The sequence below is a fragment of the Mercenaria mercenaria genome, chromosome 1, assembly GCF_021730395.1.
Source record: "Mercenaria mercenaria strain notata chromosome 1, MADL_Memer_1, whole genome shotgun sequence".
Lineage (NCBI taxonomy): Eukaryota > Metazoa > Mollusca > Bivalvia > Venerida > Veneridae > Mercenaria > Mercenaria mercenaria.
The window spans coordinates 107,584,680-107,832,076 of NC_069361.1; the positions used below are offsets into that span (position 1 = coordinate 107,584,680).

A 247,397-nucleotide genomic window follows, 5' to 3' on the forward strand; every position below is an offset into this window, starting at 1 on the left:
TTCATAAAGAATAAAACAAAATCAAGAGTTAATGGAAAAGAAACTTATCATTGGATCCAACTTTTGTGACGAGCTGTTTGGCTAACAGAAAACGTAATAAGAACAGGATTTCAGGCTAGCCGAGTTACAGTATGCTACCTTTCTTATGATAAAATAAGAAAAATAGTGCATTCTACTTCATAATAAGTTGAGAGGGGAGTTGCCTTCTAGAAAAGTGAAAAATATTACATTTAATTGTAATGCGAACATAACATTTATTTTCCGAAAATATATACATGTATAATTGAATGTATCCGCATGCGGAAATGCATATACATGTATCGGAGATTCCGCTTTGCAGTCGATGCGCCTGTTACTTTAACTTTCGCTTCACAGTATAAAGGAGCGTACTTAACATTTAAGTGGTATTATTTGCGAGTACAATAAAAGTGCACTGTAACCACAAACATACATAATAATGTACTTTGTAATAAAAGCATATCAAGAAGGATTTTCTGGAAAGAGAAAACGACCCTTCGTTAGGTTCAACGCCACTATCGCACTAGTTGTGTAGTAGATAACTGCGTTTTTGCGCTGAAGTGATACTGTATAGAAACAGTTCATTCTAAACAAAGCTAGTCTAATCTAGTACACTATACATATTCACAAAGAAATATATTTTCAGAGCTCTTTGATTCACCTGTTATCATCATTTGTTTTTTTTTTCTTCAGCCAGATGTATATTTCACCAAACTACAAATTTACATTTAAAATATACAAATGAGCCGCGCCACGTGAAAACCAACATAGTGTGTTTGCGACCAGCATGGATCCAGACCAGCCTGGTCAGGATCCATGCTGTTCGCTTTCAAAGCCTATTGGAATTAGGGAAACTGTTAGCGAACAGCATGGATCCTGACCGGATGCGCAGGCTGGTCTGGATCTATGCTGGTCGCAAAGCCACTATGTTGGTTTTCTCATGGTGCGGCTCAAATGTATTAAGGAAACTGAACTGTTTTCTGTGTCTAAAAGAATGTTCACGGCCAAAGACGCTACATACCATAATAAACACCCACAACGACACGAGATATAGCAATAAATACTACAAGGAAATTTCACATATTATTTCCTGAAGTTACACATTTTTTCAGGAAAATAAAATCTGTAAATGCATTGGCGTAGCTCTCTATAGACAACTTAAGGTAGGCTCCTACAGTGCGAAAGTGACCATTAGGGGTAACTCAGTTGTAACAAAAGTATTTTCTCTCTGTACTACGGAGCGGATCGATCATTTAAGTGTATATGTATAGTAATCAGCTGGGAAAATAAGACGATATTAACGGAGTTGCTGTTCAACAATGGATACAGTAAGTGTGTTTTTATTGCTAAATATTTAGTTAATATTTATATTCACTAAAGTAGGTAATTGGGTTAAACCGCATACATGTACTGCATACATGTATATAGTAATAGGGTACGCACGAACGATTATCTTTGCCAGCAACATATTCTCTGTCTTTTAAGATATGTTAACATTAAGATGTTACGACCTTGTAATGTCAGAGTTTTATCTATATATGAGCCGTGCCATGGGAAAACCAACATAGTGGGTTTGCGACCAGCATGGATCCAGACCAGCCTGCGCATCCGCGCAGTCTGGTCAGGCTCCATGCTGTTCGCTTTTAAAGCCTATTGGAATTGGAGAAACTGTTAGCGAACAGCATGGATCCTGACCAGACTGCGCGGATGCGCAGGCTGGTCTGGATCCATGCTGGTCGCAAACCCACTATGTTGGTTTTCCCATGGCACGGCTCATATATATATTTATGCATTTTTTCTGTAATACGTATATGACTTGTACAAACAACGCTATTGGCAGCCAATATGGATTCAGTTTATATAAAAACAGCATAATTATATATAAGTTTTGAACTGCTTCTCACGCAGACTTATTTGATTGCATTTAAGTATTTAAGTATTTTCTCGTTTTAATAGTTATCACGCGATTAACACAATACCTCATAGAAATAGATAATTTGGTATACATTTTAAAAACGTGTTATTTATTGTTTATAGTTGAAATCTGCCTAAAATTAGAAAATAACTTGTAGAATCTTGTAATTTGCTATAATTCTAAGAGGCAGACTATAATATAATAATAATAATAATAATAATATCGACATCTTTATTTATAGAAGGTAGAACATGAAGATACAGATCAGTACAAAGTACAAATGATACATCTTAATTTTAAATGTGGCCTTCTGAAAAACAACAACATCCAAATACAATTTACACTATCACATAACTTAATTAATATCACATTCATCCTTATTAATATCACATTCATTCTTAGACAAATACCCCTCAATTAAAAACACAAAAGAACAAAACATAAATATTATTGCGAACCCAGGTACACCAAGGACAAGCTAGTATTGTCTGTTGTAATTTAAAGAAACATTTATCAGACATTGTCGAATTTTGGCCCAACCAATTTTTATTCAAATAATACAACTTAATAAAATAATAATTTAATTTGTTATTTCAGCTGCTGTTTGAACCTAGGGAAGGGGTGGAGTTTAGCAAGCGTACAGAAGTTCCACTTCTGAAGGTTGAATACTCAGTGTTCCAGACAGCACTAGTTCGTATGATCGCAGACTGGTTGGCGGGAAAAATTGGTATAGGCGCACCGGCGGAAGACTGGGAGCAGAAAGATATAGCAGAAGTGAATCTTTTAGTAAATGGTGCGGCGCAAGATGTGCCTCTTGAGGAGGACACACAATGTGTTTACGATGAAATGGTGAAAATAAAAGTACCGGGACATTTAAAGGTGGCAACTTCCCACCGAAGATGGTTACGACTTACGTATGAATTTTTAGTGAAAATAGGCGTCAAATTTTCTGACAAAATGTCTAACCTCATAAAGAGACATGACTTGAGTAAATACACTCACAGGGAAGTGCTCGGGTATGCGGTCATGTTTGGAGATGGGTCAATTGACTGGAGACATTTAGAATTAGAAGCAGAAAAGATAGAATGGGATAATACCCTTCACAATCACTACGCAGGGAATCCCCATCATCCGGAATATTTCTATCCTCTTGCTGAAGATGGTAAAAGGGACAAGAGCGTGCCGATGTTGAAACTAGACCCGGTAAATGGTACAAATTTCCTTGATGAAAGTATAATCGACATGCTGGCTGCTCGTGGGGAGAGGACCCTGGCCAGTGATCCAAAATTTAGCATAAAGAAATGGATTGGTATTGATGAAAAGTACTTTTTCAGGTATGCCGAGGAAGACAAAAAGTATGTTAAAGACCATTTGTCAAACTACGAAGAATTAGCAAAAGTGTTCTTCTCCAGTGAAGACAATGTTAAAACTCTACAGGGATACTTTGATGACAGACCTATTGTTTTTCAGTTATGAATATGAACCATCCACTTACAATGACGCATGCGAGTTAGTTTAACTTTATAAAATAGTGCAGTAAAATGTTTTTGCAAGTTCAAGCAAGAAAACGAATGTTACAAAAAAAATCGTCCAGATATGGCCGAAGTGTTACGGTTATATTCTTTTCTAAAAGATGTTTAGTCAACTTGAAATTCGGGCATGAAAGAAATTAGGTTTTGACACTGAACGAGTTCGATTAAATGTAGTTTAATGTAGGTAAAGCCAACTATAGGGGTTATTTCACTGATATGGAAAATAGGACATCAATCCTACTTCACTTCAGTATGCTGTTAGCTTACTTCTTTATGCAGTCACTTTTGTTTTGTGAGAAAATATGGGGGTTAGACAGAAAGATATGGTCAGCCAGATAAAAGGGCCGGTTTTCTTTTGGCATTAAAAACAACTGATTTGATGTTAACTCGGATATATATGGTCAAAGAAAGGCCTGTGCGCTTCTTTCAGAAAATAATAGACATTTATGTTCTAACAGTCTCAGGTAACACATAAGGGCGCAAATATTTTTAGAATAAACTAGGCCACAATCAGCAACTCTTGACCTTTGCGAAGTGCAGAGCTTGAGTTTGAATTATCATGATAACTGTGTGTTTATTTTATGAGATGTATCTGATTATGATCAATAAAATTTGTATTTAACTTTTAAACCAATGGTACGCTAATCCCGAAGTCACGGGTAAAAAAATGGAACAGACACGCCAACAACCGGATTTAGGCGGCGGCGAACTCAGCGCCCCTTCAACCCCTTTAAAATCCGATTGGCACTGATTTTTGATTACCTTGAAATTGTTACTTCAACCAAATTATAGAAGAAATTTTCGTAATGCTTCAATCAACTAGACGTCAGCCAAAAATAAAATACATGTATATATATATTGTGTCCATTTTTTTAATTTACACGATAGTGTGTCAAATATTAAGGCTATAGAATGTCATAATTCATATACTTTAAGATTGCAAAGTTTGAGGTATATTTGCTGATAACCAAACTCCTATACCAAAATCCTGGCAATTTAATTGTCAATGTTGTAGGCCCTAACAATATGTGCAAGTTCACAGTGATGCATATATCTAGCCAGCTTTATTCATATAGTGCATTAAAACGGCATTGTGAGGGGCCAAAATTCTTAAACCAGGCATAGTACAATACAGGCCCTGGCCATTGCAGAATTCACTCAACTGTGAGGCAATGCTGTAAGTTGGGGCCAAATCCAAACAGGATTTCATTTTAAAAGTACAAAATACTGGCTTTTATTTCAAAAATGCCCTCACCTAAACTTGGCATAGTACATGCACACCCTGGCAGGATGCCGATTTATTTATTTTGTTGGGTTTAACGTCGCTCCGACACAATTATGTCATATGGCGACTTTCCAGCTTTGCTGGTGGAGGAAGACCCCAGGTGTCCCTCCGTGCACTATAACATCACGAGCCGGCACCTGGGTAGAACCACCGCCTGTGCGTAAGCCAGCTTGGTGGCTTCCTCACATGCCATAGGAATTCAATGCCCCAAGTGAGGCTCGAACCCACATCGATGAGGGACAAGTTATTTGAAGTCGGCGACCTTAACCACTCGGCCACGGCAGGATGCTGAAATTCACACCATAGTGATGCATTTTTGTTAAGTTTGGCCTGATTCCAAACTGAGTTATCAAAAAAAAAAACAAAAAAAAAAACAACATTTCAGAGCTATAAGACTGACATGTTACTTTGAGTACAATGCATGTATGTCTTGATAATAAAGATAATTTCATTTCAAAGTGATACATTTGTAAATCCCCTGAAAACTGCAGGTAGTTACCGGACAGTCCTTTTAACTATTACTGCACAGCATTTTGTAAATTTTCAAAGAGCCCTTGCTCCTAAACCAGGCATGGTACTAGCATGTCCTGAAAATATGCAAAACTTCATTTCATAGTGGTACATATCTGCAAGTTTTGATCCCTTGAAAAACTGTAATAGCTACATGGACAAAGATTTCAGGATGGATAGACAGACAGAAGGAAGTTGTGACAACTTTATGCTCCTAATCAAACATTTTTTTTGTCTGGTAGCATACAAAAGGTCTCACTCTATATACAACAAGACATTTCCCATTTTGTCAGTTTTACTGTTCTCATTGTTTACAGTGCATGGTCATATGATAATGGTACACATGAGAAATGAAAACATGATAGATGAAGCACATGATTTTCATGTTAAATAATCAATTTATTGTAACATTTAATAAAATTATCAGTTACTGAAAATTGTTAAGTCACTTATTTAAAGAGCCACACCATGTTGTTTGAACATCTCAAATCTACTTCAAGTGTTCATAGCAGAGATAAAGTATGGATATGAGGAATTTTCACTTTGCTGACAAAAAAATAACTTTCTACTGCACATCCTGGAAAGCCAATAATTGCACAATGATAATGACCTCTGCAAGATGTCGGAGCTGACTTGAAGTGGACCACCATGATTGTATTAATGTCAACAGCAATTACTGCAATGAGGTCATCCCTGCTTCTATAAACTTCTTATAGAACATCATATGATGCACATCTGTTTCCACAACAGTCTTTCAAGTGTATAAAACTGATTTTTTTTCACAAGACATATAAAAATAACATTAGAACTTAAATTCTTTGTATTTCTTTGCTGCTTTCCCGCTTTCTTCTTGTTTCTTTTTCCGTTTCTGAAAAAAAAAGAAAGTACTTTTTGTTTTCTTTTTCCAAAAATGAAAATCAGCAGAAGTTAATATAATTTACCTAAGATAACATACTGCTCCTAGCAGTTATTCAACCCCTCTGCTGTAAAGTGGTAAACCTTATAGCTGAAGTCCATTTTTTTTTCATAAAATCCTCTTTCAACTTTATGTAACTGTGAATAAAGTTAATAAATGGAGATCCTGTGAGTTCTAAGCATTTTATTAAGAAAAACACTTCTGTGGTTCTAAAAAGATGTAGAATAGCTCTAAAAAGTGAAAGTCAAGCAGTGAAAAATGTATGTATTACAGAGGGAATTTAGCTATATATACTGATTTACAGATATTTTAGCATTAATTTTGATGAATGTCCCTACAGTTTCCAGAACAGGTCTAAAAATATTTAAATTATATTTAACATTCCCTAGATGAAATAACACCTAGAAATGATAAGAATGTTGATGGGACATTACACAATATTCACAAGAATGTGTAAGAATAATAATTCTGGAAGTTTTTTTTGTTTGTTTCAGACAAATAAATCAATTGAACCTTTTGTTTAGCTGCATGTTCAGCCACCATATCACTGAGGTCTTCTTTTTCGAGTTGTGACTGTTGTTCTCTCAAAGTCTGGTCATACTTGGCCTGCATGGCTGCTGTGTCAAGGTCAAGCTCCTCAGGGTTGAGGGCAACCTCAATACCTTCTGTGGACACTTTCTCCCCTGGCTTCTTGGCACCTGCTGGAAGCTGGCAACAGAAATAATTTTAAATATAACATAGTGATATTCAATTTCCTCATGGCATGTTATAAATCATACTGACATCTATTGCCTGAAAGACAGACAGTATCAGGTATAATAACATTTTTTTTTGTTATTCCACCAGCTTGAAGTTTGATTGAACTCTGACTTTTAGATATAAAGTCTTCATCATGAAGTACAGGCAGGAATCTACACATGGATCACGTATTATACCTGAAAGTCCATTACTTGGTGAAAATCGTTTTACTGTAAAACTCATAATATAAGTGCATATATGCTTGGTACTGATTACTCATATGAAGTTTCATGCAAATCCTACAAAATTTTATAAGAGAAGGAGTCCAGACAAAATATACTGAAAAATGACCTTAAAGGGGCAATAACTCTGCATAAAAACCCAAGTGGGACATGCTAATTTGTATGCACAACTAGGCCTCAAACTAATCTCTCCTGTGAAGTTCCATTCAAATCAATCCATTTATTTTTACAAGCTAAATGCTCATGGACAGACAGACAAATTTCAAAGGCAAACCCATGAAACAAATGTTTGCAAAACTGTTTTCAATTACAAGATCACAGTAACCAATAACTTTGATCTACCGATAAAAAAACAACAACAACAAACAAGAGGGTCATGATGACCCTGGATTGTTCACCTGAGTAATATGAGCTACATGTTTCAAATGTCAAACTGATGATAAAATATTAAGAAAGTCAGTAGGTCACATTCATGGTCAATGAAATTCAGTTTTACGATTTGTGTGCAAAACTGTGTATGTCATCAAAATTTCAAGACTGTATCTTAAAAAACAAGAAAGTAGGTCAAGGTCACAGTCAAGTGACATCATATTACTTGGGGTCATCAGGTAATTATAATTAAACAGTCTTGGAAATAGGATCAGATGATTTTTTAAGTATTTTTCCTATACAACTCACATAATAACTAAGTGACCCCAGGGCGGGCCTCTTTTAACCCCAGGGGCATAATTTGAATAATTTTGGTAGAGGACTACTAGACAATGCATCATACCAAATATCAAAAGCCTAGGTCGTATGGTTTCAGACAAGAAGATTTTTAAAGCTTTTTCCTATATAAGTCTATATAGAACTTGGGACCCCCAGGGCAGGGCCTCTTTTCACCCAAGGGGTACAATTTGAACACTTTTGGTTGAGGACCATAAGACAATGCTACAAACCAAATATCAAAGGTCTAAGTGTTGTGGTTTCAGACAAGAAGATATTTAAACTTTTTTTCCTATATAAGTCTATGTAAAACTTGGGACCCCCGGGGCGGGGCCATATTTGACCCTAGGGGGATAATTTGAACAATCTTGGTAGAGGACCACTAGATGATGCTACAAACCAAATATCAAAGCCCTAGGCCATGTGGTTTTGTACAAGAAGATTTTCAAAGTTTTCCCTATATAAGTCTAAATAAACCATGTGACCCCCGGGGCGGGGCCATATTTGACCCTAGGGGGATAATTTGAATAATTTTGGTAGAGGACCACTAGATGATGCTACACACCAGATATCAAAGCCCTAGGCCCTGTGGTTTTGGACAAGAAGATTTTTAAAATTTTTCCTTTCGGTTGCCATGGCAACCAGAGTTCTGCATGGAATTCAATTCTTTGAACACTTTTGAAAGGGGGCCACCCAAGGATCATTCCTGTGAAGTTTGGTGTAATTCTGTCCAGTGGTTTTCAAGAAGAAGATTTTTTAGAAATTGTTGACGCACGACAGACAACGCACGACGCACGACAGACATCAAGCGGTCACAATAGCTCACCTTGTCACATGTCAAGAGATTCTCTAGGTACTGATCATTACCAGTATAGAGGCAAATGATCATTGTGACCATTGAACTCTCACCTACTGACTACAGGCAATCACCTTAGAAAGTTTGACAGTGAAAGTCCAAAGGGTTCTCCAGTTATTGATGGTCTACCAAAAGATCAACCAATGTGAACAAAAGCAACGTAGGGGGAGATTTAAAATTAATTTGAGTGCCGCTGTGTAAAAACCAAAGGCTTTGCAACCAGTATGGATCCTGATAAGCACGCAAATCCACACAGTCTGATCTGAATCCATGCTGGTCACCTATCAGTCGCATGCAAAACTGATTAACATTAAGTATGCATGTCGGGATATATTAAGAGTATGCATGTGCACTGATCTGGATCCTTGCTAGTTGCAAAACCTTAACCTCAGTTTTTGCACAGTGACAATCATTTTATATCATGTAACTAGTCCTTTCTATAGCCTAGGCCATCTTCAAAGGGGAAATTAAAAAATATATTTTTCCTCAAAGAATAGCATTGCTGTCAAGTTGGTATTTACACTTTCCCTGCTTAACAAAAGTACAAGTATCATGGATTTGATCTAATAACGTCTTAAAAACCTTCATATTCTGTGTAATGATTTGGCTATTCTACACACCAGTAAAATGTTATAAAATGTGGGTAGACTTTTTTTTTTAATGAGATACAATTCACTGACCTATGGTTTTGAAAAAATCACTTGAGGAAACATTTATCTGGGTTTTCTGTATCAAACATGAGCACAAAATGAAATAAGAACTTCCAAGTTTCCAAAAACTGCTTTATAATTTTCCTTTTGAAAATGTGGAAATTAATAAACAAAGTGGGTGCACTATGAAATAATATCCCTGTTTGAAGTTACCTGATCTTATCATAATGGATTTTTTAATTGTCAAAAACAGGAAGATTATGTCAAATACCCTGATAGTAGGATACTATGTAGACTGTGAAAGTCCTTATAATAAGGAAACCAGAGTTTTTATTTCCTGTGAAATTTACTTAACAAAGTTGCAGAAATACTGTTGTATTTAATTTCCTTCAAAAAATCCAGTGTCCTACTTTCAAGGAATATCCTGATGACTCAAGTCTATTTTTCCTTGTTTCCAAGAATACTGACAATTGGTTTCAATGCACAATTAAAACTACATGTTTAGCACAATGTTTGACTGCTGACTATAGAGCTATAACACTTAGATTTTCCCCATTAAATATATATCAAGACTCTTCAGCTACAGTGTCAAGAAACAATATGCCTGGACATGAGCTCTAAGTATAAATCTCTATAGTTAGAGACTTGAACTATATTTATGGAATTAGGTACAAGGTTTATTTTGTTTATGTTGGGTTTAACATTACACTGACATAATCAAAATCATAGAGTTTCCACCTAAAGATGGTGGAGGAAAACCTCATGAGCCACTTTGTGCATTGTTTTCAAACACCGGATGGCATCTGGGTAGAACCGCTGGTCTTCCGTAAGCCAGCTAGATGGCTTCCTCCAACAAAAGAGTTCTTCACCTCAAGCGAGATTTTAAACTCACAGTGGTGAGAGGCAAGTTATTTAAAGTCAGTGACCTTATTACTCAGCTGTGGAGGTTGCTTCAGGTACAAGGCGTCATGTATGCCTACCTTCATCTACTTGAATAAGGCAATTCTTATCAATATAGGAAACTCCTCTATAAGAATATTAGTCAATTTTTAAACATCAAAAGTGTAAAGCAATGAAAATGTTCTAGTTCTAGAAACATCAGGCTGGTTCTATCATGTGTTAGATGTAAAGCACCCTTCTTTGAAATCAGTTTAAAATCTCATCTGAAAGACAGCAATTTTAGTCTGAAGGAGCAATGGCTTGAACTTCCAGTACCCTTTGTTTTGAAGTCAGTGTCCCTTAAAACTTTGCCAGAACAGATACTTACCCCTGCTACGTCATATATATGTGCTGATCCCATCATAGCTCCACCAACATTTGTCTTCTTTTCAGGGATGACCTGGTAAAGAGCTGGAGTTTCGCCACCTTGGTCCATGGAATCTTCTATACGTTTCTTACGCAACTCTATCATGTCTGGTGTTTCCATTCCAACAGGAACCGAGGTTATTCCACTGGGTGTGACTAGGCTGTTAAATTTACATAATATAAATGCATAATGAAATTAAGAGTATAACTAGAGCTGCTTTTGCGAAAAGCGCAGGTCTCCCACAAACTGCCTTATTATCATAACTAGAAACCTGCTTTTGAGAAAAGTGCATGTCTCCCACAACTGCCTAATCCTCTGAATAGTTATGTATCTGAGTCAACCATGCACCAATATATGATTGTATCACTGGCATCTGTGTACAGAGTGATTTTCGGCAATTCAAGGGCCATAATTCTGAAGTGCCTGGGCCGATTTGGCTAGTTATCGAATTTGGCCGAGGACATATTGGCAAACACATTTTGTTCAAGTTTGGTGAAGATCGGATGAGAAATGTTTGACTTAGAGCGCGGACAAGATTTGTGACAGACAGACACACACACACATGGACACACAGACAGGAGTAAATCAATATGTCTCCCACACCACTGTATGGTGGGAGACATAATTCTAACATTGCAACACTATCTAATGTAATATACAAATTCCAGGACTTACCAAGTTTCACTTTGTACTACTTTATTGAGTTTTACCAGATTTTTCTTTTAAATTTAAATGATTGTCATCTATACTAAATAAGTTTCTTAATTCTGATTAATCTGTTGGGATATAAGTGACACTGTTCTAGTTCTGATCAAATGGCGACTTTTCAGTTTAAATGGTGAAAGAATACCCAAGGACTCCAGGTGCCTCTTTTGGAAATATTTACAGTGTGACTGGGAATCTTGGCAGAACCATAAAACTTCGGCAAACTAGTCACTAATATCCCAAACAGAGCTTGGTCATACAGAGGTAACAGGCAAGTGATTTAAAGTCAGTAACCTTTACCACTCTGCCACAAAGGTTCCCTATATCTAGAAGACAAAGGCTTTTGAATGCAATGTGTTTGGGCACTTGTCTCCCTTGACTGTCTGATACGTTTAAAAAGACAGACATAAAACTGTGACCAAAAGAATAAAAACTAAAATAATAAACAAGAAAACTTTAAAGAAGTTATCTTTCTGCAGGTAGACAAAATAAAGTGAAAGTACTGACCCTTCAGCAGGGGTGATAAGCCCGCTATCTTCTGGCGTCTCTTCTTCAGATTCCTCCTCGGACTCCTCCTCCGACTCAGATTCTGACTCCAGCTCTCCCCACTTAGATCTATCTATATCATCATCCTTTACTGCCGTCTGAAGTATAACAACAGATCACTGGTAATATTGTTACAGAAATTCAGAGTATGTAATCATACGTATCTTTAATGTATTTAGTTTATACTTCAAAATGCTAAATTTTCATTTCATTCGGTCATATTAAATCAGCACAAATTGTAAAGAAACTTTGCATGAATATGATTTCAAAATGAACAACATTTCAGCAAATTCTCAGCAGAATAAACTTTATATCAGGAAAGTTATGAAAAACTGAACTGCCTGCATTCTTAAATCTAAGTTTCAAACTTTGGGGCAACTAGAAATTTAGTTGTATTACTAGAAATAACTGATTTCTATGTGATTTCACTTTAAAATGGGCCTGCCTAGTTTCCTCCATACAATAGTCACAAAGAGCACAAAATGAATTGAGGGTATGTGGCTTTCATTCCTGGGTGAAAAGAATGTTCTTAGTCAAGTTAGTGAAAAGATGACCCTAAACAACATCTCTGAAATAAATTGTATTCCATCTATGCCTTATTTCAAGAAATTAAAAGTTACTTGCACATTTAAAACTGGTATGAAAATCACTGATTAGGTACGTTGACTGTTAATCTTTAGCCTTTACATAACTAAATACTGCATAGTCATCTCAATCCAACAGACACATAGGTAATTACTGGTAAGCATAATGCAGTAAGCTAAAAATTATGTTAATGTAAAATGTTTAAATATAAGTTATTTGATATTACTGGAAATAAAAAACAATACATACAGCCTTCTCTAAATTTATTAAACATGTCACCAATCTGTACCGACAATATATTCAAATAGATATAGGTACGTGATAATAAAACCTTGAAATATTGCTTACGAATGACATGTATATTCATATCATTTCAAATTAATAAGTTTGGTTGTGTCGGCCGCTCAAATTTGGTAGCTAGCTCATCGACCGGAAGGGACCAAGCGTGCCAAACATTACAAGTGAAATTGCCAAAAGGATCCCGGTCGCCGAGTCACCTTTGAAAATATTACTAATGGCATCAATTGCTACGCGTCGCATTACCAAAGGAGTCCCACTGATCGTGCAATCATAGACCCCAGCTTCCAAGTTGACCGTACCGTGAATCGGTACCAACCTTGAAAGCAAAGGACCCATAATCACACTACCAGCTCGATACGAGGTATGTCGGTAGAACCTGTAATGCGTTACTGGCAGCAAACACGTCGACTAGGCCTTACCAAAACTACATGGGCCAGACCTAGTGACCCGAAGCAACATTCAGGTCAACGACAGACTACAAACAAACCCGAAGCAACATTCGAGTTTACCACTACTTAGTGACCCGAAGCAACATTCGGGTCGACAACAATAAGTAAACAAGTAACCGGAAGCAACAGTCCAGTTGACAACCATTGAAATAACCTGGTGACTCAGAGTAACAATAACAGCTTACATAAAGTAGTGACCTGCGAAATAAGATAGAAAAATCCGAATACGGACGGCCATGTCTCCTCTTGAACGCAAAATAGAATGCCATCGAGGAGAGAAGTCACGCCCATATTCCGAAGTAAGCGAAATTTGAAATTGTAAATAACGATAACTTGTTAAATTTACTTCATAGAAACTGCAACGCCTGGTCACCTTCCGGCCAATAAGAATTTTACCGCAGTATACAACATATAAATAGAGCGACATATATGAATGAAACCTTAAGATAGACTGTCCGACTCTTTATATTCATACATTTATATTATTTAGGCATAGAATTACGTCTTCATGAAGTAAATATACTAAATGTCCAGAATTATGCTGCTTAGTATACATGTAATGTCAAATAGTTGTCCCATTAAGCTAGCACAAACTGTCACACGATATAAATGCACATAAAATGTGTAATAAGAACAAACAAATACCCGAGCACTATGATCATTAACTAACAAATCACTTCCAATAAATCAGTGTCCACACTAAATAAGTATATTACAAATGACTGTTCACATCAGCATTAATTCCAGGTACCGCTAAGGCGCCTGTTACCGTCTATTTGATAAAATCACAGTCTTCATAACAATATACTGTTTTCACATCTGAATTGCATTCGTCTTATGGCTCTGGGTACATGAGTTGGTGACACCGTCAGAATTCAACATTGATACAACAGAAATTTGTAATGTGGTATCCTGAAAATATATACAACCAACAGCAATTCCTGACCAAAAATAGTTATCACATGGTATAGTATAGGTGAAACAATCTTAGTAATCAAAAATATGGTAGCTTTTGCGGGCTGAGGCGGGCGGGGAAAAGTTGTAAGTTCGATGTTCTTTACAGGTAGACTACGACGTAAGTGAGAAAGGCTGCACGTGTTTTTTGCTTTTATAAGCCGTTATTAAGATTGTTCTCGGCTCAGTAATTATGTGTAATTCGTATCAGCCAGAAAGACGGGAACCAGTTATAAGAAAAGACCGAGATAACCGTGTGACCATGGCAACGAGCATAACAAGTATTTCTTGAATAAATAAATCAAATTATTTTTAATTGAAAATAATTTATCTTATTTGATATTACTCGAAATAAAAAACAATACATACAGCCTTCTCTAAATTTATTAAACATGTCACCAATCTGTACCGACAATATATTCAAATAGATATAGGTACGTGATAATAAAACCTTGAAATATTGCTTACGAATGACATGTATATTCATATCATTTCAAATTAATAAGTTTGGTTGTGTCGGCCGCTCAAATTTGGTAGCTAGCTCATCGACCGGAAGGGACCAAGCGTGCCAAACATTACAAGTGAAATTGCCAAAAGGATCCCGGTCGCCGAGTCACCTTTGAAAATATTACTAATGGCATCAATTGCTACGCGTCGCATTACCAAAGGAGTCCCACTGATCGTGCAATCATAGACCCCAGCTTCCAAGTTGACCGTACCGTGAATCGGTACCAACCTTGAAAGCAAAGGACCCATAATCACACTACCAGCTCGATACGAGGTATGTCGGTAGAACCTGTAATGCGTTACTGGCAGCAAACACGTCGACTAGGCCTTACCAAAACTACATGGCCAGACCTAGTGACCCGAAGCAACATTCAGGTCAACGACAGACTACAAACAAACCCGAAGCAACATTCGAGTTTACCACTACTTAGTGACCCGAAGCAACATTCGGGTCGACAACAATAAGTAAACAAGTAACCGGAAGCAACAGTCCAGTTGACAACCATTGAAATAACCTGGTGACTCAGAGTAACAATAACAGCTTACATAAAGTAGTGACCTGCGAAATAAGATAGAAAAATCCGAATACGGACGGCCATGTCTCCTCTTGAACGCAAAATAGAATGCCATCGAGGAGAGAAGTCACGCCCATATTCCGAAGTAAGCGAAATTTGAAATTGTAAATAACGATAACTTGTTAAATTTACTTCATAGAAACTGCAACGCCTGGTCACCTTCCGGCCAATAAGAATTTTAACCGCCACAATAAATTTCAATTTATCCCCCAAAATTATTATTGAGACGCACAGAGATTTTTTTATAGGCAGATTTCAAATAGTACAGATAAAACTCCAACCCCACCTCATTTAAATGGACCCCGTCAGATCTGAAAAAATTAGTAGCCGTGTCAATATCTGGGCTCACTATATCACTCCTGCCAGACCGACTTGTAATAATCCGGCCCGATCTATTTATTCGTTTGCGTTTGACGTCAATAGCTTTGAGATTACAGGCCCCCCTCCAGACCCTCCTTGGTAAAATATCTACCCAAATGATAATTGTCTCGGGGAAGGCATCGCGTAGATATTTCACTTCTGTCTCTATTAACTCCCTTAGCTCGATAGAAGATAAACTTGTCAAATCGTTACCACCTAAATGTAAGATGATAGCCCTTGGTGGCGATGACAGTAATACTTGAGTCTGTACTGAATGGCGAAATGATGTCCATCGAAGTCCGCTTATTCCCCACCAAGCTATAGTTATATCGGGTAACGAAAGGTTGGGTTTACCGGTGTCTGCTGCTCGTTTACCAGCCCAGAACGGAATTGAATCTCCCAGGACCCACACATCAACAAATAGTTATTAGATGGAATTGACAAGAATACCTTAAATGTGGAAAATTCGCTTTAAACGGAATAACTACCAGGAAGAACTGACTTCAATGTACTTTTAAAAAATGTTGTCCGCTGATACAGTTAAGAGTGGGAAAACACCTCTTTACTGTAGAATTACGTTCGGATGTATACTTTATAGCAATTAGATTTCCATCTACCAAGTTTCATAATTACACTCGCTGAATAACCCTTAGTTGCCAACCCTTAGTGTAGCCCGACCGATTCTAAAGCTATGCGATTTAAATGTACCAGTAATTTGATTTTTACTCAGACATTTATACAGAATGGCTGAAAATTGAGTTCTGGTAACCGGGGTGCCTTCTTGATGACAAAATAATATTCCTTCATTTTTTGGTCTTACGGCCAAGAAATCTATTAATGCTTGCACTGCACAGATAGGCCCAGATTCTCTGGGTAGTTTTAACATAGTCGGTTTTCCCCTTTGGTTTGTTTTACTATGCCGAAGTTGAATTGTAAGATATTGGTTATCAATCACGAACAAATCTGATCGTTTAATGGGCCCATCAAATTGTCCCCTAAAGGAGACAACTAATTCGCTAACCCTGAACAATCCAAAGTATGCTAAAGTAAAGAGCGAAGTAAACAGTTTTGTTTCATACGCATTGAAGCATATTTCTCTTAGAACTCTGCAAATAGATGTCAAAATAGGCAGAGTTAGTGGGGCTCTGTTATCATGTGTGATAAGGTTCCTATGGCAACCGTCTAGTAATTTATTAACAATGAAAACCTGGGTTATATCATAATATCCAGAAAGTTTGTGAAAATAATTTAGCCCAGCTATATACGTCGTGATTGTCTTGGGTGACAACCCTTTTTCGAAACAATAAGCCATAAATAAAGTGATTTGTTGTTCTGGTATAGGCCAACTGTCTGAAAGATTGTATAACCGCCTAAAATTTTCAAATGCCCGAAAGGCAGTATTATATGTTAGCCTCGAATTCATTGAAATCCCTGACAGAAGCAGCTGTCTAGCTCTAGATCGAAGATGTCCCATAGAAAAGTTGGTATCGAATGGGGGCTGACGTCTGCGTCTGGAGCTAATTCTCTGAACTTGTTCAACTGAAAGCGAGATAAAGCGTCGCAGATTTCATTGCTACAGCCCGGGACATGAGAGGCTTTGATTAAAATATTCAAGTTAAAACATCTCAACGTTAATATCCTGACAATGCACATAACTCGTTCTGATTTAGAGGATAATTTGTTAAGAATGTGAACCACAGCCATATTATCGCTGTTAAATCTTATTTTTTTATTCATCAGATCCTTTCCCCAAATGAATATAGCTACCAAAATCGGGAACAATTCCAGTACTGTTATATCTGACGTGATGCATCACGTGTGCCACGTGTCCGGCCACTTCGCCGAACACCAATGGCCTTTGAAGTATATACCAAAGCCTAATCCCTTGCCACCCGCACTATCAGTGTATAACTCTGTATCGGTGTTCGTGATCCAATAACGGTCATGAAAAACAGAGATACCGTTAAATTTTTTTAGAAAAACTAACCACATTGCCAAATCTAGCCGTATCTCTTTTTTAATTCGAATGCGATGAAAAGGCTTCGTGAGACCACAAACTGAGTTTATTAGTCGGCGTATAAAAGGCCTACCCACTACTATGGCTCTGCAACAAAAGTTTAATGACCCAATGAGGGACTGCATTTTCTTTAATGTTGTTTTATTTCGTGAAAGAATTTCTTCGATTTTTTGTATAACCTCCTGCATTTTTGCTATAGGAATTTTTACCGTCATATGGTTTGAATCTAGTTCTAGGCCTAAAAAGATCAAAACCTCTGTAGGGCCTTCAGTTTTGTCGAGCGCTAAAGGCACACCAAGTTCAGACATTGTACTTTTAAAAATTTCTAAAGCACGAGTACATGATTCAACAGATTTGTCTCCCCTAGAAAGTCATCCAAATAGTGTATCAAGCTATCTGACTGTAGTTTTAATTTAACACAAAATTCAAGAAACCTAGCAAACCTTTCAAAAGTTATGCAGCTTATTGATGCCCCAAACGGGAGCGCTTTGTCAAAATAAAAATGACCATCATAGCAAAATCCCAGTAATTCAAAATCATCGGGTGAATCGTATTAAACGATATGCACTTTTAATGTCCGACTTGAAAAGTTTACAATTTCGTCCTAGATCTTGAACTAACTTAACTGCCTTGTCGAAGCTAGTGTATTGGACAGAGCATAAATCTGGGTCAATAAAGTCATTAATTGAGCCGCCAGGGGATGTGACAAATGATGAATCATTCGGAATTCTCCCGGTGTTTTTTGGGAACTAAGCCTATCGGTGAAACAATTAAATCTGGAAATGGGCGATGAACAAATGGACCAGCTATTCTTCCTGCTTCTAACTCTTTATTAATTTGAGATTTTATTATTTCCGGACTGAGTGTAACAGAACGCAAATTATTTGAATCTCGTGGTAAGCGAGGACCTGTGTACTGAATGGAAAATCCTTTCGTAAAACCGTCTAGTAAAAACTTGGATTCACTGGTTTCGTACAAGAGTGCATATTGTTTCAAGGCTTCCACTTTTACTGGTGATTTTGCCAAATTAGAAATATCAAAATTGGTGAGCTGTTGAACTGATGGGCTGTTTGTTGAGTTAAAGCTTACAGTTTTACTGTTTTCTTGGTTGACCTCGTTTAGGTCCTCTGAACGGTCGGCGAAAGCCCCTGCCACGAAAATTAAACTGAGGGCTTGTCATTTGACCTTGACCTGAAGAACCGGACTGGGAACAGGTGACCTCAGGATGTGGTGCAAAACATTTTGCGCATATATGAGGATATTTACAGTTTGACCAGAAACAACTACCTCTGTTAAAATCATGGCACGTGTACCTGAGAGGATTTATAACTGACTGATTCGCAGACTGATTATCCTTGACCTGTATACACCGCCACCAAAGTTCGTTATTTGTTTGTGACCATGGGGATGGACATATAGCCTGGCGAAGGCAAAATTGTTCGTCATAAATTCTCCACCCGTTGCCCCCTTGGCGCATTGCACAGTCCCGTATGTTAAACATATAGTGAAGTAACTCGTGAACTTTATCACTATGTGTCTGAAGGTAAATAGAAGCATAAATTATAAATGCATTGGTCCATTTTTCTATAGATGTAATTTTATCTTTGCACTCTTTTTGAGATGACTCAATGTGGCCATCCGCCGAGAGTTTGAAAACACTACCCTTACAAAATTCAGACAGTTCGATAGCCCCTTTTAAGAGTAAGGCCAGATTAACGTATTCTCCACGACAGATTTGTTGTTTTAACGATGATGGTACATGTGCAGTCAAATCATCATTTGATAAACGAACGGATGGAAAGTTATGATTAAAGGAGGCATTCTGACACGTTTCATTGGTCTGACGGGGTGGCAGAGGTACATTTTTGTCGTGTCCATTGTCAAATCCTATATTAGAAGTACTATTTGACCTTGAACTAGTCTCATTACCGTTACAAGACATAAGACCTGAACTACGAAAAACCTGTTCAAAATCAATAAAATTAGACCCACCGGCATTTTCCTGTAACAGTATATTGCCTCCGTCATCTATATCTGATGGCTCTGCCGGACCACGTGGCGGTGTCCTTTCAGCGTGCTCAAGGTCATCGGCTCTTCGTTTCTGCCCGCGGGTGTTTGGGTGGTTATTGCCTCGTTCTGCCTCATTCTGCTGGCCGCCTGCTTCATTCTGCTGGCCGTCGGCATTTCTGTTTGCCCTGGCTGGCCTTCCTGCCCTAGCCCTGCCGCCTCGCTGTCTAACACGCCCACGCGGCATTAGAATCCGAGTAGATTTACTAGTATATATATATATACGTAGCAGAAGAAAAGTTGTAAGTTCGATGTTCTTTACAGGTAGACTACGACGTAAGTGAGAAAGGCTGCACGTGTTTTTTGCTTTTATAAGCCGTTATTAAGATTGTTCTCGGCTCAGTAATTATGTGTAATTCGTATCAGCCAGAAAGACGGGAACCAGTTATAAGAAAAGACCGAGAGATAACCGTGTGACCATGGCAACGAGCATAACAAGTATTTCTTGAATAAATAAATCAAATTATTTTTAATTGAAAATAATTTATCTTATAGAAGTATATGTGAAAAACTGTGGATAAAAGAAAAACATGTAGTTTCTTCTCTGATGTCAAACAAGTATATTTAGCAAGCATAAAGCTAAATAAAGATCTGCCTGAAAGAAGTGATTAGATGTTTAACTAGAATTTGTACTGATTACTTTGAAATCATTAATTTTGTGACAGATTAAAGCTTTCTTTATTGTGCAAAAAAAATTGTATATAGAGACAATGCAAGGATTGGCAAATAGTGGTCTTTTTATTGAACGGTCAAACTAAGACAAGTAAATTTCAGTAAATTTAGAAACCCAAGTAACATTTTTGACTGTTGATATACCAAGTGTATCAAAGTTTGGAAGTGATGAATATTGTTTGAGGCTTGAAATAAGACAGTAAAAAGTTGTCAAAGTCCCAGGAGGCAAAGCATGAATATAACTTACCTCAAAATCAGAACTTTTTGTACCAAATACATCTCCATAAAGAGGTTTACCGTTTTCGTCTACAGGTGGTTTACCCCACCCACCAGCATGGTAACCAAATGAACACCCCTGAAATACATAAGCAACTTCTTTTATTCAAATGCCACTAAATACAGGTGGTCATATGTATGATGCTGATGGTACTAAAATGCTGCAGGACTTGAAACAATTGTATAATTATAGATTTCATTAAGATTAAGCTCTAATGTAAGGAAAAATAAATCTGTTTGCAAAACTGGAACACCCTCACAAGATACTGTTCTATCTTGTTATTCAAAATAGAATATGAAGTCACATAATCATCTTAGGTCACAAAGTGCTCATCCAGGCATTACTTCATCTAGGCTTAACTAAAACATTCTATATAAGCCTCTACAAGAATGAAAGAAAACATTTTGGCAAGAGTCAAATATGTAACATTGAGGGCAAGGAATTAGAAGCCAGCAACCTTAGTCAGGGAGATTCTCAATCATCTTTCATTCATTAGTAAAATAAACTGTTAAATTGCAACATCTTTTTCGGGAAATATCTTTACACGTCTGTACAATATAAACTCACAAGAAAGTTGAGTAAATATTACCTCAGGGATGGGTCCATTTAAACCAGGTATTTTTAGATTTGGATATGATGGTGGTGGACCATATCTCTGCATAGCAATTAACCATGGTGGAGGTACCTTCTCGGATTGCTGAAAATGATACATAAACGTACAATATACATGACATTATCCAGTTATTTGATTTTCCATATATTATAATATTTAGATTACGAAATATATTAACTGTAGGTAAGTTGTATTACTTACTTTCCATCTTCGATATTTTCTACTGTTCACCATCGCCCTAGTATGAGCATTAATTGAATTCCATATTCATCTTACTTATTTCAACTAAAATGAAATCTGAATTGGAGTGATTCATTCTTACTATAAAGCAGAAAACAAGAGCTGTCACAGGAGATAGCGCGCTCGACTATTTTGATGCTGGATAGTGAAACTGGGTACATCTGAGGAAACTGGAGCTGTCACTGGAGTGTTTAACGACTCCAATGGTGGATGAAGATATTGCACAATAGCTTGAGTCTGTGTCAAAAATATTAAGTTACAAGAGAGATAAATATAAAGTGTATCAAAACACTAAATAAGTACAATTCTAAGCCAAAAGGGGGCATAATTCATAAAATATTGGTGCAAGAGTTATGCACCTTGTGTCATATGATGTGGGTGATGATGTGGAACAACTACTTCAAGTTTGAATCAAATCCATTTAGTAATAACTAAGATATAGTGACAATGCATCAAAATTAACCTTAAATTCTAAGTAAAAGGGGGCATAATTCATGACAAATTGGTGCCAGAGTTATGCACCTTGTGTCATATGATGTTGGTGATAAGGTGGAGCAACTATTTTAAGTTTGAATCAAATCCATTCAGAAATAACTGAGATAGAGTGAAAGTGCATCAAAACTTTAACCTAAAATTCTAAGTAAAAGTGGGGGATAATTCATTAAATATTGGTACCAGAGTTATGGACCTTGTGTCTTATGATGTGGGAGATGATGTGGAACAACTACTTCAGTTTGAATAAAATCCATTTAGTAAAAATTAAGATAGAGTGAAAGTGCATCAAAACTTTAACCTGAAATTCTAAGTAAAAAGGGGGGATAAGAACACCGACGCCGAGTTGTGTGTGTGTGTTCGGGTTCAACGTCTTTTTCAACAAATTTTCAGTCATAAAAATGACGTTGTCTACTTGTAGCAGTGAGCACAATGCCCAGCTTTATAGTGCTGCCTCACTGATACCCCACCCAGTCACATTATACTGACACCGGGCTGACCAGTCCTAGCACTACCCTCTTAATGCTGAGTGCCAAACGAGGAAGCTATTAGTACCATTTTTTACGTCTTTGATATGATGCGGCCGGGGATCGAACCCACGACCTCCCGAACTCAAAGCAGACGCTCTACCACTTGGCTACCGAGGCGGTTTCGACGCCGGGTTGAGTAGGATAGCTCTCCATATACTTCGTACAGTTGAGCTAAAAATCCAAGAAGTTTAAAAAAAGTATACTTATAACAAGGGCATGAGAAGCATTTATAGAAATGAACTTACTGGTCCTATAGGCATACCCAAAGCTGTCTTTAAATCATCAGATAAGTTACCAGGCTTCTTCTCCTTCAGTCTTGTCTCAAACTCCTTACCCTGGTAGAACAAAACATTAGAATATAAACATTATAGAACAGAGTGTTTTGTTTCGGGTTTTAAGTCACACCAACAATGTTCTGGTCAAACCTCAGGCATGGACAGACACCTTACAGATCCATTGGTCTTTTGCATGCCAGCGGGGCTCAAACCTGCTGCGGACTGAGAAAGTGATCCAAAGTCAGCCATTGGGGCTCCTTTATATACATATCAAAATCGTATAACCAGTTAACATCTTATTTAAGTATTAAAATCACATTGTATGTTTTTTTTAATGCAATACTGCACTGAAATACTGTTGTTTCACATACTTTTTGCATAAAATAAATGTAACTGCTGATTCTTTTTCATTTTACTGCTTCAATAACAGGGATTTAGCGACATCTAGTCTACGTTCTCAGACATCGTAAAATACATTTTTTTCCTGACAACTTAAAAATTTATCAAACTTGAACGTTGCTTGGACACAACTATTCAGACAGAAAATTCTTGACATTATGAACTGTCTGACAGAGAGTCATTGCTTAATTTCTTGATTTAAAATTTTCCAGGTAAAGATCTAAATTATTTAGCCTTAACAGGGAAAAAAACTTATAAAAAAATGATTTGTGAAAATTCAATTTGATTGTATAATGTAAAACATAATACCTCATAATATAAATCTCCATGTATGGTCATTTTAGGTTTGGTCTGCCATCTGAAGAAAGCATCATGTAATTTCTGATAGTCTATATCAATCTTTCCCATCTTGGGTCGTACTTTCTCTCGCATCTTCGACTTTAAATTTTTCTGATCTTCCTATTAAAATAATTATCATTCCATATAGATGTTATCCACTGTAAACAGCTGAACCTGTCTTAGCAGCCACCTTTATTAAGCAGACACTTGCCTTAAGCAGGTTTGGCTGTATTAACAATTTAATAGGCATGTTATTCATGCATACTGAAAAAAAAATGATGCACATTTCTAGATGTAAAGTCTGGAGACATTAATTACAATAAAAGATTTTGTGAATGCTAAGTACAATACAGCTACTATTGTTCTGAACATACTATGAAACAGATGTAGTGGAAAATAACATCTTTTTATGGAGCATTTAAAAAATTGCTGTAAGAATGTGACAGCCACAGCTGTTTTAACAGTATCTATACAGAGAGACAATCTGGCATTTATCTCACCAGTGCTGAGAATCACTACCTATAAAGGGAGAAAATTAAGAATCTATCCAGTCACAGCTGTGACTACTAGACTAGAAAGGGAGACAATTTAAGCAGAGAATCTTAGCCTATAAAAGGAAACAATTTGGAATTTATCTGATCAAAGCTGAGAATCCTGGTCTAGTAAGGCAGTAATTTTTAATTTAAATGGTCAGAGTTGAAAATCCTGGCCTTTAAAGGGAGACAAATTGAAACTTATCTTCTCAAGAGTTGAGAATCCTAGCCTAGTAAGGGCGATAATTTTGACTAAATCTGGCACGACCCAAGAATCCTAGCCTTTAAAGGGAGACAATCTTGGAATTTATCTGGTCAGGCCTTTAAAGGGAGACAATTTGAAACTGATCTGGTCAGAGCTGAGAATCCTAGCCTAGTAAGGGAGATAATTTGAAATTCATCAGGTCAGAGCCGAGAATTATGGCCTTACTAACAGCAACACTGCCTATAAATAACAATACTACATACTTTTACAACTAACAGTCTATGAAATCAATGTACCAAAATAAAACACTACACAGCTGTAGTTTCAATATTGACTAGATAAAACTGACAACAGACAAGTTCAGTTTACCTTCTCAGCCAATGCTGCCCTCATCTCTGTAATACCAGTAGCCTGTATATAATCTGGCAGTTCAAACGGGGCCTTCTCTATACCTCGCTTCCCCTGCAGGTATTTTCTTTTGAAGCACCAGTGTCTAGGTACTGCCACAGTGTTCCGTGTAGCTTTCAAGTGGACCAGTAATCTAGGATCTTGGGCCGTGACATCATGCATCTCAACAACATCAGGCCGGGTAACAAGCTGTTTGAGCTGGGCCACACTGAGACGGGTGAGTTTCTTCAGCTTTTTCTTGGATAACTTAGGGGCATCATCGTCTAGTTTATCTTCCTACATAAAATACTCTTGTTCATTAAAACACAATAGCATTTATAAATTAAAGTGAATCATTCTGATTTGAAACATGTTATGCATGCAGTAATTCTAAGGTCTCATCAGTTATGTGGGTGGTTATCTTAAAAATAAGACTTCAGTCATATAAACAGACAAAAAATGAATTTATGCACAGGAAACACACTGGATACTAACCTGTTATTTCCCCCCAAAAATGTAAGAGGAATAATGGGCAGTTTGTAAACTTGGAAGATGAGTGATGTAAAATTGACTCCAGATACAGTGATAAATCAATCTGTTATAGTAAACAAGTGTTCTCCAGATTTACTCTGTAAATTTCAATAACAGCTGGGCAGATAGGATGAATAACAGACTTTCTGAAAGCCATCTGGATCCAGGCTTCTTCAAAAGAAAGAAATTGCCCATAGTATGTTTTTTTGTCACTTTACTCTTTAGTAAGGTGATAAAATGGAGCCACAGGCCTATACCAAAGTAATGTTCAGAGATACTGTTTACATTTTGAGAGTTTCTTTTTTCAACTGTAAGTCACACAAATATAATTTAAGTCTTATGACAACTTTCTGGCTTTAATTGTGGAAGAAGACCCCAGATGCCCCTCAACACATATTTTCAGGGAAAGGCCACTTGGGTAGAATAACAACCATCTGTAAGCCAGCTGGATGGCTTCCTAACATGACAACCTATGTATTGATCCCAAGCTCAGCTAAAACCAACAGAGGTAGGGGTCAAGTGATTTATCCATCTGTAAATACAGAATATGGGAAATATATTACCAGTTCTTCATCACTGTCGTCATTATCTGGATCATGCATCTTTGACTTTGGTTCACTCGGTTTCTCTGGATGACTCTCAACTGTCTTTGGTTGATCTTTAGCTGACTCGTCTGTTATCTGAAACAATATCATGTTTTTATTACACTTTTGGATTCAATGAACAGAAGTAATAAATAATATCTGATGCTTAAAGAACTTTGATTTCATATGTTCTCTAAAATATTTACAAAGGGAAATAAAACTTAACAAGGGTTAGCCTTAGAAATACACGCATTTGGTTCCCTCCTTAGTGCAGAAGCACAATCCATACCAGACACCTTAATTACACACACAACTTTCCTGTGGTTTGTATTTCTGAAACTTTGGTTACAATAGGTTCAACAAAAAAATACTGAAATTTCTAATTTCTCTAAAACTCATTATTAGAATAACTTATTTTACCTTGAATGTTTCAAATATTTTGCTGAAGATGAAGTAGTTTGGATCTGTTGGGTCTAAGTCAAGTTGTTCCTGTACATACCTACAATCACAGATAGTTTATTACATGTTTTTCAATGGATCAATTATGAAACATATCCAAAACAGTGATTTTATCACTGAATAAAGTCACTATTTGGAGTTAAGATGCAAAGAAAATATACCAAGATGATGCAACTGTAATAACAGGCATCTGAAGTTTTTTTGTAGGATTTATCTACAGATACATGTAGCTTCATGTTTCAGTCCTTGTATCATTTATATTATATACATATAACTTCTACCAGGTAGTTTCAGTTCTTGTATGATTTATATCATACAGATAGCTTCTAGTTTTAATTTTCATATCATTTATATCATGCAGATAGCTTCTAGTTTTAATTTTCGTATTTATATCATACACATATAGCTTCTACCAGGTAGTTTCAGTTCTTATATGATTTATATCGTACAGATAGCTTCTAGTTTTAATATTCGTATCATTTATATCATACAGATAGCTTCATGTTTCAGTTTTTGTATCATTTATATCATTCAGATACTGTGAAATCATTAATATTCGTGGGGGACTAATTTTCGTGAATTTCGTGGTTGATTCAACCCATGAAATTTAATCCCAACGAACAAGTAAAATTCCCATTCACTTTATGTTCAGAAGTTGTAATCCACGAATTCATATTCCCACGAAATTGCCACTTTGACCAAAACCACGAAATTTCATGCCCACAAAATTAAATGATTTCACAGTAGCTTGCAGTTTGAATTTTTGTATCATTTATATCGTACAGATAGCTTCATGTTTCAGTTTTTGTATCATTTATATCATATATCAGAGACCTGTCTCCTTTAAGAACGCTGTCAAAGCTAAATGACTTCTTAATGTCTGCGCAGGAACTAATAGCGAGACAATTCAATAAATATTAACACAGAGAACAACTTACTCTACTTGAACATCTGGTTCATTTTGTTGTTGAGGCTCAACAGGTTTCTCATTCTGCTTCAGTTTTCTGTTCTGCTTTGCCTTCTTCTTTTTCTTCTTCTTTTTCTTATTTTTAGACTGCCAAGAAAGAAACAGTTTTCTGTTAATAAACAGAACATCATTTTCTACTAAAAGGTAAGGTTCTTTAAAGAAAAAGTATTTACCTAATTACTTATGTGAGTGTAATTTTCAAAATGCCAACACAAGCTAAGCAACACACAAATAGAAGTGACCAATAAATTTTATATCAGCAGAATGCAATACAGGTTGTCTCATTATCATCATTAACAACAACAACAACAACAGTACTTTCATTGTCTACATTCAAGTTATGAGTAAACTTGATCTTATTACATATCTTTCTGTTAACAACTGTATAATCATCACTTAGACCATCATAATAAGTACTTACCTCTCTTGCTGGATCAGGCCTGATAATTTCTTCATTGTCTTCATTCTGATCTTCTTCCTCCATTTCCACCATCTCAATTTCATCATCATCATCATCATCTATTCGTTTCTCTGTAACATATTCAATAACTTCAAAAAACATCAGCCTTTTTTCTAAACCAAAAAATTCATCTTCACAGACTTTTTATGTTTTGATCATGAATATAAATTCCAAAAACTAGCCAACTTTGAAATAAATCAGTAACTCAAAATTGTGTTGATTTGCACAACTGCACTTATGACAAAACTTTTATTTGAAGTTTTATCAAACTCTGGCCAGTTCTTTAGATGTTCTGACAGCATTTTGTGACATCTAGGCTGATTGACTTATAAGAGGAAAGCCATACATCTTGTCTAATCAGGAGGGATATAAAGGCATAATTTCTGAAAATTTGTTTGAAAATTGATAAAAACTCAATATTTTGGGTAAAACCATGCACATTAACATAAATACAGATTAAGCCCAAAAAGAGAACTAAAACAAACAACATTCAGGAGTAAAGTAAGGCACAAATGCAGGAGTGGAATAATAAACAATTTGGGTAAAATGACCTCTGAAGATAAAATATATGCCAGAAAACTTTCAACAACGCATTTGTACTGTGGAAACAAAACTGATGTTTTTTTTTCAGTTTTATGCTCTATGTATAACATTTTAAGAACTTTTTTTATGCTCTATGTATAACATTTTAAGAACTTTCCAGCCCTGGAAGTTTTACTTCAAATTTTAAAGACTTTTCCAGATTTCCCAGTAAAGTATAAACCCATGAAAACACATACAGACATAGCGAGATCACAGTATCTCATCTTGAACACCTTTTGCATAGTGGAGAGAAAAACTGCAATTCTGACTCCACTTATGAAATATACAGAACATTTTAGTTAGCATAACAGCAATATATGCACATGTAATTTGTTTTCATTTATTTTGTAAAGATAAATATTAGATAGCTATTTTTGTATTATCTACTTAACTTTATAGTAATTTTCCATCGGACAAAAATTCACACAGCAACTTTTCAATGAAAATTACATAAATTTCAAATGATTCAGATGAGTTATCTTAAACAAGTTTTAAAGCTCCTATTACAGCCCCTGGAGTCCTGTAGAATAATGCGTATCTAAAATCTAAACAAAAGCACCGCCTTGCGGGTGCTGAGGCTCAGCTGATTTTTTTATGTAACAGGAATATTATCCTACCCATGATTTTCTAAGTCCAAAAGGGGCTATAAATCTTGCAAAAAGCAGGATGGAGTTATGTTCCTTGCTGTACAGGGTCAGCTTATGATGGTGAACAAGTGTTGCAAGTTTCAAAGCAATAGCTTTGATAGTTTAGGAGAAAAGTTGATCTAAACATAAAACTTAACCAAGAAATCTGATATTTTCTAAGTCCAAAAGGGGCTATAAATCTTGCAAAAAGCAGGATGGAGTTATGTTTCTTGTTGTAAAGGGTCAGCTTATGATGGTGAACAAGTGTTGCAAGTTTTAAAGCAATAGCTTTGATAGTTAATGAGAAAAGCTGACCTTAACATAAAACTTAACCAAGAAAACTGATTTTCTAAGTACAAAAGGGGCAATAATTCTTGCAAAAAGCAGGATGGAGTTATGTTTCTTGATGTACAGGGTCAGCTTATGATGGTGAACATGAGTTGCAAGTTTCAAAGCAATAGCTTTGATAGTTTAGGAAAAAAGTTGACCTAAACATAAAACTTAACCAAGAAATCTGATATTTTCTAAGTCCAAAAGGGGCCATAAATCTTGTAAAAAGCAGGATGGATTTATGTTTCTTGCTGTACAGGGTCAGCTTATGATGGTGAACATGAGTTGCAAGTTTCAAAGCAATATCTTTGATAGTTTAGGAGAAAAGCTGACCTAAACATAAAACTTAACCAGGCAATGCCGACGCCGATCAAGTGATGACAATAACTCATCATTTTTTTTCAAAAAATCAGATGAGCTTAAAACTGGAGTTTAAAAAAACATCATTTTGTTATCTCTTACTCTCAGGCATATTTAACTGTTCCAACTCCTCCGGTGTAAGTCCAACTTCCTGTGCTCTCACATCTTTAAAAGCAAGGACTTTTTCAAGGGCAGAGGGCAATTTAAGCTCCCTTGGTTCCTGTGGGCCCCTCTCCACTCTCTCCTCAGGGGGACGAGGAGGCCGAACCTGTTCACTGCTTGAGGATGGCGGCAGTAGTGGAGGAATACTGGAAAATATGGGAAAAATATTCTTAACAGATAAGATCACGTTTGAGCACATTTTCAGATTAAGTAAGAAAATACCTGCTTGTTTTTCAAGTTTATATATACAGTTGGTCATGAATATACTGAAAATTAACAAACAGAAAAAAGACAGAGTTATATGTATATGAGTGAATTTACATTAATATAGGCATAACTTTGGGATACAAAATCTGTTCAGTATGGACTCTGGTTAAGTTTCCAGTATTTTAATGTTACGGTTCAATTTGGACAGGTTACCAGTTTTCAACGGTTATGGTTTGGAGTGGTTTCCAGTTTTCAAAGCCTCCGGTTTAGAATAATTTCCAGTTTTCAAGGGTTCCAGTTTGGAGTGGTTATGGCTTTGGGTAGTTTCCAGTTTTCAAAGGATCCAGTTATGAGAGGTTTCTACTTTTTAAGGGTTTGTTTGGAGTGGCTTCAAGTTTTAGGTTTCCAGCTTTCAATGACTCTGGTTTGGAGTTGTTTCCTGTTATCAATGGTTCTTGTTTTGAGTGGTTTCCAGCTTTCGAGGGTCCCAGTTTAAAGAGATTTCCAGTTTTCAAAGACTCTGGCTTTGAATAGTTTCCTGTTTTCAATAGTTCCAGTTTGTGGTTGTTCTATATTTCAATGGTTCCATTTTACAAGGGTTCCTGTGTTTTAGAAAAATTGTAAATAAAGTGTGCTCAAACCTATTCTACTAAGAATATAAAGGTTACCTGGTGGTTGCTGCCCTAGGAGGAGGTAGCAGAGGTGGTATACCACTAGTAGAACTTGTAGGTAACAGGGGTCTGGGACCATGTAGCAAGGAAGGTCTTGGATTAAAAGGCTGATTTGCAGATATAGGTGGCTGACGCTGTTGCTCGTTTTCAGCTGTTGTTGGTGGACCTGAAAGAAGTCAGCATACAGCATTAAAGCACGACTGTCTACAGGTAAACAGAACTTATGGCCCAATATAATACTGATATATAAAGTTGGAAGCCGACATAATTTCACAGATTTAACTGCACAAAACCAAAATTGTTGTTGTTTGGTTTGACGTCAGAATGGCAAGACAGATGGAAAGCTTTTTTGAACAGACAATTCATTTTTAATATACTGCAACACTGTAGTTTGTTACATGACTACCATACTTGTTAAAAGGAGAAATAACCTGGTAACTCTTACTTCATAAAGCTTCCATGATTGCTTCCCTTGAATGAGTAGGACCTGAGAGAACCTCATGTGTTTTTAAGTTCTGGGCTTAAACCAACTGCCATACAAAGAAAATACATCTTTTCAGTTAAAGCTAAATTCATACGACAACCTAAGGATTTCACTAGCAGAGATCTTTATTTGCCTCTCTGCATTGTTTTCGGAATCTAAGTCCGACCCAGTAACAAACCATACAGTGTTGTCGCAAGAACAAGTAAGTCCCCAATGATTGAAAGAAACTATGCATAATATTAAAAGAAGTAACCTCTCCTCTCTTCTCGTATTCGTTTCTGTTGCTCCTCCCTTTTTGCCTCCATCAGAGCGATCTGTTGTTGACGTATCAACTCTGCCTCGTTACGACGACGGTCTTCCTCCTGTTTCTTAATTGCCTGATTCTGTTGCTCAAGTAGTGCCTGCATTAAACAAAACATAATATATTTAAAAAATACTTAACTGGATCTGTCTAAACAAAATTATTTCTGGCAGACCACTTCATTTTGCATTATTTCTTGTAACTGAACTACTGTTATGGACTCTGATGGTGTTTTAACAAAATACAAATAAACAAAAAAGTTTCATAACAAAAACTAGTAAAAAATAAAAATACATTTATACCAGCTGATATATACAACTAATCTCCTGAAAGGATTCAGCAAAGCAAACTACCAGTAGATCATATCATATTTTACACATATATAGTTATAGACCAGACAAGAAAAAGATCATGTTAATATTTGACCTCTAAGTGTGACCTTGACCTTGGATCTAGGGGTCTAGGTCTTACGCAAGACAATACATCTCATTATGGTGAACATTTATGCCAAGTTATTTCCAAATCCTTTTATGGATTGCAGAGTTAAAGTCCGGACAAGAGTTTGTCCACACATACAGACGGACAGTGCAATTTCAATATGCCCACCTTTGGGGGTTTAAAAAACAGAAATGTAGGAAAATATCAGATTTCTCCAGAAATATACAATATCTCTTATAGTATAGGAAATGACATTACACTGTAACTAACACTGGAAAAACACATTCATTAAAGAACTGTTTTGAATTTTTGTTCCTTTCTTAAAACACTGTCAAATGCTGACAGCAAATTTCTCCTGTATCTATCACTGACACAGCTGTTAATAGTGAGTGAGTTGGGTTTTACGATGAATCGACACCAAATGGTCATATCTATCGCCAAGCAGCTGTTAACAAGTGAATGAAGTATTGCCATGCAATACAAAGTCCCCTACTGGAAGGCACCTAATTTTCTCTACTGCAGTATAACATAATGAACTGATATCAGTCAATGATGTATAAACAATATTGTACTATATATACTATATAATATAACAAAGCACTTGGATTAAAATTTGCATATATAAAAACGTACAGTTGTTTTCATTTGGAATTTTTTTAGCCGATCATACAAATGTTATCATAAAAGTTATTTATAGTAACAACAAAGTGAAATAAACCCTAAAAAAAAAAAAAAAAAAAAAAAAAAAAAATCTATAAAATATAAGTCCACAAGAAACTCTTTACCAGGTAGAGATAGATCAAAATACACCTAAAATTTGGATGTACCGTGCATGTTGTACCACAGAAAAGTGGTCTCAATTTTTCCCTACGGCCAGTAATAAAAAAGTTACAATATAATCTATTTATAGTAACAACAAAGGGACATAATTCTAAAAAAAGTGTGCCTCATAGTGGTGAACATTTCTGCCAAGTTACATCAAAATCCCTCCATGCATGAAGAAGAAATGCTCCAGACAAAGTCATTCTTGAATTTGACCTTTAACCTCTGAGTATGACCTTGACCTTAGACCTAGGGACCTGATTCTGGCGCGCGACAATTCGTCTCATAGTGGTGAACATTTGTGCCAAGTTACACTAAATTCCCCTCAATGCATATAGAAGAAATGCTCCAGACAAAGTCATTCTTGAACTTGACCTCTAAATATGACCTTGACCTTAGACCTAGAGCCGGGGTTTTGTGCACAACATGTTGTCTCATCCAGGGAAATGTTTGTGCCAAATGATATTTAAATCCTGTTTTGCATGACAAAGTTATAGACCGGACAGGAAAAAAAATCCTATTGACCTTTGATCTCAAAGTGTGACCTTGACCTTAAAGCTAGGGTTCTGGGTGTTGTGCATGACACGTCATATTATCATGGGGAACATTTATGCCAAGTAATATTGTAATCCCTTGATGGATGACAAAGTTCTGGACCGGACAGGAAAAAAACCCTATTGACCTTTGGCCTCCAATTGTGACCTTGACCTTTGAGCTAGGGGTCCGGGTTTTGTGCACGACATGTTGCCTCATCATGGGGAACATTTGTGCCAAGTAATATCAAAATCCCTTCATGGATGGCAGAGTTATGGACCAGACAGGAAAAAAGCCCTATTGACATTTGACCCCCAATGGTGACCTTGACCTTTGAGCAAGGGCTCCAGGATTTGCACATGACATGTTGTCTCATCATGGGGAACACCTGTGCTAAGTAATATTGAAATCCCTTAATGAATGACACAGTTATGGACCGGACAGGAAACAGACCCTGTTCATGACATGTTAACATATGACTGCTAAGTGTGACCTTGACCTTTGAGCTAGGGATCTGAAAGTTGTGCAGGACACATCGTCTTATTATGAGGTACAATTGTCCCAATTGATATTAAAATCCCTTCATAGATGGGAGAGTTATGGACCGGACAGGAAAAAAGCCCTGTTGACCTTTGACCTCAAATTGTGACCTTGACCTTTGAGCTAGGGGTGCGGGTTTTGCGCATGACACGTCGTCTCATCATAGGGAACATTTGTGTCAAGTAATATTAAAATCACATCATGGATGAAAGAGTTATAGACCGGACACGAAACAGACCCTGTTCATGCCATGTTAACATTTGACTGCTAAGTGTGACCTTGACCTTTGAGCTAGGGGTCTCAAAGTTGTGCATGACACATCATCTTATTACGAGGTACAATTGTGCCAAGTAATATTAAAATCCCTTCATGGATGGGAAAGTTATGGACCGGACAGGAAAAAAGCCCTACTGACCTTTGACCTCCAATTGTGACCTTGACCTTTAAGCTAGGGGTCCGGGTTTTGTGCATGACACGTCGTCTCATCATGGGGAACATTTATGCCAAGTAATATTAAAATCCCTTCATGGATAAAAGAGTTATGGACCGGACACGAAATTGAGGATGGACGGAATGACAGAATGACGGAATGACAGAATGACGGAATGACGGAAAAGCGCATTCCTATAGTCCCCGAAACTGGTTTTCAACCAGTAGGGGACTAATAAGCAATATAGCTAATTTCATTATAATGTTTAATTCAAGTATTGTACAGAATGCATATATGAATCATGTAGGTTATCTTTCCTTCTACATGTTGGTTGCAGAATCAGTTAGCAATATATGACATTTTACAAATACAAAACGAAGGTTACCAAGGCAGCAACAGAAATTATTGAAATATTGTACATAACAATACCAGAGAGAATATGAGCAGTTTGCAAATATTAGATATTTTCTTATCAATTTGGTTCTTCAAGGTATATTGTAACTCGAGACATATAGTAAAGTGATGACAGTACCTAATATTTCTCCCTACCATAATAACATAGATCTGTTTTTTTTTGAACAGTCAAGCTAATAAAATGTACAGGTCAGAGTGCTTGTTTTTGAGATATTTGCTCATGATCAAAGAGATCTGCACACTACACCCTGATTTTAATACATTATTTGGAATTATTTATGTGTTTAACATTTTAATATCATATTCTGTCCTTAGAAAGATAGCCGTATTGCCGTTTTAATAACTTTACACATGGCTTGCTTTCAATTTATTAAATGATTTCATGGGAAATATAAACTTTTGCAGATTTACTCAACCGCAAAATCTATGAAATTAATCTCAGTGAATATAAATGATTTCACATTAGGATACAAGAAAGAAAGATTTTCATTGGAAGTCATACCTGTTGTTGCTGCTCTATTCTTTCCTTTTGTTTCTGTTGCTCCAACATGATCTGTTGTTGTCTAACCTTCTCCATGAGGTCAGTACCTTCCTCTCCGCCTTGTTGCTGTGGATGCTGTTGCTGCATAAGCAAGGCCTGCTGTTGTATTGCTAGTCGCTCTTTCTGCTGTTGCTCTCTGAGACGCTGTTGCTCTTGTTGCTCCCGGAGACGTTGTTGTTCTTGTTGCTCCCGGAGACGTTGTTGTTCTTGTTGCTGGCGCTCCTGCTCAATCAGTCGTGTCTGCATTGCTATCTTCTCTTGCAGATCTACATCCTAAAATGATGTTTTCTGTACATGTAATGTTTTAGTACAATTTCACTGATGTAAACATGTGGCATCTAACTTTGAGAAAATGTAGGACTTAAAAGTGAGGTAATTAAACAGAAAATTAATCTGGTAAAAACAGGCCATTCAATATGTTCTGTCTGACTGAACAATAAAAAGTACCCAACGTGGCAGCCATTTTATCTCATCATACTCTATTTCTTGACAAAAATAGCAAAACAAGAGGGCCATGATGGCCCAATATCGCTCACCTGTTATCACTGCACTTGAGGACAAGAAGGTCCTCAGAAAAAATATCTAAGTCCAAAGGACAGGAACAACAAAGGGAAGAAATTTAACCAAAAAGAAAAAAAAATTCTTACAAGGTACAGATATGTCAAAATACACCTAAAAATTGGAGGTACCATCCATGTTGTACCACAGAAAAGTGGTCTCGGTTTTCCCTACGGCCAATAATGAAAAAGTTACTAAAAATAAGCTATTTATAGTAACATAAAAGGGAAGTAATTAGAAAAAAAAAATGCTGTAAGTGAACAAAAGAAGGATCTGCCAAATAAATCTGTTGACATAAATGAAATTTCAGATCAGTATCTTCATTAGTTACGTAGATATACCCATTTCAATTTGAAATAAAGGGAGGTAATTTGACATAAAATCAGTCCATAGTTATCTACCCTGATTGGCTCAGTCCAACTAATGACAAAAATGAAATTTCAAATAAGTCCTATAAGTACTTACTGATATAAATCCATTTTGATAACAATCAGGGGAGGTAATCAGATATAAAATAACTCTTTATTGTTGCTGAAGATATTTTGGAAGTTTGTATCAAATAAAACCATAAATGAAGTCTCTATATGGCTGCAAACGCCAAAATAGCCAATTTTCGACCTTTAAGGGGCCATAACTCTGGAACCCATGAAGGAATCTGGCCAGTTCAAGAAAGGAACCAAGATCTTATGGTGATACAAGTTGTGTGCAAATTTGGTAAAAATCAAATCATAAATAAAGCTGCTATTGTGCAGACAAGGTCAAAATAGCTAATTTTGGCCCTTTTAGGGGACATAACTCTGGAACCTATAATGGGATCTGGCCAGTTCAAGAAAGGAACCGAGATCTTATGGTGATGCAAGTTCGGTTAAAATGAAATCATAAATGAAACCACTATCGTGCAGACAAGAAATTGTTGACACACGGATGCACGGAAGTTCCTGACGACGGACAAAGGTTGATCACAAAAGCTCACCTTGTCATTATGTGACAGGTGAGCTAAAAATGCATTCTAGTCAAACCTGCATTTGTGGTGGTTGACCCATCTGTGAAGATGGTACTAGTTGTGGGGGTTGACCAATCTGTGCTGGTGCCTGTCCCATCTGTCCAGCTGGTGGGCCGACTTGTGGAGGCATCTGACCTGGTGGTGGGGGTTGAACTGGTTGTCCCATCTGAGTTCCTGGGGGAGCAAGTTGTGGGGGAGCTCCCATAGCATGTGGAGGCTGTGTCATTGGAGGCTGTTGACCTAGATTTTGAGGTGGAGGGCCCATGGGGGGAGGCTGGTTCATTTGTGGTGGAGGAGGTCCAAGCTGAGGCGGGCTCATCATTTGTTGCTGGGGTTGTCCCATTTGTTGTGGTTGTCCATGTGGTGGTCCCATACCTGGAGGTGGCTGCTGCATCAACTGTGGTGGCTGACCCATCTGTTGCGGTTTTGGTGGAGGAACTTGCTGAGACATTAGTGATGGGGGTTGGTTCATTTGAGACTTAGGGGGCTGAACCTGCTGAGCCATTAGAGGGGGAGGCTGTGATTGGGTTTGATTCATTTGTGGAGGCTGCACAGGTTGACTCATCAGTGGGGGAGGTTGTGATGGAGGCTGGCTGACTGGTGGTCCCTTAGAGTTTGAACTCTCCTCTGAAGGCTGTCCTGCCATTTGTTGTAGTCTCATCTGAAGAGAGGTTCTGGTGACATGGGCGGGTGCAGGTGGTGGAGGTGGCTGCTGCTTAGCTTTCTGTTGTGGTTCCTGTACGGGTATAGCCATTAAAGAGGGAGGTCCTGCAGGGTGAGGAGGTGGTGAAAATTGTCCACCTGTATCCATACTCTCTTCCTGACCTGCAAAGGGTTAAAAGACAAACATTTTGTAAGTAAACCCTAGACCCAACTTAACAAACATGTGTCTGGCCTCTGATGGGTCATTTACTCTTTACATTACAGAAAGTATTTTGAGATGTTCCAATATTATTCTCTACAATGATGCAGGTCAATAAAGTTCCTGATGAGTTGGCATTGTTAACTTTTGGTTATAATGGGAAAATAAAGACTGAAATTTTGACTTTCAAATGACAAATTTAAAATATATCTGCTTTTGTTTCATTGTAAGACCAACCTAATTTAGATGACATTGTGACCAAACTTTAAATCTAATTACAGAGAAAGACCCATTGTGCATTTATATAAACGTCTTTTTAAGGCAGTGATGACAGCTTTGGTAGAACCACCTTCGTAAAGCTATATGGATGGTCTCCTCATAAAGAATTTCATGACCCTATACTGGACTTGAACCATAGAAGGAGAGTAGGACTCTGATCTACTTGCAATGAGGCCCAAGATTTATGCTCATACTTAAATGCATTAAGGCTTAGAATTAGGCTTTGAGAAACAAAACTCAAACAACAACAAATCAAAGAAAGTGTTGTTTGACATGAAAATTGAACAACATGTAAAACATGTATATTACTTTACAAAACAAGTGTCGGTATACTGATATAAACATTGAATTCCGGAAAAGGCCTGCCTAAAGGGGCCCCACTTCTGGACAGTCAAACGCCTTTAAAAACTCACCATTTTCAAAGAACTGTTACACATGTTCGTTTTGATGCATTTGCAATAGCGTGCATGTGGTGAAATTTCACATAACAAGGTGTAACACAGTTTTCAGCAATTGTTTATCTTAATTTCTTTACAAATGGCATTCATTTTCAAAGGGAGACAACTTTTTCCAAATATTTGAAGTACAAATGGCATTTATTTTCAAAGGGAGATAACTTTTTCCAAATAGTTTAAGTATAAGTCGAAAAAAGTTTTCTCCCTTTGAAAATGAATTGCATTTGTAAAGAAATAAAGATAAACAATTGCTGAAAACTGTGTTCCACTTTGTTATGGGAAATTTCACTACTTGCATGCTATTGCAAATGCATCAAAACGAACATGTGTAACAGTTCTTTGAAAATGGTGTTTTTAAAGGCGTTTAACTGTCCGGAAGTGGGGCCCCTTTAGGCAGTCCTTTTGCGGTATTCAATGTTTATATTAGTATATTGACACTTGTTTCGTAAAGTAATATACATGTTTTACATGCTGTTCAATTTTCATGTTAAACAACTCTTTCTTTCTATGATTTGGTGTTGTTTGATTTTTGTTTCTCAAAGCTTAATTCTAAACCTTAAATACACGATTTTTTCACTACAAAGCATTAGTTTTGTAAAGTAACGTCCCATTTGGTTCAAACTGTTGAACACCCATGTATAAAAAAGTGCTATAAGTAAAACTGATATAACTATGCTCACTAGAATTTTTTTTTCTCACTAGAATTTTTAAGAAGAGGTAATTTTACTCGCTAGAACTTTTTTAGAGAGGTAACTATGCTCACTAGAATTTGTTTTAGAGGAGCATACAAACATATTTGTAAGACGTTTATTTTTTCTGACGTTTTATTTGACAAGTATTAATTACAGAACAAAATTTATATTTCTTTTCTTGTTATGACTGATGCCATGCATTACTGTATTTCACAAATCAACAAAAAAAATTTTATCATTCATTTTTCCATCAGATACCTTTTAACAGTATCTAATATAAAACAATTAAATGTTACCTTCCGGTTCTCCATATTCTTCCGCTTCCTGCTGCTAAAATTGCAATAAAAAAACTAGTAAGTACATGTACTTCATACACAAAAATAAAATTGTAAATACTGGAAGAAATTTAATATAAATACTTATTACCTTCCTTATTGGTGCCTATATTTTCCATTTCAAAGAAGCAAGTTCCAGCAGACTTTTATGTTCTTGGTTTTTGGTTTTTAAGTAGTGACAGGACTAATTATTGTGGATTTCTAAGCTGTGAATATGCACAATTTTAAATCCCAGTAGAAATAGAAATAAAATTCCCAATTATTTTACTGTTAAAATGTGAAATCTGATCATGAATTTGTGTCCCCTTGAAACGGTTTTTTAATCCTTAACCGCAACACTTAATGTCACAGATTCACAGTATCCAAAATTCACAGTATCTAAAACTAAGTATAAAGTTATAGTTCGAGGTAAATCCATCTGCATAATGATTTTGTAACATCTGTTTGCTGCGAATCAATATTACAATTCATGTACTTGTGTTAGTAGCAACTGGTATTCCACTATATATAGCTAATCAATTTGAATATTTAAAGTCAAATTTGTTTTAAAAAACCAGAAAATTATGAGGAAAGGAAATGTAGATGGAACTTTCACACAGCTTAAGTTTCCAGTATAAAAAGGTAATTGAACAAGAGGGCCATGAAGGCCCTGTATTGCTCACCTGACCTATTGGCTAAAGATCATCAAGATTAACATTCTGACCAAGTTTCATTAAGATATGGTCATAAATGTGGCCTCTAAAGTGTTAACTAGCTTTTCCTTTGATCTGACCCCGTGATCTAGTTTTTGACCCGACATGACCCAGATTCGAACTTGACCTAAAGATCATCAAGTTTAACATTCTGACTAAGTTTCATGAAGATACAGTCATAAATGTGGCCTCTAGAGTGTTAACAAGCTTTTCCTTTGATATGACCTAGTTTTTGACCCCACCTGACCCAGATTTAAACTTGACCTAAAGATCATCAAGATTAACATTCTGACCAAGTTTCATTAAGATATGGTCATAAATGTGGCCTCTAAAGTGTCAACTAGCTTTTCCTTTGATTTGACCTGGTGACCTAGTTTTTGACCCGACATGACCCAGATTTGAAATTATACTAAAGATCATCAAGTTTAACATTCTGACTAAGTTTCATGAAGATAAAGTCATAAATGTGGCCTCTAGAGTGTTAACTAGCTTTTCCTTTGATTTGACCTAGTGACCTAGTTTTTGACCCCACCTAACCCAGATTTGAACTTGAGCTACAGATCATCAAGATTAACATTTTGACCAAGTTTCATTAAGATATGGTCATAAATGTGACCTCTTCAGTGTTAACTAGCTTTTGCTTTGATTTGACCGGGTGACCTAGTTTTTGATCCTACATGACCCAGATTCAAACTGGACCTAAAGATCATCAATATTAACATTCTGACCAAGTTTCATGAAGATATAGTCATAAATGTGGCCTCTAGAGTGTTAACAAGCTTTTCCTTTGATTTGACCTAGTGACCTAGTTTTTGATCCCAGATGACCCAATATCGAACTCGTCCAAGACTTTATTGAGGATAACACTCTGATCAAGTTTCATTAAGATTGGGCCAACATTGTGACCTCTAGAGTGTTAACAAGCTTTTCCTTTGATTTGACCTGGTGACCTAACTTTTGACCCCAGATGACCCAATATCGAACTCGTCCAAGATTTTATTAAGGGTAACATTCTGATCAAGTTTCATTAAGACTGGGCCAAAAATGTGACCTCTGGAGTGTTAACAAGCTTTTCCTTTGATTTGAACTGGTGACCTAGTTTTTGACCCCAGATGACCAAATATCGAACTCATCCTAGATTTTATTGAGGGTAACATTCTGACAAAGTTTCATTAAGATTGGGCCAACATTGTGACCTCTAGAGTGTTAACAAGCTTTTCCTTTGATTTTACCTGGTGACCTAGTTTTTGATCCCAGATGACCCAATATCGAACTCGTCCAAGATTTTATTGAGGGTAACATTCTGACCAAGTTTAATTAAGATTGGGCCAAAAATGTGACCTCTAGAGTGTTAACAGTCAAATTGTTGACGACGGACGGACGGACGGACGACGGACGACAATGGACGCAGGGCGATCACTAAAGCTCACCTTTGAGCACTTTGTGCTCAGGTGAGCTAACAAGAGCTGTCGGATGACAGCGCGCTCGACTATTCGAAGAATTGATTGAAGAATGGGGCCAAAATATTTCCATAGATTTTCAGACTAAACAAAAAAATGGATTAAACAAAAAATGTTCCTGTATTTGTGGATTTCGATTAGTCTTGCACTAAATGACAATGTGTGACCATGATGGCAAATATGTTAAGTTATATGTTAGGCAAACCATGGACTTATATGAAAAATTTAACTAATTTCTAAGTCCAAAAAGGGCCATAATTCAGTCAAAATAGTTGACAGAGTTATGTACTCTTGCCTACAGATGGAAATCATGTTGATAAACTAGTGTTAAAAGTTTCAAAGCCACAGTTCAAACAGTTTTGACAAAACGCTGACTTGTAAGAAAAACTGAACAAATTTCAAAGTCCAAAAAGGGCCACAATTCAGTCAAAATAATTGTCAGAGTTATGTACTCTTGCCTACAGATGGAAATCATAATGATAAACAAGTGTTTAAAGTTTAAAAGCCATATGTCAAATAGTCTTGACAAAACATGGACATTTACAAAACAGAACCAATTTCCAAGTTCAAAAAGGGCCATAATTCAGCCAAAAACATGAGAGAGTTACGTACTCTTGCCTACTGATAGAGACTATTATACTAAACAAGATATAAAAGTTTCAAAGCCATATGTCAAACACTTTACACAAAATATAAACTGGTACGAAAAACTTAACCAAGATTTCTAAGTCAAAAGGGGCCATAATTCAGTCAAAATGCTTGATGGAGTTATGTACTCTTGCCTACAACTGGACATTGTGATGGTAAACAAGTGTTGAAAGTTTCAAAGCTTTATCTCAAAAGACTTTGTCAAAATGTGGACTGGTACGAAAAACTTAACCAAGATTTCTAAGTCAAAAAGGGGCCATAATTCAACCAAAATGCTTGATGAAGTTATGTACTCTTGCCTACAACTAAACATGGTGATGGTAAACAAGTGTTGAAAGTTTCAAAGCTTTATCTCAAAAGACTTTGTCAAAATATGAACTGGTACGAAAAACTTAACCAAGATTTCTAAGTCAAAAGGGGCCATAATTCAGTCAAAATGCTTGACAGAGTTATGTACTCTTGCCTATAACTGGACATGGTGATGGTAAACAAGTGTTGAAAGTTTCAAAGCTTAATCTCAAAAGACTTTGTCAAAATGTGGACTGGTACGAAAAACTTAACCAGGGTGTGACGCCGACGCCGACGCCGTGGTGAGTAGGATAGCTCTACTTATTCTTCGAATAGTCGAGCTAAAAAAACCAATGTGGAATGCCAACAATCTGACTGAAAGAGCATGATCTTCTGAAAAGGTAAGTACTGATGACAACCCATTCAAGTTCACCTTGATTGATGGAATTTCTAATATTGCTTTCAATCAATCATGGGTACTTGTTCTAACAGCCGTTTTACCTAACAATACTGTTGTCTCAATGATTGAGAAAAAAAAATGGCATATCATATTTCAATAACAAAGTGCTGTTTCTTGGGCATGCATCAGGCCATACTACCATTTCTGGACAGCTATCTTCGTTCAGTTGCTACTGAGATATTGCATTCAGATACAAGAGCTGTCCGAGGACAGCAATGCTCCACTATTCACCTTCTCAAAACATTGGCCTCTATAGTGTTCACAAGCTTTTCCTTTGATCTGGCCTACTGACCTAGTTCTTGATCCAACATGACCCAGATTCGAACTTGGCCTAGAGATCATCAAGACAAACATTCTGACCAAATTTCATGAAGATTGGGTCACATCTGTGGCCTTTACAGTGTTCACAAGCTTTTCCTTTGATTTGACCGGGTGACCTAGTTTTTGACCCCACATGACTTAAATATAGGAAGTCCTTTGTACGCCACTAACTTTGTGTATTGGCGTACGGAACATAATTTTTGGCATATTTTACGCCTGGACGCCGCTTAACGGAAGCCCTGCTCACACATATCCACTTATACATATGGATATCAGCAGATCTAGTGTTTCATATCTATTTTTTTTTGTATCCATCTGTCATAGTCTAATCTACAATTTTTAGGAGTTTTTTTTTATTATGTAGTTATTTGTAGAGGGAATCCATTCCATTTATTGTAATATTCATTTAATTTGTCATGTTTTAACGCTACCAATTTTTCCATTTCCAATCTTATTTTCAAATAGTTTAAGAAATGTTCTAAATCTGGGACAGTTTTATTTATTTTATTTTTGTAAATAAAACATTTTGCTGTTAAAATGATACCATTTTTAGATTTGCTTTGTAGAACTGGTTCCGTTATTAAAAGTGCCACTATCTCATATGTGAGTTCTAAATCTACATTATTTTGTTTAAGAAATTATCTCAAATCTCTCCAAAATGTTTGAATATGTGGACATTCCCAAAAAAGATGTTCAATGGATTCCTCATGCATCTGACAGAAGTCACAAAGGTTTGATTCGATAAGGCCTTGTTTGAGTAGAAGTTTATTTGCTGCCCAAGTGTTCTTGCGTTATCGCCCGGAAACCGTTTTACTGTTCCTGGTCACTGTAACCTTGAACTTTGACCTACTGATCTCAAAATCAATAGGGGTCATCTGCTGGTCATGACCAACCTCCCTGTCAACTTTCAAAATCCTAGGCCCAAGCAATCTTGAGTTATCATCTGGAAACCGTTTAACTGTTCAGAGTCACTGTGACCTTGACCTTTGACATACGGGTCTCAAAATCAATAGGGGTCGTCTGCAGGTGATGACCAACCTTCCTATCAACTTTCATGATCCTAGGCCCAGGCGTTCTTAAGTTATCATCCGGAAATGGAATGGTCTACATACAGACCGACCGACCGACTGACATCTGCAAAACAAGTGGGGCATAATAAAGATTGGGTCACAAATGTGGCCTCTAGAGTGTTCACAAGCTTTTCCTTTTCCTCTGATCTGGCCTACTGACCTAGTTTTTGATCCACATGACCCAGTTTCGAATTTGACCTAGAGATCATCCAGACAAACATTCTGACCAAGTTTCATAAAGATTGGGTCACAAATGTGGCCTCTAGAGTGTTCACGAGCTTTTCCTTTGATCTGGCCTACTGACCTAGTTTTTGCCCCCATTGATGCATTCAGTAATTGCACAAGGAACAGAAATTATTTGCTCACTGTAAACAAAAGTTCTACTGTTCTGGTTCAGTGTGACATTGACCTTTGACCTATTGACCTCAAAATCAACAGGGGTCATCTGCTGATCATGATCAACCTCCCTATTCAGTTAAGTGGTCCTAGGCCCAAGCATTCTCGAGGTATCATCCGGAAAGGGTTTAACTGTTCTGGGTCAATGTGACCTTGACCTTTAGCCTACTGACCTCAAAATCTATAGGGGTCATCTACAGGTCATGACCAACCTCCCTATATCAAGTTTCATGATCCTAGGCCCAAGCGTTCTCAAGTTATTGTCTGGAAACGGTTAAAATGTTCCGGGTCACTGTAACCTTGACCTTTGACCTACTGACCTCAAAATCAATACAGGTCATCTGCTGGTCATGATGAACCTTTCACTCATCTTTCATGACCCTTGGCCAAAGCGTTCTCAAGTTATCGTCCAGAAACCATTTACCTGTTCCTGGCCAATGTGACCTTGAACTTTGACCTGGTCATGATCAATCTCTCCATCAATTTTCCTGATCCTAGGCCCAAAAGTTCTTCAGTTATCGCCCGGAAACGGTTTTACGGTTCCTGGTCACTGTGACTTTGACCTTTGACCTACTGACCTCAAAATCAATAGGGGTCATCTGCTACTCATGACCAACCTCCCTGTCAACTTTCACGATCCTAGGCCCAAGCAATCTTGAGTTATCATCCGGAAACCGTTTAATTGTTCCGGGTCACTGTGACCTTGATCTTTGATGTACTGATCTCAAAATTAATAGGGGTCATCTGCTGGTCATGACCAACCTCCCTGTCAACTTTCATGATCCTAGGCCCAAGCGTTCTTGAGTAATCATCTGGAAACCGTTTAAATGTTCAGGGTCACTGTGACCTTGACCTTTGACATACAGATCTCAAAATCAATAGGGGTCATCTGCAGGTGATGATCAACCTTCCTATCAACTTTCATGATCCTAGGCCAAAGCATTCTTGAGTTATCATCCGGAAATGGATTGGTCTACATACAGACCGACCGACCGACATCTGCAAAACAATATACCCCTCCTTCTTCGAAGGGGGCATAAAAATAGGGTTATTATAATAGTAGCTTGATCTGGGATGCTGTATTCAGCTCGAGTGGATTTTTACTAGATTGGATCTCACGAGGCACGCAAGCTATACCTATACAAATTCTGTCAAAATTATGGCTTGTATTTTACAAAAAAAATACAAACAGCGAGAAACAATCCGTATTGTCCATTTTGTATTTTATGTTGTCAGACTACTTTCATTTAATATGTATGACCTGCAATGTTGGCAAAAAGCCAGTCAATATGACCGCCGGCCCAGTCAATACTGGTTAAAACCGGTCAATACTGGTCGATTCAATACTTTGGTCACTTTGGGAGGTCAATACTGGTTAATTCAACACTTTTACATAATGCACATTAACAGATTAGAACAGACTGTAAGAGTAATGTAAAAATAATAAAGCAATTTGAATAATATAGAATTTTGTTTATGTAAAAGTATAGTGGTCAATACTGGTCGATTCAGTTTTGGTCCTTGGCAGTGTGTCCTGCATGGTCAGGCTCAGTTCTGGACAATATACTTAGACGGGTCAGTGGTCAATACTGGTTTATTCAATGCTGTCTTCAAGTTATCAATTATCTAATTCAATTTATTTTCTTATAGTAGCCTTTATTTTGAATTAATCCAAAAAAAATTACTGTAAAATACACTCATTGAAATGGAAAGTACTGGTCATTTTAAATTTTAGTCCTACATAGTATCCCTGATCAACAAATATAGTGGTCAATACTGGTCATTTGAATACTTTGTCTTTAATTGCATAATTTTTTTTTTAGATAAAGTTACCATGTTCAAGCACCTCATTAATACAGTGGGATTATTGATCATGACTGCTAATTAGTGACTAGATAGACAGGTCTGCAATATATAATCTTTTGTATATTGTAAGACAGGGTGTCAATAACGCAATGTGACAATTGCTATCAAAACACAATTAAACCACTTCCATGAAAGGGTCCACTTGTTCACAGTAATTTTCATTGAATTTATATTCCAGTAAAAACTTGTGAATTAAACACTTAACTGCTACAGAAACACTTTCTACATATGAAGTTCAGTTAAATTAGCTGTTTAATGACCAGTATCAACCAGTACTGACAAATCGACCACTTTGACTAATTTGGGAGTATTGATTAGGTTGTTTTAATTAAAATATAATGCATGCAACCACCTTCATCAAGCCCCAAATGCTCTTAACAGTCATTATTTAAATTGTTCATAAACTCTGCAAAATATCTTAACAGTCAGTATTGACTAATTGACCAGTATTGACCAATCGACCAGTATTGACCGGTATTGACCACTTCAGGGAGTATTGACCAGGGCGGTTTTAACCGGTTAAAACCGCTGGTTAAAACCGGGGGTGGTTTTAACCACCCAACATTGATGACCTGACATAGTTCTATAAATAGCACACACAAAATCACAGTTCTAATTTAACATCGGTAAACTGTTAAAACACTGCAGATATTGTTGGATAAACAAATGACAAACAAACTAGATGTGTGCCCCCCACTCCTGTCACTGTACATGGTTTTATGACTCAAAGTTTAATAAGGGGAGCAGTGGTCTAGTGGATAAAGTGTCAGCCGCTCAATCCAGGGGTCCTAGGTGCAAGCCCCTCTGGGGTCTCTACCATGACTTCTCATATGACACCTGTGACCAGTACTGGTTTTTCCAGGAAGTGGACTCGAGAGTGGTTCAAATAAGCTTGAAGCTTTCAGCACAATCAAGCTAAAACAAATTAGTATTAAACTATTTGTTAATATTTTTTAAGATGTTTGCAACACAAACTTAAGAGCTTTATGTGTATTTTGAACTTAGTGAAGGGCCAAAACTCTGACCTAGCTGAGTAAAATCCCAAAGAGAACACCTGATGCAAAACTTCATAGGCTATAAAGCAACCCTCTAATGTTTTATAACTCAAGGTCAAGTACCTTTTGACATACATGCAGCTGAAACTTGTCAAGCAGTGAAAAAAAACAACAAAGTCACATATTGTCAAGCAGTGAAAAAAAAAAACAAAGTCACATGCTAGATAATATTCCTACATGATTTTACAACTCCAGTTTTTTTTTAAAAATATATGCAACAAAAGCACTTTGTAAGTACTTTTCACTAAGTCAAGGACCATAACTCCAATCTGGCTTCACATGCTATATAACAGTCCCCTAATGTTTTTTGACTCTGAGTCAAATGTTTTTTGAGATACAAGTGACACAAACTTGTATCCCATTTATGCATATTTTTGACAATCAAGGGCCATAACTCTGGTCTGACTGATAAAAATCCAGAACAAAATCCCATGTGCACAACTTCACATGCTGAATAATATTCCTATGATGTTTCATGACCCTATGTAATATACTTTTTAGATACATTTTTGTATGTGCAACACAACTTTTATGCCTTTTTATGCATATTTTTTTACTAAGTCAAGGACCATAACTCTGGTCTGACTAAGTGATATCTCTAACAAAACCCCAAATGCACAACTTCACATGCTAAATAATATTCCTGTAATGTTTCATAATACTGGGTCAAATACATTTTGAGATACAGGTGACACAAACGTAGGCCCTTTTTATGTCTATTTTAGACTTAGTCAAGGGCCATAAACCCCTGGTGCACTGTTTCCCATACTGAATAACAATCCTGTGAGGTTTGAATTTGATGACTCTGGGTCAAATACTTTTTGAGATATGAATAATACAAATTCGGACGGATGGACGTACGCAAGGACAAAACTAAGGGAGGACGGACTAACAAGGGCAATTCTAAGTGAACCCCACCCCCAAAATTTTAGGGGGCACAAAAAGTGGACGTATATAATAAAAGGGTTATTATAACAGTACCTAAATCTGGGGTTTTGTATTTGGCTCTTGTAGATTTTGCCAGACTGGATCACACTTGGCGCTTGCTCGCCTCACGAGATCTTATCTGGCAAAATTCATTCGAGCCGAATACAGCATCCCAGATCATGCTACTATTATAATAACCCTATTATATTCATTTTTGAATAACCCTATTGAAGAGTACCATATCTTTTTGTCTGTTACAAAAACAATCAGAAAAAGCCATGTTTTAACTTTCACTGGAAGTGACTTAAAGTGACATAGTGTTATTTCTAGAGCTCAAAAAGGGCAGGGTGCTGCCAAAAAGGGGCAGGGTGCTGTCCGAAAGGGGCAGGGTGCCCTTTTAGATGTGAAAGTTACCATAGCAGTAGTTTCATTTCTAGATGTCTATAGTTAATATGTATTCCATTTATCTTTATTGCACACTTAAAAGAAATGTCACAGAATAAAGTGCTAAATCTTCCCAAAACTAGTAACAAAGTTTACAAAGGCTTTTTACTTACTTTATAGTTTAGGTTAAACCATTCAAGCCTTTCTCTTAAAAATGTCACCAAGAATGTCAGCTTATTCATATGAATGTGAAATAGAGGAGGGCCTTAATATAAGCTTAACTTGAAACCAAGATCATGTTGTAAACAACATAGATCAGTTAAAGGCCTGTTTCAGTCACATTGTAAACTGATAATTATCAAAAGTCCTAATGTATTTACAGGTCTTTCATCAATATTTCATAACGAAAAGTGCTATTACAGTAAGGTTAAAGTTTACTAAATCGCACATCCAAAATATACTATCCGGATACTGGTACAACTTTCGGAATATTGTCTGAAAGTATTTTTACTCAGTTTAAATGACCCACTGGGTAAATCAGAGATAGTTCCACATATTTTGATGTTTCTCATCATAAAAATACACCGACTGTCAGCTTTTTTGAAGGAAATATGGAAAAATTGCATACGACATCGGGGTTAATAAGACTCGTGAACGGACATTCTAAACTTTCTTTTACTTTCGATAATCATTAAAATGTGTGCATTTTCTAGTTTAAATTACAGTAGAGTCACACTGCATTGATATATACTTGTTATACTAAACGACGGTCTAATTTAAATTTTGCCCAAAGAAATCTAGGGCACTTTTCACGTGCTCGGTAATCAGCTGGCCGCTTACGCACATACTCTTTATCAATTTGTTTTAACACTTCATTGATTCTCATTACCTGTGTGCACTCGCCGTGACGTAATTTGCTGATCAAAAAATCGCCGAGGCATGTCAACAGGGAATTTGGCGGGATTTAGCATAAGATCAAAGGCAACAGGGCACATTTTACGGGCAGCGTGGCGGCAGTAAAAAACGGCAGGGCGGGGCGCCCCGCTGCGTCGCTCTAGAAATAACACTATGACATACCTCTGCATAATATCCATGTAATCTCTCAACAAGGTCTGCTTTCAAACCTGAAATATGTACAAGATTATTTATTACTTGGTGACTTTGTCAGTATCCAAAGACATAGAAAGTATTTCTTAATTTTACAAGTGTAAACTAGCAACAAAAAAAACCCCCAAAGAGGCCTGTATATTCCATTTCCTTTAAAACAATAATTTGCTTTCACTCTGACATGTAGATCTAATTAAAGCCAGGCCTGGAATTCAGTTTAAACTTGGAAGCTTTTTAGCTACAGTCTAAAATATGGTTTTCCAAGCGTCATATATTTAGGCCCAAGTCTATAAACATAAGGTCTTTCAAATACATAAACACTGCTTGTATAACAAAAATGTAAAAAAGAAAACACTGATTGAATTAAAATACAGGTGTAACTTGTGGAGAGAGAGAGAATATTGGAGGAAATATATCCACTCATATAACTGGGTGTAGATTTCCTACGAAATTCTCCAACCCTGAAAATTAGCTGACCTGATAAATGTAGATTTTAACAGTACATAAGACTTTTTGTGGGAGATATTTCCTGTTATACTAGTATCTAAATTGTATGAACAGTTTTAATAATTTGCTATTCAATAACTCCATTTCACCAAAATATACTGGCATAGCAATGATTTTTTGGCTATATTTTACAGCAGAATACAGGCTATTTTCCCTAGCCTTAAATAGCTATATTTTCCACTTAAATTATTATGTTTTCCCTTAAAGTTCATATTTTCCCGTTGGAAAATAAAGAAAACGATCCATAATATAAATAGTGAATAATTTTTATGATAGTTGGCATTTATATATTTTGCAATCCCAATTACCCCCATCTTGCTTCAAATTTACAACTTGTGTGTCTGTTATGTCACACTAACTGTTTTTACATCTCATCTGGTGCCAAAGTTCAATTCTTTTTTAAAGTACATTGGCATCAGTTTTAGGTCAGATGAGTTTCTAATTTGTCTGACTGGTAATCTGGGGTCGTCTGATCATTCCGCAGTATTTCGGACAAGTTAAAATTATGACTACAAAAATAGCTACAACTGTAACAGGGCTTTTCATTCTTATATAACAGAGGCCGATATTCGGCCACCTCCCAATTCAAAAATATAGTCTTTTTTCCCAACTGTGGCAGAGACACTTCCCAAAATGCAAGGTAAGATATCCCAAAATCACGCTAACAGATGGTTTAGATTTTGTTTACATTTTAATATTTCCGGAGAAAACGTCTGTCTGCTATCAATTTTTTGTCGCACAGTGAGTCTATAGCCTAACAGGGCTCAGTACCACATTTTACACATTACTAGTCTAAGCTGTTATGTTCCGTGAAAAATTTAATTTGTCTTTTGGTGTTTACTTCCAGTTGATAATTTTTCCAAAATGTCACATAACGAGAAATACTACAGTAAATCTTTCAAACGCGTGACAGTATCAAAAGAAAATCAGAGGTCATTGTTCGACTGTGGGGTAAAAAAATCCGTAAAATCTAGGGTATTTTATTTTTCATACTTCAAAATTCACAATTCAGTTATTTCAAATCTAATCACAGGTCCATGTCTCTTTGTTTGACATCTTTAAATTTGTTAATAAAGTGCTGTAAAAATTAATTTAAAGTTGAAAATACTTATTACTATTCAAATTTATACACTAGTACCCATCGTTCGATCCCAAACTGGACAATTATAGCGCATAACAGGGGTTCTACTAGACCTGAAAACCCAAGAGTCCCAGGACCCTTGGGTCCAAATTTTATAGGGTCCTTTGTCCTGTCCCAACACGTCGATATAATTGACTATATTTTCTCGTAATTATAGTAATACATAGATCTCTAGCTAATAAAACAATAAAACCAAGATCATGTTACAGCATAATAAAAAATGTCTGTTTCAGGTCATAAGTCTCAGGTTGTAAACTAATATTCATCAAAATTCATGTTATTTTGATTAGGTTTTTCTTTAATATTTCATATTATTTTTTCATAACAGAAAAATGTTATAACACTGTAAAAATGTATCCAAAATGTACTATCCGGATATTGGTATACTTTCGGAATGTCATCTGAAAGTAGCTTTTGCTAAGTTTACTTATTGGCCCACTATGTTAAACCAGAGATAGTTCCTCAAATAATGATGCTACTTGTCATTAAAAATTGCATTGAAAGTCAGTTTTCCAAAATTCCTTAAGATACAAATTTTATTTTAACACTGACTTTAAATAAAATAAAATTTGTATGACTTTAAATAAAATAAAATTTGTATCTGACTTTAAATAAAATAAAATTTGTATCTTAAGGAATTTTGGAAAAATTGCATATGACATCGGGTGTAATTAGACTCGCGAACGGACATTCAAAACTTATTTTTGCTTTCGAAATACATTTAAATTTGTGGATTTTCTTGTTGAAATTACGGTACAATCACTAAACAATGGTCTAATTTAAAGTTTGCATGAAAAAATCTTACAGGGCACTTTCAACATGCTCGGTAATCTGCTGGTCGCTTACGGATAATTTAATAATCAGCGCCTTTTTGACAGTACACAGGATCAATATGCTTTATCAATTAATTTTAACACTTAATTGTTTCTTGTTACCTATGTGCACTCGCCGTGACGTAACTTGCTGATAAAACAATCTGCGAGGCATGTCTACAGGATAAAGGGCGGAATTTAGCAGAAGATCAAAGGCAGGAGGGCATGACCGCGAGTGTTTATTTTGAATACATGACGTGTTTATCGGACATAGTTAATACTGTAGGAAATGAATGACAAGAGAAAGGATTATCAAAGGAAAATGCCTCCGGATCCAGAGTGATGCATAGGCAAGTATCATGCCGGGTCCTTTGAGCGTATTCTGAAAATCTCCGGGTCCAGACCAAGAGATTGAATCAACGACAAGGGAGGTAACTTGTTGTCCAAAACCAATGAAATGCACTCTGGGGTTTGTAATATCATTCAAGCTTCAAAATTGTTCACTAAAAATTAATTAAGTCAGATTTAAAGCAGGAAATCCAAAAATATTGAAAACATGTAACAATTTCTACAGGACGTTCATATTTTACGGGGAAAAAAAACATGCGAAAAACGTTTCGGCCTGCAAAATTATGCAGATGTATTGATAGAATATTGCAGATGGCAGGCATTTAAATATATAAAAAAGATCGTTCAAAAGACGAATACATATTAATCACCTGATGTGGGTAAGCCTAGTTTTGAAAGGCGGTCTCGTAATTTAACTACAGTTAATTTCCGAAGATCACTGATTTCCGTGCCGGAGGTCGCCATATTTGTTGTTATTGTCGTGTTCGACGAAGAAATCCGAGAAGTCCCGTATTGAGCCCAAGAAAGTGCGAAAGGCCACAGGTGGCAAAGGTAAATAATCCGCCAGGTGTCGCAAATTACAGGTGACTCACTTGTGTTGACAGTCATAAAAATATATAGCGATATAGAATATGTGTAAGTTACTGCGTATTGAATGAGTAAAATCTAGTTGTGTATCACATTATATAGATCTAAAGTGAGTTATCATTTTGCCAAAAAAAACTCATTTCCAAGTATACAGTGTCATCTATAAGATCTATTTACTTTGTTTGGTATGTGGATATTCATAATTTTAACATGTCCAAAACATTGTGGAATGATACTTACTTCACTTGGGTATTAATTATATTTTACTCGGACTTTATCATAGACTCCCTGTGTAAAATCTCAAACTTTTAACTAAAATAAAGGTATTACATTGAAACAATATTTCAATGAAACTTCAAAGTTTTGTTGTCTGTAGCATCATCTGGGACATGTGCAGTGAAAAATCTTAATTTGATTTCTAAAGTAGTGTGATATTTATTTCTAAAGTCACTATATGTTCATTGTAAATATACTTCGTTATACCCAAGTGGAAACTGGCAGGTACTCGAAAATGCTGCTCTCTGATTGGTCAATTAGAACCCCTAATATACTGTGATGTCATGATAAAGTTATGAATTGCAGTTGTCTTCAGTCAAGTTCAGGTTTTATAACAATATAAAAAGGAATGTGACCTGTCTTCTGATGAAGCACGGGCAAGCTAAATACTAATATCATGAACTGATTTCATATAAATGTGTATATATTTTACATACTTAATGAAATTTGGATTTATTTGCAACTATTCTAGCATAAAATTGCTTTCTTGTCACTTCTCAGGTATGTTTTAACAGAAGTGAAAATGTGTGTTAACAGAGAGATTCTCGCACTTGCATGCTGTTAAAACACCTTTTTATGAATACAGGCTGACTCGGACCATGGCTGATTTGGACCAAATTTACTTGGCTTATTCGGCCCAAATTGTTTAAGTTTTCCTGACACTAATGTCATGAGTAAGAATAGAATTTATGAGTATTAAGTCTGATGCAAAGAATAATTAAAGTCCTTAAAGTCCTTATTTAAATGCATTTTAGTTTGTCAAAACTTCTTACCTGCTTGTACGGTGTATATCTTATGTCCTTACTTCAAGTTAAAGCTCTATATAAGCTATAATCAACATTATTTTCTGAAAATTGCTGAACCATCCAAAATTTATGGTCATTATTGAGAAAAAAGTTTGTGGTCTGAATCAGCCAATGTATATGGTCATTATCTACTTTTATTCTAAGTATGTGGTCCGAATCAGCCAAAATATTTGGTCCGAATCAGCCACGGTCCTAATCAGCCACGGTCCGAATCAGCCTGTTTCCCTTTTTATATATGGGTGTTCCTTGGCAAAGTGTAAACGTATAGGAAGTGTCTAGGGGTATAGATCCGTAGATCCAAGTTTTTAAGTGAACACTGGTTAAGTCTTATTTGTTCTTTCATTTTCAACAAAATTAAAGATATAAATAACCCTAAATCTCTAAAAAAAGGAGGTCCGTACCCCTAGAAAACCCCTAACATGCTTGTCGAGAGGTACGGACCCGTACCTCTAGAATCAGATTCTAGAGGTACGGATCCGTACCCCTAGACACTTTCAAACGTATAACGACCCCAAAACGGATAATTCAAAATGAAATGATGTCAACTTGAAAAAACAATTCAGACATTCCCAAGCATTTCATAAAAAATTAATTACGTTGAGGTATAATGTATTCATTTATTTTTTTTTACGCGTTTTATGCCAGAATAGCGTTAGCGTATGTTCATTTCATGTTATAACATCTTCGTAATCCCTCGGGATACATTGGTACCCTAGCTAGGGCTCGGGCACCAACCAATGCCTTGAGATTCTGTAGATGTTATAACACGAAAAAACATGCGTTTTCCCTACATTAACATTTGCTGTTTTACTGGTGTATGTCCAGTTTAAGAGATGCATATATTATAGGTTACATACTACAGGTAACATATATCCCGGTACAACCTCATTTCATGGCCTAAGGAATCTTCCGGTCAGTGCTTGTAAACAATATTAACATCTGAATCATTTGACAGAAAATGCTTACTAGAACTCATATATTATCAAAAGAGTATATTTATCTGATAGTGAGTATAACCAAAAAAACAAAATTCTGAGACACAGATGACTGTGTTAACAAGAACACCACTTTTTAATAAATTCATTTGATGAAAATTACACATTAAACCAAAAGAAATATTATGTTATAGATCAAGACATTTTTGTACAAAAGTATACAAAGATAATTTGAAATGCTTAAATGTATACATGTACTGATTACTAATGTTTTTAAGCATAAATTTTTGTAAAGAATAATGGAGAGGCTGCATTTTTGGTACCTATATTTTTCAGCCAAACTGAAACATAATTGCAGTTATCCACACAGATTAGATGTGCATATTTCAAATGTAAAATACTTAGATATGTAGATTTACTTGATGAAGCAACTCACTCTGGACCTATACTGAAACATTTTGAGCAGATGTTTTTCTTTATGCCTAGGGTTTACTATGTATATATATGAGCCGTGCCATGAGAAAACCAATATAGTGGGTTTGCGACCAGCATGGATCCAGACCAGCCTGCGCATCCGCGCAGTCTGGTCAGGCGCCATGCTGTTCGCTTTTAAAGCCTAATGGAATTGGAGAAACTGTTAGCGAACAGCATGGAGCCTGACCAGACTGCGCGGATGCGCAGGCTGGTCTGGATCCATGCTGGTCGCAAACCCACTATGTTGGTTTTCCCATGGCACGGCTCATATATGTGATACATTAGTATCCAAATCATCTTAAACCATTCTTAAGTTTCTATTATCAAATACATGTTGATTCATCAGTTTACACAACTAGCCAGTTCTGTTTAGTTTTGATCACACAGTTCATAACTAATTTTAAGTTCATTTATCATATTTTTTCATTAGTTTTTATCACAACCTGGAGTTGTTAAGGCATAATATATCACATTTAGCTTTAACCCTTAGCCTGCTAAATTTCGAAAATGGACTGGTCCATCATTCAATTTGGGCAGTACCACTTATCATTCAAAGGGGTGTTCACTGATCTTGGTCTGCACTGGTCGCAAAGGCTGAATCACTTGCTGCCGTCGGCAGGCTAAAGGTTAAATTTTGAATTGAACTGTTTTATAGTTAGAAAATTTGTGTGTATTATAACTTATTATGTTATTTTTTTCTGATGTATATTTCAGGTAACTGTTTTCATTGAGAGGAAACATACCTTAGCAGCTATCTAACTGAGTGTAATACAGTATGGCATCAGCTGGTGGAGAAGAGCAGTATGACTTTATTTGGAAAGGTAGGGGCATATAATAATATATAGTGGAAGTCTTTGAAATCAACTTGTTGCCATTTAGGAATGTAACAAACTGTAAATTTATACTCTAGAAGGTCTGTTAACTTTATAAAAAAAAATCTAGAGAAGACTTGCACTGGTGTATATTATTTTGCTTCAAGTTTTAGATGCTTATTTCAGTAGTTTTGTCCTATTTTGAAATAATAGAAAAACCCTGTCAAATCTGCTTTGTAAGTAATTCTTGTTTAGACAATAAATACTCGAAATTCATAATATAACTCTAGATAATGAAGTCTTCACTTGCTAGTTAGGATATATTAACTTCAGACATAATATGTGTCCAAATGCTGTTATTCACTGGCATTCGCAAATGTGCAAGGTTTGAAAACTGATATTTCATTGCAGTTGTATTGGTTGGAGATTCTGGGGTTGGAAAAACAAACCTCTTGTCAAGATTTACGCGAAATGAATTCAACATGGAGAGCAAAAGTACCATTGGTGTGGAATTTGCTACCAGGTATATATTAGCTTTTGCTTTCAGAGAGAGACATAACCAAAGGTCACATTTTTAATGGGAACTTTATTAAAGTAGGCCAGAATGTTCATCTTGATGATATCTAGGTCAAGTTCGAAACAGGGTCACGTGCGGTCCAAAACTAGGTCAGTAGGTCTAAAAATAGAAAAACCTTGTGACCTCTCTAGAGGCCATACGTTTCAATGGATCTTCATGAAAGTTAGTCAGAATGTTTACCTTGATGATATCTAGGTCTAGTTCGAATCTGGGTCACGTGCCAACAAAAACTAGGTCAGTAGGTCAAATAATAAAAAAACCTTGCGACCTCTCTAGAGGCCATATTTTTCATTGGATCTGTATGAATATTGGTCAGAATGTTCATCTTGATTATATCTAGGTCAAGTTAGAAACTGGGTCAGTAGGTCAAATAATAGAAAAACCTTGTGACCTCTGTAGAGGCAGTATTTTTCATGGGATCTGCATGAAAATTGGTCAGAATGTTCATCTTGATGATATCTAGGTCAAGTTCGAAACTGGGTCAACTGCGGTCAAAAACTAGGTCAGTAGGTCAAATAATACAAAAAAATCCTTGTGACCTCTCTAGAGGTCATATTTTTCATGGGATCTGCATGAAAATTGGTCAGAATGTTCACCTTGATGATATCTAAATCAAGTTTGAAACTGGGTCACATGCGGTCTAAAACTAGGTCATTAGGTCAAATAATACAAAAACCTTTTGACCTCTCTAGAGGTCACATTTTTCATGGGATCTGCATGAAAATTGGTCAGAATGTTCATCTTGATGATATCTAAGTCAAGTTCGAAACCGGGTCATGTGCGAATAATAGAAAAACCTTGTGACCTCTGTAGAGGCCATATTTTTCATGGGATCTGCATGAAAATTGGTCAGAATGTTCACCTTGATGATATCTAGGTAAAGTTTGAAACTGGGCCACATGTGGTCAAAAACTAGGTCAGTAGGTCAAATAATAGAAAAACCTTGTGACCACTCTAGAGGCCATATTTTTCAATGGATCTGTATGAAAGTTGGTCTGAATGTTCATCTTGATGATATCTAGGTCAGTTTTGAAACCGGGTCAACTGTGGTCAAAAACTAGATCACTAGGTCTAAATATAGAAAAACCTTTTGACCTCTCTAGAGGCCATATTTTTCAATGGATCTTCATGAAAATTGGTGAGAATGTTCACCTTGATGATACTAGGTCAAGTTCGAAACTGGGTCACGTTCGGTCAAACACTAGGTCAGTAGGTCTAAAAATAGAAAAACCTTGTGACCTCTCTGAAGGCAATATTTTTCATGAGATCTTCATGAAAATTGGTCAGAATGTTCACCTTGATGATATCTAGGTAAAGTACAAAACTGGGTCACATGCCTTCAAAAACTAGGTCATTATGTCAAATAATAGAAAAACCTTGTGACCTCTCTAGAGGCCATATTTTTCAATGGATCTTCATGAAAATTGGTCAGTATTTTTTTCTTGATAATATCTAGGTCAAGTTCAGAATTAAGTCACATGAGCTCAAAAACTAGGTCACTATGTCAAATAATAGAAAAAACGACGTCATACTCAGTTCATGTGGGGACAGGTGAGCGATCCAGGACCATCATGGTCCTCTTGTTCAAAAAAGATACCTTTATCTCTGGAAAATTTAAAAACTATTATCTTTAAAGAAAATGATTTTCTTTTTAACCCCAGTTACACATAAAAAAGAGCAGAATATAGTTTTAAAGGAGTACAGGTCTGTAAGTCTGTCTGCAGTTCCATTACCATAGGCGTAGGAGCGAGTTCAACTTTTGGGGGGCCAAACCATTTCAACGGGGAGAGAGGGGGGGGAAGCAAGAGATCCCCGGTGCATTCATGACAAAGCGCCTTGTCCAGGGAAAAATGGGCCTTAGGCCCCTCAAGCCTCTGCGTTTTAGCAATCATTGAGTTATTATGATGATACGCATAAGACTAGGCGCCGAACTGTCTGCGGCTTGTATCTTAATTGGGCAAAATATGTATTGTTCTTATCGTGTGCCACTTTTTTACATTCTTCTGTTGAAGCCCTGGACATGCAATAAAATAACGCTGATAAGTCTTATTGTGATATAAAGTAGTGGAAGTATCATTTCCCTTGAATGGACAATGAAAAACGTAAATACATATCGTTTACAAAATACTTACATCGTTTTTGCAGACGCTCAAACTGGAACTGTAGTGACTGTGCTCAATATTATATTCTTTTTATAAAATGTAATCAAACAATCCTCGGCGCATACAGGTTTTCAATACACATCTTATGGAAAGAGAGAAGTCAGTCAGAGTGCAAGGAAAGGCCAAATGCAAATCAGAAATCAGTTTGAAAAGAGTTATATGATACAAAGTAAATGTTATATTAGACTGCAAGTTATATCTCTTTTCCAAAATATTGGAGGGGCCAAACTATAGTTCGGCCCACCCTATCTTAGCTTTGGTGGGGCCTGGACCCCCCCCCCCCCCCCCGGCTCCTGCGTCTATGATTACTTGCAGTGTGCTGTGTTTTTAAGCAAAAAAATCATACCTATTTCATTAAACAAACAACTGTTCCATCGTCCATTCTAGAAACATACAGATAAAGGGTAAGACAGTGAGAACACAGATCTGGGACACAGCAGGCCAGGAAAGATACAGGGCTATCACAAGTGTGTAAGTAGTTTCTTCAAGTACAGTTTAACCTGTTTATAGCGGTCACCAAGGGACTGACTGAAAGTAACAACCGTAAAAACTCGAATATATTACGCAGGTTTTTACATTTTTAGCTCATCTGATTTTTTGAAAAAAAAATGATGAGTTATTGTCATCACTTGAGCGGTTGTCGGCGTCGGCGTCGGTGTCGGCGTCGGCGTCGGCGTCTGCGTCGGCGTTGCCTGGTTAAGTTTTATGTTTAGGTCAGCTTTTCTCCTAAACTATCAAAGCTATTGCTTTGAAACTTGGAATACTTGTTCACCATCATAAGCTGACCCTGTATAGCAAGAAACATAACTCCATCTTGATTTTTGCAAGATTTATGGCCCCTTTTGTACTTAGAAAATATCAGATTTCTTGGTTAAGTTTTATGTTTAGGTCAACTTTTCTCCTAAACTATCAAAGCTATTGCTTTGAAACTTGGAATACTTGTTCACCATCATAAGCAGACCCTGTACATCAAGAAACATAACTCCATCTTGCTTTTTGCAAGAATTATTGCCCCTTTTGGACTTAGAAAATCAGTTTTCTTGGTTAAGTTTTATGTTTAGGTCAGCTTTTCTCCTAAACTGTCAAAGCTATTGCTTTAAAACTTGCAACACTTGTTCACCATCATAAGTTGACCCTGTACAGCAAGAAACATAACTCCATCCTGCTTTTTGCAAGATTTATGGCCCCTTTTGGACTTAGAAAATATCAGATTTCTTGGTTAAGTTTTATGTTTAGGTCAACTTTTTCTCTTAAACTATCAAAGCTATTGCTTTGAAACTTGCAACACTTGTTCACCATCATAAGCTGACCCTGTACAGCAAGCAACATAACTCCATCCTGCTTTTTGCAATAATTATTGCCCCTTTTGGACTTAGAAAATCATTTTCTTGGTTGAGTATTATGTTTAAGTCAACTTTTCTCATAAACTATCAAAGCTATTGCTTTAAAACTTGCAACAGTTTTTCACCATCATAAGTGGACACTGAACATCAAGAAACATAACTCCATCCTGCTTTTTGCAAGAATGATGGCCCTTTTTAGACTTAGAAAATCATGGGTAGGACAATATTTCTATTACACAAAAAAAAATCAGATGAGCGTCAGCACCCGCAAGGCGGTGCTCTTGTTTTTTTCATTGTCAGAAAGGGGTGCAAATTATACACCGAAGTAGAGCTTCAACATTTTTTCTTAGTTTGATAGCATGAAAATACCGCCGAAAATCGGACATTTTTTGTAATTTTTGTATGCTGTCTGCTGTTTACGTTATTTGCACCTCCTATTGAAGAGTGCTTTTGGCTGGGTCTAAAAGCAGGTACGGTGCTGATTGTAAACAAAATTCTCAGACTGTTTTTGGATGCATATTATATTCCAATATATGTGGTTTTCCCAAGATTTTGATGCAAGATCAGGAGTGCGTAATATACACGCTAGCATAATATGTTCGAGTTTTTACGGTACTGTGGATAGGTGACCACTTACATTTATAATTAAAAAAAAACACCCAGTTACAAATGAGCGGCGCCATGAGAAAACCAGCATAGTGGGTATGCGACCAGCATGGATCCAGACCAGCCTGCGCATCCGCGCAGTCTGGTCAGGATCCAATGCGTTCGCTTTTAAAGCCTATTGGAATTGGAGAAACTGTTAGCAAACAGCATGGAGCCTGACCAGACTGCGCGGATGCGCAGGCTAGTCTGGATCCATGCTGGTCGCATACCCACTATGTTGGTTTTCCCATGGCACGGCTCAAATTACATTCAATTACTCTGGAATGTACTTTAATTGCAATTAGTTATAACTGCATGTAATTACCCCAGGTCTGGACCATTATTTCATTTTTTTATGCAGGATATCAGCATTGGTTTAAAACTTAATTATGCTTATTATTGATACTGTCATGTTAATGATTTTATGGATTTTAACTTATCAAGGTAAAAAATTGGGAATTTTGCTTGTTTGTTGAGATTAAAGTTACTTTGCGGATTGGTGCAAACACAAAGTCCATGAAAATTAATCTCCTACAAATACTTGTGATATTTAAAGTATGCATTTAAACAAATTTTTACTCATGAAAGTCTTTTGGGGAAGTGCATAACTAGGGACATACGAAGAAATTAAAAATCTTTTGACAATGATGAATGTTTAATAAAACATAAACACTAAGTAAGATATGGTGAAGTCAAAAACCTTTAACAATGATGAATATTTGTTAGAAAGAAATAAATACTAATAAAGATAAGGCTCAAGTATTAAACATAGTCATGCTTTACATAAAGGGTTAACCCTTACCCTGCTAAATTTCTATAATGAACTTGTCCATCTTTCAGTTTGGACAGTACCATTAACTGTTAAAAGGGGTTCATACCAAAAAGACACTGACTGAATGGCGAGCAGTGCAGATCATGATCAGACTGCATGTATGTGCAGGCTGATCATGATCTGCACCGGTCGCAAAGGCAGAATCATTCGTGTCCTGCATGATAAGGGTTAAATTTGATTTTTCACCTTGTTTGTGAGTAGATGTTGATTTTTTATTTGAAACACAGTGAATGACTCATACTTGCACATATTATTTAATTTTTAGCTCCACTATTCGGGGAATAGGGGGGCTATTCTACTTGTCCCGGTGTCGGGTGAGCTTTCTTGGTTAAAGTTTTTCGGCAGCCTTTGTTTTTCTGTCATATCTTTGTTACTATTGCTTATATCTTACTGTAACTTCACATAAACATTGTCCAGCATACAAACAAAATATATGCAGGGGCTGGGCCCATTATACCCAAGGTCAAGGTCACCAAGGTGTTATACTTAGGTTATTTTTAAGATTAAAGTTTTTCGGCAACCTTTGTTTTTGTGTCATATCTTTGTTACTATTGCTTATATCTTACTGTAAGATCACATAAACATTGTCCAGCATACAAACAAAATATGTAAAGGGGCTGGGCCCATTATACCAAAGGTCAAGGTCACCAAGGTGTTATACTTAGGTTATTTTTAAGGTTAAAGTTTTTCGGCAACTTTTGGTTTTCTGTTGCTTCTATCTTACTGTAACTTCACATAAACATTGTCCAGCATACAAACAAAGTATGTGGAGGGGCTGGGCCCATTATACCCAAGGTCAAGGTCACAAAGTTGTTATACTTGGAATTATTTTCAGGTTGAATTTTTTTGAAAGCTTTGTTTATAGACATATCTTTGTTCTTTAAAAGATAATGACTTGAAATTAAAACTATTTCTATGTAATGTGTATTACAATACCCATAACTCAAATTGTATTTTTGACAGAATTATGCCCCTTTTATACTATAATTTTTTTTCGGCAATCTTTGCTTTCTTGATGTTACTTTAGTACAATATAAGATAAAGACTTGAAAATTGAAATGTATCTTTATCATCATCACCTGCATGAGTGGCAACAATCCCCATAACTCTGATTTGTGTTTTTGACCAAATTATGTCCCTTTCGTACTTAAATTGTTTGACAATCTTCGTTTTCTGGACATAACTTTAATACTATATAAGGTTATGACTTTTGTTTTTATCATCAGCATCTGCATGTGTGGTAACAATCCCAGTAACTCTAGTTTGTGTTCTTGACAGAATTTTACCCCTTGATGTATCTTCCTTTTAAAGTAGAGGTCTCTTATTGAGACATATATTCATTTTACTGTCAAATCGCTGAATAGTGGAGCGCACTGTCTTATGGACAGCTCTTGTTACGCATCTTATGTGAAAGATTTAGGAGGCAGTGTCTGTCCATTTGTCAGTCCATCACACTTTCTTGTGTACCCAACTCCTCCGACATTTTCCATCCTGTGAAATGAAACATGTTATACATCATCGACATGAAGCAGACATGCCCTTTATTTCGTTACTTTTATGTCCAGTTATATTTTATGGAGTTATGGCCCTTTTAAGAATTTGAAATTTTATAGCTACATCAGACCATTATGTATTCAACTCTTGCAGTTTCTTTCCAAATGAAACTTGGTGTACATCACCAACATGATGAAGTAGACATGCACATATTGTGGGAACTTTCATGTACAGTTATTTTTTTTTAGAGTTATGGCCCTGATTTTGATTTAGAAATATTACTGCTACATCGGAACATTGTGTACTCAACCTCTCTTACAGTTCCCATCCAATTGAAATGAAACATCAGAACATCAACTACACATGCAGTTCTTTTAGCTCGACTATTCAAAGAATAAGTAGAGCTATCCTACTCACCACGGCGTCGGTGTCGGCGTTGGCGTCACACCTTGGTTAAGTTTTTCGTACCAGTCCACATTTTGACAAAGTCTTTTGAGATAAAGCTTTGAAACTTTCAACATTTGTTTACCATCACCATGACCAGTTATAGGCAAGAGCACATAACTCCATCATGGATTTTGGCTGAATTATGGCCCCTTTTGACTTAGAAATCATGGTTAAGTTTTTCATACCAGTTCATATTTTGACAAAGTCTTTTTAGATAAAGCTTTGAAACTTTCAACACTTGTTTATCATCACCATGACCAGTTATATGCAAGAGAACATAACTCCATCCAGGATTTTGGCTGAATTATGGCCCTTTTTGACTTAGAAATCTTGGTTAATTTTTTGTACCAATTTATATTTTGACAAAGTCTTTTGAGATAAAGCTTTGAAACTTTCAACACCTGTTTACCATCACCATGTCCAGTTATAGACAAGAGTACATAACTCCATCAAGGATTTTGGCTGAATTATGGCCCCTTTTGACTTAGAAATCTGGTTTAAGTTTTTCGTACCAGTTAATATTTTGTGTAAAGTGTTTGACGTATGGCTTTGAAACTTTTATCACTTGTTCAGTATGGTTATTTTTCTGTAGTTAGTGGCCTGTTGTTGACTTTATTTATTATTCTATCAAATATTTTCAGGGGGCATGTGTCATACAATGTTAACATCATTCCTGTTGCTGTATTGTTGTACATTTTCCATTTTGTTGTGTTCATTTTCCTTTTATTTTCTGTTCCAACAGGTATTACAGAGGGGCTGTAGGAGCATTAGTTGTGTTTGACATCAGTAAAATGTCATCGTTTGAGAATCTAGACAAGTGGCTAGGAGAGCTGAATGAGCACGCTGACCCACACTGCTGTATCATGATTGTAGGAAATAAAACTGATCTGAAACACCTTAGAGCTGTCAGCTCAGAAGAGGGGAGGTCATTAGCAGGTATAGTGCACCATGAATTTTGATCAAAATTTAATTTAAACTTGTTTAAAAAATAAGCTTTTCTCTATTTTTGAAAATGTGTAATTGTTTGCTATTTTTCAAAGAACAAATATGTCAATTTCACGGCCTCCCAGTGGTTCTGAAATAGTCACCATTGTTTTCTGAAACACTTGCTTCAGAGCCCTCTTGTAATTTCTGCAAAATTCTAGTAAAATTTAGTTGCCAGTTTCAAACTACTGTCACCATTTCCATGCCTGTATCACATTTTGCAACAATTATAAATTGTATATGGTCAAGAATATTCAAGGACAGCAGTTGTTCTTGCATGCATGACAGGATATGCCTGTCTTTTTGTCAGTTTGTTTGTTTTATACAGCATAGAAAGCATGGTTTGTTTGGGTGTGAAAGACCAGTAGTTCCTTAGTAACTTGAAAGACCCTTGTTTTTATGCATAATTTTAAAAGAGATATGGTTTGTTAAATTGTATTCATGAACTGAAAAAAAAAGTTATACATTATTTCTCACTCAGGATAGCATTTTTTGGTCAGACTGTTTTAGCTGAATTGTCTCAGTTTGGCTTCATAGTTTTAACTTTCTGAAGTATTTATTTTACTGGACAACAAGAGCAGTATTTTTACCCTTAGACATAGAAATAATGGCCAAACAAAAGCAGTTTATAAACACATTCTTATTCTTAATTTCTACTTCATGAATATTTGGTGTGCTGCAGGTATTAGGTTCTAATAGTCATGAACCAAGAACTTGCCTCCAGATTTGTGAGATTTTTTTGAATTCTTGAACATGCTTTCATTTTTTAGTAATTATAAGTGAAAAAATATGGTGATACAACCACTACTTATGAAAACACTTGTATAGCCTGTGGAATACATAAAAAACCGATGTAATGCTTTAGTCAAAGAGTAAAAATTTCGGAAGCTTCTCTAGTTCTTTAGCGTGCCAGGTGTGTAGCTTTCATACATGTATGGACTCTTGTTTGTATGGTAGTAATTATGTCTCCCCCAGGAGACATATTGTGCCCTGTCCGTCCGTCCGTCCGTCTCTCCGTGCGTCCTTCCGTCTGTCCCTACATCACACTTCATTTCCAAGCAATAACTGGAGAACCATTTGACCTAGAACCTTCAAACTTTATAGGGTTGTAGGGCTGCTGGAGTAGACAACCCCTATTGTTTTTGGGGTCACTCTGTCAAAGGTCAAGGTCACAGGGGCCTGAACATTGAAAACCATTTCCGATCAATATCTAGAGAACCACTTGACCCAGAATGTTGAAACTTCATAGGATGATTGGTCATGAAGAGTAGATGACCCCTATTGATTTTGGGGTCACTCCGTCAAAGGTCAAGGTCACAGGGGCCTGAACATTGAAAACCATTTCCGATCATTTACTAGAGAACCACTTGACCCAGAATGTTGAAACTTCATAGGATGATTGGTCATGAAGAGTAGATGACCCCTATTGATTTTGGAGTCACTCCGTCAAAGGTCAAGGTCACAGGGGCCTGAACATTGAAAACCATTTCCGATCAATAACTAGAGAACCACTTGACCCAGAATGTTGAAACTTCATAGGATGATTGATCATGAAGAGTAGATGACCCCTATTGATTTTGGGGTCACTCCATCAAAGGTCAAGGTCACAGGGGCCTGAACATGGAAATCCATTTCCGATCAATAACTGGAGAACCACTTCACCCAGAATGTTGAAACTTCATAGGATGATTGTACATGCAAAGTAGATGACACCTATCGATTTTGGGGTCACTCCATTAAAGGTCAAGGTCACAGGGGCCTGAACATTGAAAACCATTTCCAGTCAGTAACTTGAGAACCACTTGACCCAGAATGTTGAAACTTAATAGGATGATTGGTCATGCAGAGTAGATGACCCCTAACGATTTTGGGGTCACTCTGTGAAAGGTCAAGGCCACAGGGGCCTGAACATTGAAAACCATTTCCGGTCAGTAACTTGAGAACCACTTGACCCAGAATGATGAAACTTCATAGGATGATTGGTCATGCAGAGTAGATGACCTCTAACGATTTTGGGGTCACTCTGTTAAAGGTCAAGGCCACAGGGGCCTGAACATGGAAAACCATTTCCAATCAATAACTTGAGAACCTCTCGACCCAGAATGTTGAAACTTCATAGGATGATTGTTCATACAGAGTAAATGACCCCTATTGTTTTTGGGGTTACTCCGTTAAAGGTCAAGGTCACAGGGGCCTGAACATTGATAACCAGTTCCGATCAATAACTTGAGAACCACTTGACCCAGAATGTTGAAACTTCATAGGATGATTGAACATGCAGAGTAGATGACCCCTATTGATTTTGGAGTCAGTCAATTAAAGGTCAAGGTCACAGTGGCCTGTTCATGTGAAATCATTTTTTGGAAATAACTTGAGAACCACTTGACCTACAATGTTGAAACTTAATAGCATGATTGGACATGCAGAGTAGATGACCCCTATTTATTTTGAGGTCACTTGATCAAAGGTCAAGGTCACAGGAGCCTGAACAGTGACTTGAGAACCACTATGCCAAAAGTGTTGAAATTTAGCGGGATGACTGGACATGCCAAGTAGATGATCCCTATTGCAGCCAACCATCAGTGTCTCTTTGACTTTCGCTTCTGACCCCTATTGACTTCTTGCCTATAGGACTGCATTTGGGGAGACATGTGCTTTTTTACAAAAGCATTTTCTAGATTTTGGTTGAAGAAGCAGAAGTTAGAAGACATGACCCCTGGTTTCCTAGTCAGTGTTACCACTGGGCCACTGATTCCGCTGTCATGTGTTGTTCACCCAGAGGCATGCCTCTTTAAGGAAGTCAGTTATGTCCCCTCTCATGAGATGTTCGCCTGGAAGCATGCCCCTTTAAAGCAGTTATTTATGTCCCACCCTCGTGTTGTTTATCAACAGACTTGCCCCTTTAAAGTGGTCAGTTATGTCCCACTTTCATGTGTTGTTCAACTCGAGGCATGCCCCCTTTAAAGTGGTCAGTTATGTCCCACTTTCATGTGTTGTTCAACTCGAGGCATGCCCCTTTAAAGTGGTCAGTTATGTCCCACTTTCATGTGTTGTTCACCTGGAGGCATGCCCCTTTAAAGTGGTCAGTTATGTCCCACTTTCATGTGTTGTTCAACTCGAGGCATGCCCCTTTAAAGTGGTCAGTTATGTCCCACTTTCATGTGTTGTTCAACTCGAGGCATGCCCCCTTTAAAGTGGTCAGTTATGTCCCACTTTCATGTGTTGTTCAACTCGAGGCATGCCCCTTTAAAGTGGTCAGTTATGTCCCACTTTCATGTGTTGTTCAACTCGAGGCATGCCCCCTTTAAAGTGGTCAGTTATGTCCCACTTTCATGTGTTGTTCAACTCGAGGCATGCCCCCTTTAAAGTGGTCAGTTATGTCCCACTTTCATGTGTTGTTCAACTCGAGGCATGCCCCTTTAAAGTGGTCAGTTATGTCCCACATTCATGTGTTGTTCAACTCGAGGCATGCCCCCTTTAAAGTGGTCAATTATGTCCCACTCTCATGTTATGTTCACCTGGAAACTTGCCCCTTTAAAGTGGTCAGTTATGTCCCACCGTCATTTGATGTGCACCAACAGACTTGTCCCTTTAAAGTGGTCAATTATGTATGGTTCAACTGGAGGCATGCCCCTTTAAAATGGTTAGTTATGTCCCACCCTCATGTAATATGCACCAACAGACTTGCCCCTTTAAAGTGGCCAGTTATGTCCCACCCTGATGTGTTGTTCATATGGGGGCATTTTCCTTTAAAATGCTCAGTTATGTCCCACTTTCATGTGATGTTCACCTGGAAATGCCCCTCTTATGTGGTCAGTGGTCCCACTCTCGTGTAATGTTCTCCTGAAGACATGCCTCTTTAAAGTGGTCAGTGAGGAATCCTTGAGTTACTTTCTAGCCACATGTAGTTGCAGTGTGTACCAATTGAAGTATTTCTGTACCATTTCAGAAAAACACAACTACTCATTCATCGAAACTTCAGCATTAGATAACACAAACGTAGTAGAAGCATTTAACAATTTGTTAGTTGGTAAGTATTATGTTTGTTACGCTAAAAACAACTTAATTTATTTGGCATAAAGCCAAAGACAGCTACTAGTAATTTATGGGGACACAAGTTTGTGGATGTCAAATTTTAAGATGAAATATGTGGAAAGTAAGATTGTCTTGATCTTTTTATCCATGAATTCCATGAAAAGTACTTCTCCATAAATAGTAGTTATCTTGTAAATTTCTTTGCAACATTTTGTTTGTTATTATAGTACTTCAGTTGTGTTTGATTAAATACATGTACAAGATAACAGTTTTGAGTTATAGTTAAAAGGTATTTTTTTTTAATCATTAAAAATAGCACTTTTCAATAAAATGTAGACATATCAGCTACACATACATGTTATTGGTATTTTGTCTAGACTTAAATAAAGTATATTGACCTGATATTGAAACAAATTGATTTATAGCCCTTAGCTATATTATGTAATAGTTATATACATACTTATGCCCTTAAGAGGCAAATTCTTCGTTTTTTTCAAAGTGTGTTAAATATTCAAGATGCACATTTTCAAATACAAGTCTCTATTGTAAATATTTCAGTACAGCAGGACCTGCTGTACTGAAATATTTACAGTGTTGATTGTTTATGTTTTTGCTTTTCCATGATATCCCAGTAGCTACTTTGGTTCCTTCTTTTTACTGTTTACTTCCACATTTGACAGATATTTTCAAATTACAAGTGGAATCACCACCTTCATCGGGGCCTCAACAAGGAGAAACACAGAAATTGGAACAGGAAGTGAAACCAATGGCTGAAGTTGACACATGTGGATGTTAGACTGTTTTTCTGTGGAAGTCTTTGTTGCTGTGTTCAATGATAGTAAATTAGATACATTTTGTAGCAAACAGTTTCCCAGGTTTTGTTATCTGAGAGTGCCAGTTTGTTTATAGGGTTCTATATTTCTTAGTTAAAAACATTAGACTGTGACATGGTCAGCGCAATAGATACCTGGAATAAGTTATACCGTCAGAGCAGGATATTTAACCCTTAGCCTGCTGGCGGCAAGTGATTCTGCCTTTGCGACCAGTGTAGACCAAGATCAGCCTGCACTGTTTGCTATTCAGTCAGTAAATTTTCAGTGAATGCCCCTTTGAATCATTAGCGGCACTGTCCAAACTAAATGATGACCCGTCCATTTTAGAAATAAAGCAGGCTAAAGATTCAAATCACTTGAAGCACATTTCACTATTCCTATGATCTTTTAATTGTAAAAAAAAATGAATGGAGCTGTTAATAGAAAGTTTGATTGCCTTATCCTACTCTACTATTGGTCACAAGTACAAGTTATGATAAAGCTTGACTGTATTGATTCATATAACCTTTCTAGAACACAGCATATGCATAGATACATCTATTTGGTTACAATTTGTAAAGCTACACATGATGCATCTAGGTTTGATTTGATATACTGTATTTATAATAAAGCTGTGCCATGATCCATGTAACCTATAAGAATGAATGTGTTATAAAAAAGCACCATGTGCTTTAGCTAATAAGATCTGCTTATTTTGACTAATTCCAAGTTTTAGTGTCTTAGTGTATTGTTGTTGGTATTTTGCCTTACTTTATTTTTGATATCATTCCAGTTTAATTATGCTGCGGTGGGGGGAGGGGAATGGAGAGGTCATTCAGTTATGCTGTAGTGGGGGAGGGGAATAGGGAGGTCATTCCGTTATGCTACAGTGGGGGAGGGGAATGGGGAGGTCATTCCGTTATGCTGCAGTGGGGGAGGGGAATGGGGAGGTCATTCCGTTATACTGCAGTGGGGGAGGGGAATGGGGAGGTCATTCAGTTATGCTGCAGTGGGGGAGGGAAATGGAGAGGTCATTCAGTTATGCTGCAGTGGGGAAGGGAATGGGGTCATTCAGTTATGCTGCAGTGGGGAATGGAGGGGAATGGGGAGGTCATTCAATTATGCTGCGGTGGGGAAGGGAGGGGAATGGGGAGGTCATTCAGTTATGCTGCAGTGGGGAAGGGAGGGGAATGGGGAGGTCATTCAGTTATGCTGCAGTGGGGAAGGGAGGGGAATGGGGAGGTCATTCAGTTACGCTGCAGTGGGGAAGTGGGGGAATGGGGAGGCCATTCAGTTATGTTGCAGTGGGGAAGGGAGGGGAATGGGGAGGTCATTCAGTTATGCTGCAGTGGGGAATGGGAAGGTCATTCAGTTATGCTGCAGTGGGGAAGGGAGGGAAATGGGGAGGTCATTCAGTTATGCTGCAATGGGGAAGGGAAGGGAATGGAGAGGTCATTCAGTTATGCTGCAGTGGGGGAGGGGAATGGAGAGGTCATTTAGTTATGCTGCAGTGGGAAAGGGGAATGGGGAGTTCATTCAGTTATGTTGCAGTGGGGAAGGAAGGGGAATAGGGGTGTCATTTATTCAGGGATTATATTAATTCGCCAGATGTTTTGCTATGCAGCTGAGTGGAATAATATTTTGTATCTAATTTAGTTGTAAAACCTAATGCTGATATTTTTAGCAAATTCTTTTCAGTATTTTGCTTGCAAAGGCGTATTTTAAGATGCAACATAGAAAAAACTGACACTGACATTTTTATATCTGTTACTTTGACATTTTTGAGAAATAGCTTTCTGCTTCAATATGTTGTTCTCCTTAACAGGGCACCTTTCTTGTCATTTTTTAATAAATAGCTTAATTTGTTTGTTAATCTAGAAAATGTGAACGTCATATACTCAGAGCTTGCAATCACCAAGATCAACATTTGCAGCATAATTGTAATATTTCTATAAAATATGTTTGAAGATTATATGTTAAATACACTCTTCCGAAAAGTAATTTGTTTTCCCCATGTGCTGTGATTTTGCTTATATAAATATTCAACTGTCTCAGATGCACATGTCATCCAGGTATGTTTTATTATGCTGGCTAGATACCAAATCCTTAAGATGTTAGTTTGATCCCCAGTAAGGTATGTGTCCCCTATGATCACAGACATTGTGAAATGTGAAGAAAAAATTTACTGAGTTAGTGACAGAGCCAGAACATGCTTTAAGATAGGAAGTTAGCTTAGTTCTGAAGTATTGACCAAGTTGATACCGATTTATAACATTCTAAAGACATTGCTTTCTGTAGGTACGACCCTTTTAATTTAATGCTGATTAAATACTTTGGTAACATTTTTTTGTCTTAGCGGCAGAAAGGAGGACTTTTAAAATTATATTAATGATCTAGGGCAATCAAATCAAATTCATCTCAGAAATGCTGCACATGTTGACATCTGAGGAGGGTTGTATACTTCAACCTTATTGATATATAAATATTTCAGTGAATACTTTCGAATTGAAAAAAAAAACATGTGATATTTTCTTAAGTATTTTTTGTTTATCAGTTGCTGTTAAACATTCACATGTACATATCATTTTCTCATGAGACTTTCATTGGTGGTTGCTGTTTTATTCTGTTGCCGGGCAACAGGCTTGACATTCCAAGATCTGATTTTACAGATTTATTTTTTATGTTGTTTTCATGTTACTGAGATTTTCAATATGTAAATACTATGGATTTTTCTTGTTGTACAGAATGCTATTTCTGCAGCTAGGTACAAAAATATACATGAAATTTGAAGAAATGTATATATACTACATTATGCTTATATCGGTTGTTGGTCTGTATACTAAAACATACTGCATTTGCAATAATTTTGTTTCAGTATTTCTTACATTGAACAGATTCTGTACCATAGTTTTGTTTTTGCCTTTTTAAAAAAAGAACTCTCAAAAGCTATTTTGTCACAATTTATATATATATATATATATAAGACCTTATTCTTTTCAGGCTATAAAACATTATTCTATACTTTAACTGAACAAGCTTTTGGAAATCTGTATTTTAAAATTTGAAGCTCCATTAAAAAATTGGTATTACACATACATGTTCTGGTGAGAAGATAGTAAAACATTTTGAAATGAGTAAACATGATATTATAGAAATAAAAGAAACCATAGTATTTATGTATTTTTATGTATAGGCAAACAATATGCAGGAACTATTCTTAGTTGGTCACATAGGCTTATTGTACAGTCAACAGCACTTTTCTTTTACAATATGGTATCCACATTTTCTGTACTGCATGCTTTCTACGCCATATTTTTTAAGTTGTTTATGTTAACTTTTCAGAGCTACTTCCAAAACACACATTACGCGCACTTTCCTGTTTAGGTTTTTGCATACCTTTAGATGTTTATGTTTTGTCAGTAAAACAGAGTGTGTCATATATTTTCTCTATTACTGTTGTTAGTTCTGGTGCTATAGAATTCTTAACTTTCCTTAATATGAAATTTGTTTAACAGATGGAAAGTGTATATTGTGTTTTTTGAATGTTATAACATTTAAAAGAATGCATCACAAGGCATTATACATGCATTTAGGCAATTTTCTGTTTGTAACTACACTTTACTTTGTTTATTATTTCAAAACCAAAAGGTTGTAGTGACTTAAGTTGCTTGAACATTGTGTATAGGTTTTGTAGTTTTTACCTAGTTTGCTGATTCTAGATTTTAATGGTATTTTCATTGTTTGAATTTGTGCATATGATATGATTGGACATTCCTTTAAGATTTTAACTTTATCTGTGGAAGAGTATCTTAAAACCGTTTGAGTTGTACGTGTCGGTAGTTGTAAAGTCTTCTGATACATTAGAAGTTTTAAGCACACATTCAAGATCAGGATTAATCTTAACAAAACTAATACAAATTTGGAAATGGATATCCAATGTAATAAAAGTGAAAATGATATTATGTAAGAATGAATAGCATTCTAAGTGTTGAAAGAGCAAAGTGACCTTTAACCAGAACTTGTGACACAAGTTGCAGCAAAAATGCAGACACCAAAAAATACAAGGGTTAAGTACTTAGTAGTTAGATGTGAATAATATCTGCACTATTTACCATAAGTGCATTTCTTTCATTTCAGACAGATAATCTTTTTTAAAATGTTTATTTATATTTACTAAAATTGTACTAAATTTTATTCCACTGTAACTATAACATCAGCCTTTTGATAAATTGTGCTATTTGATGATGTTTTTTTTCCAAGTTATGTATATTTCAAGGATTAAGGGTTGTTGTCATTTATTAGTATATATATCTATGAGTTTGGTTTCATCCAGGATACATCTTCCTGTATTTGGGCTATTTTAATATTTTGTGATTTTCTCTAGAGCATGTCAGATACAATGAATTTTTTAATTTAACAGGGTTTGTGAGGTTTGCAACATGACAAATATTTTTGTTATTTATCGCCCTGCTTTAACACCGATTTTCCTGTCTAATATTGTAATAAACTGTTTTTAAGGTTGTTAAGGTTTTGTGATTGAACTTCTGCTCTTATTGTTTTTTGTATTTTTAAAGAGAATAAAATGGAAAATATATTTTAACAGAAATAGCTTGTGTTATAATTGCTTCCAGTGTCTGTACCAATAAGTACATTACAAGCAAACAACATTCTAATACTAAAAGCTTAATAAAAATTTAAGTCTTAATAATTTGGTCACTTATTATGACTAAGTGAATACCCTTTACTCAGAAACATTAATCTGAATGGGAATAGGCTTTTCCATCTTAATATCTCCTCAACTGTTCGAAGGGTTAAGATAAACTTGCATATCACATCAACACCTCAATAAAGATGATTTGCAGGTTTCCCGTTTATTGGCCACGTCATTCTAGAATACGCATTCCAGATATTGTATGCTGTAGCAAAACATTAAGACATACCAGTGGTTTGCTGTGTCTAGATCCATGTTTGGACTATCGATGGATGTCAACAACTAGAGATAGGCCTATATTAGTGCTCAATGTCATAATATGGATATCAAAAGTCAAAGAAGCTTTATTGATAATTTATGTCTGCTGCATATTTTTCAATGTTTGCTCAATATTTTTTTCAGTCTACTTTTATGGATTTTGAAAGTACTTAGAGTGTCTATACATATGTTAATGAGGTGCTATATCCAGGTTGTATCAAAGTACAAGTTACACAATTTTGATATTACTGTAAGTGCTGTCAGATTTTGAGTAGCAGAGATTTGTTAACAATTTTTCAAACCCATCATGTCCATGGCCAAATGTACATTTTGGTTTTAAAGATTTTGCTTGTAAGACATTTATCTACATCTCCTTTCCAAGTATAGTTGTTTTATAAATGGTACCACATTTTGCTTTTAGGGCGATTGACAAAATCATGCCGTCCGGTCTTGGAACAAAATAATGTGCAGACAAAATGAATTTATGTAGGACCTTGCCCTTAAGAAATGAACAAAAGATAGAGGAAAATATTAAAATCCCTCTGCATAAAAACATTATCAATGGAAATAATGAAAAATGTTCATATAAAAAGATCCTTCAAGTTAATATGTAGAAGTTGTGGGGGCTGCATGTTGCCTGTATTAAATGACAAACTGTAATAAAACATGGACAGTTTTCCCTTAGTGCATTAGTCAAGAATATCTGACAAACCGATGGAATAAAATATTAAATTCGAGTGCCTCAGAGCCAAGAAGTCAGGTCTTGACTTTGAAATACTAACCTTTACCACAGCTGCATCCAGCCTTTACAGCCGTAATTCATTCAAGTTAGGGCACCATCCAGCCGTTACACAGGATTGGTTGTTGTACCTAAATGCCCTGCTTTGCTTGAAATAATGGTAACAAGGGGCCTGGGAACTTAGCTGTGAAGTTGTCACATGACCAACACCCAACATGTTCAATTGCCCTGTTTTTTGTCTGGTCAAATTTCTACATCTTAAAGATAACAAGAGGACCATGATGGTCCTGAATCGCTCACCTATCCCCACATGACCCAGTTTTGAACTGAGTATGATCTTGTTATTTCTATTATTTGACATAGTGACCTAGTTTTTGAGCATATGTGACCTAGATATCATCAAGATAAAAAATTCCGACCAATTTTCATGAAGATCCATTGAAAAATATGACTTCTAGAGAGGTCACAAGGTTTTTCTATTATTTGACCTAATGACATAGTTTTTGAAAGCACGTGACCCACTTTTGAACTTGACCTAGATATCATCAAGGTGAACATTCTCACCAATTTTCATGAAGATCTCATGAAAACTATGGCCTCTAGAGAGGTCACAAGGTTTTTCTATTTTTAGACCTACTGACCTAGTTTTTGACCGCACATGACCCAGTTTCGAATTTGACCTAGATATCATCAAGGTGAACATCCTCACTAATTTTCATGAAGATCCATTGAAAAATATGGCTTCTAGGGAGGTCACAAGGTTTTTCTATTTTTAGACCTACTGACCTAGTTTTTGACCGCACATGACCCAGTTTTGAATTTGACCTAGATATCATCAAGTTGAACATTCTCACCAATTTTCATGAAGACCCATTGAGAAATATGGCCTCTAGAGAGGTCACAAGGTTTTTCTATTTTTAGACCTACTGACCTAGTTTTTGACTGCACGTGACCCAGTTTCAAACTTGACCTAGATATCATCAAGGCGAACAATCTGACTAATTTTCATAAAGATCCCATGAAAAATATGGCCTCTAGAGAGGTCACAAGGTTTTTCTATTTTTAGACCTACTGACCTAGATTTTGACCGCATGTGACCCAGTTTCAAACTTGACCTAGATATCATCAAGGTGAACATTCTCACCAATTTTCATGACGATCCATTGAGAAATATGGCCTCTAGAGAGGTCACAAGGTTTTTCTATTTTTAGACCTACTGACCTAGTTTTTAACCCCACGTGACCCAGTTTCGAACTTGACCTAGATATCATCAAGATGAACATTCTGACCAACTTTCATAAAGATCCCATGAAAAATGTGACCTCTAGAGTGGTCACAAGCAAAAGTTTACGCACGCACGCACGCGCGGACGACGGACGACGGACGCCACGCGATCACAAAAGCTCACCTTGTCACTTTGTGACAGGTGAGCTAAAAATCCAATGAAAAACAAGCTTTCAACAGTGCAGAATCTTTTTTTTATTTGAAAAAGTAATAAATGCATAACTTTGATATATCACCATCTTAAAAGATTAAATATCACCATGCAAAGATGAAAACTAACAAATGATAAACTATGAAAAATATACTTAACTAAAACAGAACAGAAAAGTTAAGCTCTAAACAGCATACTAATTTATAAGACAGGTTCTTGTGACAATAATATTAGCAGTATGTATGACCAGAATTTTAAATGAATGCCTAATCTAAACAATGTACAACAATACTGGCATGATTATTTCCTGACAATGTACAGTGGAAACAGTTAAAATTCATTACAAATGGCAATATCTTGGATTTTTCTAGGGTCACACTTTTTTTGTGTTAAACTATGCTGTGCAAGTATGTAAATGAACCTACAAGATTAAAATGGATAGATTTTTTTTTGTTCTGCTCAATTTTGGCAACAACATTAAATTTGTATGAATTTTTATTTCTGAATACAAAGGAATGATAATTGCATCATAAAATTATATCACACAAAACTGCAGATAACAGACTATCATGTCTAAATGTACTACAGCAATTGAGTTGCATATAGTCCCAGGACATGTATTTACAACTGGTCATCTTATATGTAGCAGTGTATATCAGTTGCATAATTAATGTTGGACTGTCAATAATGACTTTTTGGAAATCAAAATTTTTCAAAATATTCTCCCTTACTAGTAACACATTTTTACTTCCTTAATCAACAATGTTTACGAACCACTCTTCCTTATACATGTATTTGCATAAACAGTTGAAACGCGGTATCTCGAATTCTAAGGGATTGAGCATTTTACTTTGAGATAACCGAAACTCTACTTAAAATGATATTTTGTGCATGTGTTTTTATAACCAGACTTGAAAATGTCTCGAGATAGCTAAAATTTTGAGATAAATTTATTCTGAAAGTTACTTCACTCTTTTTTCAGGAGCACTTGCTCAGAATCACTGATAATCACTGCAAATTTTTAACTGCAACACTATTAAATTTTAGACATTTCAGTATATCATCTTCCAATATTTCGCTATTTTATCTTTACAAGTAACTGAAATATATATAGCAAAAGTCCAGAATAATTGCTTATCTACCCTCACATCATTACATACCTGTATGCTGTACAAAACAACTTGACTTAAACTCTTCCTAAGTGAAGTCAATCATAATCACCATAAGAAAGAAATTTCAAAATACCTAACATTGATACAGAGTATATACATGTAACAGTTCCATTTTGTAAAGAATTAAATATGGAAAATAATATAAAATCAAAATGGGAATATCTATTTCCTTCTAAAGTTATAAATGCATAGTTGATAAAGTTACAAAGTGGTGCATGATAGAAATTGAAGTGCTGCTATAATCACTTTATACTATTCTTACTAAAATTTCTAACTTGAAGGTTTCAGTTAAAAGATCTTAAAAGGTGTAAAGATAAGAATAATGATGTCAATATTGCATTAACCCCTAAAATGCTTGATAGAATCATAAAGTCCACAACAGGGCCACGGCCAAAACTCCAGGAAAAACAATCCAACAGGAATGTTTTGATGCAGTTGTAACATTTCCAAGTCCAAAAAGGGCCATAACTCAAAAAATATATAAAAAACTTGAAGTGTGAGTGACAGGCTGATGGACGGACCATTCAAACAGAATATGCTTCCCTGGTTTTCAAAACTGGGGAGGCATAAAACGAGTAAAAATGCACAAATGCACTTTAGCTGAGAATCAGCTCAGAAATCAGACTGGCTATTAACAGGAGAACATATAATTCAAAGAAGCTCTGAAAGACCAAAATAATTATCTGTAAACTAAAGTACAAGCATTCTATTTTTATTCAAGTGAAGCAAAAGAAATTGTAAAAATATCACATTAAAGTTATCAATCAACTAAACACAATTTTGGATGAACACAATATATCTGACTTTGATTAAAAGAAAAATAAAATGATCAAACAGTTTAGTAAGTATTCAAGTTTATCAAACATTAACAATATCTACAACATTATACCAATAACAACATCTCTAGAACAACATATTTACAGAAAAAAATCTTGTTTACACAATGTGTTTTTTTTGTCGTTTTCTTTTCCCTATTACATTGGGATGAAGCGCCATTTAAAAACACTTAAATGATTACGGGAGAGTCCACGGATAAAACCTTGCAATTCAACATTATACCTAGTCTTTGGACCAAACTCATGAGCTCCTGAATTCAACATTCACCGTACCTGTGGAACAAACTCACAACCAATCACAATTCAACATTTCGCCTTGCCTTTGGATTAAAACTCATTACGTCAGAATTCAACATTTTGCTTCGCTGGTGGATGTCATTCATGACCTCACATTTCAACATCCACCTTACCTGTGGAACAAACTCACAACCAATCACAATTCAACATTTCGCCTTGTCTTTGGATTAAAACTCATTACGTCAGAATTCAACATTTTGCTTCGCTGGTGGATGTCATTCATGACCTCACATTTCAACATTCACCTTACCTGTGGATCAAACTCATGACCAATCGCAATTCAACATTTTGCTTCGCTGGTGGATGTCATTCATGACCTCACATTTCAACATTCACCTTACCTGCGGATCATGACATCTTAAGTTATGATCTTGTGCTCTATTTAATGAGCTAACAAGGCAAAGTACAGTCAAATTTGATTTGCTTGAACTTGACGGGACCAGTAAAATTAGTTCGAGTTACCTGTAGACAAGTTCAAGGCATCAAACAAAATGCATTATATAGGGATTTTGCTGGGACCTGACGATGAGTTCGAACGAAGGCTAGTGTTTGATTCATCCAAGTTTGAGCAAACGAAGTTTGACTGTATCATGGTGTATAATAAAATGACAGTACGAAACTATTTAAACATCCCAAACTATACAATGAAGCAAAACTGGAATAAATTTATTCAGCCTAACATCTCCCTAAATTTCAATGGGGTACTGGCTTTTAATGAAAGACAAATTGTGCAAAAAGTGTTAAATATCATAAAGAGGCATCATAATGTACTAAAACTATTTCCCCATACTTAAAGAAACGGTTTGACTAACTTCCATAGCTGTAACTGTGACAATTTATTACCAAAGAAAGTCACAATACCCCCCAAAAATTTAAGCAATAAAATCAAATAAATCTGTAGCATAAATAGAAACGATACCCATGACAGGATGAAAAAAAGCATGCTAGTTATTTAAGCACTATGACAATTTCATATAATATAAAATGATTACAGAAACTTTCATATAAAATTGTACTTACTTATAAGACTAGTGTTTATTACAAATTTAGAACAAGAGGGCCATGATGGCCCTATATCGCTCACCTGAGTAGAGTTGTTTGCTTGAACAAATTTTGTAGCTGAAGCTTTAAAAATGGCAAACTGATGCTAAAATATTAGAAGTAGGTCAGTAGGTCACATTCATGGTAACTGAAAGTCAGTTTTAAGATCAGTATGCAAAAATCTACATGTCATCCAAATTTCAAGGCTGTATCTCAAAAAACAGGAAAGTAGGTCAGTAGGTCAAGGTTACAGTAAGGTGACAAGTAATCACTTGGATACAACAGATAAATATAATTAAACAGTCCAGGAAATACGATCTGATAATTTTTGAAGTATTTTTTCCTATATAACTCATATAACAAGTGACCACCAGGGTTTAGGCCTTGAACTTTCAGACAAGAAGATTTTTATTTTTGTCCCTATATAAGTCTATGTTAAACTTGGGACCCCCAGGGTAGGGCCTCTTTTCACCCCAGGGTAATAATTTGAATAATTTTGGTAGAGAACCACAAGGGAATGCAACACACCAAATATCAAAAGCCTAGACCTTGTAGTTTTCCCCTATATATGTCTATGTAAAACTTGGGATCCCCAATGCGTGGCCTCTTTTCACACCAGGGGCACAATTTGAACAATCTTTATAGAGGACCACAAGGCAATGCTACATACCAAATATCAAAGGTCTAGGTCTTATGGTTTTAGACAAGAAGATTTTTGAAGTTTTTTCCTATATAAGTCTATGTAAAACTTGTGACCCCCGGGGTGGGGCCTCTTTTCAACCCAGGGGCACAATTATGAACAACCTCGATAGAGGACCATAAGATGATGTCACATGCCAAATATCAAGGCTCTATGTCTTGCGGTTTCGGACAAGAAGATTTTTTAAGTTTTTCCTTTCAGTTGCCATGGCAATCAGAGTTCTGCATGGAATTAAATTCTTTGAATAATTTTGAAAGGGGACCACCCAAAGATCATTCCTGTGAAGTTTGGTGAAATTCTGCCCAGTAGTTCTGAAGGAGAAGATTTTTTTAGAAAATGTTGACGGACACACGACACATGATGGACGACGGACATTGAGCGGTCACAAAAGCTCACCATTAGCCTTTGGCTCAGGTGAGCTAAAAACATTAATATATATATTTTCATGTTTAGAGTTTTACTCTGCAGTGGTACGCACTGTCATATTTTACAGATCTTTACTATCATATTTGGTAATGACTATATAAGGAAAGAACAACATGATTCCAAAAATGGTTACTGTCTCTTTACAAAGGTACTATTCAAATGAATGGTAGTTTCTTTTTTCTACCATTATTTTAAATGTTTTACCAAGCTGCAGTTTAATGAAATTTTTTTAAAACATCTGTATTGAAACTACCTTCTGACTCCGAGCTTGTAACAAAGAAATAACTTAACTGGATGTCGTACTTTTACATTGTTGTTGGAACATTAATAACTGTGGCCACATGGCAATGGATTTTTCAGTTAGCCTGCTCCAAAGCTATAACAACTGCTTGAAAACTGTGACAAGCATGAGATACCTACATTGTGATCAACTACAAGACCAAGGTTCCTCGGTCTTTCCATAACTAGATTTTCATACAAAAATGTGAACAAGCTTTCAGACAAAATATATCAAAACTGAGGAATATTAATGGAGCAAACAATTAACAGTGTTCATTCGTTGTTCCTGTTTTCAGAGGACAAAATCATAGAAAATATCCAACAACATACAAGATTTCACATGGCTCAAATACTCTTGCTACACAATGCCATTCCACAGTCAAATGCTATATGGTTTTAAAGCAACAAATCATGCATAAACATGTACATGTGTTATACATCACTGTGGTAACCTCTATCAAAATTTTTGCAAAAACTTTGGCAAATTGGATAATGCCCATATTTAACCCAATACTGCCAAATATGGCAGTTCCTTCAAAGAAATGATGAACAAAAATTACAAGACTAGTTTTAGCCATATCAATACAGAGACAGCATGTGGACAAAAAAAAAACACAAAAAAACTTTCCCTGACTAAAACAGTCACTTCTCTCATATGAAGAGGTAGTCTGTTGACTATCTAAAATTGTAAAATTACCTTGAAATGACAGACAGACTGTCCATCAATACTTAACTAAAGAAGCTAACAGATGTTACAAAACTGTCTGGAGTAAATTGCTTTTTGTTTTTCAAGATGAGATAAACATGATTCGAAATAGATTTTACTCAATAAACAGTTTCAAGAATAAACCTAAAACACTTATAAACACAGTGGAAGAAGTCGACAATGCAAAAATCTTAGGTTTACTACTTTATGAACAAGTACATGTATTTTGAACACTTTTTTTTTAGAGAAACACATATATGTACAATGAACAAATATACAGCTATATGTTTAAAGACTACCTTCAGGATTTATGTTAACTTTTTTTGAAACTGGAAAAACATTGACAATTCAAGGTAGCGAGTCATATTTCAAAATATGATTGTGTCATTTGGAACGTCACTTTAAATTTTTAGAATTAGAATCTCAATTATATTCCATGTCATCGTAAACTGGAAAGAAAGCAGTTTGGAGAAGAAAATTTAAGGATGCTGGAGAAATTTTTATGGAAAACCTGAAGTCCTTCTGTTTGTTACAAGATTCTAACATATTATTCATGGTACAGACATGTATTCTTTGAACAGTAATAAATCTGTTAATTGGCAACCAATTAACATGTGGTAAAAGGCTTTTCCACAGATTATGTCTTGTCTAGGGAAAAGTGGTTTTTTTCCAGCAATTTACGATATTTGAAGTAGCAGCATCATAATAAACAACTTAACATCAAGCATGTTAGAATCAAATGGATTACAGATTTTAAAGCTGAATTACTTTTCAACGATATTGTAACATGGTTACCTTGAGAATATAATCAATGACATTTTGGCTACATTAAATTGATCTGCAAGAAACAGTATGTTAATCTGTATTGCATATTCAAGACCTTTTTTTGTTACTTTCAATGACCCATGTTGTAAGAATCTGAAGCACAAATATGAAATTTTTACTTTCAGTCATCATGACAGTGTATTTTCAAGTACATGTAGAAAGAAATAGATCTCTAAATAACAAGACCCCTTACAAATATGACTCGCCGCCTTAAATCCATATTTATCAGGCAAATCCTACAAATCTTTCCATACATAATCATTTATGGTTCCATTTACCAAAAGGAATTAAGTACTTAATAAAATGGATGATTTATCTGTTATAACAATATGAGATCAGTTCAAACACACATCATGGCAAGCTTTATAAACATTTGAATAACTAAACAAGAGGACCATGATGGTCCTGAATCGCTCACCTCTTCCCACATGACCCAGTTTTGAGTATGACATCGTTTTTTCTATTATTTGACATAGTGACCTAGTTTTGAACTTGACCTAGATATTATCAAGATAAAAATTCTGACCAATTTTCATGAAGATCCATTGAAAAATATGGTCTCTAGAGAGGTCACAAGGTTTTTCTATTATTTGACCTATTGACTTAGTTTTCGAAGGTACGTGACCCTGTTTTGAACTTTACCTAGATATCATCAAGGTGAACATTCTCACTAATTTTCATGAAGATCTCATGAAAAATATGGCCTCTAGAGAGGTCACAAGGTTTTTCTACTTTTAGACCTACTGACCTAGTTTTTGATCGCAGTTGACCCAGTTTCAAACTTGACCTAGATATCATCAAGATGAACATTCAGACCAACTTTCATACAGATCCCATGAAAAGTATGGCCTCTAGAGAGGTCAAAAGGCTTTTTTTACTATTTGACCTACTGACCTAGTTTTTTAAGGCACGTGACCCAGTTTCAAACCTGACCTAGATATCATCAAGGTGAACATTCTGACCAATTTTTATAGAGATCCATTCACAAGTATGGCCTCTAGAGAGGTCACAAGGTTTTTCTATTTTTAGACCTACTGACCTAGTTTTTAACCGCACATGACCCTGTTTCGAATTTGACCTAGATATCATCAAGATGAACATTCAGACTAATTTTCATACAGATCCCATGAAAAATATGGCCTTTAGAGAGGTCACAAGGTTTTTCTATTATTTGACCTACTGACCTAGTTTTTGAAGGCACGTGACCCACTTTCGAACTTGACCTAGATATCATCAAGATGAACATTCTGACCAACTTTCATACAGATCCCATGAAAAATATGGCCTCTGGAGAGGTCACAAGGTTTTTCTATTATTTGACCTACTGACCTAGTTTTTGATGGCACGTGACCCACTTTCGAACTTGACCTAGATATCATCAAGGTGAACATTTTGAACAATTTTCATGAAGATCTCATGAAATATATGGCCTCTAGAGAGGTCACAAGGTTTTTCTATTTTTAGACCTACTGACCTAGCTTTTGACTGCACGTTACCCAGTTTCGAACTTGACCTAGATATCATCAAGATGAACATTCAGACCAACTTTCATATAGATCCCATGAAAAATATGGCCTTTAGAGCGGTCACAAGGTTTTTCTACTATTTGACCTACTGACCTAGTTTTTGACGGCACGTGACCCAGTTTCAAACTTGACCTAGATATCATCAAGGTGAACGTTCTGACCAATTTTCATGAAGATCTTCTGAAATATATGGCCTCTAGAGAGGTCACAAGGTTTTTCTATTTTTAGACCTACTGACCTAGTTTTTAAAGGCACGTGACCCAGTTTCGAACTTGACCTAGATATCATCAAGGTGAACATTCTGACCAGTTTTCATGACGATCTTGTGAAATATATGGCCTCTAGAGAGGTCACAAGGTTCTTATATTTCTAGTCATCCTTACGTAGTTTTTGATGGTACGTGACCCAGTTTCGAACTTGACCTAGATATCATCAAGATGAACATTCTGACCAACTTTCATAAAGATCCCATGAAAAATGTGACCTCTAGAGTGGTCACAAGCAAAAGTTTACGGACGCACGGACGCACTGACGCACAGACAACGGACGACGGACACCGCGCGATCACAAAAGCTCACCTTGTCACTTTGTGACAGGTGAGCTAAAAAATGAAAGACCATATATTAACAAAAATGCTAATTTGAACAAAACACATTAAACCAAAGCAAGTTCACTCTTGTCTTTGAATACTTCCATCTAGAAAGATAAACAAAATATCTTAAAAAATAGCAAAGAGAAAAAATTAACAAAATAAAGCATTTACAAAACAGTAACATCAGTAAGACAACGTGGAAAAAAATCAAAGTATAGATATGGTCCCAGAAATAAACATTTTGGCTTAAAAATCTTTAACTTTTACCCGTCCTTATGTTTTAATAAGAAAAAGCAGTATGAAGTATATCTAGAAGAAAATGCATATTGCTACAATATTACTGATACAATTAATTCATAGAAACATTAAATATCATGCAAGTATATAAATGGATTTTGCCAAATAAGAACATGAATAAATCACTTTAGCTACAATAGCAGCTGAACTAACATGAACATGTTGGCAAAGCATTAACAACTCCTTCTACTCTTATCATCTGCATTATCAGCACATGACTGAAAGAAAATGAACTATTTTTTACTGGCTGATGGCTTTATTGCACGAATGTGCTTGCCTGTTTGAGCAAACTACCCCTTTTTAATGAATCTCTTTTCTCTTCATCTTTTTCTTTCGTGTTGTCTGCAACATCCTTCACAGAAGCCATCACTCCACTTACTGGAGAAACAGATCCTTCACTGGAGGCAGATTTTCTTTCCCAGCTGCTAAGATCTGATATTCCACTGTCAAACGTAGTTTCTATGTCATCTGCTTCACCGTCACCTGAGCTTACCAAAAGAGAACTAGTCTGTTGCGGAAGTTTGCCACAGAGATACAGACTGGTTACAGCATCTGCATATTCAATGATGACACGGTCTAGCCATGTCACATTGTCTGGAATTAATAAACCACCTTCAAAATAACCAAGATGGCCACCATGCTTTGTCGTCATGAAAATGCAGTTCTCAGTCTTTTCTAAAATAAGATATATACAGATAATACAGTTTATACCTTTCCTATTCTCCTAAGTGAGGGCTTCAAAGTATTAGTCTTATTTCAAGATGGAAGCTAAATTCGCAGATCAGTGTGATATTAGTGAGATTTAATCCATGTCAGATTTTGTCGTTACAGCATATTTTTTTATTCAAATAACATTAATTTAGAAAAATTGTATAATCTTATACTGCAAATAATCAGAAGAAATGCAACTTTGCCAAGTACATCTTTGTATCGTCAAAAGATGCCTAATTTCATATTTGTTACACACATCTGTTTTCCACATAGAGATTAAAATTTGCTGCAAATATCTTCCGTTTTCTCTGATCCTGGCCTCTGATTGTGCTGTTTTAATGACTTGGTAAAAACTGCCATTAATACGTCAATTTAACAAGAAAGAGATCACTTACCAGCAAACTGCCTTGCATGTTTATACAATGATGGTGGACATATGGGATCATCCTCAGCATTCATAAACAACATAGGAACTTTTATCTAAAATAGAAATATAAAACACATTTTTACATAACATCTAATAAATCACTGTAAACAGTCTGTGCTTTTGACTGGCCTATAAAGGTTTGCTGGATTAAAGTAAAATATTGAGAGAAAAGCAGCTCCTGTAATAAACCACTTATTGAATGGTTAATCAGTCAGTAGTTGAAGCAATCAATGGGGAAATATCAAATGCAATAAAAAAACCTTGCAATCTGCTTGTTTCCTGTAATGCAAAGACCATTTCTTTGAAATTTATTAACTTAACCACATGTAAAAGGCTTGGAGAATAAATGGTTTCGGGCATTTAAATTTTTGTCCAAGTAGAAATTTCAAATAATTGTATTCTGAAAAGCTGACCAAAGCTCACTACTTATAAACAGGGAATGTTACCAATATATGCTCACTGAATAACTTACCGGTCAATAGTCAAAACTAGCCCGAGACAAAAAATAGTCCAAGGTTCTAAGGACCACAGACTAATATTTCTGACTGAGTGATGTGTAAGCCATTTATTGTGTGTTTTAAAACAAGACATTAGAAATCGATTTCGAAGTATTTTAGTCCAAGGTTCTAAGGACCAAGGACTAATATTTCCGACTGTGTGATGTGTAAGTCATTTAGTGTGTGTTTTAAAATGTGATGAACTATAGACCAGTCAACAGCACAAACTATGGACTGGTGATCAGTCATGTAATAATAAAAATTATAGTTCTCCTTTTGTTAAAAATCCTGTACTTTCTAAGATGCTCGAAGCAGTTATTTCAGCAAAGTAGTAAACAACCTAGCCCTATTCGCACACAAGATAAATACTTACATTCTGTAACACATATGCTGAGCTGTGTTTTCTGTAGTACTCATAGGCACTTTTAAATCCTGCACGGATACTGAAATGTACATGTATTTTATCTATGAAGATAAAGCAATAAACAAGCGTTAGTAAATTATGTAAGTGTAATATTACACAGAAAGCTTCATATAAAAGGTCTGAAAATGCTGTTCCAAAATAAATGTCTTTTTCATCTTCATTTATTCAAAGTCTCCCTTGGTAATGGTCTTTAAATTATTTCTTTGATAAAGACATACATCAGCAACTCTCAAGATTTAGTAATACAAGTCCTTAATTACAGGAACACTCAAAGTGTCTAGCATAAAAGCAAGAACAGTCATCAGCAACAAGACAGCCTGGCAGTTTCCTGTAGAATAAATTCAACTGACATACTTCAAGCTAAAGGTTATAAAACATGTCAAATTCACCCGATATACATTAAGCCAAAATGGTGGGAAACAAATTGCATTCAATTGACATACTTTAAGCCAAAACGGTGTGAAACAAATTGCATTACATGACGTACTTTAAGCCAAAATGGTGGGAAACAATTTGCATTCACACGACATATTCTAAGCGGAAATGGTATTAAACAAGTCAAATTCACATGTAATACATTAAGCCAAAATAGTGTGAAACAATCTAGATACCTGTAGTGGCCTCTTCTGGTACAGATATTATATATAAACCTTATCCTAATTTTAGCTGCCTCCTGATTCAACTACTTAATTCTTTTTTTTTAATTCAGATTATCAACAATTACGATGACATTTTGAGTTAAAAGTTGATTTACTATTGATTTACTGTTTTTTTCTCATAACCCTCTCCTCATACCTTGAGCACAACTAATGACAGGCAGGCATATGTCTGTGTACATCATGTCAATAACACATTTGGACTAATTTTCTAAGTGTATAGCATTTTAAAGAGTTTTTATACAGTATAATACACACACCGGCTATAGTTTTCATCAACGGCAAGTAGTGAAGTTGCAGAAAAGACATCTTTCTCTCGAAATGTTCCACATTTCTCCTGGGCTTGCTTGCTGAACAAGAAATCTCTGTGACGTGACAACAAACGTCTCTGATTCAGTGTCATCAGATAGGTGTACACTCGTCTCAAGTTTGACCACTGCATAAACAATACCTTAGCCCTGACAAATTGAAACAGTTTTCTACAAATTAATTCACCATAACAAACAATTTCCTTATGAATTTTGACAGCAGGCTTAATGTTAGCATGAAGTCAACCAAAGTATAAAATATCCATTAAATTAGAGTACTGCTGTGAAATCAAGTTTATCCATTGGGGGCTAATTTTCATAAATCTCATGGTGTTGTGTCTAACTACAATATTACTTTCCAACCAATAAATGAATTATGCCTTTTTATTTTATCTTCAAAAGTTTAAGTCTACAAATACATATCCCCATGACATAGTTGTTTTGGCCCCAACCATGGAATTATTTCACAGCATGTAAAACTGATACTTTAATACATGTATTTACCCTGCTAAATTTCTAATATGGACTGGTCCATCATTCAATTTGGGCAGTACTATTTATCATTCGAAGGGGTATTCACTGAAAATTTACTGACTGAACAGTGAACAGTGCAGACCATGAACAGCCTGCATAGACGTAGTCTGCACTGGTCGCAAAGGCAGAATCACATGCCGCCAGCAGGCTATTAAAGGGTTAAAATGCATTTCTTCGATAGTGAATTTCTTGGCATATATTGATTCAATAATTTTATTTATTTATTTTGTTGGGTTTAATGTCACACCGACACAATATTAGGTCATATGGCGACTTTCCAGCTTTAATGGTGGAGGAAGACCCCAGGTGCCCCTCCGTGCACTATTTCATCACGAGCGGGCACCTGGGTAGAACCACCGACCTTCCGTAAGCCAGCTGGATGGCTTCCTCACGTGAAGAGTTCTACGCCCCAAATGAGGTTTCGAACCTACATCGATGAGGGGCAAATGGTTTGTAGTCAACGACTCTAACCACTCGGCCACGGAGTGATTCAACGAATATTTGGTCTTTTTATTATTTATATTGCATACAATCTGATGAAAATGAAATTCAGTAAGCCAACCAGTAACTTATTTTATGAAGTTGACTATAAAGACATTACGATTTGTGGGTATAAAATGTTGTGGTTTTGTCCAAAACAACTATTTTGATGGACTTTGAATTCGTCTATTTCCACATATCAGTATAAAACACTAGGAACTTTGCTTGTTCACTGGGATTTTAGGATTGACACATATATGAAATCCAGGTAAATGAGCCCCCTCACAAATATTATTAATTTCACAGTATTAGCCCTAATATGAATACTAGTAGATGACTTTGAGATGAATGCATGAAATGTATTGTTAAAAAGAAATCAAAGGCCTGAAGGGCCTGAGTCGGCTAATGATTGATGTACTGACAGTATAGTCTACCAGTTTCAGTTTGTTTTTAGTTTTTTTCTTAAAATTTCATAACACAGCTCGATATTTACCCAAAATATTATATCCGGATACGATTACACTTTTCTCCAGTATTTTACAAATTGTGATGATACGAAGACATTTAGCAGCAATTGGCAGTATCTGACATTGAAGTTTACGGTTAAATTACCTCTTATTTAAATCTTTTCATAAAAAAGTTGTTTCGTTTCGTGAAAGCAGCCAAACATAGACGATCTACTTTCGATTTCAAAAACTACAAGAAAATACAATTTAATGTTTCGCCGATTTGTTTATTTCTCGAAAAATAAGAATTAAAATCATTTTTAATATCAGTAGTAACTAAACAAACCAGTAAGAGCTTCTTCTTCCGATAATTTATCCGTTTACTGACTGCAAAATTCAACCCATGCAAAATTTATAGAAATCATACGATGCGTGTTTACGTTCAATGTGGGAGAATTAAGGCTGATTGGCTATGTTACCCAACGCATCCAGACGATTCAGATTTTGTTTTTAAAAAAGCATTGTGTGCGTTTCTGTAATTTTATATACGTTTTTATACGCTTAGAAATTATTAGACATGCGTATTTGCATTATTTCTATACGTAATTTACGCTAATACGCATCTTATCTGGAGCCCTGTGGAACTATTTTTTGTCTTTCGCTGGATGTTACCCAAGCTTTGTAAGCCTGCGCAATTCTTAAAATGCACATTTATGCTTAATGAGTTACATTCGAGTATTGCACAATTACAAGTCATAAATATGACAGATTACATCGTATATTGGTCATAGCAAAGGGAATTGACACAACTTAACTTCATTCATGCAGTGAACTGTTTGAAGTTTGAGAAATCTGATGGAACTACATCCCCTCACGTGTTATTCGGTCCATTTAGAGAATCGCTGAACAGCAAGGACTCGTCAAAAGGCTTTCAGCCTTTAGCCGACTCAAAAAACTAATGGTGCGAGTCAATACAAGATGATACAACAGCATACTCATTAATTTCATATCCCTGGCATACAGACATTCCACACAGGACTTTCTTCTGGTTATCTAAACTCTCTCCTAGGTATTTAGTTACAATATTGCCTCCCATACTGAATCCAACAGCCAGAATTTTTGTGTCCGGGTACTGCTCCAGTAAATGGTCTACCATTCTGCTATACTCCTCTGTTCCTCCTGAAACAGAGATTCAAGACTTTAGTTACCATTGAAACAAACAAGTTATCAAAACAAGAGCTGTTGGAGGACAGCAATGCCCAACTATTCAACAGCCTTGTCAACTGAATGAATGCAAGTCGAAAAAGGGGCATAATTTTGTAAAAATGCAAAACAGAGTTATGTACTATACAAGTCAGATCATCATAGAAGTTTTAATCCAATTCCATTGGTGGTTACTCAGATACCAGCTTACATACAAAAACTTAACCAAAAATTGCTACGTCAAATAAGGGACATAATTTTGTAAAAGTGAAAAACAGAGTTATGGAACGTGTGCTATGTAAGTCAGTTCTTTACAGTGAATAAGTGTGTGAAGTTTCAAGCATTCCCACAAGGGGTTACTGAGATACCAAAACTTAACTAAATCGGGACGCTAACACTGACAAATGGATGAGTCCACTATCTATACCTTTTCTTTGAATAGTCGAGCTAAAAACTAAAGTGCTTATAATTATATTGTCTATTGTCACACTGGACCATATACTGGTACACTAGCTAAATATTATTACATTTGCACAAATACTATCACACAGGCTTTACTTTTTCTAGAGGAATTCAAAACAAGAGGGTCATTGACCCTAAAGCGCTCACCTGTGTACAAGGCTTCAAGTGTGTTTGTTAAAGTACAGAGTTAGGTTTCTTCTATGTTAGCCTATATTATATACACATGGTTCATACAGGACTTGGCAAAAAAAATTCAAGGACTTTTCAAGGACTTTTTAAGGACTTTTTACGGATTTTCAAGGACTATTTTAATCGCTTTAAATCTTAAATTACAAAACCATTTAGGCTCTTCATAAGGCATTATGACAGAAGAAAAGTTACAGAACAGTTTTATTTTCCATAAGCTACAATAGCATATCTTAACCTTTATGAGATCTTCAATGGGATTACCTTTTAAGAGCTATATTTGCCTGTATACATACTTAGTACATGTTTCTTATAAGTCTTTCAAGCTCTCAAGACTAGTTTTCAATTTGTCCTCAAGGGACTTCACTTCTTGTTTTCGCGTGTGATTTCAACGCCCTTTCTCCCATAGTTCCGACATCAATGAGTTTATCACATACACTTATGCTTGTCTGACTTAAACTCCTTTAACCACGATGAATAATCATCCTGTGTAAGCCATTTATTCACTCCAGGAGAACTACGTTCCAACGTAAGTCAAGTCTCATCGATATCATGTGACATACCTCAACGATGAAGCTACGGTATCGCTTCGAATGACCTTGTTGATTCACTTATTATGTGTAATTAAGTATATATTTTACGTTTTCATAGCTGAAAAGATAAGTTTGATGTGTAGAAGATATATTAGCTATATGCAGCATCTTGCAAGATACAACGAACTAGTTACAAATACACTTATGTAAGCTACATAAATGTTGCAAGGCCGCAACGATAACATACATTATGTGACAACGTCTCACAAACAGTGTTGCAAAGTCTCAGCATCATAATTACCATTTGAACTTGTAGAAAATTACACTAATTAGATAGTACGTACATGCGTATGCCGGTAATCAATACTGTATAGATGATTAGGATCGTAAAGCATTACTTCAAGAACTTTCCACATAAATTAGCTATTTCGTAACAAATGTTTTCGACACCATGTGCAGGTGTATTGCTCATTTTGTCCGCATATGATAATTATTATTACGTCGTGCAAATGTATTAGGAACCTGAGACGTCATAACTCGGAACCATACAAGGCGCAAGTACCCTCAGGACGGATATTTCTGTCGAGTTCGTAAACACATAACTGATTTTTTTTCTTGCATATCGTATAAAAATTAGCGTTTCATTCTGACAGATCATTTTTGTTGCATGCCGTACTTTACAAATAACAACAGAAATCTAAAAGCAATTAGAAACACTTCATTTGCAGTACTCATTCTTATGGCAGAGCATGCACCCACAGGGCGGGAAATGAACGTCCGTAAGCCGAAGTGACGTCATTACATTCAAGTGAAGCACAATTAATAACAAAGTTCCACTTTAGTTTTATCGTTTAAAGTGTAACAGTATGTTCTTTCCGTAAAATAACGTATTTCAGACCGATAAAAATATTACATGTATTAAAATAGGACGAAGAGAAGGTCTCAAGGTATATGATATTGTCTAAGTTCACAAATACAATACCATATAATATCAAAGCAGCACAAGTTGCCATAACCAGCACGAGAGCCATCGCATGGGGTGCCAGATGGGTTTTGCAGGCATTGGTAATGTCGACGGAAAGGCCAGTCCGGTGTATTTTTCCTTATTACGTATCTAAAATTATTTCAATTGAGTTTCAATCGACTGCGATCGTGCAATATTTTTCCTGATTATATACGTTACTATAAATAGTAACAAAAAGCCGTTTAAAACGGTCATTACGGCTTCTGTTTATGTATCCATAATGGCGCAGTGCGCCTCTGGCGCCATAACCATAACGGCCCCGGTGTAACGGTCAGTTTTTTCCCCAGTCAGTTTTTTCCCCGGGGAAAAAACTGACTAGTTAGTTTCTTCCCCGGGGGAAAGAAATGACTAGTCAGTTTTTTCCCCGGGGAAGAAACTGACTGGTCAGTTCTTTCCCCCCCTAGTCAATTTTTTCCCCCCAATCGCAACTGGTTACTCTTGTTCATTCTTATGGGGGGAAAAAACTAACTAGTCAATTCTTTCCCCCCTCATCAATTTTCCTGGCTAGTCAATTATTTCCCTGTTAGTGAATTGGAACTGGTTATTCTTAACAGCCTGTTTTTTTCATTTCCTATAGTCGGTTTTCATTTAAATTGCATATAAATAAGACCATACATGTATGTTTCATATTTAGTGTAAATTAAAGAAATGTTTTTAATGAACTTATTTTAATTTCTGTTGTGTTTTTAATTTGCCTTTTTCCTGTTTCAATTTCTTCTAAGGTAAGGGAATTACTGCTGGTCAGTTCTTTTCCCACGTAGCCAGTACTTGAGCAGTAAGGTTGGGGAAGTAAATTGACCAGTCAGTTCTTTTCCTCCTAGCCTGTACTTGCTCTGTTAGGTGGGGGAAGAAATCGACTGGTCAGTTCTTTCCCCCCAACCAGTACTTGACCTGTCGGGTGGGGAAATGAAATTGACCAGTCAGTTCTTTCCCCCCTAGCCAGTACTTGCTTTGTCATGTGGGGGAAGAAATTGACTGGTCAGTTCTTTCCCCCTAGCCGGTACTTGCTCTGTTAAGTGGGGAGAAATTGACCGGTCAGTTCTTTCCCTCCTATCATATACTTGACCTGTCAGGTGGGGGAAGAAATTTACTGGTCAGTTCTTTCCCCTCTAGCCAGAACTTGCTAGAAAGAACTGACCATTTCTTCCTCCTCTAGCCAGTACTTGCTCTGTTAGGTGGGCGAAGAAAATGTCTGGTCAGTTCTTTCCCCCCTACCCAGTACTTGCCCTGTCGGGTGGGGAGAAGAAATTGACCGGTCAGTTCTTTTCCCGCTAGCCAGTACTTGCTTCTGTTAGGTGGAAGAAGAAATTAACCAGTCAGTTCTTTCTCCCCTAGCCAGTACTTGACCTGTCAGGTGGGGGAAGAAATTGACCGGTCAGCTCTTTCCCCCCTAGCCAGTACTTGCTTTGTCAGGTGGGGGAAGAAATTGACCGGTCAGTTCTTTCCCCCTAGCTAGTTCTTGACCTATTGGGTGGGGAGAAGAAATTGACCAGTCAGTTCTTTCCCCCCTATCCAGTACTTGACCTGTCAGGTGGGGGGAGAAATTGACCGGTCAGTTCTTTCCCCCCTAGCCAATACTTGACCTATCAGGAGGGAGAAAAAATTGATAACTTAAGTTATTTCCCCCCTAGCCAGTACTTGACCTGTCAGGTGGGGGAAGAAATTGACCAGTCAGTTCTTTCCCCCCTAGCCAGTACTTGCTTTGTCAGGTGGGGGAAGAAATTGACCGGTCAGTTTTTTCCCCCCAAGCTAGTTCTTGACCTGTTGGGTGGGGAGAAGAAATTGACCAGTCAGTTCTTTCCCCCCTATCCAGTACTTGACCTGTCAGGTGGGGGAAGAAATTGACTAGTCAGTTCTTTCCCCCCTAGCCAGTACTTGCTTTGTCAGATGGGGGAAGAAATTGACCGGTCAGTTCTTTCCCCCTAGCTAGTTCTTGACCTGTTGGTGGGGAGAAGAAATTGACCAGTCAGTTCTTTCCCCCCTATCCAGTACTGACCTGTCAGGTGGGGGAAGAAATTGACCGGTCAGTTCTTTCCCCCTAGTAGTTCTTGACCTGTTGGGTGGGGAGAAGAAATTGACCAGTCAGTTCTTTCCCCCCTATCCAGTACTTGACCTGTCAGGTGGGGGAAGAAATTGACTAGTCAGTTCTTTCCCCCCTAGCCAGTACTTGACCTGTCAGGTGGGGGAAGAAATTGACTGGTCAGTTCTTTCCCCTCCTAAGCCAGTACTTGCTCTGTTAGGTGGGGGAAAGAACTGACCGGTCCAATTCTTCTCCCCATCTAACAGAGCAAGTAATGGCTAGGGGGAAAGAACTGACTGGTCAATTTCATTTCCCCACCCGACAGGTCAAGTTCTGGCTAGGGGGGAAAGCACTGACTGGTCAATTTCTTCCCCCACGTGATAGGTCAAATATATGCTAGGGGAGAAAGAACCGACTGGTCAATTTCTTCTCCACACCCGACAGGTAAAGTACTGGCTAGGGGGGAAAGAACTGACTGGTAAATTTCTTTCCCCACCGGATATGTCAAGTTTATGCAAGGGAGGGGGGGGGGGAAGAACTGACTAGTCAATTTCTTCCCCAACCTGACAATTCTAGTATAATAGTAGGGGAGAAAGAACTGACCAGTCAATTTTTTCCCCCACCTGAAAGGTCAAGTATATGCTAGGGGGGAAAGAACTGACTAGTCAATTTCTTCCCCCACCTGATAGGTCAAGTATATGCAAGGGGGGAAAGAACTGACTGGTCATTTTCTTCTCCCCACCCGACAGATCAAGTACTGGCTAGGGGGGAAAGAACTGACCGGTCAATTTCTTCCCCCACCCGACAAGTCAATTACTGGCTTGGGGGAAAGAACTGACCAGTCAGTTTCTTCTCCCCACACCACAGGTCAAGTACTATCTATATATAGGGGGGAAAAACTGACTAGTCAATTTCTTCCCCCACCTGACAGGTCAAGTACTGGCTAGGGGGGAAAGAACTGACTGGTCAATTTCTTCCCCCACCTGATAGGTCAAGTATATGCAAGGGGGGAAAGAGCTGACTAGTCAATTTCTTCCCCCACCTATATGCTAGGGGGGAAAGAACTGACTGGTCAATATCTTCCCCCACCTGATAGGTGAAATATATGCTGGGGGGAAGAACTGACTGGTCAATTTCTTCCCCCACCTGATAGGTCAAGTATATGCTAGGAGGGAAAGAACTGACCGGTCAATTTCTTCTCCCCAACCCAAAAGGTCAAGTACTGGCTAGGGGGGAAAGAACTGACCGGTCAATTTTTCCCCCACCTGATAGGTCAAGTATATGCTAGGGGGGAAAGAACTGACTAGTCAATTTCTTCCCCCACCTGACAGGTCAAGTATATGCTAGGAGGGAAAGAACTGACTGGTCAATTTTTTCTCCCCTACCGAAAGGTCAAGTACTGGCTAGGGGGGAAAGAACTGACCAGCCAATTTATTTCCCCACCTGACAGGTCAAGTACTGGCTTGGGGGGAAAGAACTGACTGGTCAATTTCTTCTCCCCACCCGACAGGTCAAGTACTGGCTAGGGGGGAAAGAACTGACTGGTCAATTTCTTCCCCCACCCGACAAGTCAAGTACTGGGGGGAAAGAACTGACTGGTCAATTTCTTCTCCCCACCCGACAGGTCAAGTACTGGCTAGGGGGGAAAGAACTGACTGGTCAATTTCTTCCCCCACCCGACAAGTCAAGTACTGGCTTGTGGGGAAAGAACTGACCAGTCAGTTTCTTCTTCCCACACCACAGGTCAAGTACTATCTATGTATAGGGGGAAAAAAACTGACCAGTCAATTTCTTCCCTATCTGACAGGTCAAGTACTGGCTAGGGGGGAAAGAACTGACTAGTCAATTTCTTCCCCCTCCTGACAGGTCAAGTATATGCTAGGGGGGAAAGAACTGACCAGTCAATTTCTTCCCCCACCTGATAGGTCAAGTATATGCTAGGGGGAATCAACTGACTGGTCAATTTCTTCTCCCCATTCAACAGGTCAAGTACTGACTGGGGGGAAAGAACTGACAGGCCAATTTTTTCCCCCACCTGACAGGTCAAGTACTGGCTTGGGGGGAAAGAACTGACTAGTCAATTTCTTCCCACACCTGACAGTTCAAGTATAATGCTAGGGGGGAAAGAACTGACCGGTCAATCTTTTCCCCCACCTGATAGGTCAAGTATATGCAAGGGGGGAAAGAACTGACTAGTCAATTTCTTCCCCCACCTGATAGGTCAAGTATATGCAAGGGGGAAAGAACTCTCCAGTCAATTTCTTCTCCCCACACGACAGGTCAAGTACTGGCTAGGGGGGAAAGAACTGACCGGTCAATTTTTTCCCCCACCTGATAGGTCAAGTATATGCTAGAGGGAAAGAACTGACTAGTCAATTTCTTCCCCCACCTGACAGGTCAAGTGCTAGGAGGGAAAGAACTGACAGGTCAATTTTTTCTCACCTACCGACAGGTCAAGTACTGGCTAGGGGGGAAAGAACTGACCGGCCAATTTCTTCCCCCACCTGACAGGTCAAGTACTGGCTTGGAGGGAAAGAACTGACTGGTCAATTTTTTCCCCCACCTGATAGGTCAAGTATATGCAAGGGGGAAAGAACTGACCAGTCAATTTCTTCCCCGCAACTGACAGATATTAAACAGTAATGGCAATCAAACAGAAGTTTAAAAATTTGATTTGACAAAAAAACATTGATTAAAGGTACAAAAAAAGAAACATATAGGTTTATTCAAATGAAAAACAATACCCGTTTCATCTGAAATTTAAATGGAAAATGAATAGACACTTGTATCCCAAATAACAATACCGAAAGAATCCAGTACTTGAAGGGAAACTTTGACTAGGGGGAAAGAACTGACTAGTCAGTTTTTTCCCTGGGGAAAAATCTGACTAACTAGTCAGTTTCTTTCCCTATCAGAAAACTTATTCCAAGGGGGGAAAAAACTGACTAGGGGGGGGGGAAGAAACTGACTAGTCAGTTTTTTCCCCGGGGGAAAGAATTGACCAGTCAGTTTTTTCCCCGGGGAAAGAACTGGCTGGGGGAAAAACTGGGCTGTTACAGGTCGATTGTCAAATATTGATGGCATTGTTGATAAAAAAGTAAAACAAATAATTCTTTTAGGTGTTTGGAAAATATATAAAATGAAAATACCAAAATAAATATGAAGTGAACGTATATGTTAAAAAAAAGTGTCATTAACGGCTGGTTGTGCCTTCTAGCCGCAATGGCACACCTAGTTTCATAATGGTCCTCGGAATAAAGCCCTTGGGCGGTTATAACACTAGACGTGCCATTATGGCAAGAAAGCACAACCCAGTCGTATATTAACTTCGTAGCAATTCTTCATGAAATGTTTTTCTTTTCAAACCTAAATTATGCTTTATGTAAGAAAGTACAACTATCAAGGCATTTGATTTTATACAACATGTAGCCCCTTATCCAAATGGTATAGAAACTGAAAAACCCCAGTAAATGCTTGAACAAATGAAAAATGCACTTTAAACTTTTCTTAAACGATTATAGGTACACGTGTAATAAACAGGTAAATAGATGGGAGAACGGTGTCTTTTAGAGATAATGGCCCTAAAAGAAAATAATAGCCATCGGGCAATTATCACCTTGGCAGGGCCATTATTACTGAAAGGCACCACTCTCCCATATATTAAACTGTAAATATTGCAGACAACGCTTTCATATCGGAGAGTAATGTTTTCTAAACATTTAAATAGAAATAATCGCGTGATGTCTATGATGTACGTCCATGCGCACGATGCGACATCTATTTGACGTTTCAACTTGTGGAAAATATGAATACGCGGCAGCTTGATTTGTTTATTAGATTTTCGGAGAAATTCTTCTCGTATTTTTTCCTGTTTTTCATACCAGAAAGAGAATTTAGACATAAAGTAATTACTTGATAGTAGGTATGTAATAAAAACGTTATCAACTTTGTACATAGATATGCACTCGTTCTTTCGCTCCTAAAGTCGCGCAATCTTACTGCTGCAGAACAAGTGCATTATATCCACATACAAAAATAGAAAAAGTGGAAACTCCACAGATCGTTCAACACGACAAAAACGAAAATGTTGCAGGCTTGGTTTGATTGAGCCTGTTCATGGACGGTAGTGGAAATGCATGCTACCGTCCACGCCCTCTAGCCCCGGGTTGAGCAGAACTCAACATTTAAACTTGCTAAAAGTACAAAGAGCAATTTAGAGACATCCGCAGATGTATTCATACGGCGGTGCACATGGAACCTTCAATGACACGTGTTGTGGCGTGTAATTCCATGAAAAGCGGCGTATGGTCTCCAGATAAAATAACGGGTTTGCCCCAAACGAGAAAACAATGGGCAGAACTAAACAAACTGGAATTTAGAAGGGGGATCTGAGGTTATGGAGCCTGCATATCACAGGAACTGTCACAAGACAAAATTAAAAAGCAGGCACCATATCTAAGGGGTGATTATACAATACCCATGGCTATGAAACCTGGAGTATTGGAACCACCCAGGCCGAAACGGTCATGCTGAGAAACTAAGTAGTACCAATAACACGACATAAAAGTCATGCTGAACGATCTGAGAAGGTCAATAACCTATAAATATTGACGTTTTAGTTTTTATTTCGGGTGCGTATCGTCAATTGTGGCGTCAGTTGAATGGATGTCATAATGTTTTTAAGTTCTTTAACTTGGACATTTTCAGTTCCACTTGGGTTAAAGAATAATAATATCTGTTATGTGTTTGCAAATCGGATAGAAATATCCGTCCCGAGGGCACCTGTGCATTGGGCGGTAATGAGGCTTGCCAAATTACCGCCCATGCGCAGGTGGCCGAGGGACAGATATTTACATCCGATTCGTAAACACATGACTGATTTTTTTCTTGCATATCGTATAACATGTTAGCATTTTATTCTGGCAGACGTTTTTTCTTGCATACCGTATTTTACAAAAGGTAGAAATAGTTTCTTTTTAGCATTCTTTCTTATAGTGGAGAATGAACACAAAGCACGCGAAATTAACGTCCGTAAGCAGAAGTGACGACATGATGTTTTGCGTTACGCACAATAACAAAGTTCCACTTTAGTTTGTCGTTTGTAGCGTAACGTTATGTTTTTTATGGTAAACTAACGTATTTTGAATCGAGAAATATACTATAAGGAACGGAGAGAAACTATGAAGGTACCTGCTTTTTTCGTATTTTACATAAACAATATATTATTAGTGTATGAACCAGTAGTTGTCATTAACAGCACGAGAGTCATCTGACATGGGGGTGCCAGATAGGTTTTGCCGGCATGGGTAAAATAACCGGAAACGCCAGTCCGATATGCAAGAACAACTTTTTATCATTGATATAAGGAATAATACACACGTAGTAATTATAAAAAGATTTTTAGATTTGCATGGATAAATAAGCATTCATTCTTCATAAAGTCGCGCAATATGTTTCTATTTCCGCTGCAGAACGCGTGCATAGACCTAGATACAAATCTAATAACCTACGATTACATGCTTACTTCAGGTTTCTTAGTTGCGTCCTGTGCTTCAAAAGAATCTTTTATCAGACTTAATAATAATTAAGGAGTGCGCATGCAATAGTATAAGTCAACTCCGCGCTCCCCCGTACATATTGCTAGTAAGATATCTTGGGGAAACCGTCAAATGATAATAAAAGAAACGGATAAAAATACTAGTACATACTTTGGACAAAATCTGATTTTCAGTCACAGACTTGCTGGTACATTTCACTCGAATATAAGTAATGTTTAGCCGCAAGTCTTCGATGAGTATCAGTAACGCTTACCTATGTCGCGTTTAGAGTTAGTAACATCATCGGTTAGAGTGAGGAACATGATACTAAATAAATATTGCCTGTTTATGAAAAAGCAGTTGCAGTAATATATTTCTAAGATTATAACTGGCATTGCCTTTAATCGATCATTGACTGTCAGTAAGTATTGCTGTTGAAAAATGTAGTATATTTGTTTTATTCTGGAAAATAGCAAAATGCTTCTATTTTCTAAATAACAGAAAACTGTTTTTAAAATTTAAATGTTTTGATAAATTTATGCGATTACTTTTAGAATCTGAATACATGTTCAAGTCAAGACATAAGTAAATATCATAAAAGTAATTGCTATATATGAAAATAATATATGCCGTGTCATATTGAGCGATACGGTAACCAGAAGTCGTTGAGATATGTCACATGATATCGTTGAGACATGACTTACGTTGGAACGTAGTTCTCCCGGAGTGTTATTGGCGAAACTACATTTATTTTTTGGGCCACTCATTGTTGTTGTTGATAAGTCACGCTACAATGACCTTGCGCATAATATTTTAACGTTGTGAAAATCGCTATTCCGTATCTAACTTCCGTACCGAAACGGTGTTCAACTAGCGTTCCCTCCGTGGGTGTGCATGTATTTTTATTTTACACCGTTTTTTCGCTCGTTTTGACTTATTTATTATTTATTTTTTGTATTTTTCCCCTACAATACGATTGCACCCCCGTTTTTAGCAAAATTTAAGGACTTTTCTACCTTTTTTTTCAAAATTCAAGTACTTTTTCAGGGGATTTTTGAAAGAAAAAAATCAAGGACTTTTCAAGGACTTAGGATCAAATTCAAGGACTTTCAAGGACCTGTGCGAACCATGATACATGTCACACAAAGTTTTGAACCTAGGGCAATAATTTGAATAATTACGGCAGATATAACAAATCTGATATCACATGCTTAATATCAAGGCTCTAGCTATTATTGATTCAGAGAAGAAGATTTTCAAAGTTTTTATATATAAGCCTATAGTAAGTACATGTCAGACACGGGCATGGCCATTTTATTGACCTTAGGGCAATAATTTGGTCAATTATGGTAGAGTCAAAATTCAAACCCTTTTTATCACATGCCAAATATCAAATCTCTATAGATAAGGATTTTTAAAGTCTGATCTCTGAACCTATTTTTAACAAAAAAAACCCGTATTTTCAATGAACCGGAACCATTTAACAACTTTAAAAGAGGGCTACCCAGAGATCATTTGTGTAAAGTTTCATCAAAATACATTCAGTAGTTTTGGAGATGTTGTTTAAAGAAATTGATGATGAAAAGTGATTATGCCTTCTGGCGGACATTTTTTTTTTTTTTGACGAATCAGAAAAATTTAAACAGGATTTGTAAAAAGTCACACAAGGAAAATGTGTGTGAAATTATTTTACAATCAGGTTAACAGTTTTATACAAGAAGATTTTCTAAGTTCTACTATATACATAAAGGGAAAAGTGACCACACCCCCTAGCAGCCATGTTTTTTGACAAATCGAAATAATTTAAACAATCTTGGTAGAGGGTCACTCAAGAACCATTCGTGTAAAATTATTTTCAAATCGGGCTAGCAGTTTCACAAAAGAAGATTTTTAAAGTTACCACTATATATACATATAGGGAAAAATGACCTTGCCCTCTGGCAGCCATGTTTTCTGACAAATCAAAAAAATTTGAACAACCTTGGTAGAGGGTCACACAAGGACCATTTGTGTAAAATTATTTTCAAATCAGGCTAGCAGTTTCACACAAAATTTTAAAGTTTCCACTATATACATATAGGGAAAAGTGACCACTGGTGGCCATGTCTTTTGACGAATCGGAACAATTTGAAAAATCTTGGTAGAGGGTCACACAAGGACCATTTGTGTAAAATTATCCTAAAATTGGGCCAGCAGTTTCACAAAAGAAGAATTTTTAAGTTTCCACTATATACATATAGGGAAAAATGACCACGCCCTCTGGCCGCCATGTTTTTTGATGAATCAAAATAATTTGAACAATCTTAATCGAGGGTGACACAAGGACCATTTGTGTAAAATTATTCTAAAATCGGGCAAGCAGTTTCACGCAAGAAGATTTTGAAAGTTTCCACTATATACATATAGGGAAAAGTGACCACGCCCCCTGGTGGCCATGTTTTTGACGAATCAAAACAAGTGAATGAAGTATTGCCATGCAATACAAAGTCCCCTACTGGAAGGCACCTAATTTTCTCTACTGCAGTATAACATAATGAACTGATATCTGTCAATGATGTATAAACAATATTGTACTATATATACACTATGTTATAACAAAACACTTGGATTAAAATTTATATATATAAAAACCTATAGTTGTTTTCATATTGAATTTTTTTTGGCTGATTATAAAAATGTTATCATGTAAGTTATTTATAGTAACAACAAAGGGAAATTAATCTTAAAAAAAAAAAAAAAAAAAAAAAAAAAAATCTATATAATATAAGTCCACAAGAAACTCTTTACCAGGTACAGATAGGTCAAAATACACCTAAAAATTGGATGTAACATGCATGCTGTACCACAGAAAAGTGGTCTCGATTTTTCTCTACCGCCAGTAATAAAAAAGTTACAATAAAATCTATTTATAGTAACAACAGGGGACGTAATTCTACAAACAAGGGTGCCTCATGGTGGTGAACATTTGGTCCAAGTTACATCAAAATCCCTCCATGCATGAAGAAGAAATGTTCCGTACAAAGTCATTCTTGAATTTGACCTTTGACCTCTAAATATGACCTTGACCTTAGACCTAGGGACCTGGTTCTTGCGCATGACATGTTGTCTCATCCAGGGGAATATTTGTGCTAACTGATATCTAAATCCTGCTTTGCATAACAAAGTTATAGACCCGACAGGAAAAAAATCCTCTTGACCTTTGATCTCTAAGTGTGACCTTGACCTTTAAGCTAGGGTACTGGGTGTTGCGCATGACACGTCGTCTCATCATGGGAAACATTTATGCCAAGTAATATTGTAATCCCTTGATGGATGACAGAGTTCTGGATCGGACAGGGAAAAAACCTTATTGACCTTTGACCCCCAATTGTGACCTTGACCTTTGAGCTAGGGGTCTGGGATTTGTGCATGACACGTCGTCTCATCATGGGGAATACTTGTGCTAAGTGATATTAAAATTTCTAAATGAATGTCAGAGTTATGGACCGGACACCAAACAGACCCTGTTCATGCTATGTTAACATTTGACTGCTAAGTGTGACCTTGACCTTTGAGCTAGGGGTTTGAAAGTTGTGCATGACACATCGTCTTATTATGAGGTACATTTGTGCCAAGTAATATTAAAATCCCTTCATAGATGGGAGAGTTATGGACCGGACAGGAAAAAAGCCTTGTTGACCTTTGACCTCCAATTGTGACCTTGACCTTTAAGCTAGGGGTCCAGGTTTTGCGCATGACACGTCGTCTCCTCATGGGGAACATTTGTGCCAAGTAATACTAAAATCCCTTCAAGGATGGGAGAGTTGTGGACCAGACAGGAAAAAGGCCCTGTTGACCTTTGACCTCCAATTGTGACCTTGACCTTTGAGCTAGGGGTCCGGGTTCTGCGCATGACACGTCGTCTCATCATGGGGAACATTTGTGCCAAGTAATATTAAAATCCCTTCATGGATGACAGAGTTATGGACCGGACACGAAATTGCGGACGGACAGACGGACGGACGGACAGACAGACGGACGGACAGACGGACGGACGGAATGACGGAAAAGTGCATTCCTATAGTCCCCGAAACTGGTTTTCAACCAGTAGGGGACTAATAATCTGAACATTATTGGTAGAGGGTGACATAAGAACTACTGGTGTGAAATTATTTCAAAATCAGACCATTGGTTTAGGAGAAGATGTCGTTTGAAGATTTTTCTATTTTTAGCTCTGGCGGCCCCTATGTGCAACCAAGCGGAACAGTTTGAACAACTTTGGTAGAGAACCATCCAAGGAACATCCACGCCAAGTTTCATCTAAATCCATTCAGTGGTTATGGAGGAGATGTCTTTTAAACATAATTGTTGACGATGGACGCACGCACGCCGGACACAGCGTGATCACAATAGCTCACCATGAGCATTGCTCAAGTGAACTAAAAAAAATATGGGAAAGAAGTAGGGCAAATATTCACCATGATACATGATTCACATTTAGTTCATTCTTTAACTAACTTCTAACTAAGCAAATTACATGGTGATTTTCTAATTCACTGGTGATTTTAAGGAAACACATACTACAAACAACTATACAAACATTACAGGATGTAAGATCTTATCATCATCTTTTGTCTTATGACATTCTCCTGTGACCATGACTCATAATAACATCATTATATCAGAAACAGATGTAAATATCATTATCCTGAACAAAGTCAAAAATCTGACATCAAAGTCTGGAAATATTATCAACCCTTTCACATGAGTTTTTTTTCTTGTTTATCAATCCTGAACAGAAATCCAAAACAAAATTGTCAGTCAGATTTACTAAGTTACACTTTATACATAATTGATAACTTTGTCAAACAAAGTATTGTTACAAACCATACGGTTCTGGAAAATGCTACAGAATATGCGATGTATGGAAAGGTAACCCTGACATAAATTTTACGTAAATTACATTTATCGTAAAAGTTTACTATGTTTGGAAGAATTTTCTGCTAACTCGAAAATATACTACATGTCAATATATAGGTGATACCTGCTTTTGTCTGCAAAGGCAGTGGTATATAGCAGGTACAAACATACCGTAAGTGAATATTCTAGGTGATGTAAGTTTTTCACTCTTGAGTGCACCAAGATGGTTGAGGATTGCCACCCTGAAGCCATGGGTTTGAGCATAGGAGGCGAACGTTCTGAGATAGATACACTCACTGCTGTTGGCAATACCTGGACACAGGGCCAGAGTGAATTTAGCTGTAATATGAAGTATGAAAGATATACTTGAAGTAATTTTTGTTGTAAAATGCGTTTGTTTCCAGAATGCCAGGAAAACATCAAGGAAAGTAATATTACACACACATCCTGGCATAAAGATGTTCATAACTGGTGTGCATTATTTAAAGGTGGTCAATCACATTTAAGCAAAATTTAGTGACATTTTCTACTTTTTGTATATTCTGTTAGAGATTTATTTAAGAAACAAAAATACCCATTACTTAGAGTTAGATCCCTGTTAGAAATGTATACTTTATTGATTTTCATAAAAATTTGTAATTACTCCCCTTTAATATGAAAATATTTAAAATGCTTGGTATTTCTTTTTATTTCCATATAATTCCAGGTTTTACATTCGCATTGGATAGATATACCAAATATTTAACAATCTGAATCAAAAGTTGGGTTTTAAAATGCATGTAGCTTCTGAATTTCATTTTTTTCCCATTCTATCTTGGTTGCGCAACCAAGATAGGCAAAGGGAGGTAATAATAATTTTTCAAACTTGCATTTCTAATGAATTCAATCTATATATGTAATTGTTAATGCAATTACTTTACGAATATAATACAATATATCGGTTAGTTATACGTTTTCTTAGGTAAAGTATGTTTATCACATTTATACTTATGATAAAATAACTCGATCTTGGTTGGGCAACTGCAATAGGAAAACCAATTATAAAAAATATCTCCAGTGAAAACCTAACTTGTATTAAGCGCTAACTGAACATAAATGAGTGTAAATGATCAGATGTTAAAGTTTAAAACAAATCTGTTACTTAGCCAAAATCTGATTATCCACCTTTAAACGAAATTTCAAGTTTAAGAAATTCTTTCTTTTCAGACTTAGACAATCATTCACTGTATAGAATGTAATCTCTTTAATAATATGAAAACAATTTAATATTTGGACCTTATTTACAAAATTTCTGATTATTCTTCAAAGAACAGGGAGAGGGATATTTCAAATGTGTCTTCTTTTGATCTTGGAATTTAAGAGCTAACTGTGAAAAAATTGTTCTCATCAGTCTTGTCAGTTTATCAGATCTGCTATTAGATAGAAGAGATAAAATTTATCTAGATAAAACTCTAAAAACCTCTATGTCCTTCTTCATGCGGATCAAACAGGTCATAGCTCATGGTGGCGCCATCTGGCATAGGAATATGAAATCTCTGACTATCAGGCCATCTTGGTTTTGTACGACCCATCTTAACATGTACAACTGTCTGGAAATGTCCACTTTTACCCCACAACACAGTCGGTCTGAATCTTTTTAAAGAAATATGCAATAATCATTAAAAATTTTTTTTTTATGATAATGAACAAAACTGTTGCTGTTAAATGCCTACTAGAAATGTCAGTTAATAAAAGCATCATAAAGAAAGTTAACAGATTTAATTAAACTTTTAATGTCCGCAGCATGTCATGAATTCAGGTATGAAGAGACATATTTGTGACAGGTGAGCATGAATTCTGCCAAGAATAAAATACAGTGACAGTTCAGCTCGTGTCCAATACCTCAATTTAATGTTTAGCTATACCAGAGTACTATTTATCAAATACCAAAGTTCATGAATTCTAAATTGTCAAGAAAAGAAAAGGCATCAGCCCTTTATATTAAGTATTTATATTTAAAAGCACTTGCTTCAAACTCAGTTATAAACAAGAGGACCATGATGGTCCTGAATCGCTCAACTGTTCCCACATGACCCAGTTTTGAACTGAGTATGACGTTGTTTTTTCTATTATTTGACATAGTGACCTAGTTTTTGAGCTCATGTGACCCAGTTTTGAACCTGACCTAGATCAAGATAAAAATTCTGACCAATTTTCATGAAGATCCATTGAAAAATATGGCCTCTAGAGAGGTCACAAGGTTTTTTATTATTTGACCTACTGACCTAGTTATTGATGGCATGTGACCCAGTTTCGAATTTGGCCTAGATATCATCAAGGTAAACATTCTGACTAATTTTCATGAAGATCCATTCAAAAGTATGGCCTCTAGACAGGTCACAAGTTTTTCTATTTTTAGACCTACTGACCTAGTTTTTGACCGCAGTTGACCCAGTTTCAAACTTGGCCTAGATATCATCAAGATGAACATTCAGACCAACTTTCATACAGATCCCATGAAAAATATGGCCTCTAGAGAGGTCACAAGGTTTTTTTTTATTATTTGACCTACTGACCTAGTTATTGACGGCACGTGATCCAGTTTCGAACTTGACCTAGATATCATCAAGATGAACATTCTGAGCAATTTTCATGAAGATCCATTTGAAAGTATGGTCTCTAGAGAGGTCACAAGGTTTTTCTATTTTTAGACCTACTGACCTAGTTTTTGACCACAGTTGACCCAGTTTCGAATTTATCCTAGATATCATGAAGATGAACATTCAGACCAATTTTCATATAGATCCCATGAAAAATACATCATCTAGAGAGGTCACAAGGTTTTTTTGTTATTTGACCTACTGACCTAGTTATTGATCGCACGTGTCCCAGTTTCGAACTTGACCTAGATATCATCAAGTTGAACATTCTGACCAATTTTCATGAAGATCCATTGAAAAATATGGCCTCTAGAGAGGTCACAAGGTTTTTCTATTTTTAGACATACTGACCTAGTTTTTGACCGCACGTGACCCAGTTTCAAACCTGACCTAGATGTCATCAAAATGAACATTCAGACCAACTTTCATACAGATCCCATGAAAAATATGGCCTCTAGAGAGGTCACAAGGTTTTTCTATTATTTGACCTACTGACCTAGTTTTTGAAGGCACATGACCCAGTTTCAAAATTTTCCTATATATCATCAAGGTTAACATTCTGACTAATTTTCCTGAAGATCTTGTGAAAAATATGGCCTCTAGAGAGGTCACAAGGTTTTTCTATTTTTAGACCTACTGACCTAGTTTTTGACTGCATGTGACCCAGAATCAAACTTGACCTAGATATCATGAAGATGAACATTCAGATCAATTTTCATAAAGACCCCATGAAAAATGTGACCTCTAGAGTGGTCACAAGCAAATTATGGACGGACGGTCGACAGACACTGCGCGATCACAAAAGCTCACCTTGTCACTTTGTGACAGGTGAGCTAAAAACTGAATCTGAGAAACCACATACATGTATTTATATCATTTTAAAATAATATAAACTTCAGAAAAATTTCAAATATATATATCCATTTTTTTTATCCATTATAACAAACAAGAGGGCCAAGATGGCCCTAGGTCGCTCACCTGAGAAACACACCATAACACAACATTTTAAACAGAGTAAACATGTTTGACCTAGTGATTTCATGGAAAAAAATATTTATTTAGTAAGTATTTTCTTTGATTTGACCTACTGACCTAGTTTTTGAACCCAGATGACCCATAATCCAACTTGACCTAGATTTCATCAAGGCTATCATTCTGACCAAATCTCATGAAGATCAATTGAAAAATACAGCCTCTATCGCATACACAAGGTTTTTTCTTTGATTTGACCTAGTTACCTTCTTTTTGACCCAAGATGACCCATTTTCAAATTCAGCCTAGACTTCATTAAGGTTATCATTTTGACTTAATTTCAGGAAGATCAATTGAAAAATACAGCCTCTATCGCATATTCAAACTTTTCCTTTGATTTGACCTAGTGACCTAGTTTTTGACCCCAGATGACCCATACTCGAACTTGATCTAAATTTCATCAAGGCAATCATTCTGACCAAAATTCATGAAGATTAATTGAAAAGTACAGCCTCTATCGCATACACAAGGTTTTTCTTTGATTTGACCTAGTGACCTAGTTTTTGACCCAAGATGACCCATTTTCAAACTCGGCCTAGATTTCATCAAGGTTATCTGGCTAAAATTCATGAAGATTAATTGACAAGAGGGCCAAGATGGCCCTAGGTCGCTCACCTAAGAAACACTCCATAACAGTGTAAAACATGTTTGACCTAGTGATTTCATGGAAACAAATATTCTGACCAATTTTCATTAAGATTGGACCAAAAAATTGGTCTCTTGCGATAAAACAAGCATTTTCTTAGATATGACCTAGTTTTTGACCCTAGATGACCCATGTTCAAAATCGACCTAGATTTTATCAAGGCAATCATTCTGACCAAAATTCATGAAGATCAACTGAAAAATACAGCCTCTATCACATACAGAAGTTTTTTCTTTGATTTGACCAAGTGACCTGGTTTTTGACCTCAGATGACCCATATTCAAATTCGACCTAGATTTCATTAAGGCAATCAACCTGACCAAATTTCATAAAAATCAATTGAAAAAAACAGTCTCTATCGCATACACAAGATTTTTCTTTAATTTCAACTAGTGACCTAGTTTTTGACCTCAGATAACCCATATTCAAAATCGACGTAGATTTCATCAAGGCAATCACTCTAACCAAATTTCATGAAGATCAATTGAAAAATACATCCTCTATTGCATACACAATGTTTTTCTTTGATTTGACCTAGTGACCTAGTTTTTGACCCCAGATGACCCAATTTCGAACTCGGCCTAGATTTATCAAGGCAATCATTCTGGCTAAATTTCATGAAGATCAGTTGAAAAATACCGCCTCTATTGCATACACAAGGTTTTTCTTTGATTTGACCTAGTGACCTAGTTTTTGACCCAAATGACCCATTTTCGAATTTGGTCTAAATTTCATCAAGGTAATCATTCTGACCAAAATTCATGAAGATCAATTGAAAAATGCAGCCTCTATCACATACACAAGGTTTTTACGTGATATGACCTAGTGACCTAGTTTTTGACCCCAGATGACCCATTTTCGAACTCGGCCTAGATTTCATCAAGGTAATCATTCTGACCAAAATTCATGAAGATCAATTGAAAAATACCGCCTTTATCGCATACACAAGGTTTTTCTTTGATTTGACCTAGTGACCTAGTTTTTGACCCCAGATGACCCATTTTCGAACTCTGCCTAGATTTCATCAAGACAATCATTCTGACCAAAATTCATGAAGATCAATTGAAAAATACAGCCTCTATCGCATACACAAGGTTTTTCTTTGATTTGACCTAGTGACCTAGTTTTTGACCCAAGATGACCCATTTTCGAACTCGGCCTAGATTTCATCAAGGTTATCATTCTGACCAATACTCATGAAGAAGAATTGAAAAATACAGCCTCTAAGGCATACACAAGGTTTTTCTTTGATTTGACGTAGTGACCTAGTTTTTGACCCCAGATGACCCACTTTCGAACTCGGCTTAGATTTCATCAAGATTATCATTCTGACCAATATTCATGAAGATTAATTGAAAAATACCGCCTCTATTGCATACACAAGGTTTTTCTTTGATTTGACCTAGTGACCTAGTTTTTGACCCGAGATGACCCATTTTCGAACTCGGCCTAGATTTCATCAAGGTTATCATTCTGACCAATATTCATGAAGATTAAATGAAAAATACAGCCTCTATCGCATACACAAGGTTTTTCTTTGATTTGACCTAGTGACCTAGTTTTTGACCCCATATGACCCATTTTCGAACTCGGCTTAGATTTCATCAAGATTATCATTCTGACCAATATTCATGAAGATTATTTGAAAAATACCGCCTCTATCGCATACACAAGGTTTTTCTTTGATTTGACCTAGTGACCTAGTTTTTGACCCGAGATGACCCATTTTCGAACTCGGCCTAGATTTCATCAAAGTTATCATTCTGACCAATATTCATGAAGATTAAATGAAAAATACAGCCTCTATCGCATACGCAAGGTTTTTCTTTGATTTGACTTAGTGACCTAGTTTTTGACCCGAGATGACCCATTTTCGAACTCGGCCTAGATTTCATCAAGATTATCATTCTGACCAATATTCATGAAGATTAATTGAAAAATACAGCCTCTATCGCATACACAAGCTAAATGTTGACAGACGACAGACGACGGACGACAGACGCCGGACATCGAGCGATCAGAAAAACTCACCTGAGCATTGCTCAGGTGAGCTAAAAACAGTCTCTATTGCATACACAAGGTTTTTCTTTGATTTGACCTAGTGACCTAGTTTTTGACCCGAGATGACCCATTTTTGAACTCGGCCTAGATTTCATCAAGGTAATCATTCTGACCAATTTTCATGAAGATCAGTTGAAAAATACAGCCTCTATCGCATACAGAGCTAAAATGTGACAGCAGACAGACAGACGACAGAAGACAGAGGACACAGGATTGCCGGACATTGAAGCGATCACAAAACCTCACCTGAGCATTGCTCAGGTGAGCTAAAAACAAAATTATGACAGGAATTAGTATCACTTTAGCTGTATTGCAAGTCATACAGCAAAAGGTATCAAAGCTAATCAAATTCTTGATGATATTCATATTCTCTTGATGCACACTCTAAATTTATCAGTTTTAAGTTGTATGATAGTTAGATATTAATCCAGGGTTGTGTCCCTTTATATTTATTTATTTATTTTGTTGGGTTTTAACGTCGACACCGAACAATTTTAGGTCCTGATGGAGGACTTTTCCAGCTTGAATGCTGAGGGGAAGAACCAAGGTGACCCCTTCCGTATAATTTCATCCGGGGCGGGGGCACCTGGGTAGAACTGGGGTAGTGAACCATGACCTTCCGTAAGCCAGCTGGATTTGCTTCCTCACGTGAAGGGTGTCCCTTTTATACGTTTATAAATAATTATAACACTCACATTTGAGTAAGTATAGGACAACTTTCAAGTATTGCTTGTATGAATGGTGATCCTGACGTCCTGTAGTATAGCTTGGGTTTTTCTGGGGAACTGAGGACCTGCAGTAGTCTTAAAACCATCCAAAATATGATGATGGGAAATGACCAATATATTCCCATACCAGACGAAGGCAAAACTGGTACCAGCCAAAATAATCCCATCTTTAATTAATGTGTAATCAACTGGTAGGTCAGTAACAGATTGATATATCCAAGCTGCAAAATAAATGCAACAGTCATGTACGGATGAGTATATTCACATGCATATTTGAAATGTGCTAATTTATCCAAGAATTGTCTAATAAATGACACTGTATTTATATAATGAAAAGCAAAAAACTTATATCATGCATATGTCCTGAGGGATAGATTAATAAATGATAACGACCAAAATAGGCTATTAATTATATTACGTAACCACAGCGTCACTATTAGTGGACAAATGCCCCGAAGCCCCCGAAGTCCGAAGTGCTCAAGAATGACTACAGTTGTCTGCACATAACTAAAAATAAAAATAAGAGTGCCATCCAATGCTTCGTCATAGCAAATTTCTTTTTAAACTAGCACTGTATTGCAATGGAAATTTTAATTCTGTTGCATGGTGTGTAGTAAGTTCTGTAGTAATTCTTGTAATTCTTTGTTTTTCTAAGCCACAAAAAAAAATCCTACCAGGTCGAAGGGATACCTTAAAATACAGTCATCAAATCTATGTTGTTGTCCACGAAAAGTGGTTCTATTGTTTTTCCCTACAGTCAATTATTAAAAAAAGTTTACGTTAACAATATAAGTTATTTATAGTAACAAACAAAGGAAGTATCTTTGCAAAAAAAAAGGGCACATAAAAAATCCTACCAGGTACGTTGGTTAGAGAGAGAGAGGTCAAAATTAACCGCACAATTGATGGAGTTAGTAGAAAAATGGTTTTATCGATTTTTTTCCCTACAACCAGTAATATATAATAAAACAAGAGGCACGCAGGCCTATGGGGTTGCCATAGCTCATCGCAAGTGCCTGGACAATATGTAAGAAAAGAGTTATAGTTCTGATTTTCTAAGTAAAACGGCCATAATTCTGACAAAATGCAGGTGAGATTATGAGTCTTGACCTACATTGTCCCTTTCAAAGCTGTAGCACTGATAGATTTTGAGAAAAGGTGACCAAAACGAAAAAATTAACAAATAAACTCGAATTTTCTAAGTACAAAAAGGGCCATAATTCTAAGAAAATGCATATCAGAGTTATGGATCTTGGCCTACATAGAGAGTCCTCTAATGATGGTTAACAAGTGTTGCCAAGTTTCAAAGCTGTAGCTCGTCCAGTGATTGAGAAGAAAAGGTGTTGGACCTAAACAAACTTGATCGCGCCGACGGCGTGTTGGTTTTTTTTAAAAGTGACAACAATACATTTGAGATTTTGAAAAAAAGTCAGCCAAGCTAAAAAGTAAAGTACAAGATTAGCTATTGATAGTAACAACAAAGGGAAGAAGTAGTAATTCTAAAACTAGGGTACCTGGTCTTGTGCATGACACCCTGTTCTGATGGTGAACGATACTGTGCCAAGTTCATCAAAATCCCTCCATGCATGAAGAAGAAATGCTCTGGACAATTAGGTTCATTTGTATCCTTTGACCTCTAAGTGTTGGACTTGACATTAGAAATATAGGGAACCTGTATATGAACACTCCTTCTCAAGATGGTGCAACAATTATGCCAAATACATCAAAATCACTCTATGCATGAAGAAGAAAAAGAAATGCTGTTTTTTTCCGGACACGTCATTCTTGGATCGGACTTTGCCCTCTGTGACCTGACCTTAGACCTGGATTGTGCGGTGACACCCTTTCTCATGATGGTGAAACAATGTGCCAAGTTACATCAAAAAATTCCTCATGCATGAGAAGAAGCCCCAGAAAAAGTCATTACTGCCATCTGACCGTTATCTCAAGTGTGACATTGACCTTAGACCAGGGGGACTGATTTGTGCACGACACCCCGTCTAATTATGAAACATTTGTACAAGTTACCATTGGACTTCCCTACATGCATGAAGAAGATTAGTGCGACAACGTTTTGGACACTGCATGCCCGCCAGGGAGTTCCCATAATACATCCCGTTTTTCAAACAGGTGTATAAAAATAATGACTGCATGCAGAAAACCGATATGTCAAATTGTGACATGACCCGGACCAAAGAGATCCGGGGTTCACTGACACGACCACACCCTGATTAAATGAATCATCTTGTGGCAAACTATTTCAAATCCCTCCATGTGCCAAAAAGATATGGACCGGACACGCACATTTGTGTCAAATTATTTTCAAACCCCCCTATGAATTTACACAGATTAATGTTGATTGTCTTGACACGAGCTTTTAATTCTGCCAAATATTATTATATTATATTCCAGAAAACTGTCTTTTGTACATATATTTAAAATCTTAAATATGAATTAATAAGAGCAATGCGGGACTTTTCAAGTTCCGTTTCACATAAAAATTATACGGGACAGAGCGTTAAAAATTCTGGTTTAATGAAAATTTGAGCTACAAGTACGTCCCACTTTATGATGCTATAGTGGGACATTGGCATAACTCTATGAGAAAGAACGCATACTGAATTATATGTACCGGCATTGTTATAATTTGTCAGATTATCGGTGACAGCTGATTCAGTGTGTAAATTTTAATTCATTTCCAGCAATGGTAACTGAGATATTATATCAGCTTAAATTTGTATCCATAGGACACTGGTGCACCGAATCATTCCTGTCACTGTGCATGGTTTCATGACTCTAGGCCAAATATTCTTTAAGATAACTGCAGCACTTCATGTGTATTTTCCACTAAGTTGAGGACCATAACTCTAGTCTGGCTGAGTGAAATCCCAAACAGACCACCAGCTATATAACTTCACTGTATCAAAGGTTTATGACTATAGGCTAAAATACTTTTTTAGAATAATGTGACCCAACTTCGATATGATCCTATGTTGTTTTTGACTATTGGCAAGGCGTTCTAACCTTGGTCTTACAGAGTGAACTCCACCACAAAACTAAAAATTCATAAATCTGTGACATGCTGAATAACATTTCTACATGGTTTCATGACTCTATTTCAAATGATTTTTAAGAAATATGCAAGACACTTTTTAGCACTTAATCTGTATTTTTTTTACTAAGCTAAGGACCATAACTGGTCTGCCTGTGCCAAATCCCAACAGAGCACGGTGAAACTTACACAAACGATTGTAATGTTTTTACGAGGTCTACTCAAATATTTTTGAGGATGAAGCGACACAAACTTTTAGTCCCTTTATGCATATTTTGACTAAGTCAAGGGCTCTACTTGCACAGCTTACATACTGAATAAATTCCATAATGTTTCAAAACTTACATCAAATTACTTTTTGAGATATATGTGACAAAATCTGTGGTTTGGCTGTCTGAAATCCCAATTAAAAACAAGAGGACCAAATGGTCTTAGGTGGCTCACCTGAGAACAGCTTGATTAAATAAAATGAATATCCTGCTTAAATGCAACCTCTTTTGACATAGGGCAGGTATACTTTGATTTTGACCAGGTGACCTATGTTTATGACCAAAATGACCAATATTTGAATCGACCTAGATTTCATCAAGACACAACAATTTGATCAAATTTCTGAAGATCCACTGAAACATGCAGCCCTATTGCTACACACGGTTATTCTTCGATTTGTCCAGGGGACCTAGTTTTGACCCAAACATGACCCGCATATTCAAACTTGACATAATTTTCATTCAAGCAAACATTGTCATCAAAGTCATATGACATCCTGCCTAAAATGTAGCTCTAGTGCATTCACAAAGTTTTTCTTTGATTTACTGGGTGACCTAGTTCGTTACCCCAGGATGACCCCTATTTAACTCAACCCTAGATTTATCAAAAAAACATTCTGATCAAATTTTCATGAAGATCCAGTGAAAAATTGCAGCCTTTTGCTACAAGGTTTATTCTTTGATTTGAGCAGTTGACCCAACATGACCCATATTTGAACGTGACCAAACTTCATTCCAGACAAACATTGATCAAAATTTTATGAAGAGCCCGTGTAAAAGCAGTCCCCATGCAATGTACCACAAGGTTTTTTCTTTGTGATTTGACCCCTAGTGAACCCTAGTTTTTGATCCATTTTTATTTGGGTTTTACGGAGCCCAACCCAGTCTAGTTCTTATGCGCCAACAAAAGGAACAATTGTGGTTCCACATCTCATTTACATCCAAGATGACCAATTGAGAACCTTGACTTAGGTATCAAGGCATCAGTCTGACCAACCTTTCATGAAGATCAATTGAAAATAGCCTCTATCGCATATGCAAGGTTTTTCTTTGATTTGACGGGGACCTAGTTTTTTATCCAGATGCCCCAATTCAAACTTGATCTAGATTTAATCCCAGACAAACATTCTGATAAATTTCAATGAATATCCAGTGTAAAATGCAGCCCTGTGGCATACACAAGGTTTTTCTTGATTTGACGGGTGACCTAAGTTTTGACCCCAAAGATGAACCCAATTTGACTTGACCTAGCTTTGATCAGAACAAACATTTGATTCAAATTCATGAAGTCAAATGAAAAATACAGCCTCTACACTTACACAAGCTAAAGTTGACAGACAGACAGATGACGGACATCGAGCGATCACAATAACTCACATGGAGCATTGCAGGCTGAGTTTAATAAAATACAGGGACACACGTCACATGAACGACTGACAACCTGTGAGGTTCGATGACTCTGGGTCAAATACTTTTTGAGATATGTGCAACACAAATTCGGACGGACGGACAGAAGGATGCATGGACAGACAGATGTTCAAGGGTAACTCAAAGTGCCCCCTAAAAATGTGGGGGGGGGGGGGGGGGGGGGGCTTAAAAAGGGGCATGAGTTTGTTAAAAAGCAAAATAATGTTAAGGAACGAGTACACTGCAAGCGTGTGAACCCACAATGGCTAGGGAGATATAGATTTCCAGTTATAAAAAACTTAAACCAATTGGGATGTCACAATAGGAAGGAAAAAGTGTGATAGGATCTATATAAATAGAATGGTCTGTGTGATAACCGATGTAATTTATAAAGGGAAAACACACACCAACAAGGAAAAAAAGAGAAAATCCATCATGCCTGTAACTGAAAACTTGAACCTGCACCGCATCAAGAAAACTACTGCTTTTCAGAAACCAATCCGAGCTAAATCGATTGCTCAAGGACACAAATGCTGTCCTCCAAATTCATAAAACACCCTTAACAGACTTGTGGTAAATTTCATAAAGTGTATGAATGAAGAACTGTCCGAGAATGTGGAATATTTACATCAAAGGAAGGAAAGGAGAGGGATCCAAGACAGTTAGACAGTTGTGTTTTTGTCTTTGTAGTTCCGGCCGTTCTCTGCGGCGCACTTCTCTTCCGAGAATTAATAATTTCATAAATATAATTTCCAGATTCTATGTCTCTACTAATAACTTATGCGATAACATATATATATATACACTGTGTCGGCCATCAATTTAAAACTAGGTCAGACACAAAATCCCGTTAATTAATTGGAGGACTGGTTATTTTATTAGTGGGCATTGATATGCTAGCTGCCCGCTACTACTACGACAGGCTGGTCGGACTCTCAGCTGTTCAACGTGGCGATAAGCATGGACCAGCGCCTATGTCACAACCTGCTTGTCGAATTGAAATGATGTTAGGAAACATGTGTACAGTCTAAAATTGTCTGAATAAGAACATCTTCGTGTTGCTGATAAAATTAAACAGGTTTCATCCGTAAGAATGCTTTCAATTTCATGGATAAACCCTTCCTTAATGTTTGAAAGTAACTGCAACGAGCCAAAGGTGTTCTCTAGTTTCATCTCTTCATTGCATAATTTGCCAGGTTGCAAGGACAGTGTTCTGGTTAAATATAGCCAGTGTGCATGGAGTATGTTCTTCCAGTAAGCAATCTGGCCCTTTGCTCTCTGCTCGTTAATTCATGTGTCTAGATTCGTGACCGTCCATAGTTGCTGCGGACTACTGACAGGATCCTTTTGTACCGGAGATAGCTATTGCTATGATGACTTAAGTGAAGTTCCTTTCCACAGTTTCCCCAGTATATAGTATTGCTTTTATGAATGTGTTTCCAATTATCCTTAGTTGAGAACGTCACAAAGTAATTCTTCTGGTGAAGGTAGGCGCGTTATTTGCTAAAATTATTTGACATTTGAAGAGAATGAATAACCTATTAATATCTGACCATGGCAAGTTGTCTTGTCAAGATTCATATATCAAAAGATTGGTAATTTGTAGTTTAGGAAAGTGCTAGTGTGTCCTGTCTATAGTCAGTTCAACCGGTTCACCTCCAAGCAGCTGTGGTAGGACAGCCCAGCTTAGACGTTCTATGCTGGCAACCTTGAATTTGCGATAAATTTTTATCTGGTAAATTCTAGTTTTCTGAGGGCTTGTTTTTGTTTAAAGTTGTACTGCAATGCCATTATAGAAATCCAGGTTGAACATATGTCATCCATATTTTATCTGTTGCTTTTGGTTGGACATTCCTTGACATGCATGTAGACGGTCCCCAGAAGCGAATATACTGTCTTCTGTGCTTTTTATTTATCATAATAATCTGTATCTATTGAATCATTGTTGTTTCGTTAAACCTAAGTGTTTAATGATGAACACACAAGATCGATTGACCATTTATTGTAACGTTTGGTGACTGACTTCCCAACAGCAAGTATTCTGATTTATCAGGATTTATCTTGCTAGTTCTCTTTTTGTATAAAATCTACCATGGCGAGGCAGGATTGAAGTCTGCCGTGTGTTTGAAAGTCATGCTGTGCATTTGCACATGTAGGGGCTGTACTTTTACGTTCCGAGGGAAGCACATAATCCCACTGTTTGTATTGTGTGAGCAAATGTTGTGATATATGTTGTATGTGTGGACATATGTGGCCCCCTTGCTTGGTACCTTGTGTGAGTTCAAAGTCTTCAGAACAACTACTTCACATTTGATTTCACTGTGGACTGTCTGTATAGATTCTTAGAAGTAGCCAAAAAGATCCTTGAACACCAATATGAAAATGTGTGTGTGTGTTCAGGTTTAACGTCTTTTTCAACAATTTTTCAGTCATAAAGTTTATTGAATAAAATCTCATGGTTGACTCTGTCAAACGCCTTTTGAGCATCAAGTGTTACAAAGAGTAGTGGTTGGCTTCCCTGTGATACTACAAATGCTTTGAGTAACGAGGAAAGAGAAAGCTGCACTCATAGAAGAACTGTTTCAGTAGGCCACTTTGTACTGGGTTTTGCTGATTATCAAAAATAGCATCTAATCTTTTCTTCAGAATAGATTCCAATATTTTTGCAAGGATGTCAGAGACTACAATTCCTCTATAGTTATTTGTTAAAAATTTTGTCTTTTCCTTTTTTATGTATTGCTGTGAATATCCACAGTTCAGATGAAGAAGAACATAAAGTTCTTCAAAGATCATATTATTATTCAGTTATGAAGGCACTATTGCCATATTTGTATTTGAAATGTCACTTGAAATTATTAGTAACCGTTAACATCCGAAGCTTTTCCAGAGTTTAAGGATTCAATTGCTTTCAGTACATCAGGTGTGACACTGGCCTAAGGTATATTTGTCTCTAATAAATTTCTTTCAATATAATGTTTTGTTCTTCTGCTAGTGTACTTTATCAATTTTTGGTATATTGTACTGAATCGGGGTTGCCTTTTTCAAAATGATTTCCACTCTGCCAGGATATTTTCAGTTCCAATGAGTTTCTTTACCATCCACATTTAGCATTTGCACATTGTCATTAACTGTTTTTCTTTGTTTATTCACAAGTTTGTAAAATAATTTGTTATTTGATCCGTTAGTTTTCATTATTTCTGTTATATGTTTTGCTTTTGTCTAGCATAGGCTTGGCATTGTTGTTGACATATTACAGTCTTTTCTTGCTTTTCAATTTATTTCTGGTTTTCTCACATGTTTTATTAGTTTTCTTCCATTCATAATGACTTAGTTTGGCCTCCTTTGCAATTTTTCCTATTTGCTGGTTCCAAATCCCCCGACCTTTCTTTTTTAAAGTTTTCAGTTTCTGATATCTGGGAATTGGTTTATTTGCTGCACTGTGAAGTGATTCTGTCAAGTGTTTAATCTTTCCTTCGACTGAATACCTTTTTGTTGATTCGGATTTTGAGTTCAGTGATTTTTCTACTTCATTCTTGTATATTTTCGTATTACATTCAGACCATTTTGTCTTCGGAATAACAGATTTAGGTTTTAAATTCACGTGTCGTTTTCTAGTTTCAGCGTTTAAAATCAGCGTCATCAAAGTATAATCAGAACAATTCAAACTATGCATTTCATGAGTATGTATTTTCAAAATTTTACAAGCATTTGTTACTTTAAAGAGAAAATAGTCTATTTTTGACATAAATTTTCCATTATGGTGATAAAAAGTATAATCATCACTTTTGTCTATCAGACGTTAAAAGATTTTTTTCATCAACGAAAGATTGAAAGAGTAAATCTCTACCACTATTTCTTATAAGAAATGCATTCATATCTCCGCAGATGATAATGTCATGTGAGTCTTTATAGATTTCAAGAATTTCTCAAGTTCAGCAAGCATTTCCTTGTATTCAGAATCAGAGTTCTTTGAACTAGACAGCATGTAGATGTTTATTAAACATAGGTTTTGTTGACGTTTCTATTTCAACTAGAAATGTGTCCATGGGACACAGATGCCCCCACTACATGACAAAGAACACAGATCAACTTTGGGAAAACAATATGTTGCTATTAAAATGACAATTTTTTCCTAGGTCAGGGGCCATAACTCCTACAATATTGAGTAAATCCGGATGCGAAACCCCAGGTGCACAACTGCACATGCTGACCAACATTCCTGTAAACTTTGGTGACTCTAGGTCAAATACTTTTGGAGCTACGTGCGACGCAACATTAAAACAAGAGCTGTCTGTAAGACAGCGTGCTCGACTTCTCAGTGCTTGACTCTGAATTAGAGCTTTGCCAGTAAAAAAATTCCAAGTTAAAAAGGGACATAACTCTGTCAAAATTATAATCAGAGTTATGGGAATTGTGTCTCCTGGTGTAGACTTAGATAGTAAATAACTGTTTAGAGTTTCAAGTCAAAAGCTTTAATAGTAACAGAAATATTTGACTTTTAACAAACAATTCTAAGTTAAAAAGGGGCATAATTCTGTCAAAATTCAATTCAGAGTTATGAGGATTGTTTCTCCTGGTATAGACTGTGATGGTAAATAAGTATTTTAAGTTTCAAGTCAAAAGCTTTGATAGTAAGAGAGATATTTGACTTTATCGAAATCTTTAACCAAAAATACCAAGTTAAAACGGGGCATAATTCTGTCAAAATTCAAATCAGAGTTATGGGAATTGTGTCTCCTGGTGTAGACTTTGATTGTAAACAACTATTTTGAGTTTCAAGTAAAAAGCTTTAACAGTAACAGAGATATTTGACTTTATCAAATTTTTTTAAAAATCCTAAGTTAAATTTTTTTTAAAAATTCTAAGTTAAAATGGGGCATAATTCTGTCAAAATTCAAATCAGAGTAATGGGGATTGTTTCTCCTGGTGTAGACTTTGATAGTAAATAACTATTTTAAGTTTCAAGTCAATAGCTTTGACAGTAACAGAGATATTTGACTTTATCAAAACTTTAACCAACGGCGACGCTGACGCCGACGCTGGGGCGAGTGCAATAGCTCTACTTTTTCTTCGAAAAGTCGAGCTAATGACCAATTTTTAACTTAGTCAGGGGCCATAACTCCTACACAACTGAATGAATCCGGATGCAAAACCCCAGGTGCACAACTGCACATGCTGACCAACATTCCTGGAAACTTTGGTGACTCTAGGCCAAATTCTTTTGGAGCTACGCGCGACAAAACATTAAAATGACCAATTTTTAACTTAGTCAGGGGCCATAACTCCTACATGACTGAATGAATCCGGATGCAAAACCCCAGGTGCACAACTGCACATGCTGACCAACATTCCTGTAAACTTTGGTGACTCTAGGTCAAATACTTTTGGAGCTACGCGCGACACAACATTAAAATGACCAATTTTTAACTAAGTCAGGGGCCATAACTCCTACATGACTGAATGAATCTGGATGCGAAACCCTAGGTGCACAACTGCACATGCTGACCAACATTCCTGTAAACTTTGGTGACTCTAGGTCAAATACTTTTGGAGCTACGCGCGACACAACATTAAAATGACCAATTTTTTACTAAGTCAGGGGCCATAACTCCTTCACGACTGAATGAATCCGGACGCGAAACCCCAGGTGCACAACTACACGTGACCAACATTCCTGTAAAGTTTTGTGACTCTACGTCAAATACTTTTGGAGCTAGGCGCGACACAACACTAAAATGACCAATCTTTACAGTCAGGGGCCATAACTCCTACACGACTGAATGAATCCGGACGAGAAACCCCAGGTGCACAACTACACATACTGACCAACATTCCTGTAAAGTTTTGTGACTCTACGTCAAATACTTTTGGAGCTAGGCGCGACACAACATTCTCGGAAGGACAGGCGGACAAGGGCAAATCTATATGCCCCCCACACAGTGGGGGCATAATAATAGAGTTGTAAGTTCATCTCCTTGTTGATTGTCACTAATTTGCTGAGTTCCTTTTTCCAGAATATACATACACCACCGTAACCTCTGGTGAATTTATAGTCTAACCAAGGATCACTGTCATCAGCACTTTTTGAAAATATATCAAATTTTTCATCTAGAGTTCAGAATGATACATTGTGTGTGGATAGATATGGGTGGCCTCCTCTGCCCTCCCTAGAGAAAAAAATGTCATGCACATCAGCACTTCAAATCTTGTATGGTTTCAATGTGACAGTAGTTTGCTCACGCCTCAGTCACAATCAAATGCATACTTTTTAGGTGCTCCATGTTATACACCCAAATTTAAAAGTGCATGTTTATATATTCTGTCTTCAGCACTTCAGGAGTTACATATCACTACCCAGTTGCAGGTAAAACTACTATCAGGTAGCTGATGTACATATAAAACGAACGCCATGCTGTCCAATAACAGAAAAAAGGCCAAAATTCAGCGTTATATTGTTTCACCTTAAAAAATGTGCTTTTTGTCTTTTCATTTTAAATAAAACCTGAACCAACAAGACCTTTTTGTGCTGTTTGGTTTACAGGAAAATTCGTCTTCTTTCAGCTGCAAGTTATTTCAACTGTCTATGTCACCCACAACAGAAGCTATGTACTAAAAGACTGAAATGACCGTTTTGCTCTATATTTTGCCTTTTTACTCTTCCTCATATCAGATATGTGTTTTCATTATAAAATAATTCTTTTTTTACTGTCTTATTTGTCTCTGTGTGAACTTCAGTCTACCTTCTTCTGAAAATAATAGCATTCTTTCAGGTGGAAGTTTCTTATCTCCTCAAGTTTGACTCTGAACAGACAATGATAAATGCGCCATTTTTTTTGTCCTGTCCGTAGACACCTATTTTCTTTGTGAAGGATGCAATATTAGAGTTTAATCACTGTTGCTATGAAAGCTGCTAGGATAGTGTCTAAGTTGATAAACATTAGACGGAATTAAACTGGGTTATATAAATAGTTGTTGAATTGCAAAATGTCTTGTCCGTAGACACATGTCTTGTCCGTAGACACTAAAGAAACGAAGGTTTTTTGACAAATATCATTTATAAAATCATACTGGAGCTATTTATCAAGTTTCAATGATACACCACACTTAATGTTTATACAAAATATAGAATAAATATATTTCTAATGAAACTTACTTCTTCCAAATGCAAAATGTTACCCATTTATTCTTGTGTGTACAATCTGAATCTGAGAAGTACAATGGATATAGAATATGTTTTAATCTTATACATGACTTATATATATGTTAAAAGCTATCAAAAAAGGAATAATACATTTCTTTCTAACCCTCCCTTTGTTATGGCAAAAACAAGGCATACAATGATGGTGTCTACGGACAAGACATTACGCAAATACTATTCAATATATTTTCTGTTTTCAATAAAAACCAGCAATGGACCTTAGAAATATATCAAGAGTTCTTTGAAATAAATCAAGAGACTCTGAAATTCAAAAAAACCCCCAATCTTTTAAAAGTTAGTAGTAAAACAGAAAGAATGAGAAGATAGAAGCAAAATAATTTGACATTGGGTCATATTCTAGTGGAGTATGATCTATTGTTAGACATGGTGTGGGCTGTCCACTTTCAATTTAAAAACATTTTGTTATAAATCCACTCAATATGGCATATTTCTGTGCTCTTCAGGGCCAAGATATAATGGTGATTGGTTTTCAAGATTTCATTCTATTCATTTGCCGATCAACTTTTATTCTGTAACTGACTGAAATCACATAAATTGAAGCAGTTTAAAACATCTTAAAAAAAAATTACAAGCAATTTACTATGTGATTAACGTAGTCTCCTAGCAGCTTTCTCCTTTCAAAAATGAGAGCTATTTAGATTGTTTGTTTTTGGGGGTTTTAATCCCCTTTTTTCAACAGAATTTCAGTTATGTAACTTAACAATTGTTAATTGATTCTGTACTGTACAAACATGTTCTCTGCAAGTAACTGCCAACTTCCCCACATGCATCAGAGGCAGAGGTCTAGAATTTTGAAATCATAGTTTGATTTACGATTTGATTTAATAACATTTGTTCCAGTATTTTTTCCAAGAAAATAATATTAATATAGGTGATAACATGAAAAAAAGAAGTAAATGTGATAAAAAGATAGTTAAAAAACTTTGTCTCCAGTCATACTATCTTACATAATGGAAAAAGGTCAATATTAATCAAAAATATTACTGGCTAGAAAAAGATAATGTATCTTGGAAATTTAAGAAAAAAGCATAATATGTAAGTCATTAGCTGACTCAAAACTAAGTGATAAAAACTTATCACAGTGAACATTTAATTATTCTGTAAACAGGTTAAAATTCACAGGAATTTTATTTTGCAGGACTACTTAAAATATTAGTATGAGTTATATCATAAATGGATCTCACAGAATAAATGTCATGAGTATTTTACAACATACAGCTATTTAAGCAGTCAGCAAGGGAGTTTGTTTCATTAGTTTTCCATTTAAGACACAGTTGTAATCTTTTTAAGATGTTGTTCGTGAGCTATAAGTTTAACAAGTTCTTCCTACTTTTTTTTAATGTTTCTACTTTAATGGACATGTTTAGATGAACTCATAGAGTTCTTCATGTTAAACTTTGTGTTTATACTTTTTTACCATTTCTTGATTGATATGGTTGATAACAGCATGTAAATATATTTGCCTCAACAAAGTCTAGTCAGGTGGTTTCTTCCACCATCCAATTTCAGGAAGATTGTGGTTTATTTGTTTAGTTGAGGTTAAAAGTTATTACAGATAAATAAACATAGTCTAAATGGTGTACATAAACAGGCTGCAAGGTCAGTTCTTAAGCCCATTAAATGCATGAGCATTGATCAGAAACATTATTACTCTATCTGTCTTTTAGACAGAAATTATGGTCAAATGTCTTGTCCGTAGACACCAAGCTGAAGGAGATTTTTAACAGCCTATTTCAGTGAGGATCCTTCCAAGTATCATTATTTTTAGTATATAGTGAAATATGAAAACAAATAGTCCTAATTTATGTAAGCAATAGCACAGAACTTGTCACATAATGACATTTGATTTAGTCACAGTTGTTCAAATCCTTCAATTATTCGAAGACACATTCCGAAGACCTTCAATTATACTTCTTTTCATAAATTTGTTGTTATTTACTTGTTCTTGGTCATTTTAAACATAAAAAGTTCAACAGAACTAAAAGACTGTCTTCTAATACCTATGTAGAAAGCACTTGGCGATGATGTCTTGTCCGTAGACTTTTTGGGTAAATTTCGGCTTTCATTTTAAAATTGCGATATCTCTGCCAAACATAGTCGTAATCACAAAAATGAGACCATTATTTAAAGAGAAATGACTGAATTTTTAGAAAAATAACATATTTGAGTTGAATAAATGCATTTCAAAAGGTATGCAAAAACTGAAAGCAAGTAGAAAACAAAAATTTCTAGAATTTTGAACTTCAAAAGAAGATAATAACTACAAATCTTTGTGTAATTTATTAGTTTTTTGGGTTTTCTGCATTACTTTTATGTACCTTATCATGTGGTAACAATTTTGTTGGGTCTCAAAGAGTTATTTGAATAAAACAGTCCTTTAAAAATGGTCATGTCTGTTTTATTTTTTCCCTGAAGATTCATCTTAATATCGAAAAAAAAATATTGTCGAACTATCAGACAACGACAACTACCATTGTTTTTGTAGAACCAAAGTATATGGTAAATTAACATTTCAAAATAAAAGAGTTTTACAAACTTTTATTTTTGACCCCAAGTGAAACAAAAAAATGCATTTGATTGTGACTGAGGCGTCAACAAACTTGTTGGGTGATTGGGGCCTTTGTCCATCTGAGAAAAGCCAAAGTCACAAACAACTTTTGTAATCATGTGTATGTTTCATTTGAATCCCTTTGAGAAACTGAAGTACTCTTCTCCAAAAACATTTTGAATGGGGCCTCACATTACTTACACATCAGTTCCTTGCATCTAGGCATTCCGCGATAATGATGATATATATTATGAACAAGAGCTGTCTCCATAGGATGACACATGCCCCCGATGGCACTTTGAATGAACAGTTATGGCCGATGTTAGAGTTTAGGACCTTTGACCTATGGACCTGGGTCTTGCACGTGACACGTCGTCTTACTGTGCCACACATTCATGCGTAGTTATTTTAAAATCCATACATGAATGACAAAGATATGGACCGGACACGCCCATCAATGCACTATCATGAAATATGACCTTTAACGTCTAAATGTGACCTTGACCTTTGAGCTACGGACCTGGGTCTTGCGCGCGACACGTCGTCTTACTGTGGTACACATTCATGCCCAATAATTTTAAAATCCATGCATGAATGACAAAGATATGGACCGGACACATCCATCAATGCACTATCATGAAATATGACATTTAACGTCTAAGTGTGACCTTGGCCTTTGAGCTACGGACCTGGGTCTTGCACGCGACATGTCGTCTTACTGTGGTACACATTCATGCCAAGTTATTTGAAAATCCATCCATGGATGACAAAGATATGGACCGGACACGCCCATCAATGCACTATCATGAAAAATGACCTTTAACGTCTAAGTGTGACCTTGACCTTTGAGCTAGGGACCTGGGTCTCGCGCGTGACACGTCGTCTTACTGTGGTACACATTCATGCCAAGTTATTTGAAAATCCATCCATGGATGACAAAAGATATGGACTGGACATGAAAATTGCGGACAGACCGACAGACAGTTTAAAAACTATATGCCTCCCTTCGGGGGCATAAAAACATATATAGACAATCCAGGACCCAAAAATAAATCCAGCACCCATTTACTATATACAGATTAATAGTTAATGGCTTAAGGATTTAATTTTGGGTTATAGACTGTCTATAAACGTTTTTCATAATATATATCATCATTATCGCAGAATGCCTAGATGCAAGGAACTGATGTGTAAGTTAATAATAATACAATATTTACTTCTATTGTAAAATGCAGGAAAAAGTTAACACTACACAAAGACAGAAATAAAGCACAACAATTTGCAATACTTACAAAAATATTTCTGGTAAAATTGCCCAATTCTCTATTCTGCCTTTTCTGTTTCAGTACCAAAACAACTATATCCTAGATAGTATAACAACACTAACACAAATAAACCCAAGTCCGATAATAATTCCACCATCGATTAATAAATAATTCACGTACGAGAATGTTGATCTCCTGATAGATTAATGATTACAGCATGATGGTCATGACATGAGGTCAGGATATATAACGAAATCATGAATCTTATTTTACTGAAAATAAGTCAAAGGAAATTCAGCTTACCAATATCTAAGCTATTAAACTACTATTTGGTGCATCATATGCGTACATAAGTTTCTCTAAATAGGTCCATAAAAGTGCTTTTTAGCTCGTTCAAGCTTCACCAAACTGTACCTGTCAAAAGTAAGGAGTATCTAAGGGATGTAACTACGTTAAAAATAAACCCAAAGTTTTATATATGTTTTGCGCTTGATACTTTTTAACACATACTACGAAAATTTGGTAATCCTTTGCTTGATTTTGTTATATTGCATTTAAAGCAAACAAGAAAGGCGGAAATTCCATGAAAACCAGGTTTTCAAAGTTTGCATCACACAAACAGATTCTGTTTAAAAAAAGGGTCATGTTCTATCATACATATCTGACTGCATCCAATCATGCCATTCAGCAGTATAGGTATAAGAAAAGTACATGTGTCAGGCTATAGATGTAACTTATGATTCTTTGATAAAAGCTACCTAAACACATTTAAAGTTTGCTGATAATTTTTCTATTTAATAATTTTTACCTGGTTCCAGAGTTATAAATTTAACTAACTTTCTGAAATCAGACAGACTGCTTATTTTACTTCTAACAACATCTAAGTTTCTGCCCTACAAGAAATAGGGTACAGGGTAAAACGCAGACCACATACAGATAATTTAGTGACTGCAGACCACATACACAAAGAAGGGTTTTCCCTTATGCAGACCATATAGGTAAAGAAGGATATTGGAAAACGCAGTGAATATTGCCTGCTGCACAGTAAATTGGCCAATTTTTTAAAAAAGCATGCATGTAATGCCGTTTTTCAAAAAGAAAATGTTTCTAGAACCATTTGTTTTGTTTTATTTTTTGGACATCATTACAAAGTAAAGGTATCTGAAAGTGTATTTTTTTCAATTGGATCAGCAGAAAAAAAATACAGCCAAATTAGTACATGAAAAACACCCAGTTTTACCTTAATGCATTATCATCTGTTGTTTTTTTTTTACTCCTTTTTCAAATTGACAGTTCTATTTTCCTAGTGAACAAATCATTGAATTTTTTTTACTGTTAAAAAGAAAATGTTGTTACCTTTACATTGATACTTATAATAATTCATGACATATAGTAAAATAATTTTTTAAATAAAAAATGCTCTGCGTAATGCCTGCACTTTTTTTTTTTAAACCATTAAGTACTAAATTTTTATCACATTTAAGAACTCTAAACATGAACTGAAAAATTTTCTATCTCAGTCAAGCATACTATAAGTAAACACCAAGTAACAAGCGCCTTTTAAACATTTTGAATAAAATTTTGGTGAAAAATCTATTTTCCCTAAAAAATTCTGTTTGTGATAAAAAAATGTGTAACAGCCGTCCCCCCACATTAATTATTTAAATAGAAGAAGCAAAACTTAATTAAACACTGATTCTGATTCAGTTTTACATACTGATTACGAAAAATGAGTAATATGCTATGTTTTAAAGAAAATAATTACTAATGTGTAAAAGTTGTCTGTAACATCCGTCCCCGTAACATCCACCCCCCTAAGCATGGCAGCTAATAAATTGTATATCTACTTTATTTCAAAGGCTAAATGAACTTTGTTTAACTTATATTAACAAAACCAGGAAAAAATACATCAAAATGATAACTTTTTTTTGTGGTCATAATGTATCATTTAAAAAACAAAACAAAAAAAAACCAACAAAATTTAGCAATTTAAAATTTAAAAAAAAAATGCATTTTTAGAGAGGGGGGGGGGGGGGGGGGCCATGGGGGAGGAGATTTTTTTTACTTAAACGATGAAAAAAGTGTAAAAAGATGGTATGATTTTGAACAGTATGTTCATGCAAATAATCAAGAAACAAAAAAGAAATTTAAACTACAATAAAATGTCTTCATTATATGCCTATAAAATAAGGGGACGGGTATTACAAAAAAAAAGGACAGATGTTACATTACTTTTATGTCAAAGTATTTTTCAATTTAATTTTTTAAACTTAAATAGGTTAAAGCCATGCAAGTCTTTCCTATGAATTTTAACATTTAGGTCAATAAATAAAGCAAAAAAAATCAAATTTCTCGGTGGCAGAAAAAGTTGCAGATTAATAGGTGTTAACAACATCTTATCAATTAGTTATAAAAACACTGAACTTCAGCAGCATGAACTAATAAACAAGTTAATCCCCTCTCAAAGGGCCATTTTTATTACCTAATGGGGTTATGGTTAACAATAAATGGACCCTGACCTTGCTCCTGTAAAAACAATATTTTATTCTTAACGAGCTTTGATTAGACAAATGGATCATATCTCACCAAAGGAGGGGGAGGAGCTACCTGTCGGAATATGCAAATTAGAAAAGTGACCAGTGCTTAATTAAATTTAATGCTAAGAGCCTATAAATTCATATGTTTGAAAAAACAGTATTGTTAAAGTTCTCAAACATTGACCAACAAGCTAAAAGAGAAAAAGAGAAAAAAAGAGACGCCCGAGAGAAAAACTGAAATGAAATAAGATATTATATTGAAATTTGAAAATTAACTTAATTTAGTAATATTTGTAATTGAATTCAATATTAATTCATGTATTTCTGAACAAAATTATTACTCTACATTAAAAGTTCAGTGGTGCCGAGTAAATAAAATCATTTTTTAAAAACAAAATCATATATACTGGCAAGGCTAGATGTGATTTATGTCGCTGGCAATGAGATTTAGTCACATAAATGTATATTTATGTAGATCTAAGCTTTATAATAAGCTAAATCTGATGTACTTTATACCTATGCATTTGCTTATGAAAAACAATGTTCTATAACATCAGTCCCCACTCTTCATATTGATATTTGTGTGTTATTTTGAAATATATTTGCAACTTATTGACTAACAAATGAAATGATTATATTAAAGCTGTGTTTGTTCCTTTCTTTTAAAGCTGTTTTGGTAAACATCCCTTTGTGTTTATGTTTGATATTGAAAACATAAAATTTTGTACTTTCTTCTTCCTGAAATCTTGGGATTCAACAAATGAAAACAAAAAAGAATAGATATAATATCAGAAATATTTCTGTTTTATTTGTTAAGGAGAACCCATATAACAACAAAAATAAGAAATTGACATCTAAACAGCAGAAAACCTCAAACAGAATTTAACATTTAATATGTGTATGTAACATCTGTCCCCTTGCTCGACTGCCCGAGGAAAAACTAAAAAAAAGAAAAAAGAAATGATAACTAAAAAGATATCTTTTCTTCACTTGAATGGCAATATAGACATACTACGGCCTTAAAATATATCATCCCGTCGCTTTTATTTTTTACGGCAAAATGCCTTCTTCAAAGAAATCGATTTGACAATTAATAGATGTAACTAAAACAAATTTTGTGCAAAATCATTTTCTCTGAATATCGCATATTGCTGAAAAATGTAGGAAACAGAGTTAAAAGTATCATGTGATTTAATTTCCTCCGCGTAGGAGTTAAAAATATTTTTAAAGGTAGTCAATTCTGACATTTTCGAAATATTTACTTATTTAATTCATGAAAATAATTCAATACAATGAATCTGAATTAAAAAGCACAGTATTGAAATAAATGCGAATTGATCAAGTTATAGTGATGGATATATTGTTTTCTTTTAATATTGAAAACTTATACTTTTACAACTTCAAATGCATAAAAATAATATAGATCTATTAAAATTATTTAAATCAAAATAATTGGGAATATTATTTCTAATTCAAATGTTTTAATTAAGTGTCCTTTATAAAAGAATGACATAGTGGCAGTTTTTCACATTCTATGTCGTCTGCGTTTTCCAATATCCTTCTTTACCTATATGGTCTGCATAAGAGAAAACCCTTCTCTGTGTATGTGGTCTGCAGTCACTCTATCTGTATGTGGTCTGCGTTTTACCTTGTCCCAAGAAATAGCTCCATTCACAAACAACGGAAATGAATTAACAATTATAAAGTAGTAGCGCCTGTGGTTACATCACTGACTGCATACATTTAGGTAATGTAAGATTGATCAGCGATTTAAAGCAGTCCATCCAACAAATGGCATCACTGACTGCAGTTTAGATTATGTAAGTTAATTCCTGATTCATGTGATGTCTCACATAGTTCCAGTTTGATCCGAGGTATTGGCATATCAGTACAAACTGGTTTATTTGTTATGGGTGAACCAAGCATTAGATATTAGTTTTGTTGTTTGTTTTCTTGAGAAAAAAGTGTGCCCTCTGAAAGGTTAAATAAAATCGTACTTGTTAGGTATACTGGTTGGGAATCAGATTCCGGACAGGACCAGTTTCTGGACACATGTAATATTTGCTTTATTTCGTTGGTATTCACGTAATTGTTTCATCTAGATCATTTAGATGTTTGTTCTTCATGTCTACAACAAACCGCTATATTACAAGGCTGTATAATGTTAGGATTTATGGTGATACCTTACCTGTGCTTACAAAACAACTTTCTGTCTTAACGGGACATGAAGATAGCATTGCACATGCGCAGTAGTTTACACTTGCCAAGATATCAAGTGGGGAAGAAATATTTAAACTACATATTGTCTGCTGATAACATCTGCTACTTTTAATTTCACGGTAATAATTACATAAAATGCAGGGCTGTCGATTTTCACACTAATCTTATTCTATATTGATTGGAATTATCAAGAATTCCTATTAGACGAAATTCGAGTTTTTTACAGTCAACCTCTGTTTGCTTTCGTAGCTGGTATTGAACGTCGGGTTATGTTTCATGTGCATTTTTGAAGAGAATAATAAAGAAAATTGTGTAAAAATAGTTTAATTACTTATTTTGGTATCAAAATAACAGCAAAACATCATCAAAATATTTGTCCGGCTACTGGTTTACCTCACGGGGAAAATAACTTCTTTTAGTGACCCCATTTGAGGCCACATGGAACCCATATTTTACGTTACAACGCAACGCTGATTAGAACATCAGACGCGGAAGGAGCTGCAGTTTGTACAGTGTGGGCTTCATTTATGTCAAATATTATTTTAAGGAATAATGGAGCCGAAATATGAAAAGGTGTCCGGAAACTGGTTCCCAACCAGTACACTCACTGACACCACCTAGGCAAATGGCGCTAAAAAATATGGGAGTGGCATAATGGGGGATAAAAATAGTCCTCAAGGTTTTTATAAATAGTAAGTCAGTCTTTATATACACGTTTACTCAATATAAATACACCTTTCAAGAGTAACTAGAATGTGTCTGTAGGACACAGGGTGTGCCCCCCCACTGGTACAATTGTGACAAATAAGGGGAAATAATTTAAATGTTTGCAGTCTTAATGGGGTATAGCCTCAACAAACATTTTATGAAAAGGATTCATTATTCTAGGCCATATACTTTTTGAGCTATGAGCATCACAAACATAAAATCTACTAGTTTGGCTATTTCAAGGGCTGTAACTCTGTAATAAGCGCTAAGATTCTCAAGAAAAATGCCAAGTGCGCAAGGTCACATCATAATAAAGACTCAAACAAGGTTTCATGAATTTACATCAAATACTTTTTGAGCTTATAATGCACATAATTACGTGAAAATGTTCATTTTTTGACTATTTTAGGGGCCATAACTCTGAAAACAGGGGGCGGAGGCAGACAGAAAATAGGAGGTTCGCAAGTTCATATCATGATAAAGACTCATGCAAGGTTTAATCAATTTATATGTAATACTTTTTGAGCTAGGTGGGTCACAAGGTGAAAATGTGCATTTTTGACTATTTTAGGAGCCATAACTCTGAAAATAGGGGGCGGAGCAGACTTAAAATTGAAGGTGCGCAAGTTCATATCATTGTAAAGACTCATGCAAGGTTTAATCAATTTGTATGTAATACTTTTTGAGTTAGGCGCGTCACAAGGTGAAAATGTGCATTTTTGACTATTTCAGGGGCCATAACTCTGAAAATAGGGGGCGGACCCAGATGAAAAATACGAGGTGCGCAATTTCATATCATGATAAAGACTCATGCAAGGTTTAATAAATTTATATTAAATACTTTTTGAGCTACGCGCGTCACAAGGTGAAAATGTGCATTTTTGACTATTTCAGGGGCCATAACTCTGAAAATAGGAAGGGGACCCAGATGAAAAATAGGAGGTGCGCAAGTTCATATCATGATTAAGACGCATGCAAGGTTTCATGAATCTATATCAAATACTTTTTGAGCTATGCGTGTCACAAGGTGAAAATGTGCATTTTTGACCATTTTAGGGGCCATAACTCTGGAAATAGGGGGCGGAGCCAGACAAAAAATAGGAGGTGCGCAAGTTCATATCATGATAAAGACACATGCAAGGATTCATCAATCTATATTGAATACTTCTTGAGCTAGGCACGTCACAAACTTCGGACGGACAAGAGCAAATCTCTATGCCCCCACCACTCGGGGGGGGGGGGGGGGGGGGGGGGGGGGGCACAAAAAGGCTGATTTTGGGAAATTCAAGGGCCATAATTCTGAAGTGCCTGGGGCGATTTGGCTAGTTAATGAACTTGGCTGAGGAGTTATGGTCAAAAACGTTTGGTTCAAGTTTGGTAAGGTCAAATGAGAACTGTTCAACTTAGAGCACGGACAAGAGTAAAAGCCGATTTTCGGTAATTCAAGGGCCATAATTCCGAAGTGCCTTGGCCAATTTGGCTAGTTATTGACCTTGGCCGAGGACTAATGGTCAAACACATTTTGTTCAAGTTTGGTGAAGATCGGATGAGAACTGTTCTACTTAGAGCGCGGACAAGAGTAAAAAGGCAATTTTCGGTAATTCAAAGGCCATAATTCCGAAGTGCCTGGGCCGATTTCGCTAGTTATCGAACTTGGTCGAGCACTTATGGTCAAACACATTTTGTTCAAGTTTGGTGAAGATTGGATGAGAAGTGTTCGATTTAGAGTGCAGACAAGATTTGTGACAGACACACAGATAGGTGTAAATCAGTATGTCTCCCACACCACTGTGTGGTGGGAGACATAATAACAACATGACAGAATTTTTCATGGAAACTTAAGATCAATTACACCACCACCACAATTATTTTTTAGCTGATTTTGCAGTTTGCGTGTTTGACTCAAAATATTTTTCTTGCATCAAACATGACCCCCACTTTTCTTTTGATTTTTATTCAGCACTGACAATATTCTTCAAGAAAATGTAAGTTAAAGACATTTAAAATGGGTCCTGATGTGTGCTGTGGCCATTGGAAAATTATGTCAATTTCATATAGAATAAAGAACAGTTATTTCTGTTAACATACAAACTGTAAATGCAGTAACTCTCTGCTTTATCTTAACTGTCAACGTGTGGCATTAGAGCACATAGTATTGGAATATAAAAGGAAAAATATCGGCCAAAACCCACCTACAGACTGAATTAAGTAACAGTGACCCAAAATACAATCCATAGCCAGTTCTTAAATTTAAAGTTAATAATTAAACTCGAAACCAGCTTTTTGATAATCAAAGTGAAAATAAAAATCTATTTTAGTAACTGTGACCTTGATCTTGACCCAATGGCATTAAAACCACCTTTTTATCACAAAAAATATGAAAGAAAAAAGATTTTTTGATCTCAGTGGGATTTGAACTGACAACCTTCAGTTCCACAGCACAAAAATCTATTTTTTATTTTAACTATGACCCCATTTTTCCATTTTTAGTTACAATGACTTGACCCTGACCCAAGTGACCCTTTTGTGTTTGATAAAACCTTTGTGTTTGTTTATCTACACACCAAGTATACTGACAACGAGTGTACCAAATACTGAGTGGAAGCCATTTTTCTAGTTTTAGTAACAATCATTGAATGTACCCAAATATAACCCAAAGCTAATTCTTCAGACAATCTAGCTGTACACAAAGTTTGGTGACAGTAAGTAAGTCCAAACAAAGAAGTACAAAATACACAGAATGGCAACAGGAGATAATCTCGCGTAAGCTCGTGTCACTGCGTTATCTTATTGAAGCGTTTGCTGACTTGATCACTCCTGATCAAATCAACAGACGCTTTAATTTAGAGTATTACACTGGCAACACGGCGGGCATGTAATAAAATGAATCGGGTCCAATTTTCAAATGACAACTGTTGATTTCTCAGACTCAAATCATAAAATTCATTCCTTCCCCGTGTAGAAAATACTTATAACATTAAACAAGAGGGCCATGATGGCCCTATATTGCTCACCGGAGTTGATCTGGCCTACTGACCTAGTTTTTGACCCCAAATGACCCAGGTTAAAACTTGACCTAGAGATCATCAAGACAAACATTCTGACCAAGTTTCATAAAGATTGAGTCACATCTGTGACCTCTAGAGTGTTCACAAGCTTTTCCCTTGATCTGGCCTACTGACCTAGTTTTTGACCCCACATGACCAAGATTCGAACTTGACCTAGAGATCATTAAGAAAAACATTCTACCCAAATTTCATAAAGACTGAGTCAAAACTGTGGCCTCTGGAGTGTTCACAAGCTTTTCTCTTGATCTTGCCTACTGACCTAGTTTTTGATCTCACATGACCCAGATTCAAACTTGACCTAGAAATCATCAAGACAAGCATTCTCACCAAATTTCATAAAGATTGGGTCACAACTGTGGCCTCTAGTGTTCACAAGCTTTTCCTTTGATTTGACTGGGTGACCTAGTTTTTGACCATACATGACCCAGATTCGAACTTGATCTAGAGATCAAGACAAAACATTCTGATCAAATTTCATAAAGACTGAGTCACAACTGTGGCCTCTATAGTGTTCACAAGCTAATCCTTTGATCTGGCCTAGTGACCTAGATTTTGACCCCACATGACCCAGTTTCAAAACTGACCTAGAACTCATAAAGACAAACATTCTGATTCAGTTTCATAAAGACGGAGACACAACTGTGGCCTCTAGAGTGTTCACAAGCTTTTCCTTTGATTTGACCAGGTGACCTAGTTTTTGACCCAACATGAACCAGATTCAAAATTGACCTAGAAATCATCAAGACAAACATTCTGACCAAGTTTCATAAAGACTGGGTCACAAATGTGCCCTCTAGAGTGTTCACAAGGCAAATGTTGACGGACGACGGATGCCGCACGAGGGACAATGACCTAGAGATCATCAAGACTAACATTCTGACAAAGTTTCATAAAGACTGGGTCACAAATGTGGCCTCTAATGTTCACAAGCTTTTCCTTTGATCTCACCTACTGACCTAGTTTTAAACCCTACATGACCCAGTTTCAAACTTGACCTAGAGATCTTCAAGACTAACATTATGACCAAGTTTCATAAAGATTGGGTCACAAATGTGGCCTCTAGAGTGTTCACAACGCAAATGTTGACGACGACAGACGCCGCACGACGGACAATGACCGGTCACAATAGCTCACCTTGAGCACTTTCTGCTCTGGTGAGCTAAAAACACCATTATCATTATAAACAAACAATCTGATAGAAAGTTTTTCACGACACAATTTTTTATCCTTCTGCTGTCTGTTTCAAATTACACCGGTAAAACGTGATCTCATTCAGTTCCCACGTGATGTTGGCGAGATTTGCTCTATATGCCTTTCAAGTTGCTAATCAATTTATTTTTATAGGTCTTTGGTCCAAACTAAAATTATAAGCTAGAAACCACCTTTTTGATGATCACATTGAGAAAAAAATCTATTTTTAGTATATGTGACCTTGACCCAATGGCATTAAAATGACCTTTTGATAAAAAAATAAAACAAAAAAAATCTAGATCTCATGCAGTGGGACTGAACAAACACTCTTCTGTTCCACAGAGCAAAAAGTAGCTTTTGGCCCAATGCTAGTCTAGACACTGCAAGCTACCTATATACAAAGTTTAATTTGAATCGGTCACTCCTAACTAAAGTTATCGTGAAAAAACCAAAAGTTGATGCTGCCAGACCACACCCCTGCCCGCCTACATTGGGCAATCTAATAACAATTTTTTTGAAAACCTTCTAAAAGCCCTAGATCGCTCATCTGAGTTATGCTGCTTGCATGAACAGTTTTGGTAGATGGTTATGCAAGGAAAATGTCTGTGAAATAGTGCCAGTGTTTTCTGACAAGAATATTTTAAAAGATACTACTAAATAACAAGAGCTCGTAGACCACGAAATGCCGCCCTTGATGCATTCAGTAATTGCAAAAGGAACAGAAATTATTTGGTCAATGTACACAAAAGGTCTACTGTTCTGTGTTAATGTGACCTTGACCTTTGACCTATTGACCTCAAAATCAATAGCGTCATCTGCTGTCATGATCAACCTCCCTATCAACTTTCATGATCCTAGGCCCAAGAGTTCTTGATTAATCATTCGGAAACAGTTTAACTGTTCGGGGGTCACTGTGAGCTTGACCTTTGGCCTACTGACTTCGAAATCAATTGGGGTCATCTGCTGGTCATAATCAACCTCTCTATCAACTTTCACAATCCTAGGCCCAAGCGTTCTTGAGTTATCATCCGGAAACTTATTATTCTACATACAGACCGACATCTGCTAAACAATATACCCCTCCTTCGAAGGGGAGCATAAATATGGGCAGGTAATGTGTATGTGTGTTGGAGGGGAGGAGGGGTAACAAGTTGAGGAATGATGTGATATGACAATATCAAACAAAAAGATTTTTCCACTACATATCAAACAAATTATTTTTCACTATATACATATTGGGAAAAGTGACCACACATTCCCCAGCGGCTGTTTTTTAACGGAACAGAATAATTTGTACAATCTTCGTAAAAGGTCACTCAAGAAACATTAATTCTGTGTAAAATCATTTTAAAATTTGGGCCTGCTGTTCCTGACAAGAACATTTTTAAAGTTTCAAATAAATATTGGGAAAAAAGTGGTAACTTCCCCCGATGGCCATGTTTTACGACAAATAAATATAATTTGAACAATCTTGGTAGAAGGTCATACAAGGACCATTTGTGCAAGATTATTTCAAAATCAGGCCAGAAGTTTCACACAAGAAGATTTTTAAAGTTTCCACTAAATACATACCAGGAACTGTGACCACACCCATTGGCAGCCATGTTTTTTGATGAATTGAAATAATTCAAACAAATTTGGCTGAAGGTTTTACAAGGACCATTTCTTTGAAATTATTTAAAAATCAGACCAGTGGTTTAGGAGAAGTTGTTTGAATATTTTTCTATTTTTAGCTCTGACTGCCCCTATGTGCAACCAATCAGAACCATTTGAACATCCAGGTCAAGTTTCATCAAAATCCATTCCGTGGTTTTAGAGATGTTGCTTAAAGAAATTGTTAACGACAGGCAGATGGACGGACGCATGCACGCACGACTGACACAGCAAGATGACAATAGCTCACCATGAGTACTTTGTGCTCAAGTGAGCTAAAAACTTGGCATGTATGATAGCATGCAGAAAATGACTTTCCAAAGACTTTAGGAGAACGGTTTGGATAAGTTGTTTCCCTTGGTTTACTTTCCCTTGCTTCTAGCACTGCTTCTTTACAGCTTGACTTTATTAATATACAACTTAGTATAAGTATACAAAACTCTTATAAAGTCACATATAAACCCTGCTATATAATGTACAATTGTACTGAATTTTTATTCTTAAAATACATACATATCTAAAATGCAACAAATTCTGGGATAATCTTACTTAAAACACACAATGCTATCAAGATTGTTTTCAAACTGAGCATTTTCACTCAATTTAACCCTTACCCTGCTAAATTTCTATAATGAACTTGTCCATCTTTCAATTTGGACTGTAAAATTCAATTAACTGTAAAAAGGGGTGATAACCAAAGAGATACTGACTGAATGGCGAACAGTGCAGATCATGATCTGCACTGGTCGCAAAGGCAGAATCATTTTTGTCCAGCATGACAAGGGTTAAATATTAAACATTTCAGATAACACTCTTCTGCAGATAATATTACTCATCTGAAATAATATGTATTAGAAAATATCAATTTTAAACAGCACAATATTCCAGCAAAAATAATGAAATGCATTTTTGTTTTAAATTTCACTTACGTAATATGCAACACACTTCCATGATTAATATTATAAATTCCAGTACAAAAATATTTATTGGTTGGCATCATAAAACACCATGAATAGTTAAGTATTAGAAGACAGTTCATGGTTAAAGATTTTGAAAATTGAAAATTTCCTTGGAGTTCTTTAGAATGATAGGTAATATCAATGGTATTGTATTTGATGACCTTGTACGCAGGTTCAAAATTTTTTACTGTCAATGCCCTATATGATTGCAATTTGTTCGTCTTAAATCACCTACACTTTAAAGCATGACAAACATGTACATCTTTTTCCTTTAAAACTGTTGGCCGATATGCAGAATATCATCAAGATAATCCATTATTTCTGTCAGGTTTACTCGCAGTAGATGTTTTTGGATGGCTAAGATTATTTCTTTTGAAAACTGGATTAATATTAGAGAGGTTATGATTTATGTGTAGCAAATAATAAGCATCTGCTAAAACTGTCTGAAAACTTTTGAATCACTTGCTTCAGGTAAATCTTCACCTTTAAAACATGAATGTTTGCTCTTACAGGTACAGTTGAAAGTGTAATGCTATAACTTATGAATACCCTGCAATATTCTAAATTCTGACACTTCATCAGTTTAACCTGCTGGTGGCAAGTGATTCTGCCTTCGCGACCAGTGCAGACCTAGATCAGCCTGCACATCTGTGCAGTCTGATCATGGTCTGCACTGTTCGCTCAGTAAATTTTCAGTGAGCACCCCTTCAAATAATAAATGGTATTGCCCTAATTGTATGATGGACCACGTCCATTTTAGAAATTAAGCAGGCTAAGGGTTAATATATGGATTTACCAAACGTACATATACACTTACAAAATCTCAACCTCTCCATCATTCCTTTTAAATTAAAAACACAGATGACCTTTAAACCCTACAAACAACCTGCATTACTGGTTCAAAAGTATGCTATGAAACAAAAGCCTAAACAATTCTCTAACAATAGTAATACATACATTTCTAACAATGATTTTTTTGATCCAGCAAAACAGGACTTCAACACAAACAAATAGTATTATGCAAGATAATATGCAAATTCTTTTTTCACTTATCAGTATGTATGTACCATCTAGAGTAATTCCAATTTTTAGCTCTAACTGCCGATAACTTGAACAAATTTTGCTGGTCCAGTCGAGTTCCAGCGAACAAGGTGTGAATGTAAATGAAGATGGAACATGGCAACAGGGTAAATTTTAATACATTTCTTACTGTCTTGGCTGAAAAAAATGTCAGTGAAATTTAACAAAAACTTTCATTCCGTAACTAATGTTTTGCTGCCTTAAAATCTAAATTTTTCAACATAAACCCGTACCCCATCCCCCTCCCCTTTATGAAACATTGATAAGTAAACAGAGTAAACATTATTAGCACTATGTGTATGGCCCCTAATGCAACAAAACTAAGTACAATCCCTCACCATGCTGTTAAACCTAAATGCACTTGTGTAATTATTCAACTGCTTAAATACAAAAGGTAAGATAAAGCTTTTTTTTTAAAACTTTTGTAACTGCACTAAATATTAATAGTTGTCTTTTTGATATGTTTTACATATTCTACATATATTGGGTATGGAAACATTTTGAGCTAGCTGGTCCCCTGATATACATCAAAATTTCAGCTGTTATGGATGATCTCTCTTTGTTACAGCGCACATGCTGTATCACTGTTTTCTCAAGTCCTCGGGACAATCTGGTTGGACATGTGGATCCGCTGCTTGAAATGCTGGCAATTCTGAGCATGTATTGATTATTCTCGTGATGGTTGGGAACTTGCTCATGTCTACTTTGAATCTGAAAGTACAACTATTACATGCAGATATAATAATAGTCCAGGAAACATTCAAATAAGTGCTTTTCAAAATCCTGTGAAATCATTAATATTTGAGGGGGGACTAATGTTCGAGGATTTCAGTATTTGAGCTGCGCCATGAGAAAACCAACATAGTGGGTTTGCGACCAGCATGGATCCAGAGCAGCCTGCGCATCTGCGCAGTCTGGTCAGGATCCATGCTGTTCGCTTTCAAAGTCTCTTGCAATTAGGGAAACTGTTAGCGAACAGCATGGATCCTGACCAGACTGCGTGGATGCGCAGGCTGGTCTGGATCCATGCTGGTCGCAAACCCACTATGTTGGTTTTCTCATAACACGGCTCATTTCATCAATCTATGAAATTAAATCCCACCCTTCATATAAAATTCACATTAATGTTTTCTACACATTAAAATTGAAATCTACAAATTTGTATTCATAGGCATGAAACAGTCGTTCTGGACAAAAACATAAAATTTCATGCCTATAAAACTGAAAGATTCCACAGCACACCTGTCCATTTCTTGCTTTATTAACAAAGATCAGACTTGGAATTGTTTCAATATCTTTATGAAAGGAAATCATTTTACTTCCTGTAAATTATCTTAGTTTTATATTTTTAAGCAGACAAGTGTTTCAGTATTTTCTACCTTTTCTCTCTGAGATTTATAAACTAGAGCTGTTTGTTAAACACGCATGACCCTTACGACTGCCTGCTGTGTGTAATTTTCAGTCTCAATCCTGATCTCCACCTTTTAACCCCAAAACAAAAGGCACCATCTAATGACAACAGACAACAATGCCATGTTTGAACCTTAGGCTCATCAGTTTCTCATATGCGGAAAATAAAGACTGACTTTATTTGTCCAAATGAATATATCCAATTTTTTTTATGAACTTTATTTGTGCTGAGAGAAATAGACAAGTTTCAATTAATATGCCCTATCCCTTTGCAGAAAGGTACAATATGTCAACTATTATCTTCACCATAAAACATTTTATAAATTAGCTTCACAGAACTGGGGTTTAAGGAACATATACCAGTTGTAAAGGTAGTTTTTGTTGCCATGGCTAAAGAGTCACATTGACACAATGTAGGTCATATGGCTATTTTTTCATCTTTTAATGGTGGAGGAAAACTCCAGGTGCCCCTCCAGGCATTGTTTCAGGCATGGGGGAACACCTGGGCAGAACACCTGGGCAGAACCATTGAGTGGGATGGCTTCCTCACATGAAAAATTCTACACCCAAAGGGAGATTTCTAACACACACTGGTGAGAGGCAAGTGACCTTAACCACTAAGCCATGGTGACCCCTCAGCTGTATTCTACTTGGTGACCCGTCAGCTGTATTCTACTTGCGAAGAGTGACACAGCTTTTAGCATTTTAGAGTTAAAAGTAATAAACAGACAATAACTGTAGTAATATCATTTAGAGTCGACTGCTGACATACTGGTTTCCATTGAGTGTTATAAAGTTGAGGTACAAGACAGACATTGGCTATAGTGATATACTCTACAGGTAAAGGGTGATATACCTTTGAGCATTATAGAGTTGAGGTACTAGACAGACATCAGCTATAGTGATATCATCTCCAACTGAATACTTGCCAGCAGTATTCTGCACCATCTTCTCATAGGCTGTAATTAAAAATGTTAAATGCATCTGAAGAATATTTAATTTCCTCAAAGAAGTTAAAGGCAACACAAACAAGTGCTGTCAGTAGGACCAGCAAGTGAACAAATGTATAATGTTTTAGCTTGGCCCATATCAAACCTTACAAAAAGAGCTTGGACACCATACACTCTCAAATTGCAGCCTTGCTTTGGCCTTAGTTCTAAAATCAGCCCATCAGATGTTGGAGTTCTGAGCCTGGTCTCCAAACTTTTAATTTTAAACCTTGGACCCAGTGTCAAAGATAACAATTCATTTTCTTCATTCTGACACTTACACTATTAATGATGGAACTTGTAATGTTAATTATCATTAAAAAGCACCTGTAAATCCTTTATCAATCCAAAACTGGCACCATTCCTGTGTCTTAGCCTCATTTCCCTTACACAGGACCTTATTAACAGTGGAGTTGGTTAAAGGTTGGGTACCTGAACTAATTAGCTCTGCAAGAGCACGTGCCTACAATTATAAAAGAATCCTGGCTAAAGTTCTGAATGCTACACATCTATTACAATTTAAAGTACTTCAAAGTTGAAAGATCTTACCACTGAATCCCCTGTCAATCCAGAACCGCGCCCACTCTGCTCTTTCTTCAGGTTTATCTGAGACTTTCTGCAGGACACTTAGATTCTGTATGGGCTGGGTACCAGCTGCTATCAGCTCAGCAAGGGCACGGGCCTGGTATCAGCAGAAGAGAATGTGTAAGATTTGAAAAGACTTAATGAAGCATATGACTGAAGAGAACAACATGTATGAGAAAACACAGAAAGAACAGTAGATGGTAAACATAACAAAAGCTGTAGGGAGATTGCCAGCTCCACTCCTAAAAATACTGAGTTGAATAGGGGCATAACTTTTAAGAAAAGCTAAAATAGAGTTAAGAAGCTTGTGCAGTCTTGCTGCAAATGATAAAAGACAGAAACTCTATTAACATTTACATCAAAAACATGTAATTTCAATTCACTCTAAAGACTTTTCATTTTTCCTCCACACCAACCTAAGCTAAATATTTTATGTTGCACTTATTCTTATGTCCAGATGCTTTTTTATTTTAACATTCTATAACAAAAAAAAGTTAGTAATATAATGCAGATCTTTCTTAGAAGCATTTATGTCAGTTCGGAGTCATAAAATAATCTTTACTGATGAGACGAAGTAAGATGATAGTATATATGTTCATACCAAAGCATCCAATTTGTCCAGCTTCTTATAATCAAAGGGTTAAAACCCAATCTTTAACTTTATATCTCGTGATAACAAAATTATTTGCAACTAGTCCCACTGTTATCCAGACAAAAGGACACCGATATTGATCTGTTAATTCCAGCCTAATAAAGTATCAAATTCATTCATATGAGGAAGCCATTTAGCTGGCTATTAGAAGACTGGTGGATCTAAGTGCCTAACAAGCAAATTTGATGAATTGGTATCCCCCGCAGAAAGGGACTGTGGTGTGGAATGGTGAAAAAATATATCCGGCAGAAAGTTAAGGATGTGACTAAGAAGCAAATAATTTCAATAGTCAGAATCAATTTAACAGAAAACGAATGTTTAAAGTGTACATAATAAATGTATGTTACACTGATCCTGACTAAAGAAATTATTTTGAATGGAATATGTTTTACTGTAATAAGCTTAGCTTTTAGAATTAAATGGAATTATTTGAACGGGTGAGGGTACAAAACTTCACATGTTGATTATAAATATTGATGGAAAATTAAAAACGAAAAAAACAAGAGCTGTCTCCATAGGATGACACATGCCCCCGATGGCACTTTGAATGAACAGTTATGGCCGATGTTAGAGTTTAGGACCTTTGACCTACGGACCTGGGTCTTGCGCGCGACACATCGTCTTACTGTGGTACACATTCATGCCCAATAATTTTAAAATCCATGCATGAATGACAAAGATATGGAGCGGACATGCCCATCAATGCACTATCATGAAATATGACCTTTAACGTCTAAGTGTGATCTTGACCTTTGAGCTACGGACCTGGGTCTTGCATGCGACACGTCGTCTTACTGTGGTACACATTCATGCCATGTTATTTGAAAATCCATCCATGGATGACAAAGATATGGACACGAATGCACATCACGAAAAATGACCTTTAACGTCCAACTGTGACCTTGACCTTTGAGCTACGGACCTGGGTCTTTCGCGCGACACGTCGTCTTACTGTGGTACACATTCATGCCAAGTTATTTGAAAATCCATCCATCGATGACAAAGATGTGGACCGGACACGAATGCACATCATGAAAAATGACCTTTAACGTCTAAGTGTGACCTTGACCTTTGAGCTACGGACCTGGGTCTTTCACGCGACATGTCGTCTTACTGTGGTACACATTCATGCCAAGTTATTTGAAAATCCATCCATCGATGACAAAGATATGGACCGGACACGAAAATTGCGAACACACCGATAGACTGACAGACCAACAGACGGTTCAAAAACTATATGCCTCCCTTTGGGGGCATAAAAAAATTGTTGGGATGGAGGGGGGGGGGGGGGGGGGGGGGGGGGGGGGGCAGAGGGGGGGGGGGGGGGGGGGTGGGGGAATTAAAAAACGAAAAAAAACTATAATATGTCTGTAGGACACAGGGTGTACCCCCCCCCCCCCCCCCCCCCCCCCCCCCCTCCACTGGTACATTTGTCACAAATAAGGGGAAATAATTCAAATGTTTGCAGTCTTAATGGGATATAGCATCAAAAAAATATGAGAAGGATTCATTATTCTATACCATATACTTTTTGAGCTATGAGCATCACAAACAAAAATCCACTATTTTGGCTATTTCAAGGGCCATAACTCTGTAATAAACACTAAAATACTCAGGAAGAATGCCAAGTGTGCAAGGTCACATTATGATAAAGACTCAAGCAAGGTTTCATGAATTTACATTAAATACTTTCTGAGTGAGGCACATAATTAGGTGAAAATGTGCATTTTTTTACTATTTCAGGGGCCATAACTCTGGAAATAGGGGTGGACCCAGATGAAAAAAAGTAGATGCGCAAGTTCATATCATGATAAAGACTCATGCAAGGTTTCATCAATTTATGTCAAATACTTCTTGAGCTAGGCATGTCACAAGGTGCAAATGTGCATTTTTGACTATTTCAGGGGCCGTAACTCTAGAAATAGGGCACAGACCCAGATTAAAAACAAGAGATGCACAAGTTCATATCATGATTAAGACTTATGCAAGGTTTCATGAATCTATATCAAATACTTCTTGAGCTAGGTATGTCACAAGGTGAAAATGTGCATTTTTTACTATTTCAGGGGCCATAACTCTAAAAATAGGGAGCGGAGCCAGACAAAAAATAGGAGGTGCATAAGTTCATATCATGATAAAGTCTAATGCAAGGTTTCATTAATTTACATCAAATACTTTTTGAGCTAGGCATGTCAAAAGGTGAAAATGTGCTTTTTTGACTATTTCAGGGGCCATAACTCTAGAAACAGGGGGGGCGGACCCAGATGAAAAATAGGAGGTGCGCAAGTTCATATCATGATTAAGACTCATGCAAGGTTTCATGTATCTATATCAAATACTTTTTGAGCTAGGCGTGTCACAAAGTGAAAATGTGCATTTTTGACTATTTCAGGGGCCATAACTCTAAAATTAGGGGGGGGGGGGGGGGGAGCCAGACAAAAAATAGAAGGTGCGCAAGTTCATATCATGATAAAGACTCATGCAAGGTTTCATCAATTTATATCAAATACTTTTTCAGCTAGGCGCGTCACAAACTTCGAACGGACGGATGGACAAGAGCAAATCTATATGCTCCCACCACTCAAGGGGGGGTGGGGGTGGGGGGGGGGGGGCGGGGAGGGATGCATGATCAGGGTTGTGGGCATGACTGGATGGAGGAGCAAGGGGGAACTGTACAACTTTGCATGTTGATAAATATTTATGGAAGATTTGAAAAAAATCTAAGATAAGGAATGAAAAATTATTTTTTATTTAAGAGGGGGAGGGGGTGTGACTAAGGCAAGGGGGTGACCAGATGTGGGTATACAACTTCACATGTTTATAATAAATGTTCATCGAAAAGAATGAAAGAAGTTTAATGAAATTCTACCAAATGGTAAGTTTGTTATGTACAAATGTAGATTTTTAAACAATTAAAGGGCAATAACTCTGAAGTTATTAAAGAAATCTGGACGAAATTGTGTGTGCACAATCACATTATGGTGATCTAAATTCAATTTAAGTTTCATAGTTCTAGGTCAAATATATCACAAGTTATGAAGCAGAAATTGCCATATGTATAGTACCCTAGTATATAGTTAACACTAGAAACTTCTAAGGGCCGTAACTCTAGTGTTACTTGGGCAATCTGACTGAAACTTGACGGGCCACATAACCTCATAGTGGTGAACAAGTATATGAAGTTTTATTGAAATATTCCCAACAACTTCCTAGATTTGGTTCCGGACAGACAACGCCAAAACTATATCCCTCCGACTTTGTTGGGGGATAAAAATGATCATCTAGGGCTTTATTGAAGTCATCTTACTCTAACAGGGTTTCAGGTATGACTTAAAAAAAAAAAACAGCAATTTTTCATTATTTTTAATCACACAGACATACTTTAGGTCAAACAGTAACATTCCAGCTTTAAACATCAAATGCCATATTCTGGCACCCACTTAGATAGAACCACCAACCTTTCGTAAGCCAGCTGGAAGGTTTCTGAACATGACAACCTGAGAAGGGCTCTAACGAACAGAGGTGACTGGTCAAATTTCCTTACCTGAGCTTTTTTAATAGGATCCTGTGGTGTAAGGGCTGGCTTTGGGTACATATCTTCCAGGTAGTCTATAATGGCAAGCTGTAAATGAACATAAATTTACATTTATTTCTATTCATTTAGCTTTATCTATAATAATCTTGTTTAGCTCAAAATGGAGCTTAAAACTCAATATTTCTATTTGTTTATAATAATCTTTCTCTTTTTCAAATAAATTAAATTAATATTTTTTTTACTTCCAAATTCATACATGCAAATCACAAAATTAAAGAAGAAAGGAATTGTTACCTTCAGAGTATGTGAACAATGTAAGGGTAAGAAGATACATACTGATTGAGTGAGAGCTGTTTCCCCTATGACAAATGCTGGCACCTGTTCCATTGGGTTGATGGCTTTGAATTCTTCTGAATGCTAATTTATAAAGAAAGCTGACAAAAAGAATTTTGCATGCACTTTTCACAAAATAAACTACAGTAGACTTTTTTTCTGAAACTAGTTGCTCATTGGGTAATTTTTCTATCACTTTTATATCCAGACTTGACAGACAACATATCTAAGCTCTTGGAAAACTAGAGGGTCATGATGACCCTGAATCACTCACCTGAGTAATATCAGCCACATGTTCAAAATGGCAAACTGATGCTAAGATATCAGAAAGTAGGTCAGTAGGTCACATTCATGGTCACTGAAAGTCAGTTTTAAGATCGGTGTGCAAAACTGTACATGTCATCCAAATTTCAAGGCTGTATCTTAAAAAAACAAGAAAGTAGGTCAGTAGGTCAAGGTCAAAGTCAAGTGACCCCTAATCGCTTGGGGTCATCAGGTAATTATAATTAAACAGTCTAGGAAATATGATCTGATAATTTTTGAAGTATTTATTCCTATATAATTCATATAACAAGTGACCCCCAGGGAGGGGCTTCTTTTCACCCAAGGGGCATAATTTGAACAATCTTGTTAGAGATCCATTAGGCAATGCTACATACCAAATATCAAAGGCCTAGGCCTTTCAGACAAGAAGATTTTTATATTGTTTTCTCTATATAAGTCTACGTTAAATTTGGGACCCCCAGGGCAGGGCCTCTTTCCACCCAGGGCCACAATTTGAAAATTTTAGGTAGAGGACCACAATGCAATGCAACATACCAAATATCAAAAGCATAGGCCCTGCAGTTTCAGGCAAGAAGATTTTTAAAGTTTTTTCTTACCTATATAAGTCTATGTAAAACTTGAGGCACCCCGGGGCAGGACCTCTTTTCGCCCCATGGTTATAATTTGAACAATTTTGGTAGAGGAACACAAGGCAATGCTACAGACCAAATATCAAAGGCCTAGGTCTTGTGGTTTTAGACAAGTCTTTAGAGGATTTTTAAAGTTTTTTCCTATATGTCTATGTTAAACTTGTGACCCCCGGGGTAGGGCCTCTTTTCACCCCAGTGGCACAATTTGAACAATCTTCATAGAGGATCATTAGATGATGTCACATGCCAAATATCAAGGCTCTATGCCCTGCGGTTTTGGACAAGAAGTTTTTCCTTTCGGTTGCCATGGCAACCAAAGTTCTGCATGCATTTCAATTCTTTGAAAAATTTTGAAAGGGGGCCACCAAAGATCATTCCTGTGAAGTTTGGTGTAATTCTGCCCAATGGTTTTCAAGAAGAAGATTTTTTAGAAAATGTTGATGGATGGACAATGCACGACACACAATGGACATTGAACGGTCACAAAAGCTTACAATGAGCCTTAGGCACAGGTGAGCTAAAAATGATGTTGTCTGAATGTATGTATAACTCTGGTAGCAAATATAAGCTAAAATAATACCAATGGGAATATTACCTAATCTACAGTGTGTTTCTTATGCAACCAAAACAGTGTTGATGAAGAAAATGCTACAATACTTCACAAACTGTATAGGATAACCCTTATCATGCTAAACACGATTTATTCTGCCTTTGCAACCAGTGTAGATCATGATCAGCCTGTACATCCATGCAGTCTGATCATGATCTGCATTGTTCGCCATTCAGTCAGTGCTTTTTTTTTTTTTTTTTGGTAAGCACCCCTTTTAACAGTTAATGGTACTGTCAAAATTGAAAGATAGACAAGTTCATCGTAGAAATTTAGCAGGGTCAAGGTTAACAAGTGTTTGATCCACCAAATCTGTAACAAGATTTTTCGTGAATTTGCAACATCAAACATAAACTATAGATCATTCCAAAGATCTCTTAGAATGGTAGAATCACTTGCTGACAGCAGGCTACAAGTTAAAACAAACCATCTACAAATCAAGTCAAAACTCAAACTGAATACTTTTTGGTGTCCAAAATGACTGAAACTTGTACTGAAAAATGCCCCATCCAAATTGCTTTTTAATATTCAAGAGTTTGAAAAATTAAAATTTCGGTTGACCATCTGCAAGGGTTGCTCAGAATGATATGTAATATCAATGGTACCGTTTTATATTTTAAGAGGAATCGGGGAAATCTTTGTTACAGAAAATGTGGATCATACAGTAGTGTGGATCATATAGTAGTGTTTCTATTTGAAAGTCCGAGACTCCACTTCATGTCCGACAGTTCAAAACTTTCCAACACTTTACCATGAAAACTTGTACTTTTGAAGCAGAACTGTTTTTATTTAATAAATTAAAGGGTAAGACATTTATTTTAAACAACAGTTACTTTTGTGAAGTAAAAGCCTAAGAAGAAAAAACAAATACAACAGTACCTGTAGTCCTCCATCCTTGACAAGATTTACAGCTTTATACTCATATTCTACTCCCTTCAATGCTAGCACTGAAAACAGCAATACTTTTGCTAAATATTTCCTTCGATTTCATGCAGATATTTCTGCACTTATCTTTACTTGTCATTCCAATAACTATATCAAATTAAACAGTTAATATATACTGTAAAATCATTTAATTTCGTGGGCACGAAATTTCGTGGTTTTGGTCAAATGGCAATTTCGTGGGGATATAAATTCGTGGATTTCAACTTTTGAACATAAAATGAATGGGAATTTTACTTGTTCATTGGGATTAAATTTTGTGGATTGACTCAACCACGAAATCCACAAAAATAAGCCCCCCACAAATATGAATGATTCCACAGTATCAGAAGTACTGAAAATAGGCCATGAAGCAAGTGCCCCTCCTGCTTATTTCATAACTCTTTACAGAAATACACTGCAATTATGCTTACCTATTCTAACTCTCCAAGAAGCAGAACTTCTGAAGTATGAATATAGGATTGGCTGAAATGTAAAATAAGAGATTTTATGGTTGTGGATGCTACTTTTAGCCAGTAACTACACAAAAGCAACCTCTGAAAACATTCACGCTCACTGTCACTGAGCCGACCAGTAAATACACATAGACACACAGGCAAAGACAGGAATATGCCCCTGACAACATCCATGCTCATACACTGCTACTAAGCAAGCCAGTAAGCCATGCTCCTATAACTACATATATGCAATGGGCAGAAGATATTAGGTAAAATTGTTTTTCTTTTTTGTTGTTGTTCTTTACTACTCATAAGTCAGGTCTATACTTCTCAATGCTACTGATTTTAAGTCACACCAATGCAGTTTAGATCATAGTTATGGTGACTTTACAGCTTTTACTGGTGGAGGAAAACCCCAGATGGCATTTTCGAGTAAATGGTTGGCACCTGGGTAGACCACCAACCTTCCACAAGAAAGCTAGACAATTTCCTTGCATGTTCCAATTTCGAAAGTGAATTTGTCGACCCATCGGGAGATTGCATCCAACCTAGATATATCTAAAGGAACTGTATATCAAATAATAACCAAAACGTTGGAGGCTAGACACAGTACATCAGCTGAACATGGCTCAGAAATTCAAGAAGAGACATGCCCAATCTTGGCAACTGTATCTCAAGCTACGTAATGGAAGATGGAAAAATTATGTTACTTCGGATGAGGCCATGATCTATCGATTCTTTTGCCGCTGGTTTTATGGCATGGGCAAGCATGTCATATTGAGGCAAAATGGATATTTGAATCATTCACAAAGGTCAATTGTTTATATCGACAAGGTTTTGAAGCCATTTTGAAGGACGATGTACCTAGACTTTTTCCAGAGGGATCAAAGAATAAGGTCTTCCATCAGGACAGCGCACCAAGCCATACTTCAAAACACACCCTGAAGTTCCTAAAGGATAATAAAGTGAACTTTGTAAAGCCTGAGGAATGGATGCTTAAGTCCCCCAATGCCACCCCGATGGATTTTGGAATACAGGGAATCCTGAAATAGAGACTACAGAAATGGACAATTAACACCCTGAAAGGCCTTAAATGATCACTTAAGGACAAATGGCAAACACTTGACCAAAAATTAATAAATAAGACTTTGGAATCATGGCCTTAACACTGTTGTCACATATATATGTCATGGATCTCATATTGAGCATTTGCACAATGAAATAAAATTTCTGGTAAGATTTTGGCATTCTATTTTGTGTTAAAAAATAAATGGGGCATCTCTCGTAGTGCAGAAACTGTTGCTGCTACTACTTCCTACTCACACTTTTCATTTCCTACTAGTAACTGTTACTTCTGTACTTTATCTATCCTTGTTACAGTTGCTTCTCCTCATGAGTTAAGCCTCTACTTATACTGCTGTTATCTTAAATGTATACAAGTGAATGATAATTCCATTTCCAGACAAAAATTCACCACTTTACTCATTTTCCCTTGTGCATCTTGTTCCATTTTAAGTTAGGTTCACAAGAACTTAAACACTGAGCGCAATTGAAACCAACCATTAAATGTTACAAACCATATCAAAGTTTTATGTTACCTGCTGAATCGAATTTCTCTTTTGTTAATTCAGCTTCACAAATTTAGTTCTCAATTATAGCCTATTAGTATCATAATAAAATACCATTACATATATCTGTTTAATTTTGTAAATGCATACAAACATACTATTACACCTAGTCAATAGTTACCACTGTCTGTGAAAAACACAAACCATGCAAAAGGCAATCAGACATGGAAGACTTGATATCATTAGTTTCAACAGATATTAAAGCTTTCAAAGTGCATTGTGTATTACCAATCATTATGGTTTAATTTGGGTATTCTAAAACATGTTACCCTATGATTTTTACTTTAAATGGTTGTCATGCATTTCAATGGGAACAAACAATTTTGTATTCTTTCAACACGAATGAAGCTGTAGTGCAAAGAAATAAACAAAACAAAGGATATGCGAACACTATGTGTATTCAGTTGAACTATTCACATGTGTTGTACTCTAAGTTTTTGAGCAGTCAGGTATATTTAGCTGTCTATTCATTTAAAAACTTTTTATTTAAACTTGATCACCGTGCAAATTTCCTGTCCATATTCTTATTTACTGCAAATAATTCAAACAGCTTGATAAAATCCCACTCAATATACTTCTCACATCCTTTTCCCCAACAGAAGCCTACTTACTACTATGAAAGTAATTACTGTTACAATTTTTCTTTTTTGCTTTGAATCTTATTGAATTTTCTTTCTTGCCCATTTTGAAGGTGCCATAGTAAATAGAGACACTTTATTTTAAACGCATTATTGACACAGATAAGTGATTTCGATATTTTTGGACTGCATTACTGTTAGCGAGTGTATGACACTAGAAGCCACAAAAAATGTTTGCGGGGATATATACATAGGGCTGTCATTGATTGGGTCTTAGGCATATCGACGATACCGAAATATCAGAAGACAACTATCGATGATACATCGGTATATCGATTATTAAGTTAGATTAACAACCTATTTGTTCATATGCATACTATATACCTTCCTGTAAATGCTGTTTTTAGTTTTATTGCCTACTTTTCATATTACTGTTTGATTGTGTTGTATTTGTATTTATGAAAGTAAAAGAAACAAATAAAAATCAATAAAATCTTTCATTTTTATTTTGCCTTCACTTCTCTTTTGCATTTATCTAAATTTACAACTTTGTAAGCTTAACTGTTTTTGAGGGTCTGAGTGTTTATCTGGATAGTTTTTTCTCTCTGTAAAATATCGATTTTTGAAAATGGGAATCGATAATCGATCGACAAAAAAATATCGTTGATACATCGATATCGTTTCTATCGATGACAGCCCTACATATACGATGATACGCACATATGAGGGGTATCTGGTTTGACATACGTGTTTTGATATCACATTTAAAGAAAATTCAATTGGGCACTTATGCAAATACACAGCTTATCTGTTGCTTTGATTCATGTGGGACTAATTTTTGAGGATTTCCTGATTGAGACAGTCCAGTAAGGTGCTTTCTGCACTCGAAAATCAACAAAATTATACCCCCATAAAAGGGCCATTTTTGCCAAAACAACAAAATTTTGTGCCAACAAAAATAAATGATCAGACGGACTAGTGCTAGTAATTTGGGCTCAATTACCAGTTTACTGCTGGGTGATTTACTTACATTGGTACTGTACTACTGTTTCCAGTAGTATCGACCTAGACTGTATGCTAGGGAGGTAAATATGACACTTGTCATGGACTCAGCTGGTAATAACCCTTCCGCATAATATTAACTAACAATTACAAAAGCTTTACCAATATTTTCATGGTTGAAAATTCGGCATAATTTTATAAACCCTAAGTAGTAAATACAAGACTTGATAAGGAATCATACTTTGTTATGAAAAGCCTCACAGCATTCGGTACAATAATTATTGTGAGACTTGCTTATAAGCGAAACTTTCTACATAAACTTCTATGTGGATACTGGAAAGGGGACATAATTTTGCAAAGGTCTAAGCCAGAGTTATGCAACTATCTTATGTGACCTGCTCTTACATAGAAACTGAGAACATTTGGTCATGTATCTTCTATGAAACAAACTTACATCATGCAAAACATTTACAAATTTTCTATATATAAAAGGAGTGTAATTCTAACAAAAGTGTAAGCCAAAGTAATGAATCTTATATTCATGATACCAAAAACTTGTGACGAGTTTGAAAGCATTCAGTTAAGCAGTTTCTAAGAAATCTTCTAACACCAAACACTTTCATAAAATTTCTGTGTTAAAAACTGGCATAATGTTGACAAAATATAAGCTAGAGTTATGTACTTGTCCTGTGTAGCCCCATGTGGTTCTGGGACTTTCTGTGTATGAAAAGAATTGGAACCACTGCCTTACCCTTACATGATCGTAAGAGGCGACTAATAGGGTCTTAACACTTGGTTTTGCTATAACTCTGTGATTCCAGCAGGTATGCAAATTTTGATTCCATACCTCATGTTTTTATTTCGATATAAATGAGATATAAAACCAAAATTTGTAGTCCTGTTTGGCACCATATAACCTATACTGTGTTGGTGTGCCGTAAAACCCAAATAAAAAAGAAACAATTTATGATACTGTAAACATGATTGTATGAAGCTTGAAAGCATTTGGTAGGCATTGTACCTAATTTAAAGAATATTTAAAAAATGGAATAAAAAAGTAAATATTGTCATATATGATGTCATTGCATGATACAACAACTTTTATTTTCAATGTTCTGTCATCAGTAATGGATAATGTTCAAAAGATGATCAACAACAGATAGTCCTACCTGTGTAAAGGAAAGGTAACTGTGTAACTAAATATTGGTTACTTAAGACAGTACTAGTTATCTCCCTTATCAATTTGCATATAAAGTGTCAGAATTGACCCTAAATTGACCTATGGTCTGTTTCATGTAGCAATCAAAGAAAACACTGATGTTCTTAAATATTTATTTAATTCTGTTTATATGAAATATAATGATTTATATAATGTTTTATGAAAATAGTACAGGTATGTTAATGAAAGTGATAAGTATGTGGTATTGCACTTTGTTGACAGTAAAAAATATGAATTATACAAAAATGGAACTTTTCATGAGATAAAGAACATAGCCACAATTGATTAAAAACATAAGATCATCAAAAATAAGCCAACCAATTTCTAGAAAAAGGCAATTTCATAGTAACAGAGAAAATCAAAAAGTACTGGAAAAGAGGTCACATGTTGCCTTATAGTACTACTTCTTACTGTTTGAATAATGCCAGTTCAAATCAAAATACAACATTTTTGGAAACTTTAATGAAAGTTTTATGGAGGCTGCTGAAGACCAGTAGCCTGTAATGTGATATAAAATCTGAAATACAAAACGTTTGACTAGTACAGTGGTTATCGTATCTTAATGTTCTAATATTTTTTTTTTTTTAATGCTTACTAAATAGTTTATTCACAATGATATTTATGCTCATTTATGTTATATGTCATTAAATATCTTAATTATTTGTCGTATTTTAAGTATTTGTAGAACGCCATTGAATATGTTTTCCGTAAAAATAGGCGTTTAATCAAATAAAACAGTTTCAGTTTCAGGTTACATCACTGTAGTGTTTCTAAAGTAACCGTGCCACTATCCAAGTTGACAGGGAACTTCAGGAAATTAACCTGCAAAGTTTCGTGAAGACTAATCAATAATATATTGTCCAGACAAACAAATCAGGACAGGCACAGGCACACCATTTGGACAACTAAGTCTTCATTTCCGCAAACTGGCACAACAAAAAGTAATGACAATTTAAAATACTGAAAACATACTCATGACAAGTACAAAAGGGCCAACATGTCTGAGTCATAGAACTTTCTGATCTTATGATGCTTAATGAGGTAACATGTTACACAAAATATTGCTATGGTAAGAAAAGGGCAATAATTATGAAAAAAGCCAAATGTAGTTATGGAGCTATAGATAGTGCTTTTTAATGTCAAATTATTACAGTTTGCAATTGTAAGATGTTTGTTACATTTTTCATTAACAAAGTGGAAGGTGCTTTAGGTATTTTTATAACAAAACATGTCTCCCACCTATGTTATACCTTTAGCTGTGGCGGCTATTTTGTGCAGCAAAATGGAAAGTGTTGGTGATATGCAAAAAATACTTGGTACTGATCACTCCTGTGAAGTTTCATCAAAATCTGTTAAGTAGTTTTAACCTGTGAAAGCCGACAAGATTTTTCTATTTTTAGCTATGGCTGCAATTTAGTGCATCAAAACGAAACATGCAAGCGATATGCCAACACTATGCTTGGTACTGATCAGTCCTGTGAAATTTCATCAAAATCTGGCCAGCAGCTTGTCCTCTTTAAGCCAGACAGGCTTAATGCGGATAGACGAGAAGGCATAATTAATACCTCTCCCCACCTTTAGATGAGACATAATTCCGAGAGAAAACCTTACATACAACACTTTACAAAATTAGGATGCTAAAAAATGGATGTGCAATACCTCTACCTATTCTTCAGTGAAATGAAAAAGGACAAGTACAAAAACACAAGTAATATGGAGGAGTTATGGGCCATGACACGTACGATAAACAAATGTTTTAAGACTGAAGAAAATGTATTGATTAGTTCAAAAATTTACATAAGTGTTTTAGTTCAATATAAACTTTGTCATACTAAAATAATATTGCAGTTATAATGACCAATCACTTTTTAGATTTATGAAAGAAAAAAAAAACAATTTATGCCAACCTTAAACTTACAACTTTAAAAGCGAAAATTATCAATCATTTTATTGTGGTATTGCATGAAAATAAATTTTGTCACCATACAAATAATTAATGATTTTAATAATACTGATCACTATGGTCTTATGTTTGATTTGTGAACATACTGTGCTATAAACTGAGACAAAACAGTACTGATACACTACAAGACACAGTATTTTGAAAATTATAACAGTGTAATGTTTACATATTCTCAAAGTTTCTGAATCACATTTACATGCACGGCTGAACAGGACTTGCTGCTCTCTACATGCGTGTCCTACAATAACAGCAAATATGTAACAAAGTTGATTCAGAAGGCTCCTCTATACTAAACTGTGCAAGCTGCAGACACTGATCTTGAACAATAGCTGAACGGTGACACTGAAGATTTCACAGGTATATATCTGAAGAAAGAAATGCATATTGTAGTTACTCTGTATTCGAGGTGTCTGCAGCTCTTTAATATTCAAAATATGTTTATTTCTGAGTATAAGGTAGAATAAAAGTGTTACTAGATTAATAAAACTTCAACATATCTTATGTATAAGACCCATTTTAGTACAATATATGAAGAGGCCAATAGTGACCCTAAGTCACTCACTTGACCTTACTATTTGACCTAAAATATATGTATGACACTTTTTATTTTGGAATATTATGATGGCAGGCTATATTTTATTCTATATCTTAAATACTTTGAAAAAAACACACCTTTTACTTGACATTTCATAATTTATATCTTACATTCACCTTTTTAAGCTTATAACAATAGAATTGTGTTTACCTTTTTGATTAATTTCAGGAGAAAAATGTAAGATATTTGGAAGTTACATTCATAAGTCTGTAATTATTTGGTACTGTATAATTTCTTTTTGTTTTGGTACTGTATAATTTCTTTTTGTAAGTGTAAAGTTTTATATATCATACTTGACCCTTGGTCTCATGTGAAATAAACTTTACACAAGCCTCTAGAAGTGATATATACCAAATCAATAACTGAATTACATTGTAACTCTTTGAATATTGTAAACAATTACCTGAAGGTATCAATATCTGTGTTTAATTAAGTCATACAGATCAACACTGGCATTCTCATCATATGAATCCACAGAACATTTTACACTGAAATAAAGAAACAGCTTCCTACATATTTTGTAATTCAGTTACTGAAATTTACAGATTTTACATTAAATTAGGACTCTAATCCATTGAAAACATCAAGTGACAGATATCAAAAAAACATTGCATTAAAAAGACATTTAAACAAAATGGTTAATGCTATAGTGTATTTAAAAGCTTTGAAACACGGTTAGTGGCTGACAATAGAAGTTCTTTTATCTCTGTATCATATGAAAGGCTAAGAGATAAGAAGTCTGAATAGATATCTTTACCTAAGTCAAAATTTCTCGATTCAAAATGGTTGGCTGTACCATCCTTCATGAAACTTCATAAAATCATTTTAATGACATTTACAATGTGTATCTGTTAAATGTTTAGGGGAATATAATTTTAATAACTGGCATTTTATTACCCTTGACATGTTCAACTTGTTAAAGAGTATCATTTGTACATCATTGTACCATCAGACCATCTTTCACTTCTGTCAGCCTTACTAGACATGTTGGACCCTCTGAAATATATAAATGATAAAATCTGTGAACAGTTAACAATCATCATGTAAAAACCATAACACCATCTTTATAAAATCACCTTAACACCTTGATCTTAAAAAATATTATTATTTCAAATTATTATTGTCCATTAACATATAATGTATCCCATCCATAATCATTACATGACTCCTTATATAATTCACCAGTTCATAGTTTGGAATGGCTTCCAGTCTAAATCCAGAAGTTGAAGAAAAACAAATTATGAAAGTTTATTTATGGTGTCATTTAAAAGAATGACCTGCCTGTTAATTGTCAACTGTTTGCTCTTTTTAATATTGATAGGCAATTGCATTTTATCAAATGTTGTCTAATATATATATATATTAACTGTCAATAGTTTACATGACGAAGTGTTAATTAGATGTCACTGACTTGTTTACTCTCAACATCATAAAGAGAGATAAAACTAGATCTACATGTAAATTGTAAAACATTGTATGAGATACCCTTCCATCCTGTATAAATTGCCTTTTAAAAAGAAATTACATAGAAGCATTATCCCACTGTTTTGACTGCCCCTGCTCTATTTAACTTTTCAAGCTTCTGCTGCCACTTTAATGTGTCATCTGTTCGCTTGTACTTCTTTCTGAAATGAGGTAATTATAATATAATATTTCAAAAACTTATAATAAATATATTATATTATTCTTTTCCTACAATTTGCAACAGTTTATTTTGAAAATTCATTGTATCTCAATTACATTCTGTTCTGACTACAGCTAAAATACATAGAACAAACTATAAGCTAATATAAGGTCAAAGGTCACTCTAAAAGGAAAAATCGGTAAACTTAGGCCCAGTTAATAACAGATGCTTTAAATAAGCTGTCACTTCACACATTAATTTGCCATAGGATTATGTATCTACAAACAAAAAACAAGAAAAAACAAATTAATAGAAAGAACATTTTTGGGCAATTTAAAAAGCGACAATGAAAGTGAAAGTAGAAAGTCAATATATTCTTATCGACTTTTCTTTCATAATTTCCATTTAAAGCGTAACAGTTTACTTTCATACTGTATTGAATAATCCATAAACATTATACTTACCGTTTAAATGCATGAAAAATCCTCATGGTACCCGTAAACTTATAATTTGTTGATAACCTCTCAGTTTTCGGCCGTTTTCACGTGAAAATACGAAACCGGTGTTGACATAAATGTTCTACTTCCGGCGGTATTCGATTGCGTAAATCGGCTCTAGTACTATGCCTACATTTGGTTTGGTAGTTTTTAAAATCTGCTTTAATAAATATATGCAAAACTTTAACCAAAATTTCTAAGTTAACTAGAGCTATCACTGAAGGTGATGAATGTACCCCCTGCACACACTGACACAGTTCATTGCAATATGATACACACAAGACTGCATAATTATGCGGACTGTATTATCATAGCTACAAAAAACAATAACATGTCCCATAAGTCTGCAAAATATTTATCCAAAAGAACGTTACATGCACAATACAACTAGGGTTGGAACTGATCACTTGTGTGAAGTTTCATTAAATTGTGTGCAAGGGTTTGGGAGATTAGGCGCGCACAAAATTGCATATGCAGATGGCAAAAATATGATACACACTTTGATGTTTGCAGATATTCCAATGGAACTACATCACTGCACTGTGTTGTTTGATCCATTTAGGGAGAATTTGGGCAACAGCAAGGAATTGCCAAATGCTTTGAGCCAATGGTCCAGCCTTAACTGACTCAAAAATATTGGCTGACGTTTGCCAGGAGCTGATAGGTGAGAGGGGCCTGACCCACAGGCACTTGTCTCTGTCAATAAAACACATACAATGCCATATTACAACCATCTAGCCTCTAAATCACCAAAAGGTATGAAGACCTGCTGGTAGAAAATTTGATAGGCGGTGTTCTCAGTGATTTTTTATTATGGTACATGTAATATATGCAACTAGACACCTATTGTAGTCGAAAGAGTACACATTTATCTGTCGATTTAAACCAGTACCATATTCTCATCACAATTTCTGTTCGAGATATAATAAACTTTCTTCGCCTTATTTTGCTACCAACTCAGCTGTCAAACATTTATTGGCATAATTTTCGGTAACTATATGGAGTTATTTTTTTGTTGTTGGATTTAACATCGCACCGACACATGATAGGTCATATGGCAACTTTCCAGCTTTAATGGTGGAGGAAGACCCCAGGTGCCCCTCCGTGCATTATTTCATCACAAGCGGGCACCCGGGTAGAACCACCGACCTTCAGTAAGCCAGCTGGATGGCTTCCTCACATGAAGAATTCAACACCCTGAGTGAGGCTCGAACCCACATCGATGAGGGGCAAGTGATTTGAAGTCAGCGACCTTAACCACTCGGCCACGGAGGCCCCCCTATACGGTTACTAAATGTCAAAACTCGTGCAACAATCAGTGAGGCGATGGTATTTAAAGAAATAAATGACATACGATTATATCATACATTAATAATTGACTCATTTCGATACTTCATAAACACCTCAAGGATCGAATTATTTACAAAGTAAAAAAAATTTTGGGATATATATTTCATAACGGGGTCGAAATTCTTTAGTACGAACAGTATCACAGAAGACTACAGAATTAAGTAAACATTATTTCAACATTTAATTGTAGTTTGTGAATACTCATTTCAAACAAGAGCACCGCCTTGCGGGTGCTGACGCTCATCTGATTTTTTTTGTATAATAGAAATATTGTCCTACCCATGATTTTCTAAGTCTAAAAAGGGCCATCACTCTTGCAAAAAGCAGGATAGAGTTATGTTTCTTGATGTACAGTGTCCACTTATGATGGTGAAAAACTGTTGCAAGTTTTAAAGCAATAGCTTTGATAGTTTATGAGAAAAGTTGACTTAAACATAATATTCAACCAAGAAAATGATTTTTTCTAAGTCCAAAAGGGGCAATAATTATTGCAAAAAGCAGGATGGAGTTATGTTGCTTGCTGTACAGGGTCAGCTTATGATGGTGAACAAGAGTTACAAGTTTTAAAGCAATAGCTTTGATAGTTTAAGAGAAAAAGTTGACCTAAACATAAAACTTAACCAAGAAATCGGATATTTTCTAAGTCCAAAAGGGGCCATAAATCTTGCAAAAAGCAGGATAGAGTTATGTTTCTTGCTGTACAGGGTCAGCTTATGATGGTGAACAAGTGTTGCAAGTTTTAAAGGAATAGCTTTGATAGTTTAGGATAAAAGCTGACCTAAACATAAAACTTAACCAAGAAATCGGATATTTTCTAAGTCCAAAAGGGGCAATAATTCTTGCAAAAAGCAAGATGGAGTTATGTTTCTTGATGTACAGGGTCTGCTTATGATGGTGAACAAGTATTCCAAGTTTCAAAGCAAAAGCTTTGATAGTTTAGGAGAAAAGTTGACCTAAACATAAAACTTAACCAAGAAATCTGATATTTTCTAAGTACAAAAGGGGCCATAAATCTTGCAAAAAGCAAGATGGAGTTATGTTTCTTGCTATACAGGGTCAGCTTATGATGGTGAACAAGTATTCCAAGGAGAAAAGCTGACCTAAACATAAAACTTAACCAGCCGACGCTGACGCCGACGCCGACAACCGCTCAAGTGATGACAATAACTCATCATTTTTTTTCAAAAAATCAGATGAGCTAAAAATATTTTATTCTTTCAATTTAAGATGTTAGCACATTATATTTAATTCTGATATAAAACATTTTACTTTCGATTTCATTTTCACCAATAAAAATATGGAAACTCCATTAACTCCGTAGGTCACCGTTCGTCACTGGAAGTTATGCCAATAAATGTTTGACAGCTGAGCAGGTAGCAAAATAAGGCGAAGAAAGTTTATTTTAGCTCAAACAGAAATTGTGATGAGAATACGTTACTGGTTTAAATCGATAGATAAATATGTACTCTTTCGACTACAATAGGTGTCCAGTTGCATATTACGTGTACCATAATAAAAAATCACTGCAATACTGGTGTCCAGTTGCATATTACGTGCACCATAAAAAAAGTCACCAAGAGCACCACTTTAAAATTTTTGTACCAGCAGGCCTTCGTACCTTTTGGTGATTTAGAGGCTAGATAGTTGTAATATTGCATTGTATGTGTTTTATTGACCGAAATGAGTGCCTGTGGCCTGACCTCTACTTGCTCTTAACACAGACATTTGGGGGTCAGCACCCCTCCCCCTCCCAGTCCACCCCTGACAACCCTCAGTCAATATATTTTCATTTTTAAAAACAAACTGAGCAAATGTCTTGATCTTACAACAACTTCTGTTACCATTTCATCATGTTTAAAAAATTCCCATATTCCATCAATACTAAGAAAAACTAAAGACAACTTACTTCACAATGTAAACATGATTTTCTTGTCCAAGGAATAAGAGAATAGATCTCAGCTGATGTTGCGTAGTTAAATTTACTACACAGAGCCGAGACACAGACGACAGGGGTGTAAAAAAAATTTTCAAACCACTCGCCCTGCAGGACTAGCAGCCAGTAATATCTACTCGCCCTTAGTGAACAGCCACTCGCCCTTATAATTGACACTTTTAATACTGTCACTTTTATGAAAGGAGAATTATGTACAATAGTATTATTTCCCGAAAAATATTTATTTTGAAAAGTGTCTAAAAAAACTGGACACAATAATCATCGTACATCCACCCGTGTTGAAAGAGAGAAAAAAAATTATCAATAATTATTCAGTTGATTTCATTATCAATTTACACCCCCTCAAAGAGCTAAAAGAAGTGTGTCGGTATCTTGACATCTGAAGTGGAGATCAAAGCGGTACTTTTGCTCGAGATTGTCATGGCATTACGTCATGTTTTCGCGCCATGTGACACATCACTGTCTGATCGTACCACCTCGGTTCTTAAAATTGCTGAGAAATAAAAATCAATAAAAAGTTTCTTCTTTAATTTGTTATCAAAACGAATGTGCTATATCCCGTATAAAAGGTAAATGTCTCAAACGATAGTAGTGGATTATCCTACCTCTGTGACCTATTTGCCCTCAAGGAATTTACATTACTGTTTGACAAGAAAAACTTTTAAATTGTCGTGTCAAAAAATACATGTACAAAGATTCATTTAAAACTTATTAAAAACCGCAATGACATCACATTGCTTCATTTTAAAATCGCATTTCTATTTACGTTCACGAGGTCACGTAACCTATTCTGCCGCACTAACAGAAATCTGTTTGCCAAAAATGTTTTACTCCATGTATTGTAATTGCTGCCGCTTTTTTATTATTCAAGAATTTTTTATTCTGTTTTTTGTACTTTCTGGTCAAAAGTCTGAATTTTATGCCCAGAGTATTCATCATTTATTTACTTTTAGAAAGAAATAAGTAACTAAGATCGTGCTGTTTGAAATTTTACAAATGATTATATGAAAATTCGACCATTTTTATAGAAGTTTGCCTACATTTCTGTTGATATCTTATTAAAATCATTATAGAATTCAAATTGTATTATTTTTCAAGGGGTGTTGAAAAATTGAAGCGAAAATGTTAAAAAATGAATGCACTACGCACGGTTTTTGTGTACATGTCGATGTAAATTAGATATTACGATAGGTCACACGTGCTTGTGGAATGGAAAAATACCGGCATGACGTTTTGATATCTTTACGATTCGCGGGTAAATTCCAGTCAATCCAGGTGGCGACTGAACCATCTCAAAGTTTGTTGATGTTTTGGAGATGTAATTTCTGAACTTTGGTAAAGTAAGGACGTAAAAAACCACTCGCCCAATCGGTCGAGTATACAGCAGGGCTCCAGATAAGATGCGTATTAGCGTAAATTACGCTTTGAAATTATGCATATACGCATGTGCGATCATTTTTAAGCGTATAAAAAAACTCCTGCAATGACTTTTTACTGGCGTAAACAAAATCTGAATCATTTAAAGGCTTTATGTAACAGAGAACGGTCAGCATTAATTCTCCCACACAGAACGTACACACACATTGAATGGTACTTTATAAGTTAAACTATATTATATACCCAATGCATTCGTAAATCAAATAGCTGGGAAACAATATTGATGGTACAATAGTGTATTTTAAAGAGGTGTCGATTTAAAATATCAACCTCCGGTGAAGAGTAAACAACAAAATGTCTCTTTCTAAGATTGTAAAAAGTGAACAAACACTACGCATCTTTAAACCAACAAGAACAATCATTAAAACATATTTAAAGCTATATTGAGTATTCTATTGGATTCAGTAGTGGTACTGTAAGCCAAAGTAAGCCAAGGGAGAACAAAAAGCAAAAACTTGAATGCTGAATTGAAACTGAACAGTAAACAAATTCATGGGCGTTACACCAAATTAATAAATATGTTATAAAACCGTTTTCTTTTTTTTCACATTTACAAATTTTCAGGAGTAAAATGACTCCTAGTAAATTTCAGATTTTGCCATTTTACTCATTCACAAAAATTATGATGAGTAAATACTCACAGGCCAAAAAAATTATCTGGAGCCCTGATACAGCGAGGTCCACTCGTCCTACTCAGACTTTAACTCGCCAATGCGAGTGGGCGAGTGGAATTTTACACCCCTGGACGATATTGTGAATGGTTAAAATAAAAATACTTGCTGACAAAGTAATTGCCACGCTGGCGGAGATAGTACAGTTTAACAATATAATCTCAAGATAAAAAATCATTAAAAAGAGAAAAAAAAGATTGCCCATAGTGTGGAGCGAACCTGCGGCCCTGCCCAAAAATGAGTTTACAGAACCAGCGGCTGTACTCTCTCAACCTTCACGGCAGTTGACCTTGTGAGCGTGTATTTTTATTATAACCAATAACAATATCGTCTATGTGTCCCAGCTCTTAGTAGTAAATTTGACTGCACAACATCAAGCTGGGATCTATTCTCGTATTCCTTGTACGTTGAAAACGCTTGGAGTAAGTTGTCTTGTGTTTTTCTGAGCATCGATAGAATATGGGATTTTTTTGAACATATTGAAATGGTAACAGAAGTTGTTGCATGATCAAGACATGTGCTCAGTTTGTTTAAAAAATGAAAATATATTGACTCAGGGTTGTCAGGGGCGGACTGGAAAAGGGAGGGGTGCTGACCCCCAAGTGCATGTGTGGCTCTTTAGTGTCTGTGCTCTCGATCAGAGACAGATATCTGAGGAAACAAACAAGGAAAACAGTGACGGGAAATGTAGTTTGGACCTTTCTCCAAACTCTCAATTAGCACATATGTCATGACAACGTGTAGGACAGTGCAAATCTGCAAAAGTATCCAAATTCTTTCCGGCAACTTACTTTGGACGCCATTTTGGAAAAAAAATGACAAGGCCGCAATATCGTAGATATTCAATTCATACTATATAGTAACAGAACATGGATTTTATTTATAAATATAAAATTATAAGTATTTAAAATCTAGAATATGTCTTAAACATGTGATATAATAATTAAAAAAATGTAAAATGTTTATTCGAAAATTATTGCCTAGCTCTTCCAATTAACCTGTCAATTGCAAAGTGAACCAGTAACCGGACTATCAATACTTGAGGTTAAAACTAACCAAACATTGGACACGTAATCGTTATATTTTGCGTACACTAAAGGAAAAATGTCAGAGAAAGTTTCAGGTATACCTGTAAAGAGGAAGACAAATTCACCAGGCAATAATCAAGAAAAAGGTGGACAAACTTCCAACAATAAATCAAGTAATCCAGTCACTGAAATAGCTGGATATAGCTCTAGTGACAAAGCTCACAGTGATTTGAATAAATCAAAGGAAATGGCAGGAACAAAATATGTGTTGAAATCAAGAAATGAAACTAAAAATAATGATGGTGAACGAACAACTGGAAATGGAATAAAAGATTCTGTTGGAGACACTTCTGACAGTTCCAAAAATTTGGATTTAGGAAATGATGGTGTTGCATCTTTAAGTTATAATAGTGATCAAAATGTGCTTTATTATGCAGTCTTGACTGTTGTAACTGTATTAGCATTTGTGACAAGACTTTATAAACTTGAAGTTCCATCATGGGTTTGGTAATACTTTTTTTTATTTTATTCAGTCTGATGACCTAAACTTAGAGGCCTGGTTACTGGATCTCTAGTCAGACTTATTTGACGTGATCGTAGGAGATATAGAGATTATTTTTTCATATGAGCAATATCCCCACTCGCGTCAAACACTTGAAAGACCAAAACAGTTGAAGCAATTTCCGATGAAATTTTCCTTCAAAGTTTTGACGTTTAGATTGCCCATGATCATCACAAATATAAAAGAATCTGAACATCAGATTTTTTTTACTACTGGATCTCTAGACACTTATTTGTGTGCTATCTAGAGGTTCTTTAATATAAGAAATACAGTTTAAATTGATTAAGAATCAATAGAATCAATACATAGAATTTTCAGTTATTTTTGTTTAAACAATTTTCAGTTATTTTTGTTTAAACATCTGAACATGTTAAATGTTATTTATAATCTAACCTTATTTGTTTTTAGCATCAATTGTTCATGTGAATGAAGATATAATAATAAATTTAAAGTTAAAATAAGACTTTGTAGTAAAGCTTTATAATGTTTAATTTTGTAATCAGTTTGTACAATTTACAGTTGGGATGAGACACATTTTGGAAAGATGGGCAGTTGGTACATCAATCATACATTTTTCTTTGATGTTCACCCTCCACTTGGAAAGGTAAGACCAGTGTTTTATTTTAGTTTAGGATGATTGGGGAATAATATGTGTTATAGTTTTCAAGGGATGATACACATTTTAGATAAGTTTAGGTTACCAAGAACATTTTTATCACCATTTCATTTGGCATGTAATATATGTTTATGTTTAGTGTAATTGTTAAGAGAGTTTTAGCGGCTGAGAAGAATTGTTTTGTTTAAACAATGCGTACAGGTATTAGACCTAAGAGTTGTTCATTTGGGGTGTATTAGTCCTGTTTTAAAAAGGAATAATATGTTGTTGTTTTTTCTTTAAAAAATTGCCTAGAAATAGTGACCTTATCAACTAATCCTACAACCCCACTTCCATAAATGTCCCCAGTCAATATTGTGAGTTCATTTTATGGGTGCTAAGATTTATAACAATGCTGTTTCTTTCAGATGCTGATTGGTCTAGCTGGTCATTTATCAGGGTACGAAGGGACATTTGCCTTTAATAAACCTGGTGATGAATATGGAGACATACCATATATGGGCATGAGAGCGGTAAGTTGCATATCAATAAACTACAGTCGACATTGTATTAAGAGACCACCCAAGGGACTGCTAAGAAGTGGTCTCTTAATGGAATGGTCTCTTAATGAATTTCAGTCAGATGAAAAGGAAAGTTATTTTTAACTGTTAATGCAACTGTATTTATTATGAACATACATGTATGATTTCAAAATCTGTTTTATTATCGTGAACACTTGTCCAAGTCAACAAACCGTGAAAATTATAGCTACATTGTTTGTCAGTTTGACTGATACAAAGTTTAATTGCATTTAGTCACGTGCAAAACGTACTCGTTATTTACACAGATGAAGAAATGCCCGGTAGAGTTTTGGTATCCGGTGGCTTAATAGATACTTTTGTTGAATATTTTACCTGTCGGGACTACATTAATGTGGTCGCTAGTCGTTTAATAAAAAGGTCGTTTAATGGAATGAATTTATATACTGAAAACGTTCGGGAGGGATTTTGACTGGTCGTTTAATACAAAAATCGCTTAATAGAGGTTATCGCAAGTACGATGTCGATGTAGATATAAAGGTATGAGAACAATGCATTTGAGGATAAATCATAAAGTTTCATTTGGGCACATATCTAGTTCTGTTTTCTCATTCTGTTGTCCAGAGTATGTCATGTACTTAGAAATTCTTTAAAGACTGGTAATTATGTCACTCAAATGAAAAATTTATGTTTGGCCACTAATTCTGGACTTAAGCAGTTGGATTTTAAGTAAAAGTTTAACGTCTAAAACTACATGTACATGCAGCTGGCAAACATTACAGTGGTACACTGTATAATTATCCTTGTATATCATGACAAAAGCTCAGTCACTAGTCAGCTATATTCAACAAAATTGCATGAAAATTGTCATTAAAAATCTTGTGTGGCAAAATCACTGAGTATTTTTGTCCCACAGTACAAATTAAAGTAGAGAAAAGTGTGAATTATAAGTGTTATTTGCTTGTTTGAATATTCAAGCCTTAATTTGTTCAAATGGTAAGAAAATTCGAAATATTTTGGTCACTGAGGATGAAAGATTTATCTAAGGTCAGAAAGTCATCAAAACATTTCCTACGTTAAAATTTTAAAAAGCTGTTGAACTATTTTAAAAGGGTGCTAAGATTAAATTTGAAGGTTATATATATATATTGTGAGGTATCCTTCATTAACTTATTCCTTGCTAAATTTGTAAAATGGACTGGTCTATTATGCTATTTTGCAATACCATTTATTATTTGAAGGGGTGTTCACTTAAACTTTACTGACTGTATAGCGAATAGTGCAGACCATGATCAGACTGTGCGGATGTGCAGGCTGATCTTGGTCTACAATGGTCACATAGGTAGAATACAAAATATAACTTGCCACCAGCAGGCTAAAGGTTAATCAGAAATAAGAATATATGCCATCGTATATTTTGGAAAGGGATACAGCTCATTCAGTTTGATATTTTTAGTTCACCTGGTCTAAAAGTGCTCATGGTGAGGTATTGTGATCATGCTGTGTCCGGCGTCCGTCTGTTGTCAACATTGTGTGTGTGCGTCCGTCTGTTGTCAACATTTGTGTTTAAATGACATCTCCTCCAAAACCAACGAATGGATTTTCATGAAACTTGGCCATGATGTTCCTTGTGTGGTCCTCTACTAAAGTCTTTCAAACGGTTTCACTTTGATGCACGTAGGGGCTGCCAGAGCTGACAATAGAAAAAACTTCAAACGACATCTCCAAAACGGATGGTCCGATTTGAAAATAATTTCACACAAATGGTCCTTATGTCACCCTCTACCAAGATTGTTCATATAGTGGAACTTTTAAAAATCTTCATTTGTGAAGCTGCTGGCCTGATTTTAGAATAACTTTACACAAATGGTCTGTGTGTGACCCTCTACCAAGATCCTTCAAATTATTTTGATTCGTCAAAAATAAAAAAACATGGCCACCTGAGGGCATGATCACTTTTCCCTATATGTATATAGTGAAAACATTAAAAATCTTTTTGTTTGAGACTGCAAGCCAGGTTTTAAAATAATTTTACACAAATGGTTCTCAATGTGTGACTTTCTACCAAGATTGTTCAAATTATTCCGATTCGTCAAAAAACATGGCTGCCAGGGGACGTGGTCACTTCTTCTCTGAATCAATAATAGCTAAAGCCTTGATATTTGGCATGTGATATCAGATTTGTAATGTCTACCGTAATTGTTCAAATTATTGCCCTAGGTTCAGAAGTGTGTGTAACATGTATATAATATAGGCTAACATAGAAGAAACTTAACTCTGTACTAATACAAACACACTTGAAGCCTTGTACACAGGTGAGTGTTTTAGGGTCAATTACCCTCTTGTTTATATATTTAGTCACATATGTATTTAACTGCATGATTTTAACATTATAACTGTGTTTAAGAGTACTTTAATGTGTATTATTATAAAAATGTGTACATTATTAGAAATATAAAACGTTATAATAATACCGTATTTTCCCGTATTAAGGCCCCCCCTCTAATTAACGCCTCCCACCCGTTTTGGAGGGAAAAAAAAGTCAACAAGAACGAAAAAAAATTCACCTACCTCATTTTTATAAGTCAACATAATAAGTAATTTACAGTATGTATCCAATGTATTAAGAATTAAACACACTTTTAAACAGTCCATGTACCGTAAATCCAAAACGTTTATACTAAGTACGGTACGTATCCAATCATTAAATAGAAAATTAAATGGTAAATCCATTTTTGATTTGTTTTTGCACCACACCCGCACAAGCTTCCTGTCGACTTTAAACAAATTTGCTGCAAAGTTTTAACCCTTTCTTTGGCAGTTTTAATAACTTTTAATTTAAAAGCTGGCACATAAGCAGCGTGTCAAACCACTGACATTGTGTATTGCTACCCGCATGTACTAAGGAAAATGTTATCGGAGTACACAGCTGTTTGGGTATGATGACGTAATGTGTTACTGTAATGTCGCGAGCGTGTCACGGAATACATGAGGTACCGTATTTAAATGCATAATTTTAAGACACACTGCATTAAATTGGATGCCAAATAATTACGTTTTGGGGGAATTAAACAACACAGAAACACTTTACAGTTAGTTTGAACGATGTTTTTAAGTTTTGTAAAAATTTTCATTTTTTATTTTTTTACCTGTTTGGAAAATGTAACGCCCCCGGGGGCGTTTATTCGGGAAAATACGGTAGATCTATTCAAATTGTCATTACCAGAGCAGTAAGTTTTAAAACATAAATACACGTAAGTCATTACAATACATCTGGATAATCGCAGAATATAGTGAAAACCATCCATGTTACATAAGATCAGTACCTAGACATAGCAAGACACATGAAATAACCATTGTGTACTAAAAAGTGCATAAAAGTCTCTAAAATATAATGTTTTCAGATTCTTGTTGAAAACAAAGCTATATGCCACACTTTCAGACATACAGTATTAAAACTATCATTCTAACACGATCCGCAGCAGTTGCTATATAAACATATAGCGAAATCGCCTATACATGAATCTACGATAAAATATAGCTCTTCCATTCCGCCCTACGATTGTAACACGACTGAGATTCTACTCTGCTTCCGTTATATACCGACTAAATACTCGACTTTTTTAGTGTAATGTAGTAGTAATAAAAAGTACATCAAATTTTCTGAAACAAACAATATCTAACTAATAAATTTATTTGTTTATATTTTACCGTAAGAATATGTTTCAGCCCGGTAAGTTTCAACTTCAACACCAGTGCATCTATGTCTGGTCGTGTGTGTAGTTTACAATTTCTGCGTTGTAGGCACCACAAATGTCAACTAGATTCTACTTTGACAGTAAATAAATTATAATAGATTTTCCAATCTTCCAGTCTCAAGTTTTTACGTGTTTATATGCCGCCGCAATGTTCTGGCGTGTATGTTTCAGTGCCATCATGTAGGTGACGTGTACTATTTTTAGAAACTGCATATATAAACCTTGAATTAAGTATTTCCTCTGATTTCTATATCCAACCTTAGATGTTATTGAAAATAACATTTTCACGGCAATAACTACTTAATACTTTAATTAAAATTTACTGAATATCGGAAAATTCCGTTTGATGCAACGCTTTCCATTCGTGGGGAGGTTTTTATTATAGCATATGGCCAGCTGAATGACAATCGCGCTAAAATGTAGTGCTGTAAAATGCGAAGAATTTACGTGGTTAGAATCGAAATAATAAATATGTTCCAATAATTTTATCAGTTAATAAAATATGGGCAGTCGTTCGGATGCGAATATTAAATCACTCGTGCTACGCACTCGTGATTTAATTATTACGCATCCGAACTCCTGCCCATATTTTATTAACTGATAAAATATAGGCACATATTTATTATTTCTTAATTAATAGACATTCTTCTATGAAACAGAACAGTCACCCCTTTGTAGTGGCCGAAGACCTCAAACATGGTCTATTGGGACAATATTGGGATAAAAGCTGAGTCGGATAGACTGGGGCACTTCCAACAGCACAATAATTTTACATGAAAGTGAACAATTTAAATTTGATCCTTGCTTTAATAGGTAACCACTGCTACTAAATACCAATATGAAAATATGAATTAACTATGATTTTTATAGACAGTGTGTGCATTGCAAAATTAAATGATTCTGATGATAAAGTAAAATGACCCTCAAGAGAAAACTACATGTCCATGGATTGACAAGATTTTATTGATTTGATCAAATATTCATCAACCCTAGACTAAAGTTTAAACTATACTATCTATATAAATCTCAGAATTCAGGGACAGGGTAAATTGCTTATTAGCAATTTTGTCTTTTGTTTGTTGCAGCTAAAACATGTTTGAGGTTAGCCTGTGAATTCCTTTAGATAGACAGAGTCCAAATCATGGATCAAAAGTTTGTTAATTGAAAAGGAAGACAAATTGACATAGTCTCATAAAGCTCTCTAAAACCAATGCTTCTAAGAAACTCATTTTCTGCAGTCCTGGCGCTGAGGTACCTTAGTGCCTTGCATGGCTGTAGAAAGGTCTAGAATATTGTTAATTGTGGGATTGCCTCAACATCATTTTCCTGTATGTTGGTGTTTTAAAAAATATTAAAATAACTGAAGAGGAAGGGAGAATAACTTTCCCTGGAGCAAATGATATATAACTAATTAAGACACGTGTACTTGTGGTTTACACATTTATGAGTGCATTTAACTTTCCAGGTATTTTGGTTCAACATGTATATAATGTTATTTTTGTCTCTGCTAAAAGCATGAGCTATAATGTTTTACTCAAAGCTATTTGTTCAAATATTGAAATAATATTTACTTACTTTAAAATATAATAAACTTTATAATTAGTAGAAGGTCCAGTATTATTAGTTTATCAAAGAATTTGTTCTCTACAATATGGCAATATATCTGGATGGGTACCCATTTGAAAAAAAAAAACAAAACAAAACCACTGGCTTGTTCAATATGTTTTTCAGATGAATATGAGTCGAAATATTTTGCCATATTGTACAGAACAGTATGAACTATAATCTTTTGATTCAATGTTCATTTTTCTCAGTAAAAACTTACTTTTCTTAGTAAAACTTTTTTTTCAGTAAGACTTACTTTTTCAGTAAAAACTTATTTTTCTCAGTAAAAACTTACTTTTCTCAGTAAAAATTACTTTTCTCAGTAAACACTTTTCTTAGTTGAACTGTCAGTGAGTAAAAATTTAATTTTCTCAGTCTGTAAAAACTTACTTTTCTCAGTAAAAACTTACTTAAAACTTACTTTTCTCAGTCAGTAAAAACTTACTTTTCTTAGTCAAACTTATTTTTTTAGTACCGGTAAGACTTTCTTTTTTCAGTAAAAACATATTTTTGTCAGTAAAAACTTACTTTTCTCAGTAAAAAATACTTTTCTGAGTAAAAACTTACTTTTCTTAGTAAAACTTACTTTTCTCTGTCAGTGAGTAAAAATGTACTTTTCTCAGTTAGTAAAGGCTTACTTTTCTCAGTCAATAAAAACTTACTTTTCCCAGTAAAACTTATTTTTCTCAGTAAGAACTTACTTTTCTCAGTTAAAACTTTTTTTTTCAGTAGAAAGTAAAGCAGTACAGACTGACACAATTTGATCTATAAATCATTTAGAGAAACATCATCTTAAGTGTATATTAATATTGAGTTTCATGTAGATACTTTTATAGCTTTTATCATTTAGTTAACATGGACTCAGAGATTTTGACTAAAGTTGTTGCATCATCCAATATGAATTTGTTGTGTCCAATAGGGTAATAATAGTGGTACAAATGAAAATGGCAGATTTGAAGAGAAAAATAGGCATTGTGACCAGACAAGCAGTTTGAATATCACTTTATCATATTAGAAGCTGTCAAGTAATTATGTAATATACTGCAAACTTTTATTTACCAAGGGTTTTTTTTTTGGCCGTTTTTATAGCCGTTATTCAGCTATATTCCCAATGCCAAAAAGTATATATTTTTCCCAAAATGAGTGCAAAAATTCCCAATCTACATTCTGAAAAAAAATTCATCAAAATTGCACAAACATTGACCAAATTATGGAAAATTTTGTAATGGAAGTATGTTTAAGAGGTTGTACAATAAGAAACAAGTGTATGAGAAAGTGCTTAAACACATCCTTATTATATCCTATGGGACTGAATATTTCCCAATTTGGAACAATTTAACGTCAAAATTCCCAATTTTGGGGGTATAGGCTATGTTCCCAAGTTAGCTAGAAAAAACCCTGTTTACTAATAATGTTCACAGATATTGCCCTTTGAAGTCTTGAAATATAATAAGACTTCATAGATTACTGAAAAAGTAATACCATAATGTACTAGCTGTTTTAGCCAATATTACCCTTATAATAATAGTGTGAAATCAATAATATTCAACAAATCTTTCATGGATTTCATGGTTGCATCAATCCATAAAATTTGAAATCCTAACAAACTAATAAAATTTCCATTTATTTTATCTCCGAAAGTTAAAATTCATGAATACATATCCCCAAGTTTTTGCTGAAATGTCAAATTAAAGTGTTTTTTAGAGTACATGTGTACAGAATTGCAAGGCCACAGTGCTGCTTCTATAGAGTGTGAAGTAACCACTGGAAAAGCTAAAATGTGTTTGTTGAACAGAGGGTGTTGCATTTTAGAGGTTATCTCACTAAGAATTAGATAAGTGCTGTCAGGAGAGGGTATACTGTAATGTGTAAGCAGATACATATTTTGATCTATATGATTTATTATGTCACACCGTGGTACATACACGAATAATGGTTTTTACATGTATTTGCAGATGTGTGCGTGTATGGGAGCAGCTCTTGTTCCACTTGTATACATGTCCACCTGGTTGCTATGTCAATCAGTGACAGCATCTCTTCTTGCTTCATCTTTTGTTCTTTTTGGTAAGTTTCTGGCAATAATATTCTTACATTTGAAGGAAAATTTAATAGACAATAATTATTGTAATGTAGCACTTGCAGTTGATAATCAAATCAAATGATTATATCTACACAGGGTAGTAAAATGTAGGTCAAAGTAGACTGTCTGAATGAGAAGGAAGACAGGTTTTAAACAAAATTTATTTTCCACAATGTCGTAGTGGTATGGCAATTTTCATGAGGATTTATGAGTCAAACAGCCAGGAAAATCACTGGCATTTCAGTATTAAAACTACTGATCAAAATTAAACTACACCCTGCCCCATTCCCCCAGGCCATTGCATTTTTCAAAGGCAGGCATTTAGTTAGGTGCCCAATTTCAAATTATTCTTTGATTTCGTATGTAACTTCTTCTGATGAATGAATTTCCACCATGTTTAGAAAATAATGTTGAAATTCATTATGACATGACTTATTATAGGTATATAGGGGGAAGGGACATTTATTAGGGAGAGTGCATTTATATGAAAGTTATAGATTCTGTGGATAATTTATTTAAACAATTTATTTATACATTTTAAGACAGTTAAAAAAACAAGACTGGTGTCAGAAAGAGTTTACTTTAATGCTATTTTACTTGCATATTTTCAGAGCTGGGTATAAACACACTGACAAGATACATACTGTTGGACCCTATTCTCATGTTTTTCATCATGGCATCTACATACACACTTCTCAAGTTCTTATGGTACAAAGACAGGTAACTGTTATAACTTTTTGTAATTTACACAAACAGCATTTATAGGACATGACAAAAATGAAAAAAAGAAAAGAAATTACTTCATACCCTTTTTAAAGGAATGATTTCTGTAGTTTATTATAGATTATTTAGAATATTGAAGAATGGACATATTTGTAGAAAATATACATGCAGGTAAAAAGTTAGAGATGAATAAAAATGTTTGTACTTTGCACTATATCTAACTAGAAGGCAGTCATTTGGATGAAAATGGTAAATAGAGGATGCAACTTCAACTTTATTGATTGCCCTCTGAAAAGTTACAAATGAAGTTTGCCCAAAGGACAACAGACTTTAACCATCAGCTCAGCTTTCAGTGTTCTCATTCAGTGTTAAATTTTGCACACTAATAAGGATATATTTTACCACTTTGTTAGTGATATACAATATACAATCCCTCTGTCAATAAAATGTACTATTATAGTAAATAAAACAGTGCATAATGTATATATACTAACTCTATGTTTTCTTTACAACATAATAGAATGAAAGCTACATTTAGAATAAATCATTATAAGTCATGTTTTTATAGAAGATTAACTGTTACAAAAGTAAAATTTTTTCATGAACTTGAGAATTTTTATGTGTTTGGACAGTGTGAGACTACTAGTTATGCTTTTCTTCTATTTTAAAATGTTTTTTTAGTTGCTTTTTAAAAATGTATCTAAATGAAGATAGTATGGACCACTCCACCACTAAACATCATGTGTTTACAACACTGGTATATCATATTATGTAACATAGTTCTAACTATGTTCATACTGATATATGAAATAGATTGTCTATATATACTGTAAAACTATTGAATTATCTTTTAGACTGCTTTGATATTTGAATATTTTACCAGGGCTTGTAGTATCTCTTTCTATAAAAGTTGGCTTATTGTTTGAATTTTTTGTTTTTGAGAATTAATCTTTAACATTTTTTAGACATTTTGATAAATTATACAGAAAAATACTAGACTTTATTTGATTGTTACTTATGATTAAAAGATTAAACTATTTTTTGATAAGAAGAATTATGTATGTCACACACAAATAGAATTTTATTTATAATTAGTATTGGGAGACCAAATTCTTTGGTACGGTAATTGTCATTGCATGCAGTGAAGAATATCTAGTGTGTACACAATGATATATCAACAAATCAATATTGGTATTTTTAAACTGCCTGTATTCTGTTACAATGATAAAATGGAAACTGTCGCTTTTATATGTTGAAAACCTATTCCTAGTTCATGGAATTACAAATAATTTTGATTATGCCCATAATTTTTCTGCAGTTATATAAAGTTTACTATTTCACGGTTCTGGTTAAAGATTTTGTGCAAAAAGTTTGTTACCAACCAATGTTTACAGCCTTACTCCCTTTATTCATACCATTATGAAATGTGTCTTTATTAGAGATGTTTGCAGTCAGCCTCACATGTAGGGCAAGTGCTGTAATGACTGAGGTAACTTACAAAATCATATTCATCAGGGATCCGGACATTTGCCCCCCAGGACATTTGCCCCCCAATGAAAAAGTGGACTGCTGGACATTTGCCCCCCAGTTGAAATGGTAGATAGGACATTTGCCCCCCCCAGTGCTTATTTCTGAAACAGGCATTTGCCTCTGAATGAAAAAGTGGACTGCCGGACATTTGCCCCCCAGTTCCTTTTTTCATTTGGGGGCAGATGTCCTGGGGGGCAAATGTCCAGATCCCTGATGAATATGATTTTGTAAGTTACCTCAGTCATTATGATATGACCATAGAGTTTGCACCTCAACAAATATATCTATATATTTTAATGTGTTTTTCTTCTATTTTTTAAGTCAGAAATGATGACATTTAATGATGAAACATGCGTTATGGCTTGCCTAAAGGTACTTTAAGATGTGGTATGACGTGGAGTTTGATTATTTGTGTGGCAGTTAAATGATGTGTAGGATATATTACTGTATTCATATGTCAAAATCCTTTTTAGTACTTTTTACAGTCAGTTTAATTTTAGTCTGTAGTGCTACAGGCATAAGTTCAAAGAATCGTTACTGATAATTAATATGAAAATGTGATATCATTAACCTTAGCCTACTGGTGGCAAGTGATTTTGCCTTTGCAAACAGTGCAGACCAGTATCAGCCTACATGTTCGTGCAGGCTGATCATGGTCTGCACTGTTCGCCATTCATTCAGTAAATTTTCAGTAAACATTTTCAGTAAACACCCCCTTTGAATAACAAATGGTACTGCCCAAATTGAATGATAGACCAGTCCATTCTAGAAATTCAGCAGGGTAAAGGTTAACATTTTTTGGGACTAATTTTCATGGATTCATGATAGTGTCACTCCATGTGTGACAGGAAAGGCCGTACCGGCGACAGTAACCATCAAAACAAATCAACACCCTTTACAATATTTACAAATTTATTTACATAAGATGATTATTAACAATGAATAGATACGAAAAGAAAAAAAAACTGATTATAAGAAAGAAAAAAAGAAAGTTCAGTATCTCTAGATACAAAAGTTCTTATAGTCCATTCCAATCTGACGTGACACAGGTCTTTAATGTAATTGTGAACTTTAAGTAGCACAAACAAAATATAGCTTCTAAATTCAAAATACAGTCCCTTTAAACCGTGAATACGTTGATTCCGTGTTGGCTCCCTATGGTGGTAGGTGATTGCATCCCTGAGCTGACTTCAGAGGATAACAAAAATCATCGTCTTTGCGGTTTACGGCACAACCATGGGACGAAAGCTCTGCGCTGGGAATATCACATCCAGGCGAGTGAAGACAAGTGAACCTCGGGCATTGTACTTCCGGGTTATGACATCACCAGGTAAAATCGTCTGGCGGAAGAAGCTAAAATATATAACATATGGTAAGCACCATAGCAAAACAAATAAGTCAGGGCATAAAGCTGCTCCTTTGGGTACACCATACCTCCGTAGGCTCCCATAAATAATACGTGCTACTTATACAAAACATATGTGCTACTAAGTTCAAACGTCACATGATTAAAATACGTCACTTATTACTTCCATATTACAAAGATTACTTACTTAAAAGACTAAAGTTAAAGTATGAAAAAGATATGAAAAGTTTATGATGAAACATTATAGATACGGACATGATAAACTGCAGCCATTATTTACAACTACAAATTAACAAAATTCAATGTAAATCAAACGTTATATGAGAGTTGGCATCCATATAATATCTAATGCCATACACTACAACGGACATTAATTAGATGTGCTATAGACTGGCACACAATTACAAATTACAATAATATATACATGGTACTAGACTTGCCATATAAATTTATACATAACAATACAATGCAGTAATGGCGTTCCATAATAACGAAATGTTTGACATAAGTTTTTGAAACAGTGCTTTACAATTATCACGATACAAATTTCAGTATAAATCTTACATCTTATATAAATGAAACATTTTAGATTCCTCTTTCGAAATAATTTACAAAAGTCTTAAAAATTTAATAAATCATCCTGACATACCGAAACCAGCCAAAATCATGTGCCAAAAAGTAAATGTTACAGAATTCTGTAGAATGAACAAAAATTTACCAAATAAAAATCGTAATGCAAAAATCATACAAAAATCTAACAAATAAATTTCTTACCTTGATCGAGCATAAATTTCTAGCAAGAAAATAATTCAGACATAGATTCGTCTATAAAGTCGGAATGTGGTGTGCGCAAGGCATATCTAGTCCAGTCTATTTAAAGGATAATGTCCCGCCAAATACTAAATTTCATGGGATTCACGGCTAAGCCGTGGACTCCGACTATTTGTGTTTCCACGGGATTCACGATATAGCCGGGGAATCTAACTACTTTGGCGCGGATTTAAATTGACAATTTGAGGCCCATTATAGTGGTTTTGGGGATAAAAACATAAATTACTGAAGAATATAAAATATCAACTTTCTTATTACTGAACAGAATTTAATGAAATTTACATGGAAATTTAAGTTATGAAATACAGAAAAACATGAGAGGTATTTTATACGTGAAATCTGACATTTACCTCAATAACTCAAAAATTTACAAAAAGATGATGCAATATCTGCATTTACAATACATATAAAATAAGGCCCGTATGTCAATTTGTGACACCATGAAATTAATCCCAACAGATAGAGAATTTTCTCTTTAAACTTGAAAATCCATGAATTCAAGTCCGCTCAAAATAGCCATTTGGGTCATGAACCATGAAATTTTATGTTGATGAAATTAAATAATTTCGCAGTAAACTAATTATTCTAGGTAAGTTGATAATTTTTTGGGGAGTAAGGAGTAAACCATAAAAGGCATGACCCCTATTTCTTGAAATAATGTTCTGCCTAGAAACATACAATAAAAATAATTATAAAGGGATGGTTTCTTTTGACCACTTGGGTCATCATGTGAGGAAGCCATCCAGCTGGCTTGAATAAGGTTATTACTATTATTATTATTATTATATCAGATTTATATAGTGCCCTTTTAATGCTAAACACTTTCAAAGGCACTTTACATATAGCAATCATATCCACACAGGGCACGGAATTCGTCCTCTACTAGTACAAACACAGAGCGATCTGACCAGAGGGACAGAGTGAGATAAAGCCCCCAGAACAGTTAGAGAGAAATCCTTTCTAGATACAGGCCTGTCAGGCTAACTTAGCCTAGCACTTTGAGAATAGACAGTCTGGTTCTTTAACGTGCCTAGTATATAGCACCAATACACGCAAAACCGTCTTTCCTTGGAAGAACCAGTACAAGTTTGTTGGGAGACTCTCAAGAGTATCTAAGAAATTTCCAGTGCCTGGACCGGGATTTGAACCCCGGACCTCTGGATTGACAGTCAAGCTTGTTACCACTTGGTGGTTCTATCTAGGTGCCGGATTCTTGAGTTTTGAATGCTTGAAATTCACCATACAACCTGAACTGAGTCAATGTGACTGAAAGCCCTACAAACTGAAATCTGTCGGATTTCATACAGCTACAGTGTATGTCACTCCAGTATTTTTCTTTGAAGAAGGAACCACAATAAGTTTTTATATATTTTACAGTCCATTTTCACTGAGTTGGTGGTTCTGGTTAAGTGCAACTGGTGTCTTCCTTTCCTGTGCTATTGCGTAAGTTTTTTTTTCACTCGGTAATGATAGTTTTAAAAAATTATGTTGCAACTGATTTTCCTACAGCATTTCATAGAAAACAAACTCTCTAGGATGATGGCTGTTACGAACTGTATGAGTGATATATGATTCTAAAATACATGTTAGAACATTAAAATTGAATCATTATTGAATGCTTTAGTAGACATATAGGAATTCAGAAACTTTATTAAATTTTGAAACAAAGGTTTTAATTTTATTGTGCACTATGTCAGGAAATGCATTTATTTGGACAGTTTTGTGTTTTTACTTACAGAGTAAAGTTTGTTGGTCTATTTGTTGTATTGCTGGCTGGTTACAGCACTATAGCTGATCTCTGGAGGTTGCTAGGCAACCATAAATTACCTTTGGTAAGTCACTTTTTTCAAGTTGTACAAAATACTTTGTGGTATGGTATCTTTAAGTTGCTAAGCAACCATAGTTTACCTTTGGTAAGTACATTTCCAAGTCATTTGTACAAATTCTGAGTGGTAGGAAATTGTTTCATCTGTGTACCAAGCATTCTATCTTTTGTTTGCTAGGTAACCATAATTTACCTGTAGTAACTTTTTGCTATAGTATATCTTACAGCTGTAAGAGATACATGCATAATTGTTAACAAGTTTGAATTATAAAACTGAGACTGGAACCAGCTAGTCACAAACTACAGCATCTGATAGGTTATTTCTAAGTACAAGCTTCTTCCTGAATTTTGTCTCCAAACTTGTTTCTTTTTACAGTGAGAAATACAGTATATCATCACTGTTTGGTCTTTTAATTGTCAGGTTGAATATTTTTGATAAAATCCTTGAATGTTAAAGATTTATCAAGGATCTGAAAAAAACATTTGTTAATTGTTTTACTTGCAAAAACTACACTGACTACATTCCTATTTACTAACTAGAAGTTTGCTGACCTCATTTGTGACATCAGCCTGCACTTGTATTTCTTTTGAATGCCTTGTATATTTAATCAAAACATACTTATTTTACTTTAAGTGTTCTAGTAATTTTGGGAATCCTAACCTTGCAACTGGCCATGGTAAGAGATTTATGAGGTTGCAGTCAAACATTTCCACTCCAAACATTAGGCTATCATTACTGATAAGACCCCATACATGTTTGTCATCATATTGCAAAAGTTCCATATTGCATCTGTTAGCTGAAGTAATTTGTCCATGGGTGTTCTATTGATAGCAGAAGAGACCATATGTTTGTCACATTAATCTAGGCACTGATGGGCATTTCCATAAAAATATCTTCCTGACATGAAAGGTCCAAAGGCAATTTGAACTCATAAATTAAGCCTTTGATTTTTAGGTCAGATCTCTGAACTCTCTGCAAACAATGGCAAATCACTGGCTTTCAGATCAGTATTTATGTCTGACCTCAGTACTACATAATAGGGTTTCCAACTTAGGTCACAGACTTGCCAGTGTACCATTAAGGGAAGACAGTTAGTTGTCTCCCTGGGGCTGTATGAAATTTAGGGGTTTAGCCCCCTTCTGCAGCCAGTATTCTGCCACAAGTTTCATTATAGCCTGAATAAAAGTATTGTGTTCAAACCACTATCATCTTGTTTATTTGTTGGTTCTGGTTGCACATGCATGTGCCTATTGATTCACCATGGAAATCAGTTACATGATTATCAAGAGTCAGACGCATGGAGTTTGTTCCCAAAACTACCTATGTGTGTTCTCCCTTTGTCTGGTAGAAAAACCTATATAGAGATCCCTCTTTGTCTGGCTTGTAGTTTTTGGTCTTAGACTAGAGGTATGGGAATAAATGAAAATCTTTATTGTATTTCAGATTGAGATTATAAAGCATTTTGTTGCCAGGGCAGCATGTCTCATTGTTCTTCCAGTCATTTGTTATATGATATTCTTTGCCATTCACTTTGCCGCACTTTATAAAAGGTAGGTAACTTTTACCGCATTTTATAAAAGGTAGGTAACTTTTGCCGCACTTTATAAAAGGTAGGTAACTTTTGCTGCACTTTATAAACGGTAAGTAACTTTTGCTGCACTTTATAAAAGGTAGGTAACTTTTGCTGCACTTTATAAAATGGAGGTAACTTTGCACTTGATAAAAGGGAGGTAACTTTTGCCACACTTTATAAAAGGTAGGTAACTTTTGCTTTATGCTTTCCTTACATTATGAAGTGTGTGTTATACGCTTTGTTAAAGACTTAAATTTTATAGCAGATACTCAACATTTTTTGCATGTTACAGTGCTGTACTTTTTAGAATTACTGGTTTTCTTCTTGTCATCTATTAGATAGATTTTTTCTGTGTACAATGTATATATAACAATACACAGATAACATTGAACAGTTATACGTGTTCAATAAAACCATGTCAAATACATTATAACTAAAAAGGATGACACACAGAAAGAGATAGAAATGATCTGGTATTGCCATGATTTGGTCCACCTGTTTCCACAAGAAGGTTTTTCCTTGATTTCTCATTAAATATGGGACAACACCATTGATGTTATACATCATTCCAAAGAACTGTTTAAAGTTTCAAAATACGTTGATAAATTTGGAATTTATTGTCAAAAAACAATTATTTTGGCACCAAGTTTACATATCATGGTTCTGTTTCAGTGGTCATGGAGACGGATTTTACAGTTCTCAATTCCAGTCAACTCTAGAAGGGAACAGACTTCATAACATCAGTATGCCAGACAGTAAGTTCATGAATTATTGCCTCACTTGTAGCAGGGATTCATTTTCATGATGAAATGCTGAAATGTTTGCTAACAGATAATGTATTTGTTTAATGTGTTGTGATAAACAGTTTATTTCACATTTTTATGCCCCCGAAAGTGGGTATATTAAAATTGCACTGTCCGTCCGTCCATGTGTGCGTCCGGTAAATTCTTGTCCGGGCTGTAACTCTTCCATTCATAAAGGGATTTTGAAATAATTTGGAATAATGTTCATCATAATGAGACGGCGTGTCCTGCGCAAGACCTAGTCCCCTAGCTCTAAGGTCAAGGTCACACTTAGAGGTCAAAGGTTAACATGGTCTGTTTTGTATCCGGTCCATAACTCTGCCATCCATGAAGGGATTTTGAGACAACTTGGCATAAATATTTACCATAATGAAACAATGTGTCATGCAAAGACCCAGACCCCTAGCTCCAAGGTCAAGGTCACACTTAGAAGTCCAAGGTTATCAGGGTTTGTTTCATGTCTGGTCCATAACTCTGCCATTCTTTAAGGGATCTTGAAATTACTTGGCATAAATTTTCCTCATAATGAGACGACATGTTATGAGCAAGACCCAGACCCCTGGCTCCAAGGTCAAGGTCACATTTAGAGGTCAAATGTTAACATTGTCTGTTTCTTGTCAGGTCCATAACTCTGCCATTGATGAAGGGATTTTGAAATTACTTTGCATAAATGTTCCCTATAATGAGATGAGGTGTCATTCACAAGACCCAGACCCCAGGATCCAAGGTCAAGGTCAAACTTAGAAGTCAAAGGTGTTTGTTGTCTGGTCCATAGCTCTGCCATTTATCGAGGGATTTGAAAATAATTTGACACAAATGTTAACCATATTGAGAAGATGTGTCACACTTATGACCCAGGCCTCTTAGGTCAAGGTCACAAAATGATATGTGTTTTTTTTGCGCATACTACTGTGGCATTCTTGGGCCTACTTCGGGGGCATTTGTCACCAATAGTGACAGCTCTTGTTAACCACAGATATTAACAGTACCATAATGTCCTTGATCTTTGCTTCTTTTTAGGCAGTTTGCTGTACATGTATAGGAAAACAGGTTAAATTATTGCCATCTTATAACTGTCCTTGACTCACATAGATGCCCTATATATTGACTTTAGGTGTACTAATATTTTAGGTTACTCACTCCCTTTCAAACAATAGGATATGTTAATTACAAAGTAAGTTTTCACTTTGTTTAACACTTAGCCTGCTGGTGGCAAGTGATTTGCCTTTGTGATGAGTGCAGAGCAAGATCAGCCTGCGCATCCAGCAAGTAAATTTTCAGTGAACACTCCTTTGAATAATAAGTGGTGCTGCCCAGATTGAATGATGGACTAGTCCATTTAAGAAATTTAGAAGGGTAAGGGTTAAACTCAGAATGGATAATTCTGCTCTAAAGACAAGTATTTTATGAACAGTGTGTCAATTTTTCAGTTTTAAAATGGTGACTCTGTTGAAAGACCCAGGGCCCAGTTGTTTGAAACTTTAACAGGCGATTTAGCTAACAGCTGATTAACTTTTAGAGTTATTTTTTGGCATTTCAGAAGACTTTGAAAAACAAATGTATGAGGTAAGAATTATGAACAATGAAAAATCTTTACAATGCAATCAAAACATCGTACTAGTTTTTCCCACCAAGTCTAGTATTTTGAATCAAAATTTAACTGGCAGTTAGTTTAACAGCTGGTTAAAGTTTCAAACAACCGGCCCCAGACCTGTTTTTTTGGTACAGTAAAAGAATACATCTGTCATATTCTATCCTTAGTCCATTCTCACATACCAGATGTTTACCATGGTTCTCTGGTTCGTCTTGGGTACCATGTTGAATGTTGAATGAGAATGTCCTCAGTTAGGTTATTTTATCCACTTGCTTTCTGTTTAAAAGATATAAATTGAATAACATCTTTAAACAAAAGAATTTCCTGATCAACTAAATTAAATGCTTTCTTAAAAAATACAGTCTCATCATATTTACCACAGACCAAGTATCTATTAAATTAATGAATGCAGTATTACAAGAATGATATTTCCTTAAAGCAGATTGTTTATTATGAGTGATAACTGTTTGCCTTCATTGATGCTGCAATATATATATGGACCATCCCACGAGAAAACCTTTATTAATGACATAATAGAACTATTTCATAACATAGTTTAAAGTATCGGGAAATCTTTGATTTTCTTGTTTCATGCAGAAATTAGAAACTAGTATATTGTGATTTAGAAACCCAATACAAAACAAAATTTATGATATTTAACAAATGGATTTGATTTGTATTGTCTTGACAAATGAAATTCTAAAACACCCCATGCAGCATAAGACAGAGGTATGTAGCTAAAACACGTGTGATGAAATCAAAAATACATGGTTCAGTTTTCAGTAAGATGTTTTCATACTGTCCCAGTGTATGATGCAAAGTTAATGCTATACATAATTTGTGGCATAAATGACATGAAATACAGATGCCACGGCATACTACAGTTCAGCGTTCTTGTAGTCACATCTCTAAATACGTTCTGTGACTTACTTTAAAGAACATTTGAGTTAGAGGTCAAATTTTCAGATGTAAAAGGTAAAGGAATGTTCTATTATGAAAACTTTGTGTTCTTAGTTTTGATTTTTTGTCACTTATACAGGCTTTGTTATGGAATTTCCCTAAATATATATTGGTTTAATGACATTTGACCCAATTCCATCTAAACTTGTAGATTCTATAGAGAATACTGTGAAAGTGTTCACATTTGTTTTCATAAAATTTCATAGTTTTTGCAAAAACAGGAATTTTTCAGCATTATGAATTTTTTTTTTCAAAATCTCAAATTTTCAAAAATGAGTCAACCTTGAAAAACGATTTCACAGTATTAAACCTTTCTTAGTTTAATCAAAGTCATTAAAACGTCTTCTAGTGATCATTATTCCATTTGTATTTTCCCATTACTGAAGTTTATACCAACTATAATTCCTGGATTTAGAGTGCTCTATCTAAAGATGGCTTGTATGTTAATTATACCCCCCTTCGAAGAAGGAGGGGTATATTGTTTTGCAGATGTCGGTCGGTCGGTCTGTTGGTATGTAGACCAATCCGTTTCCGGATGATATCTCAAGAACGCTTGGGCTTAGGATCATGAAAGTTGATAGACTGGTTGGTAATAACCAGCAGATGACCCCTATTGATTTTGAGATTAGTAGGTCAAAGGTCAAGGTCACAGTGACCCAGAACAGTTAAACGGTTTCCGGATGGTAATTCAAGAATGCTTGGGCCTAGGACCATGAAAGTTGATAGGATGGTTCGTCATGACCAGCAGATGACTCCTATTGATTTTGAGATCAGTAGGTCAAAGGTCAAGGTCACAGTGACCAGGAACAGTTTAACGGTTTCTGGATGATAACTCAAGAAAGCTTGGGCCTAGGATCACAAAAGTTGATAGGAGTGCTAACCGGAGTATCGAGCTTACCGATATCGAGGTAATGATATTCAACTATAATTATATTTGCAAATATGGCAGCATTGAAGAAATGTAAATTCTCCACTGCATGGCTACTATTAGTTATTGCTTATCAATTGTAGGTCAGGTTAATTAAGATATAAACTTCTATTTTCCTGAATATTATTATATTTGAGAATATATATGAATGGATGAAACTTGAACTTAAGTGTAATGTTCAAATGCTGCCAATCATAGATGTTGCCACCAGCATGCACAATACTGGCATGTAATAGATATTTTGACATGCAGTGTAAACAATGTAAAGGGTATTATGGCTGGTGGCGAATCAGAAACACCTGCTGAGATCCATCATCTAAATTATAGGTAGAATCAGTATTTCTTACCAGGAAAACATAATATACTTCTTTCACTAAAATATTTTATCATTGGGTATTGATTTAACATTAATTCTAAATGTGTTTATTTTATGTTTTGTACACAAAATACTGTTCAGTAATTGTTTATATTTTCAAACATGAAATTTTGGTGTAGTGTATCTTTAATCCACTTTCTCTCAATTGGAGGGGTTGTATTGTGGTATGCTACATAAGGTCATATGTTTAAAATTTTAAGCTATCAGCACACTAGTCAAAGTGCTTCAGTATTCAGTCAAATACTAGAAAGTCTGACCATATGCTCTTTGAGGGTTGGTATATTCCCATTTCGACACATAAAACTATTTTCTGATTTAATATGTAATACTACATAGTCAGTTTGGTGTATATTTAATGAATTTACTGATCTTGTTCACTTTGAGGGTTGGCATATGGTGGTATAATATCTTTGAAGCATCAGGCAACCTCTGGAACCTACCTTCATTCACACCCAGACACTTATCCCAAGGAATTTGTCCAACAACAACAGGTTAACCAGCATGTCTCTTTCTTTAGTTTGTATATTTTTGGGGATATTTGGTATTTGGGTTTAAAATGTTTGAGAATGTGAAAATGGGTTTATTTTATTTGCAGAAAAAGCAAAGAGACAATCCTTTATCTAATCATAGTATTTCTTAGTTCCAGGTTCCACATGGTCAAGATAGAGATAAGTGGTTTTGTAAGAGCTGTAGATGAGCTGATATTCAAGATACTTTTATTTTCTCTAATATTCATGAGTACTGTACCTTGTAAATCTTAAAGATTTGTGTATATTTGATAGCAATATCTCTCCAAATATGTCTAAATACCACTCACATTTTTGTTTTTTGAATGTGAATGTTGAATCTTAAAGAATATTATGTACTGATATATATCTACTGACTAAGTTTTGAAGATGTGTCAGTGTATTAGTAAGATTCTTAGGGTGAAAATATGGCAAGAAAAAACAGTTCCATCTAAATGTAATTGATATTTTAGAGGATTCTCTGTTAAGTGCAAGTAATGTTAGTATATATGGTAATAAATATTGAGATGTATAGCAATAATCATTTTACTTTAAATATATAAAGGAAATACTGTTTTTAGCTCATCTGTCACATAGTGACAAGGTGAGCTTTTGTGATCACCCTTCGTCCGTCGTCCGTCGTCCGTCCGTCCGTCAACAATTTCGTGTCTGCACGATAGTGGTTTCATTTATGATTTTATTTTAACCAAACTTGCACACAACTTGTATCACCATGAGATCTCGGTTCCTTTCTTGAACTGGCTAGATCCCATTATGGGTTCCAGAGTTATGGCCCCTGAAAGGGCCAAAATTAGCTATTTTGACCTTGTCTGCACAATAGCAGCTTCATTTATGATTTGAATTTAATCAAACTTATACAAAACTTGTGTCACCATAAGATCTTGGTTCCTTTCTTGAACCAGCCAGATCCCATTATGGGTTCCAGAGTTATGGCCCCTGAAAGGGCCAAAATTAGCTATTTTAACCTTGTCTGCACAATAGCAGCTTCATTTATGATTTTATTTTAACCAAACTTGCACACAACTTGTATCACTATAAAATCTTGGTTCCTTTCTTGAACTGGCGAAATTCCTTTATGGGTTCCAGAGTTATGGCCCCTGAAAGGGCCAGAATTAGCTATTTTTACCTTGTCTGCACAATAGCAGCTTCATTTATGATTTGAATTTAATCAGACCTGCACAAAACTTGTGTCACCATAAGATCTCGGTTCCTTTTTTAAACCGGCCAGATCCCTTAATGGGTTCCAGAGTTATGGCCCCTGAAAGGGCCAAAATTAGCTATTTTGACCTTGTCTGCACAATAGCAGCTTCATTTAGGATTTGATTTTAACCAAACTTGCACACAACTTGTATTACCACAAGATCTTGGTTCCTTTCTTGAACTGGCCAGATTCCATCATGGGTTCCAGAGTTATGGCCCCTTAAAGGTTCAAAATTGGCTATTTTGGCTTTTGCAGCCATATAGATACTTCATTTATGGTTTTATTTGATACAAACTTCCAAAATATCTTCAACAACAATAAATCTTGGATTCCATGACAAATCAGATCCAATCGTAGGTTCCAGAGTTATTTTATATCTGATTACCTCCCCTGATTGTAATCAAAATGGATTTATATCAGTAAGTACTTATAGGACTTATTTGAAATTTCATTATTGTCATTAGTTGGACTGAGCCAATCAGGGTAGATAACTATGGACTGATTTTATGTCAAATTACCTCCCTTTATTTCAAATTAAAATGGGTATATCTCGGTAACTAATGAAGATACTGATCTGAAATTTCATTTATGTCAACAGATTTATTTGGCAGATCCTTCTTTTGTTCACTTACAATAATTTTTTTTTTAATTACTTCCCTTTTACGTTACTATAAATAGCTTATTTTTAGTAACTTTTTTTATTATTGGCCGTAGGGAAAAACCGAGACCACTTTTCTGTGGTACAACATGGATGGTACCTCCAATTTTTAGGTGTATTTTGACATATCTGTACCTTGTAAGATTTTTTTTTTCTTTTTGGTTAAATTTCTTCTCTTTGTTGTTCCTGTCCTTTGTGGACTTAGATATTTTTTCTGAGGACCTTCTTGTCCTCAAGTGCAATGATAACAGGTGAGCGATATAGGGCCATCATGGCCCTCTTGTTCTATCTTTTCTATTTTGGCTTCATTTAGCACTTCTTAGACTACAGTCAAACTTGGTTTGCCTAAACTGAGATAATTCAAATACCACCTTTTGCTCGAGCTCATCGTCGGGTCCTGCGCAAATCTCTGTAGAACATATGAGCCGTGCCATGAGAAAACCAACATAGTGGCTTTGCGACCAGCATGGATCCAGACCAGCCTGCGCATCCGCGCAGTCTGGTCAGGATCCATGCTGTTCGCTTTCAAAGTCTATTGCAATTAGAGAAACTGTTAGCGAACAGCATGGATCCTGACCAGACTGCGCAGATGCGCAGGCTGGTCTGGATCCATGCTGGTTGCAAAGCCACTATGTTGGTTTTCCCATGGCATGGCTCATATATTGTTTGATGTCTCAAACTACCAATAACTTGAACAAATGTTGCCAATCCTGTTGAGTTCGAGATGATGAAGTTTGACCATACATTGATACTTAAAAATTCTGTTTTGATACACATTGGGTTGACATTATTGTCAATATCCATTAATATCATGTTAAATTAAGATAGCCTTATTATATCTTTTAATAAAATAAAAGAGATAGAAAATTACCTTAACTGCAATATTCCTGCTAAGACTTATTCAAGCAGGTCTGAAACAGGTCTCAAAACTAGCATATCAGTGGTTGATACTGTGAGATTCTTGACACTTACCAGTGACGCAAGGTGTCATTCTGAACCTGTGAATTTCATCTTTGTATTTGGATTTAAGCACTGTGAAAAAAGCTGCATCAAAGTTTTATCAGACAAAATCCCAAAACCTAGATTTGATATATGTTTGTCTGTATTGTAACTTTCTTGCTAACATTGTTGCACTGGCCTTACATACTATGTTTGTTTATGAGGGGAAATTGAAATGCGCATTTGAAAGGTAAATTGAGAAGGAAGAAAAAATGCTTCGAGGTTACAGGTCTGGAGTTTTGATGAAAATATGGTTTTATTGCATGATATATTGATTTACTTACCTTTTGTATGGTTGCACCAATTTGCACAGGTTTTCAAACCACATACTGCGAAATCATTTGAGCCGCGCCATGAGAAAACCAACATAGAAACCATTAGTGAACAGCATGGATCCTGACCAGACTGCGCGGATGCGCAGGCTGGTCTGGATCCATGCTGGTCGCAAACCCACTATGTTGGTTTTCTCATGGCGCGGCTCATTAATTTCATTGCGTAAAAGTTCTTTGCTAAAAGTGACTGTTTCATTGGGACTTATTTTTGTGGAATTTGTAATTTCAGAGATACAATAACAGAAAATTTTTCTGGCCATTGGAATTTGATTTTACAGTTTGATGTAACTGCAAAATCAAAGGAAAAATTATAACCTCCAAGGAAATGATTGATTTCACAGTACCGGGTATTCATTCAAGCACTGTTTTTCTATGGAATTTTTGTTTTAGGCTTTGCTTATGGGAGCGTAGTTTCATTGAAGCATCAGCGAACAGGTGGAACATATCTTCATTCTCACCCACATTTATATCCTGAAGAACATCCACCTAGGCAGCAACAGGTATATACTAACATAACACTCAGGTATATAGTTTAGAAATACATGTCTGTACAGGATGGACAACGTCTCTCATGACAATGAGATACACTATATCTGATATGGTAAACTTGTTAACTTATCCAAAGACGTTATTTCTATGGATTAGGATTTCCCACTTTGAAATGCACGAACATGCTTTTTGCCCCACCCCTCCCACACCATTAAAAATGTTGAGAGGAGGGAGGTGAATAATCTGACCCCTGTCCATATGTGTTTGTCTGTCTGTGTGTGTATGTGTGGGTGCATATGTTTGTGTGTGTTCAAAAATTGTTTACATCCAAGAACTTTATCATGCTTTGTCGAATTTCAAAATAACTTTGCACAAATGACCATCATAACAAGATGATTTGTGGCATGCAAGATGCAGATCCCTAACTCAAATGTCAAAGTCACACATAGAGGTAAAAGATTTAGGATGGTTATTTTTAGTCCAGTCTGTATTCTTTATGCATGGACGGATATTTAAATAGATTTTAACTTGGCATAATAATTCACCATGATTAGACAATATACCACATGCAAGATCCAGACCTTTAGCTTAAAGGTCAAGGTCACATGTAGACGTCAAAGATCTTCTTTTGTTTTTAGCTTGACTTTTTGAAGAAAAAGTAGAACTATTGCACTCACCCCGGTGTCACCGTCGCTGTTGGTTAAAGTTTTTGATAAAGTCGAATATCTGTTACTCCAAAGACAATGTTACTTCATACACATTTATTTTTCCGGCCTATGAACAGAAACACACTTGATCTGGTTTAACACCAGCGATTGTTTACTCTTTTTTAGCTCACCTGTCACAAAGTGACAAGGTGAGCTTTTGTGATTGTGCGGTGTCCGTCGTCCGTCCGTCCGTGCGTGCGTCCGTCCGTAAACTTTTGCTTGTGACCACTCTAGAGGTCACATTTTTCATGGGATCTTTATGAAAGTTGATCAGATTGTTCATCTTGATGATATCTAGGTCAAGTTCGAAACTGGGTTACGTGCCTTCAAAAACTAGGTCAGTAGGTCTAAAAATAGAAAAACCTTGTGACCTCTCTAGAGGCCATATATTTCAAAAGATCTTCATGAAAATTGGTCAGAATGTTCAACTTGATGATATCTAGGTCAAGTTCGAAACTGGGTCACGTGCCATCAAAAACTAGGTCAGTAGGTCTAAAAATAGAAAAACCTTGTGACCTCTCTAGAGGCCATATATTTCATAAGATCTTCATGAAATTTGGTCAGAACGTTCACCTTGATGTTATCTAGGTCAAGTTCGAAAGTGGGTCACGTGCCTTCAAAAAGTAGGTCAGTAGGTCAAATAATGAAAAAACGTTGTGACCTCTCTAGAGGCCATATTTTTCATGGGATCTGTATGAAAGTTGGTCTGAATGTTCATCTTGATGATATCTAGGTCAAGTTTGAAAGTGGGTCACGTGCCTTTAAAAAGTAGGTCAGTAGGTCAAATAATGAAAAAACGTTGTGACCTCTCTAGAGGCCATATTTTTTATGGGATCTGTATGAAAGTTGGTCTGAATGTTTATCTTGATAATATATAGGTCAAGTTTGAAACTGGGTCAACTGCGATCAAAAACTAGGTCAGTAGGTCTTAAAATAGAAAAACCTTGTGACCTCTCTAGAGGCCATACCCTTGACTGGATCTGTATGAAAGTTTGTCTGAATGTTCATCTTGATGATATCTAGGTCAAGTTTGAAAGTGGGTCATGTGCCTTCAAAAAGTAGGTCAGTAGGTCAAATAATGAAAAAACGTTGTGACCTCTCTAGAGGCCATACTTTTCAGGGATCTGTATGAAAGTTGGTCTGAATGTTCATCTTGATGATATCTAGGTCAAGTTTGAAACTGGGTCAACTGCGGTCAAAAACTAGGTCAGTAGGTCTAAAATAGTTAAAATCTTTTGACCTCTCTAGAGGCCATATTTTTCAATGGATCTTCATGAAAATTGATCTGAATGTTCACCTTGATGATATCTAGGTCAGTTTCGAAACTGGGTCACGTGCGGTCAAAAACTAGGTCAGTAGGTATAAAAATAGAGAAACCTTGTGACCTCTCTAGAGGCCATATTTTTCATGAGATCTTCATGAAAATTAATGAGAATGTTCACCTTGATGATATCTAGGTAAAGTTCAAAACAGGGTCACGTACCTTCGAAAACTAGGTCCATAGGTCAGATAATAGAAGAACCTTGTGACCTCCCTAGAGACCATATTTTTCAATGGATCTTCATGAAAATTGGTCAGAATTTTTATCTTGATAATATCTAGGTCAAGTTCAAAACTGGGTCACATGAGCTTAAAAACTAGGTCACTATGTCAAATAATAGAAAAAACGACGTCATACTCAAAAGTGGTTCATGTGGGAAGAGGTGAGCAATTCAGGACCATCATGGTCCTCTTGTTTTTCATTGCTCTTCGCTCGCTTCAATAAATGATGATTTGAAAAAAAAAAAGTGTTTTTTTTCGCTCACTCGCCCCAAATATTTTTGAAAAAAATATCCAGAGAACATGACATCAATTTGGTGTGGCCTAATGAACAAAATTTTATATTATTCAAATTGCTGTACTATTTTTATATTACTATTACTGCCTGTGCTAATCTATGAATGTACATTAAGTAAAAGTGTTGAATAAACCAGTATTGACCTCCCAAGAGTGACCATAGTATTGAATTGACCAGTATTGACCGGTTTTAACCAGTATTGACTGCCAGCCCTGTCAATAGTCATATTGGTCGGCTTTTTGCCAACATTGACTTCGTAGGATGATAGGACTTACAGAGTAGGTGGCCCTTATTGTTTTTGGGGTTACTTGAACTAAGGTCAAGGTCACAGGGGTCTGAACATGCAAAATGGTTTCCTATCAATAACTTGAGAACCACTTGACCCAGAACGTTGAAACTTTGTAGGATGATTGGACATGCAGAGTAGATGACCCTTATTGATTTTGGGGTCACTCGATCAAAGGTCAAGGTCACAAGGGCCTGAACACGGAAAACGGTTTCAAATCAATAACTTAAGAACCACTTGACCCAGAATGTTGACACTTCATTATGATGATTGGACATGCCAAGTAGGTGATCCCTTTTGCAGCCAACCATCAGTGTCTCTTTGACTTTTGCTCCTGTCCCCTATTGACTTCTTGCCTATTACCACTATGCATTGGGGGAGACATGCGCTTTTCTACAAAAGCATCTTCTAGTTTACTATCAGAGTCTACACCAGGAGAAACAATCCCCATAACTCTGATTATATATTTGATTCAGTTAAGCCCCTTTCACTGGCAAAGCTCTAATTCAGAGTCAAGCACTGAGAAAAGTTGAGTGTGCTGTCTTACGGACAGCTCTTTTTCTTGTTTGGTCTATAACTTGTATGCATAGGTAGATCTATTTATGGTAACTTGGAACAGACACTTCAGTGGTCAGTGTCACACTAAGAAGTAAAATATTTATGTCATTTTCTTGTCAGATCTGTACATTTTTATACATTATGTATATTCAAATATCTTGGCACGTTTATTTATTATATTAAGTAGAGTATGTGTTTCATGGAAGACTTAAACACCTAGTTCCGAGGTCAAGGTCATAGTAAGAGGTATAAGATTTTCCATCACTTTTCTTGTCCTGGCCATTACTACTTATTTGTATACCATTGGTGTTTGACATAATTTTTGATGTCATTTTATTCTGTGTCGTTACAGTAATAATTTTGTTAATGTCAATATTTTATATGATTAAATTACTTAAATTATCAAGTAGTTGACCTGTTTGAAACCGGGTGCCTATTTTTGGATCAGGAAAACATTTTAAATCATAATAGCAGTCCTAGATATAACTTTTCTACAAACTTTGCAGCTTTTTGGTCATCCATATTGTCTTCCTTTAAAGAGAATGGCCTGAAAAAACAGTGTTGAGTATACTTTTGAATTCAGTCGAACTCCCACACAGTAAACACAGTCCATACTGAGACTCAACATTAGCCTAAATTGTGTCTGTTGTGAACTTGTCTAATAGTATTCAATATTGTAGTCAGCACTGTTAAATAACTTCATAGTATTTATCGTACAAAATTTATTTCAGATTACTGGCTATAGTCACAAGGATGAGAACAACATGTGGCGTATAAAACCCTCACATTATGAACCTTCGGAGGACAATTCTTACCCTGTGTTTGTCAAGAATGGGGACCTTGTCAGACTTGAACATATTCAGTAAGATTCCTCTACTTAGTATTTTTTGTTCCCCCTAAGTGTTGTATATTATTCCTTCTCTGGATTGTAATAGGGAAAAGAGATAAAGGTTGCTGACTTCAAATTACTTGCCCTTCACTTCTGTGGTTTTGAGTTTTGTTCTGGCAGTAGTTGAGAAAGCTGCCTAGCTGGTTTGTGGAAGGTGGGTGGTTCTGCCAAGGTTCCTGCCCATTTCTGAAATAATGCCTGCAGGAGTCTTCCTCCACTGTCAAAACTGGAAGGTCTCTGTATGACCTAAATTGAGTTGGTGTGACTTTAAATGCAACAAAATAAACAAACTTGATTGTACTGTGTTAACATCCATGATATATTTGACCATGTCATTCATTTATATCAATATATTGATTTCATCAGACAAAAGATCGCTAAATAAGTCTTTATCTTACAGTCTTAAATAATAACAAATTACCTCTGAAATACTTTAATAGAAGTAAAAAAAATGAAAATATAAAAAATGGTTTTATTCTACTTCCATCAATTCTTCGAATAGTGGATTTCCTCTGAGAATAGCCTTTCCTGGTAAAAATCACTAAATTATGCACCTGTACAATCTTTAAAACAGTTGGTGTATTTGTCTCAATTTCACTTTTTCCCATTTGACCTGTGATTGTGTTGATGTCACATTAAACCAAAAAGAACAAAACCTATGATCCAGTATGTTGTATTGGGCTAATTTTGCCGGTGGCATGTAAGTGAAATCTGACTTCCACCGAGTCAAATAATTATGTATTTTGTTTTCAGTTAGTTTGTATTTATTTGTGAAATACAAGCAGTATTTTTGGCAGGATATTATAATGTATAGCTTGTGTATCAGATTCAATATTATTTTGATCTAGCCTTCCACACATTCTATTTTATTTTACATTAAAGTACTCGGCGAAACCTACACAGCCACAGGGAACCAGCACCTCTTACTTCAAGGCACTTCCAGGTTTCAGGTTATGGACAGGTAACCAGCAGTACTGTTTCGTTTTCAATGCATGAGAAGGGAAGAAATATCTATATTATGCTTTTTCGGTGAAATGTTGAGAATTATCAGCGAGGTGTAATTCATATCAGCACACATTTTGAGTGAAATAGCTTTTCTGATCCACTTGTAGATTGTATACTAATTTTTATTTATGTCTCCCCCCCACTGGGGGGGAAACATACTGTTATTACCCTGTCCGTCCGTCCATCCTTCTGTTCGTCCATCTGTCACACTTCATTTCCGTTCAATAACTGGAGAACCATTTGACCTAGAACTTTCAAATTTCTTAGGGTGATAGGACTTACAGAGTAGACAACCCCTATTGTTTTTGGGTTCACTCCATCGAAGGTAAAGGTCACAGGGGCCTGAACATGGAAAACCATTTCTGATCAATAACTTGAGAACCACTTGTCCCAGAATGTTGAAACTTCATAGGATGATTGGACATGCAGAGTAGATGACCCCTATTGATTTTGGGGTCACTCTATGAAAGGGTCAAGGTCACAGGGGTATGAACATGGAAAACCATTTCCAATCAATAACTTGAGAACCACTTGACACAGAAAGTTTAAAATTCATAGGATGATTAGACATGCAGAGTAGATGACCACTATTGATTTTGGGGTCACTCTATTAAAGGGCAAGGTCACAGGGGCCTGCACCTGGAAAACCATTTCCAGTCAGTCTTCTTCTTTTTGTCGTTCGCGGTTTCCGGTCAGTAACTTGAGAACCACTTGACCCAGAATGTTGAAACTTCATAGGGTAATAGGACTTACAGAGTAGATGACCCCTATTGTATTTGGGGTCACTCTATTTAAAGATCAAGGTCACAGCAGACAGAACAGGGAAATCCATTTCCAGTTAATAACTTGAGAACCATTTGATCTAGAACTTTCAAATTTCTTGGGGTGATAGGACTTACAGAGTAGATGGCCCCTATTGATTTTAGGGTCACTCCATCAAAGGTCAAGGTCACAGGGGGCTGAACATAGAAAACTCTTTTCAATTAATAATTTGAGAACCACTTGACCCAGACTGTTGAAACTTAATAGGATGAATGGACATGCAGAGTAGATGACCCCAACTGATTTTGGGGTCACTCGATCAAATGTCAAAGTCACAGGGGCCTAAACATGGAAAATCGCTTTAAGTTCATAACTTCAGAACCACTAGGCCTAGAATGTTGAAACCTAGTAGGATGATTGGACATGCCAAGTAGATTATCCCTTTTGCAGCCAACCATCAGTGTCTCTTTGACTTGTGCTCCAGATTAAAAATTACTGCAAAATGCATATTTCAGTGTAAATAAGCATAAAATAAAAATGAACTTTGCTTGCTATTTATGAATATGCATATATCTCACCTCAAAGTAAGGCAGTTTTCACATATTATTCCCTAACTCTGCTAAAATTTTGCTAGAAATGCTAGACCACTCAGCTAGAAGTCACAAGTTCATGCCCTAGATAATGGCAAACTGTTCTCCATGGTGATTTAATTTGAGATGGCACATCTGAAATCATGTGTCCTCCAGTCTCATATAATGTAGGAAGGTTCCTTGCAGTAAATAAATTAATACTGAGACAAAATAGAAACATACTGGTTAGGTTAACTACCCACCAGTAGCTTACTGAAATACTGTTGAAAAATATGTGAAATCTGTATATTATACTGATATCTTAAAGGGACATACCCTATATCTAGCAGGTTATATACTCAAAAGATAGATGTGTTTCATAAATAAATAAATGAATAATAAATACAAAAAAAAAAATGAACAACAAAAATGCCTCATTTTACTATAATTAATCAATAGAGGCCTTCTGTAATAAATTGCTATCAAAATTAGCTGTGATGGGTGTATATTGTGGCAGTTTGGCACTAATCGCTGAAATCTAGGGTTCAAATGTAAACATTGCTCTGTGATGTACATAAGTATATAGTTTTGTGTATGTATTTCTTTTTTTATATGATATTTGTGACTATCGCAGTTTTGTTTTTGTTGACAGGATGGTAAAGGTGATGCCAATGATATCTGGCAAATTGTTGTACCTGGTGTAGAAGAGGGAGCACAAATTAGGGTTGTCCAGTCAAAGTTTAAACTTATACATTACCATGTGAAGTGTGCACTCTTTGCACATGACAAGAAATTGCCAAAATGGTGAGCTTTCAAAACAACACAATATCAGTATCATCTGATTACAAACTTTGAAACCTTTCTTTATTGTGAAAGACTAATTTTCATGGATTCTTGTGACAAACACATCTTACAGAATTTCATGCCAAGGGAATTGAATGTTTTCATTTTACATAATTTGAAAGTTTCAAGTAAGTGTTCCCTCATTTTTAGTTTGTGGTTGTCCGCAATAGGTGAGGTCATGACCCCAGCCAAGTCTGAACCCATGACCTGTTTGTGTGGCCAACACCTTTACCACTACTTCAAATTATTGTGAAATGTGTGTAAGCCAGTTGCAAATCTATTGAGTAAAAACAGACTCTTTAGCAGACTCCTTGTAGGAAACTATGTTAAATCAAAATTGAAATGAGGTACATTATGTAACAACAGAATAGTGGTAGATATTCTTTTTTAAGTGATTTGTCCAAACCTACAAAAATGTTCAAGTTAGGTTAATGGAATGTAAAAAAATGTATTTCTTTGAAATTACACCAGGGGCTTTGAGCAGCAGGAAATCACATGCAACCCCGACGTAAAGGCTGGTAAAACACTGTGGAGTGTAGAGGAAATTAGAGATAAAAGATGTAAGTAGATCCAAGTGTATTCATTTCCAGTTAATATATTGTATCAGTGTGGCCATACCATGTGATATAATAGGCACAAACACTCGAAAAATTACATTCTGATTCAGGTATGTTTTTTTTTCTAGATTTCTTGGCTTATACCAAACTGATTTTGATGAGGTGAAACACAAAGTACCTGGAATTTTAATGCATGCAAAAAAAAAAAATCTTAAACAGGTTGTAGATGTGGATAGAAAAATCTGTATCTTGGGTAACTGTTTTTGCAGTAACAGCAGAGCCTCGTTATGGCCAAAAACGAATATCCTTGAACCGGATATTCTTATCCCCATCTATAACCAGTGACAGATTATTATATTGGAGAAGTTATGAGATAGTGAATCAAAAGTCAGTGATGTTTGCTTATGCCAGAATAGGCATCTGGGGTCTTCAACACCAAAACTAGAAAAAAATCTTCAAAAAAAGGATATATTTCTGGCACAGTATATCATCAGTGAATTAGATTTCTGCTTTTAGCTACATAAAGGAATTTTAATTACTTTATAGAGGGGCATTTTAGTTCAAGGTAGGTGTAATGGCTTCATTGTCAGTCAGACCCAGATTTGATAGATTTAAAAAAAATAAAATAGGTATTGAAACTTAAATGTTGCACTATTATTAGGTTACATGTTCTTTGACATTCACAGTTGCCATGAAATGCATATATCAAAATGTATTACTATAACTTTTTTATAAGGTTTTCATCTTCTGATATCTAGTAACATCTAAATAGCTGGTAATTTGAGACAGAGAACTTAGTATTCTCAAAGTTTAAATTGAAAAAAGAAGTTTATCAAGCAGTGAAATCTGTCAATTGAAGTTTCTCAGAAAGCTTATACCGATTGAAATACCTATTACTTCCTGTGTTTAAATTTTTTCCCTTCCAGTTTACCCCTTGGTATACTATTAAATGCTAAATGTTTGTGTGGATCTAATTTTTGTGGATTTCGTGGTTTGGTCAATCCCAAAAATTAAATTCAAATAGTTCTATTAAATTTTCATTGATCTGTCTTCTTAAGTTGATATCCACTAATTTATATCACCATGAAATAACTTGTATTGAAATCAGGACATTTCATGCCCACAAAAAAATTAAATGATGTAACAATAGTTGCATATAATTATATTACATTTCAGTGCCAGATGTAAGCTTTGAAGTCCACAAACCTTCCTTCTTGGACAAGTTTATAGAGAGCCATGCTGTGATGACACAGGTACTACTATTTTGAGCAAAACTTCTCAACTAAGTTAGAGTCTGAATAATATGGACGGTATAAATTGTCACAATAAACCTAACTGTTTGAAGTTTTACACAGAAAAATATGTGCCTCATTTTATTGTCAAATTTCATTGAAAAATTGATGACACACTGACAACTTACTTAGACCATCTCTGTGATCTAAATATGACCCATAAATTACAAATATGTAAATGCAGTATCTGTTGATCTAGCTTCCTTTAAATACAAAAAAGCTTGACCAAAGAAATTGATGTTTAGTTTTACTTTAAAGATGTTGCATTCATCATTTGTCGGCACCTGCTGCTGTATCCTCTTCCCCGTTAGTAAAGTTTTTTAAAAGCTGGTATCTCAGTAACTGATTCATTGAATGGATTTTAACTTCACCCGATTGCTTATTGTGATGATCTGACATGCAATGTAGATTGCATAATTCTTTTTTCTTACCACTGTTTGAACAACTGCATGTTAGCTGATACTTAGTAAACACTTGTTGGAATGAACTTAGCAATGTTTGGTTAAGTTTTTGCATGTCTGCTGGTATCTCAGTAACCACGTAGAATGGATTGACATTTCACACACTTGCAAAAGTATGCCCCTTTTTCAACTTTGGAATTTTTGGTTAAGGTTTTGTACTACTTTCTTTTGTTACAACACTTTTGAAAAGCCAGGCATTTCCGTCCTCCTAGAGGTGTTGTTGAAAGTCGGTTATTGTTTGGATTATTCAGTTTTAGATTTATATCAGTATGTGGTGTTTCAGGGACAGGTTAGCCACACATCTCATTTTGGCATATAGGGCCTTGTTATGTTAAATTGTTAGCATATTTCGTTTTTAGATATCTACTGACTATACAAAATTCAGTTCAAATAATATGATGTCAAAATTTCAGGGCAATGCTGGACTAAAACCACAAGAAGGAGAGGTGACTTCAAGACCGTGGCAGTGGCCTATTAACTTAAGAGTAAGTTCAGTTAAGCTGATTTACTTGTAAATACTGATATATCTGGTACATTTGTACTTGCATAGCAAAAATCTGTAATTATTGTTTGCTGACTTTAACTTAATATACGGCATTCACATTAGTTAGGTATTGATTATTTATTTGGCGGGGATAGTAAAATACCTGCTGTGAAAACTAGTAGGAAAATCTGTTAGGTTGAAAGGTTGTTGGTTCAAACCTAACCAGAGTCTGGACTCTGTACAAAAATGCTCTATTATAAATTGTCTTTGGGTGGGATGTGACTTTAAATTGAGGTCCTATGTAGATGCTTTCTGCCCTGCATGTTAAAGAACCATGGAAGACTCCTGCAATTAGAGTACAGTATGATTGAACCTGCATTTGCATCCACCTTTGTTAAGTATACACTTGCAATAAACAGTCAGCTTGCTTCCCAAATAGTATGTTTGTTCCAATTCTCAGCTTGTCTTAAGCTGCTGTCTGCCTAAAGCAAGAATAAATACCTCCCTTGACCAGCTGCTAAAAGCAGGTATCAATGTATCTTGTACTGTCTAAAAGAGAAACCCGTATGGGCAATCAGTCGTGACTATATTAATATATTACATAAATTTCAGCTCATATGTGTAGTTTGCAGATTGTAGTCATGTAGGGGATACACCCTGGATTTTTGGCTGTATGCATACCCTATTAAATCCAAAGTCTTGCCGGGTGGCAGTCCAAAATCACAGTTGTAGCATATCCCTACACTGTGTAGTATAGTTGAAATTTAACTTGATTGTTTTCAGGGCCAGGTTTTCTCAGGAAAAGACCACAGAGTATATCTCTTAGGTAACCCAATTATCTTTTACGGGTTGTTGGTGGTCATGGCGTTATTTTTCCTCATCTACCTTGTACATTCAGTGAAAGTTCAGAGAGGAGTGAAAATGACAAAGGAAGTTTCAGGTAATGATTTTAAAGAATTTACCTGATTAAAGGGTTAAGGACAGAATGTTTGTTGATATATGTGGCTATTTGAATCACAAAACATATTTCTTGCAAATGCTACCATTGTGTGTATTTTACAGTCTAGTATATATGATTCAGTATAAAATCATTGAATATCGTAGTTTCAGCAAAAGTGACCATTTTGTTAGGACACAAATATATACATGATAAAAAAGAATTTTACTTATTTGTTGGGATTAAATTTTTATAGCACAGAAAGGAAATCCTCTGAAATTAGTCCCCCCACAAAGAAAGATGTTTTCACAATAAACTAAAGGAGACATCTAATATGAAACATAAAATTAATATGATGTATGATTTGTATATTTACCTTGTAGGTATTATTAGGAACTTACATTTTCAGCATTTAGGGAAAATGCTGTAAAATAATGATTCTTCTTTCTTAAGTGTTGTGTTTAGTCAGTAGATTTTAGAGAATAAAAACAAGCTTGAGAGAAGGTCAAGGATAAGTCAGTGATGTGCATTATAACCAATCATTGTAGCTGTTACAATGGTGTGCAGATTTAATGATTATAATGCAGAACAATCATGAAGTAGATTTTAGTGATGAATATAAAAGGAAAAGAATTAAATGAATTCTGAATGACAAAAAATCAAGGACTTCAAAAGTCACAATCATTTGTCTTTGCACAAATTTTTGACTTGTTATTTGATTATATTTCAGATTTTAAGGAGCGTACATTCAGTGCCTGTTGGTGGGCTATGATTGGCTGGAGCTTACATTACTTCACATTCTGGCCAATGACAAGGGTTCTCTATTTCCACCATTATTTCCCTGCACTGTTGTATGGCTTTATGCTAGGAGGTAAGTTATGACTGTCGACCACCATTATTTCCCTGCATTGTTGTATGGCTGTATGCTAGGAGGCAAGTTATGACTGTTGACCATTATTTCCCTGCATTGTTATATGGCTGTATGCTAGGAGATAAGATATGATTGTCGACCACTGTTATTTCCCTGCACTGTTGTATGGCTGTATGCTAGGAGGTAAGTTATGATTGTTGACCACCGTTATTTCCCTGCACTGTTGTATGGCTGTATGCTAGGAGGTAAGTTATGATTGTCGACCACCATTATTTCCCTGCACTGTTGTATGGCTGTATGCTAGGAGGTAAGTTATGATTGTTGACCACCATTATTTCCCTGCACTGTTGTATGGCTGTATGCTAGGAGGTAAGATATGATTGTCGACCACCATTATTTCCCTGCACTGTTGTATGGCTGTATGCTAGGAGGCAAGTTATGATTGTCGACCACCATTATTTTCCTGCACTGTTGTATGGCTGTATGCTAGGAGGTAAGATATGATTGTCAGCCACCACGATTTCCCTGCAATGTTGTTTGGCTGTATGCTAGGAGGCAAGTTATGATTGTCGACTACCATTATTTCCCTGCACTGTTGTATGGCTGTATGCTAGGAGGTAAGTTATGATTGTCGACCACCATTACTTCCCTGCATTGTTGTATGGCTGTATGCTAGAGGTAAGTTATGATTGTCAAGGGCCTTACACTAACTCTGATACTTCATAATTGTGAAGCTAAGCTGGCTTGATTTATCAGTAGAAAGAAGGTTTCCATAAACAGGGATTATTTTTATAATTATTTAGTAGACACTGAAATCTTGGTTTAAACCACTTGTTCCATTTTGTAACAGTTTCCAAAAACTTTTCATTTTAGTGACCTTCTACCAAAATTGTTGACATATTGATTTGATTAAACAATATGGCAATCATGAATGTGGCTTGTTTTCTCTGGAAGCACTGAATAGTTTATTTCACTTTCAAAAATGTTAAGATGCCATTGTTCCATTGGTGACTCTTTATATAAACTATTCATATAAAAATGATTGTAAATAGGTAGGAATACTTTCCATATATCATTTTAAAACTGTTTGAGCTGTGAAACTGGTGAGCTAGCTTCTGCCATCATGACCCTTTGATGAATGCTTATGTACTTATGGACATCAGTCTTCATGGCTTGTGTTTGAGAAATAGGTTTTAGTTCTGTGTGCTTTGTTGGCAAATAAAACACGGTTTTGAGTTAAAATGTGTAGTAATTTAATCACAAAGGCCTTGATTAAATTACTATGCATCATAACTCAAAACCATGTTTTATTTGCCAACAAAGCACACAAAACTAAAATCTATTTCCATTCTAATAAGTTCAAATTACACCAGGAATGGATACTAATCTGGAATCCTTTTTAGATGTAAATGGACGCATTACTTCCTTTTGTGCTTAAAGTAGGCCATTTTGAGAAACATGTTCTAATTGACAAGACAATACATGGTAAATCCTTCTTTGTTTATGTAAAAGAAAATCTTAAAAAGTATTAGAATGGTCATTAGATGACATTTTTTTGTCAGAGGTCAAGGTCACAGCTTAGTTGAAACTTGTATGTCAGGTTTTACTGGTACCTCTCGCAAGCCAACATGCATGGAGGGTGGGGAATAATCCAAGTTACTGTTTTTCTATGAGGAGGATGTATAAAATTCACAGTAGCAGGAGTTATTAGTACTTGTAGATGGCTAACTGCCACAGAACAGAGCCTTTATATTCGCTTGATACTACATTGTAACAATTGTATCAGTGTATAATGATGCTGAAGAAGGTCTTGATAAGACCCAAACTGTTACATCTATAATTAAAACAGTCTTAACCTATCCTGGTGTTGGTCGTTTAGTACCCCTTCCCCACCTTTGTATTCAGTATATTATGTATATAAATTAGGAAGGTCTGCATAAAAATGTTTATTTTTCCTTTCTTTTCAGGTATTACTCTAGACTACATGATCAAAATGCTGTGTAATTCTTTACCAAGGTCATTATCTGTGGTTGTATTCCATACTTGTATTGGTATACTTCTGTCAGGAACAGCCTACAGGTATGTACTGTTTCTCTCAGGCTGTTCGTTTCTACTATCAGTATTTGGAAGTTGCTCACAATGTAGGCTTGCAATATTGATATGAAGTTTGACTGCTTGCTGCTGTCTGTTTCTGCTTTCAGTATATGGAAGTTGCTCACAATGTAGGCTTGCCATATTGTTATGAAGTTAGACTGCTTGCTGCTGTCCGTTTCTACTATCAGTATATGGAAGTTGCTCACAATGTAGACTTGCAATATAGTTATGAAGTTAACTACTTGCTGCTGTCGCTTTCTACTATCATTATATGGAAGTTGCTCACAATGTAGGCTTGCAATATTGATATGAAGTTTGACAGCATGCTGCTGTCTGTTTCTGCTATCAGTATATGGAAGGTGCTCACAATGTAGGCTTGCCATATTGTTATGAAGTTAGACTGCTTGCTACTGTTTGTTTTTACTATCAGTATATGGAAGTTGCTCACAATGTAGGCTTGCAATATTGATATGAAATTAGACCGCTTGCTGGTGTCCGTTTTTACTATCAGTATATGGAAGTTGCTCACAATGTAGGCTTGCAATATTGTTATGAAAGTCTGCTTGCTGCTGTCAATTTTTACTATCAGTATATGGAAGTTGCTCACAATGCAGGCTTGCCATATTGTTATGAAGTTAGACTGCTTGCTGCTGTCTGTTTCTGCTATCAGTATATGGAAGTTGCTCACAATGTAGGCTTGCCATATTTTTATGAAGTTAGACTGCTTACTGCTTTCGGTTTCTACTACCAGCCAGTGGAAGGTGCTCACAATGTTAGCTTGCCATATTGTTATGTAGTTAGACTGCTTGCTGCTGGCAGTTTCTGCTATCAGTATATGGAAGTTGCTCACAATGTAGGCTTGCCATATTGTTATGAAGTTTGACTGCTTGCTTCAGTAGGACTGTTTGCTACTGTTTGTTTTTACTATCAGTATATGGAAGTTGCTGACAATATAGGCTTGCCATATTGTTATGAAGTTAGACTGCTTGCTGCTGTTTAATTCTACAATCAGTATATGGAAGTTGCTCACAATGTAGACTTGCCATATTGTTATGAAGTTAGACTGCTTGCTGCTGTCTGTTTCTGCTATCAGTATATGGAAGTTGCTCACAATGTAGGCTTGCCATATTGTTATGAAGTTAGACTGCTTGCTGCTGTCTGTTTCTACTATCAGTATATGGAAGGCGCTCACAATGTAGGCTTGCCATATTGTTATGAAGTTTGACTGCTTGCTGCAGTAAGACTGTTGGTAACTGTTTGTTTTACTATCAGTATATGGAAGTTGCTCACAATGTAGGCTTGCCATATTGTTATGAAGTTAGACTGCTTGCTACTGTTTGTTATTACTATCAGTATATGGAAGTTGCTCACAATGTAGGCTTGCAATATTGATATGAAGTTAGACTGCCTGCTACTGTTTGTTTTTACTATCAGTATATGGAAGTTGCTCACAATGTAGGCTTGCCATATTGTTATGAGGTTAGACTGCTTGCTACTGTTTGTTTTTACTATCAGTATATGGAAGTTGCTTCCAATGTAGGCTTGCAATATTGATATGAAGTTAGACTGCTTGCTACTGTTTGTTTTTACTATCATTATATGGAAGTTGCTCACAATGTAGGCTTGCCATATTGTTATGAAGATAGACTGCTTGCTACTGTTTGTTTTTACTATCAGTATATGGAAGGCGCTCACAATGTAGGCTTGCCATATTGTTATGAAGTATGACTGCTTGCTGCAGTAAGTCTGTTGGATACTGTTTGTTTTACTATCAGTATATGGAAGTTGCTCACAATGTAGGCTTGCCATATTGTTATGAAGTTAGACTGCTTGCTACTGTTTGTTTTTACTATCAGTATATGGAAGTTGCTCACAATGTAGGCGTGCAATATTGTTATGAAGTTAGACTACTTACTGCTGTCATTTTTAATAACAGTATATGGAAGTTGCTCAAAATGTAGGATTGCTGTATTGTTACGAAGTTAGACAGCTTGCTGCTGTCAGTTTCTACAATCAGTATATTGAAGTTGCTCACAATGTAGGCTTGTCATAATGTTATGAAGTTAGACTGCTTACTGCTGTCAGTTTCTACAATCAGTATATGGAAGTTGCTTGCAATGTAGGCTTGTCAGATTATTATGAAGTTAGACTGCTTACTGCTGTCCGTTTCTACAATCATTATATGGAAGTTGCTCACAATGTAGGCTTGCCATATTGTTATGAAGTTAGACTGCTTGCTGCTGTCCGTTTTTACTAACAGTATATGGAAGTTGCTCACAATGTAGGCTTGCCATATTGTTATGAAGTTAGACTGCTTGCTGCTGTCCATCTCTACAATCAGTATATGGATGTTGCTCACAATGTAGGCTTGCCATATTGTTATGAAGTTAGACTGCTAAATGCTGTCGGTTTTTACTAACAGTATATGGAAGTTGCTCACAATGTAGGCTTGCCTTCTTGTTATGAAGTTAGACTGCTTACTGCTGTTGGTTTTTACTAACAGTATATAGAAGTAACTCACAATGTAGGCTTGCCATATTGTTATGAAGTTAGACTGCTTGCTGCTGTCTGTTTTTAGCTCACCTGTCACAAAGTGACAAGGTGAGCTTTTGTGATCGCGCGGTGTCCGTCGTGCGTCCGTCCGTGCGTCTGTAAACTTTTGCTTGTGACCACTCTAGAGGTCACATTTTTTGTGGGATCTTTATGAAAGTTGGTCAGAATGTTCATCTTGATGATATCTAGTTCAAGTTCGAAACTGGGTCACGTGCCGTCGAAGACTAGGTCAGTAGGTCTAAAAATAGAAAAACCTTGGGACCTCTCTAGAGGCCATATATTTCACAAGATCTTCATGAAAATTGGTCAGAATGTTCAACTTGATGATATCTAGGTCAAGTTCGAAACTGGGTCATGTGCCTTCAAAAACTAGGTCAGTAGGTCTAAAAATAGAAAAACATTGTGACCTCTCTAGAGGCCATATATTTCACAAGATCTTCATGAAAATTGGTCAGAACGTTCACTTTGATGATATCTAGGTCAAGTTTGAAACTGGGTCATGTGCCATCAAAAACTAGGTCAGTAGGTTAAAATATAGAAAAACCTTGTGACCTCTCTAAAGGCCATATTTTTCATGGGATCTGTATGAAAGTTGGTCTGAATGTTCATCTTGATGATATCTAGGTCAAGTTCGGAACTGGGTCACGTGCGGTCAAAAACTAGGTCATTAGGTCTAAAAATAGAAAAACCTTGTGACCTCTCTAGAGGCCATATATTTCATGAGATCTTCATGAAAATTGGTCAGAATGTTCACCTTGATGATACCTAGGTCAAGTTCGAAATTGGGTCACATGCCATCAAAAACTAGGTCAGTAGGTCAAATAATAGAAAAACCTTGTGACCTCTCTGAGACCATATTTTTCATGAGATCTTCATGAAAGTTGGTCTGAATGTTCACCTCGATGATATCTAGGTCTAGTTCGAAAGTGGGTCACGTGCTGTCTAAAACTATGTCAGTAGGTCAAATAATAGAAAAACCTTGTGACCTCTCTAAAGGCCATATTTTTCATGGGATCTGTATGAAATTTGGTCAGAATGTTCATCTTGATGATATCTAGGTCAAGTTCGAAACAGGGTCATGTGTGGTCAAAAACTAGGTCATTAAGTCTAAAAATAGAAAAACCTTGTGACCTCTCTAGAGGACAGACTTGTGAATGGATCTCCATAAAATTTGGTCAGAATGTTCATCTTGATGATATCTAGGTCAAGATCGAAAGTGGGTCACATGCCTTCAAAAAGTAGGTCAGTAGGTCAAATAATGAAAAAACGTTGTGACCTCTCTAGAGGCCATATTTTTCATGGGATCTGTATGAAAGTTGGTCTGAATGTTTGTCTTGATGATATATAGGTCAAGTATGAAACTGGGTCAACTGCGATCAAAAACTAAGTCTGTAGGTCTTGAAATAGAAAAACCTTGTGACCTCTCTAGAGGCCATACCCTTGAATGGATCTTCATGAAAATTGGTCAGAATGTTCACCTTGATGATATCTAGGTCAGTTTAGAAACTGGGTCACGTTCCTTAAAAAACTAGGTCAGTAGGTCAAATAATAAAAAACCTTGTGACCTCTCTAGAGGCCATATTTTTCATGAGATCTTCATGAAAATTAGTGAGAATGTTCACCTTGATGATATCTAGGTCAAGTTCAAAACAGGGTCACGTACCTTCGAAAACTAGGTCAATAGGTCAAATAATAGAAAAACCTTGTGACCTAGAGACCATATTTTTTAATGGATCTTCATGAAAATTGGACAGAATTTTTATCTTGATAATATCTAGGTCAAGTTCAGAACTTGGTCACATGAGCTCAAAAACTAGGTCACTATGTTAAATAGTAGAAAAAACGATGTCATACTCAAAACTGGGTCATGTGGGAAGAGGTGAGCGATTCAGGACCATCATGGTCCTCTTGTTTACTATCAGTATATGGAAGGTGCTCACAATGTAGGCTTGCCATATTGTTATGAAGTTAGACTGCTTACTGCTGTCGGTTTTTACTAACAGTATATGGAAGGTGCTCACAATGTAGGCTTGCCATATTGTTATGAAGTTTGACTGCTTGCTGCAGTAAGACTGTTTGCTACTGTTTGTTTTTACTATCAGTATATGGAAGTTACTCACAATGTAGGCTTGCCATATTGTTATGAAGTTAGACTGCTTTCTACTGTCAGTTTCTACAATTAGTATATGGAAGTTGCCCGCAATGTAGGCTTGCCATATTGTTATGAAGTTAGACTGCTCGTGCAGTAAGACTGTTTGCTACTGTTTGTTTCTACTGTCAGTATATGGAAGTTGCCCGCAATGTAGGCTTGCCATATTGTTATGAAGTTAGACTGCTTGCTGCTGTCAGTTTCTACTGTCAGTATATGGAAGTTGCCCGCAATGTAGGCTTGCCATATTGTTATGAAGTTAGTTGGCTTGCTGCTGTCAGTTTCTACTGTCGGTATATGGAAGGTGCTCACAATGTAGGCTTGTAATATTGTTATGAAGTTAGACTGCTTGTTGCTGTCTGTTCTACGTCTTGTAAATGTTATATTGGAAGTTTAGCTCTACAATGTAGTGCTTGCTCATATTGTTATGAAGTTAGACTGCTTCTGCTGTCGTTTCTACTGTCCAGTATATGGAAGTGCTCACAATGAGGCTTGCCATTGTTATGAGTTAATGTTAGTTACTGCATTTGAATTGCTATGTCGGATTTCTACTGTCATGTATATGGAAGTTGCTCACAATGTAGGCTTGCCTATTGTTATGAAGTTAGTGCTTACTGCTGTCGGTTGCTCTGTCGTACTATTGAAGTTGCTCATAATGTAGCTTTGCCTGTCCATCTGTATTCATTAATATTGGAAATGGATGCTCACAATGTAGGCTTGCATATTGTTATGAAGTTAGACTGCTTGACTGCTGTCTGTTTCTACTGTCAGTATATGAAGGTGCTCACAATGTAGCTTGATTGTTAGAAGTAACTGCTGCTGCTGTCGTTTCTACTGTCAGTATATGGAAGTTGCTCACAATGAAAGCTTGCCATATTGTTATGAAGTTAGACTGCTTGCTGCTGTTTGTTTCTACTGTCAGTATATGGAAGGTGCTCACAATGTAGGCTTGTAATATTGTTATGAAGTTAGACTGCTTGCTGCTGTCTGTTTCTACTGTCAGTATATGGAAGGTGCTCACAATGTAGGCTTGTAATATTGTTATGAAGTTAGACTGCTTGCTGCTGTCTGTTTCTACTGTCAGTATATGGAAGTTGCTCATAATGTAGGCTTGCCATATTGTTATGAAGTTAGACTGCTTGCTGCTGTCGGTTTCTACTGTCAGTATATGGAAGTTGCTCACAATGTAGGCTTGTAATATTGTTACGAAGTTAGACTGCTTGCTGCTGTCTGTTTCTACTGTCAGTATATGGAAGGTGCTCACAATGTAGGCTTGTATATTGTTATGAAGTTAGACTGCTTGCTGCTGTTGTTTCTACTGTCAGTATATGGAAGTGCTCACAATGTAGGCTTGCATATTGTTATGAAGTTAGACTGCTTGCTGCTGTTGTTTCTACTCAGTATATGGAAGTGCTCACATGTAGCTGATATTGTTAGAGTTAGACTGCTTGTGCTGTTGTTTATGTCAGTTATGAAGTTCCATGTGGCTTGTATTGTTAAGTTACTTTGCTGTGTTTTACTGCTATATGATGGCAATGTAGTATTGTAAAGTAATCTTACTGTTTTTCACAATTGCAACTATATTGCTGTGTTTGATGCTTCGCTTGTGTTAAGAATTCATAAATCATAGGTGAGCTTGAAATAATACTTTTTCTTCAATTCAAAGTTCTGTTAGTGTGAAGACAACTGTGCTGTAATTATCCATATGTTTAATATACTGTTTAGTTTATAAGATTTTGAAGTGTTTGTAATGTCTATGTTACTAAAAGTTACTGACATATACAAAATGAAATTACTACAAGATTTATTTGGTTACTGGATATAACATATAAACTATGTTGTCTCAGAAACACCTTAAAGCTTGGCAGGGTATATACTAGCTATATCCTAGCTGCCAGTACATCTTGATACAACTTTGTTTTGCTGACTACAGCAGTGTTAATGGTTTCCAACTAAATTATTTAATCATGATGAAAAAATATTTCTTATTTAGAAATGTTTTTTGGAGCCTTATTGAAAGATACTGAAAGACCTCTCTTTCACAAGTTTTAAAAGACTCATTAATATGAAGATAGTTTTTCGGCTTGGCTAGAAAGTGAAAAGGAATCTTCTTATACAGACCTCTAGACAGAAGGTTAATTTTTACCTGTTTTTTATTTACAGCTTCTATTTATTTCACCCTCTGACGTATGGGATGAGTGGACCACAGGCAAATAATCCAGAAAGTAACATGTATGGATTGAAGTGGCTTGACACATGGGAAATTTAACATGCTGCTCTGTACATTACGTCTTACCTTATCAGCACAATAACTACAAAAATATGTGTAAATATGGCATTGTTTGAATATATAGATTGCAGGCAATCTAAAATGAATACCAGTCATTCGTTAGTGAAAATTGTTCTTCTTTTATGTAATATTTTTTTTGTTTTTATATATTTTATATGGTACATAAATTATATATTGTGATAAATAAGTAATTTGATATGTCTGGATTTAAGGGAGCACACAGAGGTTTATGTTAGGAATTCAGAAATTACTTTTTCATTTCTTGGTAGTTGTAAATTATAGGTAAAGTTGGCTTCTGAAGTATTTACAATGTATTTATAAAAAAAATGCCAATGTTTTTGCAAAAGCACCTAGCATGTAATTTATAATTTAGATGTACTACTTTGCTTGCAAAAGCATTGCGTGTTTGGTATGGTAAACAAAGTAATAGATTTAAATGAAGTGCCTTGACCTATAGCTTAATTCATCATACAAATAGTCAGTACTGTTTGCTTTCTTTAATAATTTTATCTTTAAGTTGTCAGTAGATTAAGTGTTATTTCAACAAACATTTTGAGAGCAAAAATAAGGATTTAAAATTAGTTACAGTTTAACCAAACCTACCTTAGATCCTTAATGCAGGGAGGCCCACCTGATGTCTTACAGTTAAACTTACCCTAGAACCTTAATACAGGGAGACCTACCTGATGTCTTACAGTTAAACCTACCCTAGAACGTTAATGCAGGGAGACCCACCTGATGTCTTACAGTTTAACCAAACCTACCTTAGATCCTTAATGCAGGGAGACCCACCTGATGTCTTACAGTTAAACCTACCCTAGAACCTTAATACAGGGAGGCCCACCTGATGTCTTACAGTTAAACCTACCCTAGAACCTTAATACAGGGAGACCCACCTAATGTCTTACAGTTTAACCAAACCTACCTTAGATCCTTAATGCAGGGACACCCACCTGATGTCTAACAGTTAAACCTACCCTAGAACCTTAATGCAGGGAGACCCACCTGATGTCTTACAGTTTAACCTACCCTAGAACCTCGATGCATGGAGACCCACCTGATGTCTTACAGCTAAACCTACCCTAGAACCTTAATACAGGGAGGCCCACCTGATGTCTTACAGTTAAACCTACCCTAGAACCTTAATGCAGGGAGACCCACCTGATGTCTTACAGTTTAACCAAACCTACCTTAGATCCTTAATGCAGGGAGACCCATCTGATGTCTTACAGTTAAACCTACCCTAGAACCTTAATACAGGGAGACCCACCTAATGTCTTACAGTTTATCAAACCTACCTTAGATCCTTAATGCAGGGACACCTACCTGATGTCTTACAGTTAACCCTACCCTAGAACCTTGATGCAGGGAGACCCACCTGATGTCTTACAGTTTAACCTACCCTAGAACCTTGATGCATGGAGACCCACCTGATGTCTTACAGTTAAACCTACCCTAGAACCTTAATGCAGGGAGGCCCACCTGATGTCTTACAGTTAAACCTACCCTAGAACCTTGATGCAGGGAGGCCCACCTGATGTCTTACAGTTAAACCTACCCTAGAACCTTGATGCAGGGAGGCCCACCTGATGTCTTACAGTTAAACCTACCCTAGAACCTTGATGCAGGGAGGCCCACCTGATGTCTTACAGTTAACCCTACCCTAGAACCTTGATGCATGGAGACCCATCTGATGTCTTACAGTTAAACCTACCCTAGAACCTTAATGCAGGGAGACCCACCTGATGTCTTACAGTTAAACCTACCCTAGAACCTTAATGCAGGGAGACCCACCTGATGTCTTACAGTTAAACCTACCCTAGAACCTTAATGCAGGGAGACCCACCTGATGTCTTACAGTTAAACCTACCCTAGAACCTTAATACAGGGAGACCCATAATGGGAGTTTTTTTATTCAAGTAGATTTATTTTCTGTACTTCTGACCAGTCCATTTGAAGAAACATGAGCTTAAAGGTTGGCTGTTATGCAACCAATCATTTGACAAACAAATGTGGACAGTATTTAGTAATAATTATTGTTATTTTGCCAGATTTTAATATCACTTGTTGGTACAGCATATGCCCCCCTAAAGTTATATTTTATGTTCAAAAAGATATTTACATTTTTTTACATGATGTGATTTGTATCAAATATATATTTCTTTGATATTGTTGTAAAGATGCTAAACTTATATATGAATCTCTATTTTTGTCATATTTGTCAGATTAAGATACATAAATTTCTACTTATTGAGTTCTGTAGAAATCATATAGTAAGCAGATATATTGCTCATTTCAGTAAAAATCATGTTCCCCAACCTTTTCATGAAAACATATTTGAAAACTGTTCTTTCAGTTTACAACATTCTCAGTCTATGAAATTAAGGATTAGGTCTTCACAGTGCCAATGTCTGTCAATTCCCCAAAGCTTGAGTCACAGAAGTATTTATGGCCATACTGCCATGTATTAGTCTCAGAGAGATTTAAAGGTCAGCTTAATAATGTCTTTAAATAATATCTACTGATGGATATATTATGTTGTAGGGTTATATATACAATTGTTTTGCAGTCCTGGACAATCATATTTATCAATGTAGATCATGGTTAACATAAGATATAGGTTTACCTAAAAGTTAGATAGCTATATTAGTCTAATAAATTGTGCTAGGACATGGTTTAAAAGGAGATATAGGGATTTTTATGCATCACTCTTTAACAAGATTTAGGGGCCTCGATAACTGAGTGTTTAGTGTTACTGAATTAGAATCACTTGCCCCTGAACAATTTGGCCTACATGTAGAAGCCTCGCTTAGATAATAGAATTCTTCCTTTTAGGAAACTATTCAGCTGGCTTATGGAAGTTTGGTGGTTATAACAGGTGCCTGCCAATGCCAGGAACAAAGCTCGGGGGAGCACCTCGTCTTTTCCTTCAACATTTAAAGCTTGAAAAGTCGCCATACAATCTAAAATTATTTCATTGTGACACTAAATCAAACAAGAAACAACAACAAAACTCTATTAAATTAACTGTGATTAATGCCATGAAAAAATATTTTGAATGTCAACCTTTTTAGGGCATTGAAAAGAGAGGTAGGTGAATCTCAGCTAAGCATTTATCATTTCATTCATCTACTTACTTATTTTGTAATTATGTGATTTATATTGAGGTCAAGGTGAGATGTTTTTAGTTGTACATCGTATCATTCATTTTCATGCATTGTATATCATAGTACAATATTATATTAGCATGTAAAGTATGTTTAGAAATATACAGGTGCTAGAAAAAGATATTTTGTTTGAACATATGGTCATTGAAGCATCAAACTTGTGTTGTTCTGAGAAATATTGATGATTTTTATTTTTTCAGCTCACCAGAGTGCATGGTGCTTTAGGTGAGCTATTATGATCATCATTCGTCTGTCAGTTTGGGAAATTTGTTATACATTATCTATCATTTATAAATTTTCTAAAAATACTAAAGAGGTCAACATTTTTTACCAATCTTAATTAAACTTAGTCAAAATGTTAACCACAATAAAATCTGGTCATGTTTGAAACTCGGCCGTTTTCAGTCAGCTAGGCCAGAATACTTTGAAAAAATTTTAGGTGACACATTTTCTATTTGATCAACATGAAACATGGACAGAAAAGTTGTTCTTATAACATCTAGATCAAGATTTAAACTGGTTCATCTTGGGTCAAGAACAAGGTCAATATTTCCAATCATAGTAAAACCTTTTTTACTCTTCAGAAGAGATATTTTCTACCCAAAGTACATGAAATGCTATTGGAATGTTTGTCTCTATGAAATCCAGGTCAAGATAGAAACTGGATCATCATGGATAAAATACTTGGTTACTAGGTCAAATCATAGTGAAAACTTAACTCTATAGAGACCACATTTGCATCCTGGTATACATGCATTCTCATCTGAATATTTCCTTTATATGATGTAGAAACTTGGTTATTAGGGGTAAAAAAAACAGTTAACTAGGTCATGTCATAGTAAAACTTTGGTATTGCACAAGATTCCAGATTTCCTACTTGATCCGCATGAAGCCTGGTCAGAATGATTTTTTTTATGAAATCTGTCACATTTTTGAAACAGGGTTATCTTGGATGCAGTGAGGTCACTTGGTTAAATAAAAGAAAAACACATTAACACTGAAAAGCCACTTTTTCTACCTGATTTACATGAATCCTGTTAGGAATGTTTGTCCTTGTGCAGTTTATCACAATGAAAAGAATAGAGGATATTACATGAGTGTCTTTTCATATTGAATTTATTAAACAAGTTGAATAAATAATAAAATGCGAGGCTCTGTCTAGCATTTTATCAGTTTTATTCAACGAGTTTATTAAATTCAGTGTGGAAAGTCACAAATGTAATACATTTGTATTCTTTTTATCACTTCTTAGCTTTTCTTGTCGAAACATCAAAACTTCTACTTTCTTTTTCTATATAAACAAGTCAGTTTGACCAGCGTCTTTTGTACTATAAATGACATCAACGTCAAAGCTTTATTACACTAGTGTATTATCGTTTTTAGCTCATCTGATTTTTTGAGAGAAAAAAATGAAGAGTTATTGTCATCACTAGATCAGCGTCAGCATTAGCGTTGCCTGGTTAAGTTTTATATTTAGGACAGCTTTTCTCCTAAACTATCAAAGCTATTGCTTTGAAACTTGCAACACTTGTTCAACATCAAAAGCTGACTTTGTTCAGCAAGAAACATAGCTCTATCCTGCTTTTTGCCAGAGTTGTGACCCTTTTTGGACTTAGAAAATATCAGATTTCTTGGTTAAGTTTTATGTTTAGATCAACTTTTCTCCTAAACTATCAAAGCTATTGCTTTGAAACTTGCAACACTTGTTCACCATCAAAAGCTGACTCTGTACAGGAAGAAACATAACTCCATCCTGCTTTTTGCAAGGATTATGGCCTCTTTTGGACTTAGAAAATCAGATTTCTTGGTTAAGTTTTGTGTTTAGGTCAGCTTTTCTCCTGAAGTACCATGACTCCATCCTGCTTTTTGCAAGAATTATGGCCCCTTTTGGACTTCATGGGTAGGACAATATTTCTCTTATATAGAGACAAAAAAATCAGATGAGTGTCTGCACCAGCAGGGCGGTGCTCTTGTTAAGTAATGGCTTTATTACACTCCCGTGACGTCAAACATGTGATAAAAAGAGTTATTTGATGTTAAAAAGTAGTTCAGATCAAAAACTTTGTAACCTTCTAGAGGCTGTATTTTCTACATGATGTCCATGAAGCATGTTCAGAAATCATGACCTTGTTTTCTATCTGCTCATCACAAAACGTGCTCAAAATGATTGTCACCTTTAAAGCTGTGCTAAGTTATTAATTGCTCAGGTACTTGGGTGAGCGATACAGGGCCTTCAGTACCTCTTGTTATTATGAATGTAAATTTTGGTTGTGGGTATGTCTAGATTTTTCATTGATTGTATATATTTATTCAAATTGACCTATTACAAACACAAGAGCTTCCAATTTTAGATTTATTTACTTAGTTCATTGTAGTAATTACTAATTAGGCATAAGATCAGTATCTATAAACGCAGTCATTGAAATGTAGTTACAGTTCCTATACAGTTTTGAATTGTGTAGTCGATTTTGTTGAAAATAGTGAAGGAAAAACAATCTCAGGAACTGTAAAGGCCTCCTTCTGACTAATGCATCCTTGTAGTATTTTCAGTCATAATACTCAGCAAAAGGGTGAAGCTGTGAATTTTTTATTTAACTGCTATTTTAAGAGAGGACATGTGGTTTTTGTATTCAAAGAAGTGGCTATATTCCTTTGCACCTATTGTAGAGTGAACAGTATCTGCCTAATAACCAGAGAACCATTTGATCCAGGAACTTCAAACTTGGAAGCATGATTGAGCTTATGAATTAGATGAACCCTGTGGCTTTTTGGATCAGTAGGTCAAAGGTCAAGATCACAGGGGCCCAAACCTTGAAAACCGTTTTTGCCCAATAACTGGAGAACCACTTTATGCAGGACCTTTAAACATGGAAGCATGATTTGTCAAATGGATTAGATGAACCCTATAGCTTTTTGGTCTGTAGGTCAAAGGTCAAGACCACAGGGGCCTGAACATCGAAATCTGTTTCCGCTAAAACATTGAGAACCACTTGATTCAGGACCTTCAGACGTGGAAGCATGATTGGGCTTATGAAGTAGATGACCCCAAATAATTGTTGGGTTAGTAGGTCAAAGGTCAAGGTCTAAGACAAAGTAAGTAATCATTGGACTGAAAATGAGACAAACCATTATTTGGGCATAAGTTTAAGGTATTGCATGTGATAGACACCAAGATATAATAGAATTTCCTTAGACTCTTAAAACTCTTAATAAAAATTAGCAGCCTATAGCCCACTAATACTCTTTCTTGGTATAAAGATTCTTTTTTGAAAAAAAGAAAACCATGAGATTATTTGAAATCCACAATACATAGTAAGTTACTACTTTCAAATATTTTTATGTTTAGATGGAAAGAATATGATCATTCTTTGGAAGTAGTTCTATTATAAATTGTATGAATATAATTATATTTCAATAAAATCTTACTAATTTGATTGTCTAGTGTTTATGTGATTGCAAGGAACTTTTGAGACCTTGCAATGTATTTACCCTCATGGTCCATATAAGTTAAAAGAAATTCTGTCAAGTTTCTAATGTATTCTCAAGCTGGTTTGGTACAAACTGTCACAGATGGTCACATATCAGTATAAAATTCCATTATCAAATGCATCTTAAAATGTTATTGCTTGTCACTAGATTTGTTTGTTTGTTTTGGGTTTAACGCCGTTTTTCAACAGTATTTCAGTCATGTAACGGCGGGCAGTTAACCTAACCAGTGTTCCTGGGTTCTGTACCAGTACAAACCTGTTCTCCGCAAGTAACTGCCAACTTCCCCACATGAATTATCAGAGGTGGAGGACTAATGATTTCAGACACAATTTCGTTTATCAAATAGTCACGGAGAACATACGCCCCGCCCGAGGATCGAACTCGCGACCCCACGATCCGTAGACCAACGCTCTTACCTACTGGCTTGTCACTAGAAACTGTATATACCGCTTGTCCATCACACTTCATTTCCGATCAATAACTGGAGTTCCATTTAACCTAATACTTTGAAACTTCATAGGGTGATAGGGATTATGGAGTAGACGACCCCTATTGTTTTTGGGGTCATATTATAAGTTCAATGTCACAGGAGCCTGAACAAGGAAAACCGTTTCCGATAAATAACTTAAGGGCCACTTGACCCAGAGAGTTGAAACTTCATAGGATGTCTGGACTTGCAGAGCGGATGAACCCTATTGGTTTTGGGGTCACTCCATCAAAGGTCAAGGTCACAGAAGCCTGAATATGGAAACCCGTTTCCGATCAATTACTTAAGAACCACTTGACACAGAAAGTTGAAACTTCATAGGATGGTTGGATATGTAGTTTAGATGACCCCTAATGTTTTTGGGGTCATTCCATCAAAGATCAAGGTCACAAGGACCTGAAGATTGAAAACCGTTTCCGATCAATAACTTGTGAACCACTTGACCCAGAATATTGATTCACAAACTTTATAGAATGATTGGACATGCAGAGCAGATAATCCTTACTGATACTTGAGTCACTTGATCAAAGGTCAAGGTCACAGGGTCCAGAACATGGAAAACTGTTTTCAGTCTATAACGTGAGAACCACTTGACCCAGAACATTGAAACTTTATAGCATGATTGTACATGCTGACTAGATGATCCCTGTTGCTTTTCAGTCACTAAGCCAACCATCAGTGTATCCTTGATTTTCGCTCCTGTCCCCGATTGACTTCTTGCCTATTTCTACAATGCTTTGGGAGAGGCATGCCCTTTTCTACAAAAGCATCTTCTAATTCTGTAAGTACATGACTTGAACATAAGTTATAAGTATAGGCAGATGACCAACATTCTTGAGTTCATTGGCCATAAATTCTCTAGAATCGTAGGATTGATTTCACTAGATTTGCAAAAGCTACCTTGCACAAACCCCTCTCAAGTTTGTTCTAATATATGTGGGGCTGCCAAAGCAAAACACCCAACTGGATGGATCTTCAAAACATTGTCAGTATCGTCCTCATGGACCTCGATGGAGTTTTACTCGAATCATTATGTAGTGGTCTTCAAGAAAGTTTTTCCAAGTCTGGTCTCTAGAACCGAATTTGGCACATTGTCTGGTTGTTTTTATTTTAAAGAATTACATAGTGCAAGGCTTAGAAGTAAACTGATGTACATGACGTATTCGCTGGTAAGGAGTGATCCTTTTTAACTCGGGTTATTTGAAAAATATGGAGAGCTACTGCTTTTAACCATTTGTCAGTGTCGACATCTAGATTTGATTTGTTCTTACATATAAAATTTCATACACTTATTCACTGTGATGAGCTGTCATGAATACACAAATTATATTACTCTCCTTTGCATTTGTACAAAGTTATGCCGCGTTTAGATATTAAAGATAACGTGAACTTTTATCTACAGTCGTGTCAGGGATTTTCATTCATTGCGCAACAATTTTTTAGCGGATACTGTAGTAAACATGTCTTCTAAACCGCTTGCAGGAAAAGTCTGTATTGTCACAGGTGCAACAAGAGGAATAGGAAAAGGGATAGCCTTTCAATTAGCAGAGAAAGGAGCTAAAGTGTATATAACTGGACGGACTGTACATCCACCAAAGGGAACAAAAGTGGTGGTTCTCTACGTGATACAGCACAGGAAGTTGAAGCCCGTGGTGGAACTTGTCTCCCAGTACAGTGTGACCATTCAAAAGACAACGACATAGAAAAACTGTTTGAACAAGTTAAAAGAGAAAATGAAGGACAGTTGGATATTTTAGTGAATAACGCGTACTCGGCAGTAAATGCAATTTTTAATTCAATGAATTTAAAGTTTTGGGAGCAACCCCCGTCAATGTGGGATGACGTTAACAATGTAGGACTACGAAACCATTATATATGTTCTGTGCATGCTGCAAGAATGATGGTACCAAGGAAACAGGGATTGATTGTGAATATGTCGTCTCGTGGAGGACTGCGATATACGTTTAACGTAGCTTATGGTATTGGAAAAGAAGCTTGTGATCGTATGGCCGCAGACTGCGGATTCGAGTTAAAGAAACACAATGTGGCATTCGTTAGTTTGTGGCCGGACGCTGTCGGGACGGAAAATCTTCTAGCAAAATTCAGGGAAGACGTATATGAATCAAAAAGTGAAGATAACTACTCAAATTTACCTAAGACATTACGACAGCCGGAAAAGATGTTGGAATCATTGGAAAAGGGAGAAACAACAGAGTTTGCAGGGCAGTGTATAAGTGCCATGGCTTCTGACCCAGAAATGATGAAAATGAGGAAAATAATTCGAACTTGTGATTTAGCTAGAAGGTATGGACTTGAAGACGACGAGGGACACAGACCGTTAGATTCCCGGCAAATAAACTTCGTTTTAAGGCAGTTCGGTTATTCGTGGCTAGCATGGCTTGTTCCGGATTTCGTCCGTATTCCAAAGTGGATGGTCGCTTTAGGTGGAAACAAATTTTTCTGACGATTAACAATACTCCTTATCATATGATAACTGACCGAAAAAAGTACGATGTACTGAATCAAGGTGCCACAAAAACTTGAAAGACGCAATGAAGTGGTCTTGCAGTTATTGTCAAGTTTTTGGAGCGTAAACTAATGACGGAAATTTTGTTCAGACACACATTTTTCAATCGAGTTTTGTTCTTTAACCATTCTGAGAAACGTTGTGTTTGTTCAGTTGTCATTCAGCTGATTGTGTGACACTATTAACTGCGTGTGTTAGTATGTCATATAGATATGAGCCGTGCCATGAGAAAACCAGCATAGTGGCTTTGAGACCAGCATGGATCCAGACCAGCCTGCGCATCCGCGCAGTCTGGTCAGCATCCATGCTGTTCGCTAACAGTTTCTCTAATTCCAATAGGCTTTGAAAGCGAACAGTATGGATCCTGACCAGACTGCGCGGATGCGCAGGCTGGTCTGGATCCATGCTGGTCGCAAACGCACTATGTTGGTTTTCTCATGGCGCGGCTCATTTATATAATCGCACTTATTGCCAGTTTCGTACTTTTACTCAAAGAAAGACTAACGGTCTTCGTTTACCAGCTCTAAAGAATTTGGTGACGAAACCACTTGACCACATCAGTTTATGTCCGTATGAAAATGCCCTTCAGACCCTGAACACGGTTAAGAATGTTCTGAGACGAAGTGAAGGTTTCCGCTAAAGAAAATATGCTATACGCCTTAGAATATTAATGCATTCATTAAGTTAAATAACTGCGAACAGAATTGCCTGAAAAAGGTCAATAAGCAATTGAAACAACATTATACATTTAGGTTTTTTAACAAAAAATTAAAGTAACGAACTAGTCTAACCTGCATTGAGCAATCGCATAGATCTGAGCATCCCAAATGTAGATCATTTGATGGTAACTATAAAACAGACATAACCGTTGTTGTGCCGATATCAAACGATAATATCCTGGCTTTACCGAGCTTGAACAAATATGTAAACCATAGTTTTAATTCTATTTCAGACTCGACAAGTAATATAATAAACGTTATGGTTGGAGAAAAATCTCTAACATTTAAACAAATTCAATCTAGGATTTGTGCTCTTCGTCAATTCAATTCGTGTACGATTAAAGACATTCCACGGCAACAGTTATGTGACAAAATACCTTTTTTCGTTTCATAAAACGCTTGCAAAATGAATTTTTGTTCACTTTTGGAATTAGCAGCCACTTTAAAGAATACTTCGTTGTTTTGGAAAAAATATTTCAATAGACGAATAAGTAATTTTGAAGACTTCAAGTGGATTTTTCAGATTAATATCTTTATTTTAATATACATAGTGTAACCTATATGTCTAACAAACATCAATCGCAATTCTTTCCTTTATCTCTGTCCGGATAGTCATTGAAATATACTCTGCGATGGGGACGTACGCGGGAATTGCCAGACTGCCGATTAATGCAGATCTTGTACAAATTTGACAATGACGTGCGTCTCGTAGCATATACTGATCCCGAAACGCGTATTTACACTCGTCTCATTATTTCACCGCTGTTTCTAGATACTATCAGGAATTTGGTATGACGGTTCCACCAGTGTGCATTTGTAAGTGCCAAAGAAAATTATCAATATTATCAGGTGTGTACAAAATGAGCACTGGGTTTCTCTTACGGAAGAGTGTCACCTGTCTGTGTTTGTACCAATGGGCTATATTTTGAGTAATTTAGTATTATTTTCCATCGAGGAATATCAAAGCGAAAGGAGACTATAACTTTATTTGACACGAGAGCCATCATTCAGTTTGAGAGCCATCATTCATAAACTGAAATACTTTTTAAATTCGGACCAAAACTAACAAAGACATGACAGGTTACAAAATGACTAACAAGGGAGACAGACATTTTAGCATGCTTATAACGTCATTCAAACACTGCTGAATAATTTATTTATATGGCAAATATACTAGTGCTGCCACAGACGTTAATTTCAACAGTTTCTAGTGTTTTCCTGAGTTTAAAATGTAAAACAGGATTAGTTCTTTCGATTTAGATTGCTAAAACAGAGGTCTCGTTCTATACAGAATTAAGGATTTATGACTTGGCGAGCATTCTGATGCAGATTTATAAAACAGGAAGTTGTTTATGTCATAGACGTAAATCTATGCAGTGCCGTAACTACGTTGAGGCACACCGTGTTTTTTTAAGCAACTTGAGTTTTTTTGTGTTGTGTTACATTTGATATATCTATAAAATTCACAATTTCTGTTTTCGCTCTAAACAAAATAGATATACATTGTATTTTATACAAATATCTAACATGATTTGTCTCATTTGTCTCATATATTCTCTGTTTTCATGACATGTTCAATAGAGAAATACTCGGTCTAGCAGATCTAGTCTATATATTCAATGAGGCAAATTTATTTTTGTAAATGGTGGATATTTCTTTTGTAATTATTGTATATAATTTTAGAATTTTTGTGTACTGAAAACTCATTTTGATGTGTCCCATTAAGAAATGCCCAAGTCATAATATATATTGATGAAAATGATACCTCGTCTTGATATTTAGCTAACCTGAGCACGAAGTGCTCAAGCTGAGTATTGTGACCGGTCATTGTCTGGCGTCCGTCGTGCGACGTGCGTCATGCGTCGTCCGTCAACATTTGCCTTGTGAACACTCTAGAGGCCACAGTTGTAATCCAATCTTAATGAAACTTGGTCATAATGTTTGTCTTGATAAACTCTAGGCCAAATTTGAAACTGGGTCAAGTGAAGTTAAAACTAGGTCAGCAGGCCAGATTAAAGGAAAAGCTTGTGAACACTCTAGAGGCCACAGTTATGACTCAATCTTTATGAAACGTAAATCAGAATATTTGTCTTAATGATCTCTAATTCAAGTTTGAATCTGGGTCATGTGGGGTTAAAAACTAGGTCACCCGGTCAAATCAAAGGAAAAGCTTGTGAACACTCTAGAGGCCACAGTTGTGACTCAATCTTTATGAAAATGGTCAAAATGTTTTTCTTGATGATCTCTAGGTCAAGTTCGAAACTAGGTTATGTCGGATCAAAAACTAGGTCAGTAGGCCAGATCAAAGAGAAATCTTTTTTATACTCTAGAGACCACAATTTAAGTTCGAAACTCATGAGCATTGGTCAGAATGTTTTGATGACCCCTAGGCCAATTTCGAATCTGGGTTATGTATGGTCAAAAATTAGGTCACCCAGTCAAATCAAAGGAAATGCTTGTGAACACCCTAGAGGTCACAGTTGTGACTTAATCTTTATGACACTTTGTTTGAATGTTTGTCTTGGTGATTTCTAGGTCATGTTTGAAACTGGGTCATGTGAGGTTAAAAACTAGGTCAGTCGGCCAAATCGAAGGAAAGTCTGGTTAACACTCTTAGAGACCGCAATTTAAGTTTGAAACTCATGAGAACTGGTTAGAATGTTTGCCTTGATGACTTCTAGGTCAAGTTCTAATCTGGGTCATGTGGGAGAAAAACTAGGTCATCTGGCCAAATCAAAGGAAAAGCTTGCTAACACTCTAGAGGCCACGTTTGTAACCATATCTTCATGAAATTTGGTTTGCCTTGATGATCTCTAGATCAAATTTCGAATCTGGGTCATAGGGGTTCAAAAAATAGGTCACCTGTTAATATAAAAGGAAAACTTGTATATGCAATAGGGGCTGCATTTTTGTTTTGAAGTGCATGAAACTTTGTCAAAATGTTTGTCTGCATGAAATCTCGGATGGACTTTTATCTTGGTCATGTGGTAAAATAGGTCAGCAGGTCAAATCAAAGAATTAGCTTGTTTACAATTTAGGGGCCAAGTTTTTATTCTATCGTCATAAAACTTGGTCAGAATGTTTTTTTATTATAAGCCGAAGATAATTTTGAATCTGGGTCACATTGGGTAAAAAACTAGGTCACTCGGTCAAATCAAAGGAAAAGCTTGTATACACTCAGAGGCCACTTTTTTGCTCCAATCTTCCCGAAACTTTGTCAGAATGTTTGTTTTTATGGAATCTTGGACAAGCACGAAGCTGGGTCATGTGGGATCAAAAAGTAGGTCACTAGGTCAAATCAAAGAAAATGCCTGTTTTCACTCAAGAGGCCACATTTTGGTCCAATCTTAATGAAAATTGGTCAGAATATTTGTCTCCATGAAATCAATAGGTCAAACATGTTTACAATGTTATGATGTGTTTCTCAGGTTACCGACCTAGGGCAATCTTGGCCCTTTTGTTTATACTGACTTACGAAAGAGACAATGAGTTTTTTTTGTGTGTGGTGGTATAGTCAACAGCTTCACATATTTCCCTCCCGTTGAAGCGTTTCTCATGTAAGCATTTAATTTTGTACTTTTTCTTGTGAAGCACATAACGTTTTGCTAACAAGTTCATGTTTTAACTGGCTTTAAAAACGTACCATTTTCTTGTGAAACTTCTGAGCTCATTACCTGTTCTCCGATTTACCAGTCTAGTATGGAAAACCTGTCAACCTGAGTTGCTCAGATTCATTTGTCTGAAATGACTGAAATGCATAGTTTTGCCTTATTGAATTTCCACATTTCTCTAAGAGGGTCCCGAACCCCACCTCTACTTTTACTCAAATTACACAGACGAGTAGTGCGTATGCGTACATTTTAATCTGATTTGCTAAAATGTTTTGTAAGAGATGGCGTAAATGTCCCATTTTATCTTGTATCAATTCAAAATTTCCCGGGGAGGACCCTGGACCCCCATTCTTACTCAAGTTATGCAAGCGAGTACAGCGAACTTGCCCTTTCCGAACCAGTTTTTAATTTCTTATCGTTTACTTCGTCAAGTTTATATTTAAAATTTAAATTTCATCTTAAATGCTGGACAAATATATGTCACGATCAAAATAACGTGAAAAGAAATTCGAAACAAAACATTGTTTGTAACAGATTTCTGTAACTGATCAGACTGGCGTAATCTGGGTCATACTCGCCTATTCCGAATCACCACAAATGAACTAAAATGGTTTTCTTATTACTATCCACAACAACATAAAACTACCATCTTGAATCGAAAACTGAAATTATTTCATGTTAGGAATAGAAATAATCGCATTTAAGGCCAATAAAAGGCCAATAAAATGACTTAAAGGTCCAATACTAAGGAAAGTGAACATTTTAATTTCTTTTAAAAAGCACAGAAACTATTTCATTTTATTGGAAAAAGAAAGTTGGTATGTAGAAATTCGAAATAAATCGCAGTATATGTACAATTATTTTTCTATGAAGTATGAAGAAAGTTAAAAAGACCTGGGGGGTCATTCTGTCGATTCATTGAATTTTCAACATAATACACATACATTTCTTTGAGTTCCAAAGACCTTCTGTAAATTTTGACCTGTCAATCTTCATTATTTAGTGTCTTGCAGAAGTCTATGCACTGGCTATGAAAAAAATTGCCAACTCACTTTCCCTTAGTAATGGACCTTTAAACGATAGGCATGACATCCTTCTTTGGCATTATTGAAATATGCTGTTTTAAAACAATCATGTGGGCGGTCTTGTCTTTCGTGTGAATAAAATAGTTACATGGTATAATAATACCTCCGCCTTTTTCTTTAACATCTGGCCATGGGTAAAAATAATAACATAAATTAATATTTTGGACACACTGAATCGGCATTTTTTCTGCAATCTTTAAACAACATGCAGCAGAACAGAACAGAACTGAAAATGTGTGATTCGGAATAGGCACAATGTATGCCATCTACATTTCCTCTTTAGGCATCTCAGTGGTCATGTTGTTTTTAATGTGGGATATTTGACTGGAATGAACGTAAAATTTCCTTCTTTTTAATCTCCCTTTCGTTTCATTTCGTTAAAAAATTAGAACGCAAGCGCTTCTTGAATCTAACATTTTTGTTTACATTCGTCAGATTTCCACATAAGAAAAAATATAGCATTTGGACAATGTTGCAAATATGGATTATGTAAGAATAACTTGAACATTTACCAGCAGTGAAATATTAGTTTAATGCATTAGATATAAAACCAAAACATAGCTTACGGTTTTTCTAGACGTATGCGCGACGGCTGCTTAAAAGCTTGGAAATGAGTCAATTTACACACTGGTTCGGAATAGGCGAGTTTGCTGTAATGTGTGCATTTCAACCTGACGGTAGTATAGGGGTCGGTTTGTGGGCAAACAAACGGGCGCCATCTTGGATGACCTAGTTACTATTTATAGTAAGTCATTTGCATATAAGAAATGAATTCAGTACGCATGCGCAGCGGTCATTTTGAATTCTATTTTAAGAATGACTTCATAATGTTATAAATAGAAATGATCGTTATAAATCTATTTTATGACTGTTATACTGAAAAGGACTTTATGTACTATGAATAGAAAATTATCCCAGAAGTATACGGAGCTGACTCGTATACCTATCTAGCGCATGGTCACGCACATTGAGGGTCAGGTGCTCAGCCCTAGACGGGGAGATAACATGAAAACAAGCTAATACAAGAAAATCAAACAGAATAGGAATTAAACTTAACCATATAAATTCATCTCAGATCTAAATGAACAAATGCATGTTTTTAATCAAAACAGATTATATTAAAAAGCAAAGAACATTACTTTCTAAATCGAGATATTTATCACATTAAAACTAAAACATTAGGCATTGTTTAAAATAAATACATGCTTAAAAAAGCAAGATTTTCTGAAGATTACTATTTTGTCCATGATATGTACCCCTCGGCGTCCACTAAGTAAATGACCATGTATCTGTTTAAACAAGAGGTCATTCAAATGAACTCATAGTCTAATTTTAGAATGAACTTCCCACGTCGGTGCAACTATTATTAGGCACTGTATGCTCATAGCGATGGTCATTAATCAAACAAGTCTTTGATGGTTGAGCTTTGGTATCCATGCGTAAATTTATACCGGATGAAAAAGTCATTAAATTCTCAATTTGGCACTCAGCCGTGATAGTGCACTTTCTGCCTCTCTGAGTCCATGTGGAAAACTCATTATCTTTTTCGGAATAGCGCTGAAGCGTGATAGTGCACTTTCTGCCTCTCTGAGTCCATGTGGAAAACTCATTAAGTTTCCTAACTTGGAATTCGCACGTGACAAAGTACTCGATGCCTATCGGAGCAAGTATGGGGAAAACTCGTTATCTTTCACCGACTTGGAACTCGGGTGTTAGTGCCGCTTTCATACCATCAATAATATGATGTTAAAGAACATTTTGATAGTTTTCTAAAACATTTTCAATGACCATCTAGAGTTTTAGAACCGGTAAGGTACTTTTTGAGAAGGTTGCTAAAAATCATCAAAGAAAAGACGTTATTTTTACATTTTGGGTATCTGATATTTTTGAAAAGCCTATAGGGTGCACTTTACCATAACCTAGGTGCCAACCGGAAATGAAGTCATTAAATTTCAAAGTCATCATACAGGCTCGGGACCGGTACCGTTAGAAAGACCTTTTCGAGTAGGTTCGGAAAATATGTACTATTATGGGTCTATCTCTATCCGTTTTCCAGATATTGAGGTTAAAACCGGAATCATTCATCCGGAAACGCCCGGCTTCATGCCTTTATTTTCAAAGATATCCTAGGCTTGTTGGGTAGCTAACCGAAGGTCTCGACGAGTACTATAAGTCGGTATACTCAAACCGGAAGTGAAATCAATCATGCGTAAAATTCACATTTTCTGTGCGTTCCTAGACTAGACGAACCTGCTCAAGTGAGGTATCGTTGGAAAGGTCTCGTCATGATGATTCGGAAAATGTATAATTTGATAATTTTCAAAAGGGACCGAATAATGAGCCAAAATCACTCAAGCCTTAAAACCCGGCTAACTCCTTCATAATTAAATTAAAGCTAGACATGTAGGGTATCAAATGAAAGGTCTCGATAAGTACTATAAGGCAATAAACTTAAATTGGAAGTCAAATCACTCGTGCCTAAAATAAGCTGACCTGATCCTTCCACTTTGATATCCAAAATGAAAGTGAATGAATTCATAGGGCGAGGTATAATAAATAGAGCCAAAGCAACGTTCTGATTAGTCAGTATAGCTTATAGCAATGCTCTGATTGGATAGCTATATGACGTATTCTTATTGGTTCAACTGATTTAATCCCCAAAGAAAGGCTAGCTTACATGTTAAAACTTGTCAGTCATTTGTGCGATAGTTTGGTTCAAAGCTGTTCCAAACTGGAATGTCTATTTTTAACTAGCCAATCAGAATTAATAAGAATGAACATTGTTACTAATAATACACCAATGAAAAGTATATATCAGCGCGTTCACCACAAAAAAAAAAAATCATTCTGACCTCAGAACTGAAATCATGGAAAATAGCTCAGGAGAATTCAAGAATATGGTTAATTCTTTCGCTGCTGACCTAAAGGCAGTATGTCCAGTACATCACAAAGTATGGATTTATGAAGCGCATTTTGTAAAGTGCATCTTGGGATTTCCACAGACACTTTTGTAGAATTATTTACAGCCTATATAAGAAACAGGACGAATTTAAATGTAGACTTCTCCATCATTCAGCCTGATGATCCATATAAGGACATGTGGGACAGTTTGCCTGACGGTCATTATTTGGTGGATATGGAGTGCGCATTACGCGACTGTCTGGAAGCGAAAGGGTGTCTATATGTAAAGTACAAGGACATAACAAAAACAAGAATTGAATTCGATATGAATTACTCTACATGGATATATATGCTCCGACAATACATGAGCAAATATCACCCGAAAATAGAACTCAGGCGATACATAGTTTACAACCAAAGTCTTATTGCCCCTGTAACATCAGTACGGAACCTGAAGGACCCGAAAATATCTACATAGATGTACTTACTATGCTCTGTGATCATCAAGCAAACAGAGAGTGGTAGATAAGAGCATTTTAAAGTGTGTCTGACTTGAACTTGTTGCTGAATTGTGTTGATCAATTACACGAAATTTTATGAAAGACAGACTAAAGAGACAGTTTTGTAAAAAATAAATGATGGATGTGTTACCATTGGATCTCTGTGCAAAAATATTTTCCGACTGTGTAGAAAGGCCGTACATACCGTTATATTACATGTTGGACTATAAGCCATATAAAATGGCTCTTGGCAAAATAACAGCACAAAAATTTTCCAACGGATGCATAAAACAGTGGTTAAAGCAAAAGAGCACTTTTATATCTTTTAAAGACACTTTGAACCACATGATTCATTTTCATAAGATGAATTTGAATATTGAGGCGATCAGTGAAAGTGACTGGATGACTTATATTTCCGAGAACGAGGAAATAGCACTTTATGTCAACGATGTGATACGAGGTGGTGGCCAAGAATTTCAATACGATTAGTTTCCAGTCCAAGAGAAGAATAATAAACATAATCTGAATTTACTTACAAAGCTCAACCATCAAAGACTTGTTTGATTAATGACCATCGCTATGAGCATACAGTACCTAATAATAGTTGCACCGACGTGGGAAGTTCATTCTAAAATTAGACTATGAGTTCATTTGAATGACCTCTTGTTTAAGCAGATACATGGTCATTTACTTAGTGGACGCCGATGGGTACATATCGTGGACAAAATAGTAATCTTCAGTAATCTTGCTTTTTATACATGTATTTATTTAAAACAATGCCTAATGTTTTAGTTTTAATGTGATGAATATTTCGATTTAGATTAGTAATGTTCTTTGCTTTTTAATATAATCAGTTTCAATAAAAAAAACGTATTTGTTCATTTAGATCTGAGATGACTTGATATGGTTAAGTATAATTCATATTCTGTTTTACTTTCTTGTAATAGTTTCTTTTCATGTTATCTCCCCGTCTAGGGCTGAGCACCTGACCCTCAATGTGCGCGACCATGCGCTAGATAGGTATACGAGTCAGCTCCGTATACTTCTGGGAGACATTTTCTATTCATAGTACATAAAGTCCTTTTCAGTATAACAGTCATAAAATAGATTTATAACGATCGTTTCTATTTATAACGTTATGAAGTTATTTTTAAAATAGAATTCAAAATGACCGCTGCGCATGCGTACTGAATTCATTTCTTATATGCATATGAGTTACTATAAATAGTAACTAGGTCATCCAAGATGGCGCCCGTTTGTTTGCCCCCAAACCGACCGCTATACTACTCCTGACTCTCTCAAATTCTTTATCGGAGATGTCTTAAAATGCACCATTTTCTCTTTAATAATTTCAAAATTTTTTGGGGAGGACCACTGAAATCCCATCTTTACCTTTATTCCAATTATTCTGGCGAACTTTTTTACCTTATTTGCTCAGATTATTTCGAAGGTTGCTGTATAATTTCAAAATAATTAATTTCTTGGGGAGGATCCCGATTCCAACCCTGTACGTGAACTCCAATTATGCAGGCGTGTAGTGTGTACATTTTACTCTAATGTGCTCAGATTGTTGTCAGAAATCGCTTGAAACTAATAGCGTTGTATCGTATTGTGTCAAAACTTTTTAAGGAGGACCGCTCCAATATTGTAGATGATCTGTGTTAACATTTCAAAACTGTTTTGTTCAGATTTTTTTATCTGAAATAACTTAAAATACACCATTTTTTTCTCGCAGAATTTCAAAATATTTCTCAGGATGGGCCCCTGTAACCCTACCTTAACATATGCCACAACTCCATGTGTTTTTTATAGTTGTAGAAAAATGTTCAAATCAATTGTTGACTTGTAAAAGTGTAGTCTGTATCTAAGCCCATATATGCAGCACAATAGCGTAGTCACACCCGTGATCGTATAGTTACTAACAACAAGTTCTGTTACAAGGTTTACTATAACTTTTATTCTTACTTCATGTTTACTCAGATAAAAAACAAATCAGAAAAAAAAATGATTACAAATCTATAGATCAACTTTATGCATCGAGGCGTGTCTGCACTTTTAGCTCATAACAATACTGCGGTAAACACCGAGGAAAGTCACTCCTCACTAATTGACGTTGAATTATAGGAACACAAATTTTTATAGCACATATATCTTGAGGCCTCACAATTTGATCTCTTGTAAGGGACTTACAGTAAAACATCTTTTAATGGCATTTAAGTTAAAATTTCTATCTACTTTGGTGGCATGGCGGATATTGCACATCACTCATTAGTTAGAATATTGATTAGATAGACATCATATATAGCACGTCTGAATTAACATATTACTAAAGTTATAAATTAGGAATTTAAACGTACGTGATAAAATCGGAGAATATTACAGAAATGTTAGTTTAAACATATTTTTTATTTCTTTTGATACAGTTACATAGTCAAATACATGTGCAAAATACATTTGTGAAATGAAATTACAGAAATGTTAATAAGGAACGTGATGTAGCACTAATATAACATCTGTTGTTTACAACTTTGCAAATAGAATTCGTGATCAGGCATGTTGGTTACATGTATAACTTTCAGACAAAATTGAAATGCAATATACATTTTGTATATGTAATACATGTCGACGCCCCTGAATAAGAAGGGCGTTAGTGTTAGTTATGCCCTTTTATGAATTATATATTTTTTGAAACTACATAACAAGGGGCATAATCCTATCAAAATATAATATATGTTACAAACTGCTGTGTTGACCAAATTCACCAATAATAAAAGGGCATAAGTAAAAATGTTTTAACATCTGTTGTTTACAACTTTGCAAATAGAATTCGTGATCAGGCATGTTGGTTACATGTATAACTTTCAGACAAAATTGAAATGCAATATACATTTTGTATATGTAATTCATGGTATACGATTAGAATGGACATCAAATGTAAATAAAATCAATTACAAAACAATATTTTATAAACACATGATAATACAAACATGCAACTATGTTACAACTCTTCTGCCTCGGTGTTTTTTTCAGGGCTGGTTACGGCACTGCCATGAATATAGTTTGCTTAACATAAACCGGCGTTTATATAAAATGCTGATTTAAATTTTATCGCTTAAACATAAACATAAAATCGTTACTAAAGAAGCTGTTATGGACATTCTATCAAACCTAAAAAAAAAAAAAACCGAAGAAAAGGACAACAGAAAAAAAGACTGTGTTACTGTCCCACCCGCAGATAAACAAACATTCTGTGGGCAATTTTGAAAGGATCATTTCTGTGAAGTTTGGTATAAATCTGCCCAGTAGATTTGAAGAAGATTTTTTTATAAAAATTGTTGATGGACATGAAAGGTGGCGATTTGTAACGTTCGAAACAACATATAAATCAAGCAAATTCGTGCACATTCAAATTTTAATATTTTGTAAGGTTTTCAACAACATAAACAGTTTAACAGGTCACTCTTGCGTCAATGAAATGAACCGCGCCATGAGAAAACCAACATAGTGGCCTTGCGACCAGCATGGATTCAGACCAGCCTGCGCATTCGCACAGTCGGGTCAGGATCCATGCTGTTCGCTAACGATTTCTCTAAGTGCAATAGGCTTTGAAAGCGTACAACATGGACCCTGACCAGACTGCGTGGATGCACAGGCTGGTCTGGATCCATGCTGGTCGCAAAGCCACTATGTTGGTTTTCTCATGGCGCGGCTCAAATGACTATTTTTGAACACGAATTCCCTGTTTTATACCGAACAGTAAGTGCTACACTCAATCTTCTCCGTGCATGTACCATTTGAAAACTGTCGCCAGATGCACGTGCCCGCTTCTTGTGTTCCTTTTACTGAGTATGTGATGTTTTGATTATCTAATATAAATAATTAACTTTCAAGTTATAATTTTAAATGGCCCTCCATTGCTTCCATATCAGTCGGTATTTTACATGTGTAGATAAAGACTGCGCGACCTATATTTTGTATCAGTCGGCATTTTACACGTGTAGATAACGACATCGTGCATCGCGGTTTAGTATTAAATAAAAAGTCACGATTGTCCAAACGGAACACCGTAACAGCGCGACCTATTTTTTGTATATTTGTTCACCGATGAGACTTTAACCGATGAGACTTAAACAGTTTATTTTCTACTACTAAACTTCTCTCGTAAACAAAGAAGTCCGGAGTGCTTTTTACACACGTTTAGTTGGTTAGTTGACAAAATAAAAAATGTCTTCTAAACCGCTAGCAGGAAAAGTCTGTATTGTCACAGGTGCAACGCGAGGGATAGGAAAAGGGATAGCCCTTCAACTAGCAGAGAAAGGAGCTAAAGTGTATATAACTGGACGGACTTTAGATCCACCAAAGGGGTCAAAAGTGGGCGGTTCTTTACGAGATACAGCACAGGAAGTTGAAGCCCGGGGTGGAACTTGCGTTCCGGTGCAGTGTGACCATTCAAAAGACAACGATATTGAAAAATTGTTTGAACAAGTTAAAAGAGAAAATGAAGGACAGTTGGATATTTTAGTGAATAATGCGTATTCGGCAGTAAATGCTATATTCAGTTCAATGAACCTGAAGTTTTGGGAGCAACCCCCGTCAATGTGGGATGATGTTAACAATGTAGGACTACGAAACCATTACATATGTTCTGTGCATGCTGCAAGAATGATGGTACCAAGGAAACAAGGATTGATTGTAAATGTGTCGTCTCCCGGAGGACTGCGATATACGTTTAACGTAGCTTATGGTATTGGAAAAGAAGCTTGTGATCGTATGGCCGCAGACTGTGGATTTGAGTTAAAAAAACACAATGTGGCATTCGTCAGTTTGTGGCCGGGTCCCGTCGGAACAGAAAATGTTCTGACAAAACTCAGGGAAAATGTAAAGGAACCGAAAGCGGAGGGTGACTCAAATATACCAAAGGCTATAAGACAACCTGAAAAGATGTTGGAATATTTCGAAAAGGGAGAAACAACAGAGTTTGCAGGACGGTGTGTAGCTGCAATCACTACCGACCCTGATTTGTTGAAAATGAGCGGGAAAATTGTACAAACGTGCGATTTAGGGCAACGGTATGGGATTGAAGACACCGAGGGACATGAGCCGTCAGACTTCCGTCAGATAAATTGGATTTTAAATCGGTTCGGACATCCATGGCTAGCATGGTGTGTTCCTAATTTCGTCCGTATACCAAAATGGATGGTAGCTTTAAGTGGAAACAAATTTTTCTGATATACTACACATATGTTGAAAGAAAATATGTTACAAATGTATTGTGCTTTGATATACAACAATCCGTAAAAAGTCACAAGATAGAATGAGACGGCTAGTATAGTTCGTACATGTATAAATTGCATGATGGAACCGTGCCTAAATTTTAACATATCTTTTGCAGATTATGTGTGTTGCCTTTGTCACGTTGTTACGCCTTCAGTTAATATTTTTGTCAAGATTATTTATGTTTATGTTTTATTATGTTATTTAGGGGCCGACCATTTCAACCTCTAGGAAGGGGAGGAGGATTTTACTTGCTCGGATCTAAGATATTTTTTTGCCTTCAATGAAAGATCTTTTTTACTTTTGAATTGCAGAATAGCTCTGGTACATTTGATGTATAAATCGATATATAACCCCCCACCCCTCCCCGCCTTTCGTTCTTTTTTTATGGAATAAATTATACACAAATACGAAAATCATGCGCATACTCGGCCTCTGGACTTGTGTGATTTATCTGATATAATCCAAGCAAAAATGTCTGATAAAGATAGGACATAACCATGATAACTGTCTAGACTTAATGCAAGGTACACGCAGTCTGATGGGTAGAGAAAGGGAGAAGAAGCAAAATATCTTGTATAACTAGAAGACAGTGAGTCTGTTTTCTGGACTCTCCTGGACCTCAGAAAAGGAGTTGTGAAGAACATCATCCAAAGACAACAATGACTACATGGTCTTAGACCCTTATTACAAAAGTTTTTAGGGTCAGCGTTTGCTGGAGCAGGCGGAAGCTTCCATGATGGACAATTTCAATTTTAAAAGTGCGGTCGCTCTTCTTTTTGTCTGTCTTTTTTAATGATGTTTTCCTCGTTGTTCTATATATTTACCCGAGCACCTTTGTGGTTAACATATCAAACATTTTGTTTACTAGTAAATGTCATTTAAAAGGGGATTTTTATAGCACAGTCACGTTACCTTTGAGCATGGTGCAGATTAAGTGGGAGGGCTTGTGATCAATTTACCGGGTTTTATTTCAACTCCCCTGTTTTGTTAAAGCCGATGCGGTACAATTACGTGGTACAATACTGCGGTACAATATTATGGCACAATACTGCGGAAACATAATGTGTTCTTTTGTGTTTGTCCTCTTTGGTGTTGAATAAACTGTGTGCACATCCATACATACACTATTGTAGGGTTTCGTTCGGAGGTAGCTGCGTTCTTTACTTTCAAATATTCAATATAGTCTGTATCAGTTTTGGCAGGATTTCATGAAATATATGAACATTCTCCAGAGTATGCTTTTACTGACACAATCTTCCCGAAAAATGCAGTAATAAAATATATTTTATACACATACGATAAATTGAATATTTGGCGTTATTGGGTCTATGAGGTATATCGAATGTGAATGAGTAAGTGCCTTGAAAATAATGTTTAAAATAAATGCTCCTAATGAAATTTCATGCTCGATTTCACGCTCTACAGTAACATAGAGGTCAAGCTCTCGGTGCATTTTTTCTGACCAACTCGGTGGTTAGTCCTCATTACAGAACCCATTAGATATAGGTATTAATTTCGCTTGACATTTAAAGGTGGATAATCAGATTTTGGCCATGTAACGGATTTGTTCGAAACTTAAGCATCTGATCATTTACACTCATTTATGTTCACTTAACACTTAATACAAATTAGATTTTCACTGGAGGTATTTTTTAAATTTCATTTTCCTATCCTGGTTGCCCAACCAAGATAGAGTTATTTTATCATAAGTATAAATTTGATAAACATACTTTGCCTAAGGAAATGTATAAATATTAGACATATTGTTATATATTTGTAAAATATTGGCATTAAAAATCATGTATTTAGATGGAATTCATTAGAAACGCAAGTTTGAAAAATTATTATTACCTCCCTTTGCCTATCTTGGTTGCGCAACCAAGATAGATTGGAAATAAATGAATTCAGAAGCTACACACAGCTTTAAAGCTTGCATTTTGGTTCAGATTGTTCAATAGTTGATATGTCTATCAAATGCAAATGTAAAACTAGACATTGTATCGAAATAAAAAAATACCCAGCTTTTTATATACTTTCATATTAAGGGGAGTAATTACAAAATTTTATAAAAATAATAAAATATACATTTCAAATAGGAATCTAACTCTATGTAATCGGTCTTTTTGTTCCTTAAATAATTCTCTACCAGTTTATACAAAAAGTAAAAAATCTCATTAAATGTTGTTTAAATGTGATTGACCACCTTTAACGTCCAAAACCTAGTCAAATATCTAATCTAATGATAACGATAACATAGGCATGTATTTAAATGTAGCCGAGTAACCTCTATTTAAAGGTGAAGCGCGAAGTACGAAGGTACGATAGCGTAGTGTAAAGTTTATCGATGTTTATAACTTCGCGCTATAACTTTGACTCCGCTATCGTACCATCGCGCTTCACAATACATTTACGCTTTGCTTTTATAAAGGGACACACGAAGTCACAATAGCGAAAAGCGAACCTACGGCAGTGAAGCGCGAAGATTTCAGATCGTACCTTCGCGCTTCGCGTTTGTACAAGAAGCACGTGGTGGTACTAACGGAACAACGTACACACTTAATTTACAGTCGTTCAGCTTCTGGCACAGGTTTTACTTATTTGTTTAAACACAGTATAAAGATTGGGACGATATTTGAGTTATAAATCACTATACAGACTAGTATACATTTCGAACGGTTTTCTTTCACAAAAGTAAGTTATGTTTCCCCTACATCTCCTTCCAGATAGTTAATGATAAAAAACCCAAATAAAGCTACTACTTTACTTAACTTTACGGAGGGGACGTATGGAAGCTGCTCTGTCATAAGCCGGCCCGGGGTGTCGGTCTTTGATGAAATTAGTCTACAATTTTCTTGCTCGATTACATTCTATGCTTACAAAGGATCTTTTTAATAAATCTATTTAACTGACATAACATGTGGCGGCCGTAAAAGTTCGCCTCGTACTTGGATTCAGTGTTGTATTTATTTCTAACTCTTTTGGATAATTGATTCATTTAATGGTCTTTGAATTAGAGGTCCGCCTAAGCAAGTGCTAGAGACAGTGAGCATTGTTGCTCTTTTCATGACCTTTCATGAACAAACGTAATCTAACTGAGTCTCTGAGAATTATATTGTTTACTTGCATTCTTTGCTTCATGAAGATATATCAAACTATCGAAACAGCGGTCTGTAAGTGCCGTGTTGCCACTGTAAAATGTCACCCAGTCAGTTCTGATACTTACTATTAGCCAAGAAGGTATTTTTTAATACATGTATATACATGTACCAATGTATACTCCTGTATAAATATCACCGACTAATCAACGCACCTTTCTTCTCCTATTAACCATATTTAAGGTTAGATTTACAAAGGAAAAATAGGGCTCCTAAATAAACGACCCCTTTTGCAAAATCATGTGCAGCTACAGAATTGAATTTCAGTGCTCTGTAATTACTATTAGTATCAATGAGATGAAGTGCGAAGACCTTGAAACGTATCTCATACGTAATACGTACCAATGCATTACGAAAAAATTTTTTTTGGGTAAATTTTTTCAGATGATTAGACAGTCAATGCGTTTTAAAAGTCCTTGAGTGTAGAAAAACTACATGACATTTAACTATATATAATTTACTATCACTATACTGCAGTATATTTTCGTGGAAAGAAAAAAGCGTTTATTTTCGCATAAACAACACTGGTGCTATAAAGGACGGCCCTTTCCAAGAGATTGCACGCGCAATCTGACGTCATTCATAAAGCATTAACAATAATGCGTCGTTTGAAAAACTCTTTGGTATTTAGTTTAGTTTAGTATAGTTTAGTTTAGTTTATACTAATTTATTTTCTCGATTGTGACGAAAACTTCAAGCTTATTTGAACCTCTCTCGAGTCCGCTTCTTGGGAAAACCACTACTGGTGTCATATGAGAAGGTGTGGTCATGACCAAAGTGGGGCTGGAACTCATGACCCCCCCCCCCGGGTTCAGCGGCCGACAATCTTAGCCATTAGACCTCCGATCCCCTTTTTCAAACTAAATATTTTAAAAGTTGACACCAAAATTTCGAAAAGCACATTAAATTATAGCTAATTATAGCTTTTGAAGGGAAAGGTCGAAACTGAACCGACACGACTATACGATTTTTATTTAGAATAAAATCAGGAAGTGTATTTTAATCGGAAGTCGAATTACAGTTGTTTTTTTTTGGCTGTGCTATTTAGATGTATCAATATCCTGACATTTTTTTTCGTTTCTGATCGTCATGGAAACCAACTCAATCATTCTTGTAGCAAGCTACAGTAAAAATGTATATATGGGGATTGAATGTTATTTTCATGCGTTTATACGGGTATAAACCACATTTGGAAATCATGGATTGCCAACTCGACGCGCGACAATGCGATGCGACATCGCGACATATCGTGCCAAAATTGCCAACTCGACGCACGACATTGCGAAGCGACATCGCGACATTTTGACGAATGTCATATCGCATTGTCGCGCGTCTTATCGCATTGTCTTGTGTCGTATCGCATTGTCGCGCGTCGTATCGCATTGTCGCGATGCCGTATCGCAATGTCGTGCGTCGCCTTTGAGTGGCGACGGACGACATTTCACACGGCACTAACAGGATTCCGTATTTAATAGCTCTAATACGCGGTTACTGTGTAGATTAAGTACATTAGACCTATAATCGTGTCAGTGTGGTGTTGAACCCGAAAACAAAACAAAATAGTAATAATAATAATAATAATAATAATAAAATTATATTAATAATAATAAAAAATATTACTTGATTTTTGTATGATTCTTAATATATAAAACAGTCATAAATGAAAAAGGTCCACGTCTCCTTATACAGCTTTATTTCAATCGAAGGATGAATGGAGTTGCCTTCCGCTTGTCGTCTCATGGCAAACATGTTTACCAAGTTATACGAAAGTCCGTTTGAAGGGTTGAAAAGGTATGAGGCTGACACTGAAGTTTACCTTTTAAAATTTGATCTACACCATACAACCATAAATCTGAGTCGACATGAATGACTGTTGTATTGGGCATGTGGTCTCATTTTGGCAAACATTTGTAGCAAGTTATTTGGTGATCCTATTTGGGGATAAGACGATACAAAGTGGACATGATTTTGCGATGGACAGACGGACGGATGACTGGAACATGAAACAGCAAGTCTCCCACAAAAATTTTGTCAGACATGTTCATTACTTCTAGGACAGGAAAGAATGAAGCTAAAGCAGCATATTACACGCTTCTTGATGCGTGTACACACTTTTCTTTAAATTTTCAAAAGGTTTTTAAAAAGGAAGACAATTTTGACGTATGTACGGACGGATGCACATATAAATCGATGTGAAAAATGACATCATTCCATGCAAATGCATCACTTGACCTTAGGAGTAACTTCGGTAAGTATTAATCAGTTTACACATAAACATGTATCAAGAATGAAATAAAAGCTAAGTTTTAGGCATGAAGACACTAAATAGCTAACCTTCTTTATTCTATATAAAATTGACAAATTTGCAATGGCTGTAGCACACATCAAGATCCATTTCAAATGTCTGTAACTTACATTTTCTCGAAGGATATTGTCAGTGCTGAATAAAATTCAAAAGAAAAGTGGAGGTCATGTTTGAAGCAAGAAAACTATTTTCAGTCAAACGCACAAAGTGCAAAATCAGCTAAAGAATGAGACCCCAAATTGTAGTGGTGGTGTATGATCTAAGATTCCGTGACAAATTCTGCCATACTATCATTTCAGTAAGAAAATGCTTCCTAAATGTCAAGCATAGATCTGTCATGTGATTTCAGCGAAAATGCAAAGAAAAATGAAAAATAGCCCTACAGGGCAAACAACTGAGAACTATTTGAATCCGCCATATTCTCATTTATCAATCTTAAATATCTACCTGTGTTGTTCAACAAATCTATTCGAAAATGTCTTGAACTCAATAAGTGTTTTACATGGTTCTATGCGTCATATTGAAAAATGACTTTTTTTTCAATGTTGAAATTATAACAATAGAATGTCATAGCGTTCATTATGGACTTATCTTTAAACTTATAATTTTGTGTAATATGAAAGATTGATATGAAGACCCGAGTACAATCTCTACTTATTTGTACTATCACGGCTATTAAGGCGGTGCATAAATTAATCATTATCCCACATAATATCTTATAGAAATCATTTTCAAAAGTAAAAAAACAACAACAACAACACATCCATAACTTTATCAATGTGCACGTGTATTGATAAGGGTATCTCAACCCAGTGACCTCTGAAAATACACTCTACACGGGTGGTAAACGCGCAATCCAATTCCCGCTGGGAATACGCTTAAAATGGGTTGCGCAACGTGCGGTGCTGGTGTTGCGCGTAAAAAAAGACGAAATTGAGGTATGTGAAGTTATGATTTTGCTTAGTATGAGACAAGAATGAATTTTCTTGAAAAAAGCAAAATGCTATTCGACACAAATATGATAATACATCATATGTGTAAAATATCTGGTTTGTAAGTTATGATTCGGCTCTATTATCACAAAAACTCAGGGGACAAGAAGCGTGAAAAAAGTATGAAATCAACAAAGATGGACGTTTCTGACCTCATATGCCTAATCTGAGGACATTTGATGCTTTTTATGATAACTCAACTGTTATAAAGTAATGAATATCAAAATTATTTGCTTCAAATCCTGCCTACGGGGACATAATAGACAAAAAATTAATCGGGAATGGGGTTGCGCACCGGGAATGGAGTTGCTCGTATACATCATAATGTATATAATGTATACACGCAACTCCATTCCCGGGGCGCAACCCCATTCCCGATTATTTTTTTGCCAATCTTTCCCCCAAAAGCAACATTTCATTCAAGTGTATGTAATATTCATGACTGTTTTACACGTGTTTGATCATTAGAAGCGTCATATTTCCAGAAAGAAGGCACAAGAGTTAGAAAATTGGCATTTTTCATGATTTCAAGCTTTTTTGACAGTTCGAGCCAGCAGAGTTTTCGTGATAACACAGCTGATTCTTAAATTAATAAGTACGTATTTCACACATATGATCTTTATTCATTTTTATGTCGAATAGCATTTTGCTTTTTTCGAAAACACTCGTAAATGTGTCATTATTTACAAAAACAAAAACCCACCTACCTCGATTTTGTATATATTGATGCGCAACACCAGCACCGGAAGTCGCGCAACCCATTTTTAGCGTATTCCCAGTGGGAATTGGATTGCGCGTTTACCACCCGTGCTCTAGTGAACAATTTAATACTGTGCGTTTACAACTTCACACAGATAATAGGTAGTCATGTCTTGATAAGATAATATATTAATCTCCTTGCTCAACACATTCAAGTATGATGGTACCAGTTTATTGAACTCAAAATTAAACCTTCGATCGTTTATATAAACCTTTCAGGTTCAATATTTGGGACCCAGACTGGGACGGACAGTTTAGTATAACCCATCATAATAAGACAAAAATACCGTAAAACATCTATTATAATGTTTTAAGGGGACGCATATTGCTACATTCACAGTTCATACAGAAATGCGGAAGGGGTGCATATTCAAGAAATCGATGGTGGGAAAATAAAAAACATATTCCTAAACTGATATAATACTGATGGACACCTGTAATATTCAGTATTTTGTGGATAAGGATGTGGTACTATGAATGTAATAGGAAAACAGAGGTCTTTGTGAAAGTACATTCAACACAAAATATTAAGCTTTTGTATAAGGAAAAAACAGGTTTTTTACAATAACAGTGTTCCAAATAATGTTGAAGGGATGAGATTTTCTTTCTAACACACCAGGTTTGCTCAAACATGTAAAAATTTAACGCCACGTCATTTCAGCTCGGGATGGACGCCATATTTCTCATTGATAAAAATGTAAACAAAAAATCAGGTGGGATTAGCATTGCAAGGGCATAACATGACATTCTACACAATGAATACCTTAGAACAGATATCTAAGATGCTACACAGGTCAGGCGGGTTAAATGCATAATGACGATCACTTGAAATTCATCTTGAAAAGGTGGTTAATTTTAGTTTATTTACATTGTTTTTAATTTTCCCACGACTTCTCGGCGATTCACTGCAAATGTATTATTGCGCCGGACGAAAGGTAACTCTAATAAACAACGGGAGACAACTTAGGTGTCAG

General features: G+C 35.9%; 9 protein-coding genes, 2 long non-coding RNA genes and 1 pseudogene across 18 annotated transcripts; 6 read left to right on the forward strand and 6 right to left on the reverse strand.

Annotated features, from left to right (window-relative positions):
* Positions 1-1,053: 1,053 nt before the first annotated feature.
* LOC123527362 (uncharacterized) lies at positions 1,054-4,321 on the forward strand. Its single transcript, XM_045306758.2, has 2 exons — positions 1,054-1,346; positions 2,531-4,321. The coding sequence occupies exons 1-2, from the start codon at positions 1,338-1,340 to the stop codon at positions 3,407-3,409; spliced, it is 888 nt and encodes a 295-aa protein (XP_045162693.2). The 5' UTR covers positions 1,054-1,337; the 3' UTR covers positions 3,410-4,321.
* A 1,216-nt stretch (positions 4,322-5,537) lies between these two features.
* LOC123527324 (splicing factor 3B subunit 2-like) lies at positions 5,538-53,322 on the reverse strand. The gene is made up of 21 exons (XM_045306714.2): positions 53,181-53,322; positions 49,972-50,018; positions 39,289-39,322; positions 36,721-37,529; positions 35,105-35,416; positions 31,377-31,524; positions 30,637-30,805; positions 29,702-29,907; positions 27,663-27,772; positions 27,213-27,328; positions 26,236-26,314; positions 25,795-25,911; positions 24,683-24,997; positions 23,546-23,695; positions 22,808-22,897; positions 21,277-21,384; positions 20,658-20,765; positions 11,886-12,022; positions 10,635-10,833; positions 6,690-6,884; positions 5,538-6,128 (listed from the first exon to the last, which is right to left on the reverse strand). The coding sequence occupies exons 1-21, from the start codon at positions 53,272-53,274 to the stop codon at positions 6,063-6,065; spliced, it is 3,609 nt and encodes a 1,202-aa protein (XP_045162649.2). The 5' UTR covers positions 53,275-53,322; the 3' UTR covers positions 5,538-6,062.
* On the reverse strand, positions 12,045-20,165 carry LOC123564474 (uncharacterized). The gene is made up of 2 exons (XM_053520050.1): positions 19,664-20,165; positions 12,045-14,170 (listed from the first exon to the last, which is right to left on the reverse strand). The coding sequence occupies exons 1-2, from the start codon at positions 19,923-19,925 to the stop codon at positions 14,127-14,129; spliced, it is 306 nt and encodes a 101-aa protein (XP_053376025.1). The 5' UTR covers positions 19,926-20,165; the 3' UTR covers positions 12,045-14,126.
* A 14-nt stretch (positions 53,323-53,336) lies between the features above and the next one.
* Positions 53,337-74,637, forward strand: LOC123527332 (ras-related protein Rab-11B-like). 4 transcript variants are annotated; one of them, XM_045306723.2, is made up of 7 exons: positions 53,337-53,445; positions 56,603-56,709; positions 57,112-57,223; positions 59,827-59,910; positions 64,943-65,136; positions 69,134-69,214; positions 69,900-74,637. In XM_045306723.2, exons 2-7 carry the CDS (start codon positions 56,664-56,666, stop codon positions 70,013-70,015), a joined length of 633 nt encoding a protein of 210 aa, XP_045162658.1. In that variant the 5' UTR covers positions 53,337-53,445; positions 56,603-56,663; the 3' UTR covers positions 70,016-74,637. The 4 variants fall into 4 exon arrangements, with proteins under 4 accessions (XP_045162658.1, XP_053376018.1, XP_045162669.1 ...); XM_053520043.1 differs by having other exon boundaries at positions 53,343-53,361; XM_045306734.2 differs by having other exon boundaries at positions 53,410-53,506.
* On the forward strand, positions 70,934-71,602 carry LOC123563763 (uncharacterized). Its single transcript, XM_045356775.2, has one exon. It carries the CDS (start codon positions 70,934-70,936, stop codon positions 71,600-71,602), a length of 669 nt encoding a protein of 222 aa, XP_045212710.2.
* A 2,563-nt stretch (positions 74,638-77,200) lies between the features above and the next one.
* LOC123527318 (uncharacterized) lies at positions 77,201-85,321 on the reverse strand. Its single transcript, XR_008366493.1, has 2 exons — positions 79,797-85,321; positions 77,201-79,705 (listed from the first exon to the last, which is right to left on the reverse strand). It is a non-coding gene; the product is annotated as an uncharacterized LOC123527318 (long non-coding RNA).
* A 53-nt stretch (positions 85,322-85,374) lies between these two features.
* On the reverse strand, positions 85,375-129,542 carry LOC123527300 (abhydrolase domain-containing protein 2-like). 2 transcript variants are annotated; one of them, XM_045306694.2, is made up of 9 exons: positions 129,388-129,542; positions 113,292-113,545; positions 107,678-107,850; positions 106,390-106,557; positions 91,350-91,533; positions 88,847-89,044; positions 87,880-87,949; positions 86,978-87,062; positions 85,375-86,546 (listed from the first exon to the last, which is right to left on the reverse strand). In XM_045306694.2, exons 2-9 carry the CDS (start codon positions 113,489-113,491, stop codon positions 86,128-86,130), a joined length of 1,497 nt encoding a protein of 498 aa, XP_045162629.2. In that variant the 5' UTR covers positions 113,492-113,545; positions 129,388-129,542; the 3' UTR covers positions 85,375-86,127. The 2 variants fall into 2 exon arrangements, with proteins under 2 accessions (XP_045162629.2, XP_045162626.2); XM_045306691.2 differs by lacking the exon at positions 129,388-129,542 and adding an exon at positions 129,112-129,329.
* An 11,388-nt stretch (positions 129,543-140,930) lies between these two features.
* On the reverse strand, positions 140,931-168,240 carry LOC123527287 (maleylacetoacetate isomerase-like). 4 transcript variants are annotated; one of them, XM_045306671.2, is made up of 8 exons: positions 168,214-168,240; positions 152,881-152,932; positions 152,405-152,472; positions 150,008-150,088; positions 149,681-149,758; positions 145,227-145,362; positions 144,767-144,869; positions 140,931-143,211 (listed from the first exon to the last, which is right to left on the reverse strand). In XM_045306671.2, the coding sequence occupies exons 1-8, from the start codon at positions 168,223-168,225 to the stop codon at positions 143,082-143,084; spliced, it is 660 nt and encodes a 219-aa protein (XP_045162606.1). In that variant the 5' UTR covers positions 168,226-168,240; the 3' UTR covers positions 140,931-143,081. The 4 variants fall into 4 exon arrangements, with proteins under 4 accessions (XP_045162606.1, XP_045162590.1, XP_045162613.1 ...); XM_045306655.2 differs by having other exon boundaries at positions 140,931-143,223; XM_045306678.2 differs by lacking the exon at positions 145,227-145,362 and adding an exon at positions 145,449-145,581.
* Positions 158,583-162,150, reverse strand: LOC123528125 (uncharacterized). The gene is made up of 5 exons (XR_008366497.1): positions 161,978-162,150; positions 161,415-161,514; positions 160,787-160,885; positions 160,293-160,377; positions 158,583-159,659 (listed from the first exon to the last, which is right to left on the reverse strand). It is a non-coding gene; the product is annotated as an uncharacterized LOC123528125 (long non-coding RNA).
* Positions 168,241-168,365: 125 nt separating the features above from the next.
* On the forward strand, positions 168,366-222,050 carry LOC123527281 (protein O-mannosyl-transferase 2-like). The gene is made up of 20 exons (XM_045306641.2): positions 168,366-168,957; positions 169,532-169,616; positions 170,036-170,140; positions 177,465-177,573; positions 178,201-178,309; positions 183,417-183,482; positions 183,778-183,871; positions 185,309-185,415; positions 186,111-186,193; positions 194,207-194,316; positions 198,425-198,555; positions 199,465-199,543; positions 201,571-201,722; positions 202,233-202,321; positions 203,495-203,571; positions 204,485-204,556; positions 205,339-205,495; positions 206,223-206,363; positions 208,331-208,442; positions 215,323-222,050. The coding sequence occupies exons 1-20, from the start codon at positions 168,527-168,529 to the stop codon at positions 215,426-215,428; spliced, it is 2,415 nt and encodes an 804-aa protein (XP_045162576.2). The 5' UTR covers positions 168,366-168,526; the 3' UTR covers positions 215,429-222,050.
* Positions 222,051-223,932: 1,882 nt separating this feature from the next.
* LOC123527271 (dehydrogenase/reductase SDR family member 1-like) lies at positions 223,933-227,602 on the forward strand (annotated as a pseudogene).
* Positions 227,603-237,885: 10,283 nt separating this feature from the next.
* On the forward strand, positions 237,886-240,445 carry LOC123527263 (dehydrogenase/reductase SDR family member 1-like). Its single transcript, XM_045306616.2, has one exon. The coding sequence runs from the start codon at positions 238,160-238,162 to the stop codon at positions 239,162-239,164; it is 1,005 nt and encodes a 334-aa protein (XP_045162551.2). The 5' UTR covers positions 237,886-238,159; the 3' UTR covers positions 239,165-240,445.
* Positions 240,446-247,397: the final 6,952 nt, after the last annotated feature.

Coding starts and splice junctions, on each gene's coding strand:
- LOC123564474 (XM_053520050.1), bottom strand. CDS start 19,925: ATGCCGCGTGGGCGTGTTAGACAGCGAGGCGGCAGGGCTAGGGCAGGA. Junction 14,171..19,663: donor ACTGTTACAGGAAAATGCCG/GTGGGTCTAATT, acceptor ATATATTTTCAG/GATACCACATTACAAATTTC.
- LOC123527324 (XM_045306714.2), bottom strand. CDS start 53,274: ATGGCGACCTCCGGCACGGAAATCAGTGATCTTCGGAAATTAACTGTA. Junction 29,908..30,636: donor CCTAGGGCAGCAACCACCAG/GTAACCTTTATA, acceptor CATATTTTCCAG/TATTCCTCCACTACTGCCGC. Junction 22,898..23,545: donor ATGGAGATTTATATTATGAG/GTATTATGTTTT, acceptor TTGTTCTACCAG/GGTAAGGAGTTTGAGACAAG.
- LOC123527332 (XM_045306723.2), top strand. CDS start 56,664: ATGGCATCAGCTGGTGGAGAAGAGCAGTATGACTTTATTTGGAAAG. Junction 56,710..57,111: donor GTATGACTTTATTTGGAAAG/GTAGGGGCATAT, acceptor ATTTCATTGCAG/TTGTATTGGTTGGAGATTCT. Junction 59,911..64,942: donor TACAGGGCTATCACAAGTGT/GTAAGTAGTTTC, acceptor CTGTTCCAACAG/GTATTACAGAGGGGCTGTAG.
- LOC123563763 (XM_045356775.2), top strand. CDS start 70,934: ATGGGGAGGTCATTCCGTTATGCTGCAGTGGGGGAGGGGAATGGGGAG.
- LOC123527300 (XM_045306694.2), bottom strand. CDS start 113,491: ATGGGATTATTTTGGCTGGTACCAGTTTTGCCTTCGTCTGGTATGGGA. Junction 87,950..88,846: donor GTTGATGAAAACTATAGCCG/GTGTGTGTATTA, acceptor TGTACATTTCAG/TATCCGTGCAGGATTTAAAA. Junction 87,063..87,879: donor CAGCATATGTGTTACAGAAT/GTAAGTATTTAT, acceptor TTTCTATTTTAG/ATAAAAGTTCCTATGTTGTT.
- LOC123527287 (XM_045306655.2), bottom strand. Junction 152,473..152,880: donor TTCTTGGAGAGTTAGAATAG/GTAAGCATAATT, acceptor TGCTGTTTTCAG/TGCTAGCATTGAAGGGAGTA. Junction 149,759..150,007: donor AAACAGCTCTCACTCAATCA/GTATGTATCTTC, acceptor GTTCATTTACAG/CTTGCCATTATAGACTACCT.
- LOC123527281 (XM_045306641.2), top strand. CDS start 168,527: ATGTCAGAGAAAGTTTCAGGTATACCTGTAAAGAGGAAGACAAATTCA. Junction 198,556..199,464: donor GTCAGACTTGAACATATTCA/GTAAGATTCCTC, acceptor TTTACATTAAAG/TACTCGGCGAAACCTACACA. Junction 201,723..202,232: donor GACAAGAAATTGCCAAAATG/GTGAGCTTTCAA, acceptor AAATTACACCAG/GGGCTTTGAGCAGCAGGAAA.
- LOC123527263 (XM_045306616.2), top strand. CDS start 238,160: ATGTCTTCTAAACCGCTAGCAGGAAAAGTCTGTATTGTCACAGGTGCA.